The following is a 281,867-nucleotide window of genomic DNA, read 5'->3' as shown; positions in this document are numbered from 1 at the left end:
CGTTATTGTGGAAACCAAGTCAGCGGATGTCTGAAAGGAGAATTGGGAGGTTACACTGGAACTCAATGCTATTATTCCTGTGGTTCAGGTGAAAGAATATATTAAAATCGATCGTGCATGTACAAAAAGTTTACTTGGTGTCAACATTCTGACTTCTTTTCAGATTTGTGCAACACCGGCAACGGATCAAGTCGAAGTCGTAAATTGCCGTTCTTTGTTGTGGTTGTATTGGTGGCTTTGCTGCAAATTGTTTAGTTGAGTCCGTGTGCAGTGGATTAAAGCACGTTAATTCTGCGTAGCCGCTAATTGTAAAATTAATTTTGAAATTTACTGTAATTGCGGTTGCGTGGATTAAACAATTAATTACATTGGGAATTTTTGCTCATTTCGCTCAAGTTCATTTGACGTGATTAGAAGACGAACCATCATTTTGATGCAATGACATAGCGTGTTTTCTAAACAAAGTTGTAAGCAAATGCTCTAAACGTTGATTGATCTTTGTTACAGCATTTTGCGATTGGCACGCCCATATTTAAGCCTTAGACAATTTAGGACTGGCTACGGCACTAAACCAAATATCGCGTGCTTGAAGAAACGGTTTATTGTTTGTCCACCTCCAGCAGGACAACAGTTTTGTTTGATTTTCAACCTACCTCTAAGACATATGTAATTAAATATTGGCTGTTTAACTTTCATTACCAGCAACACTGTTTAGCGATCTTAGAATTTGACAGTTTTACTGCTTTAAATTCCATCAATTTACCGCAGCAGTGACCGAGTAGAAAGGAATTGTAATCACAAGAATTCTATTAACGCTTGATTACTGTAATTAAGCTTTATTTAACATGCTTCTCGAGGAACATACAAAATTCCATTTGTTTTTTGGATACATCAAGAAAAAATCAATATCATATATTTGGTCACTGGACGCTGCAGTGTGGCAGGCCTTTATTGTTGTTTGGTGCCAAGTTGGATATCCAACAGATTTTAGATTTTTTGCATCGTTATTTTTTTTGCTGGTGAAGAATATCCACAAGTAAGGTGGTAGAAATGTTAAAGAAAGCATTCTTTTAAAGCGCAACAAAATCAATGGCGCGCCTAAAAGTGTTCCTTACATTTTGGGTTGTTGTGTCTAAATTAGAAAGAAATTATATTGCAATTCGTTCTGACCGCTCTTTTGGAAACAAAGAAAATATTATCTTAAAACCGACTAAGTCGATACAATGCTTCCTTTAGAGACATGATACTGCAAGGATGGCCGTAGTTCTTCTCGTGGACGTAGTTCTTGTGGAGAAAACAACAAAAAAAAAACTTTGTTCAAGTTTCTTTACCTACGGATGGGATTTGAAAGCAATTTCCGTACTAAAAATCTTGGTTCGTGTTTATAGACCGCCCGCGTGAACTCAACGGTAACATAGGGCACATCGCGGTCAATTACACAACACAAATTCAGACCTTACCTGTAGCATAACTTTCGTATCAGGAAAAGTGACCTTGAGGATTTTTGAGACTTCTATCGTGACGTAACGCAGCAAGCCTTGCAGGCTTGTTCTAAGAAATTCGTTGCTTTTGTCTTGTGTTAGTCTATGGGATATTTGCTGTAAACTTCCTAGGATATTTCCAAAAACAAAACTAAAAACATGTCTTCACAACAATTGAAACGTTTTTTTCTTTACTCCAAACTAACGTGACAAGTAGTTCTCAATTTATTCAACCATTCACTGATGCTGTCAGGCACATTATAAATACATTACGTTTCTTTAGGCAATAATGTGTATAAATATCAACGTTTCGGCTGCAACGTTATTCATAAATTTACTTGTTAGCAATAATTTACCAGCTTGTCTTACCTAAAGTCGGGCTTCAGAGCAGTGATTTAGTGTGACTAATTTGAATTACCGACCTCACCGATGTAGTTTTTTTCTCTGATAAACCATTTGGTGATCTTGCAAGCTTTAAACCCGACCAGACAACGAAAGATTAAAAAAGGAAACTCAAAAATTTGTAATGTCTTAAAAATCATAAAGGGCTTAAAAACACTAGGCGGCGCTGTCAAGCAAATAAAAACTTTGAACTCGATCGGGGACATGCTTTACACACGTGTTTAAAAAAGGGCGATGACGGTAAAGTGCAACGAGAAGTAGCACTGGGATAAAAAATAAAGCAGTTTGTCAAAATTGATCAAAAAGATTCTGATGACGTTTTAATGAGAAAGTTTAAAATGTGAAACAAGGCGTGTTATTGCCAGTGAAAACATGTTTAGTCTTGGGTCACAAAAAGAGTTCAGTAATTAAGAGTTTTCACCAAAATTTCCAAAACTTTTTTTATAATCAGGGAAAGGTTTTTAGTTGATTTTATGATACTTTGATGTCTACAATCATGCACTTCATGGATCTCAAACTTATTGTATTAGTGACTTTGTTTTCAGTGGGTAAGTTATATATAAAAATTGCATCATCTAATACGTTGTTATTTCAAAGCTGTTATAATTTTAAAACTGTGTTCATGGTTTGCGGTCGTTGTACGTTTATGTATCAACATCCTTGAACAAACATGCCCCAAAATTTACAAGGTTAAAATGCGACATTGTTTTAGGCCATGGAATTCAGTGCTACAACTGCACGTACTCCTCTGTTCCCGCCATTTTTAAAGGAGACAAAAACTGCTCTGAACCCAACTTTGCTTCTGCATACATAGTGAATTGCTCGTCCATTTACGACCAATGCGCTGCTAATATACTAACAGGCACAAGTAAGTATCAATTCTTTTGTGCAATAACTTAAATATTCCAAACCAAACCTAGTTTAGGATAAATAAAGTAAATGTAATATATGATAAATATCAAAAAGGAAATACTTGACCCGTAAAGTCACAGGTTACTACGCATTTAAGTCAAATATCAGTTGGTATTTATTTTAAAACACGTGTTGTTGTAATTTTAAAACATGTTAAACTGGTCAAAAACTCTGGAAATTCGACAATCTCAATCAATGAATAATTTTAATAATTGCTTGTTTAGACACGAATGGAAACAAAGGCACAGTGATTTCCCGCAGCTGCGGACTCCAAGTCAGTGGTTGTTTGGATGGAGAGTTGGCAGGTTTTACTGGAACTCTGTGTGTTAAGACCTGCGGCACAAGTAACGGTTCAATGCGAATGCTGTGCTTTTGGTGTTGACTAAATTTTTCTATTTTTGTATTCAGAGTTATGCAACACAGGCAACGGGTCAAGTGAACTCCGCCCCATACCTTATATATTTGTTGTTGTGTTGGGGGCAATGCTTCAACGCGTTTGGTAAAGCTGACAGCTACGTGACAAAGATAATCCACTCCATGACACGCTTCAGTTAATAATTCTTAGCTGCCAATCGATTTTTTGCTTGTCTCAAAGAGATCAAGTTTTTTATTATGCGTTAAAGTTTATGTGTTAATTGTGTTGAATTTTACTAAGGTTACTTTGCACAACTTGTAACAACAATGTTCCTGCGCGCGCGCGCGCGTGTGTGTGTGAGCTATTTAAGAAAATTAAAATCGTAAATACAAAAGCTTTTAGAAACCTGAAAAACAGTTTTTCTAAAGCGACAGAAAGCGCCGCAACGATTTACAGAAAAGGGGCGTGGAAGTTTCAATATAACTTTCCAATAATTAAACACCAGTTGGGATTTCAAACCAATGATGTCTACTGCAAACAACTCGAATTCTGTTAGCCATTAACCGAAATTCCACTGAAAACACTGTTTACCCATCGGCAGTGATGTTTATACCTAAACCACAAGTAATAACGGGTCTGCAGATAGGTGTGCGCTTAAGCACAGCGTAAAACTCCACTTGGGACTTACGACTAAAGATGCTTATACTGATAAACTTACCACCCTCGCATTCTATTAAAGTATACTCACTGAAGTGTATCTGATGAAAACCTTATTTGCTTCCAAACTACGATAAATGACCTTGGTTTGCTCCTCCTTATGACTTATTTTGACGGGATATCTGGAAAGTTTGTAAATATGTGTGAGTCTTCGCAAACGGAAACGAATAAAAATTTCAACGCGATGCAAATGGATTTACTTTATAGTATTAACTCCCCATAGAGAAGTGCAATAGCAAGCCGTATTTGAAACTTCGGAGCTTTTTGTAGGTTTTGAAATGTCGTTTGATTTGTTATCAACTTTTAGGTAAAATTCCTTACTGCTGTGTGTTCCTACACCGAAGTAATTCTGAGTCGAATATTAATTACCAGCCACCGACGTCACTACAGTTATGTTTGCTTCCCAAAGACGCTGTGTCTGTCTTTAGGTACGTAGTGTTTAACTATGGTAACCGCAAAACCGTGCAATATGATCATAGCAAAAAGTAAGTGCAGGGCCAGCTCTAAATGACTGTTATGGCCTACTTGTTCTTATCTTTTGTATGTGCCTGTAAATTTCAATTGCTATATAAGGCGTATGATCTTTATTTAAAGTGCGGGGTGTACCTCGAAGATGTCACGCACGTGTAGGCCCACATGGTTCAGTTACCCGTCACGGTCACGTGGTGTGAAGTGACCTTTTTTAACCCGAGTTGGTCGGGTTGTGTACCAACATTTTGGCCAATCGGATGGACTTCGATTGTGAAATTATTATGACGCGGAATGGTTTTAACTCGTCGACAAACTCTATTGACCAAGTTCCGCTGATAAGACCTGCAAAGCACTGCATTCTTACATAACAGTTGTAACTGTTAAAACAGCAAACAGGAAATGTGATTATATTTTCTAGACAAAAAATCAAAACAGAAATGTGCTGACAAACGATATTGAACAACCAATTGGCTCTGTTTTTTTACATAGACATTATCAACGCGTTGTGAAAGACCATGACACGTTTATCAAACTTACGGCGTACTTGGCACGTTGTATGTTTGCACAGTTTATCAGTGGTGTTTTCCTTAGTCAGCGCACATTTTATCTTACACACAGGGGGATTCAAAGAACCCAGTGTCGTCATCTCGTGGACAATCAGTAATGTGATGATTTACCACTGGATGTCAGAAGAAATATGACTTCTTCCATACTGGCCTTTCCTCCATTGTTTTAGCATGCGGAAGAATGTTTTTTTTGCAGTATTTCAATGCTACAAATAATTAAATGCTGGAAAAGATAGAGCTAATAACAAAGAGGATAACATTGCTGGTGAAAAACGAAGAAAGTCTGTTCCACTTCCAGTGTTGCATAAATCTGAAGGAAATGGTTCTGTTATATTCATGTCTCATCGAAAGAAAACTGTAGCCGGCTTGATAAACCTCTCGAAAACCTACGCCACAAACTAAAAGACAACCGACAACTTAAATTACAAGCTCTATATATTATCCATCATTCCCCCAATTAACTTAATTTGCTGTCACTAGGCAACGTCCTACTAAAGTGGCGCTGAGCGGAAGTGACGCAAATTCGTGATCTTGTGTTTAAACTTTTGGATATCGATGTTTTTCCAAGTGCTGGACGTTATTATTTAAGTAGATGTGCACAATTTTTTGGGACATGCTTGTTCGGGAACAGATTTGTTGCATGAGAACCGAAACTCACGTCTGTAACACGTTGAATTTACTTGTAATAAGTGCACAAGACAATTACATCGGTTTGTGAATGCGCAACGTTATAACTTACAACTTCTGGTTAAAATGTCACACATCATTGAAATCCGTAAGATATTTTTCCAAACAGTTTGAAAAACTCGTATCTCCAGCCCACATACACGTTTCTGAAATACCTCTTCATAACGGTTACCTATTTCATAACGAAATATTTCGTTGTTCCGCTATGTATGCCTCACCATGTTTAATCGTTATTGGCAGTGCTCTAAAAGTGTTTGCGCCCCAAGGGTAGCAGAAGGGTAGCAGTGCCTTTGCTTCATCTTGTGTGTGTGTAGAAGTTTGCTTCCTTAGCATCAGTCAAAGAACCTTGGTGATTTCTTGAAGTTTGTGTGTGACGTCACAATCTACAATTTTCCGCAAATATTTCGAAAAATCATAAAATGACTGGTGACAATAAGAAGTGCAAAATTCATCCATCTATCAAAGCGTTTATTAACAGCATAATACAAAACGTCCGATAGTCGCAAAATTTTAATTTCAACGCATTCTTCTATAGTTGAAAGATATGCAGTGGAAGCAAGAGAACGAAGACAATCATTTCTGTGGAACGAAGTTTGGTGGATCCGTTGGTGATGTTGCAGCTGTCTGCCAAAATTTTACTCTTGTTCAATACTCGTACAAACACAACGTCTAATTTATTCATTTCATTAAAATACCTCTGGTCATTTGTAATGTACAATATTTGGGCATATTTGTATTTTATTAATCAAAAAATATTGGGATACTGAAATGAACAACGAAACAAAGAGATTTTTATATAACTTGTTTAAAAAGCTTATTCTCTCAAATACCTTTATCACAGGAATAAAAACAGGACGTGCTTGACAATTTTTGCAACCCTCCCATCAAGCATCCGGATAACAGGGAACCACAACTCCGGTAAATAACCACAATTTTCAACTTTCCTTGCTTACCTATGAACCAGAATATTGAATATTAGTTTGTGTAATGGAAAACTATGGAACAGAAACAGAACAATGATTCTTGGCTTGTAATTATACCATTTCAAAATATTTTCTACGACTACAATGCAGTGATCAACAAACGCTGTTCCGGTAGTTTTTTATGTCTGTCCGGCATTTCAGTGACAATTCAACGGGTCGTGTGTCCAAAATAGTTGTAAGAAACTTAAAACTAGTCAAGTAAATTACTCACTGCGTACATGTATAACATATGGGAAGTAAAATAACCACCGAGAAAACTTTGAGGGTATCGATAAAGGCAACAAGGTATAAAATTGATTTGCACAGAAGAATCATTCTCCGGAATTAGACAATAGTTGCCAAACTACTATGAGTTCGAATTGAGCGGACGATTGGCAACATCGGTAAAAGCGTCCGATCCGTATAGCAAGAAAATAACCTAATCGGAATACCTGGATATTCTCGGTGTGGTAAAAAGACGCGGGTTCGAATCCCGGGCTAAGATTTATCTCAAATTTTGACGTTTCAGTAAGATTACCTGAACCTCTCAGAACGTTCGTATTGCAGTAGCCCTGATGTGGCGCACACTGTCTCAGGTGCGACGAGTTAACAACTGGTCCTAAGCAATCTTCATCTCCAGAAAATATTGTCGGTACCGAAGAATATTGGCAGACGTAACATCGATGCCCTGGTACTTGAAAAAATATAAAAGCCTACATAGATTACATTCACACTGCATAAAATTCAGTAAGTTGAATGTTGTTTTTTCATTATAGCGCTTATTATTATGAGCAGGAAACTTTTCTAAATTTATGCTTTAATAGATTAAAGTAAAGTAATTTCTGTAGCAAAAATTCTGATTTAAAGGATAAAGATGTTAAAAAAACTTATATCAGTAAAACTCACCACCATATATAAAGGTTAAAACTACTGCCGTTGCCAACTTCACATTCATATTGCTACAAAGTCCACTGACCCCCTGTGACAATCACGCTTTGCCAGATTTTCCTCTCAATCTGCTTTTTTGATGTTGGTCCGCTTTTTTACTTTGACAGACACGATTTTTTTATTTTCTCAAATTAAATGCAGTGTTTTGAAACACAATTAAAAGTGGTCGCAAAAGAGTAATTGCATTGATGCCAGGAACGCCGTGAGCCGAAAGCAAATTAATTGCATTAACATTGAAAAATGTTAAAATTGAAAATAAACAACGTTGCGGTAATATTGGAAAAAAACATCGGCGAAAACTAAATATTATGTCGGAAAAACAAGCTGAATAAACTATAATATAGTCGTATCAGGCATTCACTACAAATCTTTCCGTTACTTTAAGAAAAGAATATTTGTTTAAACATTCTCAACAGTTTTTAGTTCACTATCTTACGTTTCTTCTAGGGCAAGACGGTGTCGAGGTTTCAACTGATGAACGGTATAGGTCTGTGTTTATTAAAAAAAGGCAACTTCTTTTGACTGAATGCAACATAATGTGGCACAAAAAACAAAAATTAATCTTTTCTGTTCATCACGACGATGGTGGAATCACAATTAGATTCACTTGGCCTGGTTATCGTCACACGCATTGAAGGGATGATTTTATTGATTGATGCTTAGGTGAATTATTAATGGGATGAAAATTCAGAGAATTATTGCCTGAGTTTATTTTCTGCAGCCAACATAGCAGTGTTTATTGGTTCTACAAAAATTCAACACATTTGTTTACGATTGGGCTGCTGAAATGCAGACATTTTTTTGTCCAATTTCTATTAAAACAAAAATATTTAGTCTCAAAGAAAAATTTTTATTATGTGAAGCATGAAGTTAAAACAACATTTTTTTAAAACTGAATTTCTTTTGTATCGAATTCTAGAAATTGAACGCATGCAATACTGTGTAACTTACCATTTTAAAGTGGTAACCATTTCCGAATATTTGTTATTTTATTGATTAAATATAAGAGACATCGTAAAAAGTGAACTGCAGCTTCTTATTAAACCGTTTATGTTTGTTTCGCTTAAATTTTAACTAAATGGGCGGCTTGAATGAATAACGACGGCGTATTAACTCCGTCAGTTCAGCAACTACTCCATGAAATATAATGTTTCTTAACACCCTGGCGCCTCCAACGCAATCACACACAGTTTAATGCCCATGTGACGTCATCACGTAACACCAGCGAAAAGACATAATTTCTTACCACACTTTTCAAACGTATGTTTTTATTTGTTTCTTGTGAGTTTAATAACAAACAATAATGAAGCAATCAAGTAATTTGTTGGAAAACAGGTTTTGCTCGATCCGTTGCCAGCATTGCATAAATCTGGAAAGGCGTCATTAATTGAACATCCAAAGGAACGTATACATTGTAAAAGTTCGCAACCTCTACCTGTGGTGCAGGTGTAAAAGCAGGTCGTCCCGTTATATTTGTTTATGCTTTCTTGCAGGCAGCCGCTTCCTTGGTTACTGCAATATCGTTTAATACTACTAGCAGTGGTGCCGTTTGCATCTGAAATAATCAGATCACGTGTGTGCTGCACAATTTCGTGATAATAAATCATGCTGATCGTAACATTGCAAAAATTTCTAAGCCTATTATAATATCTATCAATCTGCTTAGTATATTGTCCATTGTCAAAACATTAATTTAAATACATTATATTTGTTTAAAATTTAGCTAAATTTTTAGAGACAAATTTAATAAATTACCTGAGCCCTTGTAAACGGCTGTGACGCAAGCAGTTGAGGTATTACTGCAATTTTCAACATGAATGCTGCTAAAATTTGACCCAGTACACGAAGATTGACCCCAAAATCTGTTATCTAATGTTGAAGAGTTGTAGCAGTTGTAACACTGCAGTCCAGAACCTGTTGTGCATACAATCTCCAATCGTAATGTCTGCATTGCAAATTAGACTGTAGATGGGTAAAGTCCTTTTCACAAACCTTTTGACAGACATGTTGAAAGTACTAAGAGAAGAACTTTTAAATTCATGGCTTGTGACTTGAATCCAGATTGGTTCAGTTTTGCGAAATTCACAAATTCCACACTGTGTTCACATAAAATCTAACAAAGCAAAAGTTTAGTAATACTGAACTCAACCGTTTAGCATCAGTTCAGAAGTATGCTGTATTTATTTTGCTTTACAGTCTAGCCGTGGTAATATATGCCAACGTGTTCGGATATTTGTTTATAGTTTCACACACTGCACGTTTCTCTTCTCATTTGCGTCTTGTCGTAGAACAAATTGTTATTCTAATGTATTGACATGAGTTGTTTCCTGACTAAAAAATGTGCGCTACCACCACAATTCACACTATGCACATCCTGAACCGCCTTTTCTTACCAACACTGCATGTCCACTTATAAGTAAACTAAAATTTAAAGATCACCTTACTCGCCAAAACAAAAACAAATATGTCACTTTTTTTGGGGTCATAACTGTACTTTTTGACCATTTGCTTTACGAACCATTTGCATGCAATCTAACGATTAAGTAAAAATAACAAATGCAAGCATTTCGGATATGATGTTGCAAACGAGTTAGTAAATACGACCAGCCTCTATTTGTAGTTTGAACGTTATGAATCCCTATTAACATATTGGTTGAATTATAATCCACAGTATAATAATACGAGCAAGGATGCACGTCCCAACGTTCATGTAAATTAGGTTGAGTCTGCCATTTAATTGTGACGTATTCGTTTGCATTTTCTACGTTGAGTAATCGCACGAATTGCGTATCGAACATTTATTTTTTAAAAACTTGTAGTCTAACCACGTTATGTGCTTAAACGCTGGTGCGCTGGTGATGGGATAAGAAATAATCACAGGCGGTTGTTACTTACAAGCGCTTTATTCACAAACTTTGTTTAATTTTGATTTCGTTTCTAGTGGTTAAAATAATTGAGAAAACATAACTAAGTTCAAGACACAAGAGTTAAAAATGGATTGTAAACATTTGCTTGGAGTGGTTTTAATGCTGTTTGTTTGCGAAGGTTGGTGAACTAGGGTAAAGTTTTGTGATAATATTATATTGTTTGTCAAAACATACTGGAGCGTTTCTAAATAATTACGAATCTGTTTGCAATTGAATTAAACGTAGAAATGCTTTATATTGTTGAAGGTTTAAGCCTCGATTGTTATTATTGCACTTACCAGTCTGACGGAAGAGAACAGATAGTTGGAGAAAACTGTTTTGGATCCAATATTACGACTGAACCCACCACATGTATTGCGGGGCAAGCGTGTTTAACTGAGATTCAAAAAGGCACAAGTAAGTGTGGTTGGCAATCTTAGTGCCAGGCCAATACGGCCCATTGAGTTCATAATAATCACATTCTGTTACAGTTGTCGTAATAATTTACTTTCTGTGTTTCGTGAAAATTGACTTCACAGCTATTTACGTGGGTTTGACTTTGGTGCATTACGGTTCGAAAACCAAACTCAACATAACTTTTCAAGTTTTTGTAATTTGACCTTTCAACAATCATCACCTTACAGTTGCGCAGATCAACAAGGGGACAATGGTGTCACAATCAAACGACATTGCGGAAATCCATCCAGCGGCTGCTTGAAAGGTGTTTATTTGGGTTACAAGAGAACATCATGCGTTTACAACTGCGCAACAAGTAAGTGTAATTCCTTTTAACGTTATTTACAATTTGTTTGTCAATGGTAAGCAGTCTTTTTGATGTGTGTAACCTTCACGAACAGTATGCATGACTTCAGATGTTAAGTTAAGTTAAAATTCCAACTTTACCTTATTTGCTCGTTAAACAAAAAAAAATAACATTTAAACTGCTGTAACAATTGCGGACAATCTACAGATTTATGCAACACCATCAACACCATTAACACCATCAACACCATCAACACCATTAATAGATCAACAAATGTTCAACTTTCCACTGCAATCTTCATTACGTCATTGTTGAATGTTTTTCGCCGTGTCTTGTAATATCATGCATATTAAATTTACATACGACTAAATAAGCCTGCAACGGTCTTTCAAACTGTGCTTTTTCCAAAATTGTTCTGTTTCTATTAGCTAAACAATTTTTAAATTAAGGGTCGAAAAAATAGATTTATTGGTGTATTTGCGTCAATGAGCAATTTAAAATATTCAACGGTTTTGCTGCTTTTATTTCAGCCGTTTTAGTAAGGACGCTCAAGCACAGTTTCAGGCTAACTCACTATCATTGAAAAGAATAGTTTCTTATGGGTTTCCAATGACACTCACCACATACAACCGACAACACTTGATCGTAGATAGCGCGAGTATATGCCACGTAAAATCCTTTACACCAACGTTAAATTTGAGGTCTTTGATCTTGAACTCTTTTTTGTTGATAATTATTTGTTACCCTGTAGCAAACCGACTGCTAATTTACACAAACAAGATGTTGATTATCATCAAGAGTGCTTCTCATATACTCATTAAAATAAGGAAATGGTCATATCACTAAGGCCGGGTCCACACTCACGCTTTGCGCCGGCGGATTCTTTGTTTGTTTCATTGTCGCGGGCGTATACGCCGGCGTGCGGGCGTACGCTCGGGACAAAGCTTGGAAGCGTGAGCTTTCGCCCACAAGAGGTCGCGGGCTTGCGAGCTCTCGGCGTAATACGCCCGCGACTTTCCGCTGAGCGTATACGCCGGCGAAATCATTTTGATTTAGCTCACGCCCTTTACCTCTATGTTGTACAATAAACTAATGGATATTTAGACATGATTTCAATATCCTTTGGAGCAGTATTTCATTTGGTTTTATTTGAAATGCTTTGAGCAAGCCTCCTTTCTATTTTGAAGTGAAGTATCTTTCATTTGAATATGAACATGCATCCACTAACAATAAACAAGTGTAAGAAATTGCTTGTTTTGAACACACCATAACAAAGGTTGCTAATTTTTTTTAAATGTTGAATTGTAATATTTGGTATCGTTATCTTTTGCATCATCTACTGTTTAGTTTTAAAAATTGCAGTTGATGTGATATGATGCCTTGATTAAGTGATACATTGTATGATTTCATACTACTGTATATTTGTCCAAAATATGTGCTCTCATTTCTTTTTAATGTTGTGTCTATACATTTTTCTGTGTTTATTCAGCACTCGTTGCTAAAACTCAGCCGCATTGTTCAGAAAAATTCAAAAAGGAACCCAATAAATTTAATAACATGAAAGAATACTAGTTCACCATGACAATCTATTCCAGTGGTTAAAATAGTAATAAACATAATGATCATAATATCCGCCATTGATTTCAAACCAGTAACTTCTCATTTCATTTCTCGTATTACTTGTTCATTTGTGTTTTAGTCAATTCCACAAAATAAAAAGGTTTCATTTGGTGTTATTGTTCCTTTGTAGATGCAGGCAAAATTTTTTAAACAGGGCCTTGTGAATGTGGTAATTGCAGGAGTTGTGCAAAACCAGCCAAACATACTTCAGTTGTTCTTGGTAATGGTTTTGACTAATGCAGTACTTTTTGCCTTTTAGTACTTTTCATCATTAACACCAGCATTCAACACGGCCGTAATGTCTTCGGTAATAAACAGCACAACTCTCGCGTTTTTGAATACCATACAAAACAAAGCACCAATGCGATAACTGGCAGCGAAAATACGCCGGGCGTGAGTGAGGACGCCGATTTTTTCTTTCCGCCAGCGCGCGAGCTCGCCAGCCCAAAGTTTCTCTCTCTGTGTGGAAGCCAATGCGCCAGCGCGTGAGCTCGCGGGCGTACGCTACGCTCACGACAGTTTCTGTGTGGACCCGGCCTAATGAATATTATCCAATGCGATTGCCTTAGGCAACTGACTGTAAGAATGCCGGGTGAAGTAGGATAGGAAAAAAAGTTGTCACAAGAAAGGCATTCTTGAAAGCAACATATCGCTTTCTAAGTCTTCTCACTCATCGACTTTGTGGCATTTTTAGGTTAAACACATCAATAATGTTATACGCGTTTTTTGGCCTCGAAACGACAAGTCGTTATTTTGTTTCGTTCCTGTAAATCTTGCGCGCGGCACTTCGAATTGTTGTTTGAAGTTCGGTTGAATAACCGTCTAAACTTTTGTGGAGACATAGAAGCTTAAGGGGATTCAGAAAATGCACTTTGATGTATTTGCTACGTGTAGTACGCTTTGCGGTGCTTTGGGGATTTGTATCAGATACAGTTAGTATCCATTGATTAAACGGCCGGTTGTAGGTTACCTAAAGCGTTGGCTCTTGATTTGTGTGCTTATCTATCTCGTTAGTTTACTCACAAAGTTGTCTGGAGCAAACATTAAAGCTAACTCTAGTGATACCAGACTTTGCACGGTGCCGATGAGCAAAGCATTAGCATTACCGTATAGTTTACATTGCAACCTTATTGCTACATCAAAAATAAATCATTTTATCATAATATAGGACTGGCCATCATGGTGATTGCAAGACGGTAAGGCAAATTTTATGAATAATCTCTATTTGTATTCCCAAAATCTAACACCTCTGAAACGCGCTCTTTATATCAACACAAGAATTTGACAAGTCTCCAATGACATAAAAGTGATTGCAAACTAATTGTGCTAAGGTCCTCACGAAAGCCATGATCAGTGAGACAAATGAAGGATTGCCCGTAAGGCGTATACTATGCTTTGTAATATTTCTAACCGCTAAAATTGTTGATTAAAAACTAAATCCTTTTAAACCAATTTATTTTGTAATGTGTATAGCGCCTGGTTAATTTATGAAGAATCACGTGTAAGTTGTGTGTGCGTTTTTGCTTGCTCACGTAATTTTAAATTAAGTTGCAGTTAACCTAAGCATATTGAATCGCGATAACCACTGTACACCAAGTGTCAGCCTTCCCTTGGCACAGGATTAACTAATACTTGATTGCCGAATCAATTTGCAGAAAAAAAGGAAAATTCAAGGACTACATTAACTTGTACCTTATTGTCTGCGTCACCTGAAGTAGCACATGGAGAGAAAAAACGGAATGTTTCGAAAAAGGCATTCTTAAAAGCAACATCACGCTTTATATGACCTCATGCGAGTCGAGAGTGTCACATTTTAGGCCCAAGCGGAAACATGCCCCTTTGTTAACTGATATCATGTTGCTTTTGACGATAAATAACTCAGAATGCGAAAAATATTTTCTGTGACAGTTTGTTAATTTTCATCTTTTATCGAAGGCAAAGTTAATTGTTTTTAAATTTTTAAAAGGAAAATATTTACTATACATTTTAGCATGGATCTGAGGCATATTCTAATCTTTACAGTGTTTTTGTCTGGAGGTAAGCTGTGTTTCGGCAACTTCGTGTGTTTTACATTAAAGTTGACATGTGTTTATGAAGGTTATGGGCGTCGATGCTATTCATGTACCTATTCGACCATGCCAAGCCAAAGCTATTACTCGGAGGAAAGTTGCCTCGGCCCCAATGTTAACTCCTCCTTCGCTTATCAGTGCAATAGTGGCGAAACTCATTGCATGACATTTGTTACAACTGGAAGTGGTGAGACATTAGCTTTAAGATTTTTTAAGTGTATTTGGCATTAAACATAAATATTTTTCTAAAGCGTTTTGGAACCATTGCAAGTTTAGATGAAAAATAGTAGGCTATCCTCTTAAAATCAAATGTTTTTTATTCCTTAGATACTAAAGGAAATGAGGCTACAACTATTTCCCGTGGGTGTGGATATGATGCAAGCGGCTGTTTTCAGGGAAGTGGGGCTGGAATTACTGGAAAGCAGTGCGTATACTCATGCAATACAGGTAATGTTTTCGTGGTTTAATCATCACACTTCAGAGAGAAATCACTTGTGGCCTCTCGTAGTGACACGGGACAGCTTAAGCGGCTTGAAATTATTATCATATACGATGTTTGTGTGATTTACCTTTCGACACATCACCCCGTGTACATACACATACAACCTGCCTTGGCGCAGAATAACACAACTGCACTCCACAAAACAACTTCGTCTTTTACACATACCATTTGTTTCCGATAATGTTTCAAACGTTTTCATCATGTACTTGCACGGTTTAAAAGCTGTCTACAAAATTTACAGATCTCTGCAACACCGGCAACGGGTCGAGCAAGTCTCGTTTCGCTCCTGCAATCCTCGCGATCACGTTACTTTCTGTTTTGAGGTTCGCGTGGTAGACGGTACGAATTACTGAAGACGGAAAATTATAGTGACAAATATACCTTTAATTTCTCAATCGATTTTTTTGCCAATTCAAAATGCACCTGGAGTTTTCGCAAGCGTACGCGTATGTTGTGTGTACTTCTTGATGCTTCGCAAAGATTTAAATGTTTTCTAGTGAGTTTACATTTAAAAATTTGCAATTAAAAGTCACTTTCCTTTGATTTGCAATTACATTTATGCGCATTGCTATATACCCGACAAGAACGGCAAGCTGTACGTAAGCCCATTTATACATTTACTACAAACGGATTCCCCACACCACAAGTTGTAGAGATTGGACGTTGACTGGTTCGGGCAAGTTATGTGTGCCAAACTATTGTCACAGTGGTGTGCAGAGATTTAAGGTGAAATTTTGTACACCGCCCGTGCCACGTAAGGATTTCTCTGAAATCAAGCTTATTTACATCTAAGAAGTTTCAAGAAACACGTGGTGACCGCGATTCCAAAGTGCATTCGCCTTTTGCCAGTCAGAGATGTCGCTCTGTGTCAAACCTCGGACGAATTACACATTTATCTTAAAATTTCGAGTGGTCTCGCAAATATGCTTATCGCAATCAGGCTAAGATAAACCAGCCTTTCCGCGGTTTGGATTCAGTAAATTAATAACTAAGCGTGAAAGCAGTCCAAAGAAATGTCAAGCTTTTACCTTTAGACGTGGTGAAAGCACCGTATAATACGTTTGTGCAAAAACATTGATCGTTTATTAACTTGCGGTAATACACCGAACGCACACGAACTTGCCAACGTACACCGTCCAATTAAGTGCCTTATCATCAGGCAGGTTATAGCAAACAGAGTTATTGTGATGCAAAATATTTTTGGACTACGCTGATGTAAAGGACATCATTACCATGTCTGCATTTAACTAACATCACATTCTACTGGGTATTCCAGGTTGTTTTTGCTCTTTCTTTGAATATTACCAGGGTTTGAAATCGACCAGTCTCGTTTGCCATAGATTAGGGGTAACCTACCACAAGTGGCATGCGGTAGGGGTCTGTGAGTCATGTGTATCCGGTTTTTTAAAAGGACAAATTCTTGGTGCTATAATCAGGGTTTCCCAACCTTCTGCGAATCCCCGAAAGTGTCCGTGTAAAGTTTTTGTAAAGTTTAAGTGTCGGCGAATAGTTAACATTAAAACAGTGGCAGAAAAAGCTCAAAATCACTGGTTTAATAATTTTGCGTTGGGATATTTTCGCCTTGTCCAGTAAGCAAACAAATATTATCCATGGTTCGGTGTATTAGCATTCCTGGACACCTTTGTTAAAAATTAACAGAATTCTTGGAAACGAGGTTTTTCAATGGGTAACATGTTTCCATTCCAGTAATATCAGAGTTGCCACACGGCAAAATATTAATCGTTTTTTTCGTATGATGGTGACGTAGAAGCCTTAATGTTGACCAGTCAAATTTTGAAGATAAATCCCTCCCAAGCACGTTGATCGCAATAAGATAAATCCCTTTTGCATTTTCACGCCTAAATTTATGTGAAAGATAAACTGCAAAGTAAACAAATGATCGTGTTTTAAGCTCGTTGTTATCTTGATCGGTTTAAAATTCTTGCAAAAATGATAGAACACCATTTTATCGCCTTTACGTGATCGAGGTTCAAGAAAACCATTTCTTTAACGAAGTAACGATTTCCCAAACAATTTAAGGTGTAGGCTTTCCTGCTGTGAGTGGTTGGTAGTTGACACGTGGGTGTTCGCGCGTGATTTAAGCGTGGGCGAACGGTGTGATATGAGCACACTGAACACGAGCCGACTTGCCAGCTACAACCGGTAAACTCTCTACCTGACAGCTCCATTAAGTGGATGCTCCATTTGAAATATTTAAGTTTGTCCTACAGTTTGGCGTTAGCTGCTGCCATGACGACAATCGAAACAGCTTGACTTTTTTTTGTTGACCAGAGCTTTCTACACGTCCTTAGCAGAAAGAGGTCCAGAAAGATCACAGGAGGTAGCCCCACAAGTGGTTAGCGATTCTCCGAACGTGGACAAACATTTGTTTTGTTGAGGGTGTTGTCCACGTGTGTGATACTGCTGTATGTTTTTTTTCACCTCTGCAGTGGATAACGGTTTGGAGGTAAACCCTCTTGATAAATATTTGTCCTTCTTCGCGATTCCATCCAGACGGGAAAGTTATTTCTCAACACAGGCAAGTTGACAAGTCATTAGTATTTCCCTTGTCTATATTTTGTGTTATACCTTGGTTCCAAAAAAATGTTCTGAAAACTATATTGTTAGTTATGTTACTCTATTTAAAATGTCAAATATATGCCACCCAATACATGTAATTCTCCAAAATCTCTTTATCAGATTTTAACACTACGTATGTTCAGAACTACCTTGCAGTTGCGAAGTTGAATACGTATAATGGTAAACGAACTTGTCTCATGTGTGACTTTAAAGGTGTTGGTCAAAAGTCTTTCAAGGCAACTCAGATTGTTAAGAAATCTCGAATCCCCTTATTCATAGAATTTGTGCTGACCGTATTTCTAGCGCAGTCTAGCAACTTTTCAGTGCCCGCCCATATAAAAATTTAAGCCCAGTGCCCTTCTCCCGCAGCATTGCAATTGTCACGCGACTTCCCGCTTTTACAGCCATAGGTTCCAGTTAGCAAACAAATATTATCCATGGTTCGGTGTATTAGCATTTGAAGTGAAATGAATGAATATCCTGGACACCTTGGTTAAAAATTGACAGAATTCTTGGAAAAGAGGTTTTTCAATTCGTAAGAGGTCAAATTTTGAAGATAAATCTCTCCCATGCACGTTGATCGCAATAAACCACTGACGAGGTGGTCCTTTTGCATTTTAACGCCTAAATTTATGTGAAAGATAAACTGCAAGGTGAACAAATGATTGTGTTTTATACTCGTTGTTATCGTGATCAGTTTGAAATTCTTGCAAAATGTTAGAACACCATTTTTTCGCCTTTACGTGGTCGAGGTTCAAGAAAACCATTTCTTTTACGAAGTAACTTTTCTTCTGAACAATTTAAGGTGTAGGCCCTTCTGCTGTAAGTGGTTGGTAGTTGACACGTGGGTGTTCGCGCGTGATTCAAGCGTGGGCGAACGGTGTGATATGAGCACACTGAACACGACCAGACTTGCCAGCTACAACCGGTAACCTCTCTATCTGACAGCTTGATTAAAGAGGGTGCTTCATTTAAAATATTTTTGTTTGCCATACAGTTTGGCGTCTGCTGCTGCCATGGCGACAATCGAAACATTGTTACGCTCCATGAGTTTTTTTTGATACTCAAAACACGGCATTTTGTAAAAATTCACACAAAATTTTGAAATATATCTACACATCGCAAGGGTAATTTCCAAAAATACGCAAATTAAATTTTTACTGTTTTTTCGATTGTAAGCCACCAGCAGCCTGAACGTTTGTCTAGGCCAGTGTTTCTTAACTTTTTTTGGATCACGAACCCCTAAAACTTTCTTTGAAAAGCTATGGACCCCTTTGCAAGAAAAACATTGCAAATGTCGAAATTATCAACATAGTGATGGTCGAAACACTAGCACGCACGTACAACAGTAAAACCCAAACTTTTTTCAAAAATAATTTTAGTTTTTTAAGCCAAATTGTGGATTGTATTTCGTTTCATGGACCCCTTAATGCATCTTCTCGTACCCCTTGGGGGTTCATGGACCCCAGGTTAAGAACCCCTGGTCTAGGCCATCTTCAAAACTGAAAGTACTGTTGTTGCAGAGATCTGTTTAAAACCAAATGTTTTTATTATAATGTTTGGTACCTTTTTTCTCAGTGACATTGAAATTTATTTATGTTTGTACAGTGCTTACATGATGTCAAGGTTAACCTCACAACGGTGAATGTTACAAAGCCATGGCCCATACTTTGTTGGATTTGGTCATGTCGACTTCACCTGTAATCCGAAAATGCAAGTCATATTCTCTTCCTTAGCTGCCAAATCCCGACATGTTATTGTCAAAAAGGAAGCTTAAGGTTGAAAGATCGGAAATTTTACTTCGGCAATTATTTTTATTTGAAGATCCAACAATTCAAATTGACAGGCCAGGATATAAGATTTCTATACTTTTTTTCTGACTCAAAAAAGTGTTTACACCACACATCTGTTCACAAATCATTTCAACAGATTCACTTTTCGTGTGCTAACAAAAGCTCTCTACACGCCCTTAGCAGAAAGAGATCCAGAAAGATCACAGGAGGTAGCCCCACAAGTGGTTAGCAATTCTCCGAACGTGGACAAATGGTTGTTTTGTTGAGTGTGTTGCCCACGTGTGTGATACTGCTGTATGTTTCATTTCACCTCTGTTGTGATTGACGTCGCTGTTGTCACACTCTTACAAAACATCCTATTTGAATATGCGATACCCATAATGCCTAAGAATATAGGCGAAATATATATACCATGAACAACGTCAAACAAACGACTATATACGAGGAAATACGCGCCTTTGACTTTGAAAACGTAAGTTATTATTTTAAAGCATTAATTTGACAAATTTTAGCATCAATGGATGTGTTTTTAAAGGAAACAAGGTACCTTTAAACTTGTTATCAGCACACGCTGTACCATGACATTTTGGGTAAACGCCAATATCTTGCTGCGGTCTTCCGCGTGTTATTGAAGGCATACAAAACGAATTATTTCTCAAAGCCCTGTAGTGCCATAACTGAATAACTTGGTGAAACGATAACATGGAGGTCAAGATCGGTATGTGATAATATTGTTTTCTGAAAGCTTTACGGCCGAATAAGGACTTCTATTTTGAACAGCTTTAAATATATTGAACAAATCGTAGAGAAGCAAGGTCGCATGAGGTACACGTTTGACATGATTAGTTTGCCTACTTCTAAGTAACACCGAAATTGCTTAATCAGTAAGATTAGTGTTGGAATTCAAATCTTTAACAGTCGGTTAAAGTGACCAGGGGCCGATATATGAATGGATCCTTTTATACAACCGATTTGAAACACGAAATATATACAATGAACAATGCGCTGTAAACACACTTGCTTCCAGGTTGTAAAGTTATTATAATTATTTTGGATATAAATAGCATATTGTTAACATAGGCCTAAACGGTTAAACGCCTGGCCCAGGGGCTTACCGGGAGTGGAGTGGTAGTCCACAAAGGCAACAAGAGCAATTTCTTACGTCAAACCCTCTTTCACAGGCTAAGCGTGATGTCCCTTGAATTAACTCTTACACTTTCAAAACAACAGGAGCCACGCAAAATATAATTACATCAGGTTTTCTAAAAATGTGGGATGAATAACTGATGGTGAAATCAGACAACTTTCAATTTCGAAACTTGCCCAAATGTTTGGTGACCGCACAACTTGCATCATCCGAGAAACACAGCCTCATCAATTGTTGGTCCTTTGCAACCCTCGTTTGGGGGATAGACACATACGTGGCAGTATCCTGGTAGCACATACAAAATGTTTAAATTAATTTATCTCTGTCTGACTGCACCACACAGGCGAGTAATCCCGCACTCGCGGTAACTTGGTGTTACGGCAGGTAATTCCAACCACTTGAAATCTAAAACCGTTTACATCCGATGGAACACACAACAGTGGTTGATTGAGGACAGTGCAAAATACACCTCACAACTTCTAAGACCGCCTTGGTGCTGTAGTGATTTAACGAAACATTCAAAAAAGCAAGCGTAATCACACAAAAGCGCCACCAGTTGTGAATAACTGTTTCGTAAATGAGACGTCACAATGCTCCTGTAGTTCCCCAACATTAGGAAAAGCCTAAATTAGCCGTTACTATAAGCTCACAGAATTGCTGTTGATTTTTCTAATTTGCTGTTTTTATCCGCGTTTCAATCGGAACTTTTAACTTGTTTTAGTGTATGATATTAAAATACTACCATTCAACATGAATAGTGGCGACTCATGGTTAAAATGAGTGGGGGTGCTATTCAGCGCGCTCTCTGTATCGTTGGTGCTTGATTCAAAACCATTCTTCTAAGAAATCTGCGGAAATGAATTTTTTACAGAAATTAACAAATCGGCAACAGCTTGGCCCGTCATGGGACTTTGAAATAGTTGGAAGCGATAGCAACCAATCCACTTACTCTGTCCGGCTCAGCAATGGTTTCAAACCTGAATTGCATCAGGCATTACTTCAAAGCCCAGCACAATTGCCGCGAATCAGTGAAACTTTGGAACAAATGAAGTGCGACGTTTAAAACATTTTTAGTCGAATGGTTGGAGTGCATAACGTGTGCATAGTTTGAACCTTCCAGTGTAAAGATTAGTTTGTCCGTTCGAGACAATTTCGTCATCGGTTTGGCAAATGATTGGCAATGTGTTGTACGAAGCCTCAAACTTCGAATTCGTGCCCGACAAATTCATGTGACTCGTGACAAAAAGTGACACGATGGATAACACGTCATGATTACTTCCACATTGGAAAAGGCAAAGCAACGACACAGTTGTCACAGTTGTTTGATGTCGCGACACTTGGGCGTGGTCGATAATAAAAGTACAAGAGGTTTTGATAATTTTGTGTAAAAACTTGCATTTTGTTGTTTTGTTTTGGCATCTTCAATCAGGAAAGCTAATTTATTAGTCCTATGAGTTTATAAGTATGAAATATTTTGGCTCAAGGGTCATGACTAAAATTAAATTCAGCATATACATAGCTTCCCAAGGACATATATGTTCGCTCTTTACAAATTTTGAGTAATATGCTGAAAGAGATTGTATTGGGTCGCCTAAATACTCTTAGGTCATTTGTCAAACTGAAAAAGAAAAATTGTATTTTATTTTTCTGGCACTGCTTCTGTGGTCAATTTTGCTTAGCGTTAAGTATTTGCGGTAATAATTCTGTTTGAAGTTAGAACCAGGACATTAAACGACCGTTTGTGAAGTTACGGAAAGGTTTGGCTCCAGATTTGTGTGCTTATCTATCTCGTAAGTTTACCCATAAAGTTTTCTGGAGCCAACATTAAAGCTAACTCTAATGATACCAGACTTTGCACTGTGCCAGTGAGCATGGTATTGGTTATCCAGTTTACATTGTAACCTTATTGCTACGTCAAAAACAAATAATTTTATCATAAAATAGGACTGGCCATGGTCATTTTAAGACGGTAAATTATTTTGTAATTTCTACTTGTATTCCAAAAAAACTTGCCAAGTTTTAAACAACATAAAATTGGTTGTATCTGATTTGTGCTAGGGTCACCATGGAATCACCATGAAAGCCACGATCTAATACCAAGCTCAAGCGGAAATATGTCCCGATGTTAACTGAAATCATTTTGCTTTTGACGATATATAACTCAGAATGCGAAAAATATTTTCTGTGACAGTTTGTTAATTTTCATCTTTTATCGAAGGCAAAGGTAATTGTTTTTATGTTTTTAAAAGGAAAATAATTACTGTACTGTTTAGCATGGATCTGAGGCATATTCTAATCTTTACAGTGTTTTTGTCTGGAGGTAAGTTGTGTTTCGGCAACTTCGTGTGTTTTACAGTAAAGTTGACATGTGTTTATGAAGGTTTTGGGCGTCGATGCTATTCATGCACATATTCGACCATGCCACGCCAAAGCTATTACATGGAGGAAAGTTGCCTCGGCCCCAATGTTAACTCAACCTTCGCTTATCAGTGCGGTATTCGCGAAACTCATTGCAAGACATTTGTTACAACTGGAAGTGGTGAGACATTAGCTTTACACATATATTTTTCTTAAGCGTTTTGGAGCCATTGCAAGTTTAGATAAAAATAGCATCGTCTTAAAACGCATCAAAGGATTTTTATTCTTATACAAGGAAATGAGTATACAACTATTTCCCGTGAGTGTGGATATGGTGCAAGCGGCTGTACTCAGGGAAGTGGGGCTGGAGTTACTGGAATGCATTGCATATACTCATGCAATACAGGTAATGTTTTCGTGGTTTAATCATCACACTTCAGAGAGAAATCACTTGTAGCCTCTCGTAGTGATACGGGACAGCTTAAGCGGCTTGAAATTATAATCATATACGATGTTTGTGTGATTTACCTTTCGAAGCATCACCCTGTGTACATACACATACAAATTGCCTTGGCGCAGAATAACACAACTGCACTCCACAAAACAACTTCGTCTTTTACACATACCATTTGTTTCCGATAATGTTTCGAACGTTTTCACCATGTACTTGCACGGTTTAAAAGCTGTCTTAATAAACTTTATAGATCTCTGCAACACCGGCAACGGGTCGAGCAAGTCTCGTTTCGCTCCTGCAATCCTCGCGATCACATTACTTTCTGTTTTGAGGTTCGCGTGGTAGACTGTACGAATTACTGCAGACGGAAAATTATAGTGACAAATATACCTTTAATTTCTCAATCGATTTTTCGCCAATTCAAAATGCACCTGGAGTTTTTGTAAGCGTACGCGTATGCTGTGTGTACTTCTTGATTCTTCGCAAAGATTTAATTGTTTTCTAGTGAGTTTACATTTAAAAATTTGCAATTAAAAGTTACTTTTTTTTCCCTGATTTGCAATTACTTTCCTTTGATTTGCAATTACATTTATGCGCATTGCTATATACCCGACAAGAACGGCAAGCTGTGTACGTAAGTCCATTTATATACTTACCACAAACGGATTCCCCACACCACGAATTGTTGAGATTGGACGTTGACTGGTTCGGGCAAGTTATGTGTGCCAAACTACTGTCACAGTGCTGGTGTGCAGAGATTCGAGGTGAAATTTTGTACACCGCCCGTGCCACGTAAGGATTTCTCTGAAATCCAGCTTATTTGCATCTAAGAAGTTTCTAGAAACACGTGGTGACCGAGATTCCAAAGTGCATTCGCCTTTTGCCAGTCAGAGATGTCGCTTTATGTCAAGCTTCGGACGATTTACGAACTTATCTTTAAATTTCGAGTGGTCCCGTAAATATGCTTATCGCCGTCATGCTGAGATAAACCTAGTGTCAGCCTTTTCGCGGTTCGGTTTCAGTAAATTAATACCTGAGCGTGAAAGCAGTCCAAAGAAATGTCAAGCTCCTACCTTTAGACATGGTAAAAGCACCGTATAATACGTTTGTGCAAAAACATTGATCGTTTATTAACTTGCTGCAATACACCGAACGCACACGAACTTGCCAACGTACACCGTCCAAGTGCCTTATCATCAGGCAGGTTATAAGCAAACAGAGGTATTGTGATGCAAAATATTTTTGGACTACGCTGATGTAAAGGAAATCATTACCATGTCTGCATTGAACTAACATCATATTCTACTGGGTATTCCTGGTTGTTTTTGCTCTTTCTATGAATATTACCAGGGTTTGAAATCGACCAGTCTCGTTTGCCATAGATTAGGGGTAACCTACCACAAGTGGTATTTTGGTAGCGGTCCGTGAGTCATGTGTATCCGGTTTTTTAAAAGGACAAATTCTTGGTGCTATAATCAGGGTTTCCCAACCTTCTGCGAATCCCCGAAAGTGTCCGTGTAAAGTTTTTGTAAAGTTTAAGTGTTGGCGAATAGTTAACATTAAAACAGTGGCAGAAAAAGCTCAAAACCACTGGTTTAATAATTTTGCGTTGGGATATTTTCGCCTTGTCCAGTAAGCAAACAAATATTATCCATGGTTCGGTGTATTAGCATTCCTGGACACCTTTGTTAAAAATTAACAGAATTCTTGGAAACGAGGTTTTTCAATGGGTAACATGTTTCCATTCCAGTAATATCAGAGTTGCCACACGGCAAAATATTAATCGTTTTTTTCGTATGATGGTGACGTAGAAGCATTTATGTTGACCAGTCAAATTTTGAAGATAAATCCCTCCCAAGCACGTTGATCGCAATAAACCACTGACGACGTGGTCCTTTTGCATTTTCACGCTTAAATTTATGTGAAAGATAAACTGCAAGGTGAACAAATGATCGTGTTTTATACTCGTTGTTATCTTGATCAGTTTGAAATTCTTGCAAAATGTTAGGACAACATTTTATCGCTTTTACGTGGCCGAGGTTCAAGTAAACCATTTATTTAACGAAGTAACGATTTCCCAAACAGGTTAAGGTGTAGGCTTTACTGCTGTGAGTGGTTGGTAGTTGACACGTGGGTGTTTGCGCGTGATTTAAGCGTGGGCGAACGGTGTGATATGAGCACACTGAACACGACCCAACTTGCCAGCTACAACCGGTAACCTCTCTATCTGACAGCTCCATTAAGTGGATGCTCCATTTGAAATATTTAAGTTTGTCCTACAGTTTGGCGTTAGCTGCTGCCATGACGACAATCGAAACAGCTTGATTTTTTTTGTTGACCTGAGCTCTCAACACGTCCTTAGCAGAAAGAGATCTAGAAAGATCACAGGAGGTAGCCCCACAAGTGGTTAGCGATTCTCCGAACGTGGACAAACATTTGTTTTGTTGAGGGTGTTGCCCACGTGTGTGATACTGCTGTATGTTTTATTTCACCTCTGCAGTGGATAACGGTTTGGAGGTAAAACCTCTTTGTAAATATTTGTCCTTCTTCGCGATACCAGCCATACGGGAAAGTGATTTTCTCAACACAGCCAAGTTGACAAGTCATTAATATTTCCCTTGTCTAGATTTTGTGGTATACCTTGGTTCCAAAAAAATGTTCTGAAAACTATATTGTTAGTTATGTTATTCTATTTAAAATGTCAAATACATGCCACCCAATACATGTAATTCTCCAAAATCTCTTTGTCATATTTTAACACTACCTATATGTTCAGAACTTCCTTGCAGTTTCGAAGTTGAAGACTAACATATAATGGTAAACGAACTTGTCTGATATGTGAATTTTAAAGTGATGGTAAAAGATCTTTCAAGGCAACTCAGATTGTTAATCATAATTTCGAGCAGCCATCTGACATTGTTTGTTAATATTTCAAGATATTAAATGACATGCTGCTCACTTACGTGTTTGCCTAACTCTACCGTTTGTGATCAATGTGTAACGGTTGAGTGTTTTCAGTAATATTTTAATTACGTACTCTCGGGTGAGGAAACACAGAAGTAAGACGCAAGCTGCAAAACAAGGCAATAAATTATGCTGGATCGTTACTTTACGATGTTTGTTAATAATCTGCAGTCAGTTTAATCAGAATAGAATCCCGTAGCCTGCCAAAGCCCGATGAGGCACAAATAAATAGTTCAGTATTGGAATATTTAGTATAGAATACTACGGTATAGAATAGCATGGAACCAAATGTAATATAGATGGAATGGTCAGACTGGGGAACCTAAGGTTGTAAAAGCGGGCAGTCACGTAACAATTGCAATGCTGCGGGGGAGAAAAGACACTGTGCTTGAGAGTGTTATGCGGGCCTGCACTGAAAAGTTGCTAGACTGCGCTGGAAATACGGTCAGCACAAATTCTATGAATAAAGGGATTCGAGATTAATTTTTTTTCACATCAACACAACGCCAATGTACGTCGAGCCTCGTTGTAGCACTAGGTACCATTTCGCAAGCCCAAAACATTTACTCGCGCATCTAAGCGAACACATCACACGAGCAAAGACAAACACATGATGATATCAATCGACGTGGCCAAGGAAACACGACCAGCATACAAATGAACTATGACCTTGATCTGAATGGATGTGGCCAAGAAACATCCCAACCAACGATAAGAATATCAGTACTTTGCTTCATTGGTACAAAGTTGGAGCAATAGCGCCGCAAGTGGTAATTGAATCAATTGAATCAATATTTAAAATGAGGATACAAGAAAAGACCAATTTGTGCTTCATATACTGAACAAACCAATCATTTAACGCAATAAATACATAATTAATTTAATTCTTTTTTGGCTAGTTGAGTTTTTCATTTTTTGTTGCTGTTGGTGTCCACCCAACACCATCTCTTTAACCTCACCATTTCTTTTCGTGCTCTAGTTCCCTTGGATGAATCGCTATCATCTTTGTTTAATAAATGGCTCGAGCTTCCGGACTCAAATTTGAAAGTTTGTAAGTTAATTATGCTAAAACTCCAAAAGTATTTTTGATATCATCAATAAAAAAAGTTATTATGTGGATTTATAATTATTGTTGCAAGCGACATACTCCTAATTAAATTATTATGATTAACCCAGTTAGGTAGTGCTGCGCAACGCTGAAACCTTATACTTGAACCTTCAAAACGTCTATTGGGCGTCATAGCGGCATGCTGGACGTTGTTTTGGAAGGAATTTTAATTTCGTTTAATTACTTTTAAACTTTAGATGCCAACAAAATACCCTTGCTGCTGTTTTCTTTACAAGAGAAACAAGTGACGAAACGCTAAACGTACTAAATTGCATTTTGACACAATATCAACTTTACAAGGTTGAGGATGTTAATCGTAATGAACTTGCTTCTTGTCCTGATTCTTCAAGTAACGACGAAGTTAATTGTAAAAACTAGTGGTTCTTATTTGAATAATCCAAGTGAACCGATGCGAATCAAATTTGCAGTGGATGTTGGAAATATGCAAAGCAGGATGCATAAAATTCATTTGGCCAACAAACCTCTATCAAATCCCTACACAATATAATATCGAATCCCTAAACAATATAATATCGAATTCCTAAACAACATAATAACGAATCCCTAAACAATATAATATCGAATCCCTAAACAACATAATATCGAATCCCTAAACAACATAATATCGAATCCCTAAACAATATAATATCGAATCCCTAAACAATATAACATCGAATCCCTAAACAACATAATATCGAATCCCTAAGCAACATAATATCGAATCCCTAAACAATATAATATCGAATCCCTAAACAATATAGGTATGTAATAGTGATTTAACGAAACATTCAACAAAGCAAGCGTAATCACACAAAAGCGCCACCAGTTGTGAATAACTGTTCCGTAAATGAGACGTCACAATGCTCCTGTAGTTCCCCAACATTAGGAAAAGCCTAAATTAGCCGTTACTATAAGCTCACAGAATTGCTGTTGATTTTTCTAATTTGCTGTTTTTATCCGCGTTTCAATCGGAACTTTTAACTTGTTTTAGTGTATGATATTAAAATACTACCATTCAACATGAATAGTGGCGACTCATGGTTAAAATGAGTGGGGGTGCTATTCAACGCGCTCTCTGTATCGTTGGTGCTTGATTCAAAACCATTCTTCTAAGAAATCTGCGGAAATGAATTTTTTACAGAAGTTAACAAATCGGCAACAGCTTGGCCCGTCATGGGACTTTCAAATAGTTGGAAGCGATAGCAACCAATCCACTTACTCTGTCCGGCTTAGCAATGGTTTCAAACCTGAATTGCATCAGGCATTACTTCAAAGTCCAGCACAATTGCCGCGAATCAGTGAAACGTAGGAACAAATGAAGTGCGACGTTTAAAACATTTTTAGTCGAATGGTTGGAGTGCATAACGTGTGCATAGTTTGAACCTTCCAATGTAAAGATTAGTTTGTCCGTTCGAGACAATTTCGTCATCGGTTTGGCAAAATATTGGCACTGTGTTGTACGAAGCCTCAAACTTCGAATTCGTGCCCGACAAATTCATGTGACTCGTGACACAAAGTGACACGATGGATAACACGTCATGATTACTTCCACATTGGAAAAGGCAAAGCAACGACACAGTTGTCACAGTTGTTTGATGTCGCGACACTTGGGCGTGGTCAATAATAAAAGTACAAGAGGTTTTGATAATTTTGTGTAAAAACTTGCATTTTGTTGTTTTGTTTTGGCATCTTCGAACAGGAAAGCTAATTTATTAGTCCTATGAGTTTATAAGTAGGAAATATTTTGGCTCAAGGGTCATGACTAAAATTAAATTCAGCATATACATAGCTTCCCAAGGACATATATGTTCGCTCTTTACAAATTTTGAGTAATATGCTGAAACAGATTGTATTGGGTCGCCTAAATACTCTTAGGTCATTTGTCAAACTGAAAAAGAAAAATTGTATTTTATTTTTCTGGCACTGCTTCTGTGGTTATTTTTGCTTAGCGTTAAGTATTTGCGGTAATAATTTTGTTTGAAGTTAGAACCAGGACATTAAACGACCGTTTGTGAAGTTACGGAAAGGTTTGGCTCCAGATTTGTGTGCTTATCTATCTCGTAAGTTTACCCATAAAGTTTTCTGGAGCCAACATTAAAGCTAACTCTAATGATACCAGACTTTGCACTGTGCCAGTGAGCATGGTATTGGTATACAGTTTACATTGTAACCTTATTGCTACGTCAAAAACAAATAATTTTATCATAAAATAGGACTGGCCATGGTCATTTTAAGACGGTAAATTATTTTGTAATTTCTACTTGTATTCCAAAAAAACTTGCCAAGTTTTAAACAACATAAAATTGGTTGTATCTGATTTGTGCTAGGGTCACCATGGAATCACCATGAAAGCCACGATCTAATACCAAGCTCAAGCGGAAATATGTCCCGATGTTAACTGAGATCATTTTGCTTTTGACGATATATAACTCAGAATGCGAAAAATATTTTCTGTGACAGTTTGTTAATTTTCATCTTTTATCGAAGGCAAAGGTAATTGTTTTTATGTTTTTAAAAGGAAAATAATTACTGTACTGTTTAGCATGGATCTGAGGCATATTCTAATCTTTACAGTGTTTTTGTCTGGAGGTAAGTTGTGTTTCGGCAACTTCGTGTGTTTTACATTAAAGTTGACATGTGTTTATGAAGGTTATGGGCGTCGATGCTATTCATGTACATATTCGACAATGCCAAGCCAAAGCTATTACTCGGACGAAAGTTGCCTCGGCCCCAATGTTAACTCCTCCGCTTATCCATGCAATAGTTGCCAAACTCATTGCATGACATTTGTTACAACTGGAAGTGGTGAGACATTAGCTTTACATATATATTTTTCTAAAGCGTTTTGGAGCCATTGCAAGTTTACATAAAAATAGCATCGTCTTAAAACGCATAAAAGGATTTTTATTCTTTAGATATACAAGGAAATGAGGATACAACTATTTCCCGTGAGTGTGGATATGGTGTAAGCGGCTGTGCTCAGGGAAGTTGGGCTGGAGTTACTGGAATGCGGTGCATATACTCATGCAATACAGGTAATGTTTTCGTGGTTTAATCATCACACTTCAGAGAGAAATCACTTGTGGCCTCTTGTAGTGACACGGGACAGCTTAAGCGGCTTGAAATTATAATCATATACGATGTTTGTGTGATTTACCTTTCGACGCATCACTCCGTGTACATACACACAACCTGCCTTGGCGCAGAATAACACAACTGCACTCCACAAAACAACTTCGTCTTTTACACATACCATTTGTTTCCGATAATGTTTCGAACGTTTTCACCATGTACTTGCACGGTTTCAAAGCTGTCTTAATAAAATTTACAGATCTCTGCAACACCGGCAACGGATCGAGCAAGTCTCGTTTCGCTCCTGCAATCCTCGCGATCACGTTACTTTCTGTTTTGAGGTTCGCGTGGTAGACTGTACGAATTACTGCAGACGGAAGATTATAGTGACAAATATACCTTTAATTTCCTAATCGATTTTTCTCCAATGCAAAATGCACCTGGAGTTTTTGTAAGCGTACGCGTATGTTGTGTGTACTTCTTGATGCTTCGCAAAGATTTAATTGTTTTCTAGTGAGTTTGCATTTAAAAATTTGCAATTAAAAGTCACTTTCCTTTGATTTGCAATTACATTCATGCGCATTGCTATATACCCGACAAGAACAATTTATATTACCACAAACGGATTCCCCACACCGTTGAGATGGTTCGGGCAAGTTATGTGTGCCAAACTACTGTCACAGTGGTGTGCAGATATTCGAGGTGAAATTTTGTACACCGCCCGTGCCACGTGAGGATTTCTCTGAAATCAAGCTTAATTACATCTGAGAAGTTTCAAGAAACACGTGGTGACCGCGATTCCAAAGTGCATTCGCCTTTTGCCAGTCAGAGATGTCGCTCTGTGTCAAACCTCGGACGAATTACACATTTATCTTAAAATTTCGAGTGGTCTCGCAAATATGCTTATCGCAGTCAGGCTAAGATAAACCAGCCTTTCTGCGGTTTGGTTTCAGTAAATTAATACCTGAGCGTGAAAGCAGTCCAAAGAAATGTCAAGCTCCTACCTTTTGACGTGGTAAAAGCACCGTATAATACTTTTGTGCAAAAACATTGATTGTTCATTAACTGGCGGCAAAACACCGAACGCACACGAACTTGCCAACGTACACCGTCCAAGTGCCTTATCATCAGGCAGGTTATAGCAAACAGAGGTATTGTGATGCAAAATATTTTTGGACTACGCTGATGTAAAGGAAATCATTACCATGTCTGCATTGAACTAACATCATATTCTACTGGGTATTCCTGGTTGTTTTTGCTCTTTCTATGAATATTACCGGGGTTTGAAATCGACCAGTCTCGTTTGCCATAGATTAGGGGTAACCCAACCACAAGTAGCATGCGGTAGGTGTCCGTGAGTCATTTGTACCCGTTTTTTTTAAAAGACAAATTCTTGGTGCTATAATCAGGGTTTCCCAACCTTCTGCGAATCCCCGAAAGTGTTCGTGTAAAGTTTATAAGTGTCGGTGAATAGTTAACATTAAAACAGTGGTACCTTGAGAAACACTGGTTTAATAATTTTTGTGTCGCGATATTTTCGCCTTTTTCAGTAAGCAAACAAATATTATCCATGTTTCCGTGTATTAGCATTTAAAGTGAAAGTGAAACAACCCATGGCTACTACATCAATGAATATCCTGGACACCTTCGTTAAAAATTGACAGAATTCCTGGAAACGAGGTTTTTCAATGCGTAAAATGTTTCCATTCCAGTAATATCAGAGTTGCCACACGGCGAAATATTAATCGTTTTTTTTATGATGGTGACGTAGAAGCATATATGTTGACCTGTCAAATTTTGAAGATAAATCCCTCCCAAGCACGTTGATCGCAATAAACCACAGACGAGGTGGTCTTTTTCAATTTTCACGCTTGAATTTTGTTAAAGATAAACTGCAAGGTAAACAAATGATCGTGTTTAAGCTTGTTGTTAACGTGATTAGTTTGAAATTCTTGCAAAAATGATAGAACACCATTTCATCGCCTTTCTGTGACAGTTTGTTAATTTTCATCTTTTATCGAAGGCAAAGGTAATTGTTTTTATGTTTTTAAAAGGAAAATAATTACTGTACTGTTTTGCATGGATCTGAGGTATATTCTAATCTTTACAGTGTTTTTGTCTGGAGGTAAGTTGTGTTTCGGCAACTTCGTGTGTTTTACATTAAAGTTGACATGTGTTTATGAAGGTTATGGGCGTCGATGCTATTCATGTATTCGTTTCTCCAATCCAAGTCTAAGCTATTACATGGACGAAAGTTGCCTTGGCCCCAATGTTAACTCCTTCTTCGCTTATCCATGCCATAGAGGCGAAACTCATTGCCAGACATTTGTTACAACTGGAAGTGGTGAGACATTAGCTTTACACATATATTTTTCTAAAGCGTTTTGGAACCATTGCAAGTTTAGATAAAAATAGCATCGTCTTAAAACGCATCAAAGGATTTTTATTCTTTAGATACGAAAGGAAATGAGGATATATCTATTTCACGTGGGTGTGGATTTGGTGCAAGCGGCTGTGCTCAGGGAAGTTGGGTTGGAATTACTGGAATGCAGTGCATATACTCATGCAATACAGGTATTGTTTTCGTGGTTTAATCATCACACTTCAGAGAGAAATCACTTGTGGCCTCTCGTAGTGATACGGGTCAACTTAAGCGGCTTGAAATTATAATCATATACGATGTTTGTGTGATTTACCTTTCGACGCAATACTCTGTGTACATACACACAACCTGCCTTGGCGCAGAATAACACAACTGCACTCCACAAAACAACTTCGTCTTTTACACATACCATTTGTTTCCGATAATTTTTCAAACGCTTTCACCATGTACTTGCACGGTTTAAAAGCTGTCTTAACAAAATTTACAGATCTCTGCAACACCGGCAACGGATCGAGCAAGTCTCGTTTCGCTCCTGCAATCCTCGCGATCACATTACTTTCTGTTTTGAGGTTCGCGTGGTAGACGGTACGAATTACTGCAGACGGAAGATTATAGTGACAAATATACCTTTAATTTCTTAATCGATTTTTCTCCAATGCAAAATGCACCTGGAGTTTTTGTAAGCGTGCGCGTATGTTGTATGTACTTCTTGATGCTTCGCAAAGATTTAATTTTGTTCTAGTGAGTTTGCATTTGAAAACTTGCAATTAAAAGTCACTTTCCTTTGGTTTACAATTATATTCATGCGCATTGCTATATACCCGACAAGAACGGCAAGCTGTGTAGGCTACGTATAAGCCCATTTATTTATTTACCATAAACAGATTCCCCACACCACGAATTGTAGAGATTGGACGTTGACTGGTTCGGGCAAGTTATGTGTGCCAAACTATTGTCACAGTGGTGTGCAGAGATTTAAGGTGAAATTTTGTACACCGCTCGTGCCACAAGAGGATTTCTCTGAAATCCAGCTTATTTACATCTAAGAAGTTTCTAGAAACACGTGGTGACCGAGATTCCAAAGTGCATTCGCTTTTTGCGAGAGTCAGAGATGTCGCTTTATGTCAAGCTTCTGACGAATTACGAACTTATCCGTAAATATGCTTATCGCCGTCATGCTGAGATAAACCTAGTGTCAGCCTTTCTGCGGTTCGGTTTCAGTAAATTAATACCTGAGCGTGAAAGCAGTCCAAAGAAATGTCAAGCTCCTACCTTTGAACGTGGTAAAAGCACCGCATAATGCTTTTGTGCAAAAACATTGATCGTTTATTAACTTGCGGCAATACACCGAACGCACACGAACTTGCCATCGTACACCGTCCAAGTGCCTTATCATCAGGCAGGTAAAAGCAAACAGAGTTATTGTGATGCAAAATATTTTTGGACTACGCTGATGTAAAGGAAATCATTACCATGTCTGCATTGAACTAACATCATATTTTGCTGGGTATTCCTGGTTGTTTTTGCTCTTTCTATGAATATTACCAGGGTTTGAAATCGACCAGTCTCGTTTGCCATAGATTAGGGGTAACCCAACCACAAGTAGCATGCGGTAGGTGTCCGTGAGTCATTTGTACCCGTTTTTTTTTAAAGACAAATTCTTGGTGCTATAATCAGGGTTTCCCAACCTTCTGCGAATCCCCGAAAGTGTTCGTGTAAAGTTTATAAGTGTCGGTGAATAGTTAACATTAAAACAGTGGTACCTTGAGAAACACTGGTTTAATAAGTTTTGTGTCGGGATATTCAGTAAAAAACAAATATTATCCTGGAAACGAGGTTTTTCAATGCGTAAAATGTTTCCATTCCAGTAATATCAGAGTTGCCACACGGCGAAAGATTAATAGGTTTTGTATGATGGTGACGTAGAAGCATATATGTTGACCAGTCAAATTTTTAAGATAAAAGATAAACTGCAAGGTAAACAAATGATCGTGTTTAAGCTTGTTGTTAACGTGATTAGTTTGAAATTCTTGCAAAAATGATAGAACACCATTTCATCGCCTTTACAAGCGCCATGGCCTATACTATGTTGGATAGCGGTCATGTCGACTCCACCTGTAATCCCAAAATACAACAAATATTCTCTTCCGTAGCCGCCAAAAAACACGTTATTGCCAAAAAGAATGCTTAAGATTGAAAGATCAGAAACTTTACTTGTGCTGTTATTTTTATTTGAAGATCCAACAATTCAAATTGACAGGCCAGGATATAAGATTTCTATACTTAAAAAAAGTGTTTACACCACACATCTGTTCACAAATCATTTCAACAGCTTGACTTTTCGTGTGCTAACAAGAGCTCTCTACACGTCCATTGCAGAAAGAGATCTAGAAAGATCACAGGAGGTAGCCCCACAAGTGGTTGGACAAATATTTGTTTTGTTGAGTGTGTTGCCCACGTGTTTGGTACTGCTGTATGTTTCATTTCACCTCTGCTGTGATTAACGTCGCTGTTGTCATGGCCGCCAAGGTGTTTCAAGCTAAATATAGTACACTCTAAGAAAACATTCTGTTTGAATAAGCGATACCCATAATGCCTGTAAATATAGGCAAAATATATTTACCATGAACAACGTCAAACAAACGACCTAGGAATACGCGCAGGAATTGCTAATAAAACATTATTTGTCTTTGAAAACGTAAGTTATTATTTTAAAACATTAATTTGCCAAATTTTGAGCATCAATCGATGTTTTTTTTAAAGGAAGCAAGGTACCTTTAAAATTGTTATCAGCACAAGTTGTACCATGACATTTTGGGTAAACACCAATATCTTGTTGCGGTTTCCGCGTGTTATTAAAGGCATACAAAACGAGTTATTTCTCAAAACCTTGTAGTACCATAAGTAAATAACTTGCCGAAACGTCACCTCTGACAAGTTTACGATAACATGGAGGTCAATATCGGTATGTGATAAACATTATTATATTAATTGGAAGATGTTTGTTGTTTGCCACAGTTGATAAATAATTCGGCTCGTTAAGTCGGCCAAAGGGAGAATGTCTGCCTTAATTTTAACTTACCAAACTCCACAGCAGGGTTTGTAGTTGCAACAATTTGTCATATATGTTTTATTCTTAAATCGGTTGTAATACAAAACGGTCAATATTAAATCTACACACGAAGCTATATCTACATACGGCGAGTTTATTATTGGTTTTGGAACAATGACTAAAAAAGACGAAAGACTGATTAGCACATTATAATTGTAACATGGTTGATTGTGCTTGTGCCTCAGTGCTATATTTGGCTGAAAAGCCACATCATACACAAGACAATGAAAATAACAGGAAAAAGAAGAATCTTGCCCGACTTGTTGGTGGTATTACAAAGATCTACAAAACAGGGATTGGAGTTAGTTCTAATTTTTTTATAATAAAAAGCTTTACGTTACCTGTGTTACAGGAATAATAGCACATTGTTCCCGTATATCCACGAGACGTTGAGTCCACACACCCAGTTATTTTATACTGCTGGCAAGTACGTACAATGACCAAACCTTTGGTTCCATTAATATCTACAAATTAATATAACTGGTATTCTATACTGTCAACTGAGTAGTTAAAAATACGTATACTGGCTTTAGTGTGGAATTTTTGAATGGTGTTTGAAGATATACCTGAAAACGTACCACAGCAGGAAAATTACAAATGCTACTTTCAACATACCTGTTCCATCGAGAACTTGTGTAACGCAGTAAGTTTCGGTTGAGGAACAGTTTGTATTGTGCGATGATATCACATTTGGTCCCAAACAGTCTTCGGATTCAGGGGTAATTCTTGGGTTGGTCAAATAAAGGCAACGGTAGCACTGAAGACAATGGCCTAAAGGAAACAAACAGGATGCATAAAAGTATATCAATGCACATTACTGGCACACTCTAACACTAACTTTATCGGGCATATGTGAAAGTTTATCGAAAATAAGTGGAGTATGATTTCAGTTTGATTGATATTTTTGTATCCGGTTGTTGTTGTGCGGTTATGTCTTCTAAAAATTTACATCGAATAAATTCGTTGCTAACTTGATATACAAACAACCACCTATTTTTAAATAAATAAACTTTCATTTTTGAATTGGATCAACCTCAAATAGATCGAACGGTGCAAAGTGTTCTGTAGTCGTTTATTTTTTGAAGACCTACTTGCAGATAGTATCGAGGTAAAAACCATCACAAGAAATATCCAGTTCATCATTCAACAGACGATAGTACAAGACTAATTTGAAAAATTATTTGAACCTGCTGCTGAAAAAATAAATATATCAAAAGAAGCAAGTAGTTCTAACATGAATTAAGTCTTGCGGTAATAACAACATTTAAAGTTGGTATTTCGTGCTGCGTTTGTTGTAGCCTACACTGGAAAGTACAATGCTTTCGTCATACTTGGACAGAATCGTCCCTACGGGTTTTGTTGACTCGAGAATGCCAGGAAATATGAAATAGGTGAGTGATTGTAAAAGTCATGGCTTGAACTACATCCCAAATAAGACCGTTTTGATTTTCTTGGTAACTATGTGGATAACGGTTTGGAGGTAAACACTCTTTGTAAATATTTTTCCTCCTTCGCGATACCAGCCGGACGGGAAAGTGATAATGTCAACACAGCCAAGTTGACAAGTCATTAGTATTTCCCTTGTCTAGATTTTGTGGTATTGGTTCCAAAAAAATGTTCTGAAAACCATATTGTTAATTATGTTACTCTATTCAAAATGTCAAGAACATGCCACCCAATACATGTAAATCCGCAAAATCTCTTTGTCATATTTCAACACTACCTATATGTTCAGAACTTCCTTGCAATTTCGAAGTTGAAGACGAACATATAATGGTAAACGAACTTGTCCGATATGTGAATTTTGAAGTGTTGGTAAAACATCTTTCAAGGCAACTCAGATTGTTAATCATTATTTCTAGCAGCCATCTGTTATCGTTTAGCAATATTTCAAGACGTGTATTGACATGCTGCTCACTTACGTGTTTGCCTAATTCTACCGTTTGTGATCAATGTGTAACGGTTGAGTGTTTCCAGTAATATTTTAATTACGTACTCTCGGGTGAGCAAACAAAGACGTGGAACGCACGCTGCAAAACAAGGCAATAAATTATGCTGGATCGTTACTTTACGATGTTTGTTAATAAGCTACAGTCAAAACGAGTGCTGTCATCTATTAAACTGGAAAGGTTGCTTATATCTAAGCTTACATAAGGAAATCAGAGTTTGTAGAGTAAATACACGAAAGGTGAAGATTTAAGGACAATCAACAAAATTATGACATATTTAATTGCGATTTGAAGGTGCAGGGTTAAATTGAGTCTTAAGTCTGTCACACTGCATTTCTGCTGGATTCACTTACAGTCAGTTTAATCAGAATAGAATCCCGTAGACTGCCAAAGCCCGATGAGGCTCAAATAAATAGTTCAGCATTGAAATAATTAGTATAGAATAGTACAGAATAGAATAGCATGGAACCAATGTAATATAGATAGAATGGTCAGACTGGGGAACCTATGGCTGTAAAATCGGGCAGTCACGTGATAATTGCAATGCTGCGGGGGAGAAGGGCACTGGGCTTGAGAGTGTTATGCGGGCGTGCACTGAAAAGTTGCAAGACTGCGCTGGAAGTACGGTCAGCACAAATTCTATGAATAAAGGGATTTGAGATTAATTTTATTTCACATGAACACCACGCTGTGCCACTAGGTACCATTTCGCAAGCCCAAAACATTTACTCGCGCGTCTAAGCGAATACATCACACAAGCTGACCAATAATTTATGGCATTTATACAATCAATTACCAATAAGGGCTTTGTTTGACGATCTCACATGCTTTCAGGTACGAAGCGCATATGATTGCAATTATGTTTGTTTTATGTGTATTTCTACTCAACAACTTGCAAAGGTATCATACTACTTATCACACGACCAACCACAATTGAAACCGAAAGACAAACACATGATGATCTCAATCGACGTGGCCAAAGAAACACGACCGGCATACAAATGAACTATGACCTTGATCTCAATGGATGTGGCCGAGAAACAACACCACCAACGATGAGAATATCAGTACTTTGCTTCATTGGTACAAAGTTGGAGCAATAGCGCCACAAGTTTTTTGGCTAGTTGAGGTTTTCATTTTTTGTTGCAGTTGGTGTCCACCCAACACCATCTCTTTAAACTCACCGTTTCTTTTCGTGCTCTGGTTCCCTTGGACGAATCGCTATCATCTTTGTTTAATAAATGGCTCGAGCTCCCGGACTCAAATTTGAAAGTTTGTAAGTTACATATGCTAAAACTCCAAAACTATTTTTGATATCATCAATAAAAAAAGTTATTATGTGGATTTATAATATTTGTTGCAAGTGACATACTCCTAATTAAATTATTATGGTTAACCCAGTCAGGTAGAGCTGCGCAACGCTGAAACCTTATACTTGAACCTTCAAAACGTCTATTGAACGTCATAGCGGCATTCTGGACTTTGTTTTCGAAGGAATTTTAATTTCGTTTAATTACTTTTAAACTTTAGATGCCAATAAAGTACCCTTGCTGCTGTTTTCTTCACAAGAGAAACAAGTGACGAAACGCTAAACGTACTAAATTGCATTATATCAACTTTACAAGGTTGAGGATGTTAATCGTAATGAGCTTGCTTCTTGTCCTGATTCTTCAAGTAACGACGAAGTTAATTGTAAAAACTAGTGATTCTTGTTTGAATGATCCAAGTGAACCGATGCGAATCAAATTTGCAGTGGATGTTGGAAATATGCAAAGCAGGATGCATAAAATTCATTTGGCCAACAAACCTCTATCAAATCCCTACACAATATAATATCGAATCCCTAAACAATATAATATCGAATCCCTAAACAATATAATATCGAATCCCTAAACAATATAGGTATGTAAAAAAAGTGAAACCAAACGAACTAAAAACAGAATTATAAAAATCGTGACACCTAAACCCGGGTTTAACCGCAATAAAGCAAGAAATTGCTTGAAAATCAATTCCGATCGATGAAACACTGCGCATAACTGTTCCGCATGATTGAGTGATTCGTAAGGAAATAATGGAATGTGGCGCGTGTTTTTGTCACTGATCTGGTTTCGGTAGGCGAAATTGTTTAGAATTTCAGGTAGGTATTCTACAAAACTTGTTGTGCTTTTGGTATGCTTAGTCAGAATTCGGAAGAGTCTTGAAAAACTAACACGCCTTTGCGCGTGCAGAAATGGAAGTTGGTTCAACGTTACCTGCCTAAAAGCATTGCACGGTTATGTGGTTATGAACACTGGTTGGGTCCGTTGGTTAAAGGTTGTAGCAGAGGAAAAACCCGCTTGATCTATTTATCACAATTTATCCGTGACGCGAAAATTCAACTAAAAGCCAATTAAAAGCCCAAAAGAGGTAGCGCAATTTTCCTTTCATCAGCAATGCGTTACACTAATATGCTATTGACGGCATTCCCCAGGTGCAAATAGTATTATTTTCTGTTAATAGGACCACTACTATACTGAATACCGAAAGAGCTAAGGTTGTAGTAAATTTCGGTTTAGTCTTTTAGCTTTCTTTCACAATATTTTCACACCGTTTGCTAATCGGTATTGTAAATTTATGTACACCTAAAAACACATGTGATATGGACAGAGTCAAAGGTTTTCATACGCATATGCAAAATTGGTAAACATCTAACATTCAAAATGAGCCGAAATAATTTTATGGGACCATAAGGGAAGGAACAGGAATAGGGACGTTACGCGTTGTTGAATACTTACACACATTAACAAGAAACGCCTCATAACACCCCTATTCAAGGTTTGGTTACAATTGTGCTTATTAGTATCAAGTACCTCCTATAGGGTGAAAGTGTATTTTAATTGTGCCAGCAAAGAACATCCATCAGGCGTACAACAAAGCATATACACAACGATCTAATAAGAAAACACAGCGTGTATACAAAGCTGAGCTACAGAAACTTCATTCAACTTGATGATACAAACTTCTGGAGTTTCTAAAAGTGGATGAGACCAAGAACAGTTGCCACGGTGACCACGAGAAGATTCGTTTTGTAGAGGAAGACCTTTTGTTCTGCCCTGTTGCAGTTGTCTGATAACAAATAATGTATTCTAAAAGCATTACGGCCGGATAAGGACTTTTATTTTGAACAGCTTTAAAATATTGACCAAATCGTAAAGAAGCAAGGTCGCATGAGGTACACGTTTGACATGATTAGTTTGCCTACTTCTAAGTAACACCGAAATTGCTTAATCAGTAAGATTAGTGTTGGAATTCAAATCTTTAACAGTCGGTTAAAGTGACCAGGGGCCGATGTATGAATGGATCCTTTTATACGACCGATTTGAAACACGAAATACAATGAACAATGCGTTGCAAACACACTTGCTTCCAGGTTGTAAAGTTGTTATAATTATTTGGGATATTAATAGCATATTTTTAACATAGGCCTAAACGTACGCTTAACCGGAACAAACGGTTCGGAAGATCATTGAAATTCTAACAACCGGTTTGCACGAACCGGTGCTGAATCCCACCACTGAACAAATCCTATTGTAAATGTGGGATACATGACAATGTCTGCATTACACGACTTACCAGGGTGACAATTGCAGACTGTTGTGTTGACTATTCCATTTGATGATTCCTGACATCCCAAAGTCACAGAGGAAGGAACGCATGCTCGTATTATTTGTTCCTCATCTCCTGAAAATCAACAATTATCTTGTGAAGTTAAGTTAAGAAATCACAAAGCAATCAATGTAAATATGTAACATAGAACAGTTTTACCCCAAAGCCGCATTCCTCAACCAGAGGGCCGCAGAGCCAGATAAAAATAGCGTTACCAGACCAAACAAACTGTGGGAAATCCATACCAACATTTGTATGCCACCTACAGCCTGGCCCCGGGGCTTACCGGGAGTGGAGTGATGGTTCACAAAGGCGACAAATGCAATTTCTTACGTCAAGCCCTCTCTTTCACAGGCTAAGCGTGAAGTCCCCTGAATTAACTCTTACACTTTCAAAACAACAGGAACTACGCAAAATATAATTACAACAGGTTTTCTAGTTTAAAATGTGGGATGAATAACTAATGGTGAAATCACACAACTTTAAACTTCGAAACTTGCCCGAATGTTTGGTGACCGTACATCTTGCATCATCCGAGAAACACTTTTTAGAAAAAGCCTCATCGATTGTTGGTCCTTTGCAACCCTCGTTTTGGGGATAGACACATTCGTAGCAGTATCCTGGTAGCACATACAAAATGTTTAAATTAGTTTATCTCTATCTGACTGCACCACACAGGCGAGCAATCCCGCACTCGCGGTAACTTGGTGTTACGGCAGGTAATTCCAACCACTTGAAATCTAAAACCGTTTACATTGATCTGCATTACAGATTAGTAACATTATGTAGTGTTAGTTGTTATTTGTGCAGATTGTTGTCTAGTTTTGAACAAACAGTCGAAATAAACGACAATAAACCTAAGAAACAAGAATTACCTCGTTTGGTTTGTATCACCGGTCGTACTTGGGTAATTCGGACTCTAGGTCTATACGATATCCTTATGCGTGACATAACATCTGTAGCAAAACTTGCAACAAGTAGACATATCATCAGAAGCTTGTTCATCGCCTTGAATAATCGAGGTATTTTTTCAAATATCTCTTCGTTATGACTGGAAAGTTACCCAGGTATTTCGTTTCTGTGCCACATTCGAGTTCCTTTTACACTTTTTTAAGTTTTTGTTGTCGGCTGTAATTCACATGGGTCAATACCGCACCCTAGTGGATTAATAAGTTTGGTCGAGAGGCAGTTATAGTGTATTTCCTGATCTAAACAAATTATACAGTGAATGATCAGACTAACAATATCAAAAAAATGCACATTCACACTGCAGATTATTCTCCAATATCTGGTATAGTAACTGAAATACTGCATAAGTAAATTTGCTTTTTTATATTGCAGCTTGCTTATTTTCGCACGCTAGCGTTGCATAATGTAGCCGTAAAACAAACGTTGTTTTAATTACGCTTTTATTTTGCAGGGTAATCTGAACATAAACGTCAAGCAGATTGGCATGGGAACTAAAACTAACTTGGGCTACACACAAAATAATTTGAATGTTGATTAACGTGACTGGCAGCTGTAAAAACAATACATTTTCTAGTAGTTTGACTTCATAACTCAATTTGTATGCTCTTTTTACCAGCGACAAACCAGCAGGTGACTGGTGTTCTGCCCTGTTAATAATACTTGTTTGCCTTCACAAGTACTATTGAACTTCACCGGCGCTTGATGAAGTTGTTTGTGGAAAAAAATTAAGTTCGTTTTATTAGACGCCCGTCAAATTTAAATTGATTATAAATTATTTGATGTTACGATAAACGTGCTAACCACATAACTTGTAACTGACATGAAAATGAGCTTTGCTTGCCTCAGCATGTTGCAAGCGAAGGCAATACCTAAGCGTAATTTATAACGCTGTGGATTATCGTTATAATAAGATACACTGCAGAGGTTCGTCGTGGCATGTTTGTGTTTTGCTGTATTGGAATGCAAAAGAATTACGATAAATTGGAGTTTTATCAACTGGGACGAGTATTTATTTTTAATTCCTCAAAAACTTTGTATTAGAAAGTTGTATTTGTTTAGCGCAACGTATTTTATACATACCAATAAACGCCCCGTATTGCGCCATATTACTTATATCTTCCATGTACAAGCTGCTGATCTTACCCTCACAGATTGGAAACCGTATGGTTTGCAGCAAGAAAACTGACCACCCAATTTCTGTGTTTTTCAAACTTAAACATGAGATAATAGTTCGTCACATCTGCATCAGTATCGTTTCATTAAATTTGAATTCCTTTTCTTTTCAAACAATGAATACTCTTTAAAACCCTCCACAGGCAATGGAGCGGTCACTTATCCCTTTATAATTTCTGGTGTTGTGCATAATAAAAAAAGCTTACATGATCTTGCGCTATAATACTAATGAATGGTAAAAATACTATACTGCTATTTTTGTTGCCAGTCATACTAATTAATCAGAATTGCTCTTCTGGAACTTAGTTTCTAACGTGTTTATTGGAAACCAACGTTTCGTCTGCCATAAATACTGCAAACACCAGCTAAGGCTTAGCAATCTTTTTTTAATGAATTCCATTTTGTTAGGGGGAATTGTTTCTTAAGTCAGTATTGCAGTGGATGTGTGCTTCAGGTATAGATTCACACACAGGGCACATTTTATTTGCTTCTAGAAATCAGACCAAAGCAAAACAAAGATACAACATCAAATGACTGCAAAGATCCACCCCAACGGTTGGTACAGCGAACGACATGTAACTGGCAAATGCATGTGTGAATGTTTACTCCACAAATATCGAGACAGACAACACCACTTTAACAATTGCGTACTTGATTTATTTTTTTCAACATGTCTTTGCAATTCAGAAACAATAAAATTGCAACAGGGTAGTTTATGTGTCACTTTCGTAATAGATATTTTTTACCTTCGAAAGTGACAAATATAACCTGTCTTGTTGCAATTTGTACTACATAATTATAATGTAACTACATAATTAAAGCTAATGCTTTGCTAGAAGAAAGCTGCATGCTGTATGAAACCAATAAGATATCATCTAAAAGGTAACAAGGCCACTAACGGTTGACAGGGCAACGGATATGAGCACCATAATGGAGACTGTGCGACGTCCATTGCTTCTATTCCCAGCACACGAAAAGGTAATTGAGTTATTGTTGCTGTAGTGCACACCTGCAAATAAGGTTTAACGCGGATGCCAATTGGCGCGGATACTTCATTATTTGCTCTTAATCAATGAATTTCAATTTTACCGTAATGGCCGTTCTGAAAGCCCATTGTGTTGACAACAAATTACACGCTATGATGAACATAATAGCGTTCGCGATATGGTATTCAGGGCTGTTGTACACAAATGCAAAATCGAACGGGTTTTCTGGTGTTTGTTTGTTAACCGAGTCAAGCCTCAGACATCGATCCCCGGGTCGATAGATTGGAGAAAATGGGTAAAAAGTATTGATTAAGCATTATTTCTTTTCTTGTTCTGCATGAGTGCCTTTTTGCGAAATCAGAAGGTGACAAAGGGTGTGATTTCTTCGGTTTATCATCCTTTGAGGATATCCCGTAATTAATGATGTGTCGGTAACTTATAGATGAAAAAAAAAGAGTGTTGGTTAATACAAGGTAAACAACCATTACCCTGAGGAAGCCTTGTTGGATAACAGACGAAACGTCGGTTAATCAAGTTCCGTTTTTATTGTGCCAGAAGAACAGACTATTAAATTACAATATGACTGGCAGCAACAGAAACATTATACACGGTAAACAGTCCATTCCGCAGTTGTTGGATGCATTTACTAACCATCATTTATTAACAACGTGATAATACATCAGTCAATATCACCGAAAAATAATGAAATGACATGGACATAACTTTGAAGCAATTCATAAAATGTCCAATCATCTGGCGACGGACGTCACACGGTTTTATCCCTTATTTTCAAACAAAAAGCATCAAAAATATTAACACTGGAACGACAATGAATGTTTGTTTGAGGCGGAATTTAATTGATCCGTTTCCAGTGTTGCACAGATCTGACAAAAACATTCAGATTAACGAAAAATTCCATAGATATATGTTTACATTTTCATACCTATACCACAGGAGTAATAACACCACTTCCCAACTCCATTCCCTTCCACGCAACCACTTACTTGTATTCCACACTTTCGTACGATAATTTTGTTGTTGTTATCTTCCGGAAAGATCATATTATTTCTCTGCAATCACTTTGTTGTACAAAATATTTACCTGCCCCGGATAAAACTCTCGTCACGCAGAATGAATTACTTCCATTGCATGCGATGGAGTAGTTTGAGTTGATAGAAGGGCCATAACAACTAGCTTCGGTGTTATTTGGGTTCAAAGTCGGAGAATGCGTGCACTCGTAACACTGAAGCCCCATACCTAAATCACCATGACATTTTCAATAGTACGACATATGTCCAACGAAATTTCGTATAAATCTGATGCATGTCTTGAGAAAAATTTTCCCAAAATAAAAGAAAAAGCATAACTGACATACCTTTGGACCAAAGCATTGCTATCAGAGTCACATAGATCTTTATTTCCATGCTTTATTATATTAAGGCCTGCTGTTCTTATTCTGTCCTAAGAGCACACACTGTTTTAGGCTTGTGTATCAGGCTCGGTTTTTGCCTGGTTTGATTGCCCTCACAGCATGTGTTAATGTGTTTGGCAAATATTTCTCATCTGCTTTCATATTTCCAAGACCAATAAATGTGCACCTATGATTTGTGTGGATTTGTCTGTTTCTTGCTACATGTGTATGGAGAAATTTGTGTAACAAAACGAAAGGCAACGTTAAAGGCTCCAATAATACAAAATAGTGGCTACTCCAGCCTGAGGGAAGTAAAAAAATATAGCATTTACCATGGCAATGAGCTGGCATTTAGACTAAACGTACGCCTGCGACTTCAGCTCTCATTGATTATAATGGCTCTTTTGCATATATACATTATATAGGTAACGAAATTACGATGTACTTGTACTTTGTCCATTTTCGTATTTTTAACATCATATGCCTACATGTTGTATGTGTGGATTAGGTTGTTTTCTTGCTATGTGTGTGGAAATAAGTTTGAGCAACAATGCGAAACTTAGCGTTAAATGTTCCAATGATACGAAAATAAACATAAAAAAAGCATTTACAATGTATATCTCACATTGAAACTGACATTGACTGCTTAACCCTGCTTATATGCTATGCATGGCTGGTGTTCCGTGTCCAGTGAAGTTGCTCAACACAGAACCTTTTGTTTCACGATGTACTTGACAATAGATAATGGCGCAGGGCGAGAGCGAGACTGCGTTCATCTTTATTGGAGCGTGCTTATTGACAGGCGCGCAAAGCGGAACGAGGGGTTTGGCGTTAATATAAACACACGACACACACGGAATGCCCGCTGTATGCAAAACAAATCGAAATATGGCAAGCATTTGAAGTTGAAATGAAAATGTGTACAGCTTTCACACAACACATATAATACATAAAACATTTGCTGTCGTACATCACACAATACTTATATTTCAAATACATGTGGCAGAATTGTAGGTTACTTACAAAGCATTAATAATCATCGAAGTGCATGATATCGAAAGCCAGTACAACAAAACCGGTGAGTAGTATTACAACGGACATAGAAGTTTTCTTGTCTGCTTTGTTGCAGTTATCTGGAGAAAATGTTTGGTGAGACTTTTCTACATCCATGTATTCAATATTCCAGTGACGCGTCCACCCACGTTGTCAAGCAATTAAGCCAATGTTAAGGCAATGATTACGTTTGACGATTTGAGCGCATTGTAAACATTGTGTCTTACGAAATATGAGACGTATTTTTAAAGAAACAAGTATTTTGGGGGTTATGGGAATAGGATAACGTTTAATATTTGTTGAACTTTAAATGCAAACAAAAAATCAAAACGTTATTACCGTCCTCGCAGAAGCACACGGTCGTGTTCCTAAATTCACTTGTGGTGATTTTGCATCCAATCGTCGCGCTTGAAGAACCACACGAGCGAATGGTTTGTGTGGTGTTGCCTGAAATTTAAAGCACTTTGGGTGAAACTATGTCGGCAATTCGCTTCAAGTGGTTTCGGTTCCTCGTTGGATGCGATCATGTGAAAAATAACTACTTCGGCCCACAAATAGTTTTCAACTTTAAATTGCATTTAAAGATGATTATGGTCTTATGCGGAAAAGCACGTATTTCACATTGAATGTGCAAAAGATCCATAATAATTAATGAGAGATGCAGACAGGCGTACACACTCTTTCGACCTGTAGGTCTCATCAGTGCAGCTGGTGACTATGGCACTGGGATAGCTGATTGCCGAGCAGGCACACATATTTCTACTTTGTGGTAGAGGTATTCATAATTGATCATTTTTGCTTTTTATTTTCGTATCATCGGTGTTGGCTCGAAAAGGAGTCAAAGCAAGCTGCACTGATGCGGACTAATTGGTCGAAACTGTGGACATCCGACTGTATCTCAGGTCATTTTAATCTTATCTCGATATTGGTATCGCTGGTTTTAAGGCAACGTCTACCCTAATGTACATGGAAAGAATCTGCCAGAATTAAGGAACTTTCTTACCGGATATTAGGGTTTTGGAGCACGTTGCATAACGAGATCGGCATTTTTGAGATAAGCTACTATCAAGGTCAGGTCCGCTGCAACTCAATGTTTCCGGGTAGGCGCACACATAGCAATAACCTAAAAATAAAAAAAAAATCATAAGGGAAATACTCCAATATGAAGAACTTATTCTAATGAGCTTCGCACAGCTCTGCTGAGACGTTTGTAAAAATGACTTTATATGCATGGCTATGTGCGCTTTCAAATCTAGTTTAGTTTTTTGAAAAAAGAATAATTGTACCTTGTTTCTGTTCAGAATTTGCTTCAGTACCAGCCTCATTGGCGGTCGGTGCCGCTTTCACAGCAGCTTTTATAAGACCACGACAAGCCGCTGCATGATAACAAGACAGAGATAGCAAGAGAAGCAAATAGATAACAGATTTCATTTTTCTCTCGAATTATGTTGTCCTGAATGAATATAACGCCACAATAATCCAATACTCCGTTTCGAAAGATTGCAACATCACACAAAAGCTTACGAATTGATTTCTTTTTCGCGTGCACATCAGCACAAGTTAAAAAAAATGCGTGCAACCCTTCGCTGAATGCTACAAGCAATACAGCGGCATTACGCAAAAACTGTAACTCGATCGGTAATGACGATGGAAGAACACCATTTTCCGCTCCAACTGCTCTGAAGAATTTTCAGTTTCTTTCAACCATGACATTTCATGCAAATCTTTTTAGGCGGTTTATGTTTTTGTAATTTGTATTCCATCACTGAAACGTACATTTATCAGCTTTTACTTGTTGAAAAGCGTGGTACCTCACACCGCTTGCAAATACTTTTCGACCTAAAAGGTCACAACGGTGTGCGTTACTGATGTCTTCAGCTCTCAGTGGCTCTTGTGCACATATAGTTTGTTCATATGCAGATATTTTCAAAATATCCTGGCAAACAACATGAGGGATTTCCAAAAAATAAGTAATTCCTTTGGTTGCAATGGCCACTGTTTGTTGTATTTTGTATGTTTAGGCAATTTAGAAATGATCTTAACAAAACCTGGATAATTTTATTTGTTCACTGTACCCAAACATCTTCGAATTTTCTTTACCATCTTTATTGATGTATTTAATTCTTGTGCTTGCGTTTGTGTTCTTTCAAAGCCAGTAATCTGCTCAGAAAAATATTCGATTCACGTCGATAAAGTGTAAAAAAAAACGTCTGCTCGCTAATGCCACCCAGTGGAAAATAAACCGCTTCAAGCTCACCCACCAGAGTTGCAACAGAGAACTATTTGAAATTACGACACAGTTTGGAACGCCGACGGCGCTTAAAATCGTGGAATTTCATTCGAGATCGCATAGAAAACATTACAATATCGTGACTGGTCGCTTACGTTCGAACTTTGCCGACTGTATAGAGACACCAATTTATTTGGAGGGAAAACGTCTGTGGTTTTTAGTTAAAATTAGTTTGGTGAGCCAAAGTAAAAAACGAATGACGTAAATCTTAAATGCCATTTGCAATTAAACGATTATAATTTTGTTCATACACAATTGAACAAAGAGATTTTGATTTTTTATCCTTATAATTGGGGGGGGGGGGGGGGGGGGGGGGGAAGCCACCTTTGTACTATTCGTAAAAATGGTGAATCCAGTGTAAGTCCGAACGAATTAAAATAAATACAAGTTGGCGTATTTGTTGAGAGCATAATAACCTCTGGTGTTTAGTGAGAGTGTGTTGTATTCACCCGATGAAATCTCCAGAAAAACACAAAATTTCGAAAAACACAGAAGCAAAAACTGCAATAAAGGTTTACGAATGAAATGCCTTTTTCGTGTTAGTGTGCAATATACGCTACTTGCTTGCACTCACTAGCCTCAGGCGTAACATTGTCTGAACGCCTTGGAAAGCTTACATGGAAAGAGGAATCAATTGCATTTTTGCGCTGTGATGTCATAGATGTGAGGAATTGAAACTACCGAAGGGCTGGTGAGCGGAAAATGCTTGGGAAGAGTTGCAGGATTTTTTGGACTTGCTCTGATTTACGCTATTTTGCACTCGAAAAATTTGTGAATTTTTTTTTGATGTTGTAGTCTCCCAAACAAGAGTTGGATTTTTGTTTGTAAGTAGAAATGGATGGCGAGAATTTTTATTTTTAGCTCATAGTCAAGACAAGATAATTCGAGGGCAAAATGAAGTCTGTTATATGTTTGTTTCTTTTGCTATCTCTGTTTTGCCATCGTGCAGCGGCTTGTCGTCTTTTCAAAGCTGTTATGAAAGCGGCACCAATCGCCATTGAGGCTGGCACTGCTTCAATTTCTACACAAAAGAAACAGAAAAAAGTAGAACTACTATTTTATAAACTATACTGGATTTGAGAGCAAAGAATTAACCTTATTTATGTATCTGGAATACAACCATGCATATAAAGTCATTTTTACAAATGTTTCCACACATCTGTGCAAAGGCATATGTGCTTAATTGTGGATTTTTTCCTACATGGTCCGATATTTTCAGGGTATTGCTATGTGTGCACCTACCCGGAAACATTGAGTTGCAGGGGACCTGACCTTGATAGCAGTTTATCTCAAAAATGTCACTCTTCTGATGCAACGTGCTCCACAATGCAAATATCCGGTAAGTAAGTCAGAATTTAGCCTTCGATTAGGCATTGCTTAAAACCAGCGACACCAATGTGTCGAGATAGAGTTCAAGTTATTTAAGCTGAATACAAAAAGAAAACAGTTTCGACCAATTAGGTCTCATTAGTGCAGCTTGGTGTGATTCTTATACTGCTTATATGGAAATAAATATATTTTTCAAATAATTGAAAGTATATCTTGGTGTATTTCGATCATTTATTGGGTTTATGTGAATTAGGGAAGTGGCGGGCAGTTAACTCGAAAACTGCCTGCACGTCGAAACCGTTGTGAGGAGATCAAACATTATTCCTCACACCGATGATGTTTAAATAAAACTGAAAATGACTTCAATTCAAGTTGATTTATTGCGCAATACCTACTTTCACACTTTTACGTACAAGACCATGCAGTCATTACTTGTAATGTAAAGGAAACCAAGCACTATTTGTCCAACGTAGTGGTGATTTTACTAAATATTGCATCCAACGAGGGACCAAAAGAACTTGAAGCCAATAAGTATTTTGATATTCAGGCTACAGCACCCAAATCTTTCGCTACTGTTCCTCTTCTGACGTTAATATTGGATGTGAAACAACCACGAATGGGTTGATGAACACAACCGTATGCTTCTGTCAGAACGGTAATAAAAATTCTGATTTTTTACTAACATTTTAAATTTAATTGACAAAAATCATTTGTTTTTATATTTCCATCTCTAAAAATTACGTGATTGTTTTACAATTATTAAAGATTTTGCATTACACAATGTTTAAAATATTCTCACAACTAATCATCAAACGTAATTATTGCATTAAAATGCCTTGGCATAATTAGGCGAGTCACTGGAATATTGAATGAATCAATGTAGAAAAATCTCACCAAACATTTTCTCCAGATAACTGCAACAAAGCAGACAAGAAAACGTCCATGACCGTTGTAATACTACTCACCGGTTTTGTTTCACTGGCTTTCAATATCATGTACTTTTATGAATATTAATGCTTTGTATGTAACCTGCGATTCTGCCACAAACATTTTTATAAGTATAAGCATTCACAAAGTGATGTACCACAACAAATGTTTTGTCATATGTGCTATGTAAATACTGTATACAGTTTCTATAGAACGACGGGAAAACTGAGCGAAACGTACATTTATTGGCTTTCAGTTGTTGCTCTTTGAAAAGCGTGGCGCTTCACGAATGCATAGCAAACATCTTGCTCACTTGCTAATATTTTCTGAATATCATTGCAAAAAATACGACAGCTTTCTACTGATGGTAATTAATTTGATTGCCATGGTAACTGTTCTCTGTGTTTTCTGTATTTGATTGATTTTAAAGTGATTTAAACAAAACCTGGATTTATTGTTTGTTCACTTTGACAAAACATCTTCGAACTTTCTTTACCACGTATCGATGTAAACAATTGTTGTGCTTGCTTTTCTGCACATTTAAAGTCAGTAATCTGCCCAGGAATAAATTCGATGCACATCGATAAAGAGTCAGAAAAACCGTCTGCTCGCCACTGTCATCAAGCGGAACATAAGCCGCTTCAAGCGCAACCACCAGAGTTGGTGCGGAGAACTGCAAAAAAATTTATTACGACACAAAAAGTATGGAACGCCGACAGCGCCTGGAATCGTGGAATTCCATACGAGATCACATAGAAAACAATACAATATCGTTGCTGATACACGATGCGACAATATCGCTTACATTCGAATATACGCACCTTGTCGTCTGTAGAGACACTAATTCACCAATTGTTAGCAAGATTAAGAAGTAAAACAACACTGTTTTTAGTGACAATTAGTTTTGTACGCCAAAGTTGAAAGCGATTGGGGAAAACCTCAAATACCTTTTGCAATATGTAATCCATAGAGCAAAATTTTAGCCCTACATCCAATATAACCTTTGGTTTCCAAACTTATCAGTAAAACCACAAATTTTCGTCACAATGCATTGTGTATGGAGTTTCCATGTAATCGAGAAATTCTTCGAACGAAAGTGCATCAGCTTGTCTCGTACTGTCAGTGTCGCATGCTTTATGCCAGCATTATCATAGGTTCTCCATTGCACTAAAGGTAGTGGGTGCTTTACATGGCTCTTATAAAGGGTTTATGTCCTGGCGGTTATGAGTAACAAACCCCATAGTTTTCTTTATGTTTCTTCAAATTTTTTGCATTGACTGAAGGATTTTTCTTTAAATCTATTCCAACGCGAAGCACTAATATTGGAAGTCGCATTACTTGTTTACTTGTTTTAAATACACACTGAATTAAATAGTAAATACACACTGAATTAAATAGTGAGTACACAATAACTGTACATCGAAAACTTGTAAGGCATATGAAACAACTTCGGTTATATTTGGTTCAAGTTCCAGTAAAGAACAGTATCAGGTCTTGTTAAGTTTACTTCAGAAGCGCTGCAACCTGAACAACAGTTGCCACGGCAACCAAAGGGATCATCCATTTTGAAAGTGCCGTCATCTTGCTTGCTCCGTTACAGTTGTCTATATTAAAAAGTATAAGTTTAGGTTCCTACAGATCGGTTGAAATCCAGGTGTTTGCCTCACCTGTCCCACAAAAACACACATCGGATCGTATATTACCGACCGTTACCACATGGCACCCGGAAACCAATCCAACGTTTGGAGCACATTCCCTAAACACCCCACTCAAACCTACATGTGAGAAACGTATAAAGTTATTCATTACAATTCCTTGATCAAGTAAGCACCACAGCCTTAATGTTTGTTTCTACATAAAAAACTTTTAACAAACATATGCAGTGTATTAGTATAGCTATTTTAGTAAATGTAGGAATCCTGATGTATATTTTTTGACAGAACTTTGCATATCAAATTAAAGTTACACCAACATCAGGAAGAATACGCAAAGTACAAAAAACCTAAAGCTGCAGAGTGAACACTTACCTTGTGTAAAACGAACGCTTGTGCACATGGTTATTCCACGACCACATTCAACTGACAGGCTATCTGGAACGACTGGTCCTTCGCATTGCGGAATGCTTGGATACGTGCAATTATAGCAACGTATAGATAACCCTTCAATACAGCGTTATAAACATTAACAGCATTTATCCCAATGGCAGTACACACACCTCTACAAGCCGAACAAACCAACAGAAATGAGATCAAAATAATTCTCATATCTTTTTCCTTCGACCTTTTTCCAATGAAATAAAGATTTTTTTTCCTGTCGGCAAACTTTATTCCTAATTTCCGGTACGAAGCTATGCTGTATGCAGTAAAACACATTTTTAACAAGCAAGTTTAACGATTGCAATTAAAACTATTATCAGCTTGGCATTTGCATTGCACTTTTAAACTCATATAGCCAAACCATATTACAACTAAATCTCAAACATATTGCGTTTCAACGTTACAGCTTCAACCACGACTGCTGACGAACAGAGATCCTGTTTAACAGATACAAAATCTACGTTCGAACCCCGGGTACTTTTCCAAGTTGTCAACACGTGATCTGACACCAGCTACCATTGTTCGGACACATTAGAGCGGAATCGCGTTACAAGACATTCGTTTAAGGATCTGGTGCAACACACTCTGTTTATACAATGCCTTTACACAATATTTTGTCGGAAACCAGAACTTAAGAGTCAAACATGACTGGTTTAAACAGATAGAAATTAAGGTGTGGTCGGCAAGGTCGTCTACAAGCGTTACACCAAGCTGCACTGATAATAACTTATTGGTCGAAACAGTGGCCACTTGTATTCAGTTCACAGAATAAATTTAAGTGTTTACCGTTTATTTTGTCGCCGTATTACAAACACAAAACCGCAATAAAAATGAAAAAATGCAGAGACAGTGTAAAAAAACATACAACGCGTCGCAATATATATATAATTATGTATGAGTTTGTTTGGAGAATCAGCGGATTTCACTTCCGCTGGAGGGCAGTGTTGCACTAAAAAAAAAACGTTCGGAAAATGCATTAGAGCTTCAACGCAGGAAAACATGTGAAAAGAGTCAATTTCATAACCATTCGAGGTTTCGAACAACCAATACTTGAGTTACACAAAGTGTGCATTGATGACCCGCATACTAAAAACCTAAACACAGTAGAACAAATGTACAGAATCTATGTGTCAGGATGCAGTTATAGTTGGGGGATGGATTTGATTGAAATTAGTTTGTTGAGATTTCAATCCACCAATTGTCCTTTTTGTGTTTCAAGATGCCCAGCTTGCAACTAACACTTACACAAATGAGACACCTTATCACAACTGAGACATTCTCAACTGAGACAACTGTATCAAAACATTCTAACGTGGCCCGCATAACTTTAGTATAATAACCAAAGTGGCAAGGACAAGCAAACTAGAGTGCATCCATGTACGTTCGAAACATGCTTTGGTGCAACGGAGCATCCAACGCTGACTGTTTGGAGTTGACATGTTGAAACTGGAGATTTTGTAGATATTTTACTACTGTGTTATATTTATGGTATATCTGTCATCAATGCGCAGCATGTGGCCATTTTGCATCTTACTGTGTTTTTCCTTATGTTATACCGAGACAATATAGACGGAATTGTTTAAACCCGTAACTGGCGGTTTTTGAGGCATCGTTTAGAAACATTGGATTGCGGATTTGTGGAGACAAATATTTGAAACACTGTTAATAGTTGTGTTCGTTAGTCGCAAACAGTTCATGACGGCCGATACAAACAGCGGGTTATATTGGTAAACGAAATACGCAAATAACTGCAGAAACGCAATCATCGCATGCTGAGGTGACAATGCTTAGTTACGTTGATTAAACGGCGAACATAGAACGTCCTTTTGTGACAGGTACTTCAACATAATCTATTGTATTTTCGTGGTGTTCAATATCGGCATGGAGTCAAATTTCGACCAGTGTGCCACAATAGGTATGCCTACTCGGGGATTGTATTAGCTTTTGTAAATCACAGTACATGGTTTACAAGGTTCCATTCAGCAAATAAAATCTTCTCAATCACCATACTGGTTCCTCATCAACGTCGATTTCGGCTTGTCGTCCGTCTCTTTCATAAGCTATGAAAGCGGCACCAACCGCCATTGAGGCTGGCACTGTTTTAATTTCTCAAAAAAAAACAGAAAAAGGATAAAACTACTATTTTATAAATTATACTGGATTTAAGAGCGAAGAATTAACCTCATTTATGTATCTGGAATACAACCATGTATATAACGTCATTTTTACAAACGTTTCAACAAATCTGTGCGAAGTTCAATGGCATATGTGTTTAATTGTGGATTTTCTCCCACATCATGTAATATTTTCAGGGTATTGCTATGTGTGCATCTACCCGGAAACATTGAGTTGCAGCGGACCTGACCTTGATAGCAGTTTATCTCAAAAATGTCAATCGCCTGATGCAACGTGTTCCACAACCCAAATATCCGGCAGAATCTATCCTTTGATTAAGTAATTCTTAAAACCAGCGACACCAATGTATCGAGATAGAGTTCAAGTTATTTTAGCTAAGTACAAAAAGAAAACAGTTTCGACCAGTTAGGTCTCATCAGTGCAGCTTGGTGTGATTCTTACACTGCTTGTACATGGAAATGAATATGCTTCAAATAAGTGAAAGTATATCTTGGTGTATTTCGATCATTTAGTTGGTTTATGTGATTTGGGGAATTGGCGGGCAGTTAACTTGAAAACAAACTTATCAGTAAAACCACAATCCTAATTATCTTCACAATGACTTGATGTATGGAGTTACCTTGTGATTGAGGACATTGTTCTGACGAAAGTGCACCAGCTTGTCCCGTACTGTTAGTGTCGCATGCTTTATGTAATCATCATAGGTTCTCCATTACACTAAAGGTAGTGGACGCTTTACATGGCTCTTAGAAAGGGTTTATGTCCTGGCGGTTAAGTGTAACGAACCGCAAAGTTTTCTTTGTGTTTCTTTAAATGTTTTGCATTGGCTGAAGGATTTTTCTTTAAATCTATTCCAAACCAAAGCTCTTACATTGAAAGTCATATCACTGGTTTACTTGCTTTAAATACACACTGAATTAAATTGGAATACACAATTACTGTACATCGAAAACTTGTGAAGCATATGAAACAGTTTAGGTTATATTAGGTTATAAGTTCCAGTAAAGAACAGTATCAGGTCTTGCTACTTTCACTTCAGAAGTGCTGCAACCTGAACAACAGTTGCCACGGCAACCAAGGGGATCATCCATTTTGAAAGAGCCGTCATCTTGCTTGCTCCGTTACAGTTGTCTGTATTAAAAAAAGGGTGAGTTTAGGTTTCTGCAGATCGGTTGAAATCTAGGAATTTGCTTCACCTGTCCCACAAAAGCACACATCGGATCGTACACTCCCGAACGTTACCACTTGGCACCCGGAAGTCAATGCGTTATTTGGAGCACAAGACCTATACAGCCCGCTCAAACCTGCATGTGAGAAACGTATAAAGTTATTCATTGCAATTCCTTGATCAAATAAGAACCACAGCCTTAATATTTGTTTCTACAGGAAGAAAATATTAACAATCATATTTAGTGTATTAGTACACGTGTAATGGTAAATGTAAGGATCTTGATACACATTTTTAGCATTTGACAGAACTTTGCATACTAATCAAAAGTTACACCTAAATCAGAAAGAATATGCAAAGCACATAAAAGCCTAAAGCTGCAGAGTGAACACTTGCCTTGTGAAAAGCGAACGCTAGTGCAACTGGTTATTCCAGGATCACATTCAACTGAAAGACTATCTGGAACGACTGGGCCTTCGCAGTCCGGGATGTTTGGATACGTGCAGTTATAGCATCTTATAGATAACCCTTCAATGCAGCGTTGTAAACATTATCTCCAACAGCATTTATCCCAATGGCAGTAGTTTACAAATTAAATTCTCATTCACGTACAATAATAAGCTGGAAAATATATACACAGCACAAACCTCCACACGCCAAACAAACCAGCAGAAATGAGATGAATATAATTTTCATATCTTTCGTTATCCTTCGTCCTTTTTCCAATGAAAAAAAGTTTTTTTTCCGTGTTGGAGAAATTTTTCTCTAACCCCTGCAACATAGGTATACTGTATGCAGTAAAACACATTTTTCACCATCAACTTTTACGATTAAAATGCAAACTCTTCTCAGCTTGGCATTGCATTTCACGTCTAAACTCATACACCCAATATTCTTATGACACAATCTTAAACATTATATTGTTCAGTCATAAGTGTCCTCGTGACGAAAAGTTCATCAATGCTGTTTCGTGTTACACTGATAACTCTAGGCCATAAATCAGATAGAAATTAGTAAGCTGAACGAGTACATATATATGTTAACTCTTCCTGTCTCCATATTCCAACCCTCTAAAAGTCATATGTGTAAGACAAGCCATAGATCATTTCAACAAAGCACCCCTGTTAGACAGAAATGGTGTCGTGAGGTTAACACACAATACGCGACTATTTAAGCAAACATCCGTGACATTGTTTGGCATCAAATAGAGTCCAAATAGCTTGTTAGCCTGACAAGAAATTATAAGGATAGGTCTGTTTGCAAAGTAAACTTTGTATAACGGATGTGCGTGACGAGCTTTTGCAATATTTGTTCGAAGGAAAGTGAACCAGCTTGTTCCGTACTGTTAGTGTTCCAGCTTTATGCCAACAACATTGCTTCTCCATATCTACTCTGGTTGATGCTCTTGAAGGCTGTTTGAAAGGGTTTATGTCCCGGGGATTAAGATTAACGTCTTATTTTTCTTGAAATGGTTTGCATTGACTAAAGCACAAGATAAAATATATACTCACATACCTTTACACGCCAAACAAACCAGCAGAAGTGAGATCAATGTAATTTTTATATCTCGCGTCTTCACTTTGTGTTTTTTTTCTCATTCACAAGATGTTTTTTTCACGACCACAGCAACAATGCTACAGTTAAACAAAAAGTTCTGCACAAAAATGTTTCAGGACCAATAAAAGTATTTCAAAGAGCAGCTACAGACCTAAACTCATGCACTTAAACCATATACTAACAACTAAAACATGTAATTCGTCTACTACAGTGGTCTTGTGACGAAAAGGTCATCAAATATAACAGACAATTGCCACGCCCCATGTTTTCGCCACGCTGGTTCGTGATGCATTTATGATTCTGTTAACACGTTTGATGCAAAACAAATCCTGATCCATGTGTGTTTAGCAGTGGTTTAATGTCATACCCAGCGATAGAACTTCTGAATTTTCCCTTTCGGTATCCACATGTTTATATGACTCGATTTGATGGCTTTTGTGTGATATTTGGAGATAAACGAATTACACATAACTGTCTAAGGCCTAAAGTTGGGAATCGGATTGACAGAAATCTTCCTACATGTGGTTTTGCAATTGTTGTTTGAAACACTTTTCGCACCATCAGAATCTCACCGTACAAACCAACAACGACTTTAAATCACGTTCTGCCATATTTAAACACACCATTTGGCCAATGGTTCACATGGATTTCTACGTGAGTCTTGTACACATGACAACGGTATATGCCAACCAACTATGACGTAGCATAGTAACATTTATCCACGATGTCACAGAACAGATTGCAAAGGGAGGTAAGATCACGAGACAAACATACACAATCGAAATGTTCCTGTATGTTTAATATACTCAATGTAACATTAGATATGTTTCTAAAATTCTGAAAGTAACTAAGCCTTATTACGATTATGGAAATAGTCGACATATCTACTTTTTCAACAAACCAAAACAGGGAAACGTATCACAACTAAGCACAAATGAGAAAGGCAAAATAAAAAGAGATCATTCAAAACTTTATGTAATCGATACGCCCATTCAAAGTTTTTGTACAAAACAAAATTATATACAAGTGTTTGTTCCAGCAACTGGTTTCCATTCATTCTGTCCACCAGAAGGCGTGCTTGATTAAGATAAGAAACGCAGGGACCAACATCGTCAGTGTGAAACGAAGTGTGTTTGATCCACTACCGGTATTGCAGAAGTCTGTGCATACATCACATGATTAACTCACACTGAATGAAGATTGTTGCTTTCAATCACTTTTACCTGCTTCACACGAATAATGACATGTCCGCCCAGTGTACCCAGGAACACTCCATCGATGCAGTCAGTTCTAGGTGATCCACAATACCGCCTTATTAGAAGACCTTCGTCACCTGTGGCATCTGCATGGGAACAGTAAAAAGTTTTGTGACCGATCCAATAGACTTGTGTTGTAACGTTTGGTCAGAAATTTCAGCTTTATTAAGAACGGTAAAATGTATTTGCAGGGACAGACAATGTTTATCCAACTACATTCTGTTGTTTACATAACGACTTACGTTGTTATTTGAACAAAGCTTACAGGGATTTAGCCATGTTGATTTTTGTGACAATGAAAATTATTCGCAAATTCGAATTTTACGGCAAGGTGTTTTGACATGTAAGCTTATTCGGCATGTGACATTAACATAAATCCTAACTAACCTGTGCCACGTGACACCGCAACTCGACACCTGCTCGAGGAAAGAGTGCAGGTCAATGTATTCCTGCTATCCGTCGAATTGGGGTTGAGACAACTCGCCCCAGTAACTGTTCCTTTTGCAGATTGATAAGTGCAATCAAAGCATGTTATGCAACAGCCTGAAAGCGAATCGAAACATACATGACCAATAGTCTGTAAAAGGGCCCGCAACAACATCTAAGTTGCAAGGATATTAGCAGTGGAAAACATCGTGTTATGCACAAACAAAACAGACAGTTTTGAATAATTCGGATGTGGAAGAACCAGGAATGATAATTTTCGATACTTCATTGGTTTCGCATTGAAACGAAGACATTTTATTTAGTAAACCAGCTATTTGCAGTAGGGCGTTTTTGCCGTTTGTTTTTGTTTCATCCATCACATGTTTAAACGGCAATGTTGCAATTATTACGAGGATATTAGAAAAGGAAGTTTAAAACAGGACATTCTACTTTTACGCAACAGCAACAGAAACCTTCCTGTTTGACATGACGTCATTTTAAGGCTAATTGACGCCAGTGCGCCTGATCAAGTGGGTGCGTTTGTGGTGGTTCGTGCGTGACAAACAAAACGCGATATCGACAACCAGAAGTGTTAGGTTTTTCGGCTTATTTCTTATTCCACATCTACGCGACCCTTTTCAGGCTCCTAATTAAGGTTCTTTAACATGTTAAACCAGGGAATCCCATCTATATGGAGCTGAGATTTATCAATCAAAAAACTTTATAAAGCGGCATATAATTATCAAAAATATAAACAATCGTTGATTTTAAAAAGTTGTACGAAACTAAATCATTAAAACCTGAATGCGGAACACTATACTTCCATTCGAGACGGAGTAAGACGTGAATTATAGTTTTAATCAGTACTAACACCTAAGGCACCATCTAAAGTGGTTGAGTGTTCCGCATACGACAGCCCACTTTTAGTGTGTTATTCTATGCATTAGCAGTGAGATTTACAATTGTACTTACCTTCAGCAATAAACACAGCCAAGATCACTGCTACTACTTTCATCATGAAGGTTTTCAAAAAAGCAGCCAGTAAGTCCTAGTCGCACACACAATAAATGAAAAACAACTCTGTGTTATTCACTAGATAACTATTTAACAGGGAAATATCAACGCGTCACAGCGACTTCCTCGGTGACGTCATCACTCTATGTTTACTCTGGGGAAATACAGTTTGCGCTAACTGGTCTTTTGTGCTTCTGTAAAATTGCCGCCACAAGTGTTACGAAAAGGTTGGCGAGGAGAGGGGCGAATATAGGACATGCGCCCTGTTGTTGTCACGCCTCAGTGCACAGGCACACGCAGCGATGAAGCATCCGCATGCCACAGTCACGTGATTTGTGGAATGTATCGTGTCTACCCTATAAATGCTTATGTGGGAGCCTGAGTTTTTGTCCTATTGTTACACATTCATTTCGACAGGCCAATATAAAGTAACGACGTACGCTCGACGCATAAACAACATAGAAACCTCAATCAGGGCTCGTGGCCCGGATAACCGACGTTTAAGACCCATTGTGTAAGAAACGATTTTGTCAGGTTGAACTAATATATGACAAAACGTTACGTTCGGCAACCTTTATGGTCAATTGTTTGCATGTGTTTCAACCAGGAATTCTCGCCGATCACATTCCATGTGACTCTAAAGTTAATACCTTTGATGCAATAACCTAGATGGTTGCCAAACTGTGGGCCATAGCCCTGTACAGAGAAATTTCTGGGCCATGGCCCACCAGACATTTTCAATGGTTCACAGAACTATATGAATGGATTAAAATGCCACTGTAAAAATTTAGTTTCGTTGTGTTCTTGGCAGTTGTTGTTATAGCACAAAGCATACCGTGATCTATTGAGTTATTTACTTTGCTTGTTGGGCACATTAGACGTATTTGATTCATGACAGTGCATAAAAACAATAACACACTACTATCAAATTCCATTGTTTACTACAAATCGTTTTTACATATACTATGCCTGCAAAATTGACATAATATTTCACCTTACCTATTCCACGTGCCACTACAACGCGCCAACAAGTTTACTATCGCTCGAATAGCGATTGAGGCAAATGACCCCAAGTAACTCTTCCAAATAGTTAACTGCAGTTAAAGCAAAGCAACGTATACATGAAAATTGTAGTGCGGCCGAGTCTGTCGATAGACTTACAGGTGCCACAGTAAAAAAATATATTACCAGTGGACAGCGACATGCTATGTGCTAAAATAATGGATGGATTACAAAAGTTATTGATACTAAATCCATTTGGGGCTAATACTAATAAACTGCACCTGTGTACATGAAACCAACAGTGCCAACAACACGGATTTTTCTCAATATCTTAGTATTAAGTACAATTTCTGTGGCGGTGATGCAATGGTTTCCACTGAGGGTCAGTTAGGGTCATCCTACGTTATAATAACAAATGACGTCAGTAAACCACAATGACGCCAATAATGTGCCCGGTAAAATGAGTAAGTCGGCCCTCTCGGCGTAAACATGAAGTGAAAAGCAAACAGCCGTCTTTTTAGGAGAAACGGGACTGGCGTTAGGCAAACGTTTACAGAAATCTGGAACCCTTTCATGCCATAAGAGTTTATGTACCCGACCTACGAAGCAGTTTCTCCCACGATTTTACGAAAGTCACCGAGAAGGAGGTATAGTAAAGACCAGCAAGAAAGAAGCATGAAAGTGACAAAACACAACAATGCCGACTTGTTTTCGTGAACATTAATTGGGAGTGTGATCATATACTGTATATACACCTCTTAAAGGGAACAAATATAAGGAAATATTCTTCATGTCCACTTACCCAACGAAACCAAAGTATAACAAATGTGTATTCATTACAACCAAGTACAAATAATACTACAAAAATGAAAAAAACACGAATATTCATAACCGATACTTTCAACAAAACAAATGCATTTATATAAAACAAAATTATGTACGATGGGTCGTTTCAGTGAGCATTTATTTTTCGGTGATTATTAATTTTTTCCGGCGATGACTCTCTTTCCACTTATAACGCGTGCTCGAAAAAGAAAATGAAAGCAGGAACCAACATCGTCAGTGTGAAACGAAGTGCGCTTGATCCACTACCGGTATTGCAGAAGTCTAAATCACATCAAACCCAGCTTGAAAGACATAACTTTACTATTATTTCATATTACCTGTTGCACACGAGTAATGACATGTCTTTCCTGTGTACCCCATGTACACTCCATCGATGCAGTCAGTTCTCGGTGATCCACATAACCGCCTTATAATAAGACCTTTATCGCCGTTGGCATCTATGAGAAGAGTAAAACAGTTATTGACAGAGTTGAAAAACGGTGAACTACATTTTGGAATTACGTGACCTGCAATCATTTGGCCACTGATTCGGTATATATTATAGGCCCCATCAGTGCATCAATTAAAATCTAGTTCCGCTTTTGTTTGCGTTTGGTGTTGTAGCGTTTCGGCTCTAGATTTAACTAAGCTTTCTGAAACACCGGCACACGTCAGACTCCAGATCGTGTAATACAATGAATAGAAAACTAAAAGTTACCAACACAGTATTATTACAAATTAAGCACTGCGCAATATATTGTGTTAATTACTAATAAGATACTGTTCGTTCATTCAATAGTTTTGCTGGAGTCGTTTTGGCATATATTGAACCTCTGGAATTGACATGTAATTAAATCTTACCTATTCCACGTGACACTATAACACGACAGCTAGTAACACGAGTGCATGTCAATAAGTTCCTGCTATCGCCTGAATTGGGATTGAGACAATTTTGCCCCAATAACAGTTCCTTTTGCAGATTGATAAGTACAGTCGAAGCATGTTATGCAATAACCTGAGAGACAATTGTAATAAAATGAAGTCTGCAGGAAGGCTTGCAGTTGTAGCATGAGGATATATTAGTAGTAAGATGCTTTATACCAGCTTGGACAAATTATTTAGGATAAAACCTACCTATATTATGTTCGATTAAATTTTTTGTCATACCGGGATTTTAACCCAGCCCATCTTGAGGGAAATCCCGTTCAGGGTTCCTGACACATGGGTTGTACGTCTTAACCGATCAAATATTTGTTTGACATTAATACAAAAAAGTGCGAAAGGTTGTGAAAGAAAGTTGTTTTTTTATTTTGATCATCACCGGTACGAAAGTTTCGGTACAATGGTAGATGTAAAATAACTTCGTAACGGGAAATTCTACCACAATAACAGGAACAGCAGTTCTCTGGGATATGACGTCACTACCCTTTATGACGCCATAATACGCCCAATCAACTGAGTAATTTTCCACTTGTTGGTGCTACACGTCATTCAAGCATTTGGGCCACACTAAAATACACTATTATCTATCACTGACTAGTAAACGACTTTATTAGCACGAACTTTCGCGTGCTTGATCTCGCTTTATCAGGTGCAGGTTTTGCTGCAAAACCAGTGCACCAGCAAGCATTATAGGCATAGACCCGAGACGGACAGAGCGAATTGAAGATAGAAAAATTTATACTTTTGAACAGTGTTTACGCGTTGGGAATTAAAGCACCCTATAAACATGAAACACTTTGGAAGCACATTCAATGCCGTGCAGTAGCAGTATACAGTTATTGGTATCGGGTTTTAACTAACCTTCAGCAACAAACACAGCCAATAGGATTGAAATAACCTTCATCGTGAAAAGTTTTCAGGTGCACTACCAAGTAGACCAAGCTATACGCAGACAACAAACTCAACACAGTGTTGTGTAAATAACCAAATGCATCACTAGCCGGAAAGTATCAATGCGTCATAGGGACTTCCTCTGTGACGCCTTCCCTATCAATTACACAACACCATTAAAAGCAGCTCTGACATTTATTTTTTGGTTACAAGGAAACATGAATGAACAAATCAACTCAAACAGCTTGAACACACAACGTCGCTTAAGAGTGCGATCCTAACAACCTTAAAACAATGTGGAGGTTTTGCCACAAGGCGGTACTACATTACAGCATGGCTTTAAGTACCGCAGGGGCTCAAAATCATGTAAAAATGAGTGATAAATTAATTTATACTTTTGGGTTGCGCGCCACGCGAGTTAAGTAGAGAAGGTGAAGTCAATATGCTATTGATGATAGTTACCTAAGGTAGACCTTTCCAACATTACCTAATTCATCATCAGTACTCAAGACTGCGTAGACTACACAGAAGGGAGACTCAATCGCGGCGACCAAGGTACTGATGATGAACCAAGTTAGTGTTCGAAACCTCTACTTTATGTAATATGATCAACAGCATACTTCCAACTTTGGCTTTTCAATGGCATTTTACATCACGAAAACTTCAAAAAAGCACTTCAAAAAGATCGCAGGGCAATGATCGTGTATGCATAAAATTATTAATTCATTATGAAGCAGCAGAAAGTACGCCAAACATTGGCAATGTTTTAGGGCGAGCTATTTTTTAACCAATGATGCGACAAATAAACCAAAAAACAGCGTGGTCATATGGTTTTTCTCGGTTCGCGCCACGACATTTGACCATGCCGTTTTTTGCACATTTGCATTTGTATATTCTGATGAAGGCTGCTGCAAAGCAACTGAAAAGTTGGTGTTATTAATATTATCGCCAGAAGAGCTGTCTTGTTGTGATAATATGGCTGGCATCATTGGTAATGAATTGTTTAAAACATCAGTTCACGAATAGTATAATAAATGATTAGTATAATTGGTATAATTAGTATAATTAGTATAAAAGCAAGCTATTTCCATCTGTGGGCAAATACACCTTGATGGTAGGCCATAACTATATGGCGTACTTCAGTAAAGTTGCAGCCACCCACACGAGGAGAAAGGTTGGTGGAGCTCCAAGTCGACTTGATTCGTTGCCGGTGTTACATAGATCTGTTACATTATCATGTTTAGCGAGCTTAAGGGGAAAATAACGTGATAAAAAGCTCCTGTTCAACGCTTTTACATTTACCTGTGTTGCAAATAGAGATGCATATTGCTTCAGAACAATCACTGCCTGAAGATGTTGAACAGGCTCGAGTTATAAGTAGCTTTGGTGAGGCCTTAGTTCCTACACATAAAGCAACAATTACTCACATATAATTCTCAATGGCCACTTTCAACGTGCTTGTGCTACATCACGCAAGCAACCACATGAAAATACATCACGATAATTGATTTTACGGAATAGCAACCTTTCCGAGTTCCTTCGTACAAGGGTAGATTACGTTTTCATGGTCCAAATTTATGATTAAAGGTCTTTTTACTATGGTGAAGTGTGTGCAGTTTTCACCTGCTCCACGCATAACATTAGTGAGGCAGCTCTGTCCAGAACTGCAGGTCTTGATGTTGGACGTGATGTTGGGTCCAATACAATTCCTTCCAGGTTGAGCTCCATTGTTCGAATTGTGCTGACAACTGTAGCAACGAAGGGAAATACCTGCGAACATGCCAATAGGTTTGCGTTTAAATGTGGCCTTGGAGACATGGTAAGATAATATTGAAATTATGCAGTCATTAAACGGGTTGCATTTTATTTCATCACGCAGAATAGATGTGGCCTATCTAATTCATACCTTTAAATGTAATATACTTCATGATTTAAACATCAATTGAAACCAAGCAATACATGTAGAAACAATCTATATAAATTACATTTAACATGCACATGCAGTTACAAAGAACAATAACATTACTTTGATATATTTTTGCTACATCAAGACAGTGGTTAGGTCAAGCCGGTTTTGCAACAACTTTGCATTTGTATGCAAAAAAATAAATACCGATTTGACTTCGGGCACCGCATGGTAAACAATAGGCGTCAATTTAAGCCAATTTGAGTTTAGGTTTACTTAAGAAAGATTTGGAAAATAAACTATTGTAAATAAACGTCCTCACCTCCTGCAAAGAGCCCAACAAGGACAATCACAATTGCTTTAAATGACATGATTTCTACTCAACTGGTTCACGCAAACAACTTATTCGATGTAACTTTCTGAACCATGAACAGAAAGAATTTACGCGACAGCAATACACAATAAATGTAGAATGTGCGAAAAAGGCACAGAAACCGCTGTTCACGTTTTTACCCTGGGGCGTCCGAGCAGTTAAATTACGTAATTTAAGCATTTGACATTTATTGTGTATCCTGTCGCGAAAACCTTTGTTCGAAAGACGAGCTTAGTTAAACATGTCAACATTAATCGCGAAGACTCCACTGTGTTTGTGATATTTGTGTCCGAGTCCACAACTCTCCCGTCTAGCAAAGGCGTTTTCTTTCCCGACTTTTTGAAGGCGTTTTCTATGAGCAACTGAAGCTACTGAAAAAAACAATGGTTTTCCGGAACATCTTTGTATCTAGTCTCAGTGGGGCGATCCTGTTAATCATGATATTGCATAAAATATTATGCGTTGTCTCGGTAGAGGAATTAATCTTTGTCTAAAAGAGCCAACTAATGTTAAATCCATTCTGAGTTGAATTAACATCTAGTTCCATGTTCGTTAATCATATACAGAAGCGTAAAGTGGTATTTGTTTCACCAACATTAGTGAGCCTTTGAGTCTTAAAGTAAAAACCATCGATGCAGATCCCAAAGGCATCACTACGTCGACGATTCTTGCATGACTTGAGGCCGGATAAATTTGTTGACTAGAAAGCTAGAAGAGAGTGGTCTTTAAATAAAGTCACTACAAAGTTGTATGTAAGTCGCTATCGCCCTTCTTTACTATTTACCTTATTCATGCAATGTGAAACTGGGATATGTCATGCATCACCTGCTATGTTGTTTACGGTTAACTGCAATTTACAACTGTTTGCTTTGTCCTTATCCTGTTAAGTTCTTCTTGGGACTTTAGGATGTTGGCGCGACTGCCTTTGTACAGATAATAGGATCAATTGTTGGCAGGCAGTAGGAACATTATATATTGCTTTGTACAATTGTTTTAAAAAAACATCTTCTGCTTACACTTCATTGTCTGAAAAATACCCTTCTAATTGCCTTTTTTTGTTTATTACGTGTTAAATTTATACGGCGATTGAATGCAGCAATTAACAGCCTTTTCGATGCAGCAGTGGTGACGACCACACTTTTGCATCATTCATATTACGGTATTGTTTCTCTTTAACTAATCATTTCTTATATTTTCTGACATGAGATCATTTCGGAGCGGAAATTAACCGATTAAACTTAATTAACAAAACATTTTAAAAGTGGTAACAGCCGAGAACAGTTGACAATGCGACGGCCAATACCGAAGCATTGGAAATAGTGGCTTGATGATTAGCTCCATTGCAATAATCTGTAAAACAAAAGTATAAAATCAATAATTTTAATCCCGATATTTTAGGCGTAATCCATTACGAATTACAGCAGTGTATGTTAACACACTTTACTGAAAAAAATTTCTTTCGTTAGCCATTTTTTATGAACTCCGCATTTCGTAATTGTTATAAAAACTTATTCGATGTAACTTTCTGAACGAAGAACAGAAAGAAGTTACGCGATAGGGATAAACAAAAAATGTAGAATGTGCGAAAAAGGCACAACACCGCTGTCTGGGGCGTACGAGCAGTTAAATTATGCACAGCGCAACTTACAAGTCACATCCGAACCACAAATAAAAAGAAGTTACCCGAAGAACCTTAAAATTGTAGAATGCGCCACAGAATCTGCAAATCGCCAATTTGAATCCTGGGACAATTTGGGTATAACTTTATTTAGAAGTCTTCGAGCATTTAAGGCTGCTGGACAATTTCGTCTCCCATGTAAATCTCTGTGCCATTATTTTTCATATATTCATGACCTTTTTTGAGGACTGTAATTTAAATCTTTATGTTGTAATTATACGCGTAGTATAGAAGCCATGCAATGAGTTTGACGTGATAAACAAGGAACACAGCTGTATCATTTAATTTCTTGGTTCTAACCTCAAACAAATTATCACCGCAAATACTTAGTGCTATAAGCAAAAATAACCACAGAAGCAGTGCTATAAAAATATAACACAATTTTTCTTTTTCTGTTTGACAAATGACCCAAGAGTATTTAGGCGACCCAATACAATCTGTTTCGGCATATTACTCAAAATTTTTCAAGAACGAACATAAATGTCCTTGGCGAGCTATGCATATGCTGAATTTAATTTTAGTCATGACCCTGAGCCAAAATATTTCATTAGTATAAACTCATTGGACTAATAAGTTAGCTTTCCTGTTCGAAGATGCCAAAACAAAACAAAAAATGCAGGTTTTTACACAAAATTATCGAAATCTCTTGTACTTTTATTCTCGATCACGTTAAAGTGTTGCGACATCAAACAATTGTGACGTCTGTTTAGTTGCTTTGCCCTTTCCCAGTAATCTTGACGTGTTATTCATCGTGTCAATTTTTGTCACGAGTCACATGAATTTGTCACGCACGAATTCGAAGTTTCAAGCTTCGTACAACAGATTGTCAATATTTTGCAAAACCGGTGACAATATTGTCTCGGACGGACAAACTAACCTGTATGAAAAGTTGAAATTATGTACATATCATGATGTACTCTAACATGCGTTCCGGTCCTCCAACCATTCGACCAAAAAAGCTTAACCGTACCACTTTATTTGTTTCTACGTTTCACTGATTCGCGACAATTATGCTGGAGTTTGAGATAAAACCTGATACAATTCAGGTTTGGAACCACTGCTGAGCAGGACAGGGTAAGTGGATTGGTTGATATCGGTTCCAACTATTTCAAATTCCCTTGACAGACCACGCTGTTGCTTTTTTAAGCCGATTTGTTAATTTCTGTGTTGTGCAGATGAGCTACACGGAAAATTCATTTCCGCAGATTTTCTTTGAAGTATGGATTTAAATTAAATACCAACGAAACGAAGAGCGCCTAGAATAGTTTGCTGTTATGATGACTGAAAATCTTTGCGCAAAAGACGAGCTTGGTTTAACTTATCAACATTAATCTCGAAAAATCCACTTTAATAACAGGAATTTTACACATAGGGAATAAAAGATCCCCAATCGAATCCATTAGTATTGTTTGCACAACCTACAGTTTGAGTTACAAGCAACATGCTTCAGCACATGGGTTAGTTGATTTGCTAGGAACCATTCACCTAATGTTTTACCCTGTAAACCTATTTTGGGTAAAAATATCAACCGCTATTTCCTTGAAGGCCATTATATGCTTTTAATAATATGATTGTAGCAATTGCACTTTAATTTTCGAATGTTTGAATGTAAAGTCAGTGGCTTGTCCAAAGATATTGTTTGCCTCGTCGTTGTTGAAGAGCCATCACATTGGGTCCACCATTGTTTGGAAAAAAATCAAGTCGGCATATATGATGAAATATCGTGAAACATGTTTATATGGATAATTGCTGCTAATTTGCATTCCAACCACATTTGTTTAAATGAAAAAAAGGCATCTTTAAATGAAATACATGAGGTATGTCAATAGAATTAAGAAAGTCGTCAGGATTGATGAATGTTGAATTCTTCCACATTCATTGCCGGTATTGCATAAGTCTGCAAAATACGTTTTTCACATTTTGAAATCACAGTGAAAATCTCCATTACTGCACTAGGAATTCACATGCTTACCAGTGTCACATGAATAATAGCAAGTTTTACTAGTATATCCATTATTCTCTGCAGTAACGCATCCTTTCTTCTCAGTGGCACACATACGAGAAATTGACATTCCTCCGACTCCAGTGACGTCTAGATAACAAAGGATACATAAAGAGTTTTTGAGAATGATTGTAGATACGATGAAAACGTTTGCAATAAAATATCACATCCGCAGTATTGGCGATACAGTTTGTCCTAAAGATTTGCAAATCGCGAAATATTTGTCTGGGTTTTCAATTTGTTGCGTAAAAACGTGAAGAAAAGCGATTACGTATAGTATTCTATATAAAGACATATAACAACGTAAAGATATTACAATTATAATTCAAAAACATGTTACTTCCTATGCGGACATTTTCTGTCCCAAGTTACTTTAAATTTAACTTACATGTAACCGCAGTGAGACATTTACTTGTTGGTTGTTGGCATGCCACTATGTTCCTGGATACAATGTTGGGTCCAAAACAAGCTTGATTGTAAACTTGTCCTTGTGCAGGTGTATGATGGCAGTTGAAGCAGTGCAGTGAAAACGCTAAAAAAAGGTTGAGTTACTTATGTTTTTTGTTAAGCAAGAAGTGGGTGGTTTACGCAAAATTATATCAACGCGAATGTATGGATCCATAATTAAAACCCTAGCACATTGTGGAGCGAAATGTAGCACTAACATTTTGGAAACAGTTTGTTCACACACCTTCAAACACAAATTTATGATTTACTCATGAAAAAAAAATTGCTTTTGTACCTTCGTGACATTTTGGACATTAATGTAGCCTACAGACCGTACAACTACATCTTACATCTATACAATATGTGCGTGAAACTTTGGGCACCGCATAAGGAAAAAAGCGTCAATTTTAGCCATTTTGAGTTTAGGTTTACTTAAAAAAAGTTTTGGAAAATAAACTATTGTAAATCTAAACTTCCTCACCTCCTGCAAACAGCCCAGCAAATACAATCACAATCGCTTTAAATGACATGATTTCTACTCAACTAGTTCACGCAAACAACTTATTCCATGTAACTTTCTGAACCATGAACAGAAAGAAGTTACTCGATAGGGATAACACAAAAAATGCAGAATGTGCGAAAAAGGCACAACACCGCTGTCTGGGGCGTACGAGCAGTTAAATTAAGCACACAGCGCAACTTACAAGTCACATCCGAACCACGAACAAAAAGAAGTTTCCCGAAGAACCTCAAAAATGTAGAATGCGCGAGATTGCCACAGAATCTGCTAATCGCCAATTAGAATCCTGGGACAATTTGGGTATAACATAATTTGGAAGTCTTCGAGCATTTAAAGCTGCCGGGCGATTTCGTCGCCCATGTAAATCTCTGTGCCATTATTTTTCATATATTCATTACCTTTCTTGAGGACTCTAATTTAAATCCTTATGTTGTAATTATACGCGTAGTTTCGAAGCCATACAAAGAGTTTGACGTGATAAACGAGGAACACAGCTGTATCATTTAATTTCTTGGTCTTAACCTCAAACAAATTATCACCGCAAATACTTAGTGCTGTAAGCAAAAATAACCACAGAAGCAGTGCTATAAAAATATAACACAATTTTTCTTTTTCCGTTTGACAAGTGACCCAAGAGTATTTAGGCGACCCAATACAATCTCTTTCAGCAAATTACTCAAAATTTTTCAAGAACGAACATAAATGTCCTTGTCGAGCTATGCATATGCTGAATTTAATTTTAGTCATGACCCTGAGCCAAAATATTTCATTAGTATAAACTCATTGGACAGATAAATTAGCTTCCCTGTTCGAAGAAGCCAAAACAAAACAAAAATTGCAGGTTTTTACACAAAATTATCGAAATCTCTTGTACTTTGATTCTCGATCACGTTAAAGTGTTGCGACATCAAACAACTGTGACGTCTGTGCGGTTGCTTTGCTCTTTTCCAGTAATCTTGACGTGTTATTCATCGTGTCAATTTTTGTCACGAGTCACATGAATTTGTCACGCACAAATTCGAAGTTTTAAGCTTCGTACAACAGATTGCTAATATTTTGCCAAACCGGTGACAGTATTGTCTCGGACGGACAAACTAACCTTTATGAAAAGTTGAAATTATGTTCATATCATGATGTACTCTAACATGCGTTCCGGTCCTCCAACCATTCGACCAAAAAGTTTAAACGCCGTACTTCATTTGTTGCTACGTTTCACTGATTCGCGGCAATTGTGCTGGACTTTGAGATAAAACCTGATACAATTCAGGTTTGGAACCACTGCTGAGCAGGACAGGGTAAGAGGATTGGTTGATATCGGCTCCAACTATTTCAAATTCCCTTCACGGACCACGCTGTTGCTTTTTTAAGCCGATTTGTTAATTTCTGTGTTGTGCAGATGAACTACACGGAAAATTCATTTCCGCAGATTTTCTTGGAAGTATGGGTTTAAATCAAATACCAACGACACGAAGAGCGCCTAGAATAGTTGCTGTTATGGTGACTGAAAACGTTTGCGCAAAAGACGAGCTTGGTTTAACTTATCAACATTAATCTCGAAAAATCCACTTTAATAACGGGAATTTTACACATAGGGAATAAAAGATTCCCAATCGAATCCATTAGTATTGTTTGCACAACCTAAAGTTTGAGTGACAAGCAACATGCTTCAGCACATGGGTTAGTTGATTTGCTAGGAGCCATTCACCTAATGTTTTTACCCTATAAACCTATTTTTGGGAAAAATATCAACCGTTATTTCCTTAAAGGTCATTATATGCTTTCTAGTAACATGATTGTGTATTGTAGCAATTATGCATTTTAATTTTCGAATGATTTAAAACAAGGCAACTTGTATCACCTTGGCTTGTCCAAATGATATTTTTTGCCTTGCTAAAGAGCCATCACGTAGGGGTCACCATTGTTTTGAAAAATGACAAGATTAAAAATCAAGTCGGCATTTTTGATGATCTGTCGTGAAACGTGTTTGTGTGGATAATCACTGCTGCTAATTTGATTACCCCCAAATCAATGGGTTGAAATGGAAAGGGAGGTCGGTAACCTTCGCAATGCAAAGACAACTTTTCCGTGACTGTACGTTTTTTTGTGAACAGAAATCAGTAATGTTTCTGATTCATTTTTATTGTGTTTTTTCCTATGTGAGGTAATAGAGCCATGGGCTGCCGGAAAAACAATCCGTGACGAATCACACAGCTATTCAAATTATGTCGTAAAGCCAATCTGGATGCATTACAGGATGTTAATATTTCATGTCCAGCGTGTGTGAGTGGGCTTTTATTGTTAGGTTGTTGCTATTTCAGGTCTTTCAACAAAGTGACAAGAGCCACATCCTATATGATCAGGCATTTGTGTCGCATTGTGCCCGCAGCATATGAGAGTTTCATTGCAAAATTAAACGTAGTTGTGACTTTGCGGCCTTTCATCCAGCTTTAAAATGTATCACATGAATGCGTTGTTAACTTTGGGTAATGGAGGGGGACAGGTATTTCGATTGCTATGATTACTATTAAATTGATTTTGTTGCGAATACGTACTTGTCAGTAGTAAATTGCATGAATGCAGTGAACCTACTTTCATGCGCTAACCGCGCGATTGGAAGCCATTAAAAAGTAAAACTTTTTTGAAATGTAGTTGGTTGCAGTTTAATTTGAAAATGATCTGTTGCAGTTGTCAGCATTAAAATATGTACCTTGCATAATGTCAGGAAAACTGTCGGTCACACCTGCAGGCCCTGGTCTAGTAGTTAAGAAATCTTGCACTTGTAACATACGTCACAGAAACCAGTGCTTGTATTGCGTAATGTTTTGCGTGTGTAACATACGTCACAGAGGCCAGCGCTTTGCACATACACTGCACAATCCCATACTGATAAAGTCATCGAATGTTCTCGAGTAAAGTGATTCATTTAACATCCTGTTTACCACATAAAATGTTCTCCTATGCTTATGTCACATCACACCTATGTTCCTGCAATATATTACTTCAAGCGCCTCATGATATCACGTGACATTATTGACCAATCAGCTCTCATAATGGAGAGCGTTAAAGAGCCCAGTTTTTACCCGAAAATTCAGTCAAGTCAAGTCTAGTCTTCGCCGTACCGTCGTAATGAAGAAGATAACAGAAATGAATACAATTATTCGGGAAGAGATCTTGGTTCTGGGTGCTTTATAGAACGGGGCAGAAGCAGATTTAACCATCAAAGAGACTCAATAACCGCTCAGGCCATCGAGACCCTGTTAAATATCTCTGAGACCCTTAGAGTTATTCACACACTTAGAAGTTCGCCATCACAAGGAGCAAGCACCACGTGACACGCTACGCGATTTATTATTGATTAAAATCGAAATATTTCAGGAATGTCAACGTTTCTCCTCACCGCCGATAACAAGCCTTGGATCAACATGCTTAACAGCGCCTCAAGCGGAAAATATTTTTAAACCACACATACACGAAATCCAGTTGTTATTAAAGGGCCTGAATTCTACTGATTTATTACCACTGATTCTGTGTACATAAATGTCATAAAATTAGCATAGGGTTACAAATATAATAATATGATATAAGTGCGTTTAAAATTAAAATCTTCGGCGAAATTTGATTAGGAATTTCCTTGACAAGATTTTCAACACACAAAAACTGAACACATATAAAATGAAGTGCGATATGAAATATTAACAGAAAGATGAAAATTACTTTAAATATTTGTTTTTTATGCTCGTATTCAATAATGTTGCTGCAATAACATCGTTGCTGTGGAAATCAGAAATATTGACACTTTCGAGATAAAGAATTGCCCTGGAGCGGAGTTTCCGTTGTTGCAGTTGTCTGAAGAGATAAGAAAGATTTTCTTCATCTTAGCAGAGCATTGGCAAGAATTACAAACCACTACCCATGTGTATGCTTTTTCTACATTGAAAACGAGCAAATGTACACAGTTATACAGTCAAGGGTGGGACGAAAGATACTGGAAGTTAAAGATTACTAAATTTTCCAATGTCTAAATTGGGCATTATTTTCCAAATCTTGGCGCCTAAACCAAAAAAAATATTAAAAATCTGTCTGTGTTACTGTGTCTATCGACAAAATGGTTCAGAGGTAGCATTTCCGCATCTTTATTACTCAAGGTTTACAAAATATTATCGACCACAGAAGTTGCATCAATTAAATTACCTTACAAAAGATATATACAGCACAGCGCTAGTGGAGAAATTTATAAAAAAAGGTCATAAACCTGTGTCGCAATTGCATGCTCTAGTGTCGCTCCCGTCAACATTTTGTACCAAGCAATCAACTGAAAAATCCAGTAATCCACAGCTCCGATAGATGGAGGTCCCACCTACACAGCAAATGTGCCATTTTTTACTAAAATTTTGCCAGGTTTACTCATCTGTCGTAATAGTGTGAAACTTACTGCAACCATCACTGCGTTAATTAATACAGGAAATATGTTTCAAATTATCTGCTATTAACACTTTAGAAGTACTGGTTTAAAGTTATAACCAATTAAACACTATATGATACCATTTCCCTTTACTGTGCTCCAGAAGCATCGATTTATTCCAGGACAATCGACCGAAAAACTTGTGCTGACGTTTGTTCCCAAGCATCCGGAATCCAACGGATAAGAACAACTGTAGCAACGAATTCCATTACCTGTTTTTGCGACAAAATGGAAAATCCGCGTCAACACAGTTTACTTTTTAAATTTTGCTTTATGGAATGTTTTTCAATTCGAGGGAAAACTTAATTCATTCGATGGACTTCAAAGTTAGTTTGCGCGGAAGAGGGTAACAAGCCTTTGGATTCAGATCCATATTTCACTCTATCTGCAGGTTGTGCTTTTCGCTGCAGAATTGCATATATACCTACTTAGTGTTTTCTTGTACAATCCCACTTACTTTGGACAGAAAATGTCGCAATGAAGAAGGAAAACAGGATCCAACTGATCATTGTGCGAAGAAAAGCGGAAACGATTCCAACCAAAAAATTAAACGTTGGTATTTGCTTCTACGCAATGTCCCTTGAACAACAAATAATGTCGCGCAAAATTTCCAGCAACGCGCAAGTGCAGCGGACTTCGTAAGGTACAAAACTGTAAGACCAAAATTGTAGCAAACTGCACCTGAAGGCAACTATACTCCTATGTGGTCCAGGCATCATAGTTTCTCTCCAAGAATTTTAATCATCTAAAGAGCAAACACATCCATAAAAAGTTATTTGTTCCGTCGTCAAGAAACATTACGTCCCGCGTTCCATACTTTAAGAAAAGCGTGTTTTGTGAGAGTGAGACACACTTCTTGCTCACGTTCTATAATTGCTCGACTCTTTACAAAAGTACGGATCTCATTATCAACCAAATGTGTAAAGAAAGCGGACGTTTTAACATGCCAAAATATGAGGTGAATTATGAGAATTCAATAGACATATTGGATAAATTCATAATTAGAGATCGGACTTGTTTTCAGAAAATCCAACGACAAGCTGCACGGTGTTGGTCGTAACGCTGTCCATAGCCACAGTGCAAATATATTTACTCCGTGTCAGACGAGCAAACCGACCGGAACGACGACAGTATATATACGGCCTGACCGATATAGTAGGCTACATTCCAAAGCTTACGACCTTCAAAGAACTGTTATGGCAAATAAACTGCATTTTTTACATCATTGCTTTCTAAAATATCCACAGCATTGGATGCAAAGAAGATACTATTTTCTTGTGAGCATATTTTTCACAAATTTTTTTTATAGTATCGGACAATTTGTATACAATATAGAGACGAGAAATGTAACACACGGACACAAAAGTTGTGCATCAAATATATTATTTAGACCATTTCGATTGTTAAAAGCAACAAATATACGAACACATAGTTGTAATGTGTGCGCCCGAGGATCGATAAGAGAAAACAGAATAAGAAAAAAACAGAACAGAAGGGCGTTACACTGTTTGTCAAGTGGACACCTGATGTTGTTTGCCCAATTCTCGCAGCGCGTATTAATCTCTATTGAGGTTTTCCGTTGACTCCGCCAACCGCCATGCGGGCGTAATTTGGTCCCTTGATAACTTCGTCACGTTTTGCTAAAAAAATTCTTTTATCATGAGTTTGAAATACCCAAAGTTTAGTTTAAGCTGAGACATTTGGCTGGATTTATTCATGTACATTTACCATGTAATGTGCGTTTTTAGTCCCCCAAAACTACAATTTTTCAAGGAACTGTAATACTTTTATTGTAGTTAACTGTAGACAGATGGCCACTGTTTCGACCTAATAGGTCTTATCAATGTAGCTGTGCTGTAACTTTCGACGATCTTGTATAAACAGCCGGCCAAAAAGCATTATTGACTCAATCATACTATATATACCTAACTTACGCTTCAACATTTTTGCTGCATGAATGAAGCAAAAAATATTGATGCGAGCCGACATTTCTGCTTTGTAACACCTTATTACCACATACGACAGTCAAGCGCCTGCAAACCGAAAGGACAAAGACGAAGTAATGTAGGGCATTTAACAATAAGTTTACTGTGTCTTTTAACCATCAAAGCACGGCATGCCGTTTGGTTTCAAGCACATAATGTTTTGTACACAAAGTAGGCCCGCAAAATATCCACTGATGGCAAACAGTGGGTGATGAACAGAAAGTGGTCGTGATTAAACAAATCCTACCTTTGCACCGACTTACTGTAATCGTATTTATGCGAAGGAAATTGTAATGATCGGCATGTGGTTGTATCGTATACACAAACTGCAAATATCAAGACTCACATTGACCAATTTCAACAAAATCTCAAAATCTCTCATATACGCAACCGTATTGATTTGCATACTTTCAGTTATACGCATTACTGTTGTTCTTTACGTGTAGGTTTTTGACTCAAAACTTTCCCGCATTAGTGATATTTTCATGGTGTTTCCCGAAATATCTTTTAATCTAGTCTCAGTGGGGGAATTAATACAACCGAGCCAACAACGACTTGTTCAAAACAATTTACAACGCGTTGAATGGAAAAGGTATTTAAAATCAAGCAATATTGAGGTTGGCTAAAATGTTGAATCTATTTAAGTTGAATTAACATGTACAAAAGATGAATTTGTTTGTTAATACACAGCACTAGCGTTAAGTGGTATTTGTTTTATCAATCTTGTAGTGAACCTTTTGATTCTCAAAGTTAAAACCATCGATGCAGATCCCAAAGGCACTACGCCGACGATTGCTCCATGACTGGCAGTCTGATGAATTTGTTGACTGTAACGAGCAGCAATAATGGACTTTAACCATAGGTTACAGGAAGGTTTGTTCGACTAAAGATAAGACGGTCTTTGTAAATATTACGAACAATCGTGAATGGTACGACCCCTATCACCGCCAATCAATAATTTTAATTGAAGGTTGCTCGGTTATTACTCGGGTCACTACAGCATATTTGTTTATCTGTAAACGATTTACAGTTTCTATAAATGTAAAGCTGTATGATTAGATTAGAAAACGGCAAATGTTATTACTAGAACTTTAAGTTGTTGGCGTGGCGGCCTGGGTACAAATAATATCGTTTCCTTGCAGGGGGCAGGAACACTGTACTGCTTACCTTTGTTTGTTTATGGAAGTTAATTGACCTTCTACTTACGCTAATTGTCTGAAAAAAAAATACCCTTTCAACTGCGTTTTTTTTTATTTTATCACGTGATATAGTGATAGAGCCTTTGATTGCAGCAATTAACAGTTCTAAGATACAGCAATAGTTTACGAACCTCTTTTAACGGGACAATACTGCGTATGACGACTAAAGTATAGAATCATTTTTATGACGTCATGATTTGACTTCAACCACGTATTTCTTACATTTGCTGACTAAGATCATTTGGAAGCGAAAATTAACCAATCAAACTAAAATACGTTAACACAACATTTCAAAGGTGGGAATAACAGCCGAGAACAGTTGCCAAGGCGACGGCCAATACCCAAGCTTTGGAAATAGTTGCTTGGTGATTTGCTCCATTGCAATAATCTGTAAAACAAAGTTTTAAAAATATCAACAATATAAATTCCCCGGTGTTTTACACAAATTTCATTACAAATCCTAGCAGTGTATGTCAACATATTTGGTGCAAAAGGTTTCTTTTTTTAAGTTATTTTTATTACCTCCAACAGCGTAACGCAATTGTGATCTTTTGTCATAAAAACCAGACTTATGGCAATAGGTTACTAAAAAGACAAATGATATTTTCGATACCTCCTTTGCAATAGCATGCTGTTACTTTGAGGCCAGACGCCGAATCGGATGCACACTTTACCGGCGCGCCGCTGATGCCACAAGTGCGAGCAATGGTGGTGGTACCTGGGAAGTTTACAAACTATTAGGCAAACATATGCTCCGAAAACTTGAACCAATGTAGTGAGATGGTCGGCGAATGTAAATTAATCATGTATAATTAATAGAGCCAATAATGTTTAGACCTGTTAGGTCGAAAAAGTGGCTCTGTCCGCAGCTCACTGTACAACAATCGTTTCGGCAGCAGCCAACATTCATCCGACAAATGATATTTAAAATAAATTGAAACTTAGGACGGTTTATTTCCGTGCAAACCACCACAATTGTATTTTTAATCTCGCTATCAGGGCCTTGGGAGAACCCAGCTGGAGCCCAGTAGCCTTTACGATAGTAATCCCTTAGTTTTAAGGCAAACAACGTAGGCCCTCTAGATTGGCATATTTCCTGGTGCGCCGACCCGGCTGCCATCCTCCTCGTGGGGTCTGTTCGCCATATAAACCGGCATACGATGCAAATCAAAAATCAAATTACATGTGTCTTGCACCAAAAAAGCAGATGACGAATTTATATGGGTACAATGACATTGACACCGAATAAACCACCAAAATCATAGAAACCAAAGCGTTGGTTAAAAAGGTCCGGCTATATTACCTTCATACGTTGTGGAAGTTTTGAGGCATGTGTCAGACAGAGGGCAATCATAGGCCAAAGAATTTGGTACATCAGGGCCTTTGCAATCGCCGGTAGGGGGATAAGTACAAATGTAACATTGAATAGCAATGCCTGCATAATAACAGAAAGTCATGTCAGAAACCTCTAAACAGAAATACTTTCCATGAAGTCACTTTTAACTTTTTACCAAAATCACGTTAAATGTTCAATTATAGTTGAATTATAAAACAAAAGTAAAGTTCGCCAAACTACGCCTATTGTTATTTTTTATTTATTTATTTTTGAACGCCGTGTTGCCATCCATATAGTTAAGCACAGTAAAGCTTCATCTGCTCAGATTTTTTTCTTACATTTTCTACAACATTTACTGTTTTCAAGACAAAAGCACAAAATCAGTATATAAATATAACTTGATTGTTATATTGTTTCTTTTGTTGTGACACAACTTACTTTGGTAAACGAAGCAGGAAAGAAGCAAGACGACAATGACGAACCGAGACATTTCTTAAATCAAAGAACTTCCTATAAAATTAAAAATGCTCCTGGTGATTGGAGAAAAAAAGGAACATAAATATACAAAATCCTAAATTTTTGGTAAAATCACGCTTTCAGTCGCCTCTACCTACAAGGTAGTCTTTAAGGCAGTAGGTTAGCAGTGACAAGCACTGCGTGCCACGCTGGCTTTAAGTAGCCTCTACCCGAGGCTTTGTACACAGTACACGTACGCATAGTTGTCGTTAATGGGTCGAAAACCGTGGGACGGCAATGTTGATTTGAAAATCACACACACACATCGTGCTGAACAGACGGAGTTGTGACGAGCAAATAAACGGCGGGAACCTAGGAGTTGAGAACAAACGTCGGTGTTCACCAGACCCGGTACGCATTCGGTAACCTTAATTAATAATGAGAAAAAAATGTCCACCAACTACACATAGGGTTTTATTGCCCAACGTTCATGAGGCATCATTGTTAAATCCTTTCCACGCCCGAGGCAAACAAATAGCCAGGCTATATTTTTTTCGATGTTCTATGGTGTGGACTTTAATTTTTACGTTGGAACGTCGCTTCTCCAAATTTATTTGGCCCCTATGTAAAGTAGGTCCACAAATTTCCAATAAATTGCTAGCAGACGTTCGTCCAAAATGCTGGTGGAGGTGCTTGCTAGCATTAGGCCTACTAAGTTTTGTAACCTGATATGGGTTTAGGGTTTACATGAATACGCAGCTCACGCAGTCATTTCAGTTAATTTCCAAGAATTTTTTTTACTTTTGTAAGTTTTGGTTCTTATAAATCAGGCAAAAATGTATGCAAGTTAAACTTTGTAAAGGAAAATATGGGATAGCCTGACATTGCATTAACATGTAACATCCACACAATAGGGTCATTAATTGTAGCTTAAGGTCGTAAAACACAGTGCTTAGAAAAGCAGGAGCAATTAATGTGTCAATCTCATAAATTTGGAAGGTTGGAACGCACATTCAACAAAGTTCGGTGTCTTGTATGTAAATAACATCCATCATTTTCCGGTAAATCGTAAACAGACGGGCGGCGAGAATGAAACCACTTTCTTGTTTCCTACAGCAAACACCATCCAACAAACGAAATCCAAATGCCTGGAAGTGCGTAACACGGTCTCCAGCACATGTTGCGAGCTAATAAAGCTCCACCGAGAGCTTGTTTTTTACCGCTTTTATTACTGATACCTGAACAAGTTTGTCTGCGATCTTACGGCAGAGCGTGACTTTCCGTGAGGAAATCATCATTATATGCCTGAATTGACAACCACTAAGGTTTTATTGGTGTCCATCCCATTTTAACGTTTACATTTACGTTTTAGTCTTCAGCGCAAAATAAACATGATGATTAAGAATGAAATGATGAATGGTTCTTAGCTGGTAATTCTGAATCTATTTAAAAATAGGGTGACCATTATCTGCATAAACACAATCCCAGACATACTTGCCTACTGCACACAACAAATTTTACCAAGTAAATACCAGTATTTCTCTGATAAAAGGACACCTTCATGCGGGATAGGCAAAGCCGCAAAATTAGTGACAGTCTCGTTTGGCAAGAAGTAAAAAATAAAATGAAGAATCATGCGTGAAGATTTGTAGTGCAAGATCTATCGAGGCAAACATAAGTATTAAACGTTCCACTAATCACGAACGTACGACAAAAAAAACACAACTGATTTCCTCAAAACACATGGGGAAAACGGTTATTTGATTAAACATACGGAAATATTGAAACACAAGTAAAGGATGTACTCATAACGGTGAGAACCAAGCCAGTATTGCAGACAACTTTTAAATTTTTTCTTTCAGAAATAAAAAATAATACTGCTGTTTCAAAAAAAGCTTCCCAAAATACAATCTTTTTCTGCCATTTTTAACCAGCAGACATTAAAATATTGCCAAAAAACTCAATTTCGAAGCTGCAAGCGTGGTGTAATCAATTTTGAAAATCTTACTTCCAGTAGGAACAAATAACATGAAGCAAACGAGGCAAAATGAATAAAAAGGCAAATTTTGACTTAAAAGGCAAGGAAGGAAAAATGCTCACACTCGCAATTTAATCTGGGTGTGCAACAAAAGTAAGTTTGTAGGGAAAATAAGACACTCTTATAAATTTACATTAGCAAATGCGTGGACCAGACTTATAACGCAGTTTCTTGCAAAGAAAATTCACAGCATGTGCGTACACTACAATGAACAAAATGGCAGAATTCCAACAAAATGTCCAAGGCATCCAACTAGTAAAGTTGCAGATGGACACTGAGATGATGCTTGATATGTAGAGAATAAACCAAAGAATGCGCATAAACTGTAGGTTTTCTGCAAAACATGTTACAACAGATTTAATGTCAACTTATGTGTTTTTAATGTCAACAGAAACATTGTGAGTTGTCAGAAACAGTGAGTTGGCAAACGTTACACCGCATTCTCAAAAAAAATATATTTTGACTTTGAGTATACGTATATGTTTAGTTTGCAGTGATAAATAACTAGATGATATAATATGGCTTTGTTAACAATAGAATGAAACTATAAGTTAGTTTTATAAACAAAATTGTAGATCATAAATGTACACAACCTTCAACAGAGCAGTCATCAGAATCAGAGTTGTAGTGAGAGTATATTCTGCCTGGGTGTGGAGAAGGAGGTCTCCACCCTGTAGCTTTGTAAAATATTTTATTTACATGAGTTTCTTGCAACAACCTGGTGGTAATTTACAATTATAAGACAACAGCAGTTTCTACCTGTAGGTCTTGGTCCTTGTAGTAGGGGCGATTTTTGGCTTGAATGAACTACATCTAACCAATTAGATACAATAAGTGGGAACAATTTCACATGTTAAAATTATAAAAAAGGCAGATGGAAAATTAAGCAGGAAACAAACAAGCATATTGTTAACATTATGAATATGCATAAGCTAGGGAGTTCATTTTAAAAACTATTCCAAGGTATTCAACTGTAAGTTATAACAGAGCTTTGAAATTAAAAACTACCTTCATAATTTTTTTGAGTTTTTTTTTTTTTGGATTTGCACAATTGGTTTCTTGTTCTGTTTCAAGTTCAGTTTCGATGCTGAAGACATTTAGGTTTTCTGCGACCTTAACTTCCGAGTGTATATCTTTCCACAATGCAGCCAAATTCTGGAACACTGTCACACAGAAAATTGCAAGTTTGAAAAAAGCAGTGTTGGCTTGGTAAAATTAAAATTTGTAGCTGAGATGAAACTTTAAAATACCTTCTTCCATTGTCGGTCGCTTCAGTGGATCAGCAACCCAGCACTGTTGCATTGTTTCCCACAGGATTGAGCAAATGTGAAAATCTTTAGACCCACTTTGTAGTTTTTTCATTACATCCTTAACCAACTGTGTATCAGGGCGGGCACCATTGGCAATGAGTGTTGGTAATGTTGAAAATGGTACAGCACTATTTTTATAAATTTCTGTCCTTGTGACAATTTCAAACAGAACCATGGAGTAACTAAAAAAAAGGAAAAGGGATCTTCAGCTTGTTTGGTTTTGGGCACAAGTAGCAATATGCAATATCTGGTAGAACTTGGGCAATTCGGATTTAATTTCTCTGGATAAGACATAATTTCCCATTATTCAAGGATATTTGTTTTAAGTCTAACCATGCATAGTTAGTAAAAGACAATGTCAATAACGCAAAAGCCACACTCTATCCATGTGTAGTTAAAGTGAACATGAAATGTGGTTTGGTGCAAAAACACATGGGGCAAAAATTACACCCAAATCATCATTATGAGCATAACAAAAAGCAACATTTTCCAATAAAAATTTAAAAAAATATCCAAATTCATACAAATTTGGCAAATTTCAGGAAGAGTTTTAATCCATGTGCAAAACAAGCCATAATATTCGTCGAAATTTTTAATCCAAATAAACAAATATCAACTGATTTTAACTTACCTGTACACATCCCTGGCACAGTAAAGGTAAACCCTGTTTTCTTCATCAATTGCTGGTATTTCTTCAGGTGGACAGTAAAGATCTGTTTTCTGATCTTTTTGCTTTGCATTCAGAGATTCACAAGAGTCAGAAAATTTTGCCAACATCTTTGCTGCCCCAAAGTCGGCCAGTTGCACCTTGAAATAAACAGCAAAATATTATCTATATATTACATACATTTTGCTTCCTGCGGCAAGATAAAAAATACAATCCAAAAAACATGAGATTATCTCAAGGTCAAGTCAAAGTAACAAAGCAGCCTACAAAATACAGAAACTTTGACCTATATTTGCCCATGTTGCGATTTTGACTTAATAATATATGTAAATGGTGTATTGGTATATAATAATATATGCGATCCAAGTGTGAAACTTTACATTATAGTTTAAAAAGTATATGTTGAAAATAAAGTAACAACATATATTCAGTTACTGTATAAGACATCTATTGGAACACGAGAGCAAATACGATTTTTACTTGCCTCTTTAAACTCTGTCAGTAGCACATTTTGTGACTTAAGGTCACAATGAGCAATAGGTTTTGAATGCAAATAACGGAGAGAATCTGCAATTTCCATTCCAATTCGCAATCTATCTTCCCAGGAAAACTCACAACCTCGAAGAATAAGATCTTGAAGATTTCCGCCTTTTGCATTTTCCAACAGTAATCCAATTGAACCAGTTGACCATGTTATATCACCATAGCACTTCAGTATATGTGGATGTTCACATAGGTCCATGATTTTGTTTTCCCGCTTCACACTAAAACATATATTAAAATTTGTGCAAATCACCAGAATTAAATTCCATTACGCAAACAACATTTACATGTCTTTAAATATCTACAGACGTACTTACTCATTGATTGTTCGAGTTTTTTTGTTGTCGGTTGCATTGCTAAGCGATAATCTTTTAACAACTATTCTCCCATGCTCCTTATGATTTGTAGTGTAAACATTTCCATAACCTCCATTAGCAATTGTTACATCTTCATTATTCACTTCTGTATTTTTCATATCAACTACTGGTTTTTATTTTTAATCAGTTTCCACATTCCACAAATCTTGGTTCCAGAATTCACCCTAATTACTGAAACCAAAGCACAAAAATTTAAAATATTTAGAAACAAACTTGATTGCAGTAAGTATAATAAGTACAAAAATGCACGGACTACCTAGTGTTTTTGATTTAAGCGTGAATTGACAAAGTTTTAGACGGATTACCAAGCAATTAATTGATCCCAAAAACTTTCCTTTAATTTAAGTCTTTCCGCCTTTTTATTAAATAATGCATGGGTCAGAGTGTAGAGTTAATTAACAGCCAAATATAGACTCAAGTAAAATGCCGCTTTCCAAGTCAGAAAGCTTCGAAAAACTATCTGGCTTACCAAAATTCGCAAGCACAAAACAGTAGTGGTGTAAGGTGTTTCTTGCCAAAAAATCCCCGCCAAACAAATAAAGGTGATTCCCCACCCGGTTGTGTGTTTAGCTGGGATTTTTTTACCAGCTGCGTTTTGGCGAGCGATTGGCAACGTGGTTCAAGCGCCCGACACGTATATGCCAAGAAGGCAACCTCAGTCAGTTAATTTTCCTATTCTGATTATGCGAAGAAAAAAACTGACGCCGCCAATTTTTTTGCTAAGGCCGGTGTTTGACACTTGTGGGATAAGAAGGAAAACTTCTTGTCTTGCATAGAAACATGGGCGGAAATTCCGTGAGGACCCATGGAGTTTGTCAGTGAAGCTAGTTCTTGAGTGTTTTTGACTACCACTTTTGATTTGGGAAAAAGAACAATATCATGGCAAATCCGAAAATTTGAAGGCGAAATTATTCTATATAGGCTTCGAACGTTGTGTTGGTTTGGCGATATGTAATGTCTCATTTGCAGGTATTATAGCCTATTGATGAAGTAGGCTATATCGTGTCCACACCAATTACAAACATTATTGACCGTCATTTTTAATTTCAGACTCCAATCAAAAATACAAAAAAAGAAAACATTTTTGTTTGTAGTATTGCCACATACAAATATCCTATACAAAAAAAACCTACTTTATTTCGGAAAACTGTATTTCGTTAAAATTTCACACAACCAATAATTTCCCCCTTTCTAAGCACTTATGGCGGCTGAAAATTCCACACATTTATAAGAAATACAATAGCGCCAGGTCGTCATTTTCTTTGAAGCGAAACATAACGAAAACACAGTCCTGTTGTTCTCCCAAAGATAAAAGTTGCTGTGAAAATTCCCTGCGGAAATCGTTGTATCCATTAGTGCCCAAGTTAAGGAGTAGAGTTTATTATGTCGCTGCGGTATACACGAAAAAAATCCGCTGGAGGGTAATAACCTCACTGATGATTTTTCGCAGCTAGCGTCCTTTATTATCAAGAAAAAATGGCATATTTACATTATAAATACGCACAATCGCATATATCGAGCGCACGGGGTTGGGTTTTAGTTTGCTTGTCCTTAGATGCCACTTTGGTTATTATTCTAATAGTTACACGGGCCACGTTTAGAATGTTCAGATTCATTACACAAGGTGTCTCAGTTGTGTATGTGTTTGTTGGGAGCTGGACATCTTATTACACTCAAATTACAATTGGCGGATTGACAGCTAAAATGTAATTGGCGGTATTAAAGGCTTCGATAAGAAATATTGGATTGCAGATTTGTATGGACAAAAGTGTGAAACACTGTCTTTGTTGTGTTGGTGAGTCTCAAACAGATCATGACTGTCGATAGAAACAGCGGGTTATATTGGTAAACGAAACAAGGAAATAACGCCACAAGCGCAATCATTACATGATGAGATTCGCAGTAGTTTGTCAAGCGCGAGTCGCAATGCTCACACATGGTGATTATACTGCGAACATTAAATCTCTTTTTTGGGGTCTTGTGGGACAGAAAACAATACAATCACACAACAGTCTTGTAACTCGAATTCAATCTATTGTATTTTCGTGGTGTTGAATATTGGCAATGATAATATTGCACCAGAGTTCACAATAGGCAGGCCTACTCGGTAACTCTACTAGCTTTTGTATATCACAGTAGAATCTACTGTCAGTCTGCTGAGTACATGGTTCACAAGGTTCCACTCAACAAATAAAATCTTTTGTTTTTTTTCATAAAAATGTTTCCATAAGATTCGGTTTCGGTTTCTGACATGTGATATACTGCGTGTTGTATATTACTTGTTCATCACAATAGGCCATAATATTGGAGAGCTGCAGACAGGGTGTACACGTATTGTTTCGACCTGTAAAGGTCTCATTAGTGCAGCTGTTGTTTGTGGCACTGTGCTAGCTTTTACAACAACGGAAGCACTAATTTACACTTTGTGGTACATTTTCTGTCTTTAAAAATGTACTGCTCTTCTGGCATTAACGTATTGTATTTTACAACGTTTCGTCTGCCATGCGGCGAGACTTCATCAGGTATGACGCAACAATTGAATCACACTAAAACACGCAGGGGCACAAAAGAAAAAGAAAAAGGGGAACGTTGACACCGCTTGTCAACTCACGTGCTAGAGGCAGAGGCACCAAACATTGCAGAAGACACAACAATTACAACAAATTATTGTAAACTGCGGGAAAGAATACACATTGTTCTTTGTTATTGATGCAAACACTATTTTTGTGGATGTGCAACGACTCAAGAAATAGCCGCTTGGCGTGGTCCAGCTCCATTTCCAGGACTTGGGCTCTATCAAAGTCAACTTTATGTCGCAATGTCACCGCATGATTGGCCAACGCAGTCTTGCTGGCATCTTTCGATGCGACATCACGGCGATGCTCTTTCAGTCGCGTCTTGAAGGCCCTCCGGGTTTCGCCGATGTACACACCACTGCAATCCTTGCATGGTATCGAATAGACCACCCCCTTTGGCTCGAAAGCCTCCGTAGCAATGGGTCGTGAAATTAGATTGCCAAGCGTTGTATGAGGCTTCGTGTAAACTTTTATGCCGTAATCCGACATCAATCTTCGCAATGTTTCGGTAAGGCCAGGGACGTAGGGAATTACAACTGTTCCGCTAGTGGGCGTTTCATGCTTCTGGGTTAATGCCGTTTTCGCGCTTAACATCCAGACAGGATATTGGTTTGTTCGCAGCGCATTTTTTACGACACTAATCTCTTTTGCTTGGTCTTCTAGCCTTGAAATGTGGGTCTTGGCTCTATCCACAAGCGATCTTACAACCGCCCTTTTATGTTCCATCGGGTGTGCCGAAAGAAACGAAAGGTAGCGATTCGTGTGTGTTGGTTTTCGATGAACACGAGTATTGATAACTCCATCCTTGTCCCGGTACACTTCTACATACAAGAAGGGTATTTTGCCACCACTCTCCTCTTCCAACGTAAACTTGATGGAATCCTCGGTGCTGTTAATGTAGGTCAGGAAGGCTTGCACACTTGCTGCATCAAGAATGGTAAACGTGTCATCCACGTATCGTCACCAGTAACGCGGAGGATGCGCAAAAGTGGTAAGGGCTCTCTCCTCGATAGTTTCCATAAAAATATTAGCCACCACAACGGATATGGGGGAACCCATCGCCGTCCCGAACACCTGTTGGTAAAACTCACCCAGAAACGAGAAATAGGTCGCGTTTAAACCTTTCTGTCTTGTTCATTGTTTTAACACAATGACTTGCGAATATGTCACAATTAAATACACACATTTTCATAAAACGGCACTAATCAATCAATATTGCGTAATTGAGTCACAAAAAAGGATGACCTTGTAAAAATGAAAACGGGTGGTGGTGTCACAACAGAGTATACAAAACGAATAAAAATGCAAAATATGTGTGTTGACCGTAAATGCTAAACCAACTATATCAGGTAAATTTAGGTGAATTATCTGGCTGGGTTCGGATACAAATACCGGTCTAAATCCGACCAGGTCCTGGCACCCGAATACAACGCAGCACAAAACAAACCGCTTCGTACAAAATATATATGCAGACCCAAAAAAGAAGGATGGCTGACACACAAATAAAAATGGGTGATATCAAAATATATAATAACATAAGCAATAAAATCGCGATTAACATCAAAACTTTTAAAAAATCAGTAAGGAAAGACAAAAGCCTTGACGCTGAAATTGGATTTAGAACCGGCGATATGAATACAATCAGGAACAGCAAATATAAACCCGCTATCCATGACAATAGATATAGGCCAACGAAGAAACTCCCTACTTTGTACAAACCTGTAATGACAAACATTTGTCGGAAATGAATAATACGAGTATTTTCTACTACTAACAAAGCTTGTATTTTCAATTAAATAATACTGTGTTACATAACCAATGAGAAATAAAAAAATATTTACCTGGTTTGATTGTTGATGAATACCACATTTTCAACATACCAATAATGTTAACATCAGAATGTTTGGAAGCAATTTCAATCTGAATATCTGGATGTAACCTCTTCCAAAGCGTGTTTAATTCTTGATACACTGCAAACATCACAATAACGTTAAAAACAGAGGATAAACAGAAACTCTTTGCTAAAGGTAAATACCATAGACCATGAATTACGCTATGTTAATCATACCTTCTTTCATAGAAGGTCGCTGCAAAGGATCTTGAAGCCAACATTTCTCCATTATGTTTCGCAAAAGTGAGAAAATTTCGAAATCGATCGAGTTTTGTGGAAGCTCCTTTGACACAACGTTGACAAACTTTTCATCTGGTCGAAGTCCCTTTTTTATAAGGACTGAGAGAGTTTCTGGATTCACTGCTTTGATATTTTTGAAAACTTCCTTTCTTGTAATTATTTCGCATAAAACCATGGCAAAGCTAAGAAAGCAAAGTAATTGTTTGAGAACGTTATCTCCGTCTTACGATCGCAATCATTGATAATAAATGTTTCTTTTTGATCTATTGCGCATAAAACGCCAAACCGTAAAATTTTAAATCTACGTTGCAAGACCCAGGTTGTATCCAAATCTCCAAAGGCACAAAGTAATTTCAATCATCAAGTTTGGTAGATTATGTGAGAATATTTTTTAAGATTCCAGCATAAAATTGTGAAAAGGGATCTGTCACCTGTGCACATCCCTGGCACAGTAAAGCTGTATTTTGTTCTCTGCATCTGCAGGTGGTGGATCCTCAGGTGCAGCGTAAACATAAATTTCATCATCCATCTGCATGCGGTTCAAAGACTCGCATGATTCTGAAAACTCTTTTAACATCTTTGCTGATCCGAAGTCAACAAGTTTTCCCTGTTAATATGTACAAGTGAGTTCCAATACAAGACAGCAAACAAAACAAGTTTGCAATTGAGAATGATGTTCTAATAATATTTTTTAACCACAAACTTACCCCTACAATATTTTGAGACTTTACGTCGCGATGAACAATTTGCTTCGAATGCAAATAGCGGAGGGAGTCTGCAATTTCCATTGCATATCGCAGTCTCTCCTCCCACGAAAGTGGGCTTGTTCTGAGAATACGATCTTGAAGATTTATACCTGGAGCCTCTTCCAAAATTAATCCAATTGAACCAGTTGACCATCTTACTTTCCCGTAACACTTTGCAATGTACGGATGGTCACATTCAACAAGGACGGTTCTCTCTCTCTCAGCACTTAAAAACATTGACCTAATAAAAGTTATGTTGTAAATGTTTGATAAACTATGTAATTTCTTTAATTTATTGAGGGTTTAATGAACATTACAGCAAAGAGTTAACAATAATACTGCAACTATCGAAACATTGATATGGTCAACATACTCCATAAAAACATTCTTAACCAATGCAATATATGTGCAAAAAAGTCATAATATTGTAGAGCTGCAGACAGAGTGTGTACACTCATCATGAGACCTTACAGGTCGAAACAGTGCGTGTACAAATTCTTAACCGTTTTCACAAAAAGGTAACTTACTCGCATTGCAGGTGATCTTTTCTGTTTTGAGGAGCACGTGTCATGGAAAAACGTTTCACAACAACGTTACCTGCGGAATATATTTTTGCATAACGGCCAACCGCAATTTCCACTTGGTCATCTTCATTTTTTAAATCGACGCAATGAAAACTTTCATTGATCATGACTCTTCTTAATGCACTGAATTGGAAACTGAAATATATACACCGTTTATTTGTATAAATTGTTTACCCTGCAAATGAGCTATTCTAAAGCATAGCATGGACAAACATCTGCTTTAGAATCAGGTTATATATTTTTGGTCAGCACAATTGTGTCAAAATAGTCCACGTTGGCAAAGTCAACACAACGTGAAGTCGTCTTTATCTGGCTGGTTGGTCAGCCAAACAGTGAGAAGTCGCAATCTGCACTGATGAGACCTGAAACGTCGAAGCAGTGACATCATGTTGCTCGATTACCTCACATATATCACCAAACAAATTGTACGGTTTATGGCTCAAGATAGCTTTTTACGTTTCTAACCTAAAGCCGCATACTTCGGAATAAACATTTCACTAAAATTAAATTGTTGCGTTTCAACGTTACAGCTTCAATCACGACTGGGCGAACAGAGATCCTGTTTAACAGATATAAAATATACGTTCGAACCCCGGGTACTTTCCCAAGTTGTCGGTATGTGATCTGACACCAGCTACCATTGTTCGGACACATTAGAACGGAATCGCGTTACAAGACATTCGTTTCAAGATCTGGTGCAACACACCCTGTTTGTGCAATGTGCCTATACAATATTTTGTCGGAAGCCAGAATTTAAGAGTCAAATCACACCAAGCTGCACTGATAAGAACTTATTGGTCGAAACAGTGGCCACTTGTATTCAGTTCACAGAATAAATTTAAGTGTTTACCGTTTATTTTGTCGCCGTATTACAAACACAAAACCGCAATTCAAATGTAAAAAGGCAGGGACAGTGTGAAAACAAACATACAACGCGTCGCAATATATATATATTTATGTATGAGTTTGTTTGGACAAGCAGCGGATGCATATCCGCTGGAGGGCAGTATTGCACTGAAGAAAAGACAAAACGTGCGAAAAAAATATTTTTGAGCTTCAACGCACGAAAAAATTTTCGAATGAAAAACTGAAAGAGTTCAAGTTTTATAAACGTTCGAGGTTTCGAACACCCGATACTCGAGTTACACAAACTGTGCATTGATGACTCACATGCGAAAAATGTAACGCAGTAGAAAAAATGTACAGAATCTATGCGTCAGGATGCAGTTATAGTTAGGGGATGGATTTGATACCAATTATTGGCAACTTATCGAACTGTTTATCTGCCAATTGTGATTTGCATGTAATAAGATGCCCAGCATACGACAAACACTTACGCAACTGAGACACCTTGTAAACTTAATCTAAACTTCCTCAACGTGTAACTGTTATAGGAATAATAACCGAAGTGGCAAGGGCAAGCAAACTAGAATCCATCCATGTACGTTCGCAACATGCTTTGGTGCAACCCGAGACGTATTGGTACGTATTCATAATGTGAATATGTCAATAACGCAGGGTTCTTTGGTTTAATGCCGGCTTTTCATGCAACAACTAGATGCCACAACTCATCTTGAGTTCCACCACATTTGTGCCGCCTATTTCCAGAAATGACGTTATTATTGGTTGAGAACCACAATATCATATCACAGTTTGACGCTCGATTATTTCGTTTCCACTTGAACTTGCAACCGACAGCATTGGAGCTCTCTGTGAAGCTGGGGTCGCACAAGTCACTTTCACACTGGACGTCTCGGTCATTATAGTCGTGTGTTCGTCCCCACCCTCAGATGGCGACATGGCAGCGCAACACGAAGAACTGCACCGTATGTCACCACAGCCGCCCTGAGGCCCAATGGCGCTCAGCAGGGGAAGGAAAAAGTAATTGCTGTACAACCAACTGGCCGCCATTACAACCATTATAAAAACGCCGAAGTGGTTGTAAGCGAGAACGCTCGACGGCAGCAGACCGGCGCCAGCCACGAACGTGGTCAGAGCGGCTATGCTTATTGCTGGCCCCATGCGGCTGGCTGCAAACTCGACACGACGCTGACGATCGTCACTAGATGGCGCCACTATATAAGCAATGGCGTAGTGAGCGGTGAAGTCGACAGCGAGTCCGACAGCGATTGAGATTGTCACCGATTCGAGTACGTTGAGTTCCCACCCCAGCAAGGTTAACGTGGCGGCGGTTACAAAGATGGTGCAAGCCACCGCTAAGTTTGCGAAGAACGCAATCACAATGTTTCGTGACGTCACTATTATGACGAACTGCGCGACGAGAAGGGACAGTCCCACGGACGTCATGGTGCCGTCGTAGAGACCCTTCTGTAGTGAATAATACTGGAAGTCGCCGATGAACCAACCGCCGTAAAGACCGAACGGGGCAGACGAGAATTCCGGTTCGAGGAATTTATCCAAGTCGGTGTAGAAGCGATTTATCTCGTCGTAGGAGGCGCTAAAGGGCTGGGTGGTCGGCATTTCTACGATAAGAGCGCGGAGATTGTCCTTGCGGTCAAATCTGTAAATAATTGAAACAACAACCTTGTTACATTTAAGCGAAAGAACTTCAATAAACCTTGTTATATTTTAGGCAAAGGGCCACAATAAACCTCGTTACAATTTCCCTTACAGTGGTAAAATCATAGTAATGTAAAAGGTTCTGCAAGTTCCCCCAATAAAAGTATAAGCATTTCAATACCTTGGCCCTGACGTATATTTGTTCAACATCATGCCCGGTTGTAGAGTGATCTCGTGCATTGCTTCCTTCAGGCACATATCGAATACACGAGGCTTGTACGGAAACTTGCTCGATTCGCAGCAAACCGTTCGTTCCTGCGTGCAAGGTCTTTCCATCCACTGCTTGAACGTCTCAATAAAGCAGTGAGCGTAACCCTCCAGGCCAGGCGGGGGCTTGTACTGCTCAAATGTCCGAATGCGATCACAGAAACGAAGCAGCCAACGTTGACTGTGTGGAGTGGACATGTTGAAACTGGAGCGTAACGTCACCGAACCTCTCTGGTCCGGGTCGTTGTGGTTGCCGTTGTCAGCGGCTCGAACCCCGAACACAATCCGGATTTTCATGAGTCGAGTTGTGTCGTTCTGGAAGGGGAAGAGGTTGTTTTCCTTGTAGGAGTAAACCTCGAACGGATGGGACGAGCTGAAATACTGGAAATACGTTTTGGAGTTTGGGAGTCGCAAGCCGGGGTTGAAGATAGCCACGTAAACACTGCATCCCGCCAGCGTGAAGAATACGAGAAGCCAGAGGAGGCGGAGACGAACGATGAGGAGGATTTGTATTTGGTCGAAGAAAACGCGCATTTTTTCCGAGAGGAAGCTTCCGAGTTTGGCGAAGTGCGTTGCTAGGAAACAAGATGGCGAGACTTTGGCGTCGGCAGGCGAGGGGCAGTAAGAGAACTTAAAGAGCTTGTGGTGGAGAACGATAGATGCAGGCAACCACGTGAGGCTGAGGAAAAGGTTCGCGAGGATCGTGATGCCGGTGAACATCCCGAAACACTTGATCGCTGTGACTGAACTTGAGTAGTTCGCGAGGAAGGCTGCGGCAGTTGTGAAACCGGTAACAAAAAGCGACCAGGCGATGTGCTTCATGGCTGTTTTCAATACGACGCCGATGCGACAACGGATTGGGTAATCCCCCGGTTTGAACCGCTGGCTGGGACAGACTTTACGCTTGTCCTCTTCACTGTAATGACGCCACGCGCTCGTGAAGACCAGCACGTTGTCGGCGGAGAGCCCGAGCATCACCAGAACGGCGGCAATGTTCAGGAAGGGGAAGAAGGCGAAGTTAAGCACCACTGTGTAAATAAAGTATGCGATGAGCATTGAGCTAGCACCGAGCAGAAAGTTCGAGATCGTGATGAAGAAAGATCCCGTAAAAAGAAGTATGATGAGTTCCACGACCCCGACTGCGATCGCAGGGTAAAGAGCATCCGCATACAACATGTCCTCGAACACCTGGTCCTGAACTCCCAAATCCACTCCGCTCACAGCTGTGACGCCATCACTATTTCGCGACGTCGCTGCAGCGAAATTGTCCCGGTATATAGGGAGCATGGTTGGCCCCTTGTACGCCGGTGCCATGACAATTGTACGTAATATTGAGTTGTTAAAAGCTGGGAGGTAGGAGAACTGACCGCACACTGCGTCGTTGGGCAGGAGGTAATGAAAAACTGTGTATGCGGCGTTGTGTTTTATGCAAGCTTTCGGAACATCATCAGAGCATTTCTCATCGCCATTGGCTGGCTTCCAGCAGTGGGCTGAAAGCTCCCCGCGGCAATAATAAGGCGAACAGGCCTGTAGTATGTTTTCAGCTTTTTGTAGCGACTTTTCCGTGATGTTCTCGCACGAGTTTATGCCCGACAGGTAAGCCACGAAGTTGGGCAGTGACAAAGTTGGGCAACATAATTCGTCGGTCTTCTTAAGACACAGGAACGGATACCTCGGGTGGTTTAAAAGTTGTTTTTCACTCTTGCATATGGAATGCATGGCTTGTACGTTCCACATGGACGGCAGGGATTGGTCGGCGAGCTTGTAAACCCACTTTGAGTAGTAGGGATCTGAACGAAAATATACAAAATAACTATAAAGCCTGCTAAAAATAGAAAGATATAATATACAAACATTTATTGTTAAAACGATTTTTAAATTTAAAGGTAAACGTAAAGTTCAAATAAAAGCTGAAACGATTGCAGTTTACAAAAAGATGCCGAGCGCTAAAACCGTTATAATGTAATCAGTTCTAATTAACTTTTTTACTATAACAAAGTAAATATCAGTGTTTCTGAAGGCAGTCAGCATTGGGAATGCAGCCCTTACAGAATGATTGACAAAAGGTTGCTTGTTTTGTTTCAAAAATGTTGGCATGTGCAACAGCCTACAGCATAACAATATTCCCAGATCGAATGCGACCTCTCCTTTCTTCCATTCCTTACAATGCTATTCCCAGATGTTGCGACATGTGGTTGCCATGCAAGGTCGCCCATACTCGCCAAGCAGGCGACGCTTTTGCGAGTTAATTGCTCCATAACAAGTTGATTGACGCGATATTGACGCCCAAAGTAGCAAATCTATTAATAGTGTTCCAGTATTCGAATCGTTCGCATGAGTCGTCAGACGCCCCCGCCCAACCAAGTCATTAAATCCAAACAAAATCAAAACTTTGCCGCAATGCTAGGTTGTGATTGGTTTATTTTTTTTTGCCTTTTTGTCCGTTTTTTAATGTGGCTTACAATCGGAAATACACGTATATTTACAAGAACCCACACAAACCGAAATAGGAAAAGGCAATTCGCTACATTAAAAGTTGTTCGCTAATAAAAGTTCAACAAGAATTCAAAGCTCACACATACAGAATGGGAACGATTTTATGTTGATTCAGAATGCATTGATAAAAATTCTCTGTCGAACTTTAATTAAACCTACAACCCCAACCAGCACACAACACATGGCCTCGGTATTCCTACTTCACAATAAGCGTTATATTGTCCACAAACGATTGAAGTTCATTCCGATCGCTCTTGACTCATAATAGGCAACGCAAGGTTTGGTGACCCGAACCTCACAAGAAGTCATCAAACCAACAATGACTCGGGCCCAGTTGTGGCGCAATGAGGGCAATTGGTTCCGGTAACCTTCGTAGTATTCCCAAACCCAGGCAAAGCGGAGCCGGCGTATTGCTTTTGTCCACCTATTAACAACCCCTGAATAATATTGGCTCGGCAAATGGGGCGTAGTGGTCGCAGACACTCATATTTTTCCCAGGTCACTGTTTTGATGTCACGACTGTGCATGTTATTTTGAATGGGCGAAATGACCTCATGGGTTGTTCGTATTCCACGGAGCTAATTTCGACATCGACCGACGAAAATAAAATAGCGTTTATTTAAGTCGGCGTGGTTTCAGCGTTGGTTTGGTTTAATTCGTCAACTAATGTACATTGAAAATCTTTCCTGGACACATTTAATAAAATGAACGCGGCATTCTCACTCTGCAGCTGCCGCGAAAAAGTATGAAAAACGCAAGACCACCTCGGCAGATGCCGGCCGGGAACTCTAATCACATTCATAAACTCGGTTGTTTGATATGACACCTAGGCCTAAACACATTTGGTTAATATCAAAGCGAAAAGTGTGTCAGGGGGTTTAAAAGGTCACTCGAACGTCAAACGGAGGCCGGAAGACGTTTTACGTTTCACGTTTCACCATCACACAGTGTGCTTGCATCGTGTAAAACGAAAAAGTTTTCAACAAACGTAAATCGCGGCCATCAGAAACATATTGTTGGATAACAGGAGATGAAATTTCCGCTTTTGATGCTTGTTATGAAACCCACGACGTAACGCAGGTTTTGTTTGTTCAAGGAAGGATCGCTAACCGTTACGCAGCCATTACACAAGCAACGCAACAGGTGGCATATGACTGTTAACAATGTATAAGATATTGCTGCTAAATCATCCAACCAAGATTTTGTTTCATTGGAATATATATATTTCGCCTATACGGCATGAAAACCAACAGAAACGTTTCACAGATATGATTAAACTTACAGTGCCCAAAACTAACGTTAAAACACGTTTCTGCTCTGTTGCTTGCATTGAACCGGTATTGAGTGGAAAACTTACCAGGATCCTCACAGAAGTAACCGTCATCCCGGAAGTCCCACGAGTGAGGTTCACTCGACCTCCTGGCTCTCCTCCGCTTCTTCTTCCTCCTTTTCTTCTTCCTCTTGCGTTTCGGTTTCGGACGAGGTCGCTTGCGTTCTTCTGCCGCTTTCTGTGAAGGAAAGTCTCGATTAGGATTTTCATATTTAAGGTATTATAGCAAAAGGAAGATAAGGCTGCGAACGATTGGTTACAGATTTACATGACATAAAATTGTTACTTGGAAATAAGCAACATTGTAAGAAGCTTCTGCTGTTTGGAAAACTGGTTTTGTTTTAATTAACCAAAGCGTGCGTATCGTCACATAAATTTACAACTAAACTTTCTATGGGTTTTAAAACAACACAGACGTTGCTTACAATGAGCAGTTTTCACTCAAATGGGTCAAAAGTTTTAAAACATTAACTCCAGTTAAAAGAAGAAGATGGAAACGGTGTTTTTATGTTAAATACAGGACGAGCGAAACCAACTAGGACTGCCCATCAAACACAGAAAACGAAAATTCTTGAGAGAAATGTAACGAGGAAACGCTTCAGAACCCTTTGATTAACACAAAACCACCACCTTCCTGCTTAATTTACAACGTATTGCTGACCTTTAATGGCATGTAATTTAACCTACCGGCTGAAAATTAAGCCATGTAATGGTTTTGAAAGGTTTTCAGTTCATAACAAAGCACTTACATTTAATTGAAAGGAAATTATTTCGTCATATTCAAATTAGAGACAGGAATAACCGTCCGCCATTTATTGATCAAACGCATACATTAGTAATATTGTCAATTTCTCTCTGAATGTTGCAAGTAGCGGATGACAACCCTTGTACTGCATAATGATGTAATTACTTGAAAGCCATTACAACGATCTTACAAATCTTTGATCTTGCGCCTTATTTAGTGCTTGCTAATGCTGGACGAAACCCTAAGAAAACTGAATCGAAATGGAAAAGTTTAAATGAATCAATATAATATGGCTTTTTCTTAAACAAAAGGCAAACTGCCTACAAAACCATGAAATGTAATTAATCCCAGAAAAATAACAACAAATACATCGATTTTTTAGGTAAATAGGCTGGGGTGAATGGATTCGAGGAAAACAAAACAATGACAGCAGCTTGTCCGGGAAGCGAAACCGAACAGGTTCCTCCCACAATTCCCACAGCGTCATTGGTAAATGCGGCACACCACATAAAGCCCTCCATCGAATGTAAACTCTCTAGAGAAAGAGGTCAAGTGAAAATTTGTCCGCTACAAGGAACTGCCTGTGACTCACTACAGGCTGAGGGGACACTTCATACATTTTATGACTCTCGTGCCACTCCACACGTAACAAAAGTGACTTTCTCCTTGGAAATATTGTCGCCATTACGGTGCGAAGGAAGTGTCAATGATTGGAAAGCGGTCATGCTGTACTTCTGAACCCCCAGAACATACAATGTACTGTTTAAACCGAGGCATGCGGTTTTAAACAGGCATCCATGGTCTGTAAGATTATGTACACAGTAATGAGAAAAATGCCATTCTCATTCGATATTTGAGGTTACATATTAAGTTCAACACAAACTTGTTAGGACCCAAATGTTGAAATGAACCATTTGAACCGGGTAGTATAATTTGCACACAACATTAGTATGACCCAAAACAACACAGCCTCCAAAATGCCATTCTCACTCCGTCTTCAGCACCAGAAACAATTTCGTAAGTTAAGCATGAACATGTTTGGTCATTGCCGGCAATTTCTGACTCACAGCAAAATAAATATCGATGGCCGCTTATACATAAAAACAAATTACTGTGTCTCACGTTTACCAGCAAAAATCTCCCCAAAATGAGCAAGCGGTTAAATCGGCCGCTGCATTGAATTCGGTTAACCCAAGCAGTCGCCAAGGGGGGAACCGTGACAGGGGAGATGAGATAATCCAAAGGATCGAGCAAGGTGATGACAGCGTGGGGCAGATAAAAGACTGTTGGCTTAGGGGCTTAGCGGCGATCTGTGAAGTTACCCGATCCTAGTACAACACGACCCGTACTGGCAAGATCACAACACGTGGTAAAGGTTACCACGATATGTCAATCTCTGCTGTGTGCGAAAAGAATTTAAAATCCGACGACTGTTTCCAGTTACAAAGATTTTTTGTCAGTGCTTCTTTACCAGTTTCACTCAAGTGTACTGGGGTGATGTCTTCATGTTCCATACCTTGTTTGTATGAAAAAAACAAGCAATTTTCTTGCCAACTAAAGTATCTGGTAAGAATACATAATTTTTGTAGCAATTACAACAATGTAAACCGGAAGATAGTCAGAATATCTATGATAAGAGCTAGTTAGATGGTGGATAAGCCGCAGCCAAGGAGTACAAACAAAATACCAAGAGGAATTTAGAGAAGGACTTCGTCTGCATCCGCAACACCAAACAATTAAACCACAGTTTACGTTTCAGACAACATACAGGCGCCTCGTGACCCAAATCTGGCGCCACATTTGGCAACTGTTGCCAACCATGAACCATTTTGTATCTGTGTGATGTAGGCAACAAACAGAGCAACCGTTAATCTGAACGCCTGTTGACCCAAACCAGGTTTAATCGGCTTAAAGCGAGCAACCTGGCGGCGAGGCTCGACCCACGTTATCGCTTGTGTTGGAATGTCGGGTCACCGAGTCTTGTTAACATAGTTGTGCCTAGAGTTCCAGATAGTAAGGTAAAGTTAAAGGTTGGCCGTATTTTTGGCAAGTTCCGCGGTTTCCTATCTCCGAAAATTCGAACGTGCAAGCGTTCGTCTTCGGTGCTCGTTTAGTAAACATTCGTGATGAGTTTGACGCCCAAGAAAGAACAATTTGCGAGAACAAATTGAAATCAAACCCAAAGCGTAAATAATTGCCCAAGTATCTGTGATACACCTTCTCATGCTATAAATACACCCAGATATTTTCAAATCATGCAACCATTCATATGACTGTACATTCTAAAATGCAATTACCATGAAACCAAAGCGACACACGCTCATGGTTCTGGTGAGTAAGAATGTACAAAATGTTGGCAACCTCAAAACGTTTAAACTCTATGCAAAATTTTATATGGCGTCTTGCAACTTTGTTTGTAACATCCTAGGTACAATGAGTGGGATTGTTGTTCGTATTACCCAACACAGCAGGTTCTACTGCGCTGAGGGCACAGAATTATCCATAGTTATTGTAAACGCAACGTAACATACGCCACAACCACTTTAATTAGTCAATTACCGAGACCACAAGCCCATTAAGGCATCACCAACTCGATTCTGAAGCCAAGATATTCCAATTTAGTCTGCCCCAAAAGTGCGGATACGAAAATGATGAAGAAGGCTTTGTTAATCAAAATACCGAACGCAAACCCGAACAGACGATCAAAGCGTAACTTACCGGCATCGGCACACAGCGTGAAAGAATATCCAGCTTCCGACCAGTTTTAATCAAGTCCCGCACTCAGGCCGTGGAAAAGCATGAAAAAGCTTCCGTGTTTTGGTGACAAATTCCGGTGAAACGCAGGAAACGGTTTGAGAGCACAAGAAACAGCGGTGTGTTTGTGATGATTTGCGCAATGGAGCGCGAGCTTGCGGCTTGTAATAAATGTTACAACTTCCAATAAGTCCTTTTGTAGCGCATACACAGTGGTTGATGAAACTTGGTTTAATTTAACTTACTCCCGTGACGCTCATTGTCATGTCTAATCAGGCATGTTGGGCCAACGTTGGGATCCAGAACGCTGTACTGTGTAAAATGCATTATTTCGTGCGCTTTTTCTTCTTTCACGGACTGGATGAAATCGGGTAAAAACTCGATTTTGTGCTGACGTAGATATTCAAGCAAAACAAAACGTCAACAATTCAGAATAATATTCGGACAGAAACAAAATCGGCGGAAAAAAGTCACAACGACCATAACTGCATCCTCTACAGATCCGTTACGGTTATTAACGCAAGAAAACGGTGCAGTACGCTTAAATTTCAATGCATATTTATAGCAAAGCCAGGGAAGGGCCTGGGATGAAGGAGCAGCCACCATTACAAGAACCGCAACCCTGTTGATGTCGTGCTACTTTCACGTCATAAGAAGAAAACGTGTTGTTGTCGACCAGCTCGAACTCAATTCACCTCGGCGCTGATTTAATGCCCATCAGTTGATTGGTTGCTCATCTTACAAGCGGATAACAAACTGACGGGGGTCGAGATTAATTGTGTTTGATGTTTTCCTATGAAGCTGGGCCCAAATGAACCCGCCAAGCTCTGATGATTTTCGGAAACAAAACATTTTCTTTATATCTTTATCTGTAGGCACATATCATCACCTTTGACAGAAGGTGTTTAACAGTAGGCAGTACGTGCCAGCCTACGTACCCGAAAACACAACAGTGCTTTGTGTTTGTGGTTATCTAATGGCGTACACACGAAAATAGTCGGCTTAGCAAAAACACCCAATACATTCCACGGGAAGACCATAAGTCTAACTGCATGAAACAACGGCGTGATTCTTTGTGCTCAACGAGCGATGGATGCTACAGATCAGATTGCGGGCTCATTGTCCAATGCCAAGCTACAAATGCCCCAAGGGTCCAGCAGACCTACAAGTCTTCCCGTTATTAAGATAAGGTGTCCGTGGCAACATTCCATAAAAGGAACCGGTGGTAGTTGAGATTGGCGTCCTTGTGCAAATGTGATGCGGCTGTTTGCTTAGGTACAAGGCACGCGTCGTTAAGGTCTTGACTGTTCGCTTTATCGAAACACGGCCGCTGTAATTGCTGATTTCATGGAGATATCGAAGGTCGGCCGTCAAGGCTCGTTAGAGCAAATTTGGTCCACCTCGTTACGTGTTCTGTGTCCGAAGGCACTGGACGATATTTATTGATACGGGGTTTCGAGTTTTGCTCGTGATACTTTTGTCCACCATTAAAAAACTAATAACAGCAGAAGTTTTACTCGTACAGTATTCGAGTATCTTCAATATAGAGAACAAAAGACTCTCACTGATAATCTCCACTCGTTCATCATCTTTTGGTATTTTCCAATTGCCCAAAATATGGAGACGATACTATAAATTGCTCCCATACAATGGAGTTTAATTGCTCACCATTTTTGTAAAACAGAAAGCAGTCCTTGCACAATAAGTACTTTGTACACGATTGAACTTTGGCCAAAGCAGCGACTGACAGCGTGATAATGTTGTGTCATGGTCTGTGCACTTGTGAAGGTTTTGTTTCGGTATGTGGGAGACACGCGAGCAGAAAACGTGCCGATGGAGCCGCAAAGGCAAATGAGAGGTTAGGATTTCATTTAACGCTTCACTGACTGTGGCGATTTAATATCAATAAGCCCAGAGACTAAAACCATTAAAGTTGTATATTAAAGTTTCGCGTTTTCGTGAAAATCTTGCAGAAAATCTAAATTGGTCACCGTTACTTGATACTTCTCTTGCGATACTATCTGATCAAGAAAAACAATTTAAAGCTAAAACCCACGTAATGCTAAAAGCAATTACAAAGAAAATATTCATGTCACTGTGAATGCGAATTTTTTTCATAAGCCAGTCTAAGACGCCTAAAAAGCCCGTGCAAAGCCAAGACATGAAGATGACGAGACTGCGTGACAAGTCCTCAGCGTTTAATCTGTAATTGTTGCACGGACGTAATCGTCGGTTTCTTCCATGTCTCTTTTTAGATTTGCACTTAAACGTGGCCTGACACCGTGTAGTTAAAACCACGTTACAAGTCCAGACGCCCTGCAGCCAAAATCTGACGTAATTTTTCACTGGCAACCCGCGTAATTAACGACTGGGTGCCGTGTTTCGTTAAAACGCAACTGAACCGTCACCCGTTCGCGACCCCGTGAAGCCTGGCATTCAAGGTTTACCTAAATCTGCTCCACCACACACAGACTAAAACCCCACCAAGTTATGGTAAGGGTGGCAGGCACTGTGTACGGTTGCAACCTTCTGTAATGCCAACGTGGGCATTAGAGAACTTACTTCGGTCATAGGCCGACTGCTGACGTTGAAAGTGTTAACAATGCATGTTGTTACCAAACCGCCGCTCATGGCACTTGCTTGTCAAAGTTCTACGGATTTATGGCCGCATTGATTGAACCTCTCGAACTTGTCTTTTACAGATTTGCGACTCACAAAGGGCGATTTAGAGAAGGTATAGCGATCGACTTTCGCAAATGCCTTTTTAGGAAAAGAACTGATAGAAATTTGTACTCTTTCGAGCCACGTCGAAAATACAGACATGTGGCGTTGAATTTGCTTTTTCCGTTACTGATACAAACGCCTAGTAGGTGGGTATTTCCACCGACTGATTGCTTGGGAATATCCACAGAATATCGGAAGTAAAATCGATTAAAGCTCGGTGAGATATAGAGTTATTACGTTTGAACGCTGATGACAAAACCTATGCGCGTTCAGGATGCACGCGTAAAACGTAATAGGAAGCTACATACAAACGCGAGTGGGCCGCGGAAATAGTACTTCCGATGCTGGTTATAGTAACAACTTTAACGAACAACGAGGTGGTATTTGTGCGAAGATTGCTCATGAAGTATGCGGCCACGTGAAATTATTCTGTTGTTGTTGGTATGGTTTGAAATACACGTTTGTGTGTAATATGTATGGAAAAATGAAGTTCCGATACATGCTGAAATATAACTTCAAAGTCAAAATCAATATTCTTCAATGGATGATAAATGATATACACAACAGGCATGGGGTGGGAGAAAATACTTGGCAGTAATACATACAAAATGCCCTTTGGGTCTGGCCATTGATAACGGAAATTTAATAAAAGCCAATAACCGCTCCCAAGGTGGCAACGTCCTGTAAAACGCCATGAGCGCGTGAAGTTTGGCGTGGGATGTAACAAACCAGCGGCGTTAATATTAACACCCCTATTTCCCAAGACACATGGATGTGGAAAAAACTAATACCAGAGCTGTGTGTTGTTTATAATCTCTTGTAACTTTTTTCAGGGAAAACGCAACAAACTCGTGTCGTAACAAACAAATAATACCACTTTTACAGTCAACGATCGGTAATATTTATTGCAAGCCCATAGTTCAAAACGGCCTTCAGGTAATTACTCCGCACATCGACCGTGGGTGCGCTGTTCTTTACGCAGGTAATAAGACCCCGAATAAGTGTAAACAACCTTGACGGCAGACAACTTCGCCCTTGGGGGGCAAAATGCAATTGAGGAAAATTTCGACGTTGTGGCAACGCGCGCGTTTCGGCAGCGAGAATAACTCTGATTTATTGACTGTAGCAAGGCCATCGACACGCGCTCAGGGTGGGCTTGTCTCTGGTCATGCGTTGATGGACGAACGAGCGCAGAAGATAAAGTGTAAGCCGGGCAATTGATTCGCAACGTCCAGACCGTAAAAGGGTCAGTTGTAAACAGAACTGGACAACGCGATACTGTGTGAAAGCTTTTTTGGGGCAGTTTCGGCCTTTCGCGCTAAGTGAAATTGCGAAAGATTGTTTTTGGCCCGCTTTTATCTCATCAATGCGGCTTAACATGGCCATCAAAATTCTTTCACAAAAGAATTGGAACTGCATCGTAGAAAATGCTAAAAATTGAATAAGTCGGAAGGCCAACCATTGTAAGATATTGCAATTCAGGGCAAATCATTTCGATATCTTTGTAACAGGAGAAAAACAACCCAAAGTTGCACGTTAGCCTCCCTGAGGAAAATTACACCCGTTTGCCTGGAACTGTCAACAATACATGGGCTTGTGGAAACAAATTACAAGGTGCCGAAATGAGTTACGTTCACATTCACCGTGCGTACCCAACTTGCCGACAAACAGCTTTAGCGGTTTGGCCCGTACGTGACCCGCACACGAAACGGTCAATCGACGACTGAGTTTCTATTAAACGTTTCCGTGAACACAAAGGGAGAAATCAAATCCAGTTTGTTTTTTGAAATTTGAGGAAAATGACTTGACTTTCCTGGTATACCGTGACGTGTTTATGATAACCCCATCTGCTGGCTGAGGTTTATGTTGGTTTTACTCGTCTTACGATGGGCCCAAATGATATCCAAATAGAAATAATAAATCACACAGGGCCGTGCAAACAATACTGGGATAGATGCGAACGGACCGTGCTTTGATCTGACGTTGCACGCATAAGATCGGGAAGTACAACTACATCACCGCTTGCAATGCCACAGTACCGATGACAGCAGTGCCTGCCATTTTCCCACGCAAACCCGACGTGGGGAATCCGGCAAACGAAACGAATAGGAAATTAATTGAGAGCGCAGAATGCACAGACAGATGGTTTGATCAAAGAAACAGGTGTAAGCTCATAAATTATTCATCGCCGCTCACTCTAAAATTCACCAAAACGAAAAATTGGGGCGGATCAACAAATGTCAGTTGACCTTTAATCCGCCAAATGGTTTGCAGTCTCTTGTCAATCTACGACCGTAGCACCATTATATATTATGAATGCATTCGCACGGGTATGTTTTTTGCGGTTTATACAAAAAGTTTGAAATCGAAAACTTGGCAGTTTACCTCCAGGCAAACGCTGCAACTGGTCAAGAAATTAATGCAAAGTACATTTTAACCTCACAATTTTTTTGTGTTATAAATAACCCAGGTCTGACGGCTACTCGTAGTCGTGTTGATCCGTCACAAGAGATTTTAAGCGGAATCTCAAGCACTTGAAACAGTTACACGACCCCGAGTCAGATAAATGGCGCCCCGTCACGCTTGAGCATCCACAACCAATCACAGATCGCTATCACAGCAGGGCAGCGCCGAGATTAAAGCGTCGCGCAGGAGTGCAAATCAAATTAACTGGCCAGGGCCCAAAACAACGGCGGTTTCCTGGGAGCAATTGGGGCTGATATCGCATTTCAAGTGGCATTTTACAGTCGACAAAGTCCGCATGGCGTTAACGCCGCACGGGTTAGTATTAAATCGTTGTCATACGAACGTCACAAATAGGCTCCTGTCTGCGATCGACGGTCTGTGAAGTTAGCGTCCCTGTTTTGAGAGTTCTGCTGAGTGCCATGATGTAACCAAAAACCTACCAGAGTTCGGGTTGCGATGAGATACTCTGTCAATCAGGTCTCGAGGAGTTTGGCCTGTTTCCAACAAGAGCCAGCTGTGTGGTTGCCTGTCCTGTGATCAATCCTGTATTGACCGCGGTTTTCCGACAGAAACACGTTGTCTTTTGTTGCATTCTCTAAGTCTAGTGGTAAGGAAAACACTCTTCCTGTTTCCACTGCTTGCCAGACTGCGTTTACGCGAGATACGAAATCCGCGTGGCATCTTTGCAGCATTGAAGAAACCCACCTCTGACATATGTTTCCGCCAATTAAAGGCTGACTGTGAGATTATCCAAATAACGTCTGTTCTCCGTAGGAACACATCAGACACACCACGGTGTTGTGATCCATGCGCTAAAATTCTAAACGTGCTCTTCTGTTATAATCGCCTACAAATTAATAAATACAAAAACGTTTAAATTAAAATTTGATAAGTTTTGTCAGAATACACTTAAACGGGGTGAGATTTTCTACTGCCAACATCATCGGACAAAGCACATTACACCTGTGAGCGACAAGTGGGACTACAAGACCACTTTCTCACGCCAATCAACGCAAATTCGATACACTCCCGGAATTCCTATTATAGCATGAACTGTATTGAACTGATCTCCCAATACTAAAGGCTGCATTTTTAGACAACAACTTGTAAGCCACAAATATAGGCTAACCATACTCGTAGCAACAAAGTTACGTTTTTGGTAAACATTCTCCAATCACAAATTTCTCCGCCAAATGACGTCACATGTGGCGTAATCAACCGCAAACCACGTCATGATTTCAAGAAGTATCACAAGCGCGCAATATTGAAACAAGGCCTGTTGAGGTCATGTTAAATGTCACGTCAAAAAACTTGGGATTCTAGCAAGACCACGTCAGAGGAAGTGAGGTCTAAGATTTTGCTCTCCTGTCCAATGCCCAATTTCCGCTCCAGGCAATTGTGAGTACCAAAATAGCATTTTTCATGCCCCCAGTCATTGTTGTTGAAAATGCATTGACCATAGATTAGTGAAACCAAGCCAAGAGAATAAACGTGGTCTCTACTCTAAATTGCAGACAACAGGAAAACTAACGCAACACATTTCTAGTCCAGGCACATATGTTTTATTACTAAGTAGATTAGTTTCACATTTTTCCCAACAAATTCAAGACTATCTGAACTTAACCCGCAACAAAATAACAACCACAATAACCTTTTTACACAGTAAAACTTGCTGATGCACACTTATGCCAAAGTAGTACCAACACTACATTGAAGTACAAACTATTCACACGTTGTTTTATACAACTGGAAAGGTCATGTCTTCTATTAACTCCATCATAAATAAAGCCTAATTGCCACCTAACGCCATCAAGGTCAACTCAGTTGGTTGATGCAGCCATTGTAATCTTAATATAATGAGAGGATGTTTATTTTCCTATGACTGAGCACGGAATGTCTGTAATAATGATCCACCATTCTACTAGCGGAAAAACAACAAACAACCAGATAACTAGGTAGATCAACTCATATCATCCTTCTATTAAGTGCTGTATCATCAAAAACTTTTCCAAACTGCTAATGGGAGAGCACAGACATGTATATCTCCCCTGCCGATACAATTATTCATTATGTTGAAAAATGTAGTCAAGTTGTTGACCAAAAGTGTCAAAACAACAAAGGGGTGAAATGAATAAAACTTAAAGTGTAATATTGTGAACTTCCTTTTTTGTGTATTTTCAGTGTGTAAATGTAAACCCAGATGTGAACTAATGTAATCACTCCCATTGACAAATTTGATATAAACAATCCAAAAAAAGTTCTGACTGGAGGTTGAGTCAATGTTTGGCAAACAGTCTGGCATGAACAATAATTAGAAATAAACAAGTCTAACCTGGATGGCAAGAGTCTTTCTCTCCATGTAAAGATATGGGTAGTTGGAAAGAGTTAAATTGAATCCTGTTTCATTTAGCATGTTCTGCCATGTCACAAGCTTGTCGGAAAGATCGGTCCCTCTTACTTCAAACCCCTTCAAAACAAGTTGTTTTTTCTTTGGGGTTAACAATTATTTTTGTAGGGCAAAAAGTCCCAAGGTTTATTTTTAAAACTAATATTTTTAAACTAATTATGTAACCATAAGGCTAAACTTTTTTAAGGTTGAAAATTTTTTTACAAAATACCAAAATGCATCCAAATGCAATAAAACATAAATAAATCTCAGGGATGTATGTGGTTACATTTGTTTTGTCCATATTTTTACTGTCCGTTACAATACTTAAATGTTAAAAGTCCATAAAAGCTAAACTGCTCTTGATTGAACAAATGATATAAAGTTTCTGTTATAAATAAAATAAAGTTTACCTTCGAGGGGTCACTGAAGTCTGGATAATCCGTAAACAACACCCCCACCACCGAGAACACAAGTGACAACATGAAACACAGAATCAATACCAAGAGCGGATGTTCTGACAAAAGCCAAAAGTACCTAAAAAAATTTTTTTTTAGCTCAAAATTGACCATTAATTATATATTTTAATACATTGCCAATGAGCAGCCTTAATTGTTAAATTACCGAATTGTAAAGGAACATACCATCCTATGTTGTGTTGTTCTTTTTCACGTTGCTGTCTTCGCTTTTCAATATTTTTCAATAACTCATCTGAAGTGCTCTCAGATGATGTGCTAGCACTTGCATGATGCATGCTGATAGTGCACTGAACACACAACTCTACAAGTAATACATGAAATCCACACAAATACTTTTCAGGTTTTCACAAGATATGGGTTACAGTCAGCTTCTTGAAACTAGTCCTACCAAGCACATGTTTTTATCACCTACAAAAACAAAGGAACACACTTTTAGTATAATATATATAATGCAGAACTTTTGGTTGATCTGACAAAGGAAATATAAGGTATTATATTTAGATCCAAGTAATTGGTAAGTAACACAATGTTACCATATACACATTTGTGCAGGACACTCCCAAAATAGATCCTTTAACCCACATATCCTAATTCTGAGACATATCAAAAAATACGTTACCTGACCTTGATAAAATCACAACATTTTACAGCTGTACTATGAGCATGTTTATAGTCTCTGAGTGTCAAACTTGATCAGAATTGCTTACCACATGCTAAAACTTAGATATACTTCATCAAAATTACATGTGGCGCCAGGGGCTAGCTTTCCAAGTGTGTTTCTGACACCGAGCTGAAGGAAAGGCCCGCATTGTCTCGTCTTTTTACAGCCTGTGATCACTCAGCTCTATTACTCAGAAAGGCACACACAGCAGGGTGCCTGGTGCACTCCGCCTCAAAGCTGATATCGGAACGTCAAACGGGTGTTCGCCGAAAAAAGAGTTCCTTTTTTCAGCACAAAATCGTTCTTTTCTTCAGACGCTACGGGCAAAAAAGTTCGCTTTGGCTTCTTGTAACCAAGCGGCGTTTAAGCTATCAACGGGTGTGCGTCAAAAGTTCGCCCAACCATGCGCGCTCTTTTCCGGTTCGACGAGTAGGACACGCACACGTGAAAAAAGCAAAGAGATAGTAGGATCAGCTTGCAAGGATTTGCGTCGGCACTGGCGCCTAGCGTTGAGAAGCTACTGTGGCGAACGCTAATCCTGTTTGGTTAAAGCAAATCGCTTGCTGAATTGACACGTCCGGTTGCTTAGGGCAAGTTCAGAGTTACGGAAGCTATGCAAGTACAACGGTACATTGCTACTACTGCTTTTGAGACATAACCTTTCTTTTATTTTCATTTTGTTGGGTTTATATCAATTGGGAAAAACTATCACGGTTGAAGAATATAATCTACGAAACTATTGAAGCTACTGTATCTGATTAAGTCATGAAAAACTATAGTGCACCTACATATAATTGACTTTAGCCTGTGGTTCTCTTACAACACCAAGTGGACAAACACGATCAAGTATATTTTACAAAGAATATTGCAAACAAAACAGTCACACTTTAACATGAGCACAGATTGAGATTGACTGAATAATGTAAAACGGAATCTGAAAAGAGTAACATCGCTTTGATGAAATAATCTCTGGGTATGTGAATGACTTAAATTGGAAGCCCCACATACAAATAATTCCAAAACAAAATGTCTCTAGGCAATCAAGTAGCAATACCTGTATTGCCCAACTGTGGTAAAAAATTGAAGAAATACACATTCGGAGAATTGGTAACAATGCAACATATTGCCATGAATTTGTATGGGAGAAAATTTTCCGGGACAAAACGACATTCATTTTAAAAAATCAAACATATACTACAATTTGCAATAACAAACATGAAATTTCAATTAAGCTGGTCGCGATTTATAAAATTTGAGTGATGGTGTGTAAGGAAAGAAACCCAAGAATGAACCATGGAACCCGATATAATGATTGCTGACAGAGCATAACCATCATTACCATTGCAGGAAATTTAAGCCATGACAGAAACTTTAATTGAGTTGTTTTAATGCCATCGAATCCAGGGTATATTGTTTGGAGGACGAATAAGAAAGAGGCCACCATTGCTTGAGGAAGTTGTGGGTCGATCGGTAATGACATTTTGTTCCTAAATTTTTTTATAAAAAACAAGATAAATATTAATGAGACCAATTTTTCTTAGGAAATATAACACTTTAAAAGTTATACATATTTATATTGGTAGTTCAAACTAAAAGTATATACATAATTTCATTAAACATCATCAACAATTTTTAAAAGTAACAACTGCATTATCAGTACAACTCACCTAAAATTAACGAAGAGGACTCCCAGAGATGGCAGTGAAAACAGAAAGAGCCACAACCACAGTTGAAGAAGAATGAAGTTGACATAAAAGCAATCTTCCTCTTGGCTGGTGGGATCAGGTTCCTTCTGTTTTGGCATCTTCACAGCTTCTTCTTTATCATTGGTTGACTCTTCAACACCCTCTTCATTTTCTTGTTTACTTTCTTCAGACATTTCTGAAGGCTTATCTTCCTCTGGTTCAGTTTCTGATGATGGTTGTTTGTCATCTGGTTGTTTGCTTTCTGTACCTGAATGGTTTTCTTCTTTGGTTTCCTTGTCTTGCTGTTTTACAAAAGGGTGCAAGAGTGCTTCTTTTCTTAAAAAACAAACGGCCAGAAAGGATGTCAAAAACATATAGAGATACGCAAATGAACTGTTTACATTTAGGCACAAGGCAAGAACGACAGAATGCAAAATTAATTTAAACATAACAGCTTCTTTGAATGCATAAACAAATGACAATTCAGATAATTTGAACAAAACTGGACCAACCAAAATCATAAGAACAGATTGTAGCACCCGAAAGACATTAAATAGCTGTGTGGCAAAAAGAAACAAGAACAAGGGGGCAAAATCAAACCACAGATGGTTGTTTTCCATCGTCAAATGATCTGGTGTTGGTAGCATGGCTGCAGCCCACAAGGCAGCAAACTTAGGTGAACTATAAGCTAATTTAAATAAGCTCATAAATGGTTGTACTTTGTAAGGTTTCACTGCAACTGTCAGTGTATCTGTGATGGAGTGGCATGGCTTTGAAGACTGCATTTGATTTATCTGGTACATGTAAGTCTGCACCACATTTGCAAGGACATATATGGGCAAAGAAAACCCTAAATAGCGCACAATGCCACCCATAACTTGAAAAAAATCAACTTTCAAATCAATGCTCACAGCCTCATTGGAATCGCCATAAATGTGCAAAATAGCTGAGTCGTTTACATTGTATGGGGTACTGTGCAATGTGGCTAGGACAGAGTTATCACCATAAACAGTTTGGGCATCATCCCATGGAATTTGTACCCTTAAATGCTGGAATTTGGATTCACCAAGAACTGTTATTTTGAATGCCTGGTAGATATTTTGGAAGCCGTTTAGTTCAACTTTGTGGTAAAATCTCAACGGTGACTGATCTTGGGCAACGGTAAAGGTTTGACCTTTGTTCCAAGTCCACAGGTTTGAAAACACATGTGGCACAGTGACCGTTGTGCTTTCCTCAAGGTCAGACAGACTGTTAACATCAAGAAAGGTGGTCGATGAAGATTTTGTCATGGGAAAAATGATGTGCGAAAATCCTTTTTCCTGGAGAGACTTGAGATCCAAATGGATGATTCTGTAACTCGGACTGGAAAAAGCAAGATTTGAGAGGTCAGTGGCTTCTTTGCAATAATTGTCATCAGTCATTTGACAAGCAAGGATCCATTTTTCACGTTTCGAGTCTGTGCGACTAACAAACTTCGGTGAGTTCATGTCCACAAACTTGTCAATAGAAAGGAAAAAGTACGAACCCTGACCTGCCGCTGTTTTGTCCGCAGACCAAAGAAATTCTTCTATTTCCAACCAATCATAGGAGGCTGACAGTCTAACATTGCGGGGCTTATCACTCTTTGGAATCACACCAGTTCCTGGGTTCTGCCTAAAATGGTAATTCAGAAGTCTTGTTCTTTGTGGTATATCCTCAGTCAGTTGTTTTGTATCTGATGACAGCATATCGACCAAAAATCTAGCTGTGACCAAAACTAACTGATTGCACCAAACGATGGTTTGATGCTCTGCTGATACATGAACTCTTGGTACAGATGTAGCAACAGCGGATAATGTATTAGAGCTACTATTTAGAGGGAGCCTTGTTAGGGATTGAGGCACCTGATAGTCCATTGGGCCCCCACCAATAGAAACAATGGTGACATCATTCAGTTTACTCGCATGACTTTGCCAGTATCTGTTTACCTTTTGATAGTAAGTTGAAATGAAATGATCAACATTTACAACTGGGGCTAAGTTTGGTGTGGCAAGCATGATGATAGTGCTCACTTGTTTGTGATCGAAGTTCTCCAAAGAAAAAACACCTCTAGCCAAAATTCCCCCCATTGAATGACCAACAATTGCCACAGACTTCGGTTTAGGCTTAAATTTGTAAAGGGACAGGATGGTCTTAATACAGTGGTGCACAAATTCAGTTTGCTCCTGCAAAGTACCTCCATAAAATGCAACAAGTTCCTCATTCAAATCAACCGTGAAAACGTTGAAGTGATTGATACCTGGCTTGTGCAAGTGTTTCCATAACAACACTGAACCAATTGAGCGAGCCTAAAACAAAAATAAACTTGCTAATAATAATAAATTATGACAAAACTAAGCTGTATCTAGTTGATCCCAGGTATCCTGGTAGTTAACCATCATTGACAATATCATAAACAGTATTTCTGTGCATTGTTCAAACATTGATTATAACAGAATTACAGAATGGAACAAAACATCAAGGGTTGTTACCAAAATCTTTTATATATATATAGATACATGAGAAGTCTTGCTAATCTTACTTGGCCAATAATTTGCAGAGTATGGAAACTTTATAAAATGAATAAGAATAGGATTGTATTGTACATACCTGTATTATGTTTGAGTCATTTTTTATATACAAGTATCAATATATCTAACCTGTTTAAAACTTCCACCATGTCCAGGTATGTACAGAACTGGAACTCCTTCTAAGTCAAAATGTTGCACCCTTTGGAAGTAGCTTCCTTCACCATACAAGTAAAGGTTGTACCTCGGAAAATCAGTTTTCACAGGATCTTTTAGGGGTACCTAATCAAAAGTTAAACAATAAACCAATAAAAACAACCGAATTCAATTGATTGACAAATAAGTCTACAAAAATTGGGTTACAAAGAGAAAACTTTTCAAACAATTAAAATTTGACAGTCTTAGGACGAGTGCTTACTGATTTAAGAATTTGGTAGAAACAACAAATTCCATATCAATATATTCCATGCAATGCATTTAGAATGGTTGACAATACATCCGAAACATTTGCTAACAATGACTACCAATTCAGCTTCAGTCATGGGCTAATAACAAACATTGATATTTGTATCATTGTGCAGATTTAGAAACACACTAAATACCGAAAAAGACACACACACACTAGGCTACAATATTCATGACGTATTGTGAAATTTCTTACCTTTGCATACTGCGGATGTTCATACATGTACGTCATTTCACATTTGTTACTCTCATATCCGAAACGCACAGTGTAAATACCAATGCATAGAAAAGTCAGCAGCACAAAATTGAATATTTGTTCACCGCCCGCCATTTCTTGTCCTCCAATTTACTTGATAAGCAAATAATCTCCAGTTCGTTCAAAAGTTGCAAGCAGTCCAAGCACACGCCGGTAACGAACTATTATATTACAGTTACTTTACAAGCACAAATTAAGAGTCAATTAAAAGTTATTAAAGAACTATTTGTGTCAGTCACATAATTCTTATCCGTAATTGTGTATTAATACGTAACAAAAACCTACAGTGATTAATGTCTTATTTATAAAACGAATGGCAAAATTTTTAAGGGCACTTATGTACGCTAATGGCTAAGTAAAAGTAAACAAGCGAAAACTGTCGAGATAATGGTAAATCCCCGTGATATTGAACAGTGACTCTTGATATTTTTCATTATGTAGCATGTTTCTGTTGCAAACGGTAGCGTCGCCGTATGTAATTAGAATGTTCTCGCGCCAACACTGCACAAGAAGTCGTTTCCTAACGTTTATAATCACGGAAAACCCGTTAAACACGTTATCACTCACAGCATAAGCAAACGGATACATTATGGTGTAATTAAACTCTGTCGTTTTGTTTATCACAACGTATTTGTCGACGTCTGTTTTTGTTAAAAACCGTATGCCCCAGTCCCAAATGTTATTTACACCGCTCGCTTAAATACCAAAAATCGACTCGACGGAGAGTTTGAAGACTTATTATTACTGTTGACGCGTGAAGTATTAAGACAGGATCAGAAGGCACTCCATATTAAAAATGTACACTTTGTGGACTCTCAAAACGTATGTAATTGTGGTTGTTTTTGATTTGATTGTCGCCGTGTGTATTGTTCGCAATTACATCTTGAAGCTTGTTCGCAATTATTCATCTTAAAGGGTAAATCTGAAGGTTTCCAGTTGCTTCTTTTTTGAACAGGAGTTAAAAAGACGGAGTGAATCGTATGCAACAATAGAAATCATTCTGAGTAAAACGTTAAATAAAAATAAACAAAAATAAAATTGTTTGAAAACAAGTTGTTTTGAGTTAAAAATGAGACACGAACATTAAAAAGTACGCATTATATTGCACCGAAACAACAAAATACAAATTTCTGCAATGTAAATCTATGTATCAAAATGAATAAAGAAAATAAAAAACAAGTAAATCTTGTGACATTGGCAGATAAAATCTTAACTTATGCTTTCAGCTTTAGCAATATAGTTAGACTTCTGTGGATGCGGATTCAATCAATGCAACAAACGACAGAAAATGCGACAAAGCTTCTCAATTTTGTCGCTTGCGACCCCTCGTGTGTAACATTTGAATATTTGATTGAAACAGACAATTGTGATGAAACAGTTGGAAAGCTATTGATACCGGCGCAACTTCAAGAAATAAAACCAAACATTGTACTTTGTGTGGCATTGATTTTTGCTCCCCACAAAATTCGGTGTGCGATCCCATAGTTTGGGAAGCCCCGAAACACGATAGATTTTATGACTGCTTGTGTCAAGCGAGTTATTGACATCTACTATTTCACTTTTTACAAAATTTATGTTGTTATTTGTTTCACAAATTCAAAACCAGATGGTCCAGTGTGGCAAAATGCCCGGTGCCTTGTTTCGTTGCAATCGCGCGCCTCCAACAGATTTGGAAACTGTTTGGTCACAATACCGCATGCACTTCGGTTTTGACCTGTTTTAAAAAGTTGGTTTTAACCATTTAACAAGGAAACTCGTCACTGCTAGGATTCGTGCTGGTTGGACTCACCTTCAGAACTAAGATCTTCTGCTGGAATTAGGTGGTTTCGTTCCTCCGTTGTTGCATTATTCCAGCGCCACGCGTTATCTCGATAATATAAACCAGACCAGAGGGAAGCGTTTTGATAGTTCGGAAATACGTTTGTTTGTAGAAATCTGAAAAGATTAGCATTTCGTTTTAGATTCGAGTAAGGCTTAAATATGAGACATTTTCAGCAACCAAGATCTTTTCATTTTCTTATGATGGATAATAAAATTTTTGCATTTTTATCCCAACTTAAACTCTCAAAAATCTATTATAGTTTTATCAACGCGGTTCAATTAAGGGATTAATTTTAACGTAATTCAGGGACTTATTATTGAGCATGGCTCTTTTCAAGCGTAGAACACATCCTACCTATAGTTCTCTTCAGTGGCAAACTGGTCTGATACAAGATCGGACATTAATAATGAGCAATGCTCTTTTGCTGCATTCCAACTCATACGAGAAGCACTGACATAGAAAAAGTCGCAGTCTCTTTCAAACCAGCCAAGTTTTCCGTATTCTATCAAATAGAACAACCCCAATCGTTATGGTAGACAGACTGCTCTTGCCATATGGCATAAAATTTAGGGATAAGGCAAGACAAAGTTTTAAGTTCACAATGTAATGATTTGTCACTATTTGAAAATGTATTTAGTATACGTTTCTTTCTGAATAAATTGTCTGTGCTTAGTATGATTCTTTAATTTCCTAAAAGAAGAAAAAAAATATATTTTTCAGTACATATATGCAATATATACAAGTATAACGCAAAACACCTACTTGTTTTCTGAATAAAAAGCCTCATTCGCAAAAACTTAATTCTCTCTTCCACTGTGGTTGCGTTTGTCTCCGATTCATTGAAATACGGAGTCGTATTTTTCACTTTCGGTTGCTTGCTCTGACATTGAGATGACCTTTCATTTTTCTGTGAACCCGAATAAAGCTTTCGCCGCTTTTTGCCTTTGGTGTGTTTCTTGTTCTAGATGCCAACAAAGTTTGTCAAATATTTGTAAGAATATAACAGTATAAAGTTTCACCATTTATTGTCTTTGAAAATACACAAAGAATGGTGCATGGTTATTGAAACAGAACGCTTTTTAAAGAATAAATATTTCTCCAGGTAATAGCATACGGGGTGTGTTTTGGTTACAACTTTACCGCAAAACTATTCAGGGTGGACATTTTTTGTGGCCTGTTTAGTCTGATTGTTTACACTTTATGCAAGCCTTATATCAAGTCTTATACCAAAGATCAGGTATATGAGGCATGTAGGCAGGCAGCAGGACGGCGCACCAGGGGCATACCAGTCCAGGTGGTTCCATGAATGTCATAATTAGGAGCGCTCATGACTATCATTGTTCACATTGAAATTGACCAATTTCTGCAGCAAAGGCGTCGCGCCATTCCAGTGGTTCCCAAATAACTAATCGCACCGTTACATATTTTTCATCTAATATAAAGGCCCCAAAAGTAGATATTATGACGTAGCCTATTACGTAATACGATAAAGTATATGCTGGGAAAACAATTAAGACCAGCAGTGGCATTAATCAAATTTAATGTACATATAACGATCATCACCTATGAAGTATATGATGCATATCGTTAGGTTTACGATCATCACCATTGAAGCTTAAAGCCTTAACTATCGCTAGGTTATATTTCTTACCGCCGAGCCAACTTCCACGCGCACCTCATGTACGGTCTTGTGCATCGGGCCAAACTAGAAAAAGCAGCGAATTTAAATCATATGTGGCCTACGAATTGCAAAGCTTTTTTCTCAAAAATGTTACAGGATACATGTTATGTGAGTAGTCTGCGTACCTCCGTCATTTCCCTGCTTTTGGATTTTTCCTTCACACTGACTTTGACGGGGCCGTCAGAAGATATGGTAATGTCTTTGCGTTGACAGGGTCGACATTGCGAGCAAGATGCCTTCTTTTTCTGAGACATATATCGCGTCTTGTATTGATTCGGCGAATGACACGTTTCAAGCATATTTGATGATTTGTGTTTCTCGGCGTACAGGAACGCCATGATTAGCCATAACACAGACCACAACGTTCGGTTTAAAGCTTGCAAACAGGCCCGGATAAAAACATCGCTACGTAGGGTTGGGTGGGTATTATCTAAATCTCATTGTGGCGCAATTATGACGACTTTGGAAGCTGGAAGACAGCCATCAGCAATTGCTTATATGACGTGGTCTATAGGGTAACGATGACCTCAACCACCCCCATATCCTGCCCCTGGCTGTAAAATTCAAACGCCATGAATGAAAATGAGCTATAAATAAACATGGAGCCAATAATATGAATTGGGGAATCTTTGCCTGACCAAGGTCTCCCATTGTCACACCACGCTGCACTGATGAGACCTTCCAAACAATGGACAGCTTTAAGCAGTTTACAACAACAATGAAAATGTTTTTAATTCACGAAATCAAAACCTGACCAGCAACACTGCTTTGGCGTGACACAAGTGAAAGTTCAACGTCAATTTCAAATATTACTATATATAACGTTGTCTCAACGCTTCCATTTTGGAATACATATTTCGCTTTATTAGGCACCGCCAGTTATTATTCAATCTATATTTAAATATTCAATAAATTTGAATAGGAACTGATGGTGCTTAAAGCAATACATGTGTTCTAAATATAGTAATATTTGCAGTTTACACTAATGAACAAACCTGTTTGGGCCGACATTGCGGCGGAGGTGGAACTGCAGGGCAGGCGGCGTAACTATCATCATGTCTCTGTTGCTGAATGTCAAAAAATAGAAGATAGCCGGCAACGCCGAGGGTTCCAACGAGCAAAGCCTGCAGCACCCCCTGACTCATGCCGCCTGACGAAAAGACTAAACCTTATATATCGAAACAGTTTAAATTCTTGTTGACTATTTCCTGAAAAGTTATTTGTTACATAGATAAGTTATAATGACACTTATGATTAATGCAAAAACGGAAACACTTCGCCAGTAACATGAATCTTGTTTGCACAGCGGTTGCCATCCACTAAGTTGTTTCAGAAAACGAATGCACAAACAATACATAGGCGGGCTTATTAAAGCTTATTCTAATGTTTTCTTTAAACTACAACAAAATCGTGTTTTGTCTGACATATACTGTGACACAACTTTGAGTTATACACCAGGGTACTTCCTGCCATATAAGCTATGGTAGCTTGCGGTTTTATGCTTTGCCGGACTCATAACACGAAACTGAAAGTTGGCCAGGACCACTGCATCAACGTTGAGGCGCGCTCAGCTGCAATGCATCTACAAAGGAAACAGAAACGTTTGTCAAATCTACACACGCATGAGACACTAAACTGCCATAAATGTTCCGTTGACTGTGGCTCGAAAGTGCTGCTTGGTAGTTTCCTCAAGAACTCGAAACGCTAAAAACTTCATGAGCTGTTTATAATTAAACGCACAACTGTCTTAGACCACAATACAGGAACCTTTTGGCACCATGGCAAATAACAATACCCAAGCCAGTCTGTCTTATGGGCGCATGGAACACGATCTAAACAGGACGCGTGGCGTTATGTGCACCCGATAGCCATTGAGATGCATTTCCGCAATGATTCTGTATTGTCCCGATATGATTCTGCACTGCTTTACATTCCATACAATCGGTGTATCCCAGGTTGCTTCCACAATAATACCGGGATTTTGGTGTACTGTACTGCTGGTGTATATACTCTCGCTCGGCAAAAACTGCGCTGCTTTCGTCTACGTCGTTCAGCTCCCAGCCATCTCATATCCATTGTTATTGAATGTGATAAATTGCAGGAAGTGGAAAGTGGTGGCGCGTCCCTTACAGGGAAACTTGCGAGATAAAACCTCCATCCAGCGGACAAAGGCCTGAACTGGGTTCAATGCTCTTTTTTGTAACAAGCACTTGCATTAAAATCAGCGCGTTTGCCTCTGATAGAACACGATTAAACAGAAACAAATCGATTCAACACCGACTTATATAACTCAAATTTAAAACATGGGAAATAATATCACTCGATTTACTGGCATCGCAGCAAAGACACTGTAAGGAAAATAATACACACCATAACAATTAGCTTGGCGTACGCGACAGCTTTTTGTTAAACGGAACGTAATAAAAAGATGATCAGGAAAGCTTGATTATTCAGTGTTTAGTGTTGTTGTTAGACAACTAGCGTTTGCGTCTCATGTTAGACAAATAGCGTTTGCAACTCATAACAACTATATCTGTTTTGGAAAACAATCACTTACGGAAAAAACATTATTCCAAGAACAATCACAGCGCAACGGCGTTTGTTTTTGTGTATCCATTATGAAATATCTACAATATCACTATATGTTCAGGTTTCATAAAATTTTCATTGTGAAATTGTGTACGTTACGTGGCAGGCGACTTTTCGCTTAAACAATTCACCACATTCTAAATCTTAATTAAACCATGTCTTGGTATAATGCTGCATATAAGCATCTCGTTCATATTCATCGGATTAAATTTCCCCTATTCCGCATTTTTCAGCCCTGAAAGTGACGCTGTTGTACCAGCAAATCATGGTGCTTGTGAGATTAATCGAACACGTGGGATGTGCAAGCAATTGCATGCAAGGTCGAAATACTTACTGTCGATGAGTGTGTAGTCTATAGTCTGCTGTGCACGCTAAGGATGTAAGAGTGAAAAAAATGATAACAACGTTTGAACTGCGCTACCGTTTTGCATATAGCCTGGACCACTTCCCGCTGTTCCCCCAAGTAATTTATGTTGTTTAGGGTGACGGGATATCGAACCACTTGAACACTACACCGCAGGCAATTTCCTAAACTACCCAAACCATTCTGCTTCTTTATGATTTGTCAATTTAGATCTCACCAAGGATGCATGACACAAATATATGTAGCCTATATGATTTCCGTCGTTTTTAAAGAATTACTTGTCTTGGAACAAAACTAATCAAAAAAGTTTATCCCAACAATTAAAAAACTCCACGACACATATCTGTACAGAAAACACAACCTTGCAGTAATTTTGAGTCTTTAGTATCAAAACATTATTGCAGTGGTTTTCCAACAGAAGTAAATCGTGTTCAGTTTGCTCCATAAGTTTTCTGCGAAACAATTAAGTACGTAAACCGTACCCTAATGCCCCCCAAATATATTATTGTTGCTTCCAGTCTATGCTGGTTTTTGTTTCTGTGTAATATTCGTCGTCAGTTATTCCCAATCCATAGGTGTCGCTATACAAAATGTATTAATAGAAATCAAAAAAGCTAGCGAAATGCAGTATTAATAGAATTGTTTTTTGCACGTTCCGGTATTAATTCAGTTTGCATGTTTTCCCAATAATTTTTGTTCTTAATTACGAATTATCGACATGTTTCCTTCTCTGTATTTCAAAACACATAATCAACAATTTCATCTCGTAATTCGTCGCACAGGGCGGTTTTAAGCAGTAACTTGTCTGAGGTCATGATCGTCTGAAACCGTTTCCACAAAATATTAAGTGCAACAACGTATTTGTCCTGTGTATTAGAGCGGGCAAGAATTTGTACAAAATAAGTAGCGCCGGAAACAAGATACAGAAGCACAACAAGGACTGCATTAAAATGAGAGACATCACAAATAATAATGCACTCTAGTATGACAAGCAAGCATGGGCACTGGAGTAATTTGAGGGAGTGTAATGAAGAATTTTGTTGGAAGACTACAAATGGGACACCTTGCGTGGGTGGCAAATCAGTGTATGTTAAAGAGCTCAAATGATTGTGTAATGACATAGCAACACATAAAAAACCCACTAAAAGGGCAAAAGCAACCAGGTTTCATAAATCACAGTAAAATTAATGATTTTTGTGAACAATGTGTACTGGAAACAGCAGTGTATTAAAGGCATAATTTGGAAAGGCACTGCATTTTTAAAAGACATTAATTGGCAGGATATGCAAAACTCTAAATTCCTGATGCAGTGGTGGTGCTGCCAACAAAATTTAACTTAGGATTTAATGCATAATATTTGTTTGTATAAACATACTTTGACAAAACCTGAAAACTTCAAATACATGGAGCAGTTATTTACACAAATGACACCTTCCATCCAGGTGTTGTAAACATGAGTGCCAAAGCTAAATGCTGAGATGTACACTGTGTTGCAGATTTTAAAGGGTGCCAATCAAAAACAGCCCCTCTTTCACCAACTGTTACTGAAACACGCAAAGTTGTGGGTTTGGTAAGTCTTGATTTAGAAACTGAGAAGCCATCTCCATCAGTTTCCGTCACATCTTCCAACTTAAAAGTAACAAAAATGCTTCTTGTAAAACTGGAAAACTTTGTGGAGCCTAGCGTACCATTGACATAAACTTGGCCATTTGCCATTAGACAGAATGTCCCCTCTTTTGTATGCAAACCAGTAGCATCTGGATCGCGCTTTGTGCACAATGCAATACAATCGGTTTTATTTCTGGCTTTACCTTCAGCTTCTATTTTCAAAGTGACAGGAAATCCAATAATATGATCGGACACATCTGAGTATAGAACTTTTCCAAAACCATTTTTCTTGCTGGCAGTTTTAAGCTTATCTGTTATTGCAAAAGATTCAGATTCTTTCAGTGGAGCCCATCGAAATCCATTCATTGTGGTCATTTTCTCCTGATAAATACTCCATGGGCTCCACTGCTTGGCATCGGCTGTATTTGTACCCTGGAAAACACATCGACATACCCTGAATGTGTAAACAGTGTTAGGTGGCAGGTTGCGCACAGTCCAGGAGGTCTCAGGTCCAACATATTCATCTTTGAATGTATGAAGCTCCTTTCCACTTTTTCCTTTAATAGTAACTTTGCTGACTTTTCCATGACAACACTGCAATTTGTACAGCACCCGGTGGCCAGTTTCTTTCAGCTCTGCTATCACGTCATCATCTTCATCACCCCAAGAAACAACTATGCCACCTGGTCTGGGCTGCATATTTGTAATCTGCACAGGAGATTGTTTGCTTATTTTTCCCTCTGCTTGAATTGCTTTTTGTAAGGCCTGAGTAAAGCCTTCTTGAAATATAACTGATATACTTGGAACTTCTGTAACAGTAGGCACCTCTGGCAAACTGTCCAATGGCAGACTGTCTGCCATTGATATGAATTTCTTGAGCTGTTTTCCGCATGCTTCCGAATCAATATCCTGATTTAAAAGATTATCGCCAGAAGTTACCACAGCCGTAGCTTCATCAATGCTTTCTTTGATAACGAGACTGCAATCCCGCAGTGGATCAACTGATTTTTGCTCAATTGTGTTGACTTCTTCCAGCAACGTCTTAACCCTGGACTGAATTTCGTGACGCAATTTATGCTCCAAGTCGTTGAAGTACTGTTGTATCTCCTTGCGTGCAATTTCCGCAGTCGTTTCCACTTGAGAAATGGCAGTGTTCAGTTGGTTTTGACGACCCTCGAGCTCGCATTTGTGCTGCCTGGCGCTATCCACTGTTTCAATAGCGTCTTGAACGCTTTGTTCCATGTTGATAGTACTTGGAAGCAGGAGTCAAGCTTACATCCCACTGCTTACACAATTATCAAATTTTGATTACTCTACAAAAACAACGCCTCGTTTACCAAGCGTGACGGAAGTTGTCTTTCATGACTTGACGCATCCATGCGATGACTCCAAAAAGCACAAATTCTCGAACGAAACGCTCTTGCATAACTCATCAGTTTGTGTTTTTGCTGTAATTATACACAAAGCAGATAGTTGGGTCGCGTCAACTAAACATACATTGTTTTAGTTAGGAATCATGACGTTTTTAGGTTTAGAATTGCTTGAAGATTTTTCCAATCATTTGTACATTGCATATACCTATCTTCGGTGATTTTGAAATTGGAAATAGACAAAACATGTTGTTCCTCGGGTCTAATTCTACAATCACTTGTTACTTTTCTACTGCTTCTTGTGACGTAACAAACACTGCAAACCCCAATGCAAAAAGGTTTGTAGTGTTGTAACTATTTCCCTTTCATACCTAATTTATTTCATGGTTTAGTTATTAAATTGCAAGAAAATTGTAACGTCGCCAAGGATCTAAAATATTTTGGATAAATGTTATTTTGCTTGTTGACATTTGTCATGCTTGGCTTGTTTTGAATTGTAGCCCTGTTTGTAAAAATGTTGAACATGGGTTTCGCGTTCTTTGGTTTCGCATCGGCATTGCTGTAGTTTATGTAACTTCGTGCACTAAAATGGTATAAGCTTGTGGTTGAATGTTTTTTACAAGCAGTGAGGTTAAAGATGTACTTAACCTAACCTTCTTTGATTCTAGAAGTTTTTTGTAAAACGTATTTGCGTTGTTTCTTCGTATTGCTTCATCATGGATGTGGTGCTGGCTGTAAAGAAATATGTTTCAAAAATGATTGCTGACAGCGGCAAAGGCATGAGAGTGCTTGTAATGGACAAGGAAACTACTGGAATTGTCAGCATGGTGTACACACGTTCAGAAATTCTGCAGAAGGAAGTATATCTTTTTGAAACACTTGGCAATGAACATGGCGATGTCATGAAGCATTTAAATGCAATAGTATTTGTTAGGCCAACCAAAGAAAATGTCCAATTACTTTGCAAAGAACTGAAAAATCCACGATACGGGAAATACTATTTGTACTTTAGCCACGCTTTGAGCAAAAGTGATGTAAAAGTACTTGCTGAAAGTGATGAACACGAGTGTGTGTGCGATATAAATGAATATTTTGCAGATTTTTATCCTGTCGATGTTCATCACTTTACTTTGAATATTACAAACTGCGCTCACCATTTACTCTGGAATCAAAACCACTTGACAAGAACCTGCCATGGCTTGACTTCTGTTTTTCTTGCTTTAAAAAAGTGTCCTATGATTCGATATGAAGGCAAGTCCGAAATGTGCCGACAACTTGCCGATAGTGTGAAGCTCCTAATTTCTCGGGAAGCTTCATTGTTTGATTTCCGTCGTTCAGATTCCACTCCCATGCTCCTAATTCTGGACAGGAGGTATGACCCACTGACACCATTGCTGAACCAGTGGACTTACCAGGCAATGACACATGAGCTTTTGGGCATAAAAAATGGTCGTGTGGATTTGTCAAGTCGCCCAGGTGTGAAGAAAGATCTCCATGAAGTTGTGTTGTCCCCTTTGCATGACCAATTCTATCGGGAAAATCTGTACAAAAACTTTGGAGAAATAGGATCCAGCATTAAGGAGCTTATGGAAGACTTTCAGGCAAAGACCAGGAGTCAACAAAAAGTGGAATCAATCGATGATATGAAAGCGTTTGTTGAGAACTATCCCCAGTTTAAGAAAATGTCAGGTACAGTTGCAAAGCATGTGACTGTTGTTGGTGAACTCTCAAAAATTGTTGGAGCAAATCATCTTCTTGAGGTATCAGAATGTGAACAGGACATTGCATGTCAAAATGATCACTCAAATGCGATACAGAGGGTTAGGGCTTTGCTCAAGCAGTCATCGACAAGCAGCGTGGATGCCCTGCGCTTGGTAGCTCTGTACTCTTTGAGATATGACTCCCATTCAAATAATGCAACCACTTCCCTCATAGATCAACTTTCGTCAAGGGATAGCCGAAGAATAATTACTGCCCTCCTAAAATATGCTGCCATTGGATGGCAACCTACCCAACCTGCTGAAATTCCAGGCATTTCAATCACGAAAAAGTTTTTCAAGGGCCTGAAAGGTGTTGAAAATGTTTACACCCAACACGTTCCAAAGCTAAAAGACACAGTGGAACAACTGCTAAGGGGGAGACTTAAAGAATCTGACTATCCATATGCGGGCTCCTCAATAATGTCTGAAAGGCCCAGTGACATTATTGTGTTTATCGTTGGTGGAACGACATACGAAGAAGTTGCATGTGTAGATAACATAAATGCCAGCAACTCAGGGGCACGTATAATTCTTGGTGGCACAACCATCCACAATACACTGTCATTTATTGATGAGTTTATGACTGCTACAGCTTTGTAAAGGTTCGTTTTGTACTCTTCATTAAATGAGGCAATTTTTTCAAAATTGAATTTATTTGTGCTGGTATGTAAACAATTTGCAATTTTATCCGTTGTTTTGTTTTATTTTGATGTTTGTGGTTTAAACTTAGGCTTAGCTGTGCAGGTGAACTATTTGTTTCATATAAACTAGTGGAAAATTGGAAAGATATCTAGGTTTTCATTTTGTCACATGTTGTACAATCATTCTGTAATTAAATTCCTCACATAATCTGCATTTTTCATTGGTAATCTAAAATTTAATGAAATGTAAATGTGCAATATCAATAAATTTGTATTTGTCTTTAGGTTGATTCCAATCATAAATAAATTAATTGTAACAAGTTATACCTCTTGGTTTATCCATAACATAATGGCATCTGGTTCCCCACCCAAACCATGGGAAATTAACAGGGGATCGAGTATGGGTAATTTACGTTCATCGGCAGATGTTAACGACACAACTACACCTCCACCAGTTCCTGCTCGCCCATCACAGCAGGTTGTTCCTTGTGATGTCATAATTTCATTTGTGTTGTATTTGGTATTGTTTTTGCTCTTGAGTGACACCTCCAAAAAAAGGTCATTAACTTTTTTTTTTATGAAATAACAGAGGTCTAATTTGTATCAACCTTCATATGGAACTATGGGAGGTATGGGCTATGGTGGACTTGGCAGTTATGGATCAAGTTATGGACTCGGTAATTATTTTGGCCAACTTTTACTAACATAAGGTGGTTTCTGAATGTAATTTAATTCTTGGTAAATTTTGCAGGTGGGTATGGAAATATGTATGGAAGTGGTTTATATGGAGGTTCTGGCATGTATGGATCATCTTATCGGTCATATGGCAATCCTGGAATGGGAGGTTTTTCACAGCAAGCAGAAGACAGCACTAGACAAGCATTTCAGTCGGTTGAAAGCATTGTGCGAGCATTTACTTCTGTAAGACATTTGTTTCATCATAAAACAGGCAATGATCATTACAAAAATTATTTCATTAGACACGATGGTATTTTTTGATAAGTAAATTTGTGTTTATTCATTAGGTTTCAGCTATGTTGGAATCCACTCTGGGTGCTGTGTACAGTTCATTCCGTGCAGTTTTAGATGTGGCTGAGCATTTTTCAAGAGTTAAGGCCACATTCACTGACATTCTTTCATCCATTGCCATATTCAGGTTATTACACTGCTTATCCAACATTTGCTTGTGACTAATTGCTGAATTGTATACATTTAAAAGCACAAATGTTACATTGTTATATATATAATATGAATATAATGTAAACCACAATGTACTGCACAGGTTTTTAAGATATCTGTACCGACGAGCGTTAGCCTTACTAAGGTTACGACCATATGATGAGGCTTGGGATGGAGCTGGAGCTGGAGGTGCAGATGTGTTGGTAGGTAAAACTTTGTTTTCACGTATTAACATGCGTTTACAGCCAGACTTTTGTTAACTGGCCTAGTTTGTTTGTTACATAATGCCAGTTGGGTATACAAATCAAAATTGGAAATTAACAAGTGATGCCAACATCAATGTGCATGAAAAAATCCATGTCCTGTTTTGCGCCAGATAGCAACATGTTCCGATGAGTGGACTATACTCCATTTAATAATTCAAGAAAAATAAAGGAAAATAAAAAAAATAATTCAAAGTCTATAAAATGACAAATGTTATTTTTTCAGAAAATACCTAACGACCCAAAATCTCAGCGAAAATCTTGGCCAATCATGTTGTTTGTGGCTGTTGTCGTTGGAGGTCCATACCTTATTTGGAGATTACTCCGTGGCATCACATCACAAAAGTATGAATTTGTGTTCAAAATCTTTTTTATTTCAAGTTACGTTTATGAACATGTGCCAAGATAGCCACAATGAAAGTTATTGTTTAAGACGGATATCATGTCTGATGAATATATGCAGTTTTACACTGATTCTTTCTTCTTGAGAAATATAAGTTTTACATTTGAATTTAAATCAGACATAAACAAGTGAAGGTCAATAAATGAATCAAAACAACCTATTTTAGGTCAGAAACTCCTACATGGGTAACCGGGGAGGGTGATCATGTCATTGCTCGTGCTGAGTTTGATTTTCAATCAGAAGGTGAAGAGGAATTAAGTTTTCAAGCTGGAGAAACCATCATCCTTGCCCCAAAACGTAAGATTTTGCAAAAAAAACTGGATGGGGGTAATTGTTGTTTGTCATAAAAAAAATATTATTTGTCCATGTCAAGATTCCTTTCTGGCGGCAGCTACAATGTGTAGTTATGAGAGTAATACAGTACAATCAACAATTAATTTTAAAATCAAACTTATTGAAATGGTAATAAATTTCCACTCAAAAAAGATGTCTAACCTGTTCAAGTACTTACACTTAATGCAATAACTCTTTCGCATTACGTAGAGTTACAACCACGAGTCAATGGTTGGGTGATTGGAACAAAAGACAGAAAAACGACTGGATATCTACCAACCAACTATGTGAAGATCCTTGGACTGAAAAGAGGTCCTGGTAAAACAGCTACGACCCCACAAAACCACCCCCAAGCTCCTGTCACAAGAAGTGGTTCTTCATCAAGCAAAACTATGACAAAAATTGCAGAAGAGGAGGTAAGATTGTAGTTTGTGGTTGAAAACCTCATGTCAGATGCAATTTACGACATCTGGAACAGCTGCAGTAAAACCTTTTTATGTATGTGGAGTTAAACCTCCATATAAGATTATTTCATTGCTGTATTCCGCATCAAAAATACTGGAAAAAACATTCAACTGCTCATAGATCTTTGTTGGCAAAAGTTTTTGAAATACATCAGCAATTCTTGTATCACGTACTGTACAACACATACACACAATTGTGTGACATTATATGTAAACAATCAATTAAAAATACACACCTCAAAAATGGTGTATAGGCTTCTAAAATAAACAAAATGTTACAAAAATACTGAATCATTTCCACATTTCAATGCATTGCACTTGTTGTATAAGTGTAATATACACAATATATTTTGAGTATACTGGGAAATTGTTAACAGCAATGCAGTTTTTTACATGTACACAATAATGTATTTAAACTTGTGTTAAATTGTTCTGTTATCACTATATCTGCATTAAAACACACTTATTTTGTCTTAAAAGTGGGAAAACATCCACAGCAATGGAGGAGCAGTTTCATCCGGCGACGCATGAATTTCCCACTAATTCTGCACGAATAGCAGTAAGTTGATAACCCAGGACTGCAAGTTCACTTCAATCTCACTTTTTTGTGTGTGTGTGCCTGCTGCTACGTTAGTAAGTGTAAAGTGCCTGCCCAGTCGCTAACAGCTACTGTGCCAGGAATTATCGGGTGACACTGTACGTCAATGCAAGACACTTCATCTTTTACCAACAAGGGTACAGTCCTCATGTAATTTCCATTACTGTGCTTGTAACAAACTACTGAGCCATTGGAGCTTCCCGATATTACAAAGTGTCCATCTTTTGTTGTGTCAAAGGCGACCGGATATTTATTGACCTGTGTGCAAAACAATAATCAACCAAATGTGCAATAAACATAATTTGCGTGGACAGGTACTTACTGTGTGGTTTTGGTAGCGTACAAACTTATCCAGTCTGTATGGCTTTTGTGTACTGAACCTGGCAATATAATTCCCTGTAGTTTGGGCAAGAAAGTTTGCCCCACTTGGGTGGGCCAACACACAGGGGCAGGTGTAGCGCTCCTGTTAACACATAGTATACACTTATTCTATTTATGGCAGAAAATATTGAAACTGAATTGGCTGAATCTTGTCTTCAACGACAAAAACTTCTTGAGATTTTCATATCAATATGAAACATAGAAATAAACTATACCAAAGCGTACATGAAATATTTGGCTCGACAACTTGGCTCCAGTTCTCAGATCCCATACAATAAGGTTGTGCTCGGCTGACTGTCGATTGACCAAGTCGCTACTGGCAACAAAACTTGATGAACCAGGAAGAAAATCAAACGACAAAATCTTTCCACACTTGAATTTGTACTTGCAAGATTCCTGTTAATTTAGGGCAACGGTGAAAATGTTGTTGTGGCATGCACAAGTATCATATATGGAAAATGATCCACCTTTCCCGTTCTGATGTCAAACGTGGAAAGAAACGAATTTTCACCTCCCAACAAGATGAGGTTGTCATCATCTTTCCACCACTTGCCCAAGGAAAGTTGAGCATCCACCTTTAACCTTTACAAACAAGAAAACACTGTATATACTAATTTTACACTGTTATATGCGCAAAAGAGGCAAATAAATAATCAATGAGACCTACAGACAGGTGTACACAGTGTTTCGACCTGTAAGGTATCATCAGTCTAGCTGATAGACTAGCAGGCACGCAGATTTCCACTTAGTGCTACTTTTCATGCGTACAGCTGTCTGCAGCTCTCATTGAACATTACAATGTTTTAAAAAATGTCACATACTTGTCACTAATTGTGCCTTGGTTTAAGAAGTCGTAGACATTAACATGACCATCAAATGTACTCGTCAACAGCTGACGGCTTGTCCGAGACCAATCACAGTGCTTTACTGGACTGGAATGTTTCATCTTTCGAACAGGGCTAAAATTCATATTAAGCACAGACTCTTAAACACAACAAATTTAATTTGAACTTTTAATAACATTAACTGATTATATAGTAGGTAGATAATTTTAACCAATCTTAGTATTTTCAATCCATGCATCACATACATACCTAATTTTATCATTCTTCATGACATTGAAGAGTTGCACCGTGTCACCACTGCATGTGCACAACAAGTGACTGAATTTCGGGCACCATCGAGTACACCATATTGGTGAGTCTGATACCTTCGCAGCGCGATCCACTTTCCTGTAAGTGCACACAAAGTCAGTGTCATTTCTAAGTCAGTTGCAATATTTATTCTACCAGTATCAATCATTTGTTTAAAGTTATTTTTCCAGTGAATTTGCACACAGAACATGTTGGTAAACATTAAACAATGTGTAAAAAAGATCAATATACAGTGTTGCAGAACATAATTGCAACAAACCTTGGAAGGACACTTCTGTATGCTTTGTCATCATGCTCCAAAACCGTTTCGTCACTGATAAATAGTTCTTTAACATCGGTTACGCCGGTTTCGTCTTTGTTGTTTGTGTTTGGAACCTGATTGTGATTGTCATGTTTACCTTCGGTTTCTTGAGCTTTTCGACGCTGAAATTTAGTTACATATGGCCGCAGCTTTTTAGCTGGTGGTTCCATGAAAATTAGTTTTTCTCTATAACTTTGACTAGTTTGGTTGGAAAAACGTAAAAACACCTGCAAAAATTGCAAACAGCTGCAAAAATGTAAAGTTTTGGCTACGATCTTTGTTGCTTCACGCATGAGTGATTTCTGAAGTCACTTTTTTATCTCAAAATATTTGTTCGCTTTCCTAACAAAGTTTATTAATATACAATACGAGGAGTTGTTAAGTTACAATATATAGTCTTTTGTGTGAAAATCTAGGCAAAAATATATCCAAATTGTTGGAATAACCGGATAAGCTGAAGCGAAACAGTTTCCGGAAGCAACATTTCGCGTCGCGGCTACGATGAAGAAATTCTGGTTTAAAGTGAAAAGCAATTGTTATTTCTAAAAAATTTTCGGAAACAAGGCACTAACACATATCAAAGCCTGGATAAAGAGCAATTGTAAAAGTAAAACATCAACTAAAGTTACCAGTTTATAATCACTCGAACTGGATACAATTGCTTTTATTATTGTAGCGGTACGTTTGAATCTGTGTGCAAATCGTTGGTATCTTTTTCTTCGTATCTGAGACCGGGGAAAAAGTCGAAACAGAAAGGTTTACTAAAGTGAGATGCTGGCCCTGCTGGGTGATGATGCTTGGAAGTTGTTAAATTTGAAATTGGTTTCTTCATTGTGTTAACTTTAAAGTTTTTACAAAATTAGGTGTTGGCTGTTTTCCTTGTTTAACTAATCTATTGAACGAATATGCATTGCTTTACGAAACTAACTTATATAGGCTAGATTTTGTATTGTCGTTAGCGAAATGTGATGTACGTTATATTATCATTTGTGATTGATTTGGGAACTCGTGGTGGACTTCTAGATTTTCTAATGAAGTTTTGGTCATAAATTGCTGTTGTGAAAACAATTACGCTGTGCAAACTATAAAAATAAGCAGGGTTTTACCCTTTCATGTACAAACCCTTCTTTTTGACAACTACGTTACTATCATATAGAATGTTTGTAATTCACACAGTGGATTTTTTTGAGCGAATGTTGAATACACTGACCCACTGACTATCAAAAATTTTATTGTGTATTAAAGTATAAATTATAATCTTTTTTATATATATATATATATTGCTATTATCCTCATGGCATTCTTTCCAATCTGGCATTTAATGTATAATGTGAATTTTTTTTATAAATGTTCAGGGTTTATCATCATCATGAGGTTTTCAGGCTTGGCAGTCCAGGCAATGCAGCCTAGCTGGATCAGTCACTTTTTCCTGACAAGTCGGAGCAAGATTTGAAAAATCAAGCTCCCGGTGAGGTTTGAACTCACGACCCTGGGCTAACCGGGCCCAACGCTCTACCAACTGAGCTATAGAAGCTCAGTGGTTTCACAGGGTGATTTGATTTTCAAATCTTGCTCCGACTTGTCAGGATAAAGTGGCTGATCCAGCTAGGCTGCATTGCCTGGGCTGCCAAGCCAGAGAACCTCATGACCGCGCAACCTTAGTGATCGCCAAGCAAGGACCTGCGCAGTGGGGCGATCCTGCCTATCATGCCATTGCATGTAATATTACTGTCTTCAGGGTTTATGTATGTATATATATATATATATATATGAGATTCGTAAGTTTGTTATTTGTAAATTTTCACAAAAGTATATGGAGGATACATGACATTGTTTACAATGTGGTTTATATATCATGTAGGCCGATACCGGAGTTTCGATCACTCAGTTTTTGTTTGCTTTCAAGGTTTTCTTGACAAGCAGCTTAGCTAGATCAATTTTATAGGTCATTGTTTGCTGCTTTTATTGTCATGGAAATTGATGAAGCAAGTGGTAACAGCCAGGGTGGAGACTCTGTAAGTATATATATATATGTTGCATTGTATTTCTGATTGTATGGATCTGTAAAAACAAAGCAAAATGTTTGTGTTAGACAACTGTTAATCCAATATTTTCTGCCAATGTTTTTGCATAGCATTAAGTTTATCTGTGTGACTAGCTTGTGGTGTGTTGTTAAACAAACACTTAAACATTGATAGCAAAGGTTCAATAAATGTTTTTAAACACAGGAAACAGGTTTTAGTATTCTCAACCAGCGTGGTTGTGTGCAGTCTGGTTAATCATTTATAAGCAAGATAATAATTTCACCACACTTCCTATAGAGCATCGTGTTGTACTCTATTCTACCTCGTGGCAATTCCATTTTGAAAATATGCACAAATTTAATGCTACATGAATTGCAGAATGTTCAATATATACTGAAATGACGAGAATCATCTTTTGTTATCAAAAGGCATGGAGTGTGTCATTCCATTACATTGGTCAAATTCTTTTGAAGGCCTTTGTGTTCAGCAATTACATCATTGCTAAATAAACCAATAATAGTAAACCATTCACATTGGATTTCTAGTTTTAAAACTGGCATTTGTCATTGTCATATTACTCATGCCTGGGGGTTTGCAGTGTTAAAGTTGCTATTTTTCAGCTACCCCTGGTTATTAATAAGTTTGCACAACATGTTTTAGTTTCATGTTGATGAGATGTTTTCAAAGAAACCCAGCTAACAGTGGGTTTGCCAACCCATGTTTGGCTGCCAGCTATAAAAAGCAAAACAGCCATTTGTGGCAGGTTTGGCACGTACGTGTATTTGTTTGTCCTCAAGTACTAACTTATATCCAAACTTTACGAAAACTAGTTCTGATTTTTTACAGTTGGCATTTTGTTTCGTTTAAACTGATAAACCAGTGGGTATGTTTATTTTTGTATATACAGTCCATATGCAAATATTGGCTTGATGGTAAACATTGCTGGTTCAAAAAAAATATTTTTAATTGATAAAAACAACAGATTTATGATTTATGTAAAAATGTCCTCTAAGATATATATTACCCCAAAAAACACACACTGTTATTTTGAAGAAAATAATGAAACAGATTTAACTAAATGCGCAATAATAACTGCAAGGATGTTACTTCCGTGGATAATTTAAACAGTAGGAAACGGTGATGTTGTTTTGTGTTTGCGATGTTACTGCATAGACATTCATGCCCTGTTGTCTGTTGGCAATCTCCTGCTGTTGTTGGAAGGTGTCACAAAGCCAAGTCCTAGTTATCATCATGGTGTTATTGTTTGCGCTTGTTTTAACAGGATTAACAATACCGAAAAGAATAAATGCTTTCTACTGCTAATCATAGAACTTTTTCCTGTTTATTTGTTTATTGATTTTGTATAAATGCAAATTTGCAAGATCAAGGTGAAATAATATATTCATCACATGGAAATAATTAGCTTTACTCTGGTGTAAAAATGCTCTTGTCCAGAGTATTATGTTCATTTTTTTGTGCTTGGTATTTACTAAACAGTCCTCAATGATGACACATTTGTTCTTCTTGTAGTTACACTGGAACTGGTTAGCTTTATTAAGAGCTAAATGATGATAATATTATTTAGCATTTTGTGAATTTAAAATCAACATTCATGTTATGATCCTTCTAATTTATTTCTTTTCTAAATCAAAGGGAGATGGAAAACCAGCGTACTCCATGCCTGGAATACTTCATTTCATCCAACATGAATGGTCCCGATTTGAAATGGAAAGAGCACAGTGGGATGTGGAACGTGCAGAATTACAAGTATAAACGTGTTATCTTGTTTTATAAATCATGCCTCCTTGCAATACTCCTACAACATTTTTGCTACATCAATCTGTTTTTTTTACGATTGTGATAAATACTATGATGATATAAATGAATCACCTCAGAAGAAAATAGCACTGTGCTGTGTTTAATATGTTCACATGCTGGTGCTTCTACATATCCTGTTCCTTTTGTGGACAAAACCTTTAGATTTCAGCATGAAACTAATGTATCAACTAAATGTTTTGTGACATAACCTTTTCAGCTGAAGAAAAAAAATATATGTATATAGATTTTGTAGTCACTACTATGTTATGTAGTCAGTATTCAAATATAATTGAAGTCATTATAATAACATGTGAAGGTTCTGTAAAATATTAATACTTCCAAACAAACCACCCATAATATTTTATTAATGACCTTGTTTCCTCACATATTCATTGAAGCTTGGCATTTGTGCTTTGCATCATTGCTCATTTACTTAACCAATTGTATGCTAATATACGTAACTGGTTGGTTTATAAAACTAAAAAAAATTCTGTACCTTTGGTGTATGATATACATATATAACTAATCATGATAGTTAAACTATGTTATAAATGGCATGTGTATAGATATAGGTCAAGTGTCCATTGTTCATAAGTCCAGCATTATCACTTACTGTTGGGCATTGATCCATATTTTGTTATCTTCAAATTTGCTGCAGGCTTTTTATTTATATGAATTGAGGCCGGTGTCGGTTGCCATATCATGCACGCACTCACTTCCTTTCTGCTATATTGGCAACTTTGCTCGTGTTTGGTAATATACCTAACCATGTGACACAGGTCCCGAAGTGTTGTTCAAATTCTGCACACTTGTTTAAACTTGGTTTCTAGTAATACAGCATCAGCTTGCTAATGACACATTATATATTGCTAATGACAAATATATAAAAATAAAATCTATATATTTATATTTATCAATTACATTTTATGATTTTTTCTTTTGCTAATACTGCCTTATTCATCTGTTAGTGTGATATTTTTGCATATAGTAGTCCCTAAAAAACTCTGTAATGTTCCTGTTGTGTAAGATTTCCTGTTTACAAACTACTAATCAGCGCAGGAAATTGGCCAATTAACCAAGAATTCTTTTTCAATGCTTTATATTTGAGTGAATTTCTCCATATTCCACTTGTTTCCATTTTCCATTGAGGCATCACCTTGTAACTGGCATTTTTGTGTAGGCAAGGATCGCATTCTTGCAAGGTGAAAGAAAAGGTCAGGAGAACCTCAAGCGTGACCTTATTAGAAGAATCAAAATGCTGGAATTTGCTCTCAAGCAAGAAAGGTAAATTATGCCACATCATTACACACAACTCCAATGTGTATTGGGGATTTGCGATGAAACTTCCTTCCATGTTTCATTATTTGACATCAAAATACATGAAAAAAATGGGTAAATGTTTTTTGTCATGAGGTCATTTTATCCAACAATGCATTTATTTGCTCCTCTGTTGAGGGTTTTGCATGTATGTTGATGTCTATTCTATTTTCTCAGGGCAAAAGTTCATAAACTAAGATTTGGAAATGAAATGAGCGTAGACCAGATCATCAATGATGCCAATGGTAGGTTTTAAATTGTGGGTACACAAATGTATATCATTCTTTGTCAAATCGACCAAAAAATGTCATTCTACCTTGGATTTTTGTGAATGTTTAATAAACTTAGCATAATAATCTCTTGATTGCTAACTTCCAGTTCCACATACAATTTAGACTCAAATTTTAGGCCAGTCAATATTTTTTTCTCAGATGACTCAAAAACAACTGAAATACCAACAGCTAATGCTAACATGTCTTGGAGGCATGGCAGACAACTTCTGCGACAGTAAGTAACAAAGTTCTATACAATATAGTTGCATATATTTAATTGCACTACAATGTTTTAGTCCAAATCACTAAACATGATTTGATTAATTTTTTTTTGCCATTTTGGTGGGCATTGTAGGATCTTTTATGCACTTTGGACTTCTTCATAAAACCACACAAAAATGATATTTTTCTTGCTATTATCTGATCAGCTGGTATATTCTGCATTTATGCATATTTTTTATTAATTTATCAACAACTTGTGCTGTTAGACTTGGCCACAGAGAGCAACACACTAAAAGAAATACAATTTTGGAAAATAAATATACTAATTGTGTGGAAAATGGTTCTGTTGTGCATGATGGCAAGTAGGCAACTAACTGACTTCCTTATCATACAACTAGCGCTGTATTGAACTTAAACATGTTTTCATTAATAATTAAAACAAACTTGGAGACTGGTGTTGGTATGACAGCTTCAAGGAAGCAGTTTGTCTTATCATTACAAATGTTGATGAAATATGTCAATACTGTACGCTTGTTATGTTTGTGTTTGTTGTTGAGCTGTTTCAAAACAAAATTACAGTTTTTTTGCAAACAAGCTAATGTCTAGCATCGAATGTACCCAAATTAAAGGAAGGTGTGTTTTACAGAATACAATATAGTGTCTACTGTTGAGTTATAAAGTTTCATTTACAATGTGCAGTGAATATGCTATGATTGATAGACAAAATAATAACTTTTTGTATTGCAACAAGCTGTTTTTTACAAACTTTACCAGATATCTCCAGGAGGTTGGCTACAGTGACACAATATTAGATGTGAGATCACAAAGGGTGAAGGCTTTGCTTGGTAACAACTATGACATGAACAAAGCCGTCGAGAATGACAACAAAATGGTCAATGGTGATATAACAGAAGAGGAAAAAGCCAAAAACAAGTAGGGTGTTACTTTATTTGCAATTATTCTGCAGTTGTATCATTGCAAGGCTTGTCCTTTTCAAATCACCTATCATGTCTTTCCTTCTTGTTGGTCAGTTGAATGTCAGCTGTTAGTTCACACAAGCATAAACAAACATATTGATACAAATGTTCTAATCAATACATAAAGTTCAGTACAAAGTTGGGTTTATTACAAAATACTGTATTTAATAAAAACTAAGTTATAAGTGCCTCCTGGTTACAATAAAATGTTTTTACTTCATAAAATCTACCTAACCAGCAACACTTCTTTCACATGACACAAGTTAACCTTCAATTCAATTTTAAATGTTACTAGAACAACTTTGTGTCCACGCTTCTGATTTTATAAAACATGTTTCGCTTTTTAATAAAGCATCTTCAGTTCTTACTCAAGTAGAATCTCCTGGTTACAGTAATATTTGCATCCCGTAGTGCGGCAACAAACATTTAAAAAAATGTTGTTTTAGATCTGGAAGCTTTAATCTTGCCCTTGCAACTGAGCAATCTGAAACAGACGATGCATTACGTGATTTTGACATGATTTTAAATTCTGCTGATAATGAAGATGAAGATGTTCCAATGCACGATGACGATGTTACAAACTCCGGGGACATGCAGCGAAAATCTAGAGCCCATAAGGTAAACTTATAGTGTACAAAATACTCAAAACTGTCTGTTTTTTGTCTCATCACAGATGTTGTGTGCTTCATATTACACTATGCTGTGCACACTGTAACATTGTTGCCATTTTTGCCTTTTGAGAGCATAATAATTCAATAATTCAAGCACTACAACCTTATCTAATATAAATATTTTGATCACCCACAGAGGGTGCTGTGAAGCTTGCAAACTGGGCAAGTTAATACCACCCCATTATCTGAACTTGAATATTTTGTTGTAGGAGGATGTAGATGGCATGGGAATTGAAACAGCAATTGCAGAGTTTGATTTTCATATTCCTGATGTAGAAGAAACAGGTATGTGGTTTTTGAAAAGTTTGTTTGTATATTGCCAAACACCAGTGCTCTCAGTTCTTAAAACGCATACACATGTATGTCAAATATGGCATGGCCTTGGTTAAAAAAATGGTATTTGTAGAACATTAGATTATAATGAAGTATATATATATAATATTTCCTAATAATAGTTACTTCATAATACCAAACATGTTATAATTTTTGTTGCACCAAATATTCATTTTTTGTGAGTTTAAAGTGTTTTTTTGTTTTTTTTTGACAGTTTAAAATCAAACTTTTGACATTTAAAATTTTTTTTCTGGAAGTACCCCCAGTTACTTGCACATAAATGTGTGGCATGATATTAAAAAATATTTTGGTCTGTATTTTTATTTGAGTAAAGAACCCCTGAGTTAGGTGAAAGAATGTGACTACTGTCAGCTGTGGGTCAATCATGTGAAATGAGTTAAATTTTGACTCCCACTGTTTCCACAGATGATTCAACTGCAACTGACTGGATGGTCGACCAAAATAAACTGAACAGTATGAAGCAACAGTTCAGAATGGAAAAGAAAAGAATGAAAAAGCAGGGAATGAAAAGTAAGTGTCATATTGTTAACTCAGTGTTATTGCTTAAAACTCTTTCTTAAATAGCTTTGTTAAACTCTTAATGTAAATTTGATCCTGTTATGTTTAGCCACGTTTACTTTTAGGTATTGTGTGCAAAAAAATATTTTCAGATAATAATAAAATAAATGTTTTAAACTGGTTTTGTGCCTTTTCCATTTTTTTCGTTTTGTTGTAACATTGTGTTTAATTGTTCTGTCAACTGAACAAAAATTAATTCTATGTATTTCTACAGGGCCTGTAAAAAAAGATTTACAAGACATGTTGCAAACATTGCAAGGTGCTGAAGTACACAAAACAAACGAAGACATCGATATTCATCTCCCTGAGGAAGGTTGGTATTTCCTGGCTTTTTTACTCTGCCAACTTACAATGTATGACACAACAATCACACTTAACTACTTCAGCCCTGCCCAGGACACAATATGTGATTAATTGTTGATTGCAACAACTTTAGAACATTTGATTGTCAAAATTTTTCAAAATCATTGAACGCATGTTTAAAATGCAATTTATGAAATCAGAATATAACGAACATGTCTTATTTTAAATATTTGCCAAACTGCTGATGGCAAAAACTTGTGCCACATTTTAAACTCTATGTAATACTCTTTATCATTCACAGATACTCTACCATTCACTGTGGGTGGAGGGCAGGCTGGTGATGAGTCCATAGAAAATGCTCTTGGACTTGGAGCTCTGGCAGGACTTACAGTTGCTAATGAGGCAGACCCACTTGCATATGATGTAAGAATAAAAATGCTTTATTGGTAAAAACAGTAATACTTGTACAATACCAAGTTTTTGTTACATAGCCTATTGTTTTGCATTGATAAATAATTATGCAATTAAATAATTGGCTGCAAAACTATCCCAGGATATACAGTCCTAATTTACATAAGCTTATTAGAATAAAAAAAAACTTTCATTTAAGGTTTCGGCCACAAAGGAAACTTTCCGCAAAACTTGGAGCCCCAAATACACACTCCGGAGTCATTTCGATGGGATCCGTGCGATCCGGTTCCTCCCCACCGAGTCCGCTGTCCTCACTGCATCGGAAGACAACACGATGAAGTTGTGGAATCTGAACAAACCTCTTCCCAGCAAAAAGAGTCAAGCCCTCGACGTGGAACCCATCTACAGTTTCCGTGGACATGTGTACGTTTGTGTTTATACTGGAGGCTGACCTTAACTGTGACGTTCTTGTTAGAAATGCATTGAATTATCTATATGTTGTTGGGAGTGAGACCTTTAACACAAAATCGTAAATAATTACCACGATAAGCAGAGAACTAATCAACCAGTAAGCCCTTTGTTGATTAAGAATGGTGATACTTGCGGCATCCAATTTACAGATGCATGAGTGGATTTCATTTTCAGTACTTACTACTTTTGTGTTAAAAATTCACAATGTACGCGTAGTCTAGTGTATTGCACTAACGCATCCAAAAAGTACAATCACAAAACAAGGGTTGCGAAAAATTAATAACAACGTATGTTTTGTGTTTTAACAGTGGTGCAGTTTTGTGTCTGGACGTAAGTTCGGACGGCGTGTTCTGCTTCAGCGGCGGAATAGACTCGACAGTCCGTTGTTGGGCTCTACCCAGCATTAACATCGACGCCTACGATTCCTACGGTAAGCAAACCCCGTTTACACGTATCGTGACGTCATATACATACTTTTTTCATGTTGTGTACGCAGCTGTTTAATACACGTTTTCTCAAAACCAGTTTATGTTTCGTATGTTGTGGTCGCAGCGGCCTCATGCTGTTGCAACATTGTCTCAATGCTTAAATCGTGGTGTGGCATGTAAGTGCGCCGTTACTGCCATGTGTATGTACTGAGGCGTGACCACTACTGTTTCCAACATAATTACAATACTCTTCCCATTTATACTGTAGGCATTTTACTGTTTACCATATTTCAGTGTATATTTTTGTGCAGATTCGTCCCTGGCTGGAGAGATATTGGTCGGTCACACAGATGCTGTTTGGTCGCTGTCTTACTCGAACACCCGCCAACAACTTCTCTCCGCCTCGGCCGACAACTCGGTCAAGTTGTGGAGACCAACCTCCAAAGACCCCCTCGTACAAACATACGCAGTTGATGGTGAGGAATGTGATGAACTCTAATCCAATTTTATGAATTGATTTTCCCGTATTCTCTCAGAACATTTAAATCAAATCTTTTTAAACGGTGAAATTTGCATGCATCCATGGTACCTGACTGTTCGGCAAAATGCGGGCGCACAGATCATGTATGACCGCGTACTTGAATACAAAAATTGCCATAACTTTCTGTAAATGGTAAACGGACGACATTTTTTCACGATAAAATTCCATTCTTGTCACCCTGAACCAAATTACAAATCCCCCAGTGGGTTAGTCTCTTGACCCGCTTGGATAGGAGGGATGTTAGTTTGGCAGAGTCATCTCCTAAAAACTTGTCTCCGACGAATGCAGCATATGGTTCATGGCAAGATTAAATGAAATTCTTCTCCGGTCGTGAATAATTAATGGGTTCTTTTACACCAACAGGCCAAGCGGCGCCCACTTGCGTCGAGTTTGTCCAATGCGATTCCAACCACGCGGTGGTGTCCCACACCGACGGCAAAGTTGTCATCTGTGACCTGGAAACTGGAAAGACCCCCGTGATATTGTCCGAGAGCGACAGCGGTAAGTCTCAGTTAATCCTGGACTTTTTAAACAATGGATCGATTTTAGGTCGCGAAGCAATTGGCATTTGCACGAGAACGTTCCTTGTGTTAAGAGTATTAACGTGCAGGCTATCCATCAAGAGGTTGCATGGACATTTTGTTAAAAAAAAAATTGGGTCGCAGAGCAAAAATATTTTGATCCTGTCCTGGTCTAATGAACTTTTTCCTTTAATTGCTGCAATCATAGCAAAATATCGTTGTCCACGTAATAATGAATCCAATGAAATATGACTTGTTTTTATTCTGTGTCAATCGTACTCCCACCTTCTCGATTTCTGTGTGTATTAACCTTGTCGTGACCTTGGTACATTTTAATCTCAGGTCGGGTAAACGCAGTCGCAACTCATCCAACCATGCCTATCACCATGACAGCGCACGAGGATCGTCACATCAAGTTCTTTGACAACACTTCAGGTACTCAGCACATATTTTAATGGAGTGTTTTTTTTGCTGACTAAGCACCGAACTTTTATGCCATCCAATATATTCCATCCCATATTTTTTTCAGGCGACTTGATTCATTCAATGGTTGCCCATCTTGATTCGGTGACGAGTCTCTCAGTCGATCCAAACGGATTGTATCTTCTTTCCGGAAGTAAGTCAACCCCCCACCCTTTTATCCGGACGTTATATCCCTTTAATTTGAAACAATTAACCTTATTGTGACGTCATACAGGTCACGATTCGTCGATACGATTGTGGAATCTCGACAGCAAGACTTGCATACAGGAATTGACGTCACACCGCAAGAAGTTCGACGAGTCCATTTACTCCGTGGCCTTCCACCCGAGCGCAACCTACATTGCTAGCGCTGGCGCCGACGCCCTGGCTAAGGTTTTCGTCTGACCTCGTCACAAACCTCCGCAACTGTGACGTAACCATCGCACATTTATGACGTTATAGGTAGGTTTTAGTCCTTGTGATGGACTTAATAATGCTGTATTGTTATCAAGTGGCAGCCACTATGACGTTGTGCTGCAGTCTCTGTGATGTCGCGCGCTCTGTTACGTCATAAAGACAAAGCGTAGTTTACGTATCGCGCTCGATGATTCCAAGTACTGCCCAATCAAGTGTTTTGGCCCTGCACAGTGTGACTTAACAGTCTTTGACTTTGTGATGTCACACATTGTTATGTTTTTGTGCTGCATGCTTGGATGGCGTGTTCAATCTTTTCTATAAACAGTTGTACGCTTCACTCTATTTATCGCTCGCTCTAGGCACGTTTCTATTGTTACGTCTCAGTGCCCTGTTGGTGTGTCAACGTCGAACCTCGTTTGACTGCTCAGTATTTTTCGCGTTGCCTCGAAAAGTTTCGGTGACGCGCGCCACGTTTTTAGGCGCTTGTTTTCAAGTTCAACAAAATCGTAAGTGGCGCCGCAAGCGGACCACGTATTCAAGTCGTTACGCCGCTAGAGTGCACTGTTGCAATCGGTGCTCTCCTGGTGCAACACCCATCGTCCTTTCCGTCAGTTAAAACCTCTTGCAAGACTTCTTCCACATCTGGTGACCTCCCTGTATGTCGCCGTTTTAATTTGCCCACATAAGTCTATCCTCACCAATCAGTGTCAGCCGCGCATTTGTGCCCTCAGAAGGTCAAACAGACTTCTTTGATCGGCTTCGGTTACGTTGTTTGTCACTCATTCGTCAAACGCGAAACCACAGCAGAAATTCTGTCGTTCATTTGCATTCAGGTCACAGTAAAGCAACTGTGAACGAAAAGGGAAAATCGAAGTTTTTGTTTCGTGAAGTGAAAAACCTCGGTGACTCGTTGTCATGACGACCCACGTCGTACATTTTTCCACAGACGGCAAAAATATTCGTATTTCCTCGAGAACGATTCATCCAATTTCCCACTGTTTTACAATTGGCACAGTTTTCGCGAACCCATGGATTCTATCTTTAGTGCGAACGCGTAACGACGGCATCACTTTTTGCAGCAAACTTGTCGTAGTTATGACTTTATAGTCTGCTTATTCGTTTCTACATGTGTGATCATATTGTGTTAAACGATCTTTCACGTTTATGTGCTTCTCATGCGAGTCGTTGTTGCGCTCGAATAGATACTAGCTTTGTTGAAATTGCCTCGTTTTTTGTGTGACAAAGTTAACTGCACATTTATGTGAGGAAACGATCGTCTTTATTTTACGTAGTCGCACACACAATTTGCAGTAATTTGAAGACATATTACGATCGTTTGTATGGTGTAAGGTTATAAACAAAAAACGAGGTTAAAATGAGGACAAGAAAAAAGCAATCTATCGGTACCACTAAGCATAGAACAGACTGATTCTTATCGTATCAATGGTATTTTGCCTTCCAAAGCAACAGGAATGGATTTTTTGTTGAGCAGATTCATAGATCATTGGATTGGTGCAATTTACATTCTTCGCGAATCTGTTATTCGTCAGTGATTTCGTTGACCTCAGCACTTACTTTTTCTGTCGGTTGTTTGCGTTGGATGACGTAAGCAAGGCTGTAGCAGATCAGGGACATGGCCTGGAAACATTTAATTTCATCACAATCTTATTACTGATTCTATTTGAATGGTCGGACAATGTCCTTTAAATGGCACAAACATGTCTTGGCAGTAACTTCTACATATAGATTAATTAAAAAGGAAAACTTTGCTTTATGACAAAAGGTTGTGCGAAGAAAAAGTATTTGACGAAAAGTCCAATAGGCGATGAATAAAGTACAGTGAACGTACGTAGAAAAGAGTTTTATAATCGTAAGTAAAGCACCCATGTATGTTTCAATATATTTTATATTTGCTGTCATTATATTTTCTGTTATTGTTACTTACATATCAATTTGTGAGCAGCTCACAAAATTTATGTAATTGGCTCAATGCTTATTTATATTCTTTAGAAATGTTATTTTTTTTCGGAAACAGTACTTACCCTTAAACCCACAATGAAAATAAACATGTACAATGTTGCTTGTTGCGAGAAATATCTTTTGCAAGATGAAATCACTCCATTCTCAGTGCTCCAAACTGAACAAGCCAAGTCTAACAGCCGGCCAATCACAATGGTTATGGGAAAGACTCCCAATCCTCCGTACGTAATTGCCTGACGCAGCAATAGCGTATAAATATACAGTAGTGCTAACAGTAAGCCGGAACTGTCCGGTGCCATGTACAGTCCCGGTAAGAATTCTACGACTAGTGTATCCAAAATACTTGAAACTTAAAATTTAATAAATTTATTCACTTATTGAAGAATTATCACCTAGTATACGACAACACAATGGTGTTTTTTCCCGTAAATTCAATTGTTTCGGTAATTTTTTTTTTACTTTTAACCCTGGTGTAGATTATTTACCTGTAGACCAATCGCCAGAGATCTTTGTTCGAACGGGACGACCCTCAGAATTACCTACAAATACTGTATGTTACTACTATAGGTACAATATACAAAAATATCAGCATATATATTAAACAAAGTAGTTTTGATCAATATTATTGTGTGAATATAACCGGTAGTGTTTCATCCTTTGTTTTATTTAAACATGGATGCCTTCGGGTCAAATTGCATCCGACCTGCAAATTTGGACTGAAGCAAATGAATGTTGTCAACATCGAAACCAATAATAAGCAGATAAACGGGATGAACAAAGAACAGTTAGAATTGGAACAACTTCCCGGTGTAGCTGTCATATTGGTAGATTGGGTTTCTCCGATACACGAGCAGTTGAAATATGTCTGAAAACGTTTCGACATTTTTACTCAACGTGTTTTAAATTGTTGATGTACTGTAAAGACTTGTTGTTGATATGTAATATAAATTAAACGCTGGGATTTACATAAAATATCAACAACAGTATTGATATGTACAATATTTTAGTGTGCAACAGTGCATGTTATAATTGCATGACTGTCTATGATTTGCAATAAAGTGCAGTTTCGGAAAATATTGATTTAATGTAATAAGTTTTTTTTAATCTAATTAGTGCATAGGTCCTGTGGACCCAATAAGGTTTTGAAATCCACCTACAAATTTTAATATTGAACGAATTCCGAATAAAAAAAACTGGCTTTCTTACTTGGTTGTAGGTAAGTGAGCAACCGGCAAAGCAAGGCGAGAAATAAGTGACGTCATTATTTCCACACACTGGTTGGTATACGTCACTGAGGCATCCGCATTTCAAGTTGCAGGATGATGTGAAGTTGGTGGATGAGAGGTAGGAAGAGGCATTGCTGTACGGCCTCGTTGCTCCCGCAAACTCTGTTTTCAGGTTAAGATACTGTAGTATTCTGACGTACAAAAGAATTCTTGGTATTACAGTCTCTTAGTGAATGACCTTCAGAGGTCACACGCGTTCTAATATATCAACAATGAAAACACTGGCTACTGGAAGAATTTTATTTTCTTAATTTTTACATAATTTTGTCGTCGTAGTGGTACAATTACGCCGTCAACGCTTGCGATAAGTGACGAAAACAGAACAGGTTAGAACCGTAAGCGGTTGTCGCATTGCTGCCCTGATGTTAAAACGGCTTAGTTGTCAACATGTAGCTTACCAATATCCCCACAATGCATCAACATGCAACCAGTAAGAAGAAGGGATATTGTGGTGAACAAACAGCAGTGTTTCAATATACCGACGACTTTCAACTTAGCTTTGGTGACAATAAATCCACCCCCCACGAATCCCAGCGTACCTCCAACAACCGCTCCAAGGCCTGTGAAGAAATTTTGCTTGTGTGGTTGTCGGACATAATGTTATTGGGATGAACATAGAAACAATAGCCGACTTGAAAGAGAAGATTTTTTGCATGCTATAGCAAAAAATGGGCGGCAAAGGTGCAATGTTTAGTAAAATAAAGGCTTGTAGTTCATGGTTTAGAAACAACATGTGAACACAAATGGGCACTAACTTTCTTTTGTTTTTGCAAACTCTACTTTTTTACTTAGAGTGCTTTTATACGTTTTACACAGTACAGGCTACTCTATGTCTTACCGGTATACAGGGCGCCTTCGGTCGGTGTTCGACTGTAAATGACTTCAATATACTTGGGAGAAAACGTTGCCAGGGCGCCTGGAACCCCCACGTCAGCAATGCTCGCAAAACACATCAAAATGTATGTGGGGTTTCGAAGGAGAACTGCAACGCCGTCGTATAGCTGTTTCAAACTGCGTTGCAACAAAGTATAATAATCTGTTTGTACTTTCAAAATAAGACAGACGGCTGCTTACGATAGTTGTTTTTCGAAATTCGACTTTCTGACGAATTAATTTTAAAATCACGTGTGATCTGATTAAGGTTTTTTGGAAATTTGAAAAAGTCGCAACAATATTTCAGCAGCCAATATATCAAAACGTTTGTTTGTATACTGTATTTATATTTTTGCGAAAGTCGGATGTAAAGGATGGATATACGGCCGAAAAAACATATTTCTAAACAGAATTCATGGTCTTGTAGAATGTCTACCTGGTGGTCTGCTTGGTTTCTTTGTTGTTGACTTCCTGCTGTTCCCTAATCTTCCTCATTTCATCGCTTTCAGGAAGACTGCGAGGCAATAATAACACTGGGGCTGAAACACAAGGAATTCGATACATTTTAAAGGTCGCAAAGTCACAATCAGTGGCGTATTGCTTTGGTCGAAATATGGTAAAAACCGAATATTTTTGGGTTTAAGCGAGTAAACGGTCTCTTCGGCTCCACCCTGGGTACGCTAACACACGCACAATGCTTGTTGCTTTAAAGGTAGTTTCATATAAAAATGTTCAGCAAAACAAACGCTTACTTGATAACGCAAAAAAACAGACTCCACAAGCTATAAAACCTGGCCACCAAGCGCCAATCCAAGCTGCATCGTCGTTGGTTATGTTCACCCTAGAAAGCAGGTATTTATTTTCTGTGTGGTTTGTTTTTTGGGGGGCTGAAGAAAGCCTTCAAATTAAAAAAAATATTTCAGTGTAGTTCGTAATCCCTGGACACCCGATATCATGAAGCGGAACAGAGCTACTAATACAACGTATTGTTATACAGAGCCATGCAGACTCGGGTGTGCTTTTCTGAACATTAAAAAATACCCCTTTTACGGTTGGGCATAAAACAAATAATAATGATGAGGACTATCGGATATCAAAATTTATCATACACGCTGCAATCACATCAAGCTGCATCATGTTATTCTTCCCATGATCAATGCGGACTATATAGAGATAACAAATACTTTCAAAACACCAGGACAACTTACTTCTCTCCGATGTTAGTGAAAACAGTTAAAACTGCTGCTGTGGCAAAATACCCGAGAGCAGGTCCTATCGCTGTTGTCACTGCGAAGTAAATGCCTGTAATACCAAAAAAAGAAGTGGTTAATGATATTATTGATACCAAAAATCACCAGATGAAGAATTAACTCCATGCACCGTGGTATAGGGACGATAGTTTCTGCGCAACGTTTTCATCCAAGAAAGTCAGGCCCAACGTATAGAGAGGAGCCGATCCACAACCAATTATCACGTTTGCCACGTAAAGGGTGTATCTACAATTACACAGACCGTTTTTAAACACATTTTATAACTTGCAATCGCATCGCAGCCAAGTCGGAATAAAGCCATTTTTCCCCGACTGTAAAAGCACAATATCTTGGCTGCGATGTCATCGTAAAACGATATGAGCCATGTAAAGACCTCAGCAGTGCTGGGGCAATCATGCCTTGGCGTCCGTGAACATGAAATGTTTCTTTTTTGTTAGTTTATTGCTTTTGTAGAGTGGACAAGGCGTAAGTCGTAAAGCGATCATTTACTCGTGGATCCGAAGAAGCGCTGCGGCAAATGAATTAGCACGAAAGCAAAAACAAACAACGTAGCCTGTAGATTACAATTGCTATCTTTATGTTTCGACAATCTTCTATTTCTCCGAAGTTTACCTGTAGTTGCGAAGACTTGTATCTCTTGTTTCCACTGTTGTGTTCCGTGTACAGAGAAAATTGTCGTTCCCATGACCACTGGCAGCGTATGGAGGAGCTACGAAGTGAGGTACCACGAACAACATGCATCCTGCTCCCATAAGCGCGGTACCCCAGCCGATCCACAATGGTTTATGACCCCGGCCACCTAGAAACATCACTATGGGTGTCGCAGCGACCGCAGAAATATCAATTAAACTGGAAAGAAGACCGGATTCTGCACTTTTTAGGCCGAATCTGCAATAAATTTGGTAGCTTGTGTTTAAATGTATGTTACGTATTGACCGTAGTATTAGGAACACAATAGAGATTTGACTGTACCGGGATTCGAACCCAGATTTTTAAAGGAAAGATTACCGTTTAGGTTTTCTACCTATTATGTGAACCTTGGTCAATGAAATTTAAATTTTTATACCAATAATCTCACCGCTTCTCGATGGTGGAAAGTGAGGAGGCCAACATTCCGTTTGTAACAAAACCCTGCGTGAATCCAAGGCAACAAAACAGAGCAAGAACGGAGCGCGGTGTTGCGAAACATTGCAGAATCCTCAAAGGTTTTCTGTGCGTGAATATTAGCATTTAATTATAATTAACTCGTTAAACTTTGTGAGCTGTGTGAAATAGCGAAAACGTGGTTTGCACTTTTTGCAATTATGTCTGTGAGTCAAATCATGTTCATTTTGCGCAAAAGACTACAACGTAAATGCGGTGTAAAACTTAAAATAACATGGACACCGATACAACCTTTAAGTTTATCGAATTAGGCGCTTTCCTTGCGGAGAATCACCGTCTGCGATGGGATCGCAGCAATTGTAGGTGAGATTTGAAGTATATGCATGAATTTTTGCCTCACCGTTTCTGACTGGGGCAACATCCATAATCCAGTTGTAATCCACACGTAGTATCGTCCACCTTAACATCTTCAACTTGTTTACTTTGTGCCATTGTGCTGGTTTCAGCTTACTCATACGATTGAACTTCAGTGTAATGAGCAAGAATGTCCCTATATCTTTTTACATTAAACATCAATACAATGTATATTCCGGAATACCGAGTCTACGAACTAACCGAAAAATAAGCAACTGATCAAATTTATATGCCTAACATATGTTGCGGTATTAACAACAAATGCATATCAGTTATTGTTAAAAAGTTTTGCGAAGAACATTACATTTGTAATTTTGTTAAATATCTGCTAAGAAATAGATACAAACACAAAGACTATCTTCAATTAATCCAGAAGAATTTGCAATATTATTCCATTTCTCAAAATAGGACAATCCTCCACTGTTTGTCTAGCGTCTCGTCGTAACATAAATACTGGTTACACAACCGATCCCAAATTACTTACTTGTGATTTAGCACTAGATTGACATGAAAATTCGTGACAAACTGTGCTATTTTAGTCAAACTGATCGCACGAACGACCTGCTGGAGTTAAACAACTTCCGATTTTCAGCGTAACGATTTGGGCTTTAATCCTGTATTAATAACCAACCTTTGTAAAATTTGCGGTAGCGTTCAATATATCTTGCTGGGTGCAGCATTTTGTGAAAACACTCCTCTGTCTTTGGAAACGAACTCTTTTTAAAACTAATTGGGTTCTTACAGCTGTTTGTTCAAACTGGCAATACTTAAATACGATTTTTACATGTCACATATATTGCTATATTATCTTGCAGTTCTCATTCAAGTCTACCAAAGTTAAAGTACTTACCCTGACCAATTCCAATTCCACCCCCTATATCACAGTATTACACTTCCTACTGGCGTGTGAACTAGAAAATGAAACATACCAAACATCCGGTTTGCATGGAATGATTACTTTCCGAACGCTTCCAGTTAAACCACAACAAATTTGCTGTCTGCTGTCTGTAATTAAATTATTGGCGGTCCATCAGGATTGCGAGCGTATCGAGCTGTCGGTTCGAGGACGTGGCAATACTTTAATTTTCCGAATTTGACGTGCCGCGATTTTTTTAACCCGATTATGGAGGTGGGTCATAAGAGGCATTTCTCGAATTGCGCAAAATGACAAACCGATGCACTTGGCTAGTAGTCGCGATAAAACTGGTCAAGATATCTTGTATACACGTGTTTGGTCAAAAAAATGTTTATTTTGTAATACTGTGTAGACAGAAATAAATGACATGCGTACAGTGTTAACGGAAACCAATCAAAATTGTCAATTGTAGATACCGGCAAACTGAAGGCCACACGGAATTCTTTGAACTAAATATTTTAACACGTTTATCAATGAAAAAGATACAGGTCAGAGAAATTCAGCAAATGATATGGTATACAATGTTTGTAGTTGGAGTAAGTACAGTAACATCAAAGATACTTCGCTACCGCCGAGTAACAGTAAAAGAACGTGCAGACTATAATTCATGTTAATTTTGCATATAGGTCTGGGATATATATAACCATAAAAGCGAAGAAGACACATGTCATCCAGACATCCCAACTAACTTTATGATGTAGGATTTCCATGTTTTCAAACAATTTTCTGTTAAGCAATGTGGAGCCAATAATATGAACTGTGTATAAGCTGCAGACAGATGGCCACTGTTTCGACCTAAAAGGTCTCATCCGTTTGGTGCCCAACGGATGACGGTGATTGTATAGTCATCACAAAGTGGAAGTCTTTGCTTGGCCGTTTGGTCAGTAAAGTCGTCCTATAATCACACCAGCTGCACTGATGAGACCTTTTAGGTCGAAACAGTGGCCATCTGTCTGCAGCTTATACACAATTTTCTGTTAGTTTTCATAAACGCGCTCAGGGGTTTGAACAATTACGTTCATATACGTAGGAATGTTGTTGATTTGTTCGTAATGTGCTGGCGCATCGTCTGTAAAACTTTCATGTTATATTAAAAAGAATAAGCATTTGAAGTGCATGTTACCTGGTAGTGGAATACTCTTATTTTTTGCTTCATCATTTTCTTTTTTCTGTTTGTTTCTGCAAGAAAGAAAAAAAATGTTTATTAAAACTTTGATTCAACTATAAAGACGACTGGGGCAACATCCATAATCCAGTTGCAATCCACACGTAGTCTCGTCCACCTTAACATCTTCAACTTGTTTACTTTGTGCCATTGTGCTGGTTTCACCTTACTCATACGATTGAACTTCAGTGTAATGAGCAAGAATGTCCCAAAATCTTTTTAAATTAAACATCAATACAATGTAAATTCCGGAATACCGAGTCTACGAACTAACCCAAAAATCAGCAACTGATCAAATTTATATGCCTAACATATGTTGCGGTATTAACAACAAATGCATATCAGTTATTGTTAAAAAGTTTTGCGAAGAACATTACATTTGTAATTTTGTTAAATATCTGCTAAGAAATAGATACAAACACAAAGACTATCTTCAATTAATCCAGAAGAATTTGCAATATTATTCCATTTCTCAAAATAGGACAATCCTCCACTGTTTGTCTAGCGTCTCGTCGTAACATAAATACTGGTTACACAACCGATCCCAAATTACTTACTTGTGATTTAGCACTAGATTGACATGAAAATTCGTGACAAACTGTGCTATTTTAGTCAAACTGATCGCACGAACGACCTGCTGGAGTTAAACAACTTCCGATTTTCAGCGTAACGATTTGGGCTTTAATCCTGTATTAATAACCAACCTTTGTAAAATTTGCGGTAGCGTTCAATATATCTTGCTGGGTGCAGCATTTTGTGAAAACACTCCTCTGTCTTTGGAAACGAACTCTTTTTAAAACTAATTGGGTTCTTACAGCTGTTTGTTCAAACTGGCAATACTTAAATACGATTTTTACATGTCACATATATTGCTATATTATCTTGCAGTTCTCATTCAAGTCTACCAAAGTTAAAGTACTTACCCTGACCAATTCCAATTCCACCCCCTATATCACAGTATTACACTTCCTACTGGCGTGTGAACTAGAAAATGAAACATACCAAACATCCGGTTTGCATGGAATGATTACTTTCCGAACGCTTCCAGTTAAACCACAACAAATTTGCTGTCTGCTGTCTGTAATTAAATTATTGGCGGTCCATCAGGATTGCGAGCGTATCGAGCTGTCGGTTTGAGGACGTGGCAATACTTTAATTTTCCGAATTTGACGTGCCGCGATTTTTTTAACCCGATTATGGAGGTGGGTCATAAGAGGCATTTCTCGAATTGCGCAAAATGACAAACCGATGCACTTGGCTAGTAGTCGCGATAAAACTGGTCAAGATATCTTGTATACACGTGTTTGGTCAAAAAAATGTTTATTTTGTAATACTGTGTAGACAGAAATAAATGACATGCGTACAGTGTTAACGGAAACCAATCAAAATTGTCAATTGTAGATACCGGCAAACTGAAGGCCACACGGAATTCTTTGAACTAAATATTTTAACACGTTTATCAATGAAAAAGATACAGGTCAGAGAAATTCAGCAAATGATATGGTATACAATGTTTGTAGTTGGAGTAAGTACAGTAACATCAAAGATACTTCGCTACCGCCGAGTAACAGTAAAAGAACGTGCAGACTATAATTCATGTTAATTTTGCATATAGGTCTGGGATATATATAACCATAAAAGCGAAGAAGACACATGTCATCCAGACATCCCAACTAACTTTATGATGTAGGATTTCCATGTTTTCAAACAATTTTCTGTTAAGCAATGTGGAGCCAATAATATGAACTGTGTATAAGCTGCAGACAGATGGCCACTGTTTCGACCTAAAAGGTCTCATCCGTTTGGTGCCCAACGGATGACGGTGATTGTATAGTCATCACAAAGTGGAAGTCTTTGCTTGGCCGTTTGGTCAGTAAAGTCGTCCTATAATCACACCAGCTGCACTGATGAGACCTTTTAGGTCGAAACAGTGGCCATCTGTCTGCAGCTTATACACAATTTTCTGTTAGTTTTCATAAACGCGCTCAGGGGTTTGAACAATTACGTTCATATACGTAGGAATGTTGTTGATTTGTTCGTAATGTGCTGGCGCATCGTCTGTAAAACTTTCATGTTATATTAAAAAGAATAAGCATTTGAAGTGCATGTTACCTGGTAGTGGAATACTCTTATTTTTTGCTTCATCATTTTCTTTTTTCTGTTTGTTTCTGCAAGAAAGAAAAAAAATGTTTATTAAAACTTTGATTCAACTATAAAGACGCTAACTTTCTCAATTTCCAAACGGCAAATGCTCCAAACACAATTGTAATTAAAATTCCCGCTACAATTCCAGCCACAATTCCACCAACAAAGTTGCCAATGCCACCAGTGCCTTGAATTACTATGTAGTTTGTAATGGCACCAATGTAAGGTGAAGTTCTACCTGTAGAAAAAATCCATTTCAGCCTCCCAAATTTAAACAATTGGTATAAACACTTCTTACCGATAGTACTTGTTACTTGCGCAAATATTGTGAAGCATTCTTGATTGGGCCGACTGGACGTAGTGAAATTAATGACGGTTGTCAATTTTGCATTGATGCTTCCTGAAACGTTTGTAGTTAACTGAAAAAATAAAATAAAGTTGTTTGAATCGGTAGGAAAAACTTTCGATTCGAGACTTGTATTTTCCGAACGCATATTAACATACCGTCACATTATATCGTGTTGCATTCCGGAGATTGGTAACAGAAAATGATTTGTTTCCATACGGAACAGATACGTTCGTATTTGTTTCCGAAATGTGGATATATACCTGCATAAAATACTCATTAACTACAAAACATCCTCTGAAAACCGTTTACTGTAGACACGTTACCGTAGAAACAAGTTGGTTGCTGCGAATGAAGTTATCCAAGCCACTCCACACAATAATCACAGCTGTTGTGGTGCAAGGAAGTGATGCAACTGAAGCAACAACTACGCACAAGTAATACAAACGTTAATCAAGCACTAATACAACAAAGTGTCAAATATCCTTACGCTTGAATTATGCAGCGTTATAAACCTGTTACCCGACATTTTTGCATTATTCATGTAGCTATATTTTCATGTGTCGTTATTTGTATGAGGAAATCTTCATTATTCAACAACATACTGTTTCATAAAGTGTAAAGATTAGCATTGAAGACATTGAAACCAAAACCTACGCTTAACTTGACAAGCGTAATAAGCAGGTTCGCCACTGCAGTTCACGCTTGACTGCTCCCATCCTATCCCATAACGCAACGCTCTCTGTTGACAAGTTGTGACGTTGGAAACAGAGAAGTTTGCTGGAGATCCGTCGCTCCAATACCAACCATTGAGTGAAGTGTCAAAACGAGCTCCGATCATAACATTTATATCTACATATATTTGTACGTAATGTCACTGTCCTTAATTTAATCAGAGTTTTAAAATGATGTGTTTTACATATTGTTACTACCTGGTACGAAAAATGAACCCATGTAGGTGTCAAATGTAGCATATGATACATTAGCACTTCGTAACATTGTTGTCCAGTGGCCATTCTTTTGGTACAAATATACCTCCTTATATCCAGGTTTTCTCGTTTTTAAACCAAATAACACAAACCTAAAATCCCAACCTAGAAACAAAGAGCCAAACTAGATTATAAGTGTTGAGTTTTTAAAAACGAATTTGTGTATACCAACAAGTACATTTTGACAATAACATTAATTAGATTGATGTATGGTGCTGAGTTCAATGAGGTTGAGGTATGGTTGACTTGTTTACCGTTCCAAGGGTTTGCAACCCTGCAGTTTCCACCAGATTTCACTTGCCACTTTCTTCTTAAATTCCCATCAATCGTCACGTCACAAAAGTAAATTTCTTCCGAATTATTTGCATGATTTCTAAGACATTATAGATATTGAATTGTGGTCTTTGGCAAATGTTTATAAGTGTAACGTAAATGTTTAGAAAGATATTTCATACAATATTTTATTCACGTGTTGTAGAAGTCGAGATACCACAAGGTTCCAAGTGATTTTGTACTTCTCCAGTGATACTTTTTAACCTTTTGCAAAAAGTATCCGAATGTGATCAATTCCACCAAATCGTAGAAGATCCAAACCCTCTGCAAACCTGAAATCAACAATTTAAAGATTAATTAAACTGAAGAATGGTGATAAACTTTACCTTGGGTATATTTATCTGTCATCATTTGAGTTAGAGTTGTGTCAATCTGTTGGTCATCAGTCATAACAAGATTTCCACCCATCAACCCACATTTCTCCTGTGCAGTGATCGCATCCACAAGATCATCAGATAATATCAAAATACTGTCTTTGACCGCTGTAAAGTTCGGACTGATGTCTGCAACAAACAAAAAATGTGATTTGGTATGCACTTTACAAATCCCTTTAACTTACGGCTTGGTGAAACGAAGCTGAATTGTGAAAAAAGTAAGATCCGCAACACAACCAAAACAATTAACTTTTCCATCATAACATTAACAGTTATGATTTACTGACTTGTGTTAGTTCAAATACTACTGTTCAACCAGGTATTCTTTAATACTGATAGAAGGCACAAAGTATTGGTTCGTCATGCACGTTATACAAATATTTTTTGACAACACAAGTCTTATTGCGTGTTGGTAGCGTGGGCGGTTGCGCTTCGTCAGAAAAAAATAGTAGGCCGAAGAAGTCACGTCAGATGTGATTACGTTTCTTATTTGTTCACTAATTTGAAATGGTAAAGATTGATACTGTGTTTTATCACATAATAATGTATGTTTTGATGCATTAATTTTGATACTGGTACTTTCCAGATAACTTTTAAGTTACGCCCTCCTATAGTTTCTTAGGGCAATTGTTGTTTTCATAAAACGAAAAGAATTATTGGTATCTTATATCTGCCCAATCTGTTTTAAGCAAAAAAAAACGTTTGTGTGTAAACCGGCATATAGGATTTTCTTTGTAAACTTTAGTACTTTGCTCACGATGGGATTTTCTATTATCACAGGTGACGAAAAAGCTTAGTGTTACTATGAAAAAGGTTTGGAGGTCATGACCTGAACATTTTCTCTGTCCATTAAAACTGCTGTTTGTTGGTGATATTTTATTCGCTTTAAGTGTGTGAAATAGAGGCCAACATTATTAGGGGTAAAAAAGTAGTGGGTGAAAATGCATCGGAAAATCAGGTGAATGAAAAGTAAATTTCATCATATGTTCAAAAGCAAAGGCGGTCTGGTTTCATCAGTTTCCGTCTGCGCCCTTTGGGTTCTGAACATTCATGTACGCCGGCATGTTATTTATGTGTTCGTATAAATGTGTGGATTTGTCTGAAAAACAAAGAAAAATCTTATTTAATTAAAGTCAAATTTAAAGTCGATGTTACCCTGTGTTGGCAGATCATTATTCTGATTTGCCGTTCCTTTAGAAGATTTTCTTTGTTTGTTCCTGTACAAAAGAATTTTGAGTCACGTGTAATAAATAAACTAACGAGACAATTGTGAGCTGACTTTTTTATTTTCCAAAGGAAAAATGCTCCAAACACAAGTATATTTAATATTCCCACAACAATTCCAGCCACAATACCACCACTAATGCCAGAGACATCGCGGTATTCCTTAATAGTGCGGCCGTCGCCTGAAGTGGTATCTGCAAAAAAAACAGAAGTGTTAAATTTTTCTCCAATCGCTTAAACTAAAAATTGATATCATTGAACCCCTGCAAATCTTACTTATGATTTTCACAATTGTTGGGAAGCATTTTTCCTTGGGCTTGCTGGGTGTGGTGAAATTTATGACAGTTGCAAATGATTTGTTGATGCATCCCGTTATTATTGCAGTTACCTAAAGGTGTGAAAAGATTGCTTGTGTATGTACACATTTAAGATAAAAATAATCAAATCATGATCGTTGCGTGTACATATGGTCGGCTCGACTCTCCTTCCCTTACATACCAGGAATTCTCAAACTTTTTTGCACTGCGATACCATTTTATGAAAGAAATTTGCAAGTTTAATGGGTAGAATACACTTTGGTGATAGACAAATAATATTCATACAGTTATTATTCCAATTTTGCGGTTTTGTTTCGCGAGCCCCAAATACACTTGACAAAGGTCATTATTTACAAAAAGTGCTTTGAAACGTCGTGAGTATTTATTGCATCATGTATTTTCCACCATACCGTAATGTTATAGCGTGTTGCATTCTGAAGGTTGGAGATTGTATCAAATTTTCTTGCATAAGAAACATATATACTCACATCTGTATTAAACATGCGGATATTTACCTGCATAAAATAACCAATTATTGTAACGTTATGTCCAAAACCTTTTGAAAGTACCGTAGATTGAATGTTGTTTCTGGTGATGACGTCGTCCAGACCGCTCCACTTAATATTAATAGCTGTTGTTGTGCAAGGAAGTGATTCAACAGTGGCAAAAACTACTTGCATGTAAACAATAGATTAAACAAACATCCATACTACAGTGTGACAAAAATCAACATTACATTTAAATTGACAAGCGTAATAAGCAGGTTCTCCACTACAGTTCACGCTTGACTGCTCCCATCCTATCCCATAATGCAACGCTCTCTGTTGACAAGTTGTGACGTTGGAAACAGAGAAGTTTGCTGGAGATCCGTCGTTCCAATACCAACCATTGAGTGAAGTGTTAAAACGAGCTCCGATCATAACACTGATATCTAAAAATATATGTACGTAATATTACAACACTTTAGCATATAATTTGTTTCACTTGATGTTACCTGGTACGAAAAATGAACCCATGTAGGTATCAAATGTACCATATGATACATTAACCCTTCTCGACATTGTTGACCAGGTGCCATTCATTTGATACAAATAAACCCCCTTATATCCTGGTCTTCGAGTTCCCATAGCAAATAACTGAAATTTGAAGTCCCAACCTAAACACGATAGTTCAAAACACGACTGCGAATGAAGGTATATTTTTTTGCTTGAACACATTTGAGAGAAATAAAATGTTTTTTTGCTATACTGTAAGGTTTGTATATTGTTGTTTACCGTTCCATTTAGGGTCGTCACTATAAACGACGTTGGTACGCATTTGTAAGCACAACGTAAAAATTTTTTAGGGCGCAACCTAGCGGTACAAAAATTCTGTTTATTTTTTTTACGTTTTATAGCTTAACCTTGGCGAATGTGATATTACTTGACGGGAACTTGCTAAATTAAATGTTTGCGGGTGTAATAGACAAATTTTAGTCGTTTAAATAATGCAATTACGCACGAAAAAAATGACAATTTTTTTGTCGGGATCCCGGGAATCCCGGGAATTTTTTTTTTCATTTCCCGAATCCCGGGAAGTAAAAAATCCGGGAAATAGAGGAACCCTAGTGCTACTGTTATGAGTGGGAAAGAGGAAGCGTTGTGTTTTGATTTCTGAGTAATGTTTGTTTTCTGTTTGAAGTTAGTTGTATGTTAAATGCCATGATGCTTCATTGTTGGATTTTTAGTTCCCAAAAATTATCGCCATGATGCATCTCCAACAGATACAAAATGTTTTGGGGTGGCAGAGAAATTTACTTCTGGCTTTCACCTGACGTTACCAAACTTTAGTAAAGTCGACATTCACCTTTGGGCTATTTTTGAGATATGTCCAGAACGAAGGGATAGTCCTTGCACATATACTTATCCCATTTAAAAGGTTTATCATGGAAATCGCTTTACGAAAAAGCGCACGAGACAGTTGTCATAATAGCATCAGACATATCTGATAAAACTTAATCACAAGGTATGTATACATAACAATTTATTACTGCGTAGTATATGTAGGCATGCTAGTGTTTGCACAACAATAGAACATTACATGCGAGCGTAAAAGAAAACAGTGAGTAGGCGAATGGCACAACGGGTACCGATGCCCAGCAATGCAAGTATATGTACACAAAAAAATGCCATATTAGTAAGCGCGTTCTCCTCAAATTATTAACACATGAATGCGAGATCATCTTCATTTCCGCATGACATTAAAAAGTTGAAACTGGAGATAATTAAAATATTCACTTAAAGTTGGAATACTCGTTGAATTCTTCAAGATACTTTGCTACAAAAGTGTAGCAGTAGTTGTACAACACCTGCGGCAAAGCAATAAGTAAACAGAAATTTAAGACTACAACTGAACACGTCTCCTATACCTTATCATTAACCATGTTAGGTTTCATGTCTCTCAAATCCTTCACAGTTCGAAAAATATCAACTCGGTTTTGAACTTTCAGGCGATCGAGAATGTTGGACAAAGCAATGAAAGTTCCAGTTCTTGTGCATCCGTTGCTGAAAATAAAATTTTACCATTTACGAAGTTTAATGCAACAAAAGATCATTTAATAGTGAATGACCAACCTGCAGCACACCAGTACGTTTCTACATTTCAGTTCTGATCTCATTTGTTGAACACTTTCAACAATTTTAATAAAATCCACTTCTTTCGGCGGTTCTTCCACATTTTTCCATCCTTTAACTTGCACAACGCTCATCCGACGATCGACCTTTATAAAAACAGCACGGACATAAGCATGTTGACTTGTCCCGATTTATAGACTTACAATTCCAAAGTGTGGCCATTTTGTTGACATAGAGGTGATATTGTGTGACGCATAGTCTTGGGTTTCAATGACTGACATGTTTATATCATCGAAATCCAGTGTTTTAGAGCCCAAAACCTGTTGGGACAAATCTAGTGACATTCCGTGAAAATATTCTACGTAAGTACGCTCATAATGTTGTGTCAACAAATCTTCATTAAAAATTTTCTAGCTAAATAATCACGAGCATCTTCATTGCCATTGCAATCACCTTTACAGTATCATTTAAATCCACAATCACTTGTGCATCTCTGGTGATTGCCATCATCCAGAAATTCTTTTCTTCCCCTGCAATCGGTCCCTGGGCAGCGAGAAACGTTTCCGAAGACATCTCCTATATGTAATACAATCTCACCATCATTCTGTGGTTGAAATAAAAGTAAACCCAGCACTAAAGCGCTTTCCATATGTTGTTGACGACTATTTTGACGACATTTAGGTTGGCCAACACTAGTACGTGCCATGAGAATGATATTTTCTTACATGTACGTATGATGCATTCATTTCAATTGTGACTTGACGGGTTTCATCCCAAACCGAAACTGCTTTGCTTTTGTCTGCGTGCATAAATAAACAAATAAATATAATATCTGCGTGAATACTGCTTAAATAAATATAAACATGCACATGTTTTTAATTTAAGATCGTTTTCCATCCATTCTTCGCCATATCTCCATGCCGACAAAACTCTAAACTCCTCATTTTGAATCGAAAATCTTTCAATGTAAAAGAGGAAAGTGTTAACAAAAATAAACAAAATTAAACTGCAATTTTACTACCTTTCTGATGGACTGAGTGATTGTAGTTGGCTCACGCTTCTATCAGATGCAAAGTTAAAGCATTCACGTTCCATCAACAACTTGTACACGTATATGTATTGTTTCTAAAAGAACGAAAGGGCGGTGCTGTTAATATTGTTTCCCTTAAATAACGATACATATATACATCATGCAGTTTATGCACACGCAATTTTGTGTGTTTAATCTCATTCATTTAAACTAATAATATTTGAAATGTACATTTGTTTTTGACGTAAAAGTTTAATTACCCAGTTTTGAACCATGTCTTTACGGTTTTCTCTCATTCTCAGAACTGTCCCATGAACATCAACCGTTCCTTTATCACAAAGTTCGTCAAACAAAGTGTCCATTGCTATGTAAGTTCCTGATCGACCAACGCCAGCACTTAAAATTAAAGCAATCCGCGTTACACTTGCATTTGAATATCAGAGTTTTGGATTTTATCAGCAGCTGATTACCAAATACTACCTGCAATGAACGATGATTGGAGCATTAGTCGTGTGCAAGTCTTCCACCATCTTACGTAGGTAGATCATATTTGTTGTGGTGACAGGAACTCCATGATCTGGCCAAGTTGTGTAATGAAGTTGTGTCACTTCACGTTTCTCCTGTTACAAAGGCACGTAGGACAATATTCAGCTGATGCAAATTGGGTGCTAATTCAGTTACCTTCCCTCGTAACAAAATGATCTGTCGCCGAATAATTCCACCAATTTGTATCTCTTGTGTAGTTTGGATTGAAAAACCCGGTTTTAATTCGTTCTGGGATCCTATATTGGGCCAATATTGTTCACATTTCGACTAAAAAACGTGATTAATATTAGATGCGAATAAGCATTCAACGTAGGAATTATTTGACAACAACGTATGGGGCCAAACCTTTCCATTTTCAACCAGTCCAGTCAGCATAACTATGGTGGTGGAGTTTTCTTGCCAAACCATCAGCCAGAAATCGAAAACTGTTTCCTCTTTTGGTCCCTGAGTTGCGATGAACTTTCTAGGACTCTTATAAGCTGGCATGTAGGCGGCGTTAATGTAATCACTTCCCGAAGTTATTTCGATCAAATTCACTCTTGCATGATCGTCTGTGTAAAAAGGTTAGAAAGACAACAGGTGTTTGTGTGTTCAACGTTTTGCAGATGTGTTGTCACATCAGAACTTACACGGATATATATTCTTGTATCTGTTTTTCACAGCGTTTTCTGATGATTGTGAAACTTCTTTCGACCTCTCACTGGCTTGACTCTCGTTTTCTATTTTCTGTAATAGGAGATAATAGTAAGAGGCTTGTGCCAAGACGAGTTAGTCAAAAAAACAAACAAACAATTATTTAACATTGAAACAGTTTTTAAGTAATATAGTTGCCCAGTACAATAAAAAACTACCTTAAATTCATTTTTGAATCCAACATACTCAGTTTCAACATTTGTTTTGAAAATACTAAACATCGCCGTATTATGTTGAGGGTTGGTTTGTTTCTCTTTACGATTCAAGTTCTCATATGTGACCTCTGGTGTCTCCACTAAAACCGATTACAATTGTTAGCAATTTGAATGTCATGGTTGTTACAATGTTCAATTTGTTACCTTCGAGAGTAGCCGCGGAGTTATCCAAACCTCGCCTGCCTTTTATGGATGTTTTTCTGAAAATATAAATTCAATACCGAAACCTTTGGCGTAAATAATTCAGAATACAGTGAAAAAGTGGGCAATATCTAAGCCCTCACCTTTTCCACAATAAATACATTCCGATTGATACAAGAATCAACACGCCTACCACAACTCCTACTATTAAACCAATAGTGTGGTTTTGCAAATTAGCATATTCATCTGAACCATTCGAAGGGTTTTTGAGACTGGATTCTGTGGTATTTCCTGGCGTTAACTCTGAACTTAAATATGACAAAGTACTTTCTGGTGCAGATGTCACTGTAAACAATGTGCGACAACAAAGCGTTTAAAATAAATGTGAGGTTTCGAAGATTAGCATCTTCATCCAAACCATTTATATGGTTGATAAGATTGGATTCTGTGGTTTTTCTTGGAGTTGTGCTCTCCGACGCAGCGGTTGCTGAAAAAAAAAACTTACGACAATGAAGCAATAATACAAAAACAGTTAGCAACAAACTATACAACAACACACAAATAACCCTACAGGACACAAAACAAGATTCGTCTTGTTCTTTATTTGTCGTAATCTTTACTTCCGTTTGGAGATTTGCTGTGATATTTCCGGATAGAATCGCTGTAACCTGGACAAAAAACGCCGAATTATACAAACATTAACAAACCTATTTCAAATCAGACCTCAAAAGAGTAAAATGTCGATTTATTTAGGTTGGTGATGGTTGTTGATTTGATGTTGTAATTATGGTAGATTGATATTCCGAGATGAATTACATCAATTTTGACTTTAGTCTGCAAAAATTAAAATGAATGTATCGGGACCATGTGCTTGGGTAGATGTGAGAGTCGTTACCAAATGACACTTACTTCAGGTTGGTGTTTAGCAAGCAGTTGTTCCAAACCACTCCACATTATACTGACAGCTGTTAGGTTGCATGGCAGTGCTTTCGCCGTGGTCACAACTGTGCAAAATATGTATGATGTTTGTGGGTGTTACGCTGACGATCATAATTTTGTGCTTATTACATGGCTAGATATACCGGCGAAACGTAAAGCTTCATCAAAATTTCGTTTAAATTGTAATGATTTGTCATATAACGCAACAAATAAACTCACATTTAACTTGACAAGCGTAATAAGCAGGTTCTCCACTACACTTCACGCTTGACTGCTCCCATCCTATCCCATAATGCAACGCTCTCTGCTGACAAGTTGTGACGTTGGAAACAGGGAAGTTTGCTGGAGATCCGTCGCTCCAATACCAACCATTGAGTGAAGTGTTAAAACGTGCTCCGATAATAACATTAATATCTGCACACTTGCACTTTTAAAACAATTTCCTACATTAAATCAAACAGCTCAATATAATTTTGAAATTACCTGGTACGAAAAATGAACCCATGTAGGTATCAAATACACCATATGATACATTAACACTTCGTAACATTGTCGTATGGTGGCGATTATATTGATATAAATAAACCTTCTTATATCCTGGTTTTCTGGTTTTTAAACCAAATAACGTAAACTTATAGTCCCAGCATAAAAATATAGTGGCAAATATGATTGTTAACATGGAGTAATTTGTTGCAAAATAGATTTCAAACAAACAAAATTGTGTGTTCTAACATATACATGGCATTATGGGATTGACATTTGGTGTTATCGTTTACCATTCCAGTTAGGGTTATCCACCCAGCAATTACCACCAGATTTCACTTGCCACTTTCTTCTTGCTGGTGATAAGCTTCCGCCAAGCCACACGCTACAAAAGTAAACTCCTTCCAAACCGTTTTCTGGTTTACTAAAATATTTACAAGTTTTGAGTTTAGCAGCAATTATTATTGGAAAGTAACATAAAAAATGTTATTTAGGACGTCTGAATATTGTAGTAGATAATATTATATACGTGTTGTAGAAGTCGAGATACCACAAGGTTCCAAGTGATTTTGTGCTTTTCCAATGATTCTTCTCAACCTGATCCATAAAGTATCCCAGTGTATAAAAGTTTACATCGTAAAAGACCCAAATACGCTGCAAACCTGAAATAATAAGTTCAAACGCAAATTAAAGCTGATGAACCCTATTCAACTTTACCCAGAGTGTATTTATCTGTCATCATTCGAGTCAGAGTTGTGTTAATCTGTGGGTCATCAGTCATTACAAGATTTCCACCCATCAATCCACATTTCTCCTGTGCAGTGTTCGCATCCACAAGATCATCAGATAATATCAAAATACTGTCCTTGACGGCTGTAAAAGTCTTGCCGCTGCCTACAATCACACGGATTGGTAATACTGTGTTTTATTTAACCTATATTTGAACTTACTCTTTGGTGTAATGAATAATACTAAGAACCACCACACTAAAAAACACACTTCTTCCATCATTACCAGATAGTGTTTTGATTTACGTATGTTCTGATACTACAGTTTTATTCCAAATTATATTCAAAACCTTTTCTTCGGTTGTAAACCATTAACACAGCTATGCCAGCATGCAGTCGAATTGTTAAAATGTTTTGTCAACTCAGTTCTTCCTGCATGTTAACCTCGTGGGTTGCTGAGGTTGCGTTTCAGCTGCATCAGGCAACATCAACGTTGTTGACCATTAATAATATCGGCGATGTTCTTGAAAGTAGAATTAAACACTTTATAGCCACACTAAGCAAAACGCTCATTGATTCAAATTATTTGTTGAATTTCTTTTGTATGGGTCATTGCAATTTTTTCACAAAAATTAAAGTTGTCGAGTCTGTTTCAATGTATATGCATGAATGGAGACAATATAGACACCAGAATCGCCGATGTGATTTACACAACAGCATCTAAGCATCATATTAGTGACCAATATGCAAACCTCATAATTTGGGGATGAACATAAAAATTCTCAACCGTCGAATAAAAACTCTTAATCGGCGGTCTTATTATAACCAGAAAATGTGTGCGGACCGCAAGTTCCTCTCAAGATACACGCTACAAAAGTAAACTCCTTCCGAATTCGTGGAATTTCTGACAGGAAGGGAATTTGAGTTAAATTGTGTTTATCTCAAATGTAAAAAGGGTTCAGGCGAAACGAAATGTTGAAAAACACACTCTTTGATAATGAAAGCCAAAGCTAAAATGCTGTTGATTGGCTTTCATTTTCAAAGTTATCAACTCCAAATATTTTGCACCCAAGCACACTCTTCTTATTTGCATTTCAATAAATATATATTTACGTGGGGTCGAAGTCGAGATACCACAAGGTTCCAAGGGATTTTGTGCTTTTCCAGTGATTCTTCTCACTTCGATCCTTAAAGTATCCGAATGTTGCCAAGTTAAAGGAATCGTAGAAGATCCAAACACGCTGCAAACCTGAAATCAAAAGTTTAAAGATAAATTTAAAGTTTAAAGAGAATATTTGTGAACCTTACCTTGAGTGAATTTATCATTGATCATTTGTGTCAGAGTTGTGTTAATCTGTGGGTTATCAGTCATCACAAGATTTCCACCCATCAACCCACATTTCTCCTGTGCAGTGTTCGCATCCAAAAGATCATCAGATATGGTCAAAATGCTGTCTGTGGTAGCTGGTTGCAGTCTTCAAAAAGTTATACGTTAATACTTTGTATGTAACATTAATTGCTATTCACTTACTGCTTGGTGCAACAAGGTTGCGTTGAATGCACAATAAGAACCAAGTCACTTTGAAAACCAATTCTCTTCCCATCGTTACATTACCTATGTTATGATATTTAAAACCTACATTTGTTCTACGAATGCAGTAATATTTCATGCAATATGTTCCACGATGTCAATATTTTATTCTAAATATTTGCTGTAATCCAATGCCAATATTTACCAGTTTAGAAATCATTGCAGCAAAAATGCAATTGTGTTTTGACAACACGGGTTTTCTTGGGTGGTATTTTCGTGGGCGGATATGGATGAGTTTTGCGTCTGTATTTGAAATAAGTAATGTCTTTATGGTTGTTGTCCCAAATGGCACAGAGCTAATGCAATCCGGAATTTAGGGGGGCAGTCGTGAAACTTGTTGAACTGAGGTATTTCTGGCGCAATGCTTCATCCACCGATTTCACAGCCTTCATAAAAGGGTGACAATCAGAGCGGTACATGTTCGTGTATAACGCTAGCAGCACATATCAGTAACATTTCGCATTTTATAAATATAATCACGTTTAAAGGAGATAATTTCCAAAACACGGTTTTGGAAAATATAGCCAATACTTCTGGAAACCCTGCGAAAACAACAAAATTTTAATGTTTGCAAACATTTGCAGAAGAGAATTTATGTTCTACAAATAAAAGTAACGTTTCCACCGACAAAATATCGGCCTACAAGCAACATTTCGAGCCACAGGTCGTCGGCCATACCCTCGGAAAGTACAGTGTATTCAGACAACGAAGAGAGGGATATGGATTGAAGACATGGCCCGTCACTGCTGAAACTGTGATACAACATGGAAACATTCTTTTTGACCTATTCCAACTCACATTAGGATCGTGTCTTGTATGAATTGGACAGGTGGACGTGTGGGCTAACACCTATCGTTAAAACACAAGTCGTTTTACCTGGGAGGTGTGCTTTCATGTGGTTAAGCAACACTATAGAACACTAAGAGCGAATGCCCTGTTTGTGATGATACAGTTGGGCTCGTGTGGAGTGCTACTGTTATGAGTGGGAAAGAGGAAGCGTTGTGTTTTGATTTCTGAGTAATGTTTGTTTTTTGTTTGAAGTTAGTTGTATGTTAAAGTCATGATGTTTCGTTGTTAGATATTTAGTTTCCCAACCTTATCGTTCTTCTATTTTTTATTGAATTTTTTGATAATCTACGCAAATTTGTTAAAGCGCAATATTCAATGAACCAAGATTTCGCATCTCCAACAGACAAAACATTTTTGGGGTGGTAGGAAAATTTCTGATACCTATGGCTTTCACCTGACATTACCAAAATATTGCAAAGACGATATTCTCTGGTTGGGTTATTGTTGAGATATGTGTAGAACGAAGGGATAGCCCTGGCATATATGCTTATCCCCACAGAATTCCCTTTCAATGAAAAAAGGTTTATCATGGAAATCGCTTTACGAAAAAGCGCACGAGACAGTTGTCATAATAGCATCAGACATATCTGATAAAACTTAATCACAAGGTATGTATACATAACAATTTATTACTGCGTAGTATATGTAGGCATGCTAGTGTTTGCACAACAATAGAACATTACATGCGAGCGTAAGAGAAAACAGTGAGTAGGCGAATGGCACAACGGGTACCGATGCCCAGCAATGCAAGTATTTATACATAATAAAAATGCCATATTAGTAAGCGCGTTCTACTCAATTTAACAACACATGAATGTGAGATCTTCGTTTCCTCATAACATTATACAGTTGAAATTGGAGATAATTAAAATATTCACTTAAAGTTGGAATACTCGTTGAATTCTTGAAGATACTTTGCTACAAAAGTGTAGCAGTACTTGTACAACACCTGCGGCAAAGCAATAAGTAAACAGAAATGTATAAGACTACAACTGAACACAACTCCTATACCTTATTATTAACCATGTTAGGTTTCAGGTCTCTCAAATCCTTCACAGTTCGAAAAATATCAACTCGGTTTTGAAGTTTCAGGCGATCGAGAATGTTGGACAAAGCAATGAAAGTTCCAGTTCTTGTGTGTCCGTTGCTGAAAATAAAATTTTACCATTTACGAAGTTTAATGCAACAAAAGAAAGATTTAATAGTGAATGACCAACCTGCAGCACACCAGTACATTTCTGCATTTCAGTTCTGATCTCATTTGCTGAACCATTTCAACAATTTTAATAAAATCCACTTCTTTAGGGGGTTGTTCAACATTTTCCCATCCTTTAACTTGCACAACGCTCATCCGACGATCGCCCTTCAAAACAACAGTACGGAATGAGTATGAATATTTAATAAATCTTATTGAACTTACAATTCCAAAGCGTGGACACTTTGTTGAAATAGTAGTGAGGTTGTGGGTTGAATAGTCTTTGGTTCCAATAACTGAAATGTTTATATCATCGAAATCCAATTTTTTTGAGCCCAAAATCTATTAGGAAAGATCTGGTGACATTTCGTGAAAATTGTACGTAAGTACGCTTATAATGTTGTGTTAACAAATCTTCATTAAAAATTGTCCAGCTAAATAATCACGAGCATCTTCATTGCCATTGTACTCACCTTTAGTGTCTCATTTAAATCCACAATCACTTGCGAATCTCTGGTAATTGCCATCATCCAGAAATTCTTTTCTTCCCCTGCAATCGGTCCTTGGGCAGCAATAAAGGTTTCCGAAGACAACTCCTATGTGTAATACAATCTCACCATCATTCTGTGGTTGCAATAAAAGTTAACCCAGCACTAAAGCGCTTTCCATATGTTGTTGACGACTATTTTGACGGCATTTAGGTTGACCGACTTTATTACGAGCTATATGAGAATGATTATTTCTTACATGTACGTATGATGCATTCATTTCAATTGTGACTTGACCGGTTTCATCCCAAACCGAAACTGCTTTGCTTTTGTCTACGTGCATAAATAAACAAATCAATATTACGTAATGCTATCTGTGATCGTATGTTTCTGCATAAATCACATCAAAAATGTACATGTTTTTAGTGTAAGATCGTTTTCCATCCATTCCTCGCCATATCTCCACTCGGACAAAACTCTGAACTCATCATTTTGAATCGAAGATCTTTTATTGTACAAATGGAAAGTGTTATGTGGGTTAAACAAAACCCAACTGCCTTACATTTCTGATGGACTGAGTGATTGTAGTTGGCTCACGCTTCTATCAGATTCGATGTTAAAACATTCACGTTCCATCAACAACTTATACACGTATATGTATTGTTTCTAGAAATGGAGAAAGGGAAGTTGTTGAAATTGTTTCTCGCAAATAAGGATGCATATACAAAAAATGCAGAAGTATTACAATGCTTTCACATAGCAAGGCAGGATCGCCCCACAGCGCAGGCCCTTTTTATTTGACGATCTCAGCTCTAGTATTTTGATCATAATCATAAGATTCACAGGCAATGCTTTGGCTGCGAAGCCTGTGAACCTTATCATCATATACAAATATTGCAGTTTATCTAATAACTTTTCTTTATGTGTATAATTTAATTCAATTAAACCAACAATATTCGAAACGTACATATCTTTGACAGAGAAATTTAATTACCCAGTTTTGAACCATGTCTTTACGGTTTTCTCTCATTCTCAGAACAGTCCCAGGAACATCAACCGTTCCTTTATCGGCAAGTTCGTCAAACAAAGTGTCCATTGCTATGTAAGTTCCTGATCGGCCAACGCCAGCGCTTTAAATAAACGAAGCATTTCGTTTTGCTTGCTTTTAAACAATGGTTACGAAAGATGATCTTACCTGCAATGAACGATGATTGGAGCATTAGTCGTGTGCAAGTCTTCCACCATCTTACGTAGGTAAATCATATTTGTTGTGGTGACAGGAACTCCATGATCTGGCCAAGTTGTGTAATGAAGCTGTGTCACTTCACGTTTCTCCTGTTACAAAGATACAAACGTTAGCTACTGCTGTTTGAGTGCAGTTTTGGTTACCTCATCACGAAGCAAAATGATCTGTCGCCGAATAATTCCACTAACTTGTATCTCTTGAGTAGTTTGAACGAAAAAACTTGGTTTTAATTCGTTCTGGGATCCAATATTGGGCCAATATTGTTCACACTTTGACTAAAAACGGGGATTAATGTGATAATTTAGATTGGAAAAAGGTAGGAATGTTATGACAAAAACGTTTTGGAGTTAAACCTTTCCGTTTTCAACAAAACCAGTCAACATGATGATAATGGTGGAGTTTTCTTGCCAAACCATCAGCCAGAAATCAAAAATTGTTTCCTCTTTTGGTCCTTGAGTTGCAATGAACTTTTTAGGACTTTTATAAGCTGGTATATAGGCGGCGTTGATGTAATCACTGCCTGATGTTATTTCGATCAAGTCCACTCTTGCGTGGTCGTCTGCGCAATTTCGTTAGATAAAGAAAGGTTGTCAATGTCTTTTCAATGTTAGAACTTACACGGATATATATTCTTGTATCGGTTTTTCACGGCGTTTTCTGGCAATTGTGAAACTTCTTTTGATCTTTCACTGGCTTGACTCTCGTTTTCGATTTTCTGAAAGAAAGATATCCGTATAAAGCTGTCACCAGGACAAAAATGTACACCTAATACATCAGTTAGTTAAGAGTCACAATTAATTAATATTAAAACAGGTTTTAAAAAGTTTTGAGGTATACCTTAAATTCGTTCTTGAATCCAACATAGTCAGTTTCAACATTTGTCTTGTAAATATTAAACATCGCCGAAGAAGGTTCAGGGTTGGGTTGTTTTACTTTACGATTAAAATTCTGATATGTGACTTCTGGTGTCTCCTCTAAATACGAAATAAAACAATACAATGAGCCGTGTACATTTTGCTGTGCAAGGTATGTTACCGCCAGGGAGATGTTCGTTGTCATTTAAACCATTACTCTCACTTCTGGTCGTTTTCCTGGACAAATTAAACATATATTATGTCCATAATTTTGTGACAACACTTTACATTTTTTTAAAAACACTTTACGTAAAATTGTAAAAGGCCTTTATATGTGTTGAAGTGTGGGAACTGTTACCTTTTCCACAAAAAGTATGTTCCAGATGACACAAAAATCACCACTCCTATCACGACCCCAGCTATTAAACCTACACTGACGTATTGGCGTTTACCATTTTTGTCTGAACCGTCAATTGAGTTGGTAAAATTGGGTTGTTCAGTGTTTCCTGGAGTTGACTCGGAACTCGAATGTAAAGGGGTACTTTCTGATATACCAGACACAGTAAACACATGTGTTGATGAAACAATATAATGCGTATACCGACTTACCGGTCAAAAAGCAAGATTTGTCAGGATCTTTATTTGTTGTAGTATTTACATTAGTTGACACGTTTGCAGTGACCTTTCCTGAGAGCATCGCTGTAATCTGCATGAAAAATTATTCGAAACTGTGATTAGGAAAGCCATTGTAACTCAAACCTCAATTGTGTAAAATGTCGATTTATTTAGGTTGCTGATGGTTGTCGATTTGATGCCGTAATTATGGTAGGTTGATATTCCAAGCTGAGTTACTTCAACTTTGACTTTCGTCTGCAAAAGTAAAATAATTGTATCGGGACCATGTGCTTGGGTGGATGTGAGAGTCGTTACCAAATAACACTTACTTCAGGTTCGTGTTTAGCAAGCAGTTGTTCCAAACCACTCCACGTTATATTGACAGCTGTTAGGTTGCATGGCAGTGCCTTCGCCTTGGCCACAACTGTCCAAAAGCATGTAAGGTATTTGTGGGTGTTACGCTGACGATCATAATTTTGTGCTTATTATATGGATAGGTGCCGACGAAAAGCTTAATCAAAATTACGTTTAAACTGTAATGATATATCATACAACGCAAAATCATAACGTGTTATTAAATAATTGAGTTTTACAGATTTTAATTTTGAAGATTATTATTTCGTTAATTTAATTTATGCCCAAGTACAAATACAATGGCTTGAAACAAATAAACTCACACTTAACTTGACATGCGTAGTAAACAGGTTCTCCACTACAGTTCACGCTTGACTGCTCCCATCCTATCCCATAATGCAACGCTCTCTGCTGACAAGTTGTGACGTTGGAAACAGAGAAATTTGCTGGAGATCCGACGCTCCAATACCAACCATTGAGTGAAGTGTTAAAACCAATCATAACTTTGATATCTACACATTTGCACTTTTAAAACAATTTCCTACATAAAATCAAACAGCTCAATATAATTTTGAAATTACCTGGTACGAAAAATGAACCTTTGTAGGTATCAAATACACCATATGTTACATTAACACTTCTTAGCATTATTGTCCAGTGGCCATTATTTTGATACAAATAAACCTCCTTATATCCTGGTTTTCTGTTTTTTAAACCAAATAACGTAAACTTATAGTCCCAGCCTGAAAATATAGTGGCAAAAATGATTGTTAATATTGAGTAATTTGTTTCAACACAAATTATATTTTTTACAATAGCATTATGGGACTGACATATAGGGCTATTGTTTACCATTCCAAGGGTTTGCAATCCTGCAGTTTCCACCAGATTTCACTTGCCACTTTCTTCTGAGATGCCCATCAATCGTCACGTCACAAAAGTAAATTTCTTCCGGAATGTTTGTTGGTTTACTAAAATATTTGCGAGATCTGCTACTTTTTTTGGTATTTTTATTATTCGCACAGCAATTGTTATTGGAAGGTAAATTGGAAATGTGAATTATCTGAAAATTAAACAATAGCATTTACGTGTTGTAGAAGTCGATGTACCACAAGGTTCCAAGTGATTTTGTGCTTCTCCAGTGATTCTTCTCAACCTGATCCTTAAAGTATCCGAATGTTATCAATTTCACCGAATCGTAGAAAATCCAAACCCGCTGCAAACCTGAAGTCAAAAGTTCAGACGCATGTCACATTGAGAAATGTTTATGAACTTTACCCTGAGTGTATTTATTCGTCATCATTTGAATCAGAGTTGTGTTAATTTGTGGGTCATCAGTCATCACAAGATTTCCACCCATCAATCCACATTTCTCCTGTGCAGTGTTCGCATCCACAAGATCATCAGATATGGTCAAAATGCTGTCTTTGACGGTTGCAATTGTCTGGTTGCAGCCTGCAAAAAGTTATCGAAAATATTTTGAGTGTGAGGTATAATTTATATACCGTAACTTACTGCTTGCTGTGACGAAGCTAAGTTGTGATGATAATAGATAGATCCAAAGTTTGAATACAAGAACTTTTTCCATTACCACGTTATCCTATTAATGACTTCGTAACAACTATTTTTTAACGCATATCTTCTTTTTACCATAAATATTTGTTCCTCTTAAAATGAATGCTACACTTGTCAGACCCCCACTTCCACTGCCACAGTGTTTTGACAACACAGCTTTGTTATGTGTTATTTTCGTGGGCGGATATAGTTGCGATTTCGTCTGTATTAGAAATTAGTAAGATTGTTGTTCAAACGAACACAGGGCAAATGCAACCAGGCACGTGGTCGATGCGGCAGGAGCAGCGCACCCGGGTCAATTCGAGTCTGTAGGGGGCGCACATATATTGAAATGGGGTCACATAACACAAATGTTTGCCCCCTTAAACAATCTCGTGCATTCTTTAAAAAAGGTCTTGCACCGACACATTATTTCCACTAAATTGCCCTGAATGCAAATGATTGTGCATTTAAAGGGAAAACATCATTTACATCCCTAACTTTACATGTCGTAACTTTATAGCAGACACAAACTCCTCGTATCGTTTGAGCAGAATTGCGTGTCACTGTAACCGACCTTTAAATTTTGAATCTTGGAAGTTTGCCGCAAAACCGTCGCTGTTAATTCATGTGATTCATTATCAAAAAATTCTCTTTCCTATTACAACTCCGATTAACATTGTGTATTTGATGGAAATCAGTCCCACAGTTTGAAACACATTATTCTATCTTTTTCCAAAATGTTATATGTGTTTAGACAATACCACAGAACACACAACAAATGCGTAGTTTGTGATGTCAGAGATTCGCGCGTATGGAGTCTGGTGTTGTGAGTGGAAAAAGGAAACGTTGTGTTTTGATTGAGGAGAAACTCATTTTCCGCATGGTTGTTGTTTGTTAAAGTATAGACGGTTTACGGCTTTTAAAAACTTTATTTCGTTATTGGTTAATAATTCACATACTCAATCATCTGAAATATGCATATATCATTTGCGATAGTAAGAACGAGCAATTCTTTCATGTGATTACTTTTATAGAATACACTTCATTCAAGAAACCTGCACTGGACATTAAGACACACAGTTGTAATGAACATGTGTTATGTTGTCGTTTAATATGGTCTACAGTTCATACGTAATCCAACAAAATAATACACCGCGTATACCATGTGGAGGCAACAATGGAAAGTTTTCTGTGTGCGCAAAAAGGAAACAGTGAGTAGGAGAATGACACAACGCCCATGCAATGTTTAGATTTTAGCCGCTTGCAGTGTATATCCATGCTAGGTGATACAAGCAACTACATGTTACAAATAACACAAATGGAGCTTTTAATATAGACGCTGAAAAGTGTAAAAAACATTTAAAGTTTCACATATTTTTGTAATAAAACTGTCAACATGTGGTTTACAAACTTTTAAGTTCACTGGTGTGTTTTTTTTTAAAAAACCAAGATCAACGATTCATCATCAATGAAAACGCTCGGACAAACTAGATTAAATGGAAAATGTTCACTTGAAGTTAGAGTACTGGTTAAACTCTTCGAGATATTTTGCCACAAACGAGTAGCAGTAGTTGTATAACACCTGCGAAAAGAAATAGCACAAATAATACAGGTCAGAGTACAGCAACAACCACTAATCAGTGAGTCCTATACCTTATTATTAACCATGTTAGGTTTCATGTCTCTCAAATCCTTCACAGTTCGAAAAATGTCAACTCGGTTTTGTACTTTCAGGCGATCGAGAATGTTGGATAAAGCAATGAAAGTTCCAGTTCTTGTACATCCGTTGCTGAAAATAAAATTTTACTATTTACGAAGTTTAATGCAACAAAAGATCATTAATAGTGATGACCAACCTGCAGCACACCAGTACATTTCTACATTTCAGTTCTGATCTCATTTGCTGAACCATTTCAACAATTTTAATAAAATCCACTTCTTTCGGGGGTTGTCCCACATTTTTCCATCCTTTAACTTGCACAACGCTAATCCGACGATCAACCTTTATAAAAACAGCGCAGAATGAGCATGGATATTTAATACATCTTATTGAACTTACAATTCCAAAGCGTGGACACTTTGTTGAAATAGTAGTGAGGTTGTGGGTTGAATAGTCTTTGGCTTCAACGACTGATATGCTTATATCATCGAAATTTGCATTGTTTGAGTCTGGAACCTATAGTGACACAGTAAAGTCGTCTGGGCAAGTGGAACATAGCACAAAAATTTGTCGGAACTACGTTTTACGAATGTAGGTCGTGTGGCGGTAACTTCATGTGATTCAAAGGACTGCTTGTATTGTAATTGCATGTCGGCATCAATAAAAAACAAATCTCTTGCAATGTTGGGCAAATATTTGATGAAACATGTGTAATTGCATTTATTGTTTTTTTTTACGATAGCTTTACAGCCATTGCACTCACTTTTACTGTCTCATTTAAATCCACAATCACTTGTGCATCTCTGGTAATTGCCATCATCCAAAAATTCTTCTCTTCTCCTGGAACCGGACCTTGGGCAGCAATAAATGTTTCTAGCGACAGCTCCTGAGTATAATACGTGGTTATAAATCAATTACACATCCGCTTGCCAAAGAACCTGCATAAGTTTTTACTAACTTAAAAAAAGTATTTAGTTTTCTTTTTTAAGAAAGTAATGTGCGTCATACCTTTATAAATGATGCGTTCAATTGAATTGTGTTTTGACTTGATTCATCCCATACCGAAATTGCTGTGCTTTTGTCTGTGCAAAAAAATACTTCCTCTTAAGTGTATACATAAATCTTACGGTTCGTATTCACATGTTTTTAATTTAAGATCGTTTTCCATCCATTCTTCTCCATATCTCCAATCCGACAAAACTCTGAACTCCTCATTTTGAATCGAAGATCTTTTTATTGTACAAATGGAAAGTGTCAACGAGAATATACAAAAATAAACGTTAACTATCCTACATTTCAGCTGGACTGAGTGATTGTAGTTGGCTCCCGCTTCTATCAGATTCAAAGTTAAAGCATTCACGTTCCATCAACAGCTTATACACGTATATGTATTGTTTCTGGAAATAAAAATATATAATAAATGTTTTAGGTGTGTAACAATACCAACACAAAAGATGGTTTAGAGTTTAATATTATATAGGTTTATAGTCAGAAAAAGCGGTCGCGAAATCCAACCAAAAATAACGAAAGTTCGTATGTTTGGCAACTATAGGAAGTCAAAATTACCCAGTTTTGAACCATGTCTTTACGGTTTTCTCTCATTCTGAGAACAGTCCCAGGAACATCAACCGTTCCTTTATCACCAAGTTCGTCAAACAAAGTGTCCATTGCTATGTAAGTTCCTGATCGACCAACGCCAGCACTTAAAAGAAAAGCAATCTGTATTATGTTTTATTAGATTTTATCAGCCGCAAATTACCAAACTGCCCTACCTGCAATGAACAATGATTGGAGCATTAGTTGTGTGCAAATCTTTCACCAACTTACGTAGGTAGATCATATTTGTTGTGGTGACAGGAACGCCATGATCTGGCCAAGTTGTGTAATGAAGCTGTGTCACTTCACGTTTCTCCTGGAAAATCACCGAGTAAGACTAAATGGAAAATGAGAGCATTGTCAAAACCACCTTATCATGCAGCAAAATGATCTGCCGTTTAATAATTCCACCAATTTGCATTTCTTGTGTTGTTTGGACGATAAGGCCTGGTTTTACTTGATCTTTGGAACCAATGTTTGGCCAATATTGTTCACACTTCGACTACAAAACGAATGTTAGGTGCATAAGGTGTTAGATAGATATATGCTAGGAATTTCGGGTTCTGACCTTTCCATTTTCAACTAAGCCAGTCACCATAACTATGGTGGTGGAGTTTTCTTGCCAAACCATGAGCCAGAAATCAATGATTGTTTCCTCTTTTGGTCCCTGAGTTGCGATAAACTTTCGAGAATTCTTGTAACCGGATATGTAGGCGGCGTTGATGTAATCACTGCCTGTTGTTGTGCCTACTATCACTCTGGCGTGATCGTCTGCATGAGAACATGAAAGATGCCGCGTTATTCAATGTCTAATCTGTTTTGCAAATGTACGCTCACGTCAGAACTTACACGGATATATATTCTTGTATCGGTTTTTCACAGCGTTTTCTGGCAATTGTGAAACTTCTTTTGACCTCTCACTGGCTTGACTCTCGTTTTCGATTTTCTGAAAAAGGAGATAATCGTATGCAACTTCTCCAAGATGAGTTAGTCAAAACAAACAATTATTTAGCATTGAAACAGTTTTTAATGAATATGGTTTTGCAGTACAATAAAAAACAACCTTAAATTCGTTCTTAAATCCAACATAGTCAGTTTCAACGTTTGATTTGTAAATATTAAACATCGCCGAAGTAGGTTCAGGGTTGGGTTGTTTCACTTTACGATCCAGATTCTGATATGTGACCTCTGGTGTCTCAACTAATTACAATTGCAATCATAAAGCAATGTGAATATCATACTTGTTACAATGTTAGATTTGTTACCTTCAGGACTAGCTGCAGTGTTATCCGAACCTCGTCTGCTTCTTTTGGATATTGTTCTGAAAATAAAAATTCAACACAGATATTTATGAAACCTTTGGTATGAATAGTTTAGATTACAGTCAGAAACGGGGATTTGTAAACTCTTACCTTTTCCACAATAAATATGTTCCGATTGAAACAAGAATCAACACGCCTACTACAATTCCTGCTATTAGACCAATAGTGTGGTTTTGAGGATTAGCATCTTCATTTGAACCATTTATGGGGTTCTTAAAACTGGATGCTGAGGTTTTTCCTAGGGTTAACTCTGAACTTGAATATGACAAAGTGCTTTCTGGTGCAGATATTGCTGCAAACACAGGGTACGACAATGAAGCAATGGCACAAAAACACGCAATTAAACCTTACAGGGCTGAATGCAAGACTTGTCTTGTTCTTCATTTGTCGTAATATTTATTTCCGTTTGGAGATTTGCTGTGATATTTCCAAATAGTATCGCTGTAATCTGAACAAAAACAGCCAAACTCAACTTACAGTTCTCCAAACTTATTTCCACTCAAACCTGAAAAGTGTAAAATGTCGATATATTTAGGTTGCTGATGGTTGTTGATTTGATGTTGTAATTATGGTAGATTGATATTCCAAGCTGAATTACATCAATTTTTACTTTCGGCTGCAAAAAGAAGAAGTGATTTGGTGCTGATCTTTTTTTTGCATTGTATATTTTGCAAAACAAAATGTCGGAAGGCAACCTTACATCTGGTTTGAAAATATGTTGGGCAATTATTTTGTTCAAACCACTCCATTCTAGTTTGATTGATGTAACATTGCAAGGAAGTACCTTCGCCGAAGCAACAACTGTCCAAGAAAGAAAAAAATGCATTGTCGATATTGAAATCATTACGCTTGCAATGGTTGTCATTTCCTTGCTACAAATGCAACTAAGCAATAAAAAGCAACCACGACAAAATCGTTTTATTCTACACCGTTTAACTCTACAAGATTATTTTTATTTCTCAATTATAAAAAAAGGTGTTTGATACTCTGTTTGTTGCAACGAAATAATGTTTTCAAACTAAATAAATCTATACGTTACATTTAACTTGACAAGCGTAATAAGCAGGTTCCCCACTGCACTTCACGCTTGATTGCTCCCATCCGATCCCATAATGCAACGCTTTCTGATGACAAGTTGTGACGCTGGAAACAGAGAAGTTTGCTGGAGATCCGTCGCTCCAATACCAGCCATAGAGTGAAGTGTTAAAACGAGCTCCGATCATAACTTTGATATCTAAACAAATCATTTGCTTACACAATTTGTTTATTCGTTTCTAGAATTGTCTGAGAAATGATTGATTTTAGTAAAATGTAAGCACGTTGGTTTTATATTCAACATGGTGGCGGTGTGTGCACTGCAGGACTGTAGCACCCCCTATTCCCAACAGTTGTTAACGATAACATTTTAATGTAATAAGTCCTGTTGCAAAATTTTGAGTTTCGCGAAAGGTTGTCGTTTCTGCGAGAATACAGCTCGGGCAACAAACTCATTAGATACACAGTTTGAAAAAAAATGTTACCGTATTAAATATTTTCTGATGCACCGACATTAGTTTTCTTAAATTTGCGAATTCAAATAGATCGCATGTCACAAAGCATGTCACGTGTTTTGACAAATTTCGCAGAAGTATATGTTTGGTCAATAATTGTAATTACTTCAATTTTCCTTACATTGGATTCAAAGATATCAGATTACCTTTTCTTATACATAGACACAAATAAAATTACTTAAACCTTTTTTATGCTCTTCCCTCGAAACTGCAAGAGTAAAATTCTCATGGCGAGGAAAAGGTTTTATGATTAGAAATACGAAAGTGATGTAAACTGGTTGGATGAGATTCGCCAGTGTTGCACTTGTATGAATAAAATAATTATTTTATTAAACACCTAGTCGGAGGGTTTGTTAATTAAATGAATATTCATAGTTTAATGAATAGATTAGATAGATTACCTGGTACGAAGAATGATCCCACATAAGTTTGATACGAGCGGTAAGGACTTTTCACACTCCTTAACATAGTTGTCCACACACCGTCATATTCGTACATATATATCTGCTTGTAACCTGGTCCTGAAGTGATGCGAGCAGTTAAGGTAAACACGTAGTCCCAACCTGTATGGAACCAACAAAACGTAAACGTAAAACATATTGAAAGGGACGAATCACTTTTAATTAATATAAATTCATAAAAAGCAGAGAATATTTCTTCGACACTAATAATCGAAATATATTGATATTAAATGACTAATTTAATTCAAACATTGCTATCACTCAATGCAAATTTTGTACATTATGCTTACCGTTCCATCTTAGTTTGCTCGGTTGTCCAACTTGGCAATTTTCACCAATTTTCACTTGCCATTTTCTTTTTTGGGAATGATTTTCGAAAAATGCCTCGCAAAAATAGACCGGTTCTGATGCGTTTCCAGGTTTTCTAACATAGATCTCGTATGAATAAGAAGCACAAAGATAGTTCCTAATACAACAAACCATGCCAAAACTCAACAAAATGTTTGATATGCAATCGATTGCTAAATAGCGTGAAATGTTTACTCACCTAGTATCAAAGTCAAGATACGACAGAATTCCAAGTGATTTTGTACTTTTCCAATAATTACCCACCGCATTTTGAACAAAATAATATCCAAATATATCTGTACCCGTAAAATCATGGAAAATCCACACGCGTTTTAAATCTGTATTAGTTGGTTGCCATTAACAGAACAAACTGTATAGAAATAGCAATGTAAAAAATTACCGCTTGTATATTTATCGGACAAAAGTTGTATCAGAGTTGTGTTAATCTGCGGGTCTTCAGTCATTACAAGATTTCCACCCATCAATCCACATTTCTCCTGTGCAGTGTTCGCATCCACAAGATCGTCAGATAATACCAAAATACTGTCTTTGACTGCTTTGGTGGTTTGACTGTGCACTGTCAGATGCAATTAAACTTTAAAATAATCAAATACTCCGCGATAAATATTTACCAACCTTTTGGAATTGTCAGGAGTTGAAGGAGTAAAATAAACCACATTTGTTTGGATACAACATCCAACAACATTTCCCAATACTTAAACGGACAATATTGTTTTGTGAACCATTTAATACCAACAACATCAATGCGTACTACCTTTAAAGTAAGCAGTACAAAAGCAGCCTCTGTATTTTGTGTTTACTTGTTTAAACTGCTCATACGCTACGTTATGAAAAACCTGGTGAGAGCTGTGAATCTCGAAGTTCCAACTCAACAAGTTATCTTAAAGGCTGTTACCAGTTAAAGCACAGTGCTGATGCCATGTAGACTATGTGGGTGTAGGAAATATGACGTAGGCTTGGCGGATAGCAATGTGTATACTTGGGCTAATATTGTGATTCATCTTTCCAAATAAACAGGTATGTTACCAAACAACAAGGCAACAACTGAAACCTCAGTTAATTGTTTTTCTACTTGAGATGCATTTTAGCTACTTTGGTAGCCTTTATGCCAATGGCCCGCAACCGATGTGCCTCCAAACACTAATGCGCAAAGACCATACTTGGTGTATCGCTTTTGAATGAGACTAGACTACTACTTTGAAGCTTTAAAATCAACATATATTTATACAACTTATGACGCCATAGCTTTTAGATAGTAGGTTGTTGTGTACCGCCGAATTTTACAACTTTTGGTAAATTGAGACATCAGGAAGAAAAGGGCACACAGCTATACTCATTAATTTAAGTTGCACTTTTTCTTGCAAAACCCATGTTTTGCATAGGTTCTTATTTACTATGTGCAGTTATTGTATGACCAACTGAATGTCCATAATGCATACAAGGCGTGGATGATTGAACGCGGTAAAATGTGCACTTCAGTCAAGTGAAAAAATGCAATAAACACTTTGTTTTCTTCTGTTAAAGCGCAGTGCTGCTGCCATACAGACTATGTGGGTGGTAGGAAATTTAACGCGGTCTTAGCAGATAACAATGCGTATACTTGGGCTAATATAGTGACTCATCTTTCCAAATAAACAGACATATTACCAAACAACAAGGCAACAACTGAAACCTCAGTTAATTGTCTCTCTACTTTAGATGCATTCATGTGCAAAGACTGTATTTGCCGCGTGTGAATGCGTCTAGACTAAGTTTTGAAGATATTTAGACAACTTATGACGCCATAGCCCTGAGATGTTGGATTGTGGTGTACCGCCTAACTTCATAACTTTAAGTAATGCGTGACGTCAGCAAGAGCAATGCTTTACACATTAATTTAACTTTTGCGTTTTGTTGCAAAACCCATGTTTTGTATAGGTTCTTATTCACTATTTGCAGTAATTGTATGACCAACTGCTTTTCCTTGACATAAACAAGGCTCAATTCATTGAACACGACGAAAAGTGCAATTTAGTCATATAATGAAATGCATTAAATGCTTTGCTTCCCTTTGTTAACAAAATACTGGGAAAGAAACAACCATAATATTGTTATCAGCTCAACAAATCTTAATCAATAGACAAGTTAAAGTTAACATATTATTCTTTCAGCACTGCTACTAACTGCGTTTATTAAAAACGTAAGTTAAAATACTAATTCATTCACAGTACGATTAGTTTGCAAACATCACATTTTCCAATTACAGATACAGATGCACAAATATGTAATTCATTGACTCTGTAAGGTTTTGATCGAACCGAGATTCGAACATAGGTTATCTTGGGTACGAATCCAGTGTTTTCAATTTTCGTATACGCCCTCTGGTGGGTGGTGAACAACATTCATGTATGTTGGGACAGTTTCAATATTTTCGTATTGATTTGATGTATCTGTAAACAATTTTAAGTTAAGAAAGATACAAAAACTAACTTTTTGTTCTTGTAATAGTCTTATTAAGACAGACTTGGAAATACACCTATACCTTCAACTTTCCCATGTAGGTCATTTGTTGTTGAGTTTCCAGGCTGTGGTCGTCTGGAAAACAAAAGGAAACAGGAAAAATGCGCTGGTTGCCGACGAATAGTTTAAACGCGTAGGATTTGCATGGCTGTGTTTATAAAACAAGTTCTATTTTTTGATTTGTTTAGTTTGTAGCAATAAAGCAGCATCTGGCCCTCCAGTTCAATCCCGGTGTGATAAACAAACACAAATAAGGGTATAAAAATAAGGATCTCTATTTACCTTCTCCATAAAATATATGTTCCGATTGACACAATAATCAGCACGCCAACCACAACTCCCACAACTAAACCAGCAGTGATATTTTGATGATTAGTATCTTCATCTAAACCATTCGTATAATTAATAGAACTGAATTCTGTAGTTTTCCCAAGAGTTGTGATTTCTGATGTTGCCGTCGCTGCAAACATAATATACGGCAATAAAGCAATGACACAGCTATACATCAAATAAACCTTACAGGACACAAAGCAAAATTTGTCTTGTTCTTCATTTGTGGTTATATTTACTTCCGTTTGGAGATTTGTTGAGATATTTCCAAATAGTATCGCTGTGATCTTCACAAAACACAATCGATTTCAACTTACGTTTACAAATCTATTTCAATTCAAACCTTAAAAGTGTAAAATGTCGATATATTTAGGTTTCTGATGGTTGTTGATTTGATGCTGTAGTTGCGGTAGATTGATATTCCAAGCTGAACTACATCAATTTTTACTTTAGTCTGCAAAAAAATTCGCTTGTTCTTCTATTAAAATTTTATATTTTGATTGTCTGCTATAAAATGTACAAAATAATGTGCAAGCTCACATCTGGGTTCAAAATATGTTGGGCAATTATTTTGTCCAAACCACTCCATTGTATATTGATTGATGTAACATTGCAAGGAAGTACCTTCGCCGAAGCAACAACTGTCAGGATAAAAAAAATAGATGGCTGTATTGGAATAGATTTTCCAAACAATGGTATTCTTTTGCTTAAAACAAAGACAACAACAAAAAACAATTGTATTAAATTATTTATAACGGTAATTCCAAAAACTAAACAACGTCAAATGTTTCTTCTTGAAAACTATAAAGCGTTTTCGATTGATGATTGATTAATATCAGACAAAAATTTGTTACAAACTGTTTAAAATCAAACGTTACATTTAACTTGACAAGCGCAATAAGCAGGTTCTCCACTACATTTCACGCTTGACTTCTCCCATCCGATCCCATAATGCAACGCTCTCTGTTGACAAGTTGTGACGTTGGAAACAGAGAAGTTTGCTGGAGATCCGTCGCTCCAATACCAACCATTGAGTGAAGTATTAAAACGAGCTCCGATCATAACATTGATATCTAAAACAAGCAATAACTTTGGTGTTTTTCGTTTTCCCGGTTGGTTAAATGATGATTGATTTGAGTAAAATAAAATAAAGGGAAAAATAAATTTATAATCTGCAACGAAAGACTGATTCATATCAGGGTGTGCGACTTGCGGCAAAATGTAGTCAAACTTATTTTTATAAGCTTGACAACGAATGTGGCCAAGAGCACAAACTCGACAAATAAACTACGTATATTGTTGCAAAATAATCTTCGTTTCTATCATTGGTTTTACAATGGACTTCATATTTTCATTTTACAAAGTTAAACAGAAACCTATTTGTTAGAGTTTAATGAACAGAGAAGAAAGATTACCTGGTACGAAGAATGATCCCACGTAAGTTTGATACGAACCGTAAGGTTTATTGACATTTCTTAACATAGTTGCCCACAGACCGTGATATTGATACATATATATCTGCTTATAACCTGGTCCTGAGATGCTGCGAGCTGTTAAGTTAAACTGGTAATCCCAACCTGCATGGAACAACAAAACCGTACATGTTAATACAATAAAAATCAAAAACGATCCATTTTCTTCCAACTGCCACCATATCGAAAACATGTGTATGTAATTTTTTTCCACACTGATCATCGAAATATAAATGGATTTTATGGACGATTTATCTTGCTATCAACCGTTTCAGTTTGGTGTTGTCTGTGGTTGCCCAACTTAAAGCTTCGCTAATGAATCAAGTTACATTTTGCATACCATTCCATCCTGGTTGACTCCTTACTCCAACTTGACAATTTCCACCTACTTTCACTTGCCATTTTTTTCTTTGAGAATGATTTTCAAAAAATGCGTGGCAAAAATAGATTCGTTCTAAAGTGTTTCCAGATTTTCTGAAATGTTTTACGCATGAAAAGACAAGCATAAAGTGTAGCTTTCAAAATAACAAACCACGCCAAAACTCAACAGAATTTTTGATATGCAATCGATTGTTAATTATCGTGAAATATTTACTCACCTTGTATCAAAGTCAAGATACGACAAAATTCCAAGTGATTTTGTACTTTTCCAATAATTACCCACTGCATTTTCATTAAAATAATATCCAAATATATCTGTACCCGTAAAATCATGGAAAATCCACAGTCGTTTTAAACCTGTGTTAGTTGGTTGCCGTTAACAGACAAAACTGCTAAGAAGTCAAAAGTCAATTTGAAAAAAATACCATTTGTATATTTATCAGTTAAAAGTTGTATCAGAGTTGTGTTAATCTGTCGGTCTTCGGTCATTACAAGATTTCCACCCATCAACCCACATTTCTCCTGTGCTAGGTTTGCATCCACAAGTTCATTAGATAATATCAAAATACTGTCGTTTATTGCTTTGATGGATTGACTGTGGACTGTCAGATGCAATTAAACTAAAGTAAAATAATCAAATACTCAGTGATAAATAATTACCTACCTTTTGGTACAGTGAGCAGCTGAAGGAATATAATAAACCACATTTGTTTGGATTCAACATTTGACAACATTTCTCATTATACCTGAACGGACAATATTGTTTTGTGAATCAGTTAAGGCTTACAATAAAATATGTACTACCATCAGAGTTAGCAGTACAAAAATAGCCTCTGTATTTTGTGTACTTGTTTAAACTGCTCATACGCTACGTTATGGCAAACCTGTTGAAAGCTGTGAATCTCGAAGTTTCAACTCAACAAGTTATCTTAAAGGCTTTTACCAGTTAAAGCACAGTGTTGCTTCCATATAGACTATGTGGGTGGTAGGAAATATGACATAGGCTTAGCCGATAGCAATGTGCATAAATATTGTGATTCATCTTTCCAAATAAACAGGCATGTTACCAAACAACAAGGCAACAACTGAATACTCAGTTAATTGTCTCTCTACTCGAGATGCATTCCAGTTACTTTGTAGCCTCTACGTCAATAAACCGCAACCGGTTTAGCTCCAAACGCTAATGTGCAATGGCCATACTTGTTGTATCGCTTTTGAATGCGACTAGACTAATACTTTAAAGCTTAAAAATCAACATATATTTTAGACAACTTATGACGCCATAGCTTTTAGATAGTAGGTTGTTGTGTACCGCCGAATTTTACAACTTTTAATAAAGTGTGACATCAGGGAGAAAAGGGCACACAGCTACACTCATTAATTTAAGTTGTACTTTTTCTTGCAAAAGCCATGTTTTGTATATGTTCTTGTTTTCTATTTGCAGTTATTGTATGACCAACTCAATTTCCATAATGCATACAAGGTTGATTGAACGCGGTAAAAAGTGCACTTCAGTCATGTGAAAAAAAATGCAATAAACGCTTCGCTTTCTTCTGTTAAAGCGCAGTGCTGCTGCCATATAGACTATGTGGGTGGCAGGAAATTTGGCTTGGTCTTAGCAGATAGCAATGCGTATACTTGGGCTAATACTGTGATTCATCTTACCAAACAGGCGGACATGCTAGCAAACAACAAGGCAACAACTGAATACTCAGTTAATTGTCTCTCTACTCTAGATGCATTCTGGCTACCTTCGCAGCCTCCAAACCAATGCAACCGCAACCGGTGTGCCTCGAAACGCTGATGTGCAAAGACTTTACTTGCCGCGTGTGAATGCGTCTAGACTAAAGTAATACAGACAACTTTTGACGCCATAGCCCTGAGATGTTGGATTGTGGTGTACCGCCAAACTTCGTAACTTCAAGTAATGCGTGACGTCAGCAAGAGCAATGTTGTACACATTAATTTTTGCGTTTTGTTGCAAAACCCATGTTTTGTATAGGTTCTTATTTACTATTTGCTGTAATTGTATGACCAACTGCTTTTCCTTGACATATATAAGGCTCAATTGATTGAACGCGACAAAAAGTGCACTTTAGTCATATAATGAAATGCAATAAATGCTTAGCTTCCCTTTGTTAACGAAATGCTGGGAAAGAAACAACCATAATGTTGTTATCAGCTTAACAAATCTTAATCACATTGACTTTGTAAGGTTTTGATCGCACCGAGATTCAAACATAAGTTATCTTGGGTAGTAATACAGTGTTTTCAATTTTCGTATACGCCCTCTGGTGGGTGGTGAACAACATTCATGTATGTTGGGACAGTTTCAATATTTTCGTATTGATGTGATGTATCTGTAAACAATTTTATGTTAAGAAAGATACAAACACTAACTTTTTTTTCTTGCAATGCTCTTATTAACACAGAGTTGGATATACACCTACCGCCTGCTTTCCCGTGTAGGTTATTTGTTGAGTTTCCAGGCTGTGGTCGTCTGCAAAACAAAACGAAACAGCAAAAATGCGCTGGTTTCCATACAATAGTTTAGACGCGTAGGATTAAGCAGATATTTAATGATTGCAAACACATTTTGCATGGCTGTGTTTATAAAACAAGTTCTATTTTCTGATTTTTTTAGTTTGTAGCGGCCGTATGATAAAAATATTATCTATTGTCTGGATCATTTTGATAAAGCAGAATCAGGCCCTCCAGTTCAATCCCAGTGTTATAAACAAACACATATATGAGGAAATAAAAATCAGAGTCTCTATTAGGCATCGGTTCAATACCAGCGTCATCAGTTTATTGTTTATTGTATCAAACACAATGCTCGGATTAATGTCAGGTCGTTTAATTTTCACAAAATGTCTCATTTGAAACATAAATGTTGCACAAATTTACAGGAAAATTTATAACATTTCATTTACCTTCTCCATAAAATATATGTTCCGATTGACACAAGAATCAGCACGACAACCACAATTCCCACAACTAAACCAGCAGTGATATTTTGATAATTTGTATCTTCATCTAAACCATTCGTATAATTAATAGAACTGAATTCTGTAGTTTTCCCAAGAGTTGTGATTTCTGATGTTGCCGTCGCTGCAAACACAATATACGGCAATAAAGCAATGACACATGCCATACATCAAATAAACCTTACAGGTAAAAAAGCATGATTTGTCTTCTTCTTCATTTGTTGTAACATTTATTTTCGTTTGGAGATTTGCTGTGATATTTCCAGTGAGCATCGCTGTAATCTAAAAAGAAACAGCCAAACTCAACATATAGTTTTACCAACCAAGTTCCACTCAAACCTCAAAAGAGTAAAATGTCGATTTATTTAGGTTGCTGATGGTTGTTGATTTGATGTTGTAATTATGGTAGATTGATATTCCAAGCTGAACAACTTCAACTTTGACTTTTGCTTGCAAAAAAATTGCCTATAAATAAACTATACTATAAACTATAAAATGAACAAAATAAATGAGTGAACTCACATCTGGGTTAAAAATGTGATTGGCAATTATTTTGTCCAAACCACTCCATTGTATATTGATTGATGTAACATTGCAAAGAAGGACCTTCGCCGAGGCAACAACTATCGAGGATCAAAAAATTAGATGACTGTATTGGAATAGATTACCCAAATAATGGTATTCTTGTGCTCAAAACAAAGACAACAACGCAAAAAGTGTAATAAATTATTTATGACGGTAATTCCAAAAACAAAGCAATGTCAAATGTTTCTTCTTGAAAACTACAAAGCGTTTTCGATTGATGATTGATTAATATCAGACAAAAATTTGTTACAAACTGTTTAAAATTAAACGTTACATTTAACTTGACAAGCGTAATAAGCAGGTTCTCCACTACATTTCACGCTTGACTGCTCCCATCCGATCCCATAGTGCAACGCTCTCTGCTGACAAGTTGTGACGTTGGAAACAGAGAAGTTTGCTGGAGATCCGTCGCTCCAATACCAACCATTGAGTGAAGTGTTAAAACGAGCTCCGATCATAACATTGATATCTGAAACAAGTCATTTGCTCTGGTGTTTTTCGTTTTCCCGGTTGGTTAAATTTGGTTAAAATGATTAATTTGAGTAAAATAAAAACAAGAAAAAAGAAAATTTATAGTCGTTAACGAAAGACTGATTCATATCAGGGTGTGCGACTTGCGGCAAAATGTAGTCGGTCGTTTTTTATAAGCTTGACAACGAATGTGGCCAAGGGCACAAACTCGACAAATAAACTTATTGCAAAATAATCTTCGTTGCTATCATTGGTTTTACAATGTATTTCATGTTTCAATTTTACACAGTTAAACAGAAACCTATTTATTAGTGCACAATGAACAGAAAAGAAAGATTACCTGGCACGAAGAATGATCCCACATAAGTTTGATACGAACCGTAAGGTTTATTGACACTTCTTAACATAGTTGCCCACAGGCCGTAATATTGATACATATATATCTGCTTGTAACCAGGTCCTGAGGTGCTCCGAGCTGTTAAGTTAAACTGGTAATCCATACCTGCGTGGAAGAAAGAAACCGTACATGTTAATACAACAAAAATGAAAAACAAACCAGTTTCTTCCAAATGACACCATATCGAAAACATGTGTATGTAATTTTTTCCCACACTGATCATCGAAATATAAAGTTATTTTATGAATGATTTATCTTGCTAACAACCGTTCCAGTTTGTTGGTCTCGGTGGTTGTCCAACTTACAGCTTCGCCAACGAATCAAGTCACATTTTGCTTACCATTCCATCCTGGTTGACTCGGTACTCCCACTTGACAATTTCCACCTACTCTCACTTGCCATTTTCTTTTTTGAGAATTAATTTCGAAAAATGCGTAGCAAAAATAGACTCGTTCTGATGCGTTTCCAGGTTTTCTAAAATGTTTCTCGCATTAAAAGACAAGCATAAAGTGTAGCTCTCAATATAACAAACCATGCCAACACTCTTTTTGATATGCAATCGATTGTTCGTTGACGTGAAATGTTTACTCACCTTGTATCAAAGTCAAGATACGACAGAATTCCAAGTGATTTTGTACTTTTCCAATAATTGCCTTCAGCATTTTCATTAAAATAATATCCAAATATATCTGCACCCGTAAAATCATGAAAAATCCATAGTCGTTTTAAACCTGTGTTAGTTGGATGCCATTAACATGCAAAGCTGCTAAAAAATCGCCAATTACTGCAAAAAATACCATTTGTATATTTATCTTTTAAAAGTTGTGTCAGAGTTGTTTTAATCTGTGGGTCTTCAGTCATCACAAGATTTCCACCCATCAACCCACATTTCTCCTGTGCAGTGTTCGCATCCACAAGATCATCAGATAATATCAAAATACTGTCTTTTACTGTTGTGATGGTTTGACTGTGCACTGTCATGATGTAATTAAACTTTAATATAATCAAATATTCAGTAATAAATATTTACCTACCTTTTGTTACTGTCAGGAGCTGAAGAAATACAATAAACCACATTTTTCCACTGACAATTTTCAGCATAATTTTCTTCATTGCCTGATGCGAAACAACTTCTGCAAACCATACCATCACAATGAACACTACCTTTAATATAGGCTACTTAAACAGTTCAGAAATTGCCGGTTCTAACCTGTATTACCGTGTTTCAACTGCGCACACACTACCTTATGATTAAACTGGTTAAAACTGTCATTCCAGGAAGTTCCAACTCTACAAGTTGTTTTGACAGTGTTACCAGTTAACGTACATTGCTGGCGTATGCTGTGTGGGTGGCAGGAAATATTACTTCACCCATGCTGTTACTCTGAAACAAACTTCTAACCAAACAATCAACGAAACACAAATAATTTGTTTGTGCTGTTCAACTTATTTCCTCTATACTTTCTTGCATCAAAAAGAACAAAGCATTTGCTCAAGAAGTTTCACAGGTTTTCAAGTCTTATGACTAAAACTTTATCAACGATCTACTGCATTCATATCATGACTAAAAGGGCCACTTCTCAACCGAATGATGTATATGTGCTCACTGGTTAGAGGGTTCACACTGTTGCCCAATTTCTGGTCACAATCAAGACTTTTCGAGCAAGGGAAGGTTACACACAACGCATCAGGACAACGCACGTGTGCAAAGGCAGGGTCGCCTCGTAGTGAAAGCTTTTATTACATCACATGAAACAATTGTTGTTTTTATATTACAGAAGGCAATGCAAGTTCCGAAACAATTTCTTTTACATGTAAAAACGCCCTTGACAAAAATGCAACAAAAAATCGTCAATAAGGACACAAATATATACAGCATATGAACAATAAGTTTTTCTTTAAACAAGGTTTTAATTTTTGCACCCGTCCTTTCCGATGTGGATGCCAGTATTCATATATGTTGGAACAGTTGTAATGGTGTCGTATTTGGGCGATTTACCTATTAAACAAAATGCACATGAGTATATTTTTTCCCCACAGGGTTATTTTGGCCACCTTCAATACACAAAGATCATTATTAAACTCCAAAATGTGTACCTTCATCTTTGTGCTGTGTATCATTTCCGTCTGTGTTTGCACTTTTCGGTCTTCTGCAGAACAAAATTAAACTTACAAACGACCTAAGTACAAACCAATACTTTGTAATGATGTTAAACCGATGAAAAATTAATGCAAGGTGGTAAAACTGCTTTTTGCCACATTGTTTCCACCTTGGGTGGTTTTGGGCGGGTTACACTTAGTTTGGTTACCAACTGCTAATGGTGGCTATACAGCAGTCACCACAAAGTGGAAGTCTAGCAGACAAGATCGTTGCAAGTCACGCCATAGCTGCCCTGGTGAGACCTATTAGGCCGATCTGTCTGCAGCTCACTATAAAATGCTCCTGTTCTATGTCAACCAATTTATACTCATACAAACACTATATAATACGCTTACCTGCATAGTTTCCCAGAAATTCCAATCCCAACGGCGGCAAGCAGTATTATGCCGGCAACAATTCCGGTAACGTAACTGAAATTCGTGATGTAAATGTTTGTTATAATTTGATGGCGAATATTAGTTGATTGATCTATGGCTTCCGTTGCATTGGGTAATCTCGGTCCATTTGTTGCTCCTAAATAGTTGGTTGATTGAAGTGTATTAGAAATATCCTTAACGAAAAAATGTGTTTACCAACTGTGAAACATGATTCAAGTTGTTGATCCGCTGTTGATACACTGACAGTGGTACTGATAGTGGTGTTGTATCCAATAAAAATTGCAGTAATCTTAAATGTGACGGAACATTCTGCACTTTATTCATTACCACACAAAACAGCAGAACTAAATTTTTACCGTGATGTTGTAGTGACTTGAGTTTTGCAAGTTGCTGATGCGTAACAACTTATCACCATATGGCAAATTGGTTGATGTATTCGACGGTTGGATATCAACTTTGACCTGAGAATATTCAGATCGCATAACGGAAAACATGACAATGTGTTAATAATCATTTCCACTTTTATAGGATACATACAAATATGCAATATTTAAACAGCGTACAAATAAATATGGAAGTAGGATACCTTGATATCAGTCTTGAAGTTGAAAATGTAATAATCAAGTCCCGTCCACGTTAAGCTAACTGTGTTGACATCGCAAGGTAACCTTGTTGCAGAAGCAGCAACTACAAATAAAATATAAGCGGTAAAATTATAAAAATTTGATATCACACACATAAGCATTGAAAGTGTTGAGAACATGCCTGTCTGTAACTTATTTGGAAAAAGGAAAACATTAATCAGACGAAACCGTGCGTTTTCAGTATAATATTCAAAATTGCTGAAATAGTGAATCCAATGAAATTGTATATTGAACGCGAAAGATGAAACATAAACATCCTATGCGTGTTGATATTAAACAACCGAACTAACAAACCTTGTTGTTACCCACAATAATGCACGGATACGTTTATCAATCACGTTCAAAACCCATGAAGACCTTTTTACGGAAATCGAATATTGTGTCTCTAAAGTATGGCCTACATTTAACTTGACAAGCGTAGTAAGCAGGTTCTCCACTACAGTTCACGCTTGTTTGCTCCCATCCGATCCCATAATGCAACGCTCGCTGTTGACAAGTTGTGACGTTGGAAACAGAGAAGTTTGCTGGAGATCCGTCGCTCCAATACCAACCATTGAGTGAAGTTGTAAAACGAGCTCCAGTCATAACACGAATGTCTTTAAAAAGTCCAACTTACAAATCAGGTGTGGTTAATTGTTTCGAGGCATAGAACGGTACATTTTTTTGTTGTTAGTAAATGTTTTCGTTTCAAATTAAGACAAATATTTCGTATGCGGGAGATTTAAAATTCTTTTTAAATTCTCAGGCGAATTTTTAATATTTTGTGTAAGATAAAGATTACCTGGTACGAAGAATGATCCCACGTAAGTTTGATACGAACCGTAAGGTTTATTGACACTTCTTAACATAGTTTCCCACAGGCCATCATATTGATACATATATATTTGCTTGTATCCTGGTCCTGAGGTGTTGCGAGCTGTTAATTTAAACACATAGTCCCAACCTAAAACCAATGACATTTTAAATTTTTTTGTTCATCTTCGTCTATTTGTTTAAAAACATTAAAAAACAAAGGACTGTCTCGGCCCCAGGATGCAAGCATAGCAGTATATTGATGCTTTTAATTTTTGAGTCTGTTTTTTTTCTGTGTTGACTCCTACGTAACGCATTTCAAAATCAATTTGAAAATATGTAGATATGAACACGATTTGGCATACGCCACTTGACCTTAAAACCTATCGGATCTATTAAGTTTTTGGTTGAAAAAAAATACATGAAGATTTTACCGTTCCACACATTTGTTTTCGGTTGTCCAACTTGGCAATTTCCACCAAATTTCACTTGCCATTTCCTTTGTGTTGAATTTGTTTTAAAATATGCGCGGCAAAAATAAATTCGTTCCAAATCGTTCCCAGGTTTTCTATAACAATTCATATATGTGATGAAATATTACAGCCATAAAACAACGAAGTGCAAAGAATTATACTGTTATATAATCAAGCAATTACCGCAAACAGATTATAATGTTGATTCACCTATCATAAAAGTCAAGATACGACTGAACTCCAAGTGATTTTGTACTTTCCCAGTGTAATTCATTTGAAGTAAAATAATATCCAAATACATCTGTACCCGTAAAATTGTAAAATATCCATACTCTTTTCAAACCTGGGTACGTTAAAAATATCAAAAATATCTTGGCAAAGTACAAATTTGTATGTGCAATATTTGTTACCAAAGGTGTATTTATCTGTCAACATTCGAGTCAGTGTTGTGTTAATCTGTGGGTCTTCAGTCATTACAAGATTTCCACCAATCAAGCCACATTTCTCCTGTGCAGTGTTAGCATCCACAAGATCATCAGATAATATCAAAATACTGTCTTTCACGGTTGTAATGTTTTGACTGTGCACTGACAAACACAAGCATTTACTAAAAATACATTTTCATCAGCTAATTTCTTACTTTGGAATACTGTTAAAAGCTGAAGAAATACTTTGATCCATATGTGTTTGGTACCAAGTACCCGCATCATTATTCTCACGGCCGTGACAATACAGTTAAATCCTTGTGAAGCACGCAAAATATGATGTCTTATGGCAATTTTTTATGTGCTGTTAAATAACCACACTGTTGACCTGTAACGCTAATATTTCGACTGGGCGTTATATCATGCCATAACCGACCTATGTAAAATCAGGCCTACCAATTATTCTTTTTTCTTATCATCGTCTTGAGATTGCTTTCAGTTTACTCTCTGTGACGTAGACTATGTGGGAGACAGGAAATGAGGCTTCAAACCGGCGAATCCCAACCGCGGCTCTTTGAGTCTCATGTTCTTAAACCGTTATAACCTTACGGCCCTCATTTGGAAAAAAACTTACTATTCGAAGTTTGCTTTTGTAAAACTTAAGCTGTTTTGTTATGCGGCTTCTTTTAAACAGGTGGAAAACCATTGCTTGTAAGTGAGTGACCCTCAGTGTTTTTAGAAAATGATTCTGCTTCGAAGGTTTATGTTAACAAGGTCAAAGTATGACGTTCATATCGACAATTAGAAGTTAAAACTGCGAGTTTTACTCGAATCCTAAACGTTATTTGCCAAATTTGCCTCATTGCAATTGTATTCCCGGTGATACCACTATCTTGGTTTGCCTTCTTTTACAGCAGCTCAATGGTTCTCTCGCCGGGTGTTTCAAAAATAAATACCACGCACTGCCTATACGTTACTCATGCAGTGTTTCAATTCATTCATTAGAACATTTCTTTTTGGTTGTAATGGTGAGAAGAATAGACACAAGCATCAACTGTGGTGAAGATCCGTGCTATGAGATACCGCAATCTTTTCGTGCTCGGTTTAGGAAATAATCAATTTATTGCAGTTGGGTAAACTTGCACCCCCGACGCGACCTTGGAAAGCACCAACTTTCCTTTTGCAAAAAACAGTTTTACTTGCGGTTACAGAATACGTGGCACCCATTCATGTGTGGTTTGTTGTGGTGTGATTCGCTCGTGTGGAGTGCTGTTGTTGTGAGTGGGAAAAAGGAAGCGTTGTGTTTTGATTTCACAGATACGGTCTCTCTGTATATCTTTAAGTTGCATGCTCATATATCTTCACGTCGTGTGATTTCTATTGTCGCTACTCAATTATAAAGCGGAGTAAAGGAAAGTTGAGTAAACACTGTTTCAAAAGTATTTGGTTTATATTTGCGTCAGTGTATAAATCGTAATGCGGAAATGTAACAACAAGTAAATCGTACAGAAAAAGATACAAACACTTGCATATAAAGAGTAAAATGTAAAACTGAGAAATGTAAAATGTTAAATGCTTAAAATGCAAAAAAATCCTTGTTTATATCATTTACTGATTTGGGCAAATCAAGCAAGTTTGCTTCCCTTGTTTTTGAGTCAATAAAACATGCCATGAAGGCGCGGTTCAAAATACAGAAGCACTGGTTTACTTGAAGTTGGAATACTGGTTAAATTCTTCCAGATACTTGGCCACAAAAGCGTAGCAGTACCTGTACAACACCTGCAGAAAGCAATCAGCAATAACGAGTTAAGTTACATGGCAAGGGCATTCTATGCTAATCTACCTTATTATTAACCATGTTAGGTTTCATGTCTCTCAAATCCTTCACAGTTCGAAAAATATCGACTCGGTTTTGAAGTTTCAGGCGATCGAGAATGTTGGACAAAGCAATGAAAGTTCCAGTTCTTGTGCATCCGTTGCTGAAAATGCAAAATATTTATTCAAAAAAGATTTATGCAACATGAAACATCACAAGGGCAACCTGCAGCAAATCAGTACGTTTCTACATTTCAGTTGTGATCTCATTTGCTGAATACTTTCAACAATTTTAATAAAATCCACTTCTTTCGGTGGTTCTTCCACATTTTCCCATCCTTTAAATTGCACAACGCTCATCCGACGATCGACCTTCATGGGAATAGCACAGAATGAGTACTGTTATGTAAATTTTCAAGTGTTTTAAGACTTACGATTCCATAGCGTGGGCACTTTGTTGTCATAGTGATACAATTATGGCTTGAATAGTCTGTGGTTTCAATAACTGACATGCTTAAATCATCGAAATCCAGCTTCTTTGCCTTTTGCGATACAATCTGTTACAAACCGTGGACAAGCATAATTATGTACGAGAGGTTGTGTAAACAAATGTTAGGAACAACTGTTATGTGCCTCACCTTTACTGTATCATTTAAATCCACAATCACTTGTGCATCTCTGGTAATTGCCATCATCCAGAAATTCTTTTCTTCCCCTGCAATCGGTCCTTGGGCAGCAATAAACGTTTCTGACGATAACTCCTGTGTGCAATAAATCACCATGTAGAGTTTACTAACCACATTTTGTACGAGCATAAAAAACAGAAGTAAGGTTTGTGTCTAACTTGTATAAATGAGGCATTCATTTGTATTGTGTTTTGACTAGTTTCGTCCCAAACGGAAATTGCTGTGCTTTTGTCTGCATAAATAATAATTTAACTTTAAAACAAACAGAACTTCGTCAAAAAAATCATTACAGAACAAAAATTCACATGTTTTTAACTTAAGATCGTTTTCCATCCATTCTTCTCCATATCTCCACTCCGACAAAACTCTAAACTCCTCATTTTGAATCGAAGATCTTTTTATGTAGAAAAGAAAAGTGTTTTCAAGGATAAACAAAACGCGATTTTCTTACGTTTCTGATGGACTGAGTGATTGTAGTTGGCTCACGCTTCTATCAGATTCAGATTTAAAACATTCACGTTCCAGCAACAACTTATAAACGAAGATGTATTGTTTCTGCAAAAATGAAAAAAGGTAACACTGAATTTGTCTAAACACAAAAAATGCAACTTTTTTGCAGAAAATTATTTTCGACGTTTTTCTTTCAATTTGGAGAAACAAATTCAAACTAATAGAATTTAATTACCCAGTTTTGAACCATGTCTTTACGGTTTTCTCTCATTCTTAGAACAGTGCCAGGAACATCAACCGTTCCTTTATCACCAAGTTCGTCAAACAAAGTGTCCATTGCTATGTACGTTCCTGATCGACCAACGCCGGCACTTAAAATAAAACCAATCCGCGTTACATTTGCATTTGAATACCAGAGGTCTGAATTTTATCAGCAGCTGATTACCAACCATAATCTTACCTGCAATGAACGATGATTGGAGCATTAGTCGTGTGCAAGTCTTCCACCATCTTACGTAGGTAGATCATATTTGTTGTAGTGACAGGAACTCCATGATCTGGCCAAGTTGTGTAATGAAGCTGTGTCACTTCGCGTTTCTCCTGCGAAAACAACTGGTATACGACAGGGTGTAAAGTGAGTGCATCGTCGCAGCACCTTCTCTCTGACCAAAATGACCTGTCGTTGAATAATGCCGCCAACATGTGTTTCTCGTTCTGTTTGGACGGAAAAACCTGGCTTCATTTCGTTTTTGGACCCAATGTTTGGCCAATACTGTTCGCATTTAGACTACAAAAAGAATGGAATATAAAGGATGTCAAAAGCAGATATTATTTGTCTAGCAACGAAATGTGTCGTCATAGAGACTGACCTTTCCATTTTCAACCAGACCAGTCAGCATGACTATGACGGTGGAGTTTTCTTGCCAAACCATCAGCCAGAAATCAATGACTGTTTCCTCTTTTGGTCCCTGAGTTGCGATGAACTTTCGTGAACTTTTGTAACCGGGTATGTAGGCGGCGTTGATGTAATCACCGGCAATTGCTTCAGCAAGCGCTACTCTTGCGTGGTCGTCTGTTCAATAAGAATAAGTCTCCGTGCTATGTAACATTAGCTTCTTGTGGGATGTTTATTGTTATAACTCACACGGGTATATATTCTTGTATCTGTTTTTCACGGCGTTCGCAGGCAATTGCGAAATCGCTTTTGAACTTTGGTTGGCTTCGCTTTCGTTTTCTATTTTCTGTAGACATGCCGTTGAAAACATAAAAAACGCGTATTTTAAAATTAGTTGACCTGCCGTGTCCTTACATTTCCCTATTGCAATATTTTGAAAATTGTATGCAATCGCATGATAAAAATCACCTTGAATTCATTTTTGAATCCTGTGTAATCTGTTTCTGCGTTTTTCTTGTAACTGTCGAACAAAGCTGACTTGAATGCGGCAATATTGGATTGTTCATCGTTGAAGTTTAGGTTTTGATATGTGGGGTCAGGTATATCTCCTGGAAACATAACTTATGCCAAAATGAAAGAAACTTCGGTTAATTGCGCTATTTTACCGTTAGGTTTATGTACAGCAATTTCCAAAGGGTCGTGTTTGATAATAGATTTTTTTCTGTGTAATGCAACTATGTTTGAGTCAATGTTTAAAGTAAGCTGTGATAATCGACAAAAGTGAACATTACTACTATACCTCTTCCAAAAACAAAACGCTCCGATTAACACAAACAACAACACTCCGAAAACTACAATTCCTGCTATTAAACCAGTACTGGACATCTCTGTTTTTGTGTTGATGGAATTCCCATCTTGTCCTATTGTTAGAACCACAGTGGAAGATAAAACACTACTTGTTGTAGGGTTGGTGTTCGGTATAGTGTCGGATCGTGCGTAAGTAGTTGGAATTTCTGTTGTAGCTATTTCCACAAATGCAACCACTGGGTTTCAGTAATGAACGTTAAAACTTGCAGCACTCACTTGGCAAAAGGCAAGCTTTATCCGGTTTGTCATTTGTTGTAATATTTAGGGACGTCGTGAGATTTTCGTCATTGGTTTTTGAAAAGGCTGTAACCTGTGAACATTTATGTGATATAAACAATAATAATTAAAACAACAATAAATACCTTCAAAGTGTAAAACGTTGAAATATTGAGGTTGGAAATATTAGTTGATTTTTTAATGTACGGCTGGTATACAGGATTTTTCAACTTGTTTGATGATATTTGTACTCTCATCTACCAAAAAATTTTCTCGTAAATCTTAACGTACTGTTAATAATTGCAACGCATTAAAGGTTTCATGTATAAGTCACTCAAATAACAACAAATCTTAACTTTTGACTCACACTTGCATTTGTCATGAATAAATCAAGTCCTGTCCATTCAACATTAACAGTTGTAATGTTGCACGGAAATGATCTCGCAGTAGCAACAACTACACACGTAAAATAACTTTACTTTCCAAATAAAAAAACTTTTTGTATAGATTGAGCAGAAAAATCGACTTTATGTGGCCGATGAAACTTTTGTTTATATTGCTAGCATATTTATTCCATAACAATCTGACTGCAAAAATACTTACAGGGATTGTTTTAATGACAAATTTACTATGTTTTACGTTTAACTTGACATGCGTAGTAAGCAGGTTCTTCACTGCAGTTCACGCTTGACTGCTCCCATCCTATCCCATAATGCAACGCTCTCTGTTGACAAGTTGTGACGTTGTAAACAGAGAAGTTTGCTGGAGATTCGTCGCTCCAATACCAACCATTGAGTGAAGTGTTAAAACGAGCTCCGATCATAACATTTATATCTGCAGATAGTTTCAATCGTTTAAATCCAATTTTCTAAAGTGTATTCGTCATTCTCAAATTATTGCCTAATTATGTAGAAAGGGATATAAATATAGTTTACCTGGAACATAAAATGTACCGGCTTGGATTGTAAATGTAGTGTAGGTTTCCTTAACACTTCTCAACAAAGTGCTCCAAGTCCCATCATTGAAGTAAATGTAAATCTGTTTGTATCCATCCCCAGGCTTGTCACGGGCAAATAATGGGTGTTTGAAATTCCAACCTGAAAATCAGTAAAAACGCAACATAATTGGTTAATAGGAATCCATGAGGAATGTGTGGTGGTAAAGATACAAAAACTTTAGGTAAACACCTTTCCCATTGCATGTTTTTCCCGCAGTTAGCTGCCATTTCCTTCTTCCTGATCCGCCATTGGCGTCGCAAACGTTAATTGTCTCCGAATTGTTTGTTGGTTCACTTAAATGTTAATGTTCCGTTTACGCAAAGTTTGCTTAACATGTTGTATATTTAACAGGTTTTTGCGTATACTAGTTGCAACATGAACGTTTTCATAACTTATACTGCCATATTTCTTCCTTACTTGGTGAAGAAATCAAGATACCATATTAATCCAAGTCGCTTTGTACTTTTCCATGGTGAAACCTCGAGCGGATCAAAAAAATATCCGCATATGTTGGGACCATCGAAATCATAAAACAACCAAAGTCGCTTGAATCCTATATCACCACAGTGAAAAATATCAACAAAAAATTTGATGGGAATTCAAAATCTCACCCAATGTATATTTATCGGTCATCATTTGAATTAGAGTTGTTTTAATCTGCGGGTCTTCAGTCATTACAAGATTTCCACCCATCAATCCACATTTCTCCTGTGCTGTGTTCGCATCCACAAGAGCATCAGATAATACCAAAATACTGTCTTTCACTGCTTTGATATTTTCACCTCTGGCTGAAATTAAAAGTACGCTTACTTTTTATAATGTTCTCACTTTCATGCTTTGCCAAAAGTTGAATAAGCCACACGTATTTTGCCATCACAAGCCATAGCATTATCTCTATCGTGCTCTTTTAGCCCGAAGATTATGATCAAATCCTACTATATGAATGTCAGTTGTCTGATTGAACACATAGGATCCATTGTAAATCTTGATTCCTCTACTTTAAGCTTTAACTAACTCCAAATCGAAACATATACGAAGACTTAGCTTCTCAAAGCTGTACAGCAGCTGGTAGATACGCTACAATATTCTTTACGTGGGCTGCAGGAAAAAAGGCAGGGAGATAAGAGTAAGGAAACGCGTTGACGCACGTGACAAAAACAGCAATCTATTTCACCAATCCATTGTATAATTTACCGGTACCGCAATGTAGAAATTGTAATGGACATCACGAAAAAACATAACGTTTCCTGGATAATTGGCGCACTCAACGAAGTAAAGTCCGTTATCGAACGAACTAAAACCCCGTGACAAGTTGACGTAAACCTGGTTGTTATTTTGATAAAATATTAAGACCACACCACCGCCCAATTCGTTATACGCTTTTCAATAAAGGAACGTTTTTCAGATTGTCTTCATCAGGATGAACTCTTATAAATACGCAAGACAGCACAATCAAATGTCGAGGGAAGAATGCAATTATTAGCTACCACGAATGGCGCTCTGCCTCGTTGTTCTGGTGTCCACAATGTAACCTGAGGTAGAAGTGCAAGTGTTCCTACACTGCAAGGGGAATAGCGTTGGTTTTTATCATTAAGCGTTGCATGCATACTCATTGTTGTAATTTCGAATAACACAAAATAATAGAATGAATCTAAGTACAGGGACACCTGCCTTTATAGCAGGAACTTTAATTAACATTCCGGCACTGGAATTCTGCGAATGCAATTTAACGCAGGGTACGAAACAAACACAGAGTGCGAAATGAGTATTCTGTTGCGTACCACAACACTTATGTTTACACTTACCTACCTTTTGGCACGGTCACGAGCTGAAGGAAAATAATTAACCACATTTGTGTGGATGCAACATTTAACAACATTTCTCATTACCTGAACGGACAATAGTGTTTTGTGAATCAGTTAAGACGTACAATGAAATATACACTACCATCAGAGTAAGCAGTACAAAAATAGCCTCTGTATTTTGTGTTTACTTGTTTAAACTGCTCATACGCTACGTTATGGCAAACCTGGCGAGAGCTGTGAATCTGGAAGTTCCAACTCAACAAGTTATCTTAAAGGCTGTTACCAGTTAAAGCACAGTGTTGCTTCCATATAGACTATGTGGGTGGTAGGAAATATGACATAGGCTTAGCCGATAACTATGCGTATACTTGGGCTAATATTGTGATTCGTCTTACCAAACAATCAGACATGCTATCAAACAACAAGGCAGCAACTGAAACCTCAGTTAATTGTCTCCCTACTCGAGATAAGCTACTTTTGTAGCCTCCAAGCCAATGCAACGCAGCTGGTGAGCCTCGAAACGCTGATGTGCAAAGAGTACACTTGGTGTGTCGCTTGAAAATGCGACTAGACTAATATTTAAAGCTTAAAAGTCAGCATATATTTAGAAAACTTATGACGCCATAGCCTTTAGATCAGTGGTTTCCAACCTTTTGTGGTTGGTGACCCCCTATATTGATTTAAACTAACTTGCGACCCCCACCATTTTTTTTCCAACAGCAATATCAATCAAAGTGCATTTTACAGTATATCATTTATTGGCAATCACTTTGCTCCATAAGACGGCTGACTTGCAACTTCATAGCCACGTTTGAAATCCGTTCTTGAGTATTTGACAACGCTAAAATCTGAAAACTACCTCCCAAGTCAAATCTCTGACGTTTCAAACCGGCTTCATGACGTTTGAAGAATTCCTAATCTTTTTTTCACGTGTTGGGGGTGCATGGTGTGTAAATGGCGGTTTAATTTAGACGGCTTGATTCAGCACTGCACCACGTTGCACAAGACACACGGAGGCTTTTCAGTGCAAGTGCAGATTATGCGGGTAAATCCAAACTTCAAATATTCTTCAACATATTTACGCTTCTTCTCCATGACCAGAGTTAAAGAAAAACACTGCACCTTGATATCTCACTGCTACTTACAACTGAACGCCCTAAACTGCTTTTTGATACTTTCATTGTTGATGACAATAATTGCTGTGATGTTTCAATGACAATGCCTGTGCACAATGTTAGTGGCACATAGCCTACTGCTTATCGTCCCTGACAAGACAAAGCGATAGTAGGCCCAACTAGTTGTAGCCTACCGGTATGTGTTGTAACAAGTTATGAAAACATCACATATATGTCGCGACCCACAGATAGCCTTCCCGCGACCCCCTTAGGGGTCGCGACCCCCAGGTTGGGAACCACTGCTTTAGATAGTAGATTGTTGTGTACCGCCGAACTTCGTAACACTGCTCTACACAATAATTTAACTTTTATTTATTCTTGCAAAATCGATGTATTGTGCAGGTTCCTTTTCACTAATTGCGGCAATTGTATGAGGAACTGCTTTTCCATGATACATTAGGCTCAATTCATTGAACGCGGTAAAAAGTGCACTTCAGTCAAGTAATAAAATGCATTAAATGCCTTTTTCTGTTTGTTAGAGTCTACAAAATACTGGGAAAGAAGGCAATCGTAATATTGACATCTGCACAACAAAACTTAATTACAAGATAACTTAAAGTTAACTTATTGTTTTTTATCACAGATACAAACTTTGTTTGTCAAAACTAATGCAACTAAACATCGATTGGTTTATACAAACTTCATATTTTCCAAATACAGATGCACAACTACTAAATTCATTGATTTTGATCGCAACGGATTCGAACATAAGTTATCTTGGGTAGTAATACAGTGTTTTTAATTTTCGTATACGCCCCCTGGTGGGTGGTGAACAACATTCATGTATGTTGGGGCAGTTTCAATATTTTCGTATTGATTTGATTTATCTGTAAACAATTTATTACGTTGAGAAAAAGACAAAACAAACTTTGTTGTTTGCAAATGTGCATCTCCTTACAATAGTCTTATTAACACAGACTCGATAATACACCTACCGCCAACGTTCTCATGTAGGTCATTTATTGACGAGTTTCCAGTATTTGGTCGTCTGCAAAACAAAACGAAACACAAATTTTCTAGTAAAATTTTAAGTAGTAATATTCCATTTACCTTCTCCATAAAACATATGATCCGATTGACACAAGAATCAACACGCCTACCACAATTCCCACTGGTAATCCAACAGTGAAACTTTGAGAATTAGTATCTTTATCGAAACCATTTATAGGGTTGCTATGACTGAATTCTGTAGTTTATTCTGCAGTTGTGCTTTCAGGTGTAGCTTTTGCTGCAAACACAGTATGCAACAATACAGCAATGACACAGACATACATAGATAAGATCTCACAGATCAAAAAACATGATTTGTCTTCTTCTTCATTTGTTGTAACATTTATTTTCGTTTGGAGATTTGCTGTGATATTTCCAGTGAGCATCGCTGTAATCTAAAAAGAAACAGCCAAACTCAACATATAGTTGTGCCAACCAAGTTCCACTCAAACCTGAAAAGAGTAAAACGTCGATTCATTTAGGTTGGTGATGGTTGTTGATTTGATGCTGTAATTATGGTAGATTGATATTCCAAGCTGAGTTACATAAATTTTAACTTCTGGCTGCAAAGCATAAAAAGATATTCTTGTCTTGAACTTATTTCTTTTGGGTATATTTTGATCGTCTGCCATATACAAGCCGTAACAAAAATGTGGGAAGGTAAACTTACATCTGGTTTGAAGAATTGGTAGTCCATTATTTTGTCCAAACCACTCCATTGTATATTGATTGATGTAACATTGCAAGGAAGTACCTTCGCCGAAGCAACAACTGTCAAGGAACAACAAATTAGATGACTGTATTGGAATAGATTACCCAAATAATGGTATTCTTGTGCTTAAAACAAAGACAACAACGCAAAAAACAAGTGTATTAAATGATTTATAACGGTAATTCCAAAAACAAAACAATGTCAAATGTTTCTTCTTGAAAACTATAAAGCGTTTTCGATTGATGATTGATTAATATCAGACAAAAATTTTTTACAAACTGTTTAAAATTAAACGTTACATTTAACTTGACAAGCGTAATAAGCTGGTTTTCCACTACATTTCACGCTTGACTGCTCCCATCCGATCCCATAACGCAACGCTCTCTGTTGACAAGTTGTGACGTTGGAAACAGAGAAGTTTGCTGGAGATCCGCCGCTCCAATACCAACCATTAAGTGAAGTGTTAAAACGAGCTCCGATCATAACATTGACATCTACAACAAGTAATTTGCTCTGGTGTTTTTAGTTTTCCCGGTTGGTTAAATGATGATTGATTTGAGTAAAATAAAAACAAGAAAAAAGAAAATTTATAATCGGTAACGAAAGACTGATTCATATCAGGGTGTGCGACTTGCGGCAAAATGTAGTCGGTCTTTTTTTATAAGCTTGACAACGAATGTGGCCAAGGGCACAAACTCGACAAATAAACTTATTGCAAAATAATCTTCGTTGCTATCATTGGTTTTACAATGTATATCATGTTTCAATTTTACACAGTTAAACAGAAACCTATTTATTAGTGTACAATGAACAGAGAAGAAAGATTACCTGGTACGTAGAATGATCCCACGTAAGTTTGATACGAACCGAAATGTTTATTGACACTTCTTAACATAGTTGCCCACAGACCGTCATATTCATACATATATATCTGCTTGTAACCTGGTCCCGAGGTGCTGCGAGCTGTTAAGTTAAACTGGTAGGCCCAACCTGTTTAACAAAGAAACCTTGCATGTTAATACAATAAAAATCTAAAACAAACCAGTTTCTTCCAACTGCCACCATATCGTAAACATGTGTATGTAATTTTTCCCTATAGATGATTTATCTTGCTAACAACCATTCCCGTTTGGTGTTCTTGATAGTTTTCGATGTGGTGGCATTTGGAAGAAACTTGATCGTTTTTGATTTTTTTCCGTTCTCGTTTGGTGGTTGTCTAACTTGATACTCCGCCAATGTACCAAGTTACATTTCGCTCACCATTCCATCCTGCTTGACTCCTTACTCCAACTTGACAATTTGCACCTACTCTCACTTGCCATTTTCTTCTTTGGGAATGACTTTCGGAATATGCGTAGCAAAAATAAACTCGTGATGTGTTTCCAGGTTTTCTGAAATGTTTCCCGCATGAAAAGACAAGCATAAAGTGTAGCTCTCAATATAACAAACCATGCCAACACTCAACAAAATGTTTGCAATCGATTTTTAATTAGCGTGAAATGTTTACTCACCTTGTATCAAAGTCAAGATACGACAGAATTCCAAGTGATTTTGTACTTTTCCAATAATTACCCACTGCATTTTCAATAAAATAATATCCAAATATTTGTGTACCCGTAAAATCATGGAAAATCCATACGCGTTTTAAATCTGTATTAGTTGGTTGCCATTAACAGACCAAACTGTTTTGAAATAACAATGTAAAAAATTACCGTTTGTATATTTATCAGTTAAAAGTTGTATCAGCGTTGTGTTAATTTGTTGGTCATCCGTCATTAGAAGATTTCCACCCATCAACCTACATTTCTCCTGTGCAGTGTTCGCATCCACAAGATCATCAGATAATACCAAAATACTGTCCTTTACTGCTTTGATGGATTGACTGTGCACTGTCAGATGCAATTAAACCATAAAATAATCAAATACTCAGTGACAAATATTTACTTACCTTTTGGCACAGTGAGGAGCTGAAGGAGTAAAATAAACCACATTTGTGTGGATGCAACATTTAAAACATTTCTCATTACCTAAACGGACAATATTTTTTTGTGAACCATTTAAGACCAACAACATAAATGCTTACTGCCTTTTGAGTAAGCAGTACAAAAGCAGCCTCTGTGTTTTGTGTTTACTTGTTTAAACTGCTCATACACTACGTTATGAAAACCTGGTGAAAGCTGTGAATCTCGAAGTTCCAACTCAACAAGTTATCTTAAAGGCTGTTACCAGTTAAAGCACAGTGTTGCTTCCATACAGACTATGTGGGTGGTAGGAAATATGACGTAGGCTTAGCCGATAGCAACATGCATACTTGGGCTAATATTGTGATTCATCTTACCAAACAGGCGGACATGCTAGCAAACAACAAGGCAACAACTGAATACTCAGTTAATTGTCTCTCTACTCGAGATGCATTCCAGTTACTTTGTAGCCTCTACGTCAATAAACCGCAGCCGGTTTAGCACCAAACGCTAATGTCCAAAGACCATATACTTGGTGTATCGCTTTTGAATGCGACTAGACTAATACTTTAATGCTTTAAAATTAACATATATTTTAGACAACTTATGACGCCATAGCTTTTAGAAAGTAGGTTGTTGTGTACCGCCCAATTTAACAACTTTTAGTAAAGTGTGACTTCAGGGAGAAAAGGGCACACAGCTATACTCATTAATTTAAGTTGTACTTTTTCTTGCAAAACCCATGTTTTGTATAGGTTCTTGTTTACTATTTGCAGTTATTGTATGACCAACTGAATTTCCATAATGCATACAAGGTTGATTGAACGCGTTAAAAAGTGCACTTCAGTCCAGTGAAAAAATGCAATAAACGCTTCGCTTTCTTCTGTTAAAGCGCAGTGCTGCTGCCATATAGACTATGTGGGTGACAGGAAATTTGACGTGGTCTGAGCAGATAACAATAATGCGTATACTTGGGCTAATACTGTGATTAATCTTACCAAACAGGCGAACATGCTAGAAAACAACAAGGCAACAACTGAATATTCAGTTAATTGTCTTTCTGTACTCGATGAATTCTTGCTACCTTCGCAGCCTCCAAGCAACCGGTGTGCCTCGAAACGCTAATGAGCAAAGACTTTACTTGCCGCGTGTGAATGCGTCTAGACTAACTTTCAAAGTTATATAGACAACTTTTGACGCCATAGCCCTGAGATGTTGGATTGTGGTGTACCGCCGAACTTCGTAACTTTAAATAATGCGTGACGTCACCAACAGCAATGCTGTACACATTAATTTAACTTTTGCGTTTTGTTGCAAAACCCATGTTTTGTACAGGTTCTTATTCATTATTTGCACATAATGAAATGCATTAAATGCTTTGCTTCCCTTTGTTAACAAAATGCTGGGAAAGAAACAACCATAATATTGTTATCAACTCAACAAATGCTAATCACAAGACAAGTTCAAGTTAACATATTATTCTTTCGTCACTGTTACAAACTGCGTTTATTAAAAATGTAACTTAAAATACTAATTCATTCACAGTACGACTAGTTTGCAAACATCTCATTTTGCAATTACAGATACAGATGCACAAGTACGAATTTCATTAACTCTGTAAAGTTTTGATCGCACCGAGATTCAAACATAGGTTATCTTGGGTAGGAATACAGTGTTTTCAATTTTCGTATACGCCCTCTGGTGGGTGGTGTACAACATTCATGTATGTTGGGACAGTTTCAATATTTTCGTATTGATTTGATGTTTCTGTAAACAATTTCAAGTTAAGAAAGATACAAAAACTAACTTTTTGTTCTTGCAATAGTCTTATTAACACAGACTTGAAAATACACCTACCGCCTGCTTTACCATGTACGTCGTTTGTTGTCGAGTTTCCAGGCTGTAGTCGTCTGGAAAACAAAATAAAACAGCAAAAATGCGCTGGTTTCCATACAATAGTTTAAACGCGTAGGACTAAGCAGATATTTAATGATTGCAAACACATTTTGCATGGCTGTGTTTATAAAACAAGTTCTATTGTCTGATTTTTTTAGTTTGTAGCGGCCGTATGATAAAAATATTATCTATTGTCTGGCTCATTTCAATAAATCAGAATCAGTCCCTCCAGTTCAATCCCTGTGTAATAAACAAACACATATATGAGGATACAACAATCAGGGTCTCTAAAAGGCATCAGTTCAATACCAGCGTCATCAGTTTATTGTTTATTGTATCAAACACAATGCTCGAATTAATGTCAGGTCGTTTAATTGTTCACAAAATAACTCATTTTAAACATAAATGTTGCACAAAATTTTCAGTAAAACTTTAAAATATTTTATTTACCTTCTCCATAAAATATATGTTCCGATTGACACAAGAATCAGCACGCCAACCACAATTCCCACAACTAAACCAGCAGTGATATTTTGGGGATGAGTATCTTCATCTAAACCATTCGCATAATTAATAGAACTAAATACTGTGGTTTTCCCATGAGTTGTGATTTCTGATGTTGCCGTCGCTGCAAACACAATATACGGCAATAAAGCAATAACACAGCCATACCATACATAACACCTTACAGGTAAAAAAACATGATTTGTCTTCTTCTTCAATTGTCGTAATATTTATTTTCGTTTGGAGATTTGCTGTGATATTTCCAGTGAGCATCGCTGTAATCTAAAAAGAGACAGCCAAACTCAACATATAGTTTTACCAACCAAGTTCCACTCAAACCTGGAAAGAGTAAAATGTCGATTTATTTAGGTTGCTGATGGTTGTTGATTTGATGTTGTAATTACGGTAGATTGATATTCCAAGCTGAACAACTTCAACTTTGACTTTTGCTTGCAAAAAAATTGCCCTGTCCTTCTATCGAGAGTTTTTAGTTTGATCGCCTACTATAAAATGAACAAAATAAATGAGTGAACTTACATCTGGGTTAAAAATGTGATTGGCAATTATTTTGTCCAAACCACTCCATTGTATATTGATTGATGTAACATTGCAAGGATTCGCCGAAGCAACAACTGTCGAGGATCAAAAAATTAGATGACTGTGTTGGAATAGATTACCCAAATAATGGTATTCTTGTGCTTAAAACAAAGACAACAACGCAAAAAAGAGTAATATATTTTTTATGACGGTAATTCCAAAAACAAAACAATGTCAAATGTTTCTTCTTGAAAACTAGAAAGCGTTTTCGATTGATGATTGATTAATATCAGACAAAAATTTGACACAAACTGTTTAAAATTAAAACTTATATTTAACTTGACAAGCGTAGTAAGCAGGTTCCCCACTACACTTAACGCTTGATTGTTCCCATCCGATCCCATAATGCAACGCTTTCTGCTGACAAGTTGTGACGTTGGTAACAGAGAAGTTTGCTGGAGATCCGTCGCTCCAATACCAACCATTGAGTGAAGTGTTAAAACGAGCTCCGATTAGAACATTGATATCTACAACAAGTAATTTGCTCTGGTGTTTTTCGTTTTCCCGGTTGGTTAAATGATGATTGATTTGAGTATAATAAAAACGAAAAAAAAAATTTATAATCGGTAACGAAAGACTGATTCATATCAGGGTGTGCGACTTGCGGCAAAATGTAGTCGGTCTTTATTTTAAGCTTGACAACGAATGTGGCCAAGAGCACAAAAAAATAAACTACGTATATTGTTGCAAAATAATCTTCGTTGCTTTCATTGGTTTTACAATGTACATCATATTACCCTTTTACACAGTTAAACAGAAACCTATTTGTTATAGTACAATGAATAGGGAAGAAAGATTACCTGGTACGAAGAATGATCCCACATAAGTTTGATACGAACCGTAAGGTTTTAAATATAGTTTTTAATACAACAAACCATGCCAAAACTCAACAGAATGTTTGATATGCAATCGATTGTTCGTTGGCGTGAAATGTTTACTCACCTAGTATCAAAATCAAGATACGACAAAATTCCAAGTAATTTTGTACTTTTCCAATAATTGCCCACTGCATTTTCATTAAAATAATATCCAAATATATCTGTACCCGTAAAATCATGGAAAATCCATAGTCGTTTTAAACCTGTGTTAGTTGGTTGCCGTTCAGAGACCAAACTGCTGGGATATTATAAATAAGCTGTAAAAAATTACCATTTGTATATTTATCGGTTAAAAGTTGTGCCAGAGTTGTATTAATCTGTGGGTCATCAGTCATTACAAGATTTCCACCCATCAACCCACATTTCTCCTGTGCAGTGTTCGCATCCACAAGATCATCAGATAATATCAAAATACTGTCCTTTACTGCTTTGATGGTTTGACTGCGCACTGTCAGATGCAATTAAACTATAAAATAATCAAATACTCAGTGATAAATAATTACCTACCGTTTGGTACTGTCAGGAGCTGAAGGAACATAATAAACCACATTTGTTTGGATACAACATTCAAAACATTTCTCATTACTTGAACGGACAATATTGTTTTGTGAATCAGACCAACAATATAATGCGTACTACCTTTAGAGTAAACAGTACAATTAAAACAGCCTCTGTAGCTTGTATTTATTTGTTTAAACTGCTCATACGCTAGGTTATAAGAAACCCGATAAAAACTATCAATTCCCGAATTTGCTGTCGATTCCCAAACTCGTCAAGTGACCATAAAGACTGTTACCAGTTATAGCGCAGTGTTGCTGGCATAGAGACCATGTAGGTGGTAAGAAATATGACATAGAACTAGCGGATAGCAATGCGTATACTTATGCTAATATTGTGATTCATCATACCAAACAATCAGACATGCTATCAAACAACAAGGCAGCAACTGAATACTCAGTTAATTGTCTCCCTGCTGGAGATGAGCTACTTTTGTAGCCTCCAAGCCAATGCAACGCAGCTGGTGAGCCTCGAAACGCTGATATTCAAAGAGTACACTTGATGTATCGCTTGTAAATGCGACTAGACTAATATAAAAGCTTTAAAATCAGCATATATTTAGAAAACTTATGACGCTATAGCTTTTAGATAGTAGATTGTTGTGTACCGCCGAACTTCGTAACACTGCTCTACACAATAATTTAACTATTATTTATTCTTGCAAATTCGACGTATTGTGCAGGATCTTATTCACTAATTGCGGCAATTGTATGAGCAACTGTATTTCCATGATACATGAGGCGCAATTAGTGAACAAAACTTAATTACAAGATAACTTATTATTTTTTTATCACAGATACAAACTTTGTTTGTCAAAACTAATGCAACTAAACATCGATTGGTTTATACAAACATCATATTTTCCAAACACAGATACAGATGTACAACTACCAAATTCATTGATTTTGATCGCACCGGGATTCGAACATAGATTATCTTGGGTAGTAATACAGTGATTTAATTTTCGTATACGCCCTCTGGTGGGTGGTGAACAACAGTCATGTATGTTGGGGCAGTATCGATATTTTCGTATTGATTTGATGTATCTGTAAACAATTTAATAAGTTGAGAAAGATGCAAAAAAGTTGTTTGCAAATATTTGTTACGAATTTTCTTTCCTTCACGTCACCTTTCACTTTTGTTAATTATTGTATGTATTTCATTGTTTTCACCTTTCTTGCTGGCACCTTGTAATTTCACTGTTTTCTTTCGTTGTTACCACTTATTTATTATATTGTTTTACGCACGTATATCGCTTTTAAGTCTCTCACTTCACTTTCACCACACTATTTTATTACTTTCGTCTCCCCTCTCCTATTATTTTACGCTCCGCTTATGCCCCGGATGTGCCGCGTGTCGAGAAGGCGCATCCTGATTGGTTGGTGATTGTGGTGTAGCGAAGGATTTCCCTAAATCTAGCGAGTCTTCTTCTGGGCGTCGTGTGGTGAGCATCTCTTTTACGGTGTTGTGGATTATTGAAATCTTGGCCAGTGGCATTTTGTACTGTTTTTATTCGTTTTATAGTTGAACACGACGTCCAATAAGTTAAATCAGCCTGGGTTACTTTGGCTTTGTGGTGAGCCGTTATTGCAGGGTTCTGGGCAGTATCAGAATTAGGGAGGCAGTTTTGTGCAAAGTACCGAATTAGGTAGAAGGGTTAATTGAGGGAAAACATTGCCACCCAAAAACAACTAACCGCTTATTTGCAAAGCTGCCGAAATAATTCCGTAACAACTTGGCGAGCACGCCAGGACCCTGTCACCACACCCGGCTGGTTTTACTGGGAAGACTCCCTACGTGTATTTTGGTTTTATGATATTTTAAAGGTTGGTTTTTCTTAACAATGGCTTTTAATGTTTTAATGCAACCTCAGCCTTTACGGCCGGGAGGTGACCTAGGACAGTATTTTAATGTATTTGAGTCATATTGTACGAGCGTCGAGGCCTCAGAAAAAATGAAACGACACCTGTTCCTGGCAAGCATTGACAACGACTTGAAATGGACAATACAAGAAAAAGACGCAAACTTGTTCGAGGTTTCCTACAAGGACCTCAAAGAACGCGCATTGCGCCAAAGGGGTACTGGTCAACACGCAGAGCGTCAACGCGCCGAGCTGATAAGGCGCGTGCAATTACCTGGCGAATCAGCACGTGAATTTGTTTACGCCCTACAGACACTGGGCGATGGTGCCTACAGCAACTCCGCTGACGCGGCCCTTAAAAATGAGGTTCTATACATTACCTTACTGCAAGGCTTGCAAGACCGGCGCCTCGCGGACACTATCCCGAATACCATCAAATATGAGCGATCATTCAGAGCCGCAGCTCAAGTCGTTGTCAATACACAAACACCGAGCTTTGTCCAAGTCGCTGCAGTAAACACAAAAGCATCAGAGATGGGATTAGTACTAAAAAAGTTAGAAGACATGGAGAAACGTTCCAAGGAAAAGAACGCACAATTCGAGGACACCTTATCGAAGTTACAAGCTCAAGTGGATGCCATAAAGCGCGAACGACCACAATACAACAACGTGCGAGAACGGACTTGCTATGGTTGCGGTGGACTTGGCCATATGCGGCGCGACTGCCCGCACACGGGTATGCGCACAAGGGACGTCAACACGAGACGTCAAAACATACCACGTACACCTTCGTTTTTCAGATCGATTCGTCGTGCACCGGAGATAAAATGTCACTTCGACCAAAAACGTATAGCTCGAGATGCACCCAAATGTTTGGCGCCAAAGTCGGTGAAAAACCCACTACACCAGCAGCGCCGTTGCGGTTTGTCAACTTACTGGTCGGCCGGACGAGAATGTGTGCATTGTTGAACACCGGCTCCAGTGTCTGCTTTATTAATACCCTAAAGTGGCATTCCTTAAGCGCCGAGCAGCACGACCAGGTAAACAGGTGCTCAAAGAAGAACTTAGTCGGGGCCGGCGGACAGCAATTGGCGGTAAAAGGCTGCGTCGAGCTTCCCCTCCGAGTGGGAGGATTGATGACTCACGCGAGTTTCGCACGACCTTATTCTAGGATTAGATTTCCTCCAGTCAAACAAATGCCAGATCTGCTACGAAGCCAACGTGCTAACAGCGGGGGATGCAAGCGTGCCACTCTCGCATTCTCCGGTGCCGTTGCCACAACCTTCCGAGGTGTACGTCGTCGACGATGTCACCATTCCCGCGTTTACCGAGGTATGTGTAACAGCAAACTTTTGCCAAAAGCCGCACACCGGGGAAACCCCTTTTCTAACTGAGAAGATAGACGGGTTTGTGGAAAAATATGGGTTGTTGACGGCTACGAGTATAACGATGGCGCAGAGTAACACTGTTGGGGTCTATGTCGCGAATTTGGGGTACGAAGCGGTAGAAATACCAAGCGGGTCAAGGATCGCCCAGGCATCGCCTGTTTATGCCTTTGGCAATGTCGAATGTCCAATGTCTGGCGCATGTGTGGTAGTCGATGGATCGTCGGCGAAATGTAAACACCCGGATTGTTTTGGCGGCTGCGCAGAAATTTGTTCGGTGTCACCACACGAAACAGCGGATAACCGTGACCCGTTTAAGTGCATTATAGAGCAAGCCCAGATCGGAAACCACCTAACTGAAGAACAAAGAGGAAAGCTGTTTGCCCTTCTTCGCGCCAACCAGGACGCCTTCTCCACATCTGACGTTGACCTTGGACGCACGGACGTGGTGCGTCACGTGATCGACACAGGAAATAACGCTCCAGTGCGACAGCCGCCCCGCCGCATGCCCCACCACAACAAGGCAAACGTGGAAGAGATTTTGGCAGAAATGGACAAACAAGGACTGATTCGGCCGTCTAAATCGCCGTGGAGCAGTCCGATCGTGTTGGTTCGAAAGAAATCCGGTGAGACTCGTTTTTGTGTCGATTACCGCAAGCTAAACGAGCTAACTAAAAAGAACAGTTACCCGATCCCCCGGATAGATGACAGCCTAGACCAAATGTCGAACGCGGCGTATTTTTCTACGCTAGACCTGAAATCTGGCTATTGGCAGGTCGCTATGGATGCCTCTTCTCAAGAGAAAACTGCGTTTACCAGTCACGTCGGCCTGTTTGAATTTAAAGTAATGCCTATGGGTCTATGCAATTCGGCAGCGACCTTTCAACGCTTAATGCGCATGGTATTAAGCGGGATCGAGTGGCGGGGTGCCTCCAATACTTTCGAGCAACACTTAAATCGACTAGCTGACGTCCTAGAGAGAATTCAAACCGCGGGACTGACGTTAAAGCCGTCTAAGTGTTCGCTTTTCAAAGAGGAGGTGGCTTTTTTAGGTCACGTGTTGTCGAAGGACGGAATACGATGCGACCCCAACAAAGTACAGTCGGTTTCCGAATGGCCAACACCGCGTCATGTGAAGGAGATCCGGCAGTTTTTAGGCCTAACATCTTACTATCGCAAATTTATTCGTGACTATGCGAAGATCGCAGGTCCTCTCCACAGGCAGACAGAAAAAGGAAAGCGGTTCCAGTGGGACGACCAATGCCAGGAGGCCTTCGCTCAGTTGAAACGGTACCTTACGACCGCTCCGATCCTTTGCTACCCTAACTTCAATAAGTCATTCATACTTGACACGGACGCATCCGATACTGCCGTGGGATGCGTCCTTTCCCAGGAAGTTGATGGTAAGGAGTGTGTTGTGGCTTATGGCAGCCGTACCCTAAATAGGTCAGAGCGCAACTACTCGGCCACGCGAAAAGAGCTGCTCGCCGTAATATTTGCGACCAAGCTTTACCGTTGCTATCTCCTTGGTCAAAAATTTATGTTACGGACTGACCATTCCTCGTTGAGGTGGCTGTGGAAGTCAAAAGAATTATACGGGCAATGCGCGCGCTGGGTCGAACATCTCTCCGCCTACGATTTTGATATACATCACAGGGAGGGAAGCAAACACCGTAACGCGGACGCACTTTCCCGTCTAGACTCCCTGGAGGATGATCCAGAATGTCCATACAAGATAGCGGATGAAGGCCGAGGGATTGAACAGGTTAACGCCGTGGACTTAAAAGCAACCATCGGATATGAACAGAACGAGCTGCTGGAGTGGCAGAGTAACAACCCGGAGCTAGCTGCCGTAAGAGAATGGGTCAAGAGAGGTATACGCCCGAAATTTAAAGCGGTCAAGCGAGAATCCGCCGCGATTCGCCACTACTGGTCCCGTTATAGTGGCTTGTTACTGAAGGCGAACATTCTTTGTTGCCGCGGAAACTCCTCTTGGGAGGATGATTTAAAAATCGTTTTGCCGACAAGCCTGGTCTGGGAAGCGACGTCCAGCTTACATGATGATGTACATGGAGGGGGACATTTGGGCATTGCCAAAACTTTAGCAAAAGTTTCCGAGCGGTTTTATTGGCATAAATGGCACGAATCTGTCGAGACATTTTGTCGCAACTGTATAACGTGCCAATACAACAAAAAGCCAACGCAACATTTTCAAGCGCCGCTTATACCTTCGCATGAGGATAAACCCATGCAAAGGATTGAAGTAGATGTTATTGGGCCACTACCACTTACCCGTTCGGGTTACCAATTTATACTGGTAGCCTGCGACCTTTTCACAAAATACGTTAGAGCGTGGCCGATGCGACAACAAACCGCAAATGAGACCGCTAGCTTGCTTTACCGCAATTGGTTTACGGTGCACGGCGTCCCGGAAACGGTCCATTCCGATAGGATAGAGGGACAAATTTTGAAAGTCACCTGTTTTCCGAGCTGTTGCGCCTGATGGGCTGTAAGAAAAGCCGTACTACGTCATATCACGCGCCCGGATAAGGCGGTGTCGAATTCAATAATAAGACCGTAATAACAATGATAAGAAATTACATACAGAAAGACGAACGACGATGGGACGAGGCGTTGCCAGGAGTAGTCGCGGCTTACAACGCAAGCGCCCATGAAGCAACGGGAGAAGCTCCGCACACCCTTCTGACCGGCCGACCGTTGCGCCTTCCGGCAGATTTATTGGGATCCCTCCGAGAAGATTCAAGACGATCTTACGGAGTGGAGATCGACCAGTTACGCGACGGCCTGGACAATGGAGAGGTATCGAGTTCACCGGATAATTCGGGCGGATGCAGAAGGTCTACACGGACCCGACGCCGGCCAGTTCGATTCTCGTCGGAGACACACGTGTAGACCAATGTCCAACAGGAGTAGGACAATTCTTGGGTTGGGGGGAGTGTTACGAACTTTCTTTCCTTCACGTCATCTTTCACTTTTGTTAGTTATTGTATGTATTTCATTGTTTTCACCTTTCTTGGTGGCACCTTGTAATTTCACTGTTTTCTTTCGTTGTTACCACTTATTTATTATGTTGTTTTACGCACGTATATCGCTTTTAAGTCTCTCACTTCACTTTCACCACACTATTTTATTACTTTCGTCTCCCCTCTCCTATTATTTTACGCTCCGCTTATGCCCCGGATGTGCCGCGTGTCGAGAAGGCGCATCCTGATTGGTTGGTGATTGTGGTGTAGCGAAGGATTTCCCTAAATCTAGCGAGTCTTCTTCTGGGCGTCGTATAGTGAGCATGTCTTTTACGGTGTTGTGGATTATTGAGATCTTGGCCAGTGGCATTTTGTACTGTTTTTATTCGTTTTAAAGTTGAACATGACGTCCAATAAGTTAAATCAGCCTGGGTTACTTTGGCTTTGTGGTGAGCCGTTATTGCAGGGTTCTGGGCAGTATCAGAATTAGGGAGGCAGTTTTGTGCAAAGTACCGAATTAGGTAGAAGGGTTAATTGAGGGATAATATCGCCACCCAAAAACATCTAACCGCTTAATTGCAAAGCTGCCGAAATAATTCCGTAACATATGCATCTCCTTACAAAAGTTTTATTAACACAGACTTAATAATACACCTACCGCCAACGTTCTCATGTAGGCCATTTATTGACGAATTTCCAGCATTTGGTCGTCTGCAAAACGAAACGAAACGCAAACTTTCCAGTAAAATTTCAAGTAGTGACATTCCATTTACCTTCTCCATAAAACATATGATCCGATTGACACAAGAATCAACACGCCTACCACAATTCCCACTGCTAATCCAACAGTGAGACTTTGAGAATTAGCATCTTTATCGAAACCATTTATAGGGTTGCTATGACTGATCAAAACACATGATTTGTCTTCTTCTTCATTTGTTGTAACATTTATTTTCGTTTGGAGATTTGCTGTGATATTTCCAGTGAGCATCGCTGTAATCTAAAAAGAAACAGCCAAACTCAACATATAGTTTTACCAACCAAGTTCCACTCAAACCTGAAAAGAGTAAAATGTCGATTTATTTAGGTTGCTGATGGTTGTTGATTTGATGTTGTAATTATGGTAGATTGATCTGCCGAGTTGAGTTACATAAATTTTTACTTTTGGCTGCAAAGCATAAAAAGATATTCTTGTCTTGTACTCATTTCTTTTGGGTGTATTTTCATCGTCTGCCATACAAGCCGTAACAAAAATGTGGGAAGGCAAACTTACATCTGGTTTGAAGAATTGGTGGGCAATTATGTTGTCCAAACCACTCCATTGTATATTGATTGATGTAACATTGCAAGGAAGTACCTTCGCCGAAGCAACAACTGTCGAGGACAAAAAATTAGATGACTGTATTGGAATAGATTACCCAAATAATGGTATTCTTGTGTTTAAAACAAAGACAACTACGCAGAAAAAACAAGTGTAGCAAATGATTTGTAACGATAATTCCAAAACAAAACAATTATCAGTATTTTGAAAATTATATAATCAGATAAAATTTTGATACAAACTATTAAAAACTAAACGTTACATTTAACTTGACAAGCGTAGTAGGCAGGTTCTCCACTGCACTTAACGCTTGACTGCTCCCATCCGATCCCATAATGCAACGCTCTCTGCTGACAAGTTGTGACGTTGGTAACAGAGAAGTTTGCTGGAGATCCGTCGCTCCAATACCAACCATTGAGTGAAGTGTTAAAGCGAGCTCCGATCATAACATTGATATCTAAAAGAAGTAATTTGTTCTGGTGTTTTTCGTTTTCCCGGTTGGTTAAATGATGATTGATTTGAGTAAAATAAAAAAACAAGAAAAAAAAATTGATAATCGGTAACGAAAGACTGATTTATATCAGGTTGTGCGACTTGCGGCAAAATGTAGTCGGTCTTTTTTTATAAGCTTGGCACAGAATGTGGCCAAGAGCACAAACTCGACAAATAAACAACGTATATTGTTGCAAAATATTCTTCGTTGCTATCATTGGTTTTACAATGGACTTCATATTTTCATTTTACACAGTTAAACAGAAACCTATTTGTTAGAGTACAATGAACAGAGAAGAAAGATTACCTGGTACGAAGAATGATCCCTCGTAAGTTTGATACGAACCGTAAGGTTTCTTCACACTTCTTAACATAGCTGCCCACACACCGTCATATTGATACATATATATCAGCTTGTAACCTGGTCCTGAGGTGTTGCGAGCTGTTAAGTTAAACTTGTAATCCCAACCTGCATGGAAGAAAGAAACCGTACATGTTCAATACAACAATAATGAAAAACAAACCAGTTTCTTCCAAAAGACACCATATCGAAAACTACTGAAGAATTTTTTTCCCACACTGATCATCGAAATATAAAGTAATTTTATGGATGATTTATCTTGCAAACAACCGTTACCGTTTGGTGTTCTTGATAGTTTTCGATGTGGTGGCATTTGGAAGACACTTGATCGTTTTTGATTTTTTACGTTCCCGTTTGGTGGTTGTCTAACTTAAAGTTGCGCCAATGAAATAAGTTACATTTCGCTCACCATTCCATCCTGGTTGACTCGGTACTCCAACTTGACAATTTGCACCTACTTTTATTTGCCATTTTCTTTTTTGGGAATGACTTTCGGAATATGCGTAGCAAAAATAGACTCGTTCTGATTCGTTTCTAGGTTTTCTAAAATGTTTCTCGCATGAAAAGACAAACATAAAATATAGTTTTTAATACAATTTCAATTCAGTTTATTTACATCATAATCCGAGAAATAAAATGCGGAACAGTAAAACACAATAAATGATCCAGTTGGGATTAGATGAAGGGACGGTAGAAACCTCAATTGGTTATTTGAAACCGCCCCCTACAACAAACCATGCCAAAACTCAACAGAATGTTTGATATGCAATCGATTGTTCGTTGGCGTGAAATGTTTACTCACCTTGTATCAAAATCAAGATACGACAGAATTCCAAGTGATTTTGTACTTTTCCAATAATTGCCCACTGCATTTTCATCAAAATAATATCCAAATATATGTGTACCCGTAAAGTCATGGAAAATCCATAGTCGTTTTAAACCTGTGTTAGTTGGGTTGCCGTTAACAGACAAAACTGCTGGGAAATCAAAAATTAGCTGTAAAAAATTACCATGCGCATATTTATCAGTCAAAATTTGTATCAGAGTTGTGTTAATCTGCGGGTCATCAGTCATTACAAGATTTCCACCCATCAACCCACATTTCTCCTGTGCAGTGTTCGCATCCACAAGATCATCAGATAATACCAAAATACTGTCGTTTACTGCTTTGATGGTTTTACTGTACACTGTCAGAAGTAAAGTAACTAAAGTAAATTAATCAAATACTCAGTAATAAATAATTACCTACCATTTGGTAAAGTCAGGAGCTGAAGGAATATAATTAACCACTTTTGTGTGGATACAACATTTAACAACATTTCTCATTACCTAAACGGACAATATTCTTTTGTGAATCAGACCAACAATATAATGCGTACTACCTTTAGAGTGAGCAGTACAATTAAAACAGCCTCTGTAGCTTGTATTTATTTGTTTAAACTGCTCATACGCTAGGTTATGAGAAACCTGATAAAAACTATCCATTCCCAAATTTGCTGTCAATTCCCAAACTCGTCAAGTTACGATAAAGACTGTTACCAGTTATAGCGCACTGTTGCTGGCATATAGACCATGTGGGTGGTATTAAATATGACATAGACTTAGCGGATAGCAATGCGTATACTTGTGCTAATATTGTGATTCGTCTTTCCAAATAATCAGACATGCTATCAAACAACAAGGCAGCAACTGAAACCTCAGTTAATTGTCTCCCTACTCGAGATAAGCTACTTTTGTAGCCTCCAAGCCAATGCAACGCAGCTGGTGAGCCTCGAAAGCATATATTTAGAAAACTTATGACGCCATAGCCTTTAGATAGTAGATTGTTGTGTACCGCCGAACTTCGTAACACTGCTCTACACAATAATTTACCTTTTATTTATTCTTGCAAAATCGATGTATTGTGCAGGTTCTTATTCACTAATTGGGGCAATTGTATGAGCAACTGTATTTCCATGATACATAAGGCGCAATTTATTGAACGCGGTGAAAAGTGCACTTCAGTCAAGTAATAAAATGCGTTAAATGCTTTCTTCTGTTTGTTAGAGTCTACAAAATACCGGGAAAGAAGACAATCGAAATATTGACATCTGCACAACAAAACTTAATTTCAAGAAAACTTATTGTTTTTTTATCACAGACAGAAACTTTGTTTGTCAAAACTAATGCAACTAAACATCGATTGGTTTATACAAAAATCATATTTTCCAAATACAGATACACATGCGCAACTACTAAATTCTTTGATTTTGATCGCATCGGATTCGAACATAAGTTATCTTGGGTAGTAATACAGTGGTTCAATTTTCGTATACGCCCTCTGGTGGGTGGTGTACAACATTCATGTATGTTGGGACAGTTTCAATATTTTGGTATTGATTTGATGGATCTGTAAACAATTTATTAAGATTAGAAAACGACAAAACAAACTTTGTTGTTTGCAAATATGCATCTCCTTACAATAGTCTTATTAACACAGACTTGATAACACACCTACCGCCAACGTTCTCATGTAGGTCATTTATTGATGAGTTTCCAATGTTTGGTCGTCTGCAAAACAAAACGAAACAGGAAAAATGCTCTGGTTGGCAATCAATAGTTTAACCCTTTGACTGCAACTTGTATTAAGCACCAACTTATTTGCATAAAACTATACTCTGTCTCATTTCAATTTAGCAGAATCGGACATTCCATTAGGCCTCGTTTTAATACCAGCGACACCGGTTTGTTGTTGTTATTATTATAGCATGAAACACAATGCTCGATTAAAGGATTAATGTCAGAGCGTTTACCTTCTCCATAAAACATATGTTCCGATTGATGCAAGAATCAACACGCCTACCAGAATTCTCCCTGGTAATCCAACAGTGAAACTTTGAGAATTAGTATCTTTATCGAAACCATTTATAGGGTTGCTATAACTGAATTCTGCAGGTTTTTCTGCAGTTGTGCTTTCTGGTGTTGCCTTTGCTGCAAACATAGTATACGGCAATAAAGCAACGACACAGTCATACATCAATTAAACCTTACAGGTCAAAAAACATGATTTGTCTTGTTCTTCATTTGTTGTAACATTTACTGTCGTTCGGAGATTTGCTGTGATATTTCCAGATAGATTCGCTGTAACCTGTAGACATCTAAATTTGACTTACAGTTCAACAAACCTATTTTAATTCAAACCTGAAAAGAGTAAAATGTCGATTTATTAAGGTTTTTGATGGTTGTTGATTTGATGCTGTAATTACGGTAGGTTGATATTCCGCGTTGAGTTACATAAATTTTAACTTCTGGCTGCAAAGCATGAAAATATATTCCCGTGTTTGTACTTATTTATTTTGAGTATATTTTGTTCATTTGCCATACAACCTGCAAAATAATTGTGGGAAGGTAAACTTACATCTGGTTTGAATAATTGGTAGTCCATTATTTTGTCCAAACCACTCCATTCTACATTGATTGATGTGACATTGCAAGGAAGTACCTTCGCCGAAGCAACACTGTCCAGGAAAAAAAATTTGATTGTCACAATGAGAAGGATTTCTCCAAAAACGGTATTCTTGTGCTTGATACAAAGACAACTACACAACTAAAATACTAATGTTGCTATCTAACAAGATAATTAAAAAAAAAACATTTTATGGTAGATTCTTCCAAAAAACTATATAACGCGTTTTTCGCTTTATGATAAATATCAGAAAAAAATCGATACTGATTAAAACTGATCATTACATTTAAATTGACAAGCGTAGTAAGCAGGTTCTCCACTACAGTTCACGCTTGACTGCTCCCACCCCATCCCATAATGCAACGCTCTCTGTTGACAAGTTGTGACGTTGGAAACAGAGAAGTTTGCTGGAGATCCGTCGCTCCAATACCAACCATTGAGTGAAGTGTAAAAATGAGCCCCGATCAATACATTAATATCTGATCAAAAGCGTTTGTTCACACGTTTTGTTTTGCTTGTTTGATCAGTTGGATGAAGGATGATTGAAGGAGTTATTTTGTTATAGGCAGCAACATTGGAAAAATTTATATTCTGTCGTTCGCAAGCTATGGTTAAATTTTGCGACCCGCCTATGTATGTCCTTTTTTCTATAAGCTTGCAGAGAGTATGCGAACCTGACTACAAACTCGATATTTAAAATATGGGGTCTAGTGTACAATTGTACGTACGTATGTTCTAAATATCTGCTTTCTAGTTAAATTGTTGAAATATTTCAAGTCATTTGAAGGAAAACACAGCAAATGACAATCGTGCAACCTCTTTTTACATTGGGTACGACCAACGCGCATACTGCGTGCAAAACGCGCCACGGTATTAACTACGTGGTTCAATATTCGATAAACGAAAACTGTTTCGACATGTCATCTCCATATTCATTTTTGTTAACTTGTTGAAAATTTCAAGTCATTTAAAAAAAAGTACAGCAAATGACAGTCGTGCAACAACTTTTTACACAGGGCATGAACGACCAACGCGCCTACTGAGCGCAAAATTAGCTAGGTTTTAACAATTCCCAAGAGAAATACTTGTTGGATTTGGTTGAGAGGGCTCGATTGTCAAGAAAGGGCCTCTTCTTTAAAATATTCGAGAACTGATTGAAAGCGACATTAAATGTAATTGTTACGACACAAAGAAAAATTTGTCGTCGATTAAGAGAGGGTTAATGAAGTGATATCGGGCTATGTTTAGTATGTAGGTGTAGATACCCTTTTGAATGTATGTACCAAATTTCAAGTCCCTGCGATGTTTCCTTCATGGTTACGTACAATTGTGCACTATGGGACCTTTTTTGTTGGATTCTGTTGAAAATAGGCTCGAGGAGGGGATCTTCTTTATAATATTCGAGAACCGATTAAAATCGACTTAAAATGTAATTGTTTCGTCCCAAACAAAAGTTTGTTTTGTGTACCAAATTTCAAGTTTGTGTGTCGTCTCATTGATTAATACGTATGGATGTATACTTTTGAACTTGTTTGCCGCTAACGGCGCTAGAACGCGTTAACCTGTGTTGCCTTTTTTTCATATATTGGTTTACACACCCTTGTGGTTGATCGTACCCAATTTCAAGTTTCTCAGAGGTTTGTCGTCGTTGCATATCTTCGGTTAGTGACGTCACAGCGACGTAATTTTTGGTGCGACGTCATGACTTTACCCCCTCCCCCTTCATTGTGACCTAATTTGGGTTTTCCCCGATATTTAGAACATAGGTACGTACAATTGTACACTAGACCCATGCAATGGACTTCATATTCATTTTTGCACAGTTAAACAAAAGCGTTTTTTACACAGCTTAATGAAATAAGAAAAATTGATTCGTATCACCGTTTTCCAAAAAAAGGGCAGAAGTCTCTTTTTCATAGTTTCATGAAATAGGAAGGAAAAATACCTGGTACGAAGAATGATCCCACATAAGTTTGATACGGACGGTAGGTTTTTTTGACATTTCTTAACATAGTTCCCCACAGGCCATCATATTGATACATATATATTTGCTTGTAACCTGGTACTGAGGTGCTGCGAGCAGTTAAGCTAAACTGGTAGTCCCAACCTGCATGAAACAAAAAAACCGTACATTTTAATACAATAAAAATGAAAAACAAACCAGTTTCTTCCAAATGCCACCATATCGAAAACAATTAAAGAAATTTTTTTCCCACACTAAACATCGAAATATAAAGTTATTTTATGGATGATTTATCTTGCTAACAACCATTCCAGTTTGGTGTTCTTGATAGGTTTCGATGTGGTGGCGTTTGGAAGACACTTGATCGTTTTTAATTTTTTTTCCTTTCCCGTTTGGTGGTTGTCTAACTTAACGCTCCGCCAATGAATCAAGTTACATTTCGCTCACCATTCCATCCTGGTTCTTTCTTTACTCCCACTTGACAATTTGCACCTACTCTCACTTGCCATTTTTTTCTTCGAGAATTATTTTCGAATAATGCTTGGCAAAAATAGACTCGTTCTGATGTGTTTTCAGGTTTTCTGAAATGTTTTTTGCATGAAAAGACAAACAAAAAGTGTAGCTCTCAATACAACAAACCATGCCAAAACTCAACAACATGTCTGCAATCGATTGTTAATTAGCGTGAAGTGTTTACTCACCTTGTATCAAAGTCAAGATACGACAAAATTCCAAGTGATTTTGTATTTTTCCAATAATTACCGACTGCATTTTCATTAAAATAATATCTGCACCCCTAAAATCATGGAAAATCCATACGCGTTTTAAATCTGTATTAGTTGGTTGCCATTAACAGATCAAACTTTAGAGAAATACCAATGTAAAAACCGGCTGCGGTTTATTGACGTAGAGGTTGGAATGCATCTCGAGTAGAGAGACAATTAACTGAGTATTCAGTTGTTGCCTTGTTGTTTGGTAACATGTCTGTTTATTTGGAAAGATGAATCACAATATTAGCCCAAGAAATACAAATGTTGCTTACATATAGACTATGTGGGTGGTAGGAAATATGACATAGGCTTAGCCGATAGCAATGTGTATACTTGGGCTAATATTGTGATTCATCTTTCCAAATAAACAGACATGTTACCAAACAACAAGGCAACAACTGGAGACTCAGTTAATTGTCTCTCTACTCGAGATGCATTCCAACCTCTACGTCAATAAACCGCAGCCGGTTTAGCTCCAAACGCTAATGTGCAAAGACCATATACTTGGTGTATCGCTTTTAAATGCGACTAGACTAGTACTTAAAGCTTTAAAATCAACATATATTTTAGACAACTTATGACGCCATAGCTTTTAGATAGTAGGTTGTTGTGTAGCGCCGAATTTTGCAACTTTTAGTAAATTGTGACATCAGGAAGAAAAGGGCAGACAGCTATAATCATTAATTTAAGTTGTACTTTTTCTTGCAAAACCCATGTTTTCTAAAGGGTTCTTATTTACTATTTGCAGTTATTGTATGACCAACTGAATTTCCATAATGCATACAAGGTTTGGTTGATTGAACGCGGTAAGAAGTGAACTTCAGTCAAGTGAAAAAATGCAATAAACGCTTCGCTGTTAAAGCGCAGTGCTGCTGCCATATATATTATGTGGGTGGCAGGAATTTGGCTTGGTCTTAGCAGATAACAATGCGTATACTTGGGCTAATACTGTAATTCATCTTACCAAACAGGCGGACATGCTAGCAAACAACAAGGCAACAACTGAATACTCAGTTAATTGTCTCTCTATTCTCGATGAATTCTTGTACCTTCGCAGCCTCCAAGCCAATGCAACCGCAACCGGTGTGCCTCGAGACGCTAATGTGCAAAGACTTTACTTGTCGCGTGTGAATGCGTCTAGACTAAGTTTTAAAGTTATATAGACAACTTTTGAGGCCATAGCCCTGAGATTTTGGATTGTGGTGCACCGCCGAACTTCGTAACTTCAAGTAATGCGTGACGTCAGCAAGAGCAATGCTGTAAATATTAATTTAACTTTTGCGTTTTGTTGCAAAACCCATGTTTTGTACAGATTCTTATTCACTATTTGCAGTAATTGTATGACCAACTGCTTTTCCTAGACATAAACAAGGCTCAATTCATTGAACGCGACGAAAAGTGCACTTTAGTCATATAATAAAATGCAGTAAACGCTTTGCTTTCCTTTGTTAACAAAATGCTGGGAAAGAAACAACCATAATATTGTTATTAGCTTAACAAATCTTAATCACATTGACTTTGTAAGGTTTTGATCGCACCGAGATTCGAACAGAAGTTATCTTGGGTGCAAATCCAGTGTTTTCAATTTTCGTATACGCCCTCTGGTGGGTGGTGAACAGCATTCATGTATGTTGGGACACTTTCAATATTTTCGTATCGATTTGATATATCTGTAAACAGTCAAGAAAGATACAAAAACTAACTTTTTGTTCTTGCAATAGTCTTATTAACACAGAGTTGATAATACACCTACCTTCAACTTTTCCATGTAGGTCATTTGTTGTTGAGTTTCCAGGCTGTGGTCGTCTGCAAAACAAAATGAAACAGGAAAAATGCGCTGGTTTCCATACAATAGTTTAAACGCGTAGGATTAAGCAGATATTTAATGATTGCAAACACATTTTGCATGGCTGTGTTTATAAAACAAGTTCTATTTTCTGATTTGTTTAGTTTATAGCGGCCGTATGATAAAAATATTATCTTTTGTCTGGCTCATTTCAATAAAGCAGAATCTGGCCCTCCAGTTCAATCCCGGTGTGATAAACAAACACAAAAATGGGTATAAAAATCAGGGTCTCTATTAGGCATGGTTTTTTTATCAGCGACATCAGTTCATTGTATCAAACACAATGCTCGGATTAATGTCAGGTCGTTTAATTGTTCACAAAATAACTCATTTTAAACATAAATGTTGCACAAATTTTCAGGAAAATTTAAAATATTGTATTTACCTTCTCCATAAAATATATGTTCCGATTGACACAAGAATCAGCACGACAACCACAATTCCAACAACTAAACCAGCAGTGATATTTTGAGGATTAGTATCTTCATCTAGACCATTTGTATAATTAATAGAACTGAATTCTGTACTTTTCCCATGAGTTGTGATTTCTGATGTTGCCGTCGCTGCAAACACAATATACGGCAATAAAGCAACGACACAGCCATACATCAAATAAACCTTACAGGATACAAAGCAAGATATGTCTTGTTCTTCATTTGTGGTAATATTTATTTCCGTTTGGAGATTTGTTGAGATATTTCCAAAGAGTATCGCTGTGATCTTCACAAAACACAATCGATTTCGACTTACGTTTACAAATCTATTTCAAATCAAACCTTAAAAGTGTAAAATGTCGATTTATTTAGGTTTCTGATGGTTGCTGATTTGATGCTGTAATTATGGTAGATTGATATTCCGAGCTGAATTACATCAATTTTTACTTTTGCCTGCAAAAAAATTGCCTTGTTCTTCTATCAAAATTTTAAATTTTGATCGTCTGCTATAAAATGTACAAAATAATGTGCAAGCTCACATCTGGGTTCAAAATATGTTTGGCCTTTATTTTGTCCAAACCACTCCATTGTATATTGATTGATGTAACATTGCAAGGAAGTACCTTCACCGAAGCATCAACTGTCGAGGATCAAAAAATTAGATGGCTGTGGTGGAATTGATTTTCCAAACAATGGTGTTCTTGTGCTCAAAACAAAGACAACAACGCAAAAAAGAGTAATAAATTATTTATGACAGTAATTCCAAAAACAAAACAATGTCAAATGTTTCTTCTTGAAAACTATAATGCGTTTTCGATTTATGATTGATTAATATCAGACAAAAATTTGTTACAAACTGTTTAAAACTAAACGTTACATTTAACTTGACAAGAGTAGTAAGCTGGTTCTCCACTGCATTTCACGCTTGACTGCTCTCATCCGATCCCATAATGCAACGCTCTCTGCTGACAAGTTGTGACGTTGGAAACAGAGAAGTTTGCTGGAGATCCGTCGCTCCAATACCAACCATTGAGTGAAGTGTTAAAACGAGCTCCAATCATAACCTTGATATCTACACAAATGTACTCAATATAATAATGCTTCATTTATTCTTACAACTCATTAAATTTGAAATTACCTGGTACGAAAAATGAACCTATGTAGGTATCAAAAACACCATATGATACATTAAAAGTTCTTAACATTCTTGTCCAGTGGCGATTATTTTGATATACATAAACCTCCTTATATCCTGGTTTTCTGGTATTTAGGCCAAATAAAGTAAACTTATAGTCCCAGCCTGAAAACATATATATAAATGAACGTAAGTGTTGGGTAATTTGTTGCAACACAAATTTGTATATTCTACCTTATTCTAACTATTCTTACATGTATTTTTACAATAGCATTATGGGACTGACATATAGTGTTATTGTTTACCATTCCAAGGATTTGTAAGCCTGCAGTTTCCACCAGATTTCACTCGCCACTTTCTTCTTAGATTCCCATCAATCGTCACTTCACAAAAGTAAATTTCTTCCGAATTATTTGTCGGTTTACTAAAATATTTGCGAGATCTGTTACGCTTTCTTTGTATTTTTTTTTGTTTGTTTCAGCATTTATTATTGGAAAGTAACTTAGAAATGTGAATTGTCTGAATACTTCATTAAATAAAAGCATTTACGTGTTGTAGAAGTCGATGTACCAGACGGTTCCAAGTGATTTTGTGCTTTTCCAATGATTCTTCTCAACCTGATCCATAAAGTATCCGAATGTTATCAATTCCACCGAATCGTAGAAAATCCAAACCCTCTGCAAACCTGAAATCATAAGTTTAGACGCATGTTACATTAAGGAATGTACATGAACTTTACCTTGAGTGTATTTATTAGTCATCATTTGAGTCAGAGTTGTGTTAATCTGTGGGTCATCAGTCATTACAAGATTTCCACCCATTAATCCACATTTCTCCTGTGCAGTGTTAGCATCCACAAGATCATCAGATAATACCAAAATACTACCTTTACAGCTGTAAAAGTCATGCCGTTGCCTGCAATCACAACTTAAAGAATTCCATGTTTTATTAAACTTGTACTAACTTACTGCTTGGTGAAATGAATACTAATAAGAACCACAACACCTGTAAATGAAGCCCTCTTTCCATTATTACCACGTGCTTTGATTTACCTGTATCTTTTTTAATGCTTTAGTTTTATTCCAGACAATATTAAAAATCTCTGTTCATTTCTAAACCACAATCTCAACAATATGTTCAGAATGCAGTCGAATTGTTAAAATGTTTGACAACAGAGTTCTTCCTGTACGTTAACCTCGTGGGTGGCTGATGTTGCGTTTCAGTTGCATCAGGCAACATTACCGTTGTTGACGAATAACAAGTATGATATTACTGTACCGACGACGTTCTTCAAATTACAATTTTTTGAGCAATAACGCATTTAGCAAACCAAAACACTTTTTTGTTCGAACAAACATTAAAGATGATGTTAAGGTATATGTATGGATGGTGACAACACTAGACTGTACCAGAATGGTCAACAGCATGTGAGCATCATTTTATTAGTGGCAAGTATGCAAACCGCATAATTTGGGGAAGAACATGAAAATACTTAACTCCGCCGAAAAGTTTTAACGCAATGTCTTTCCACATTTTGGTTGTCACGGCACTTTTAACAAAACCAGAAAATGTGTGCGAATCGCAACGTAAAATACACCTGGCGTTGTTGTCACGAACTAACTCATTTCGTTGAACAAACTAATTGTGTCCCAAAAACATTAATAAAGTTTGGTTACAAGCCTAAGATTGCCTAATGTTTTGTATTTATGGACCCCATTCAACTCAGTTCAAGAACAACTGATTCCATCGCTATAGTGCATGCAAGTAGGATTGTTGCCCACGCATTGTCCCTTTAACGTACAAACGTTTAGCAACACATCAGGGCGTCGCTTCAATAATACCAAATTCGTTATATTAATACCACGTTCTGATTTCAGTCATGTCAATAGTTTGATCGTTGCAACAATGTCAAGGAAAAACCATATTTACTGCTGGTTTTGACCGCGACATCTACAACTTTTTTTGCCAGCATTGCAGACTTACAATTTGACTTTTTTGTCGCCAACTTTATATAGTCTTTGACAGCTGTAAAAGTCTTGCCTTTGATGCAACAAACGATGCGAGACTTTTTTGTCTATATCATTTAATTCATTTTACCTTGCTGTTTGGTGCAACGAATCATAATATGAACCACGACAATTTAAAAAGTAACGCTCTTTTCTTTATTGCATTATCAGATTAATTCCTTAACTTGTATGTTTTGATATTCTATTGTTGTGTTCCAAATTATTTTCAAAACTTACTTCAGTTCTAAACCTTCGCCACAATATTTTGACGTTATCCATGTGGGTGGCTGCGTTTCGGCTGATTCCGTTTTAGCTGTTGACGGTAAAGTATGGCAATTCTATATCGGACGCCTTTATCACAGTGGCATTATAAACACATTATGTAACCTTTTACCAATAACGTTATCAGCTGCTGCAAATCGAAGTTTCATTTTTGTTTGAGTTATTTGTAGAATTTTTACACAACAATAATTGTTACGTCAGTTTACAATTATTTGCTTCATGCTACAATGTAGCAGCACATCAGAATGCCGCTTATGGAATACCGTTCGCCTCCCTTTCAAGATGCCTGTATTTTATCGTTTTCCACGTTTTCCTGAGCCATAGAACTTGTCCGTGACATTTTATTAGATGTAAATACTGATGAAAAAAATTGAAAAACATTACACCTATGTAAAATGAGATCTATCTATAAACAAGTACCTTTGGTGTGACTCTGAACGATTTTCAATGATTAATTTTATCTTTTGCTTCATGTTGGAACTTTCTAAATCGGTATTTTGCTCTTGTTTTTGTGTCCACCGATTGTACAATTCAGTTTCTTGAATTAAAGTTTTAAATGTACAATACATTTGAGTGCTCGAAATAAAGATGAAACTGCATTATAACAATGACTACTGGTTTTACAAAAATTAAAGTTGTTGAGTATGTTTGAATGTATATGTATGAATAGGGCCAATACTAGATACCAGAATGGCCGATTTGTTTTACAAAACAGCATTGAAGCATCATATTAGTGACTAATATGTAAACCGCATAATTTGTGGATGAACATAAAATTTCTCAACCGTCAAATAAAAATTCTTAATCGGCGCTTTTATTATAACCAGAAAATGTGTTCTGACCGCAAGTTCCTCTCAAGATACACGCTTTAAAAGTAAACTACTTCCGATTTCATGGAATTTCTGAGAGGAAGGATATTTGAGTTAAATTGTGTTTATCCCAAATGTAAAAAGGGTTCAGGCGAAACGAAATGTTGAAAAACAAGCACACTCTTTGAAAATGAAAGCCAAAGCTAAAATGCTGTTGATTGGCTTTCATTTTCAAAGTTATCAACTCCAAATATTTTGCACCCAAGCACACTCTTCTGATTTGCATTTCAATAAATATATATTTACGTGGTGTCGAAGTCGAGATACCACAAGGTTCCAAGAGATTTTGTACTTTTCCAGTGATACTTTTCACTTCGATCCTTAAAGTATCCGAATGTTGTCAAGTTTAAGGAATCGTAGAAGATCTAAACACGCTGTAAACCTGAAATCAAAAGTTTAAAGATAAATTTAAAGTTTAAAGAGAATATTTGTGAACCTTACCTTGAGTGAATTCATCAGTCATCATTTGTGTCAGAGTTGTGTTAATCTGTGGGTTATCAGTCATCACAAGATTTCCACCCATCAACCCACATTTCTCCTGTGCAGTGTTCGCATCCAAAAGATCATCAGATATGGTCAAAATGCTGTCTGTGGTAGCTGGTTGCAGTCTTCAAAAAGTTATACGTTAATACTTTGTATGTAACATTAATTGCTATTCACTTACTGCTTGGTGCAACGAGGTTGCGTTGAATGCACAATAAGAACCAAGTCACTTTGAAAACCAGTTCTCTTCCCATCGTTACATTACCTATGTTATGATATTTAAAACCTACATTTGTTCCACGAATGCAGTAATATTTCATGCAATATGTTCCACGATGTCAATATTTTATTCTAAATATTTGCTGTAATCCAATGCTAATATTTACCAGTTCAGAAATCATTGCAGCAAAAATGCAATTGTGTTTTGACAACACGGGTTTTCTTGAGTGGTATTTTCGTGGGCGGATATGGATGAGTTTTGCGTCTGTATTTGAAATTAGTAATGTCTTTATGGTTGTTGTCCCAAATGAAACAGAGCTAATGCAATCCGGAATTAAGAGGGGCAGTCGTGAAACTTTTTGAACTGAGGTATTTCTGGCGCAAATGCTTCATCCACCGATTTCACAGCCTACATAAAAGGGTGACAATCAGAGCGGTACATGTGCGTGTATAACGCTAGCAGCACATATCAGTAACATTTCGCATTTTATAAATATAATCACGTTTAAATGAGATAATTTCCAAAAAATAGCCAATACTTCTGGAAACCCTGCGAAAACAACAAAATTTTAATGTTTGCAAACATTTGCAGAAGAGAATTTATGTTCTACAAATAAAAGTAACGTTTCCACGTAACGACAAAATATCGGCCTACAAGCAACATTTCGAGCCACAGGTCGTCGGGCATACCCTCGGAAAGTACAGTGTATTCAGACAACGAAGAGAGGGATATGGATTGAAGACATGGCCCGTCACTGCTGAAAGTTTTAGGATCGTGTCTTGTATGAATTGGACAGTTGGCCGTGTGGGCAAACACCTATCGTTAAAACACAAGTCGTTTTACCTGGGAGGTGTACTTTCATGTGGTTAAGCACCACTATAGAACACTATGAGCGAATGCCCGGTTTGTGATGATACAGTTGGGCTCGTGTGGAGTGCTACTGTTATGAGTGGGAAAGAGGAAGCGTTGTGTTTTGATTTCTGAGTAATGTTTGTTTTCTGTTTGAAGTTAGTTGTATGTTAAATGCCATGATGCTTCATTGTTGGATTTTTAGTTCCCAAAAATTATAGTTTTTCTGTTTTTACTGTATTTTGTAATAATCGATGCAGATTTGTAAAAATGCATGTTTCAATGAACCAATGTTTCGCATCTCCAACAAATACAAAATGTTTTGGGGTGGTAGGGAAATTTACTTATGGCTTTCACCTGACGTTACCAAACTTTAGTAAAGTAGACATTCATCTTTGGGCTGTTTTTGAGATATGTCTAGAACGAAGGGATAGTCCTTGCACATATACTTATCCCATTAAAAAAAGGTTTATCGTGGAAATCGCTTTACGAAAAAGCGCACAGGCAGGCGTCATAATAGCGTCTTACATATCTGATAAAACATGAACACAAGGTATGTATACATAACACTTTATTACTGCGTAGTATGTGGGGGCATGCTAGTGTTTGCACAACAATAGAACATTACATGCGAGCGTAAGAGAAAACTGTGAGTAGGAGAATGACACGACGCTCTTTTAATGTTTAATTTCCACCTATGAGTGCCGATGCCCAGCCATGCAAGCATATATACATTACAAAAATGCGATGGTTGTGAGCGTGTTGTCCTCAAATTAATAATACACGATGTGAGACCATCTTCGTTCCTTATAATGGAGATATTAAACAGTAGAAACTGTAAATATTCACTTAAAGTTGGAATATTCGTTGAATTCTTCAAGATACTGTGCTACAAAAGCAGTAGTTGTACAACACCTGCGGCAAAGCAATAAGTAAACAGGATTGTATAAGACTACAACTGAACACTACTCCTATACCTTATTATTAACCATGTTAGGTTTCATGTCTCTCAAATCCTTCACCGTTCGAAAAATATCAACTCGGTTTTGAACTTTTAGGCGATCGAGAATGTTGGACAAAGCAATGAAAGTTCCAGTTCTTGTACATCCGTTGCTGAAAATAAAATTTTACTATTTACGAAGTTTAATGCAACAAAAGATCATTAATAGTGATGACCAACCTGCAGCACACCAGTACATTTCTGCATTTCAGTTCTGATCTCATTTGTTGAACACTTTCAACAATTTTAATAAAATCCACTTCTTTCGGCGGTTCTTCCACATTTTCCCATCCTTTAACTTGCACAACGCTCATCCGACGATCAACCTTTATAAAAACAGCACAGAATGAGCATGGATATTTAATACATCTTATTGAACTTACAATTCTAAAGCGTGGACACTTTGTTGAAATAGTAGTGAGGTTGTGGGTTGAATAGTCTTTGGTTTCAATAACTGAAATGTTTATATCATCGAAATCCAGTGTTTTAGAGCCCAAAACCTGTTGGGACAAATCTAGTGACATTCCGTGAAAATATTCTACGTAAGTACGCTTATAATGGTGTGTTAACCAATCTTCATTAAAAATTGTCCAGCTAAATAATCACGAGCATCTTCATTGCCATTGCACTCACCTTTACTGTATTATTTAAATCCACAATCACTTGTGCATCTCTGGTAATTGCCATCATCCAAAAATTCTTCGCTTCTCCTGCAACCGGACCTTTGGCAGCAATAAACGTTTCCGAAGACATCTCCTATATGTAATACAATCTCACCATCATTCTGTGGTTGCAATAAAAGTAAACCCAGCACTAAAGCGCTTTCCATATGTTGTTGACGACTATTTTGACGACATTTAGGTTGACCAACATAAGTACGAGGTATGAGAATGATATTTTCTTACATGTATATATGATGCATTCATTTCAATTGTGACTTGACTGGTTTCATCCCAAACCGAAACTGCTTTGCTTTTGTCTGCGTGCATAAATAAACAAATAAGTATAATATCTGCGTGGATACTGCATAAATAAGTATAAACATGCACATGTTTTTAATTTAAGATCGTTCTCCATCCATTCTTCGCCATATCTCCATTCAGACAAAACTCTAAACTCCTCATTTTGAATCGGAAATCTTTCAATGTAAAAGAGGAAAGTGTTAACAAGAAACAAAATTAAACTGCAATTTTAATACCTTTCAGCTGGACTGAGTGATTGTAGTTGGCTTACGCTTCTATCAGGTTCAAAGTTAAAGCATTCACGTTCCATCAACAACTTGTACACGTATATGTATTGTTTCTAGAAAGAACGAAAGGACGGTGCTGTTAATATTGTTTCCCTTGAATAACGATACATAATTCATTTAATCTAATAATATTTGAAATGTACATTTGTTATTGACGTAAAAGTTTAATTACCCAGTTTTGAACCATGTCTTTACGGTTTTCTCTCATTCTTAGAACAGTCCCAAGAACATCAACCGTTCCTTTATCACCAAGTTCGTCAAACAAAGTGTCCATTGCTATGTAAGTTCCTGATCGACCAACTCCAGCACTTTAAAACAAAAGCAATCTGCGTTACATTTGCATTTGAATATCAGAGTTTTGGTTTTTATCAGCAGCTGATTACCAAATACTACCTGCAATGAACGATGATTGGAGCATTAGTCGTGTGCAAGTCTTCCACCATCTTACGTAGGTAGATCATATTTGTTGTGGTGACAGGAACGCCATGGTCTGGCCAAGTGGTGTAATGAAGCTGTGTCACTTCACGTTTCTCCTGTTACAAAGGCACGTAGGACAATATTCAGCTGATGCAAATTGGGTGCTAATTCAGTTACCTTCCCTCGTAACAAAATGATCTGTCGCCGAATAATTCCATCAATTTGTATCTCTTGTAAAGTTTGAATTGAGAAACCCGGTTTTATTTCATTCTGGGATCCAATTTTGGGCCAATACTGTTCACACTTCGACTAAAAAATGTGATTATCATTAGATGTGAATAAGCATTCAACGTAGGAATAATTTGACAACAACGTATGGGGCCAAACCTTTCCATTTTCGACCAAGCCAGTCAGCATAACTATGATGGTGGAGTTTTCTTGCCAAACCATCAGCCAGAAATCGAAAATTGTTTCCTCTTTTGGTCCCTGAGTTGCGATGAACTTTCGTGGACTTTTATAAGCTGGTATGTAGGCGGCGTTAATGTAATCACTTCCCGAAGTTGTTTCGATCAAATTTACTCTTGCATGATCGTCTGTGTAAAAAGGATTGAGATACAAAACGTTATTTGTATGCTGAAATGTGTTTTCAACGTCAGAACTTACACGGATATATATTCTTATATCTGTTTTTCACAGCGTTTTCTGATGATTGTGAGACATCTTTTGACCTTTCACTGGCTTGACTCTCGGTTTCTATTTTCTGAAAAAGGAGATAATCGTAAGAGGCTTGTGCCAAGACGAGTTTGTAAAAAAAAACAATTATTTAGCATTGAAACAGTTTTTAAGTAATAAAGTTGCCCAGTACAATAAAAAACTACCTTAAATTCATTTTTGAATCCAACATACTCAGTTTCAACATTTGTTTTGAAAATATTAAACATCGCCGTATTATGTTGAGGGTTGGTTTGTTTCTCTTTACGATTCAAGTTCTGATATGTGACCTCTGGTGTCTCCACTAAAACCAATTACAATTATAAAGCAATTCGAATGTCATGGTTGTTACAAAGTTCAATTTGTTACCTTCGAGAGTAGCCGCGGAGTTATCCAAACCTCGTCTGCCTTTTATGGATATTTTTCTGAAAATATAAATTCAACACCGAAACCTTTGTCGTAAATAATTCAGAATACAGTGAAAAAGTGGACAATATTTAAGCTCTCACCTTTTCCACAATAAATACGTTCCGATTGATACAAGAATCAACACGCCTACCACAGCTCCTACTATTAAACCAATAGTGCGGTTTTGCAAATCAGCATATTCATCTGAACCTGTATTACCGTGTTTCAACTGCGCATACACTACTTTATGATTAAACTAGTTAAAACTGTCATTCCAGGAAGTTCCAACTCTACAAGTTGTTTGACAGTGTTACCAGTTAACGTACATTGCTGGCGTATGCTGTGTGGGTGGCAGGAAATATTACTTCACCCATGCTGTTACTCTGAAACCAACTTCTAACCAAACAATCAACGAAACACAAATGATTTGTTTGTGCTGTTCAACTTATTTCATGTATACTTTCTTGCATCAAAAAGAACAAAGCGTTCCTCAAGAAGTTTCACAGCGTTTCAAGTCTTATGACTAAAACTTTATCAACGATCTACTGCATTCATATCATGACTAAAAGGGCCACTTCTCAAGTCGGAAAGTCTTGAGGCTCGGAAAGTCTTGATTGTGGTCACAATCAAGACTTTCTGAGCCTCCTTATTTTTGCAACACAACGCATTAGGACAACGCACGTGTGCAAATGCAGGGTCGACTCGTAGTGAAAGCTTTTATTACGTCACATGAAACAATTGTTGTTTTTAAATGACAGAAGGCAATGCAAGTTTCGAAACGATTTTTTTGCATGTAAAAACGCCCTTGACAAAAATGCAACAAAAAATCGTCAATAAGGACACAAATATATACAGCATATGAACAATAAGTTTTTCTTTAAACAAGGTTTTAATTTGCGCACCCGTCCTTTCCGATGTGGATGCCAGTATTCATATATGTTGGAACAGTTGTAATGGTTTCGTATTTGGGCAATGTATCTATTAAACAAAATGCATGTGAGTATATTTCCCCCACAGGGTTATTTTGGCCACCTTCAATACACAAAGATCATTATTAAACTCCAAAATGTGTAATTACCTTCATCTTTGTGCTGTGTATCATTTCCGCCTGTGTTTGCACTTTTCGGTCTTCTGCAGAACAAAATTAAACTTACAAACGACCTAAGTACAAACCAATAATTTAAAATGATGTTAAACCGATGAAAAATTAATGCAAGGTGGTAAAACTGCTTTGCCACATTGTTTCCACCTTGGGTGGTTTTGGGCGGGTTACACTTAGTTTGGTTACCAACTGCTAATGGTGGCTATACACCAGTCGCCAGAAAGTGGAAGTCTTAAATAGCAGACAAGATCTTTGCAAGTCACGCCATAGCTGCCCTGATGAGACCTATTAGGCCGATCTGTTTGCAGCTCACTATAAAATGCTCCTGTGCTATGTCAACCAATTTATACTCATACAAACACTATACAATAAGCTCACTTGCACATTTTCCAAAAAAATACAACTCCCATGGCTGCAAGTAGTATTATGCCGGCAACAATTCCGATAACGTAACTGAAATTCGTGATGTAAATGTTTGTTACAATTTGATGGCGAATATTAGTTGATTGATCTATGGCTTCCGTTACATTGGGTAATCTCGGTCCATTTGTTGCTCCTAAATAGTTGGATGATGAAGTTTGTTAGAAATATCTTATTCGAATAAATATGTTTACCAACTGTGAAACATGATTCAAGTTGTTGATCCGCTGTTGATACACTGGCAGTGGTACTGATAGTGGTGTTGTATCCAATAAAAATTGCAGTAACCTTAAATGTGACGGAACATTCTGCGCTTTATTCATAACCACACAAAACAGCAGAACTAAATTTTTACCGAGATGTTGTAGTGACTTGAGTTTTGCAAGTTGCTGATGCGTGAGAACTTATCACCATATGGCAAATTGGTTGATGTATTGGACGGTTGGATATCAACTTTGACCTGAGAATATTCAGATCGCATAACGGAAAACATGGCAATGTGTTAATAATCATTTCCACTTTTATAGGATACATACAAATATGCAATATTTAAACAGCGTACAAATAAATATGGAAGTAGGATACCTTGATATCAGTCTTGAAGTTGAAAATGTAATAATCAAGTCCCGTCCACGTTAAGCTAACTGTGTTGACATCGCAAGGTAACCTTGTTGCAGAAGCAGCAACTACAAATAAAATATAAGCGGTAAAATTATAAAAATTTGATATCACACACATAAGCATTGAAAGTGTTGAGAACATGCCTGTCTGTAACTTATTTGGAAAAAGGAAAACATTAATCAGACGAAACCGTGCGTTTTCAGTATAATATTCAAAATTGCTGAAATAGTGAATCCAATGAAATTGCATGTTGAACGCGAAAGATGAAACATAAACATCCTATGCGTGTTGATATTAAACAACCGAACTAACAAACCTTGTTGTTACCCACAATAATGTACGGATACGTTTATCAATCACGTTCAAAACCCATGAAGACCTTTTTACGGAAATCGAATATTGTGTCTCTAAAGTATGGCCTACATTTAACTTGACAAGCGTAGTAAGCAGGTTCTCCACTACAGTTCACGCTTGTTTGCTCCCATCCGATCCCATAATGCAACGCTCGCTGTTGACAACTTGTGACGTTGGAAACAGAGAAGTTTGCTGGAGATCCGTCGCTCCAATACCAACCATTGAGTGAAGTTGTAAAACGAGCTCCAGTCATAACACGAATGTCTTTAAAAAGTCCAACTTACAAATCAGGTGTGGTTAATTGTTTCGAGGTATAGAACGGTACATTTTTTTGTTGTTAGTAAATGTTTTCTTTTCAAATTAAGACAAATATTTCGTATGCGGGAGATTTAAAATTCTTTTAAAATTCTCAAAAGAATTTTTAATATTTTGTGTAAGATACAGATTACCTGGTACGAAGAATGATCCCACGTAAGTTTGATACGAACCGTAAGGTTTATTGACACTTCTTAACATAGTTGCCCACAGGCCATCATATTGATACATATATATTTGCTTGTATCCTGGTCCTGAGGTGTTGCGAGCTGTTAATTTAAACACATAGTCCCAACCTGAAACCAATGACATTTTCAATTTTTTTTGTTCATCTTTCTCTATTTGTTCAAAACATTAAAAAACAAAGGACTGTCTCGCCCCCAGGATCCAAAGTATTGATGTTTTTAATTTTTGTGTCTGTTTTTTTCTGTGTTGACTCCTACGTAACGCATTTCAAAATCAATTTAAAAATATTTACATATGAACACGAATTGGCATACGCAACTTGACCTTAAAACTTATCGGATCTATTAAGTTTTTGGTTGAAAAAAAATGCATGAAGATTTTACCGTTCCACACATTTGTTTTCGGTTGTCCAACTTGGCAATTTCCACCAAATTTCACTTGCCATTTCCTTTGTGTTGAATTTGTTTTAAAATATGCGCGGCAAAAATAAATTCGTTCCAAATTGTTCCCAGGTTTTCTACAATAATTCATATATGTGATGAAATATTACAGCCATAAAACAACGAAGTGCAAAGAATTATACTGTTATATAATCAAGCAATTACTGCAAACATATTATAATGTTGATTCACCTATCATAAAAGTCAAGATACGACCGAAATCCAAGTGATTTTGTACTTTCCCAGTGTAATTCATTTGAAGTAAAATAATATCCAAATACATCTATACCCGTAAAATTGTAAAATATCCATACTCTTTTCAAACCTGGGTACGTTAAAAATATCAAAAATATCTTGGCGAAGTACAAATTTATATGTGCAATATTTGTTACCAAAGGTGTATTTATCAGTCAACATTTGAGTCAGAGTTGTGTTAATTTGTGGGTCTTCAGTCATTACAAGATTTCCTCCCATCAATCCACATTTCTCCTGTGCAGTGTTCGCATCAACAAGATCGTCAGATAATATCAAAATACTGTCTTTGACGGTTGTAATGTTTTGACTGTGCACTAACAAACACAAGCATTTACTAAAAATACATTTTCATCAGCAAATTTCTTACTTTCGATTACTGTTAAAAGCTGAAGAAATACTTTGATCCACATGTGTTTGGTACCAAGTACCCGCAACATCATTCTCACGGCCGTGACAATACAGTTAAATCCTGGTGAAACACGCAAAATATGATGACTTATGGCAATATTTTATGTGCTGTTAAATAACCACACTGTTGACATGTATTGCTAATATTTCGACTGGGCGTTATCATGCCATAACCGACCTATGCAAAATCAGGCCTTCCAATAAATCTTTTTTCTTATCATCGTCTTGAGATTGTTTTGAGTTTACTCTCTGTGACGTAGACTATGTGGGAGACAGGAAATGAGGCTTCAAACCGGCGAATCCCAACCGCGGCTCTTCGAGTCTCATGTTCTTAAACCGTTATAACCTTACGGCTCTTATTTGGAAAAAAACTTACTTTTCGAAGTTTGCTTTTGTAAAACTTAAGCTGTTTTGTTATGCGGCTTCGTTTAAACAGGTGGAAAACCATTGCTTCTAAGTGAGAGACCTTCAGTGTTTTTAGATAATGTTTCAGCTTCGAAGGTTTATGTTAACAAGGTCTATGTCTGGCGTTCATATCGATAATTACAAATTAAAGCTGTGAGTTTTACTCGAACCCTAAACGTTATTTGCCAAATTTGCCTCATTGCAATTGTATTCCCGGTGATACCGCTATCTTGGTTTGCCTTCTATTACAGCAGCTCAATGGTTCTCTCACCGGGTGTTTCAAAAATATATACCACGCACTGCCTTCACGTTACTCATGCAGTGTTTCAATTCATTCATAAGAACGTTTCTTTTTGGTTGTTTTGGTGAGAAGAATATACTCAACCATCAACTTTGGCGAAGATCCGTGCTTTTGGATAATGCATTTTTTTTCGTGCTCGGTTGAGGAAATAATCAATTTATTGCAGTTGGGTAAACTTGCACCCCCGAAGCGACATTGGAAAACACCAACTTTCCTTTTTTAAAAACAGTTTTACTTACGGCTACAGAACACGTTTCACCCATTCATGTGTGGTTTGTTGTGGTGTGATTCGCTCGTGTGGAGTGCTGATGTTGTGTGTGGGAAAAAGGAAGCGTTGTGTTTTGATTTCACAGATACGGTCTCTCTGTATACCTTTAAGTTGCATGCTCATATATCTTCACGTCGTGTGATTTCTATTGTCGCTTGTTAATTATAAAGCGGAGTAAAGGAAAGTTGAGTAAACACTGTTTCAAAAGTATTTGGTTTATATTTACGTCAGTGTATAAATCGTAATGCGGAAATGTAAAAAAAAGTAAATCGTACAGAAAAAAAAGATACAAACACTTGCATATAAAGAGTAAAATGAAAAACTGTAAAATGTAAAATACTTAAAATGTAAAAAATTCTTGTTTATATCATTTACTGAACTGGGCCAATTACGCAAGTTTGGTTGCCTTGTTTTTGGGCCAATTAACATGCCATGAAGGCGCTATTCAAAATTCAGAAGCACTGGTTCACTTGAAGTTGGAATACTGGTTAAATTCTTCCAGATACTTGGCCACAAAAGCGTAGCAGTACTTGTACAACACCTGCAGAAAGCAATCAGCAATAACGAGTTAAGTTGTACAACACCTGCAATAACGAGTTAAGTTACATGGCAAGGGCATTCTATGCTAATCTACCGTATTATTAACCATGTCAGGTTTCATGTCTCTCAAATCCTTCACAGTTCGAAAAATATTAACTCGGTTTTGAACTTTCAGGCGATCGAGAATGTTGGACAAAGCAATGAAAGTTCCAGTTCTTGTACATCCGTTGCTGAAAATGCAAAATATTTATTCAAAAAAGATTTATGCGACATATAACATCACAAGGGCAACCTGCAGCAAATCAGTACGTTTCTACATTTCAGTTCTGATCTCATTTGCTGAATACTTTCAACAATTTCAATAAAATCCACTTCTTTCGGGGGTTCTTCTACATTTTCCCATCCTTTAAATTGCACAACGCTCATCCGACGATCGACCTTCATGGGAACAGCACATTATGAGTACCGTTATGCATGTTTTCATGTGTTTTAGGACTTACGATTCCAAAGCGTGGGCACTTTGTTGTCATAGTGATACAATTATGGGTTGAATAGTCTTTGGTTTCAATAACTGACATGCTCAAATCATCGAAATCCAGCTTCTTTGCCTTTTGCGATAGAATCTGTTACAAATCGTGGACAAGCATAATTATGTACGAGAGGTTGTGTAAACCAAAGTTAGTTACAACTGTTATTTGCCTCACCTTTACTGTATCATTTAAATCCACAATCACTTGTGCATCTCTGGTAATTGCCATCATCCAGAAATTTTTTTCTTCCCCTGCAATCGGTCCTCGGGCAGCAATAAACGTTTCCGAAGACAACTCCTATGTGTAATACAATCACCATGTAGAGTTTACTAACCACATTTTGTACGAGCATAAAAAACAGAAGTAAGGTTTGTGTCTAACTTGTATAAATGAGGCATTCATCTGTATTGTGTTTTGACTAGTTTCGTCCCAAACGGAAATTGCCGTGCTTTTGTCTGCATAAAGTATAATTTGACTTTAAAACAAACAGAACTTCGTCAAAAAAATCATTACACAACAAAAATTCACATGTTTTTAACTTTAGATCGTTCTCCTTCCATTCTTCTCCATATCTCCAATCCGACAAAACTCTGAACTCCTCATTTTGAATCGAAGATCTTTTTATGTAGAAAAAGGAAAGTGTTTTCAAGGATAAACAAAACACGATTGTCTTACATTTCTGATGGGGTGAGTGATTGTAGTTGGCTCACGCTTCTATCAGATTCAGATTTAAAACATTCACGTTCCAGCAACAACTTATAAACGAAGATGTATTGTTTCTGTAAAAATGGAAAAAAGTTAACTCTGAATTTTTCTAAACACAAAAAATGCAACTTTTTGCAGAAAAGTATTTTCGACGTTTTTCTTTCAATTTGGAGAAACAAATTCAAACTAATAGAGTTTAATTACCCAGTTTTGAACCATGTCTTTACGGTGTTCTCTCATTCTCAGAACAGTCCCAGGAACATCAACCGTTCCTTTATCACCAAGTTCGTCAAACAAAGTGTCCATTGCTATATAAGTTCCAGATCGACCAACGCCGGCACTTAAAATTAAAGCAATCCGCGTTACATTTGCATTTGAATACCAGAGTTTTGGATTTTATCAGCAGCTGATTACCCAACATAATCTTACCTGCAGTGAACAATGATTGGAGCATTAGTCGTGTGCAAGTCTTCCACCATCTTACGTAGGTAAACCATATTGGTTGTAGTGACAGGAACGCCATGATCTGGCCAAGTTGTGTAATGAAGCTGTGTCACTTCGCGTTTCTCCTGCGAAAACAACTGGTATACAACAGGGTGAAAAGTGAGTGCATCGTCGCAGCACCTTCTCTCTGACCAAAATGATCTGTCGTTGAATAATGCCGCCAACTTGTGTTTCTCGTTCTGTTTGTACGGAAAAACCTGGCTTCATTTCGTTATTAGACCCAATGTTTGGCCAATACTGTTCGCACTTAGACTACAAAAAGAAAGGAATATAAAGGATGTCAAAAGCAGATATTATTTGTCAAGCAACGAAATATATCGTCATAGAGACTGACCTTTCCATTTTCAACCAAGCCAGTCAGCATAACTATGGTGGTGGAGTTTTCTTGCCAAACCATAAGCCAGAAATCGAAAACTGTTTCCTCTTTTGGTCCCTGGGTTGCGACGAACTTTCGAGAACTTTCGTAACCGGGTATGTAGGCGGCGTTGATGTAATCACCGGCAATTGATTCAGCCAGCGCCACTCTTGCGTGGTCGTCTGTTCAATAAGAATATATCTCCGTGCTATGTACCGTTAGCTTCTTGTGGGATGTTTATTGTTATAACTTACACGGGTATATATTCTTGTATCTGTTTTTCACGGCGTTCGCTGGCAATTGCGAAATCGCTTTTGAACCTTGGTTGGCTTCACTTTCGTTTTCTATTTTCTGTAAACATACCGTTAGAAATTTGTTAACTTTTGTTAAATGAAAACACAAAAACCGCGTATTTTAAAATTAGTTGACCTGCCGTATCCTTACATTTGCCTATTGCAATATTTTCAAAATTATGCATTCGCATAATAAAAATCACCTTGAATTCATTTTTGAATCCTGTGTAATCCGTTTCTGCGTTTTTCTTGTAACTGTCGAACAAAGCTGACTTGAATGCGATATTGGGTTGTTCATCGTTGAAGTTTAGGTTTTGATATGTGGGGTCAGGTATATCTCCTGAAAATATAACTTATAGTAAAATGAAAGAAACTTCGTTTTTTTTGAATTATTTTACCTTGTGGTTCATGTACAGCTATTTCCAAAGGGTCGCGTTTGATAATAGATTTTTTTCTGTGTAATGCAACCATGTTGAGTCAATGTTTAAAGTAAGCTGTGATAATCGACAAAAGTGAACATTACTACTATACCTCTTCCAAAAATAAACGACTCCGATTAACACAAACACCAACACTCCGAAAACTACAATTCCTGCTATTAAACCAGTATTGGACGTCCCTGTGTTTGTTTTGATAGAATTCCCATCATGTCCTGTTGTTAGATCCACAGTGGAAGATATAATACTACTTGTTGAAGGGTTGGTGTTCGGTATAGTGTCGGATCGTGTATAAGTAGTTGGAACTTCTGTTGTAGCTATTTCCACAAATGTAAAAACTGGATTCTAGTAATGAACGTTACAACTTTGTGCACTTACTTGGCAAAAAGCAAGTTTCATTAGGTTTGTCATTTGTTGTAATATTTAGGGACGTCGTGACATTTTCGTCAATGGTTTCCGAAAAGGCTGTAACCTGTGAACATTTATGTGATATAAACAATAATAATTATAACAACCATAAATACCTTAAAAGTGTAAAACGTTGAAATGTTGAGGTTGGAAATATTACTTGATTTTTTAATGTACGGCTGGTATACAGGATTTTTCAACTTGTTCGATGATATTTGTACTCTCATCTACCAACAAATTTTCTCTTAAATCTTAACGTACTGTTAATAATTGCAACGTATTGCAGGTTTCATGTATAAGTCACTCAAATAACAACAAATCTTAACTTTTGACTCACACTTGCATTTGTCATGAATAAATCAAGTCCTGTCCATTCAACATTAACAGTTGTAATGTTGCACGGAAATGATCTCGCAGTAGCAACAACTACACACGTAAAATAACTTTACTTTTCCAAATAAAAAAACTTTTTGCATGGATTGAGCAGAAAAATCGACTTTACGTGGCCGATGAAACTTTTCTTTACATTGTTAGCACATTTATTCCATAACAATCTAACTGCAAAAATACTCAAAGGGTTTTGTTTTAAAGAAAAATTTACTATGTTTTACGTTTAACTTGACATGCGTAGTAAGCAGGTTCTCCACTGCAGTTCACGCTTGACTGCTCCCATCCTATCCCATAATGCAACGCTCTCTGTTGACAAGTTGTGACGTTGGAATACCAACCATTGAGTGAAGTGTTAAAACGAGCTCCGATCATAACATTTATATCTGCAGATAGTTTCAATCGTTTAAATCCAATTTTGAAGTGCATTCACCATTCGTTTAAATTTTTGCCAAATTTTATAGAAAGGGATATAAATATAATTTACCTGGAACATAAAACGAACCCTTGAACATTGTAAATGGATTGTAGGGTTCCTTAACACTTCTCAACAAATTTGTCCAAGTCCCATCAAATAGGTAAAAGTAAATCTGTTTGTATCCATCCCCAGGCTTATCACGGGCAAATAATGTGTGTTTTAAATGCCAACCTGAAATTCAGTAAAAACGCAACATCATTGGTTAATAGGAACCTATAGGGAATATGTGGTTGAAATGATACAAAAACGTTAGGTAAACACCGTTCCCATGGCAGCTTCCTCCCGCAAATAGCAGCCATTTCCTTTTTTCTGATCCGGCAGCGGCGTCGCAAAGGTAAATTGTCTCCGAATTGTTTGTTGATTCACTTAAATGTTAATGTTTCGTTTACGTAAGGTTTACTTAACATGTTGTATATGTAACAGGTTTTTGCTTATATTACAATAACTGCAACATCAACTTTTTCATAACTTCTACTGCCATATTTTTTCCCTTACTTGGTGAAGAAATCAAGATACCACATCAATCCAAGTCGCTTTGTACTTTTCCATGGTGAAACCTCGAGCGGATTAAAAAAATACCCGCATATGTTGAGACCAGCAAAATCATAAAACAACCAAAGTCGCTTGAATCCTACATCACCACAGTGTAAAATATTAAGGAAGAAATTTAATGGGAATACAAAATATTACCAAATGTGTATTTATCAGACATCATTTGAACCAGAGTTGTGTTAATTTGTGGGTCATCATTCATTACAAGTTTTCCACCCATCAATCCACATTTCTCCTGTGCAGTGTTCGCATCCACAAGATCATCAGATAATATCAAAATACTGTCTTTTATTGCTTTGATAGTTTCACTGTGCACTGTCAGATGCAATTAAACTTTAAAATAATCAAATACTCGGTGATAAATATTTACTTACCTTTTGGTACAGTGAGGAGCTGAAGGAGTAAAATAAACCACGTTTGTTTGGATTCAACATTTAACAACATTTCTCATTACCTGAACCGACAATATTCTTATATAAACCAGTTTAAACGTGTAACATAATACGCACTACATTCAGAATAAGCAGTACAAAAATAGCCTCTGTATTTTGTGTTTACTTGTATAAACTGCTCGTAAGCTACGTTATGACAAATCTGGTGAAAGCTGTGAATCTAGAATTTCCAACTCATCAAGTTATCTTAAAGGCTGTTACCAGTTAAAGCACAGTGTTGCCGCCATATAGACTATGTGGGTGGTAGGAAATATGACGTAGGCTTAGCCGATAGAAATGCGTATACTTGTACTAATATTGTGATTCATCTTACTAAATAAGCGGACATGTTACCAAACTACAAGGCAGCAACTGAAACATCAGTTAATTGTTTTCCTACTTGAGATGCATTTTAGCTACTTTGGTAGCCTTTATGCCAATGGCCCGCAACCGATGTGCCTCCAAACACTAATGAAAAGCCTTATATTACAGCAGCTCAATAGTTCTCTCACCGGGTGTTTCAAAAATATATACCACGCACTGCCGTGACGTTATTCATGCAGTGTTTCAATTCATTCATTAGAACATTTCTTTTTGGTTGTAATGGTGAGAAGAATAGACACAAGCATCAGCTGTGGTGAAGATCCGTGCTATGTGATACTGCAATCTTTTCGTGCTCGGTTTAGGAAATAATCAATTTATTTCAGTTGTGTAAACTTGCAACCCCGACGCGACATTGGACAGCACCAACTTTCCTTTTCAAAAAATAGTTTTACTTGCGGTTACAGAACACGTGGCACCCATTCATGTGTGGTTTGTTGTGGTGTGATTCGCTCGTGTGGAGTGCTGATGTTGTGTGTGGGAAAAAGGAAGCGTTGTGTTTTGATTTCACAGATACGGTCTCCCTGTATATCTTTAAGTTGCATGCTCATATATCTTCTCGTCATGTGATTTGTCGCTTGACAATTAGAACGCGGAGTAGAAGGAAAGACGAGTAAACTGTGTTTCAAATGTATTTGGTTTATATTTGCGTCACTGTATAAATCGTAATGCGGAAATGTAACAATAAGTAAATCGTACAGAAAAAGATCAAACACTTACATATAAAGAGTAAAATGTAAAACTGTAAAATGTAAAAAAACTTAAAATGTAAAAAATTATTGTTTATATCATTTACTGATCTGGGCAAATTAAGCAAGTTTGGTTCCCTTGTTTTTGGGACAATTAACATGCTATGAAGGCGCTGTTCAAAATTCAGAAACACTGGTTTATTTGAAGTTGGAATATTGGTTAAATTCTTCCAGATACTTGGCCACAAAAGCGTAGCAGTACTTGTACAACACCTGCAAAAAGCAATCAGCAATAACGTGTTAAGTTACATGGCAAGGGTATTCTATGCTAATCTACCTTATTATTAACCATATTAGGTTTCATGTCTCTTAAATCCTTCACAGTTCGAAAAATATCAACTCGGTTTTGAACTTTCAGGCGATCGAGAATGTTGGACAAAGCAATGAAAGTTCCAGTTCTTGTGCATCCGTTGCTGAAAATACAAAATATTTATTCGAAAAAGATTTAAACAACATAAAACATCACAAGGGCAACCTGCAGCAAATCAGTACGTTTCTACATTTCAGTTCTGATCTCATTTGCTGAATACTTTCAACAATTTTAATAAAATCCACTTCTTTCGGTGGTTCTTCCACATTTTCCCATCTTTAAATTGCACAACGCTCATCCGACGATCGACCTTCATAGGAACAGCATAGAATGAGTACCGTTATGCAAATTTTCATGTGTTTTAAGACTTACGATTCCAAAGCGTGGGCACTTTGCTGTCATAGTGATACAATTATGGGTTGAATAGTCTTTGGTTTCAATAACTGACAAGCTTAAATCATCGAAATCCAGCTTCTTTGCCTTTTGCGATACAATCTGTTACAAACCGTGGACAAGCATAATTATGAACGAGAGGTTGTGTAAACCAATGTTGGGAACAACTGTTATTTGCCTCACCTTTACTGTATCATTTAAATCCACAATCACTTGTGCATCTCTGGTAATTGCCATCATCCAAAAATTCTTTTCTTCGACTAACGCAGTTTCCAAAAATTGTAAGACAAAATTTCCCATCGCAATGGAAACTTTATTAGATACAAATTTCATAATAAATGCGAAAGTAGCCCGTAGTTTAAATTTGCCGGGCCACGTTTACGTTGCAAACCCCTCAACTACATCACCTTAATCAAAAGCGCTTTTTTCGTAGATTAATCAATTGAGAAGAAAGATTACCTGGTACGAAGAATGATCCCACATATGTTTGATACGAACCGTAAGGTTTATTGACATTTCTTAACATAGTTGCCCACACACCGTCATATTGATACATATATATCTGCTTGTAACCTGGTCCTGAGGTGCTGCGAGCTGTTAAGTTAAAGTGGTGATCCCAACCTGCGTGGAAGAAAAAAAACGTACATGTTAATACAAATAAATCAGAAACAAACCAGTTTCCTCTAAATGACTCCATATCGAAAACTACTGAAGAATTTTTTTCACCAAAAGGGACCAAAAGAGGAAACAATCATTGATTTCTGGCTGATGGTATGGCAAGAACAAAAGCAGTGTGAATGTCATACTTGTTACAATGTTAGATTTGTTACCTTCAGGACTAGCTGCAGTGTTATCCGAACCTTGTCTGTCTTTTTTCGAAATTGTTCTGAAAATAAAAATTTAACACACATATTTATGAAACCTTTGGTATGAATAGTTTAGATTACAGTCAGAAACGGGGATTTGTAAACTCTTACCTTTTCCGTAATAAATACGTTCCGATTGAAACAAGAATCAACACGCCTACAACAATTCCTGCTATTAGACCAATAGTGTGATTTTGTGGATTAACAACCTCATACATATTTCCGGGCGTTAGTTCTGAATTTGAATATGACAAAGTGCTTTCTGGTGCAGACGTTGCTGCAAACACAAGGTACGACAATATAGCAATGACGCAGCAACAATAAATAAACCTTACAGGTAAAAAAACATGATTTGTCTTGTTCTTCAATTGTCGTAATATTTATTTTCGTTTGGAGATTTGCTGTGATATTTCCGGTCAGCATCGCTGTAATCTCAACAAAAACAGCCAAACTCAACATACACACTTTACAAACTTATTTCAAATCAGACCTTAAAAGTGTAAAATGTCGATTTATTTAGGTTGCTGATGATTGTTGATTTGATGCTGTAATTACGGTAGATTGATATTCCAAGCTGAACTACATCAATTTTTACTTTCGACTGCAACAAAATCAATGGAGATTCTTGTACTTTTTTGTCTGGTGCATATTTTCCTACATCTAAATAAATGTTGTTGGGCAAACTTACATTTGAGTTGATGATATGTAGGGCAATTATTTTGTCCAAACCACTCCAATCAACATTGATTAATGTAACATTGTAAGGAAGTAACTTCGCCAAAGCAAAAACTGTCAAAGTAAAAAATCAGACTGACGTAATGAAAAGCATTGCGCTATTGGTGGTTGCTGTGTGCTTACTGCAATGACAATTAATCATTTAATGCAACTGTGACAAATTATCGTTTAAATCATCTACAACATTGTTGTTTTCATTTTTCGGTAATATAGTTCCTTAACAGCATTTAAAGCGCCGTTTTTCTCAGTTGAATACTATCAGTCTAAAAATGGCATTTAACTGCCTAAAATTAACATTACATTTAACTTGACACGCGTAATAAGCCGATTTTTCAATGCTCTTCACGCTTGACTGCTCCCATCCTATCCCATAATGCAACGCTCTCTGTTGACAAGTTGTGACGTTCGAAACAGAGAAGTTTGCTGGACAGTAGTTGTCTCTCTACTCGAGATGCATTCCAGTTACTTTGTAGCCTCTACGTCAATAAACCGCAACCGGTTTAGCTCCAAACGCTAATGTGCAAAGACCATACTAGGTGTATCGCTTTTGAATGCGACTAAACTAATACTTTAAAGCTTTAAAATCAACATATATTTTAGACAACTTATGACGCCATAGCTTCTAGATAGTAGGTTGTTGTGTACCGCCGAATTTTACAACTTTTAATAAAGTGTGACATCAGGAAGAAAAGGGCACACAGCTATACTCATTAATTTAAGTTGTACTTTTTCTTGCAAAATCCATGTTTTGTGTAGGTTCTTGTTTACCATTTGCAGTTATTGTATGACCAACTGAATTTCCATAATGCATATAAGGTTGATTGAACGCTGTAAAAAGTGCTTTTCAGTCAAGTGAAAAATTGCAATAAACGCTTCGCTTTCTTCTGTTAAAGCGCAGTGCTGCTGCCATATAGACTATGTGGGTGGTAGGAAATTTGACGTGACAACTATAGACAACTTTTGACGCCATAGCCCTGAGATGTTGGATTGTGGTGTACCGCCGAACCTCGTAACTTTATCCACTGCGTGACGTCAGCAATAGCAATGCTGCACACATTAATTTAATTTTTGCGTTTTGTTGCAAAACCCATATTTTGTATAGGTTCTTATTCACTATTTGCAGTAATTGTATGACCAACTGCTTTTCCTTGACATAAACAAGGCTTAATTCATTGAACGGGACGAAAAGTGCACTTTAGTCATATAATAAAATGCAGTAAACGCTTTGCTTTCCTTTGTTAACAAAATGCTTTGAAAGAAACAACCATAATATTGTTGTCAGCTCAACAAATCTTAATCACAAGACAAGTTCAAATTAACATATTAGTCTTTCATCACTGCTACAAACTGCGTTTATTAAAAATGTAACTTAAAATACTAATTCATTCACAGTACGATTAGTTTGGAAACATCTCATTTTCCAATTACAGATACAGATGCACAAGTATGAATTTCATTGACTCTGTAAGGTTTTGATTGCACCGAGATTCGAACATAGGTTATCTTGGGTAGTAATACAGTGTTTTCAATTTTCGTATACGCCCTCTGGTGGGTGGTGAACAACATTCATGTATGTTGGGGCAGTTTTGATATTTTCGTATTGATTTGATGTATCTGTAAACAATTTTAAGTTAAGAAAGATACAAAAACTAACTTTTTTTTCTTGAAATACTCTTATTAACACAGACTTGAAAACACACCTACCGCCTGCTTTCCCATGTAGGTCATTTGTTGTTGAGTTTCCAGGCTGTGGTCGTCTGGAAAACAAAATGAAACAGGAAAAATGCGCTGGTTTCCATACAATGCGTAGGATTAAGCAGATATTTAATAATTGCAAACACATTTTGCATGGCTGCTGTGTTTATAAAACAAGTTCTATTTTCTGATTTGTTTAGTTTGTAGCAGCCGTATGATAAAAATATTATCTGTTGTCTGGCTCATTTCAATAAAGCAGAATCAGTCCCTCCAGTTCATTCCCAGTGTTATAAACAAACACATATATGAGGATATAAAAATCAGGATCTCTATTAGGCATCGGTTCAATACCAGCAACATCAGTTTATTGTATTAAACATAATGCTCGGATTTATGTCAGGTGGTTTAATTGTTCATAAAATAACTCATTTTAAACACAAATGTTGCACAAATTTTCAGAAAAATTTATAACATTTTATTTACCTTCTCCATAAAATATATGGTCCGATTGACACAAGAATCAACACGCCAACCACAATTCCCACAACTAAACCAGCAGTGATATTTTGATGATTAGTATCTTCATCTAAACCATTAGTATAATTAATAGAACTGAATTCTGTAGTTTTCCTCAGAGTTGTGATTTCTGATGTTGCCGTCGCTGCAAACACAATATACGGCAATAAAGCAATGACACAGCCATACATCAAATAAACCTTACAGGACACAAAGCAGGATTTGTCTTGTTCTTCATTTGTGGTAATATTCACTTCCGTTTGGAGATTTGTTGAGATATTTCCAAAGATTATCGCTGTGATCTTCACAAAACACAATCGATTTCAACTTACGGTTACAAATCTATTTCAATTCAAACCTTAAAAGTGTAAAATGTCGATTTATTTAGGTTGCTGATGGTTGTTGATTTGATGCTGTAATTATGGTGGATTGATATTCCAAGCTGAACTACATCAATTTTTACTTTTGTCTGCAAAAAAATTGCCTTGTTCTTCTATCAAAATTTTATTTTCAAAATTTTCAAAATTTTATATTTTGATCGTCTGCAACAAAAATGTACAAAATATTGTACAAGCTCACATCTGGGTTCAAAATATGTTGGGCCATTATTTTGTCCAAACCACTCCATTGTATATTGATTGATGTAACATTGCAAGGAAGTACCTTCACCGAAGCAACAACTGTCGAGGATCAAAAAATTAGATGACTGTATTGGAATAGATTACACAAATAATGATATTCTTGTGCTTAAAACAAAGACAACAACGCAAAAAGTGTAGTAAATTATTTATAACGGTATTTCCAAAAACCAAACAATGTGAAATGTTTCTTCTTGAAAACTATAAAGCGTTTTTTGAAAACTATTGATTAATATCAGACAAAAATTTGATACAAACTGTTCAAAACTAAACGTTACATTTAACGTGACAAGCGTAATAAGCCGGTTCTCCAGTACAGTTCACGCTTGATTGCTCCCATCCTATCCCATAATGCAACGCTCTCTGTTGACAAGTTGTGACGTTGGAAACAGAGAAATTTGCTGGAGATCCGTCGCTCCAATACCAACCATTGAGTGAAGTGTTAAAACGAGCTCCGATCATAACATTGATATCTACAACAAGTAATTTGCTGTGGTGTTTTTCGTTTTCCCGGTTGGTTAAATGATGATTCATTTGAGTAAAATAAAAACAAGAAAAAAAAAAGTTTATAATCTGTAACGAAAGACTGATTCATATCAGGGTGTTCGACTTGCGGCAAAATGTTCTGTTACACAGTTAAACAGAAACCTATTTGTTAGAGTACAATGAACAGAGTAGAAAGATTACCTGGTACGAAGAATGATCCCACATAAGTTTGATACGAACCGTAAGGTTTTTTCACACTTCTTAACATAGTTGCCCACTGACCGTGATATTGGTACATATATATCTGCTTATAACCTGGTCCTGAGGTGCTGGGAGCTGTTAAGTTAAACTGGTAATCCCAACCTGCATGAAAGAAAGAAACCGTACATGTTAATACAACAAAAATCAAAAACAAACCAGTTTCTTCCAAATGACACCATATCGAAAACTACTGAAGAATTTATTTTCCCACACTGATCATCGAAATATAAAGTTATTTTATGGATGATTTATCTTGCTAACAACCATTCCCGTTTGATGTTCTTGATAGTTTTCGATGTGTTGGCATTTGGAAGACACTTGATCGTTTTTGATTTTTGACGTTCCCGTTTGGTGGTTGTCTATGTCTTAAAGCTCCGCCAATGAATCAAGTTACATTTCGCTTACCATTCCATCCTGATTGACTCGTTACTCCAACTTGGCAATTTCTACCTACTCTCACTTGCCATTTTTTTCTTTGGGAATGACTTTCGAAAAATGCGTAGCAAAAATAGATTCGTTCTGATGCGTTTCCAGATTTTCTGAAATGTTTTACGCATGAAAAGACAAGCATAAAGTGTAGCTCTCAATATAACAAACCATGCCAACACTCAACAGAATTTTTTTATATGCAATCGATTGTTATTTATCGTGAAATATTTACTCACCTAGTATCAAAGTCAAGATACGACAAAATTCCAAGTGATTTTGTTCTTTTCCAATAATTACCCACTGCATTTTGATCAAAATAATATCCAAATATATCTGTACCCGTAAAATCATGGAAAATCCATACGCGTTTTAAATCTGCGTTAGACGGTTGCCATTGCTGAAAATCGTCAAATACTGCAAAAAATACCATTTGTATATTTATCTGTCATCATTTGAATCAGAGTTGTGTTGATCTGTGGGTCTTCAGTCATTACAAGATTTCCACCCATCAATCCACATTTCTCCTGTGCAGTGTTCGCATCCACAATATCATCAGATGATATCAAAATACTGTCTTTGACTGCTTTGATGGTTCGACTGTGCACTGTCAGATGCATTTAAACTATAAAATAATCAAATACTCAGGGATAAATATTTACCTACCTTTTGGTACAGTGAGGAGCTGAAGGAATATAATTAACCACATTTGTTTGGATGCAACATTTAACAACATTTCTCATTACCTAAACGGACAGTATCGTTTTGTGAACCATTTAAGACCAACAACATAAAAGCGTACTACCTTTAGAGTAAGCAGTACAAAAACAGCCTCTGTATTTTGTGTTTACTTGTTTAAACTCCTCATACGCTACGTTATGGCAAATCTGGTGAGAGCTGTGAATCTCGAGGTTCCAACTCAACATGTTATCTTAAATGTTGTTATCAGTTAAAGCACAGTGTTGCTTCCATATAGACTATGTGGGTGGTAGGAAATGTGACGTAGGCTTAGCCGATAGCAATGCGTATACATATATTGTGATTCATCTTTCCAAATAAACAGACATGTTACCAAACAACAAGGCAACAACTGAATACTCAGTTAATTGTCTCTCTACTCGAGATGCATTCCTTCTGATTTTGTAGCCTCCAAGCCAATGTTCCTCGAAACGCTGATGTGCAAATAATTGGCCTGCCGCGTGTAAATGCGGTTAAACTAATATTTCAAGTTTTTTTTTACCAAATATTTAGGCAACTTATGACGCCATAGCCTCTAGATCAGTGTTTCTCAAACTTTTTGCAATCACGTACCGCTCATTTGTTTTTTAATACACTGTGTACCACCGTATTACTATACCATAACTGTTATGACATACCACCAATGAATAACAATTTAGCCAATATCACCAGTTGCTTGGATTTCTTTATTGTGCATTTGTAACGCAGTAGTATCAACGTGAAATTGTTGCACAGTTGAATACACGATGTCAGAATTACTTCACGTTGATACAGCGGTTTCGGCTTCTGCAAAGTGCGGCAAATTGTATAGAGTAGACTAAATCGCGTACCACTGTACCACAGTTTGAGAACCACTGCTCTAGATAGTAGGTTGTTGTGTTCCGCCAATTATTAAAACTCGTTTAGGTAAAGTGTGACATCAGCGAGAAAAGACCACACTGCTGTTTTGTTTATTATATGCGCAAAAGAGCCATAATAATCAATGAGAGCTGCAGACAGGGTGTATACACGCACTGTTTCGACCTGTAAGGTCTCATCAGTGCAGCTGTTGATGTGGCACTGTGCTAGCTGGTAGACTAGCAGGCACACAGATTTCCACTTTGTGGTAACTTTCGGTCAATCGTCGATATGTTGGGTACCAGACTAGGTACCAATCAACACAGACGAACCACGTGGAGCGCACTATTGCCAAAACAACTGTTTGGGACCCAATAGCGCTATCGGCTCGGCTTTCACTCAAATCATGTTATATGCGCAAAAGAGCCATAATAATCAATGAGAGCTGCAGACAGGGTGTATACACGCACTGTTTCGACCTGTAAGGTCTCATCAGTGCAGCTGTTGATGTGGCACTGTGCTAGTTGGTAGACTAGCAGGCACACAGATTTCCACTTTGTAGTACCTTTCGGTCAATCGTCGATATGTTGGGTACCAAACTAGAACTTTTGTTTATGTTCTTATTTAATATTTGTGATAATTGTGTGACCAACTGTATTTCCATGACGCAGACAAGGGGTAATTCATTAAACGCGATAAAAAATGCACTTCAGCTATGTAATAAAATGCAGTAAATGCTTCGCTTTAATTTGTTTAAAAACTACTGGGAAAAAAATACCCATAATATTTTCATCAGCACCACAAATGTTAATCACAAGATAACTCCAAGTTAAAATATTGTTCTTTCATCTCAGTTTTTTGCGTTTATTAAAAATGTATCACAAAACTTTTTTTTATTTATTTACAGTTCAATTGGTTTACAATCATCACATTTTCCACATACATATACAGATGCAAAAGTATGCAATTGCAATTCATATACTCAGTAAGTTTATAATCACACCGAATTCAAATGTAGTTTATCTTGGGTAGTAATGCAATGTTTTCAATTTTCGTATACGTCCTCTGGTGGGTGGTGAACAACATTCATGTATGTTGGGGCAGTATCAATATTTTCGTATTGATTTGATTTATCTGTAAACAATTTATTACGTTGAGAAAAAGACAAAACAAACTTTGTTGTTTGCAAATGTGCATCTCCTTACAATAGTCTTATTAACACAGACTTGATAATACACCTACCGCCAACTTTCTCATGTAGGTCATTTATTGACGAGTTTCCAATGTTTGGTCGTCTGCAAAACAAAACGAAACAGGAAAAATGCTCTGGTTGACAACCAATAGTTTAACCCTTTGGCTGCAACTTGTATTAAGCACCAACTTATTTGCATTAGACTATACTCTGTCTCATTTCAATATAGCAGAATCGGGCATTCCATTAGGCCTCGTTTTAATACCAGCGACACCGGTTTGTTGTTGTTGTTATTATTGCATGAAACACAATTCTCGATTAAAGGATTAATGTCAGAGCGTTTACCTTCTCCATAAAACATATGTTCCGATTGATGCAAGAATCAACAAGCCAACCACAATTCCCACTGCTAATCCAACAGTGAGACTTTGAGAATTAGTATCATTATCGAAACCATTCATAGGGTTGCTAAAACTGAATTCTGTAGGTTTTTCTGCAGTTGTGCTTTCTGGTGAAGCTTTTGCTGCAAACACAGTATACAACAATACAGCAATGACACAGACATACATAAAAAACACAATACAGGTAAAAAAACATGATTTGTCTTGTTCTTTAATTGTCGTAATATTTATTTTCGTTTGGAGATTTGCTGTGATATTTCCCGTCAGCATCGCTGTAATCTAAACAAAAACAGCCAAACTCAACATACACACTTTACAAACTTATTTCCACTCAAACCTTAAAAGTGTAAAATGTCGATTTATTTAGGTGGGTGATGGTTGTTGACTTGATTCTGTAATTATGGTAGGTTGATATTCCGCGTTGAGTTACATAAATTTTAACTTCTGGCTGCAAAGCATAAAAGGATATTCCTGTCTTGTACTTATTTCTTTTGAGTGTATTTTGTTCATTTGCCATACAAGCTGCAAAATAGTTGTGGGAAGGTGAACTTACATCTGAGTTGAAAAAATTGTAGGCCATTATTTTGTCCAAACCACTCCATTCTACATTGATTGATGTAACATTGCAAGGAAGTACCTTCGCCGAAGCAACGACTGTCCAGGAAAAAAAAATTAGATTGTCACAATGAGAAGGATTTCTCCAAAATCGGTATTCTTGTGCTTGATACAAAGACAACTACACAACTAAAATACTAATGTTGCTATCTAACAAGGTAATTAAAAAAAAACATTTTATGGTAGATTCTTCCAAAAAACTATATAACGCGTTTTTCGCTTTATGATAAATATCAGAAGAAAATCGATACTGATTAAAACTGATCATTACATTTAAATTGACAAGCGTAGTAAGCAGGTTCTCCACTACCGTTCACGCTTGACTGCTCCCACCCCATCCCATAATGCAACGCTCTCTGTTGACAAGTTGTGACGTTGGAAACAGAGAAGTTTGCTGGAGATCCGTCGCTTCAATACCAACCATTGAGTGAAGTGTTAAAACGAGCTCCGATCAATACATTAATATCTGATCAAAAGCGTTTGTTCACACGTTTTGTTTTGCTTGTTTAATCAGTTGGATGAAGGATGATTGAAGGAGTTATTTTGTTATAGGCGGCAACATCGGAATAATTTATATTATGTCGTTCTATATATGTCGTTTTTTCTATAAGCTTGCAGAGAGTATGCGAACCTGACTACAAACTCGGTATTTAAAATATGGGGTCTAGTGTACAATTTTACGTACGTATGTTTTAAATATCTGCTTTCTAGTTAAATTGTTGATATATTTCAAGTCATTTGAAGGAAAGTACAGCAAATGATAGTCGTGCAACAACTTTTTACATAGGGAATGCACGACCAACGCGCCTACTGAGCGCAAAATGAGCTAGGTTTTAACGATTTCCAAGAGAAATACTTGTTGGATTTGGTTGAGAGGGCTCGATTGTCAAGGAGGGGCTCTTCTTTAAAATATTCGCAAACGATTAAAATCGACATTAAATGTAATTGTTACGTCACAAAGAAAATTTGTCGTCGATTAAGAGAAGGTTAATGAAGTGATATCGGGCTATGTTTTAGTATGTAGATGTATATACCCTTTTGAATGTATGTACCAAATTTCAAGTCCCTGCGATGTTTCCTTCACGGTTACATACAATTGTACACTATGTGACCTTTTTCCGCCAACGGCGCCAAAGCGCGTCGACTTTGGTTGACATTTTGATGTTTTCGGAAGGAAATACCAGTTGGATTCCGTTGAACATGGGCTCGATTATCAAGGAGGGGCTCCTCTTTGAAGTATTCAAGAACCGATTAAAATAGACTTAAAATGTAATTCTGACGTCATAAACAAAAGTTTGTTGTCGATTAAGAGAGAGTTAATGAAAAGATATCGGGTTATTATTTTATTATGTTGGTATAGACACCCTTGTGGTTGCTTGTACCAAATTTCAAGTCCCTGCGATGTTTCCTTCATGATTACGTACAATTGTGCACTATGGAACCTTATTACCGCCAACGTCGGTAATACTTCTTGGATTCTGTTGAAAATAGGCTCGATTGTCAAGGAGGGGATCTTCTTTATAATATTCGAGAACCGATTAAAATCGACTTAAAAAGTAATTGTTTCGTCACAAACAAAAGTTTGTTTTGTGTACCAAATTTCAAGTTTGTGTGTCGTATCATTCATTAATACGTATGGATGTATACTTGGGAACTTGTTTGCTGCTAACGGCGCTAGAGGGCGTTAACCTGAGTTTCCTTTTTTTCATATGATGGTTTACGCACCCTTGTGGTTGATCGTACCCAATTTCAAGTTTCTCAGAGGTTTGTCGTCGTTGCATATCTTCGGTTAGTGACGTCACAGTGACGTAATTTTTGGTGCGACGTCATGACTTTACCCCCTCCCCCTTCATTGTGACGTAATTTGGGGTTTACCCGATATTTAGAACATAGGTACGTACAATTGCACACTAGACCCATGCAATGGATTTCATATTTCATTTTTACACAGTTAAACAGAAGCGTTTTTTACATAGTTTACTAAAATAAGAAAAATTTATTCATATCACCGTTTTCAAAAAAAATAACGCAGAAGTCTCTTTTTCATAGTTTCATGAAATAGGAAGGAAAAATACCTGGTATTAAGAATGATCCCACATAAGTTTGATAAGTACGGTAGGTTTTATTGACATTTCTTAACATAGTTGACCACTGACCGTCATATTGATACATATATATCTGCTTGTAACCTGGTCCCGAGGTGTTGCGAGCTGTCAAGTCAAACTGGTTGTCCCAACCTTCATGGTTCAAAGAAAACGTATATGTTAATGCATTACATATCATAAATGGGCCAGTTTCTTCCAATTGCCACTAAACTGTGATGGTGAGTTTTTCTCATAACAATCACCGAAAAATAGTTATTTTATACCTGAAGAAGCATAGCGAAACATTCCAGCAAAGACCCATATTGCCAAGTTGCTATGACGTGACGTTCGTGCAAAAACCACCTGCAGGGAGTTTGGATCTATATGAGGACTTATGGTTGCACAGAATACGGGCACAAATCAATGTGCAAACCATGGTAACACCATCATGCAAATAGTTTGTTTTGCTATTCCCCGCCCGTAGGACTATGTTTTTGTTTGCGCTTGTTTTCGCTGTAACGGGTTGATGACTTTTCCTGTGTTGTTAACCTGTTTTTATCGTCTTATCAGTCACCGAGTCTTATCGGTCACACCTGTTCGCCCACAGGCCTACCTGTCTGCAGTTCGTGACGTCCATTCCCCTTCCACTTTTGTTCTGTTTTTACATTCAGTTGCTTCTGTATGTTTGTGTGCTCACTCGGTGTCAGCGCCAGTGGTTTTTTGAAAGCAAAGTAGTACAGACAGGTCTGACCACATGCAGTTAATTCATACTTTTATTATTTTTTAGTTAATGCTTGAAACCTGAATATTTTTATAGTTTTCATTAATTTTTATTTATTTTTAGCTTGCGTAACCTTTTTGCGTTAGATTCTTGACTTTTTCCTTTCTGTTTTTCCTTTTTGGCAGTTTTGGTAAATGGAGAAACTGATGATGCCGTTTTAGGCGAAATATATTTTTCTCTAAATAAATCGATCTGAGCTGTCTGAAGATCGCTGTGTTTGGATTTTAATACATTATTTTATGGACGATTTATCTTGCTATCAACCGTTCCAGTTTGGTGTTCTCGGAGGTTGCCCAACTTAAAGCTTCGCCAAATGAATCAAGTTACATTTTGCTTACCATTCCATCCTGTTTGACTCGTTACTCCAACTTCGCAATTTCCACCAAATTTCACTTGCCATTTTCTTCTTTGGGAATTTTTTTCGAAAAATGCGTAGCAAAAATATATTCGTTCCGATGTGTTTCCAGGTTTTCTGAAATGTTTCTCGCATGAAAAGACAAGCATAAAGTGTAGCTCTCAATATAACAAACCATGCCAACACACAACAAAATGTTTGCAATCGATTGTTAATTAGCGTGAAATGTTTACTCACCTTGTATCAAAGTTAAGATACGACAAAATTCCAAGTGATTTTGTACTTTTCCAATAATTACCCTCAGCATTTTGATCAAAATAATATCCAAATATATCTGTACCCGTAAAATCATGGAAAATCCATACGCGTTTCAAATCTGCGTTAGTTGATTGCCATTAACAGACCAAACTGTATAGAAATAGCAATGTAAAAAATTACCATTTGTATATTTTTCGGTTAAAAGTTGTATCAGAGTTGTGTTAATTTGTTGGTCTTCAGTCATTACAAGATTTCCACCCATCAACCCACATTTCTCCTGTGCAGTGTTCGCATCCACAAGATCATCAGATAATATCAAAATACTGTCTTTTACTGCTTTGATGGTTTGACTGTGCACTGTCAGATGCAATTAAGCTATAAAATAATCAAATACTCAGTGATAAATATTTACTTACCTTTTGGTACTGTCAGGAGCTGAAGGAGTAAAATAAACCACATTTGTTTGGATTCAACATTTAACAACATTTCTCATTACCTAAACGGACAGTATTGTTTTGTGAACCATTTAAGACGTACAACATAAATGCGTACTACCTTTAGAGTAAGCAGTACAAAAATAGCCTCTGTATTTTGTGTTTACTTGTTTAAACTGCTCATACGCTACGTTATGGCAAACCTGATGAAAGCTATGGATCTTGAAGTTCCAACTCAACAAGTTATCTTAAAGGCTGTTACCAGTTAAAGCACAGTGTTGCCTCCATATAGACTATGTGGGTGGTAGGAAATATGACATAGGCTTAGCCGATAGCAACATGTATACTTGGGCTAATATTGTGATTCATCTTTCCAAATAAACAGGCATGTTACCAAACAACAAGGCAACAACTGAATATTCAGTTAATTGTCTCTCTCGACTCGAGATGCATTCCAGTTACTTTGTAGCCTCTACGTCAATAAACCGCAACCGGTTTGGCTCCAAACGCTGATGTGCAAAGACCATACTTGGTGCATCGCTTTTGAATACGACTAGACTAATACTTTAAAGCTCTAAAATCAACATATATTTTAGACAACTTATGACGCCATAGCTTTTAGATAGTAGGTTGTTGTGTACCGCCGAATTTTACAACTTTTAATAAAGTGTGACATCATGGAGAAAAGGGCACACAGCTATACTCATTAATTGAAGTTGTACTTTTTCTTGCAAAACCCATGTTTTGTGTAGGTTCTTGTTTACTATTTTCAGTTGTTGTATGACCAACTGAATTTCCATAATGCATACAAGGTGTGTGGTTGATTGAACGCGGAAAAAGTGCTTTTCAGTCAGGTGAAAATATGCAATAAACGCTTCGCTTTCTTCTGTTAAAGCGCAGTGCTGCTGCCATATAGACTATGTGGGTGGTAGGAAATTTGACGTGGTCTTAGCAGATAGCAATGTGTATACTTGGGCTAATACTGTGATTCATCTTACCAAACAGGCGGACATGCTAGCAAACAACAAGGCAACAACTGAATACTCAGTTTATTGTCTCTCTATTCTCGATGCATTCTTGCTACCTTCGCAGCCTCCAAGCCAATGCAACCGCAACCGGTGTGCCTCGAAACGCTGATGCGCAAAGACTTCAATTGCCGCGTGTGAATGCGTCTAGACTAAGTTTTAAAGTTATATAGACAACTTTTGACGCCATAGCCCTGAGATGTTGGATTGTGGTGTGCCGCCGAACTTCGTAACTACAAGTAATGCGTGATGTCAGCAAGAGCAATGCTGTACACTTTAATTTAACTGTTGCGTTTTGTTGCAAAACCCATGTTTTGTATAGGTTCTTATTCACTATTTGCAGTAATTGTATGACCAACTGCTTTTCTTTGACATATACCAGGCTCAATTCATTGAACGCGACAAAAAGTGCGCTTTAGTCATATAATGAAATGCATTAAATGCTTTGCTTCCCTTTGTTAACAAAATACTGGGAAAGAATCAACCATAATATTGTTATCAGCTCAACAAATCTTAATCACAAGACAAGTTCAAGTTAACATATTATTCTTTCATCACTGCTACTAACTGCGTTTATTAAAAATGTAGCTTAAAATACTAATTCATTTACAGTACGATTAGTTTGCAAACATCTCATTTTCCAATTACAGATACAGATGCACGAGTATGAATTTCATTGACTCTGTAAGGTTTTGATCGCACCGAGATTCGAACATAAGTTATCTTGGGTAGGAATCCAGTGTTTTCAATTTTCGTATACGCCCTCTGGTGGATGGTGAACAACATTCATGTATGTTGGGACAGTTTTAATATTTTCGTATTGATTTGATGTTTCTGTAAACAATTTTAAGTTAAGAAAGATACAAAAACTAACCCTTTGTTCTTGCAATACTCCTATTAACACAGACTTGAAAATACACCTACCGCCTGCTTTCCCATGTAGGTCATTTGTTGTTGAGTTTCCAGGCTGTGGTCGTCTGGAAAACAAAATGAAACAGGGGAAATGCGCTGGTTTCCATACAATAGTTTAAACGCGTAGGATTAAGCAGATATTAAATGATTGAAAACACATTTTGCATGGCTGTGTTTATAAAACAAGTTCTATTTTCTGATTTTTTTAGTTTGTAGCGGCCGTATGATAAAAATATTATTTATTGTCTGGCTCATTTCAATAAAGCAGAATCTGTCCCTCCAGTTCAATCCCAGTGTTATAAACAAACACATATATGAGGGTATAAAAATCAGGGTCTCTATTAGGCATCGGTTCAATACCAGCGTCATCAGTTTATTGTTTATTGTATCAAACACAATGCTCGGATTAATGTCAGGTCGTTTAATTATTCACAAAATAACTCATTTTAAACATAAATATCGCACAAATTTTCAGTAAAAATTTAAAATATTTTATTTACCTTCTCCATAAAATATATGTTCCGATTGACACAAGAATCAGCACGCCAACCACAATTCCCAAAACTAAACCAGCAGTGATATTTTGAGGATTAGTATCTTCATCTAAACCATTCGTATAATTAATAATAGAACTGAACACTGTAGTTTTCCCAAGAGTGATTTCTGATGTTGCCGTCGCTGCAAACACAATATGCGGCAATAAAGCAATGACACAGCCATACATCAAATAAACCTTACAGGACACAAAACATGATTTGTCTTCTTCTTCATTTGTTGTAAGATTTATTTTCGTTTGGAGATTTGCTGTGATATTTCCAGTGAGCATCGCTGTAATCTAAAAAGAAACAGCCAAACTCAACATATAGTTTTACCAACCAAGTTCCACTCAAACCTGAAAAGAGTAAAATGTCGATTTATTTAGGTTGCTGATGGTTGTTGATTTGATGCTGTAATTATGGTAGATTGATATTCCAAGCTGAACAACTTCAACTTTGACTTTTGCTTGCAAAAAATTTGCCCTGTCCTTCTATCGAGAGTTTTTAGTTTGATCGCCTACTATAAAATGTACAAAATAAATGAGTGAACTTACATCTGGGTTGAAAATGTGATTGGGAATTATTTTGTCCAAACCACTCCATTGTATATTGATTGATGTAACATTGCAAGGAAGTACCTTCGCCGAAGCAACAACTGTCGAGGATCAAAAAATTAGATGACTGTATTGGAATAGATTACCCAAATAATGGTATTCTTGTGCTTAAAACAAAGACAACAACGCAAAAAGTGTAATAAATTATTTATGACGGTAATTCCAAAAACAAAACAATATCAAATGTTTCTTCTTGAAAACTATCAAGCGTTTTCGATTGATGATTGATTAATATCAGACAAAAATTTGTTACAAACTGTTAAAAATTAAACGTTACATTTAACTTGACAAGCGTAGTAAGCTGGTTCTCCACTACATTTCACGCTTGACTGCTCCCATCCTATCCCATAACGCAATGCTCTCTGTTGACAAGTTGTGACGTTGGAAACAGAGAAGTTTGCTGGAGATCCGTCGCTCCAATACCAACCATTGATTGAAGTGTTTAAACGAGATCCGATCATAACATTGATATCTAATACAAGTAATTTGCTCTGGTGTTTTTCGTTTTCCCGGTTGGTTAAATGATGATTGATTTGAGTAAAATAAAAACAAGAAAAAAGTTTATAATCCGTAACCAAAGGCTGATTCATATCAGGGTGTGCGACTTGCGGCAAAATGTAGTCGGTTTTTATTTTAAGCTTGACAACCAATGTGGCCAAGAGCACAAACTCGACGAATAAACTACGTATATGGTTGCAAAATAATCTTCGTTGCTATCATTGGTTTTACAATGTATTTCGTATTTTCATTTTACACAGTCAAACAGAAACCTATTTGTTAGAGTTCAATGAACAGAGAAGAAAGATTACCTGGTACGAAAAATGATCCCACATAAGTTTGATACGAACCATAAGCTTTGTTGACACTTCTTAACATAGTTGCCCACAGGCCATCATATTGATACATATATATCTGCTTGTAACCTGGTCCCGAGGTGCTGCGAGCTGTTAAGTTAAACTGATAGGACCAACCTGCATGGAACAACAAAACCGTACATGTTAATACAATCAAAATCATAAACGAACCATTTTCTTCCAAATGCCACCATATCGAAAACATGTGTATGTTATATTTTCCCTCACTGATCATCGAAATATAAAGTTATTTTATGGACGATTTATCTTGCTATCAACCGTTCCAGTTTGGTGTTCTTGGTGGTTGTCCAACTTAAAGCTTCGCTAATGAATCAAGGTATATTTCGCTCACCATTCCATCCTGGTTGTTTCCTTTCTCCAACTTGGCAATTTCCACCTACCCTCACTTGCCATTTTCTTCTTTGGGAAAAATTTTCGAAAAACGATTGGCAAAAATATATTCGTTCTGATGTGTTTTTAGGTTTTCTAAAATGGTTTTTGCATGAAATGACAAGCACAAAGTATAGTTATTAAAACAACAAACCATGCCAACACTCCGCAAACTTTTTGATATGCAATCGATTGTTAATTAGCGTGAAATGTTTATTCACCTTGTATCAAAGTCAAGATACGACAGAATTCCAAGTGATTTGGTACTTTTCCAGAAATCTACCGCATTTTGTTCAAAATCATATCCAAATATATCTGTACCCGTAAAATCATGGAAAATCCATAGTCGTTTTAAATCTGCGTCGGTTGGTTGCAATTAACAGACCAAACTGCTAACAAGTTAAAAATTAACTTGGAAAAAATACCATTTGTATATTTATCAGATAAATGTTTTATCAGAGTTTTGTTAATCTGTCGGTCTTCAGTCATCACAAGATTTCCACCCATCAATCCACATTTCTCCTGTGCTGTGTTCGCATCCACAAGATCATCAGATAATATCAAAATACTGTCGTTTACTGCTTTGATGGTTTGACTGTGCACTGTCAGATGCAATTAAACTAAAGTAAAATAATAAAATACTCAGTGATAAATATTTACTTACCTTTTGGTACAGTGAGGAGCTGAAGGAATATAATTAACCACATTTTTTTGGATACAACATTCAAAACATTTCTTATTACCTGAACCGAATATACTGTTTTGTGAACCATTTAAGACCAACAACATCAATGCGTACTGCCTTTAGAGTAAGCAGTACAAAAGCAGCCTCTGTATTTTGTGTTTACTTGTTTAAACTGCTGCTGCCATATAGACTATGTGGGTGGTAGGAAATATGACATAGGCTTAGCCGATAGCAATATGTATACTTGGGCTAATATTGTGATTCATCTTTCCAAATAAACAGACATGTTACCAAACAACAAGGCAACAACTGAATACTCAGTTAATTGTCTCTCTTCTCGAGATGCATTCCAGTTACTTTGTAGCCTCTACGTCAATAAACCGCAACCGGTTTAGCTCCAAACGCTAATGTGCAAAGACCATACTTGGTGTATCGCTTTTAAATACGACTAGACTAATACTTTAAAGCTTTAAAATCAACATATATTTTCGACAACTTATGTCGCCATAGCTTTTAGATAGTAGGTTGTTGTGTACCGCCGAATTTTACAACTTTTAGTAAAGTGTGACATCAGGGAGAAAAGGGCACACAGCTATACTCATTAATTTACGTTGTAATGTTTTCTTGCAAAACCCATGTTTTGTATAGGTTCTTATTTACTATTTGCAGTTATTGTATGACCAACTGTATTTCCATAATGCATACAAGGTTGATTGAACGTGGTAAAAAGTGCACTTCAGTCAAGTGAAAAAATGCAATAAACGCTTCGCTTTCTTCTGTTAAAGCGCATTGTTGCTGCCATATAGATTTTGTGGGTGGTAGGAAATTTGACGTGGTCTGAGCAGATAGCAATGCGTATACTTGGGCTAATACTGTGATTGATCTTACCAAACAGGCGGACATGCTAGCAAACAACAAGGCAACAACTGAATACTCAGTTAATTGTCTCTCTATACTCTAGATGCATTCTTGCTACCTTCGCAGCCTCCAAGCCAATGCAACCGCAACCGGTGTGCCTCGAAACGCTGATGCGCAAAGACTTTACTTGCCGCGTGTGAATGCGTCTAGACTAACTTTTAAAGTTATATAGACAACTTTTGACGCCATAGCCCTGAGATGTTGGATTGTGGTATACCGCCGAACTTAGTAACTTCAAGTAATGCGTGACGTCAGCAAGAGCAATGCTGTACACATTAATTTAACTTTTGCGTTTTTTTGCAATACCCATGTTTTGTATAGGTTCTTATTCACTATTTGTTTCTTCTCGCAAGTTACATTTTGCTTACCATTCCATCCTGGTTGATTCTTTACTCCAACTTCGCAATTTGCACCAAATTTCACTCGCCATTTTCTTCTTTGGGAACTTTCGAAATATGCGTAGCAAAAATAGACTCGTTCTGATGCGTTTCCAGGTTTTCTGAAATGTTTCCCGCATGAAAAGACAAGCATAAAGTGTAGCTCTCAATACAACAAACCATGCCAACACTCAACAAAATGTTTGCAATCGATTGTTAATTAGCGTGAAATGTTTACTCACCTTGTATCAAAGTCAAGATACGACAGAATTCCAAGTGATTTTGTACTTTTCCAATAATTACCCACTGCATTTTCATTAAAATAATATCCAAATATATCTGTACCCGTAAAAAATACCCATGTTTTGTATAGGTTCTTATTCACTATTTGCAGTAATTGTATGACCAACTGCTTTTCCTTGACATATACAAGGCTCAATTCATTGAACGCGACAAAAAGTGCACTTTAGTCATATAATAAAATGCAGTGACCGCTATGCTTTCCTTTGTTAACAAAATGTTGGGAAAGAAACAACCATAATATTGTTATCAGATCAACAAATGTTAATCACAAGACAAATTCAAATTAACATATTATTCTTTCATCACTGTCACCAACTGCGTTTATTAAAAATGTAACTTAAAATACTAATTCATTCACAATACGATTAGTTTGCAAACATATCATTTTCCAATTACAGATACAGATGCACAAGTATGAATTTCATGGACTCTGTAAGGTTTTGATCGCACCGAGATTCGAACATAAGTTATCTTGGGTACGAATCCAGTGTTTTCAATTTTCGTATACGCCCTCTGGTGGGTGGTGAACAACATTCATGTATGTTGGGACAGTTTCAATATTTTCGTATTGATTTGATGTATCTGTAAACAATTTTAAGTAAAGAAAGATACATAAACCAACTTTTTGTTCTTATGCAAAACTATTATTAATACAGACTTGCAAATACACCTACCGCCTGCTTTCCCATGTAGATCATTTGTTGTTGAGTTTCCAGGCTGTGGTCGTCTGGAAAACAAAACGAAACAGGAAAAATGCGCTAGTTTCCATACAATAGTTTAAACGCGTAGGACTAAGCAGATATTTAATGATTGCAAACACATTCTGCATGGCTGTGTTTATAAAACAGGTTCTATTTTCTGATTTTTTTAGTTTGTAGCGTCCGTATGATAAAAATATTATCTATTGTCTGGCTCAATTCAATAAATCAGAATCAGTCCCTCCAGTTCAATCCCTGTGTAATAAACAAACACATATATGAGGATATAACAATCAGGGTCTCTAATAGGCATCAGTTCAATGCTCGGATTTATGTCAGGTCGTTTAATTTTTCATAAAATAACTCATTTTAAACATAAATGTTGCACAAATTTTCAGTAAAAATTTAAAATATTTTATTTACCTTCTCCATAAAATATATGTTCCGATTGACACAAGAATCAGCACGCCAACCACAATTCCCACAACTAAACCAGCAGTGATATTTTGAGGATTAGTATCTTCATCTAAACCATTCGTATAATTAATAGAACTGAATACTGTAGTTTTCCCAAGAGTTGTGATTTCTGATGTTGCCGTCGCTGCAAACACAATATACGGCAATACAGCACTGACACAGCCATACCATACATAACACTTTACAGGTAAAAAAACATGATTTGTCTTCTTCTTCATTTGTTGTAACATTTAATTTCGTTTGGAGATTTGCTGTGATATTTCCAGTGAGCATCGCTGTAATCTAAAAAGAAACAGCCAAACTCAACATATAGTTTTACCAACCAAGTTCCACTCAAACCTGAAAAGAGTAAAATTTCGATTTATTTAGGTTGCTGATGGTTGTTGATTTGATGTTGTAATTACGGTAGATTGATATTCCAAGCTGAACAACTTCAACTTTGACTTTTGCTTGCAAAAAAATTGCCCTGTCCTTCTATCGAGAGTTTTTAGTTTGATCGCCTACTATAAAATGAACAAAATAAATGAGTGAACTTACATCTGGGTTGAAAATGTGATTGGTAATTATTTTGTCCAAACCACTCCATTGTATATTAATTGATGTAACATTGCAAGGACGTACCTTAGCCGAAGCCATAACTGTCGAGGATCAAAAAATTAGATAACTGTATTGGAATAGAGTACCCAAATAATGGTATTTTTGTGCTTAAAACAAAGACAACAACGCAAAAAAGTGTAATCAATTATTTATGATGGTAATTCCAAATACAAAACAATGTCAAATGTTTCTTCTTGAAAACTATAAAGCGTTTTCGATTTATGATTGATTAATATCAGACAAAAATTTGTTACAAACTGTTTAAAATTAAACGTTACATTTAACTTGACAAGCGTAATAAGCTGGTTCTCCACGCTTGACTGCTCCCATCCTATCCCATAATGCAACGCTGTCAGCTGACAAGTTGTGACGTTGGTAACAGAGAAGTTTGCTGGAGATCCCTCGCTCCAATACCAACCATTGAGTGAAGTGTTAAAGCGAGCTCCGATCATAACATTGATATCTACAAATGTATGCACTTTAAAACTTTAAACGTAATGCTTTTCGACATTAAATCCCACAACTTCAATATTTTTGTCACTTGTTACTATACCTGGTACGAAAAATGAACCCATGTAGGTATCAAATGTGTTATATGAAGCGTTGACGCTTCTTAGCATAGTTGTCCAAATGTCATTCTTCATATACAAAAATACTTCTTTATATCCTGGTCCTGTAGTTTTTATAGCAAATAACGTAAACCTATAGTCCCAACCTAAACAAATAATTAGAATACATTACCACGGCTTTTCGTTAATGTATGACTGAAAAACTCTAGACAAAAAGCAAATAAAAGATTAAAGTTGGAAGCGTATAGTTCACCATTCCATTCAGGGATATCCAGTCTGCAGTTTCCACCGACTTTCACTTGCCATTTGCTTCTTACATTAGGTTCGCCTACCTTAATCCAGATATCACAAAAGTAAATTTCTTCCGAATTACTCGTTGGTTTGCTAAAATATTGAGACATTTGCATTTATTTAAGATTGGCAAAATGGTTGTTGGGAAGTAAATTATAAAATGGGTTTTTGGTTCCGTATAAATATTGCAATGAACTTATTTATTTACGTGAGGTAGAAGTCGAGATACCACAAAGTCCCAAGTGACATTGAACTCTTCCAGTGATCCTTCTCATTTTGATTTTTAAGTATCCGAATGTTTTAAAATTTGAATCATAAAAGATCCAAATACGCTGCAAACCTAAAATCAAAAGTCAAAAGATAAACTAAAGTGAAAAATGTTAGTATACTTTACCTTGAGTGTATTTATCATTCATCATTTGAGTCAGAGTTGTGTTAATCTGTGGGTCTTCAGTCATTACAAGATTTCCACCCATCAATCCACATTTCTCCTGTGCAGTGTTCGCATCCACAAGATCATCAGATAATATCAAAATACTGTCTTTTACGGCTGCAACTGTCTGGTTGCAGTCTGCAGAAAGTTATTGGAAATTATTTTGCGCGTAAGGTGTAATTGAATTACCGAAACTGACTGCTTGCTGTGACAAAGTTAAGTTGCAATGATAATAGATAGATCCATAAAAGTTTGAAAACAAGTTCTGTTTCCATTATTACATTATCTCAATAATGACTTCGCAACTAGTATTTGTTCAACGAATATCTTTTTATTATCATAAATATTATTCTTCTTAAAACGAATGCTACACTTGTCAGACACTCACTTCCACTGCCACAGTGTTTTGTCTACACAGTTTTGTTGTGTGTTATTTTCGTGGGCGGATATAGTTGCGTTTTCGTCTGTATTAAAAATTAGTAAGATTGTTGTTCAAACGAACACAAGGCAAATGCAACCAGGCCCGTGGTTGATGCGACAGGAGCAGCGCTCCCGGGTCAATACGAGTCTAGGAGGCACATATATATTAAAAAGGGTTCATATAACGCAAATGTTTGCCCCCTTCTACAATCTCATGCAATCTTTAAAAACGTCTTGCACCGACACATTATTTCCACTAAATTGCCCTGAATGCAAATGATTGTGCATTTGAAAGGGAAAACATCATTTATATCCCTAACTTTGCATGTCGTAACTTTATAGCAGAAACAAACTACTCGTATCGTTTGAGCTGAATTACGTGTCACTGTAAGCGCCAGTCGACCTTTGATTTTTGAATCTTAGAAGTTTGCGGCAAAGCCGTCGCTTTTAATTCATGTGATTCATTATCATAAAAATTCCCTTTCCAATTACAACTCCGATTAACATCGTGTATTAGATGGAAATCAGTCCCACAGTTTGAAACACATTTTTCTATCTTTTTCCAAAATGTTATATGTGTTTAGACAATACCACAGAACACACAGCAAATGCGTAGATTGTGATGTCATATATTCGCGCGTATGGAGTCTGGTGTTGTGAGTGGGAAAAAGGAAACGTTGTGTTTTGATTGAGGAGAAACTCATTTTCTGCATGGTTGTTGTTTGTTAAAGTATAGACGGTTTACGGCTTGTTTTAATTTTATTTCCTTATTGGTTAATAATTCACATACCCAATCATCTGAAATATGCATATATCATTTGCGATAGTAAGAACGAGCAATTCTTTCATGTGATTACTTTTATAGAATACACTTCATTCAAGAAACCTGCACTGGACATTAAGACACACAGTTGCAATGAACATGTGTTATGTTGTCGTTTTTAATATGGTCTACAGTTCATACGTAATCCAACAAAGTAATACACCGCGTATACCATGTGGAGGCATGCAGTGTTTTCACAACAATGGAAAGTTTTCTGTGAGCGCAAAAGGAGTAGGAGAATGACACAACGCCCATGCAATGTTTAGATTTTAGCCGCTTGTAGTGTATATCCATGCTAGGTGATACATGCAACTACATGTTACAAATAACACAAATGGAGCTTTGAATATAGTCGGTGAAAAGTGCAAAAATAATTGAAGTTCCACATATTTCTGTAATAAAACTGTCCAACATGTGGTTTGCAAACTTTTAAGCTCACTGGTGGTTTTTATAAAAGATCAACGTTTCCTCATCAATGAAACACTCAACACTAAAAACTTGATTAAATGGAAAATGTTCACTTGAAGTTAGAGTACTGGTTAAACTCTTCGAGATATTTTGCCACAAACGAGTAGCAGTAGTTGTATAACACCTGCGGAAAGAAATAGCACAAACAATACAGGTTTGCATCAGAGTATAGCAACAACCACTAATCAGTGAATCCTATACCTTGTTATTAACCATGTTAGGTTTCATGTCTCTCAAATCCTTCACAGTTCGAAAAATATCAACTCGGTTTTGAACTTTCAGGCGATCGAGAATGTTGGACAAAGCAATGAAAATTCCAGTTCTTGTGCATCCGTTGCTGAAAATGCATATATTTGTTGGGAAAATATTTCACAATATAAATGTTGACTGGTATTTGACCAACCTGCAGCAAACCAGTACGTTTCTACATTTAAGTTTTGATCTCATTTGCTGAACCATTTCAACAATTTTAATAAAATCCACTTCTTTCGGCGGTTCTTCCACATTTTCCCATCCTTTAAATTGCACAACGCTAATCCGACGATCGACCTTTATAAAAACAGCACAGAATGAGCATGGATATTTAATACATCTTATTGAACTTACAATTCCAAAGCGTGGACACTTTGTTGAAATAGTAGTGAGGTTGTGGGTTGAATAGTCTTTGGTTTCAACGACTGACATTCTTATATCGTCGAAATTTGCATTGTTTGAGTCTGGAACCTGTAGTGACACAGTAAAGTGGTCTGGGCAAATGGAACATTGCCCAAAAAGTTGTCCGAACTACGTTTTACGAATGAAGGTCTTGTGGCGGTAACTTCATGTGATTCAAACGACTGCTTGTATTGTAATTGCATGTCGGCATTAATTAAAAACAAATCTCTTCCAATGTTGGGCAAATATTTGATAAAACATGTGTAATTGCATTTATTGTTTTTTTACAATAGCTGTACAGGCGTCGTACTCACTTTTACTGTCTCATTTAAATCCACAATCACTTGTGCATCTCTAGTAATTGCCATCATCCAGAAATTCTTCTGTTCTTCTGCAACCGGGCCTTGGGCAGCAATAAACGTTTCTGGCGATAACTCCTGTGTATTATACGTAGTTATTATATATCAATTACACATCCAAAGAACCTACATAAGTTTTCTTAATTTTTATTAAAATGTATTTAGTTTACTTAAGACAGTTAGGTGTGTCATACTTTTATAAATGATGCATTCATTTGTATTGTGTTTTGACTTGATTCATCCCATACCGAAATTGCTGTGCTTTTGTCTGTGTAAAAAAATACTTCCTCTTAAGTGTATACATAAATCTTACGGTTCGTATTCACATGTTTTTAATTTAAGATCGTTTTCCATCCATTCTTCGCCATATCTCCATGCCGATAAAACTCTGAACTCCTCATTTTGAATCGAAGATCTTTTATTGTACAAATGGAAAGTTTGAACGAGAATATAAAAAAATAAACGTTAACTATCTTACAATTCAGCTGGAGTGAGCGATTGTAGTTGGCTCCCGCTTCTATCAGATTCAAAGTTAAAGCAATCACGTTCCAGCAACAACTTATACACGTATATGTATTGTTTCTGGAAATAAAAATATATAAAAATTGTTTTAGGTGTGTAACAATACCAACACAAACAATGGTTCATAGTTTAATTTTGTATAGGTTTATAGTTAAAAAAAGCGATTGCGAAATCCAGCCAAATATAACGAAAGTTCGTATGTTTGGCAACTATAGGAAGTCAAAATTACCCAGTTTTGAACCATATCTTTACGGTTTTCTCTCATTCTTTGAACAATCCTAGGAACATCAACCGTTCCTTTATCACCAAGTTCGTCAAACAAAGTGTCCATTGCTATGTAAGACCCTGATCGACCAACGCCAGCACTTAAAATAAAAGCAACCTGTATTATGCTTTTAACAACAGCTAATTACCAAACTGCCCTACCTGCAATGTACGATGATGGGGGCATTAGTCGTGTGCAAGTCTTCCACCATCTTACGTAGGTAGATCATATTTGTTGTGGTTACGGGAACGCCATGATCTGGCCAAGTTGTGTAATGCAGTTGTGTCACCTCACGTTTCTCCTGCGAAATCAACGAATTAGATGGAACTAGATGGAAAGTGAGGACGTTGTCAAACCACCTTATCATGCAGCAAAATGATCTGCCGTTGAATAATCCCACCAACTTGTATTTCTTGTGTTGTTTCTACGGCAAAGCCTGGTTTTATTTGATCCTTGAATCCAATGTTTGGCCAATACTGTTCACATTTCGACTACAAAACGAATGTTAGGTGCATAAGGTGTTAGATAGGCATAAGCTAGGAATGTCGCGGTCTGACCTTTCCGTTTTCAACCAGACCAGTCAGCATGATGATAATGGTGGAATTTTCTTGCCAAACCATCAGCCAGAAATCAATGATTGTTTCCTCTTTTGGTCCCTGAGTTGCGATGAACTTTCGAGAATTCTTGTAACCGGGTACGTAGGCGGCGTTAATGTAATCATTGCCGGATGTTGTGACCATTACCACTCTGGCGTGATCATCTGCGTGAAAACGTGTAAAATATGCCTCGTTATTGAATGTCTATTCTGTTTTGCAAATGTACGCTCACGTCAGAACTTACACGGATATATATTCTTGTATCTGTTTTTCACAGCGTTTTCTGGCAATTGTGAAACTTCTTTCGACCTCTCACTGGCTAAACTTTCGTTTTCTATTTTCTGAAAAAGGAGATAATGGTATGCAACTTCTCCAAGATGAGTTAGTAAAAAAAAAAACAATTATTTATAGCATTGAAACAGTTTTTATTGAATATGGTTTTCCGGTACAATAAAAAACTACCTTAAATTCGTTCTTATATCCAACATAGTCAGTTTCAACGTTTGATTTGTAAATATTAAACATCGCCGAAGTAGGTTCGGGGTTGGGTTGTTTCACTTTACGATTCAGATTCTGATATGTGACCTCTGGTGTCTCAACTAAAAACCATTGCAATTATAAAGCAATGTGAATGTCATACTTGTTACAATGTTAGATTTGTTACCTTCAGGACTAGCTGCGGTGTTATCCAAACCTCGTCTGCTTCTTTTGGATATTGTTCTGAAAATAAAAATTCAACACACATATTTATGAAACCTTTGGTATCAATAGTTTAGATTACAGTCAGAGACGGGGATTTGTAAACTCTTACCTTTTCCACAATAAATACGTTCCAAGTGAAACAAGAATCAACACGCCTACAACAATTCCTGCTATTAGACCAATAGTGTGAGCTTGAGGATTAGCAACCTCATCCATATTTCCTGGCGTTGAACCTGGCTCTGAACTTGAATATGACAAAGTGCTTTCTGGTGCAGATGTTGCTGCAAACACAGGGTACGACAATAAAGCAATGACGCAGCAACAATAAATAAACCTTACAGGTCAAAAAACATGATTTGTCTTCTTCTTCATTTGTTGTAACATTTATTTCCGTTTGGAGATTTGCTGTGATATTTCCGGTCAGCATCGCTGTAATCTAAAAAGAAACAGCCAAACTCAACATATAGTTTTACCAACCAAGTTCCACTCAAACCTGAAAAGAGTAAAACGTCGATTTATTTAGGTTGCTGATGGTTGTTGATTTGATGTTGTAATTATGGTAGATTGATATTCCAAGCTGAACTACATCAATTTTTACTTTCGACTGCAACAAAATCAATGGAGATTCTTGTACTTTTTGTCTGGTGCATATTTTCCTCCATCTAAATAAATGTTGTTGGGCGTACTTACATTCGAGTTGATGATATGTTTGGCAATTATTTTTTCCAAACCACTCCATTCTACATTGATTGATGTAACATTGCAAGGAAGTATCTTCGCCAAAGCAAAAACTGTCAAAGTAAAAAATCAGACTGACGTAATGAAAAGCATTGCGCTATTGGTGGTTGCTGTGTGCTTACTGCAATGACAATTAATCATTTAAAGGCGACTGTGACAAATTATCGTTTAAATCACCTACAACATTGTTGTTTTCATTTTTCGGTAATATAGTTCCTTAACAGCATTTAAAGCGCCGTTTTTCTCAGTTGAATACTATCAGTCTAAAAATGGCATCTAACTGATTAAAATTAACATTACATTTA

General features: G+C 37.4%; 25 protein-coding genes, 2 long non-coding RNA genes and 2 pseudogenes across 39 annotated transcripts; 4 read left to right on the top strand and 25 right to left on the bottom strand.

Annotated features, from left to right (window-relative positions):
* Window positions 1-47,228: 47,228 nt before the first annotated feature.
* On the bottom strand, window positions 47,229-49,083 carry LOC145889748 (uncharacterized). The gene is made up of 4 exons (XM_082980769.1): window positions 48,805-49,083; window positions 48,522-48,641; window positions 47,858-47,965; window positions 47,229-47,598 (listed from the first exon to the last, which is right to left on the bottom strand). Exons 1-4 carry the CDS (start codon window positions 48,947-48,949, stop codon window positions 47,495-47,497), a joined length of 477 nt encoding a protein of 158 aa, XP_082836895.1. The 5' UTR covers window positions 48,950-49,083; the 3' UTR covers window positions 47,229-47,494.
* Window positions 49,084-51,128: 2,045 nt separating this feature from the next.
* LOC145890640 (uncharacterized) lies at window positions 51,129-52,170 on the top strand. The gene is made up of 3 exons (XR_014399570.1): window positions 51,129-51,147; window positions 51,685-51,792; window positions 52,048-52,170. It is a non-coding gene; the product is annotated as an uncharacterized LOC145890640 (long non-coding RNA).
* A 1,216-nt stretch (window positions 52,171-53,386) lies between these two features.
* LOC145889560 (uncharacterized) lies at window positions 53,387-54,437 on the bottom strand. Its single transcript, XM_082980538.1, has 4 exons — window positions 54,280-54,437; window positions 54,092-54,223; window positions 53,732-53,839; window positions 53,387-53,668 (listed from the first exon to the last, which is right to left on the bottom strand). Exons 1-4 carry the CDS (start codon window positions 54,434-54,436, stop codon window positions 53,568-53,570), a joined length of 498 nt encoding a protein of 165 aa, XP_082836664.1. The 5' UTR covers window position 54,437; the 3' UTR covers window positions 53,387-53,567.
* A 5,295-nt stretch (window positions 54,438-59,732) lies between these two features.
* Window positions 59,733-61,994, bottom strand: LOC145889406 (uncharacterized). 2 transcript variants are annotated; one of them, XM_082980359.1, is made up of 4 exons: window positions 61,676-61,994; window positions 60,665-60,820; window positions 60,245-60,363; window positions 59,734-60,181 (listed from the first exon to the last, which is right to left on the bottom strand). In XM_082980359.1, the coding sequence occupies exons 1-4, from the start codon at window positions 61,719-61,721 to the stop codon at window positions 60,134-60,136; spliced, it is 369 nt and encodes a 122-aa protein (XP_082836485.1). In that variant the 5' UTR covers window positions 61,722-61,994; the 3' UTR covers window positions 59,734-60,133. The 2 variants fall into 2 exon arrangements, with proteins under 2 accessions (XP_082836484.1, XP_082836485.1); XM_082980358.1 differs by lacking the exon at window positions 61,676-61,994 and having other exon boundaries at window positions 59,733-60,181; window positions 60,665-61,634.
* A 1,555-nt stretch (window positions 61,995-63,549) lies between these two features.
* On the bottom strand, window positions 63,550-65,435 carry LOC145889407 (uncharacterized). The gene is made up of 4 exons (XR_014399494.1): window positions 65,348-65,435; window positions 64,406-64,559; window positions 63,883-64,002; window positions 63,550-63,826 (listed from the first exon to the last, which is right to left on the bottom strand). It is a non-coding gene; the product is annotated as an uncharacterized LOC145889407 (long non-coding RNA).
* Window positions 65,436-65,559: 124 nt separating this feature from the next.
* On the bottom strand, window positions 65,560-67,713 carry LOC145889657 (uncharacterized). The gene is made up of 4 exons (XM_082980648.1): window positions 67,606-67,713; window positions 67,001-67,147; window positions 66,680-66,778; window positions 65,560-66,600 (listed from the first exon to the last, which is right to left on the bottom strand). The coding sequence occupies exons 1-4, from the start codon at window positions 67,652-67,654 to the stop codon at window positions 66,503-66,505; spliced, it is 393 nt and encodes a 130-aa protein (XP_082836774.1). The 5' UTR covers window positions 67,655-67,713; the 3' UTR covers window positions 65,560-66,502.
* Window positions 67,714-70,881: 3,168 nt separating this feature from the next.
* LOC145890351 (U-scoloptoxin(05)-Cw1a-like) lies at window positions 70,882-72,364 on the bottom strand. Its single transcript, XM_082981340.1, has 4 exons — window positions 72,265-72,364; window positions 71,725-71,868; window positions 71,307-71,426; window positions 70,882-71,231 (listed from the first exon to the last, which is right to left on the bottom strand). Exons 1-4 carry the CDS (start codon window positions 72,311-72,313, stop codon window positions 71,134-71,136), a joined length of 411 nt encoding a protein of 136 aa, XP_082837466.1. The 5' UTR covers window positions 72,314-72,364; the 3' UTR covers window positions 70,882-71,133.
* Window positions 72,365-80,127: 7,763 nt separating this feature from the next.
* On the bottom strand, window positions 80,128-81,816 carry LOC145890399 (uncharacterized). Its single transcript, XM_082981388.1, has 4 exons — window positions 81,724-81,816; window positions 81,253-81,384; window positions 80,563-80,667; window positions 80,128-80,337 (listed from the first exon to the last, which is right to left on the bottom strand). Exons 1-4 carry the CDS (start codon window positions 81,773-81,775, stop codon window positions 80,240-80,242), a joined length of 387 nt encoding a protein of 128 aa, XP_082837514.1. The 5' UTR covers window positions 81,776-81,816; the 3' UTR covers window positions 80,128-80,239.
* A 1,304-nt stretch (window positions 81,817-83,120) lies between these two features.
* On the bottom strand, window positions 83,121-87,186 carry LOC145889299 (putative LIM domain-containing serine/threonine-protein kinase DDB_G0287001). 4 transcript variants are annotated; one of them, XR_014399492.1, is made up of 9 exons: window positions 87,146-87,186; window positions 86,617-86,847; window positions 86,241-86,520; window positions 85,721-85,896; window positions 85,030-85,271; window positions 84,788-84,942; window positions 84,539-84,592; window positions 84,373-84,450; window positions 83,121-84,113 (listed from the first exon to the last, which is right to left on the bottom strand). XR_014399492.1 is itself a non-coding variant. In XM_082980235.1 (8 exons), exons 2-7 carry the CDS (start codon window positions 86,772-86,774, stop codon window positions 84,587-84,589), a joined length of 1,017 nt encoding a protein of 338 aa, XP_082836361.1. In that variant the 5' UTR covers window positions 86,775-86,847; window positions 87,146-87,186; the 3' UTR covers window positions 83,121-84,450; window positions 84,539-84,586. The 4 variants fall into 4 exon arrangements, 2 of the variants coding, with proteins under 2 accessions (XP_082836361.1, XP_082836360.1); XR_014399491.1 differs by having other exon boundaries at window positions 84,373-84,456; window positions 87,146-87,185; XM_082980235.1 differs by having other exon boundaries at window positions 83,121-84,450.
* Window positions 87,187-89,172: 1,986 nt separating this feature from the next.
* On the bottom strand, window positions 89,173-93,243 carry LOC145889175 (uncharacterized). 2 transcript variants are annotated; one of them, XM_082980069.1, is made up of 6 exons: window positions 92,657-93,243; window positions 92,091-92,370; window positions 91,815-91,990; window positions 91,321-91,565; window positions 91,094-91,222; window positions 89,173-90,971 (listed from the first exon to the last, which is right to left on the bottom strand). In XM_082980069.1, the coding sequence occupies exons 1-6, from the start codon at window positions 92,818-92,820 to the stop codon at window positions 90,649-90,651; spliced, it is 1,317 nt and encodes a 438-aa protein (XP_082836195.1). In that variant the 5' UTR covers window positions 92,821-93,243; the 3' UTR covers window positions 89,173-90,648. The 2 variants fall into 2 exon arrangements, with proteins under 2 accessions (XP_082836195.1, XP_082836196.1); XM_082980070.1 differs by having other exon boundaries at window positions 92,091-92,355.
* Window positions 93,244-93,559: 316 nt separating this feature from the next.
* Window positions 93,560-111,284, bottom strand: LOC145888467 (protein dispatched homolog 1-like). The gene is made up of 6 exons (XM_082979219.1): window positions 111,046-111,284; window positions 110,815-110,938; window positions 110,348-110,482; window positions 99,354-99,504; window positions 95,415-97,290; window positions 93,560-95,234 (listed from the first exon to the last, which is right to left on the bottom strand). Exons 1-6 carry the CDS (start codon window positions 111,153-111,155, stop codon window positions 94,355-94,357), a joined length of 3,276 nt encoding a protein of 1,091 aa, XP_082835345.1. The 5' UTR covers window positions 111,156-111,284; the 3' UTR covers window positions 93,560-94,354.
* Window positions 111,285-112,386: 1,102 nt separating this feature from the next.
* LOC145888877 (GPI inositol-deacylase-like) lies at window positions 112,387-116,609 on the bottom strand. Its single transcript, XM_082979746.1, has 4 exons — window positions 116,434-116,609; window positions 115,905-116,054; window positions 113,209-115,553; window positions 112,387-113,028 (listed from the first exon to the last, which is right to left on the bottom strand). Exons 1-4 carry the CDS (start codon window positions 116,566-116,568, stop codon window positions 112,785-112,787), a joined length of 2,874 nt encoding a protein of 957 aa, XP_082835872.1. The 5' UTR covers window positions 116,569-116,609; the 3' UTR covers window positions 112,387-112,784.
* A 697-nt stretch (window positions 116,610-117,306) lies between these two features.
* Window positions 117,307-121,200, bottom strand: LOC145889623 (uncharacterized). Its single transcript, XM_082980608.1, has 7 exons — window positions 120,992-121,200; window positions 120,122-120,241; window positions 119,967-120,020; window positions 119,078-119,276; window positions 118,670-118,817; window positions 118,283-118,428; window positions 117,307-118,207 (listed from the first exon to the last, which is right to left on the bottom strand). Exons 1-7 carry the CDS (start codon window positions 121,139-121,141, stop codon window positions 118,065-118,067), a joined length of 960 nt encoding a protein of 319 aa, XP_082836734.1. The 5' UTR covers window positions 121,142-121,200; the 3' UTR covers window positions 117,307-118,064.
* A 2,601-nt stretch (window positions 121,201-123,801) lies between these two features.
* On the bottom strand, window positions 123,802-125,903 carry LOC145889218 (cytokine receptor-like factor 3). The gene has a single exon (XM_082980120.1). It carries the CDS (start codon window positions 125,797-125,799, stop codon window positions 124,366-124,368), a length of 1,434 nt encoding a protein of 477 aa, XP_082836246.1. The 5' UTR covers window positions 125,800-125,903; the 3' UTR covers window positions 123,802-124,365.
* A 700-nt stretch (window positions 125,904-126,603) lies between these two features.
* Window positions 126,604-131,591, top strand: LOC145890656 (peroxisomal membrane protein PEX13-like). 2 transcript variants are annotated; one of them, XM_082981785.1, is made up of 9 exons: window positions 128,284-128,806; window positions 128,918-129,005; window positions 129,080-129,249; window positions 129,354-129,484; window positions 129,611-129,710; window positions 129,997-130,115; window positions 130,340-130,470; window positions 130,717-130,922; window positions 131,451-131,591. In XM_082981785.1, the coding sequence occupies exons 1-9, from the start codon at window positions 128,579-128,581 to the stop codon at window positions 131,499-131,501; spliced, it is 1,224 nt and encodes a 407-aa protein (XP_082837911.1). In that variant the 5' UTR covers window positions 128,284-128,578; the 3' UTR covers window positions 131,502-131,591. The 2 variants fall into 2 exon arrangements, 1 of the variants encoding a protein (XP_082837911.1); XR_014399572.1 differs by lacking the exons at window positions 129,080-129,249; window positions 129,354-129,484; window positions 129,611-129,710; ... (2 more) ...; window positions 130,717-130,922; window positions 131,451-131,591 and having other exon boundaries at window positions 126,604-128,806; window positions 128,918-129,002.
* A 4-nt stretch (window positions 131,592-131,595) lies between these two features.
* LOC145890657 (WD repeat-containing protein 25-like) lies at window positions 131,596-133,661 on the bottom strand. The gene is made up of 7 exons (XM_082981786.1): window positions 133,363-133,661; window positions 133,044-133,181; window positions 132,771-132,908; window positions 132,417-132,531; window positions 132,175-132,345; window positions 131,891-132,031; window positions 131,596-131,826 (listed from the first exon to the last, which is right to left on the bottom strand). The coding sequence occupies exons 1-7, from the start codon at window positions 133,572-133,574 to the stop codon at window positions 131,596-131,598; spliced, it is 1,146 nt and encodes a 381-aa protein (XP_082837912.1). The 5' UTR covers window positions 133,575-133,661.
* Window positions 133,662-135,281: 1,620 nt separating this feature from the next.
* LOC145889874 (striatin-3-like) lies at window positions 135,282-146,391 on the top strand. Its single transcript, XM_082980921.1, has 18 exons — window positions 135,282-135,419; window positions 137,082-137,195; window positions 138,427-138,530; window positions 138,741-138,808; window positions 138,995-139,070; window positions 139,832-139,990; window positions 140,481-140,652; window positions 140,915-140,990; window positions 141,465-141,569; window positions 141,832-141,930; window positions 142,222-142,343; window positions 142,531-142,754; window positions 143,111-143,232; window positions 143,542-143,706; window positions 144,135-144,272; window positions 144,635-144,727; window positions 144,822-144,908; window positions 144,990-146,391. The coding sequence occupies exons 1-18, from the start codon at window positions 135,375-135,377 to the stop codon at window positions 145,157-145,159; spliced, it is 2,139 nt and encodes a 712-aa protein (XP_082837047.1). The 5' UTR covers window positions 135,282-135,374; the 3' UTR covers window positions 145,160-146,391.
* A 319-nt stretch (window positions 146,392-146,710) lies between these two features.
* On the bottom strand, window positions 146,711-152,177 carry LOC145889937 (solute carrier organic anion transporter family member 4A1-like). Its single transcript, XM_082980985.1, has 12 exons — window positions 152,086-152,177; window positions 151,660-151,791; window positions 151,194-151,469; window positions 150,691-150,806; window positions 150,519-150,612; window positions 149,747-149,824; window positions 149,276-149,448; window positions 148,836-148,997; window positions 148,358-148,539; window positions 147,637-147,690; window positions 147,214-147,384; window positions 146,711-146,809 (listed from the first exon to the last, which is right to left on the bottom strand). Exons 1-12 carry the CDS (start codon window positions 152,175-152,177, stop codon window positions 146,711-146,713), a joined length of 1,629 nt encoding a protein of 542 aa, XP_082837111.1.
* A 4,213-nt stretch (window positions 152,178-156,390) lies between these two features.
* On the bottom strand, window positions 156,391-158,416 carry LOC145889935 (uncharacterized). The gene is made up of 7 exons (XM_082980984.1): window positions 158,320-158,416; window positions 158,130-158,265; window positions 157,915-158,033; window positions 157,329-157,523; window positions 156,998-157,098; window positions 156,624-156,744; window positions 156,391-156,563 (listed from the first exon to the last, which is right to left on the bottom strand). Exons 1-7 carry the CDS (start codon window positions 158,399-158,401, stop codon window positions 156,391-156,393), a joined length of 927 nt encoding a protein of 308 aa, XP_082837110.1. The 5' UTR covers window positions 158,402-158,416.
* Window positions 158,417-161,912: 3,496 nt separating this feature from the next.
* On the bottom strand, window positions 161,913-167,623 carry LOC145890698 (uncharacterized). The gene is made up of 26 exons (XM_082981837.1): window positions 167,518-167,623; window positions 167,285-167,461; window positions 167,065-167,229; window positions 166,861-166,965; window positions 166,568-166,729; window positions 166,304-166,498; window positions 166,055-166,149; window positions 165,869-165,979; window positions 165,717-165,813; window positions 165,564-165,632; window positions 165,289-165,490; window positions 165,149-165,204; window positions 164,948-165,084; window positions 164,726-164,822; window positions 164,442-164,647; window positions 164,232-164,363; window positions 164,031-164,170; window positions 163,811-163,946; window positions 163,542-163,645; window positions 163,390-163,478; window positions 163,246-163,319; window positions 162,974-163,096; window positions 162,724-162,840; window positions 162,521-162,666; window positions 162,316-162,451; window positions 161,913-162,255 (listed from the first exon to the last, which is right to left on the bottom strand). Exons 1-26 carry the CDS (start codon window positions 167,576-167,578, stop codon window positions 162,181-162,183), a joined length of 3,207 nt encoding a protein of 1,068 aa, XP_082837963.1. The 5' UTR covers window positions 167,579-167,623; the 3' UTR covers window positions 161,913-162,180.
* Window positions 167,624-168,404: 781 nt separating this feature from the next.
* Window positions 168,405-176,075, bottom strand: LOC145889934 (receptor-type tyrosine-protein phosphatase delta-like). The gene is made up of 27 exons (XM_082980983.1): window positions 176,003-176,075; window positions 175,766-175,942; window positions 175,576-175,711; window positions 175,340-175,458; window positions 175,069-175,230; window positions 174,811-174,999; window positions 174,463-174,557; window positions 174,278-174,388; window positions 174,128-174,224; window positions 173,877-174,063; window positions 173,700-173,755; window positions 173,502-173,638; window positions 173,283-173,379; window positions 173,018-173,223; window positions 172,808-172,939; window positions 172,614-172,753; window positions 172,413-172,548; window positions 171,981-172,084; window positions 171,835-171,923; window positions 171,678-171,751; window positions 171,404-171,523; window positions 171,156-171,272; window positions 170,953-171,098; window positions 170,747-170,882; window positions 170,614-170,684; window positions 168,604-168,770; window positions 168,405-168,544 (listed from the first exon to the last, which is right to left on the bottom strand). Exons 1-27 carry the CDS (start codon window positions 176,073-176,075, stop codon window positions 168,405-168,407), a joined length of 3,414 nt encoding a protein of 1,137 aa, XP_082837109.1.
* A 1,125-nt stretch (window positions 176,076-177,200) lies between these two features.
* Window positions 177,201-183,797, bottom strand: LOC145890697 (receptor-type tyrosine-protein phosphatase S-like). Its single transcript, XM_082981835.1, has 25 exons — window positions 183,618-183,797; window positions 183,382-183,558; window positions 183,181-183,319; window positions 182,924-183,057; window positions 182,574-182,735; window positions 181,662-181,856; window positions 181,323-181,423; window positions 181,128-181,238; window positions 180,974-181,070; window positions 180,713-180,914; window positions 180,566-180,621; window positions 180,364-180,500; window positions 180,150-180,246; window positions 179,869-180,071; window positions 179,671-179,802; window positions 179,477-179,616; window positions 179,271-179,406; window positions 178,998-179,101; window positions 178,845-178,933; window positions 178,713-178,786; window positions 178,468-178,590; window positions 178,104-178,220; window positions 177,901-178,046; window positions 177,698-177,833; window positions 177,201-177,626 (listed from the first exon to the last, which is right to left on the bottom strand). The coding sequence occupies exons 1-25, from the start codon at window positions 183,685-183,687 to the stop codon at window positions 177,552-177,554; spliced, it is 3,153 nt and encodes a 1,050-aa protein (XP_082837961.1). The 5' UTR covers window positions 183,688-183,797; the 3' UTR covers window positions 177,201-177,551.
* A 14,654-nt stretch (window positions 183,798-198,451) lies between these two features.
* LOC145890695 (receptor-type tyrosine-protein phosphatase epsilon-like) lies at window positions 198,452-232,104 on the bottom strand. 5 transcript variants are annotated; one of them, XM_082981833.1, is made up of 25 exons: window positions 203,752-203,869; window positions 203,535-203,711; window positions 203,341-203,476; window positions 203,113-203,216; window positions 202,861-203,022; window positions 202,565-202,759; window positions 202,293-202,381; window positions 202,072-202,182; window positions 201,926-202,019; window positions 201,642-201,864; window positions 201,508-201,563; window positions 201,311-201,450; window positions 201,092-201,188; window positions 200,817-201,019; window positions 200,603-200,734; window positions 200,408-200,547; window positions 200,183-200,318; window positions 199,949-200,052; window positions 199,803-199,891; window positions 199,656-199,729; window positions 199,450-199,572; window positions 199,246-199,368; window positions 199,038-199,183; window positions 198,840-198,975; window positions 198,452-198,775 (listed from the first exon to the last, which is right to left on the bottom strand). In XM_082981833.1, the coding sequence occupies exons 1-25, from the start codon at window positions 203,810-203,812 to the stop codon at window positions 198,701-198,703; spliced, it is 3,126 nt and encodes a 1,041-aa protein (XP_082837959.1). In that variant the 5' UTR covers window positions 203,813-203,869; the 3' UTR covers window positions 198,452-198,700. The 5 variants fall into 5 exon arrangements, with proteins under 5 accessions (XP_082837959.1, XP_082837957.1, XP_082837956.1 ...); XM_082981831.1 differs by lacking the exon at window positions 203,752-203,869 and adding an exon at window positions 204,733-204,801 and having other exon boundaries at window positions 201,508-201,864; XM_082981830.1 differs by having other exon boundaries at window positions 201,508-201,864.
* On the bottom strand, window positions 207,278-209,687 carry LOC145890702 (uncharacterized). The gene is made up of 8 exons (XM_082981841.1): window positions 209,554-209,687; window positions 209,318-209,494; window positions 209,117-209,255; window positions 208,866-208,996; window positions 208,434-208,595; window positions 207,905-208,099; window positions 207,564-207,664; window positions 207,278-207,345 (listed from the first exon to the last, which is right to left on the bottom strand). The coding sequence occupies exons 1-8, from the start codon at window positions 209,627-209,629 to the stop codon at window positions 207,340-207,342; spliced, it is 987 nt and encodes a 328-aa protein (XP_082837967.1). The 5' UTR covers window positions 209,630-209,687; the 3' UTR covers window positions 207,278-207,339.
* On the top strand, window positions 215,843-220,158 carry LOC145888870 (uncharacterized; annotated as a pseudogene).
* Window positions 232,105-237,358: 5,254 nt separating the features above from the next.
* Window positions 237,359-253,276, bottom strand: LOC145890699 (receptor-type tyrosine-protein phosphatase C-like; annotated as a pseudogene). The gene is made up of 29 exons (XR_014399573.1): window positions 253,202-253,276; window positions 252,998-253,120; window positions 252,791-252,935; window positions 252,593-252,728; window positions 251,129-251,208; window positions 250,893-251,069; window positions 250,698-250,833; window positions 250,464-250,567; window positions 250,212-250,373; window positions 249,949-250,110; window positions 249,675-249,763; window positions 249,454-249,564; window positions 249,308-249,401; window positions 249,024-249,246; window positions 248,891-248,946; window positions 248,696-248,832; window positions 248,454-248,550; window positions 248,179-248,381; window positions 247,965-248,096; window positions 247,770-247,909; window positions 247,545-247,680; window positions 247,311-247,414; window positions 247,164-247,252; window positions 247,017-247,090; window positions 246,810-246,932; window positions 238,089-238,205; window positions 237,886-238,031; window positions 237,683-237,818; window positions 237,359-237,620 (listed from the first exon to the last, which is right to left on the bottom strand). The product of XR_014399573.1 is annotated as a receptor-type tyrosine-protein phosphatase C-like (transcript).
* On the bottom strand, window positions 241,344-244,623 carry LOC145888866 (uncharacterized). The gene is made up of 12 exons (XM_082979735.1): window positions 244,551-244,623; window positions 244,321-244,497; window positions 244,121-244,253; window positions 243,872-244,005; window positions 243,437-243,598; window positions 243,057-243,251; window positions 242,598-242,698; window positions 242,368-242,472; window positions 242,207-242,300; window positions 241,971-242,148; window positions 241,569-241,621; window positions 241,344-241,468 (listed from the first exon to the last, which is right to left on the bottom strand). The coding sequence occupies exons 1-12, from the start codon at window positions 244,621-244,623 to the stop codon at window positions 241,380-241,382; spliced, it is 1,494 nt and encodes a 497-aa protein (XP_082835861.1). The 3' UTR covers window positions 241,344-241,379.
* A 2,713-nt stretch (window positions 253,277-255,989) lies between the features above and the next one.
* On the bottom strand, window positions 255,990-259,376 carry LOC145890701 (uncharacterized). 2 transcript variants are annotated; one of them, XM_082981839.1, is made up of 12 exons: window positions 259,308-259,376; window positions 259,072-259,248; window positions 258,881-259,019; window positions 258,621-258,754; window positions 258,156-258,317; window positions 257,747-257,941; window positions 257,410-257,510; window positions 257,189-257,299; window positions 257,036-257,132; window positions 256,798-256,975; window positions 256,320-256,376; window positions 255,990-256,233 (listed from the first exon to the last, which is right to left on the bottom strand). In XM_082981839.1, the coding sequence occupies exons 1-12, from the start codon at window positions 259,348-259,350 to the stop codon at window positions 256,119-256,121; spliced, it is 1,509 nt and encodes a 502-aa protein (XP_082837965.1). In that variant the 5' UTR covers window positions 259,351-259,376; the 3' UTR covers window positions 255,990-256,118. The 2 variants fall into 2 exon arrangements, with proteins under 2 accessions (XP_082837965.1, XP_082837966.1); XM_082981840.1 differs by having other exon boundaries at window positions 256,010-256,233; window positions 256,324-256,376.
* An 18,014-nt stretch (window positions 259,377-277,390) lies between these two features.
* On the bottom strand, window positions 277,391-281,348 carry LOC145889933 (receptor-type tyrosine-protein phosphatase epsilon-like). Its single transcript, XM_082980982.1, has 18 exons — window positions 281,318-281,348; window positions 281,164-281,260; window positions 280,934-281,105; window positions 280,787-280,842; window positions 280,585-280,721; window positions 280,367-280,463; window positions 280,084-280,286; window positions 279,886-280,017; window positions 279,688-279,827; window positions 279,491-279,626; window positions 279,218-279,321; window positions 279,066-279,154; window positions 278,934-279,007; window positions 278,695-278,817; window positions 278,333-278,449; window positions 278,130-278,275; window positions 277,928-278,063; window positions 277,391-277,850 (listed from the first exon to the last, which is right to left on the bottom strand). The coding sequence occupies exons 2-18, from the start codon at window positions 281,249-281,251 to the stop codon at window positions 277,776-277,778; spliced, it is 2,025 nt and encodes a 674-aa protein (XP_082837108.1). The 5' UTR covers window positions 281,252-281,260; window positions 281,318-281,348; the 3' UTR covers window positions 277,391-277,775.
* Between the last annotated feature and the right edge of the window lie 519 nt (window positions 281,349-281,867).

The sequence above is a fragment of the Ascidia mentula genome, chromosome 2, assembly GCF_947561715.1.
Source record: "Ascidia mentula chromosome 2, kaAscMent1.1, whole genome shotgun sequence".
In the NCBI taxonomy this organism is placed as follows: Eukaryota; Metazoa; Chordata; class Ascidiacea; order Phlebobranchia; family Ascidiidae; genus Ascidia; species Ascidia mentula.
This window is presented reverse-complemented; position numbering and strand designations above follow the sequence as displayed.

Coding starts and splice junctions, on each gene's coding strand:
- LOC145889748 (XM_082980769.1), bottom strand. CDS start 48,949: ATGAAATCTGTTATCTATTTGCTTCTCTTGCTATCTCTGTCTTGTTAT. Junction 48,642..48,804: donor AAATTCTGAACAGAAACAAG/GTACAATTATTC, acceptor TTTTATTTTTAG/GTTATTGCTATGTGTGCGCC. Junction 47,966..48,521: donor CTCCAAAACCCTAATATCCG/GTAAGAAAGTTC, acceptor TTTAAATTTCAG/GCAACACCACACAAACCATT.
- LOC145889560 (XM_082980538.1), bottom strand. CDS start 54,436: ATGTGTTTTACTGCATACAGCATAGCTTCGTACCGGAAATTAGGAATA. Junction 54,224..54,279: donor GGTTTGTTCGGCTTGTAGAG/GTGTGTGTACTG, acceptor GCTGTATTGAAG/GGTTATCTATACGTTGCTAT. Junction 53,669..53,731: donor TGTGTGTTTTTGTGGGACAG/GTGAGGCAAACA, acceptor TTTTTAATATAG/ACAACTGTAACGGAGCAAGC.
- LOC145889406 (XM_082980358.1), bottom strand. CDS start 60,878: ATGTTGTTGCGGGCCCTTTTACAGACTATTGGTCATGTATGTTTCGAT. Junction 60,364..60,664: donor TGCGGTGTCACGTGGCACAG/GTTAGTTAGGAT, acceptor GTTCCCATGCAG/ATGCCACAGGTGACGAAGGT. Junction 60,182..60,244: donor TCATTATTCGTGTGAAGCAG/GTAAAAGTGATT, acceptor ATGTATGCACAG/ACTTCTGCAATACCGGTAGT.
- LOC145889657 (XM_082980648.1), bottom strand. CDS start 67,654: ATGTCATTTAAAGCAATTGTGATTGTCCTTGTTGGGCTCTTTGCAGGA. Junction 67,148..67,605: donor TGTTGGGCTCTTTGCAGGAG/GTGAGGACGTTT, acceptor GCATGTTCGCAG/GTATTTCCCTTCGTTGCTAC. Junction 66,601..66,679: donor CATCTCTATTTGCAACACAG/GTAAATGTAAAA, acceptor ATAATGTAACAG/ATCTATGTAACACCGGCAAC.
- LOC145890351 (XM_082981340.1), bottom strand. CDS start 72,313: ATGTCATTTAAAGCGATTGTGATTGTATTTGCTGGGCTGTTTGCAGGA. Junction 71,427..71,724: donor ATGTCTCACTGCGGTTACAT/GTAAGTTAAATT, acceptor TTTGTTATCTAG/ACGTCACTGGAGTCGGAGGA. Junction 71,232..71,306: donor CTATTATTCATGTGACACTG/GTAAGCATGTGA, acceptor CGTATTTTGCAG/ACTTATGCAATACCGGCAAT.
- LOC145890399 (XM_082981388.1), bottom strand. CDS start 81,775: ATGTCTCGGTTCGTCATTGTCGTCTTGCTTCTTTCCTGCTTCGTTTAC. Junction 81,385..81,723: donor TTCCTGCTTCGTTTACCAAA/GTAAGTTGTGTC, acceptor GTTATTATGCAG/GCATTGCTATTCAATGTTAC. Junction 80,668..81,252: donor AACTTCCACAACGTATGAAG/GTAATATAGCCG, acceptor TAAACTTCCCAG/GTACCACCACCATTGCTCGC.
- LOC145889299 (XM_082980235.1), bottom strand. CDS start 86,774: ATGAAAAATACAGAAGTGAATAATGAAGATGTAACAATTGCTAATGGA. Junction 86,521..86,616: donor AAAACTCGAACAATCAATGA/GTAAGTACGTCT, acceptor TATATGTTTTAG/TGTGAAGCGGGAAAACAAAA. Junction 85,272..85,720: donor TGTGCCAGGGATGTGTACAG/GTAAGTTAAAAT, acceptor CCTTTTTTTTAG/TTACTCCATGGTTCTGTTTG.
- LOC145889175 (XM_082980069.1), bottom strand. CDS start 92,820: ATGATCAATGAAAGTTTTCATTGCGTCGATTTAAAAAATGAAGATGAC. Junction 91,223..91,320: donor GCGACCTTCTATGAAAGAAG/GTATGATTAACA, acceptor TGATGTTTGCAG/TGTATCAAGAATTAAACACG. Junction 90,972..91,093: donor TTCATCAACAATCAAACCAG/GTAAATATTTTT, acceptor TTGTCATTACAG/GTTTGTACAAAGTAGGGAGT.
- LOC145888467 (XM_082979219.1), bottom strand. CDS start 111,155: ATGCATCATGCAAGTGCTAGCACATCATCTGAGAGCACTTCAGATGAG. Junction 99,505..110,347: donor GAAAGACTCTTGCCATCCAG/GTTAGACTTGTT, acceptor TTTCCTTCACAG/AAAGCGGCAGAAGAACGCAA. Junction 97,291..99,353: donor TTACTTCTGTGAGGATCCTG/GTAAGTTTTCCA, acceptor ATTTTCGTTCAG/ATCCCTACTACTCAAAGTGG.
- LOC145888877 (XM_082979746.1), bottom strand. CDS start 116,568: ATGGCGGGCGGTGAACAAATATTCAATTTTGTGCTGCTGACTTTTCTA. Junction 115,554..115,904: donor ATGGTGGAAGTTTTAAACAG/GTTAGATATATT, acceptor TTTTTGTTTTAG/GCTCGCTCAATTGGTTCAGT. Junction 113,029..113,208: donor GTCCTCTTCGTTAATTTTAG/GTGAGTTGTACT, acceptor AAAAAAATTTAG/GAACAAAATGTCATTACCGA.
- LOC145889623 (XM_082980608.1), bottom strand. CDS start 121,141: ATGAGTCAGGGGGTGCTGCAGGCTTTGCTCGTTGGAACCCTCGGCGTT. Junction 120,021..120,121: donor AAAGCAGGGAAATGACGGAG/GTACGCAGACTA, acceptor TGCTTTTTCTAG/TTTGGCCCGATGCACAAGAC. Junction 118,208..118,282: donor AGAAGATCTTAGTTCTGAAG/GTGAGTCCAACC, acceptor TTTTTAAAACAG/GTCAAAACCGAAGTGCATGC.
- LOC145889218 (XM_082980120.1), bottom strand. CDS start 125,799: ATGGAACAAAGCGTTCAAGACGCTATTGAAACAGTGGATAGCGCCAGG.
- LOC145890656 (XM_082981785.1), top strand. CDS start 128,579: ATGTGCAATATCAATAAATTTGTATTTGTCTTTAGGTTGATTCCAATC. Junction 128,807..128,917: donor CTGCTCGCCCATCACAGCAG/GTTGTTCCTTGT, acceptor ATGAAATAACAG/AGGTCTAATTTGTATCAACC. Junction 129,006..129,079: donor TGGATCAAGTTATGGACTCG/GTAATTATTTTG, acceptor TAAATTTTGCAG/GTGGGTATGGAAATATGTAT.
- LOC145890657 (XM_082981786.1), bottom strand. CDS start 133,574: ATGGAACCACCAGCTAAAAAGCTGCGGCCATATGTAACTAAATTTCAG. Junction 132,532..132,770: donor CAAGGCACAATTAGTGACAA/GTATGTGACATT, acceptor TTGTTTGTAAAG/GTTAAAGGTGGATGCTCAAC. Junction 132,346..132,416: donor TTGACATCAGAACGGGAAAG/GTGGATCATTTT, acceptor CTAAATTAACAG/GAATCTTGCAAGTACAAATT.
- LOC145889874 (XM_082980921.1), top strand. CDS start 135,375: ATGGAAATTGATGAAGCAAGTGGTAACAGCCAGGGTGGAGACTCT. Junction 142,344..142,530: donor CAGACCCACTTGCATATGAT/GTAAGAATAAAA, acceptor CTTTCATTTAAG/GTTTCGGCCACAAAGGAAAC. Junction 144,273..144,634: donor ATTGTCCGAGAGCGACAGCG/GTAAGTCTCAGT, acceptor TTTTAATCTCAG/GTCGGGTAAACGCAGTCGCA.
- LOC145889937 (XM_082980985.1), bottom strand. CDS start 152,177: ATGGCACAAAGTAAACAAGTTGAAGATGTTAAGGTGGACGATACTACG. Junction 150,807..151,193: donor ACAAGTCTTCGCAACTACAG/GTAAACTTCGGA, acceptor GTGTAATTGTAG/ATACACCCTTTACGTGGCAA. Junction 147,691..148,357: donor GCTCACTTACCTACAACCAA/GTAAGAAAGCCA, acceptor CAGTATTTGTAG/GTAATTCTGAGGGTCGTCCC.
- LOC145889935 (XM_082980984.1), bottom strand. CDS start 158,401: ATGGGTGGAAATCTTGTTATGACTGATGACCAACAGATTGACACAACT. Junction 158,034..158,129: donor TATCTCGACTTCTACAACAC/GTGAATAAAATA, acceptor ATAATGTCTTAG/AAATCATGCAAATAATTCGG. Junction 156,745..156,997: donor GCAACCAACTTGTTTCTACG/GTAACGTGTCTA, acceptor TTATTTTTTCAG/TTAACTACAAACGTTTCAGG.
- LOC145890698 (XM_082981837.1), bottom strand. CDS start 167,578: ATGATGGAAGAAGTGTGTTTTTTAGTGTGGTGGTTCTTAGTATTATTC. Junction 164,823..164,947: donor GATTCAAAAATGAATTTAAG/GTAGTTTTTTAT, acceptor CTCCTATTACAG/AAAATAGAAAACGAGAGTCA. Junction 163,479..163,541: donor TCACTCAGTCCATCAGAAAG/GTAGTAAAATTG, acceptor TTACATTGAAAG/ATTTTCGATTCAAAATGAGG.
- LOC145889934 (XM_082980983.1), bottom strand. CDS start 176,075: ATGGAAAAAGTTCTTGTATTCAAACTTTGGATCTATCTATTATCATCA. Junction 174,558..174,810: donor CTACGCATGTCAAGTTAAGT/GTGAGTTTATTT, acceptor GCTTTTGGACAG/TTGTGGCCAAGGCGAAGGCA. Junction 172,085..172,412: donor AAGACATGGTTCAAAACTGG/GTAATTAAATTT, acceptor CTCCATTTCTAG/AAACAATACATATACGTGTA.
- LOC145890697 (XM_082981835.1), bottom strand. CDS start 183,687: ATGTTGTTGGATGTTGTATCCAAACAAATGTGGTTTATTTTACTCCTT. Junction 178,047..178,103: donor AGTGTCCACGCTTTGGAATT/GTAAGTTCAATA, acceptor GTTTTTATAAAG/GTTGATCGTCGGATTAGCGT. Junction 177,834..177,900: donor AATGTACTGGTGTGCTGCAG/GTTGGTCATCAC, acceptor TTTTATTTTCAG/CAACGGATGTACAAGAACTG.
- LOC145890695 (XM_082981830.1), bottom strand. CDS start 203,812: ATGCTATGGCTTGTGATGGCAAAATACGTGTGGCTTATTCAACTTTTG. Junction 203,217..203,340: donor TATCTTGATTTCTTCACCAA/GTAAGGAAGAAA, acceptor TTAACATTTAAG/TGAACCAACAAACAATTCGG. Junction 199,892..199,948: donor TCACTCAGTCCATCAGAAAC/GTAAGAAAATCG, acceptor CTACATAAAAAG/ATCTTCGATTCAAAATGAGG.
- LOC145890702 (XM_082981841.1), bottom strand. CDS start 209,629: ATGAGAAATGTTTTAAATGTTGCATCCACACAAATGTGGTTTATTTTA. Junction 209,495..209,553: donor GCTCCTCACTGTGCCAAAAG/GTAAGTAAATAT, acceptor TGCATCTGACAG/TGCACAGTCAATCCATCAAA. Junction 207,665..207,904: donor TTACGCTTGTCAAGTTAAAT/GTAACGTTTAAT, acceptor GTTCCTTGACAG/TTGTTGCTTCGGCGAAGGTA.
- LOC145888866 (XM_082979735.1), bottom strand. CDS start 244,623: ATGATGTTGCGGGTACTTGGTACCAAACACATGTGGATCAAAGTATTT. Junction 242,301..242,367: donor CAAGTCACTACAACATCTCG/GTAAAAATTTAG, acceptor GTCACATTTAAG/GTTACTGCAATTTTTATTGG. Junction 241,622..241,970: donor TTTTTTTGGAAAATGTGCAA/GTGAGCTTATTG, acceptor TTTGTTCTGCAG/AAGACCGAAAAGTGCAAACA.
- LOC145890701 (XM_082981839.1), bottom strand. CDS start 259,350: ATGTGGTTAATTATATTCCTTCAGCTCCTCACTGTACCAAAAG. Junction 257,942..258,155: donor GGGATCATTCTTCGTACCAG/GTAATCTTTCTA, acceptor TACTTGTTGTAG/ATATCAATGTTATGATCGGA. Junction 257,511..257,746: donor TTACGCTTGTCACGTTAAAT/GTAACGTTTAGT, acceptor GATCCTCGACAG/TTGTTGCTTCGGTGAAGGTA.
- LOC145889933 (XM_082980982.1), bottom strand. CDS start 281,251: ATGCTGACCGGAAATATCACAGCAAATCTCCAAACGGAAATAAATGTT. Junction 280,843..280,933: donor ACGTATTTATTGTGGAAAAG/GTAAGAGTTTAC, acceptor TTTTATTTTCAG/AACAATATCCAAAAGAAGCA. Junction 277,851..277,927: donor CTAACATGGTTAATAACAAG/GTATAGGATTCA, acceptor TTCTTTCCGCAG/GTGTTATACAACTACTGCTA.